The 288358-nt window shown below is 41.8% G+C and overlaps 7 protein-coding genes and 1 long non-coding RNA gene across 15 annotated transcripts; 5 read left to right on the top strand and 3 right to left on the bottom strand.

Moving 5' to 3' along the window:
• Positions 1 to 79382: 79382 nt before the first annotated feature.
• LOC108938526 (uncharacterized) lies at positions 79383 to 86629 on the bottom strand. The gene is made up of 3 exons (XR_001966422.1): positions 86561 to 86629; positions 85728 to 85823; positions 79383 to 79465 (listed from the first exon to the last, which is right to left on the bottom strand). It is a non-coding gene; the product is annotated as an uncharacterized LOC108938526 (long non-coding RNA).
• Positions 86630 to 86708: 79 nt separating this feature from the next.
• On the top strand, positions 86709 to 92776 carry LOC108938496 (arrestin domain-containing protein 3-like). Its single transcript, XM_018759072.2, has 7 exons — positions 86709 to 87100; positions 88263 to 88304; positions 88410 to 88470; positions 89484 to 89631; positions 89791 to 89887; positions 90241 to 90497; positions 92091 to 92776. The coding sequence occupies exons 1-7, from the start codon at positions 86833 to 86835 to the stop codon at positions 92208 to 92210; spliced, it is 993 nt and encodes a 330-aa protein (XP_018614588.1). The 5' UTR covers positions 86709 to 86832; the 3' UTR covers positions 92211 to 92776.
• A 6479-nt stretch (positions 92777 to 99255) lies between these two features.
• Positions 99256 to 105354, top strand: LOC108938360 (arrestin domain-containing protein 3-like). Of its 2 annotated transcripts, XM_018758892.2 has the most exons (8): positions 100037 to 101225; positions 101329 to 101461; positions 102074 to 102109; positions 102539 to 102599; positions 102701 to 102848; positions 103119 to 103215; positions 104057 to 104313; positions 104666 to 105354. In XM_018758892.2, the coding sequence occupies exons 1-8, from the start codon at positions 101118 to 101120 to the stop codon at positions 104900 to 104902; spliced, it is 1077 nt and encodes a 358-aa protein (XP_018614408.1). In that variant the 5' UTR covers positions 100037 to 101117; the 3' UTR covers positions 104903 to 105354. The 2 variants fall into 2 exon arrangements, with proteins under 2 accessions (XP_018614407.1, XP_018614408.1); XM_018758891.2 differs by lacking the exons at positions 100037 to 101225; positions 101329 to 101461 and adding an exon at positions 99256 to 99973.
• A 3110-nt stretch (positions 105355 to 108464) lies between these two features.
• arrdc3a (arrestin domain containing 3a) lies at positions 108465 to 116521 on the top strand. Of its 2 annotated transcripts, none has more exons than XM_018759472.2 (8): positions 108465 to 109003; positions 111922 to 112003; positions 112167 to 112314; positions 113083 to 113185; positions 113485 to 113741; positions 114487 to 114649; positions 115183 to 115325; positions 115625 to 116521. In XM_018759472.2, the coding sequence occupies exons 1-8, from the start codon at positions 108724 to 108726 to the stop codon at positions 115691 to 115693; spliced, it is 1245 nt and encodes a 414-aa protein (XP_018614988.1). In that variant the 5' UTR covers positions 108465 to 108723; the 3' UTR covers positions 115694 to 116521. The 2 variants fall into 2 exon arrangements, with proteins under 2 accessions (XP_018614988.1, XP_018614989.1); XM_018759473.2 differs by lacking the exon at positions 108465 to 109003 and adding an exon at positions 110335 to 111305.
• An 11764-nt stretch (positions 116522 to 128285) lies between these two features.
• adgrv1 (adhesion G protein-coupled receptor V1) lies at positions 128286 to 256516 on the bottom strand. Of its 2 annotated transcripts, XM_018759297.2 has the most exons (90): positions 256049 to 256516; positions 238055 to 238239; positions 237079 to 237228; positions 234518 to 234613; positions 234294 to 234398; positions 233123 to 233236; positions 231696 to 232261; positions 231260 to 231530; positions 229657 to 229986; positions 228499 to 228675; positions 228112 to 228335; positions 226957 to 227083; positions 226589 to 226774; positions 226155 to 226335; positions 225633 to 225796; positions 225381 to 225504; positions 225011 to 225271; positions 224679 to 224805; positions 223948 to 224165; positions 222240 to 222983; positions 220340 to 220713; positions 217093 to 217269; positions 215170 to 215350; positions 214704 to 214897; positions 214405 to 214534; positions 213871 to 213951; positions 211572 to 211711; positions 210850 to 211459; positions 208820 to 209035; positions 208446 to 208661; positions 207862 to 208106; positions 206564 to 206745; positions 205517 to 206328; positions 205217 to 205426; positions 202709 to 202839; positions 202342 to 202441; positions 200979 to 201158; positions 200563 to 200726; positions 200191 to 200278; positions 199471 to 199549; positions 199125 to 199263; positions 198845 to 198986; positions 198486 to 198748; positions 198128 to 198303; positions 197205 to 197329; positions 196762 to 196943; positions 196457 to 196603; positions 196225 to 196305; positions 195330 to 195588; positions 193973 to 194101; positions 193468 to 193690; positions 193172 to 193376; positions 192900 to 193046; positions 190614 to 190869; positions 188983 to 189176; positions 188382 to 188558; positions 188066 to 188248; positions 187777 to 187956; positions 187536 to 187700; positions 187304 to 187424; positions 187097 to 187220; positions 186818 to 186956; positions 186004 to 186189; positions 185624 to 185859; positions 185389 to 185537; positions 184593 to 184791; positions 184234 to 184453; positions 183597 to 183836; positions 183040 to 183189; positions 181966 to 182424; positions 180657 to 180800; positions 180259 to 180430; positions 179925 to 180060; positions 178709 to 179550; positions 178330 to 178447; positions 178040 to 178211; positions 177292 to 177534; positions 176575 to 176982; positions 175559 to 175743; positions 174650 to 174905; positions 174297 to 174436; positions 173356 to 173510; positions 172829 to 172929; positions 157566 to 157682; positions 150785 to 150963; positions 147393 to 147550; positions 134456 to 134577; positions 129801 to 129986; positions 129386 to 129563; positions 128286 to 128690 (listed from the first exon to the last, which is right to left on the bottom strand). In XM_018759297.2, exons 2-90 carry the CDS (start codon positions 238235 to 238237, stop codon positions 128572 to 128574), a joined length of 18585 nt encoding a protein of 6194 aa, XP_018614813.2. In that variant the 5' UTR covers positions 238238 to 238239; positions 256049 to 256516; the 3' UTR covers positions 128286 to 128571. The 2 variants fall into 2 exon arrangements, 1 of the variants encoding a protein (XP_018614813.2); XR_003798287.1 differs by lacking the exons at positions 134456 to 134577; positions 226957 to 227083; positions 228112 to 228335; ... (8 more) ...; positions 238055 to 238239; positions 256049 to 256516 and having other exon boundaries at positions 128612 to 128690; positions 226589 to 226659.
• Positions 256517 to 260009: 3493 nt separating this feature from the next.
• On the bottom strand, positions 260010 to 268298 carry polr3g (polymerase (RNA) III (DNA directed) polypeptide G). Of its 3 annotated transcripts, XM_018759486.2 has the most exons (8): positions 268201 to 268297; positions 267413 to 267569; positions 266111 to 266240; positions 265588 to 265656; positions 265410 to 265469; positions 263035 to 263099; positions 262682 to 262801; positions 260018 to 260656 (listed from the first exon to the last, which is right to left on the bottom strand). In XM_018759486.2, exons 2-8 carry the CDS (start codon positions 267527 to 267529, stop codon positions 260570 to 260572), a joined length of 648 nt encoding a protein of 215 aa, XP_018615002.1. In that variant the 5' UTR covers positions 267530 to 267569; positions 268201 to 268297; the 3' UTR covers positions 260018 to 260569. The 3 variants fall into 3 exon arrangements, with proteins under 3 accessions (XP_018615004.1, XP_018615003.1, XP_018615002.1); XM_018759487.2 differs by lacking the exon at positions 265410 to 265469 and having other exon boundaries at positions 260013 to 260656; positions 268201 to 268298; XM_018759488.2 differs by lacking the exons at positions 265410 to 265469; positions 265588 to 265656 and having other exon boundaries at positions 260010 to 260656; positions 268201 to 268298.
• A 90-nt stretch (positions 268299 to 268388) lies between these two features.
• mblac2 (metallo-beta-lactamase domain containing 2) lies at positions 268389 to 271556 on the top strand. Its single transcript, XM_029259622.1, has 2 exons — positions 268389 to 268957; positions 270161 to 271556. The coding sequence occupies exons 1-2, from the start codon at positions 268513 to 268515 to the stop codon at positions 270544 to 270546; spliced, it is 831 nt and encodes a 276-aa protein (XP_029115455.1). The 5' UTR covers positions 268389 to 268512; the 3' UTR covers positions 270547 to 271556.
• Positions 271557 to 272895: 1339 nt separating this feature from the next.
• Positions 272896 to 278400, top strand: LOC108938391 (uncharacterized). Of its 3 annotated transcripts, none has more exons than XM_018758937.2 (2): positions 272896 to 273022; positions 273383 to 278400. In XM_018758937.2, the coding sequence occupies exon 2, from the start codon at positions 273410 to 273412 to the stop codon at positions 275474 to 275476; it is 2067 nt and encodes a 688-aa protein (XP_018614453.2). In that variant the 5' UTR covers positions 272896 to 273022; positions 273383 to 273409; the 3' UTR covers positions 275477 to 278400. The 3 variants fall into 3 exon arrangements, with proteins under 3 accessions (XP_018614453.2, XP_018614452.2, XP_018614451.2); XM_018758936.2 differs by having other exon boundaries at positions 272896 to 273027; XM_018758935.2 differs by having other exon boundaries at positions 272896 to 273001; positions 273383 to 278399.
• The last annotated feature ends 9958 nt before the right edge of the window (positions 278401 to 288358 follow it).

Below are 288358 nucleotides of genomic sequence, written 5' to 3'. Positions count from 1 at the left end.
TTGGTTGGAGAAATCATCAGCAAAAGAGTGCTTCCATAATTGCATAATTTCTATAATGCACTCCTCAAAATTAAATATCAGAAAAATATGCCCTTCAGTGTACACTTGCCTAAGTGTTGTAATAAGGCTTTTGAAAGCATCGTTTAAAATATACAATCTCATCACAAAATATGGGACAGCAAAGTCAATAATGAGACAGTGCTATTATCAGAATATGTAGAATATGTTTACTTGAAAAGGAGGTTCCAAATTAATGAAATTGCCCTAAAGCAAAAACGACAAGTGTTCAAGCCTAACGAAGCCGCTATGCAAATGCAAAAGCATCACGGAACTCAGTCTCAATGGAGATAATTCATTGCAAAGCCTTCATGAGTCACAGCTTATTCACCTAAACTTCCCTTAATGAATGGTTCGGCAAGGTACGCACCACATGTGCGAATATGAAACATGATGCAAAACACTACAAAAGATCACATGTGGTAACAGGGATTTAAGTGCGTTAATTTTTTTTTTTTTTTTTTTAAACAAGTATGAAAGTAGTAGGGTGTGATGGTGTGACAGAAAAAAAGAATTGTACACCAAGGGAAGAAGAAAAGTCATTTTAGTAGAGATAAGAGTATTTGTGTTAAGGTGTCTGAAATTGCTAGCAACAATATATATTATTGTTTATATATTGTTAAACAATAATATATAACTATATATAGAGCTATACACAAAAACTGAGGCTTGCTTGAACACAAGGAGTGGTACATGTCTCCTATCCTCCTGCTTATGCTTATACCTTTTAGGGTAATGAAAACACAGCAGAACACATCTGACCCACCTAGACTGGACTCTCCTTGCAGGTGGCAAGACTGATGTCCTTTCACAACTGGTCCACTGACTTCCACCTATTAATAGCTCTTCAGTTCACTTATGCTTTATGAACAGCAAGGTCAAAGAGCTATTTTGTTGACAGAGGAATAAAAAAAATAGGTTCAATGTAAATTGAATAAGGAGAACAAATCCTGGCTTCCAGCTAAAGATGAGAGGGGAACGAGTTTCACATGAAAGCTAATTTTAGATAACATCAATTTCAGCAATTTGACTAATTGGAAAACACAGTCTCTATAAATAGAATTGCCATTAGCATTCACTTTGTTTTGAGAGAAATTTTGTTTTTTTCCCCCCATTCTGCATTTGAAAACAATCCCCGTTTTGATAATTCAACAAGATTAATCAAACCGTTTGTTGTGTCTGCTAAATCCATTTTACCTTTTAACAAATTAGACAAATAATCTAATTCACTTCGGGGGCAGAAGCAACAAAACACTGAAGTGTAACAGAGTTTATTTACACCAAACTTACTTTTGTTTACAGTTATTAAAAACAATTTTATCTTGGACTGACCTTCATTCCTCTTTTATGATACCCCAGGATGAGTGATGATGATAGGTGACTTCTTTAGATGTGCTGTGCCCCATAATAAGTGAGACCTCCTACTTCCTACCAATTTTTACAGACGGAAGAAATGAACCACAGACCGGACAACAATCATATTTTTGTATGCACAGAAACAATGCCGCTCTCTTTACTCAATACCTTCCCGAATATCTGCATTTGGGCTAGAAGTCTATCACACCTTGGGTAGCAGGTAGGACAGTGATGACAACTGTTGCCTTGCAAACAAAGGATCAAATCCTCCCAGTAGCCTACATGGCCTGAATTAATACAGTAAGAATTACCCAGCTCCTAAAGTTATTGTAAGTAGGAAAGCATTCATGCTTTCAACATTATAAAAGTGTATATTATACTTTATTGAATCAGCATAACCAGCAGGTACAAGTCACTAGCAGTGCTGAACTCTATGCAGTGTCTACAGAGACACCACTTGAATGCATCTTGAAATATTGACAGTTTCAATACATTTTCAAGGTTGCTGTGTTATAAAACCAATTTAATATTTCCTTTGAGATTTAGCACTTAAAAGTTTCTTGATGTACTACATCTGTAAATGTCTTACATGGTGAAACTGGCACAGAAAAGCATCAGTCTACAACACTGCCTAAAGTACACAAAAAACATGCATCATCTAATCAATCATTATAAAGGGAACAGGTCAGCCTCATATAAAATTAGTTTACAGTCTTATTATTATTGTCCTTCTGCAGCGTTTTGTATTTGTCGGTAAAGCCGCCTATTGTTTGCAAGCAAAGAATTAAATCGATGAGGGATACAAGGAAGATTTTTTTTTTTTTTTTTTTTTTTGTAAAAAGGAGTTTTGCAATGACATCCATTGTATGTGCGAGCTTCTCAAAATACATCACCGAGTAAAATACTGACCTGAAGGGTTTCATTACTCAACTGTCTGAAACAGATACCACTAAACAGTAATAAACTGTTTCCCCTTTTTCCCCTTTAGAGAATAGAGTGTAGAAAAATAGGAGTTGTCAGTTGAAGCTCAGCGCTGAGCCTCATGTGGCATGTATGACTGCGGAGCTGGGGCTGTTGGGGAACACACAAAGAAATGTGCTGGTCGATGCCTGTAATCGACCATCCTCCATGTCTGTTTAACAGGGAAAAGAGCAGGTATGAGCAATGCAGACCAGAGGAAGGATGCAGAGTAGAGGGCCAAGGAGTGATAGAGGGGCAAAGGATTGCATCTGGAATTTGTTTTAAACGTACAACATTTATTTTACATTTATTTACTTAGGTGACACTTTTCTACAGAGCAATGTATGATGTTACATTGCTTACAATGGTTTACCCATTTTTAAAGCTAGAAAATTATTACTGGTGCCGTTCGGAGTTTATAGGTTCCTCATGGGTACCACAGCAAGAGGTAGGATTCAAACCTTGGTCCTCTGAGTGCAAGCCAGCAGCTCTAATAACCGTGCTACCTATTGTCCTGCCTTGTGTGGAGAATAGAGAATGTAGTACTGGGACATCACCAACATCATGGACTTATTCAGAAATCAAGCAAAGCGCCAGCATATCTGAAGAGATCATGAGAATTACAGCAACACTCAGATTAGCTGACCAATAAACGACAACATCCCATTGCTGAAAACAGAGTACATCTTTCCATTGACATTTCCTGAAGCGGGATTTAAATAATTCCAGATTTTGTCAGATCATCCTAATTGCGTCACCATTATTTAGTCTCATAAATTCCATGAACATTTTATATGATTTTTTTAAAAATAAAAAAGAGTTTAAACATTTCCAAAAACATAAAACTTTAATTTACTGGTGAAAAGTTTGCCAATACGGCAGCTTGACTGAATTTTCTCTTTCTTAAAAAATGAGAGGAGGAGATTTCAGGGAAACAACTATGTGACGTAAGCTGACTTGTTGTAAAGTGAATGCGCTGAATGAAATTTAAAAATAAGTGCACAAATTCAATTATGTCATTACGAGAACAACTCAGTTATCAGCGACTCATTTGATTGCTTTTTTATGAAATCACATCTGGAAATAAATTGAAGGGAAACCGAGAATCAAAGCAGCCCAGCAGCAACAGACTAGGTGTGTACTGAGAAGTACAGAAACCCCTCTACTTACGTAAATTTGACGTACGTAAATCCAGATTTAAGTAAAAAAAATTATCGACATACACATTATTTACGTATAGCGCTTTTCTTTTACGCAAAACATCTGAAATATGTTAAGAGCAAGTCGGCGTAGCCAGACAAGGCAGGAAGCTGCATCTTCCCAGTTCCTGGGTGTTTTGCTGTGAACACATCTTGTCTCATTAGTGTAGTGCTTTTTTCGCATATTTTTACCCTTTTCATTATTCACAAAGCCTGGTAGTAAACGTGCACTTGAAGGAAACCGCGAACCGTCTCTCAAGCGTAGAGAAATCGATTTGGAGATGAAATTGAAAATAATAAGGAAGTATGAAGGTGGACACAGACTATCGTCTATAGCACGGAAACCAGGTTTAGCTGTATAGACTATAAATACGATACTGAAGAATGCTGCACGTATAAAGCAGCATGTGAAAAGAACAGCTAGCATGAAAACAAGAATAATGAAGAAACGTCAAGGTGCAATAACTGAGATGGAAAAATGTTAAATTACACAACAACCGCACCCTCTTGTGTGCCAGCATAATACTAGATATAAGGTAAGCACACAAAGTACAATACCGTATGCAGCAGTCTATTTTTTTTAATTTATGCTTTATAGAAATGTAAAAATTTTATTGACTAGGCCTGTCTTGTTACAGTATTTAATATGTCTGAAATTTACTGGAGATTTATATTGTGTAATTTTTCTAATACCTGTATTTGCAACAAATGCAAAGGAAATTAGAAGGCTTGGCTTTGTAAGGGAGGAGGAGGAATCTGACATATACACATATGGACTTGCGTAAGGGGTTGAAAAATGTTCTATTTGCGTAAATCGACGGGTGTCTGTACTCTGCTTTTCTTACTCTTCTCTTCCATAGCGAAGCAGAAAGAGCAGCGAGCTGCCGTTTCCCTGTCTGCTAGACTGAAATGACACGAGAAGTTGAGCCAGGTACAGTCCAATTAGTGTTCGGGTAACTTAATGCAAAGCGCTGGCACCATCCGCAGCGTATCGAAGCAGTTGTCATACCATTTCTGCACATCCACCAACAAATTTACTAGCCAAACGTGATTTGCTTTCTCTTTCCAACACGCCATGAAGCTGAAAGAAGAGATTTTAACGGACATTGAGCTATTTCACCGCTTTGTGTTAAACAGATTGGCAGAGTTACAAAACCAGGCACTGTAATGGTTGGCTGATGCTTATTGACAGCATCGGTAATGGCGCAAAATGGAAATAGTAGAAAATTTGGATTCAGTCCTTTGAGCCCCCAATCAATTTGTAAATTCCCTTGCCATGTGCTATGCCTCATACTGTAGCTTTTCTACAACGCATCATATTACACAGTTCATTAATTTTACTTCCAGTAAATCCCACCACATAGAAATTTAAACAGAAATTTCAAGAGAATGTACATTTTTATGTTGTGTTTAAATGGAAATTATGTATTGAATTAAAGGTTACGTCGACAGTGTTACTTGGAAAATGGTACTTTGGCATCGCTAAATGTCAGGAATCCCCATTCGTCCACTTTGGTCTTTTTACTTTAATTCACTTTTTCTTTTTCTTTTTTTTTTTTTTTTTTTAAGTTTGGAGCCGTGTCTCCATTTCCTGATTTCCCCTAAGAGTTTTCTCCTCTATGGCAGACATTTAAATAAATGCCAATGAACTTCAGATTGCACTAATGCTGGTCATGGACAAAAAGGATCTCAGCCCAGGCCTTTAGGAAACTGATTATTGCTCCTCCGAAAACAACAGGAAATACAAGCGGAAATTAATATCTGAATATGTCATATTACCACACTACTATTGTATAGTAATTTTTAACGGTTATAACATGGCATGAATGTGGGAAAAATCTACACCTTTCTCTCCATAACAGAGAGCAGCAGCTTATTGAACTGAAAGCCCTCACTCTGAATAGACAGGAGCAACATGACCTGTCTATTAGTGTCCACAAAGCGGGTCAAACCGCAATAGATTGAATCCCTGTTGTTTTGAATGCATGTAGTTGGCGCAGTGCAAAAATAAAGCTTGCCACAGGTGGCCTGGCATATTGACATCCTGCACTCAGCCACTAAATCTGGAAGCAATAAACATGATCAGCGCTGGCAGTTATCTTGCTGTACCGATCGCAGTGCCCTTTGTGGTGATCATTTACAGCTAAGACAGAAACCGTGACAAATGTTGTGCCGCGGTGTTTTTATTTGTTTTCCTTTTCCTTGTGGTACATATAGTTCCCTGTGCTGTGCTGCCCCACATTCTCCGGAAGGTTATGCTGGCATCAACCACAGAGGCCTCCCCCCTCGTCCATCTTCCGATGGTCTCATCTCCCAGTAAAAACCCTTGATATTTCTGTACATGATCGTCTTTCCTTTGACTTTCTGTACATACTGATAATAATTGGCAGTTATGAGTACAAGCAAATGCATCCAATATACAAAAAGGTTTTAAAAATAAAAAAAAAACGAAGTATCACCCTTTCATTTTAATGCCAAGCCAGGAGAGCCACTTTTTCTGTACTAAAAACAGACTTGCCCAAAGACAAAGTTAATACCCATCAATAACATCTAAGAGAATGTTGCAGGAATTCTGATCACCTGAATAATAAACTTCAGACGGTAAACAATTTGCACTTTGTTGCTATATTTTAAAAAAAAAACCAACTACAAAAAAAATAAATAAATAGTCAAACTAAAGACCTTAATATTAATTAGATTCTCTGTGGTTATTTGTGATTACAAATATTTATGTCCTAGAAAAGAACCTTATAATAAATCCTGTAATATCAACCACCGACTGGCAACAAATAATGAATGGAAAAACTTGTATTTCAGTTATACTATACCTTGATCATACAACTGACTTTTTCAAAACTATGGATATTTAACAAGAAACAAAAATGGCTGTTAAAGTTCAAATTCTATTACTAATGTTATACAAAAAAGATGTTACAATTACCACATTATTTATAACATAGTACTAGAAGAAGCATTATTGATAAGCAGAATACTACTGATATTAGTAGTAGTACAACTAAGTAGTATCAAAATTCCTGACTTCCGCTGTAATACTTTGTAAGACTGTTGCAAAAGGTGTTTGTCCAATACTTATTTTCCTTTAACAATGTAATATCAGGCTCTGCAGTTACACTAGATGTCACTGCTAGTTACCATCAGTCTGAACATTTGTGTCAGGCCACTTTCCAGCTTTAATTGTAGGAAAATCACATCCAGTCGGAGAGCAGAGGCCAGTCACTTCTGAGCAAGTTAACCATCACAGGTCTAAATCAACAGCTACAATTATTGCCAGTAACTGCAAATAATACATGAGCCCCCAAAAGGATGCATTTAAACCACAAACACAAGAGCATAAGCCTACATGTGGTATACAGCTCAACTGCACAGGTGAATTGCTGCAGAAAGTAACATGTTTAAAACTCATTGATGGAAAATAAATTGCGCTCAGATGACTTCTGAGGGCACCCTGTGGATTAACTGAAATGTCTGTTTACTTTATAAATGTCATACTGTGAAATGATTTTTAAAAGTGTATGATACAGGAGATGGAAAGGATTATAAGACATGCACTAAGCATATGATCTGACAGGGTCTACAAGGAAACACGAATATGTAAGAGTTGTGCAATACCAATACATTAAATGCAACTGTATCATAACAATACACGTCTATCCCCTCAGTTTTCATTTCATGGTCCCAAAAGTTGTGCCTATGTCTTTAGGCTTTATGAAACATCATCTTGAAAGGAAAATTTATGGTTAATACAATAGTCTGTAGGCCAACACATTCAGTTATGCTCTGTAAATTTCAGTCATCATAATCTCTGGGTTTCAATTAGTAATTGATATATTTTTTATGAAATACATTTTAAGATTTTCTTTATTGAGTTTGTCTCGGGTGAGCAGGACTGTTCTGTAAAACTATATTCATTGATTATTGTATTACTGTATTTTTAAGTGATGCAGCTGACTACCGAACCATTTAATAGAACACTGAAAATGTTTTGCACTTGAAGAATGTAAATTGAGCATTAATGTAGTGCTATATGGTTATGCAAAATCATTCTGAATACGCACACCTTTACACAAGTAACAGAAAACAAATCAAGAGACATCCTAGACATTCACAAGCTTTGTGACTCTTAGTTCATATTTTTCTCCAAAGACAAAACACTGCTTTTATTTTTCGGTTATTTCTCCTTATTAAACTACAGAAAACAATTGTGTCCATGCGCTGAGTACTATAGTAAATGCTGATCCACTCGACAGCGTAAGGCATCTCGCTGACACTACAGCGCATTTAGTAAATTTTCTCATACATTGAGAAAGTGGCGTACACATTAATACACATGCAGTGATTTCACATAAACAGTTGGCAGAGACCTGCTTTCATCACACTCATTGAGGCTGTGTCTACACACTTAAAAGGTGAGACGAAGGGGGGGAGGGGGATGTTCCCCTCCCAGTCATCCAGTTCACAAATTTACAGAAAAAGTTGACTGTACTTAAAGAAAAGGAAACGATGAACTCACCCACAATCTGCCACATTCCCACCTTCCCGCCAAAGAGGGTAAGCAGTTCTCCACAGGCCACTCACCACTTTCTCCCAGACAGAAGCTCCTGGAACAAATGTGATACCGGGTAGTACGACACAAAGTTAGCGGCGAAGAGAAGACGCAGCCACGGATGTTTGTTTGCTACTCCTTGAGTAGAAGAAAAATCCCAGAAACACATCCTCCTCCTTCTATGGCTTGACATGACAGTAGAGAAAAAAGGCCCGTTTTTGACAGAGAGCTGTTCGCGCCCTGTGTGGCGTCGAGATGTGCGCGCCAGTGCCACTATAAAATGAAAAAAGGAACGAGAGAAGAAAGCATGGTTCCTCATCATGCGCTTGTTAGCTTGTCCAATCTATGGCAATCAGTCCGGTCCCAAGGGTTGAAAGACACAAGACGCAGGGAAAAGGGGAAGCTGAAGCCGAGGAAAGATCAATACTGCACTGTGAAACAAGAAGTGTAGGCTATTTACTTTCCATTGATCTGATGATGCAGGAGAAACACCTCGCACTGTTATTAAACAGAGGGAATAAGTCTTGTTTGGCCTTTTTTTTTTTTTTTTTTAACTCTCCAAGTCAAGGTCAAAAATGCTAATAACAATACATTAAATACTGTAGCGATGCACTGGCAGGGAAAGGTAATTAATGTACATGAGAAAAACCACTAACTAGCTATTTTACCTTTCTCAGACCTAAGAGCCAAATGGTAAAAGCTGAAGGTTTGTGAGAAATATCAATTTGCATCAGGTCTTCTGCAGTTTCAAAAAAAAGAAAAAAAAAAAAAAAACAAAATGCTGATGCTCATTACACATCCTGGTCTTTGGAAAATGTACAAGTTTATCAGTATCAAGTCTTATAACAAATGCAGATATACTATTTGTTCAATTCCTTCTTACATAATAGACTTAAGTAGTTTAAACTGTGGATTTAACAACTTGGAGCACTTATTTTCTTTTTTATTACTCTCATATACAAATTCTAAAGCAGAAGGGTTCCTCATGAAATCCAGAAACTAACCTTCATAAGTCTTACAGTGGAACATAAAAATCAAATATAAAAAAAAAATCTGTTTAATATCTGCAATGGCCTGGCATCCTGTCCAGAGGGTACCCTAGTAAGTGTGCTAGTAAGCCCCGTGCTTCTGGGAGAGGCTCCAGCCTCTGTGATCCTTACTTGGTCAAGATGTTAAAGAAGGTAAGAGAGTGGCTTTAACGTTATACTTCACTCTGCAACGTTTGATGGGATATTGCATGTTTTAGTTATAATTTGTCATTATAAGTGAGTAAATTACTCAAAACATCATGAATGAGTACTTACTCCTGTCACATGTCCCCTTTTTCTCTTATCAGCAAAGCTTTCAAATAACCACAACTACACAAGTTTTAAATAGTATCTGAAAACAAAAGTGATTTGTGCAGCAAATACTAACAAAACGATTATGGTAAACAAAACAATTTTTCCTGTTTCTGCACGAAACCTAGATTATATTGTGTGCCAGAATTTACCTGAATTTCCCTTAGGTCCATCAGCATTATTTTACAGCCCTGATCAACTGCATCAAAAATAAAACTAAAGTAAAACAATTACTTCAACTCTTTTCCCATAGCATTTCTCCCCATATGTGTGCTTTCATAAATATATTATCTGAATTATTCTTTTACATCCCTAGGCATCATTAAGCAGCCCTCATCAATAACACTAAATGAAAAATTATTTTGTTTGTGCAGCAATTCAATACAATATTTTGAAAAATATATACTCTCTAATGCAGAAGCACATTATATTGTCTTAAAGTGCCAGCTAACCTTATAATTAGATTTCTTCACACAAATCAAACTTAACATGTTCAGATCCCGGTGAGAATACCACGGTGACTGGGACTCTGCGATAACTGACATTCTAGTAATGACGGTGTGCTGCTGCTGCAGCAGGTGTAACAGGCTGCAAATTGTGCGTTGACAGGTTGGATTTCTTTAAATGGTTTCCATACTTTCTTCTCGCCTGTCAAAAATTTCTGCCCCAAATACCGTCTGTTAGTTTTATTACATACATTGTCTTTAGATCAGTATGTAAGTTTGTCAGTATTTGTAAATAATTCGGCAGATAGGGAAATCATAACACATACTAGACAGCTTGTCAAATATTAATAACTACATTATTTTCACCTCAGTGTCACCATCACTTCTGGTGTGTGGGTGTGTATAGTTTAAAACAGTTACATTTTCTAAGTGTATCTACAGAATGTTTTCATAGTGTGATAAATTCTCTGCTTCTACTGTAATAACTTGTAAAATACTTCACTGATTGTGAAAAACATCAGAAATATAAACACGCTACCTTTCTTACTGTTAATTTATTAGTTTATCATTCAGGATGGAACACTGAACATTCTGGCAGAAGTTGCCAATGAAAACTTGCGCAAAGTTTAAATCCATGTTACTACTCGTCATACCAAATCGATTGGTGATAATACGGTGCACATAAAATGCAAGCAGCACATGCAAATGCATGTAAATTTAGGAAACCTAGAGAGGAATTCAACTCCGGGCACTTGTGTGGCGCAAAGCCCCCCGATGAACAGTCCCAACGTCTGCAGAATTGTCTTACGACAAGCTGCCCTTAGTGACTCTCGGAAGGCTTTTTCTCTCCCTGCTCTGTCCCCCATCCCCGGTCTCCCCGTCCGGCTCCTAATTAACCCTCTCGAACGGCGTAGATTAAATTAGTTTGAGATCCTTGCGTCCTCCGCTGGACATGGACCACGAAACAATGAACCTGCCTTGCTTTACAAATTCCTCTTCACAAGAGCACAATTATGAATTCAAGCAGGCCTTATCCACGCTCCTCACTCACCCTGGCCAGCAGCCCCATGACAAATGAGAGTAATGAGGTTTCCGGGGGACCACACAACAAGAGGCCGGCTGCGTGGCCACCGGGCCGCTCGGAACGGTACGAGTCACATTAGGTGTGCCGCTCGGCAAGCTGCGGGGGCGAGCGATAACCAACCTGCTTAACATTCCAATTAATTTCACAATGGAATCTTAATTACTTTCTCGCAAGTTCACGGGGAAAAAGTTTATATATATATATATATATACACACACGTACGCACACGCACCTCACACAGACACATACATACATATGTACTGAGACACACACACACACACACACACACCTTTAATTAGGTGAAGAATGCGTCTGTATGGACATCACCATAGATAAAATTGAACATTTTAAGACTGACAAGCAGAAAAAGGATTATAGGTGTGAAAAAGACAAATGGATTTATAATGTGCATCCTATTGTTCATGCAAAGGACTGAAACACACTGTGTTGAAAACATGACAGACACTTACATATAGATTAAAAAAGGTACTTAAACGTTTTAAAATTTATTTCAGAATGAGGGGGATTGTAATAAATTGCATATTCAGCAAACAATAATGATTGAAGGTAGAGTATGAAGAATAAAAGAAATAAAAACACAATTTAAAATCCCTGGACAGTCTGGTTCTGCTTTGTACGCACAAGTTATCTCCTCTCATGGCTCCCTTCTACGTCATGCCGCTGCAGCCCTTTACAAAAACTGGGAGCTCGCTTCTCCATTTCCATTGGACAGCCCATTTACTGGACCCAAACAAAGTGCTGACGGAGTCGTTCGAAGGCGCGTGTCGGAGAACCCGCCGTATCAGTAATGCGCCCATAGATCGTCCAAAGTGTCGGGGTTTGGCTCTGCAAGGTCAGGGCCGTTGTTTTATTCTGTTTTGGCATTATTTCATCAAAAAAAAAAAAAAAAAAAACAATTTTAAAAAATAATAAAACTAAAATACAACTCAGCAGCAACACACTTCTATTGGCTTTGTGGATTATTTTATTTCCTGTGCCCAAATTCTGGCATCAGTGCTACTTTGCGAAGCTCTTTCCCTGTTAAGGTGCTTCGGGCCTCACCTCGGTTCAATTTGTGCATGTGAACATACAGTACGTGTGGCACACGTCCTCTTCGTGTCACCCTCGCCAGTACACCAGTAATTGGTTTCACTTCCACCCTAAAAGCGCGGTAAAGATGAATTGCCCATTCAGCCTCTATCAGTCTCGGGTCTCTCCCACCACCACTTGTGCATAACAAAGTTTCCATTTTTCACAGAAACATTTGACAGACATAAGTCAAGCAACTATATTTATTTCATTCATGTGTTTTCAAAACTTTTTCATAGAAATCCCCCCCCACTACATTTTTTGGTAGACTGAAATTGACACCATTAGGGTATTAGAAATAAAAAAAAAAAGTAGCTGTGCGAATGATATTATACCCAATGAAACTTCACACAGAGAGCAGAGGGGAAAAAAGCTTCCTCACCAACTCATTAGGCTAATGTTTTTTATAAGGCACTTGAAATGTCAGCGTTGTGGTGGATTTAGTGTAAACTTACATTCCATTACCTGGCAGGCATTAATTGCTTATGGAGCGCAGGGATTCCTCCCAGGGGCCTGATATGTTTCCTCCTGTCATCTCACTAACTATTCTGTCTAGACGAACTTAAAGCCCATAATCCACCATAGGGATCAATAAATGGCACATAATTCAGTCCTTATAATGAGCTTTCACTTAAACACAAATGGTCACTTCTCTGAAGACCAGGAGTGTAAAATGGTAATGTAATTATTAAAAAGACAGATGAATGAAGAATAGCTTTCATTGGGTAGCTCAATTAACCATACTTTTGTATCATCATTATTATAGACAATATTAATCAGTAGAAAATAAATTTGTTCAGTCAGTAATAAAACTATAAAATTAGTGCTTAATGCAGTACGCCACTTTGAGTGTTTTTAAACTTAGGTACTAAAATAAAAACATCCAAAGACGAGAGTTTAAAAACAAAAATGGTAGTACAGCATTACGCAAATGGTTCTTCTCATCTTACGCGATAGCAACACATAAGCTGTCGTGCAACCTGTATTTGGATAAATAGCAGACATGGAAAAAAATGCACTATTTATAAATGTTTCACAAAGAAAAGGAAGTAAAGAAGTACACAAGTTTTCTGTAACTCTAGGTCTTTGACAGCAAACTGGTCTCATTTTCTCTATCACCTGCAGGTGTGTTAATCTCTATTGTGATACAAGAACCAGACTAATTTTCATTTTTAAAACGAATTTTAAAAAACAGTAGTAATCATGAGCCAGTATTTGGAGGTGAAGGTGACACAAACAATGTATAATGCTGATCATGTTAAATATTTTGTAATTTGAGAAGAACAATATATTTGTATATGTACAAATTTCTAATTCCTGTTGAGAAGTGCCAGTGACCCATAAACTGCGCTCAACCAGAGTAAACAGTTTTTTTTTTTTTTTTTAAAAAAAAAAAAGATATTCAGTGATGTCATTAGTGATATTTAAAATCTGTACGAGAGCTGTTTTCTGTAATATCAAATTGACTCATAGCGCTGCTAAATTAATTATGTGCATCCTTGAGCTCAAACAAAATAATAAACATATCGACATGCTCATTAATGATCTGCAGGCAACGAGTGTCCAGTGAAGCTGAGTATGATGTTTACCGAAGGCTTGCTCCCGCTCCTCTGGTGTGACATTTGCTGCATGGCCTTAACAGCAGGACAATTACCAGATTTATTCATCAAATAAAATCTTGCCTTGTGGGAATGCACCGCAAGTGAGGCCGGCGTACTCGGAGACATTTCCATTACAAATGGGCAGCCGCGGTGGCACTACCAAAGGCCGGTTACAATTAGAATTAGCCCGGCTCGGCTTCTGACCCCACCGTGCCCCGAGAAATTCTGTTTCCACCAGGCTGCATTTCCCTAATGCGGTAAATGTCTTTGCGTGTACAGAATGTCACATTCCCCGGACAAGAGTGGCATTTCAAGTCAGGTTTACAAACCCAGGAAGCAGAATGCCTGGAGCGCACGGCACTTGATATCTGAGACACATGGAAGAATTAGCCTGTCAGGCGGAGAAGAGTGCCGAGACGGAGGGCAAGGCAGAGCCTTAGAGTTCACTTAAAGCTTCTCCCCAGAAAAATGGCCATTTGTCATTTTCTTAAATGGTTTTGGCTCAAAATATAAAGCGCAGCACTTTGATGATGCTTTATTATCCGAAGCTTAAATTGAATCTGGCCTAAATTTCACCGTAGACTTTGTGTGAAAATTTAAATGATAACGGGCCAAGAGTGAAATACATTTACAGCTTATTTGCAGCCACTCAACTCAAATTAACACAAGTACCATTTTGGACAGAGAATTTTCTTAAAATAAAATGAGCATATAGACATCATTTCCAAATACATTCCAACAAAAAAGCTGCATTAAAAAACATATTAAAGCAAAAAAGGTATGATATAAATCGATAACACTGACAATTAAGACCATTGTGCATCAACAACACCAACACTGTGCATAATTAAAACCATCAGTATTTTTATATTATATATTACCTAATGAGCACAATATACTTCAGCGTCATGGCTTGGTCTTTCATAATGCACAAGGAGACGTTTTTAACACCTCAAGGAGACATGTGGAGCCAGTGCCCCAATGAATGTTGACAATACTTGAGCCACCTCATGTAACACTGTACGTAATTCACATTTAATTAGATTTTAACAGATTTTAATGATAGCACTTTCATGCACGGCTTGTCTGAAGGTCATTCTTGGGACCTCTGGAAATAAAAATGTTGCAAAAAATGTAGGATAATAGAGAGAATATTAACATCATTGGAAACAAACATTATGACTCTTTCGAAAAACAAAAAAAAAAAAAAACCTGAATCTACTGTATTACAATTGGAGGAGAGGGGTTTAAAAAAAAAAAAAAAGAAATCGTATCACTCCTCAAGAGCATCGTCTCTATACAGGTGGACACACATTTTCGTTCACAAATCTTCAAGGGAATGTAACTGGGGATAAGCACTGTACCAACGATGGCATCGTGACGAGTATCTGAACGGTCGAGTAAGAGCAAGAAATTAAAATACCGATGAGGAAAAAAATTAAATATGCCAGCAAACACGGCCGAAATTCTGCTGCCTGTGTCGACAATGCCGTTTACTACATCCCACCCTCGGCGTTGCTGTATGGCTGCGCTCACATGCTGCCCACACATTTCACTTGTTTAAGATAGCATTTCAGCGAGAGGAAAGGAGATCAGAACGGGGATCACAATCCACATCAGCCAATGTAAATGACACCTACAGTAGAGTGTGAAGTCCATGTCAGGGAGTCTTCATTAAACCTTTGTCAAATACAGCAAGGGATTGTTTCTCTGGCTGAGTACCAACTGCAGCTCAATGCTAATCTGATTATAGTGAAATGCATTCAAACATCAAGTTCATTTGTTGTAAATTTCCACTGTAATGCAGTGTCTTTCCGTGCCAGGCGCAAATTACCAAAACATTCGGTTCAAGGACCATTATTCACAGTATGCCAACCTTGGGGGTCAGGGTATTTTTAACACAATTCAAGGTTCTGCAAGAACAAACAGGAGCCCAGGTGATAAAACGAGTGGTAAATACTGATGGAAACTGGATGTAACGGGCTGAGAGGAGGAGAAGAGCAAAGTTGTGTGGACGCACCGCCGGCAACCTGGAAATACACGGATTCGATATTCACGACTCCTCGTTCAGATGCTGTAATGGTGGTGTGTGTGTGTGACTGTACTGTGCGTATGGCAATATGAGGGAAACGCACTCGCATTTGTGCCGTTGCCAATAATGCTGTGTGGCCCTTAACGCTGTACTTAATAGTCATTGGCATAGCTGTATGATTTGGATTTTGCGTTACACTGATTCAGTCGTTCAAACCGTCAATAGTATGAAACATACTAGCTTTATTAGGAACATTTCAGCTAATAGCATGATTAACATATTAGCCACATTTGCAACATTTTAGCTAACAACATAATTAGCATATTAGCAACAGCACCTGTATTAACATATCTTTGAATACCTTTATGATACCAACTTTTACGTTACTGTGTAACACTAGCAATGAAATTATTGATAAAGGCAAGCTTGCTTTCAGAGTAGTACTAGAAAATCTGGGCAACTTGTAAATAATGTGTATTGTTGTTCTTATGAGGACCCATTTTAGGAGGAATGAGAAAATGCAAGCATTGTATTTACATTTTACATATATTTATTTGACGCTTTGTCCAAAGTGACTTCCCCTGAACTCTATGTAGTGTTATCAGCCCACACACCTTATTCACCATGGTGACTTACACTGCTGGATACACTACTTACACTGGGTCACTCATCCATACATCAGTGGAACACTCTCTCTCTGTCACTCACACACTATGGGTGAACCTCAACAGCATGTCTTTGGACTGCGGAAGGAAACCAGAGCACCCAGAAGAAACCCACGCAAACATGGAGAGAACATGCAAACTCCACACAGAGTGAGTGGGGATCGAAATCACGCCCTCTCACACCACCCAGGCGCTGTGAGGCGCCAGCGCTACTCGCTGTGCCATCGTGCTGCCCAAAGGCATTACAAAGGCATGTTGAAATAGGTTTACTGTACACTGGTACAGTACAGCGCACATGCACAAGATGTAAAGTTTCAGCACAGCATTTAAAAACAAACCATCACCAAGTATCTTGTTCTTTTCTTTGTACATTGTTTTGTTTTTGAAAGTGTTTAATACAATTAGTACATTCCATGTGCTTTCAGAAGGGTTTAGATTTACGTTTAAACAAACGCTTTTCTCCAAAGTGACGTACATCTTATTGAAAATAGAATGTGTTCATTACATTAGGAGAAAGAGACGTCATGAGACAGACATGCAGACGCGCGATTCCTTAGTGCAGTTTCTTGCTACCATACGAACCAATGTTCACATGACTAGCTGCATAAAACTTCGTCCGAATATCCACGATTCCTTCCTATTTTTTTTTCTTGTTGAACAGGCACAATCTCAGAGTTATAGTGCATCAACATTTACACATTACATGAACTTAACAGATCATGGGTGAAGTGAGTTCAGTTACTATACATGCACATATTTTGCTGACCTTCAACTGTGGGGGGAGAACAGGTTATGATGGGTGATTAAAACACTTTAGCACACTTCATTAATTGGTGCAGTTGCGGAGGAAAGGAAAATGCCATTGAGCATGTCCTTGTAGTAGTGCTCAGACAGACAAACCGATATCTGTTCAGCTGCCGGTAATGCATTCAGCGAAAGAGAGGTCAGTCCTGCACATCTCAGCAATTCTACATATACAAAGACCTCAGCAAACAAAAACAGCAATGACCACATCAGGACATGCCAAACATCAACTACTGTAAACATGAACTCGCCACTTGAGCTCTTTTCGTTAGGCACACTGGATCTACCGAATCACTGAAAATCACAGTATTACAAAAAAAAATCAGTCGGGCCATAACTTTTCTCACATGCTTTTCCTTCACAGGAACTTAGTCCCTATTAGCACAATTGTTCCTATTTGCAGGGTGACACAAAATACTCTTTATGCTCCGTAAGTCATAATACTATAGTTAGTAGACAAGGATACTCCACATGTATCGTTTAAAGGTTTAGTCTAACATTAACAAGTTTCATAAAGGAACGTAACGATGAATCGAAAGAAACAACTGAAATAATACTGAAGTAACGGCACCACAATCTTCCTTTAGCAACATTCTGAAGCAGGGATCACCTGGTCTTTGCAAAAATGACAGTAATGTTTCGGGGACAGCTGTTTGTTCCGGGGAAACCCTCACTTAGCGTTACTGAAATAAAAATTATCATTGCCAATTAAATGCCAATTACTTGTGCGTGCAAGGAATGCTGCCAGATGTTTACAATGGAAGGAAAATATCCGCTTCTATTTTACGTGCTCACTAATAGCCACGACTGCAACGTTTCATATATGCGGAGACATGGGAGAGGGAAGGAGAAAAAAAAAAAAAAAAAAAAAAAACCTATTTGTGACAAAATCCGAAGCAGAAATAAGACAGCACAGTTTAACAATAATGTCAATATCAGGCTTCAGTTACTTGGAATAACATATGTTTTAGATGTGCTTGTAAAGGGTAGCAACATAAAGTTCAGCGATAATATACATTCTTCATTCCGATATAGTAAGCTGCTGCAAAGTAATAGGTGTTAGTTCCATGTATTAGTTCACCTTTCACATATCAAAATCATGTTTTACACATATATAAAATTTAAAATTAAATTTACATATCTAAAAACATTATTTTTTTTTTTTTTTACATTATTTCTCATGTATTTCAAGTAAAATTTATATATTTTTATATATTATATAGGGATGCAGTTTACCAAATGAATTCCTTTGTCCATATTCCATACTCACAACATGGCAAAGTCCAAACTTCCATAAATGGCTTCAACCCCAGATAGTGTGAATAAATAGTTGAAATGAGTTTCGTAGCAATGAACTGCATGTGATGAATGGCTGCCTGGTGCTTTAACAATCCAGCTCCTGCCTGCCTTGACCCCGACACAATAGCCAGGACACGGCACTGCCCCAAACCACCAGAAGGAGCTGGATTTAGTGTTGCTCTGGTCTTCGCAACGACCTACTAACTAGGCGCTGTTCCTTGGAGCAGTACATTTTAATTCCCACATGCCCAGGCCTCCGTTTCTTCTCCAGAATTTCTCAGGTATGAGCACCGAGGGTCATTATCACACCACCCGTTCGCCCCACAGCCACAAAGGCAGAGCTGCACTGACCCATCCAGGCTGCAGGACTTGGCCCCACTGCACATTCGCCGTCTCCCTGAGCAATACGTAACGCGCAATATATCACCGTTTCGTCGAGGCAAACACTAAAGCGTATCCGCACGCCAAAATTACCGTACAGGATGTGTACTTTGCATTCATCATGGAATTATGCTGAAAAGACCATCTCTCCGTTGTTCAATTTTGCCGCCGGCGGGAAACATTTTTTCTTCTTATCAGCATTACAGCTGCACATAGCGCACGTACGTTTACCGGCTCTATGCAGCCGTGTACCACAGCATGGCCGTCGACACCGGGTGAAGCATGCGGAGAAGCCTTGTTGCAGTGCAGCATGCTGATGTGGACAGTGAGAGGTAAAGGCAGATTTGTGAGGGTCATCTGCCGTAAGTGACCTCCTTAAGCAGCGAGCAGGCCGAAGGCAGCATGGTTGTTTTAGCTAATGCAATTAACCTTGCGTGATAGGGCTCCCATGGCCAGGAGGCAGCAGAGGAGGCACACCGAGGCGCGGGGCTGAGGAACTTAACATTTAATGATGGGGAGAGAGCAGGAGTTTGCCTCCATCAGTCCTCCTCTGGGGACACGGGTTTGAGTGCGGCCTTTGAGAGGGGGAAAGATGAAGAGCCGGTGTCAGGCTGGCTTTTAATGGTCAGGAATGTGGTTAGTTCCTCTGACTCTGGCCGATCCCCTGCGGCTCACAGTCCACTCTATATAACCGGCCATAATTCACCTCATTTGGCAGTTTGGGGTCTCCGAGGTCCGGGATAAAAAGTGCCGAGTGCCGCGATGGCAGCTGAATCAGCGGAGGGCTCACATCTTATGAGGTCTGCACGGGAAAACATTTCTGGATCCAGCTTGACAAACAAAACAATTTATTACACACTATGCAGAAAGAAACATGAACAGCGAAGTAAGGACACATAGTGCGTGTGTAGATGCACGGCTAAATTGTTTGTATTATAATTAATTCAATTCCTTCTGAATTCAGGGTACTCTTAATTATTCCTCATATGCGCAATGTTTCAGTGTCGGGTGGCTTGCAGTGTACAGTCACTAATCAGTCTAAGGATAATGTACATTATCATCGTACATTACGTATATCTCAGAATGTGATAAATATCTCACGGAAAGTACAACGTGTGCATTACATTAGCAGAAAGACACATAGATGGAGACACGTGATTCTTAAGTACAGTTAGTTTCATTCACTGACGGTAATCACAAGTAGCCGCATAAAACTTTACCAGAATATCTCCTATTCCTAATCATCTTCCTAGTCGTTCCCCCCCCCGGGACACATATACACATTTACATTTCATTGCAGGAGTGGCTCTGTAAAAGATTGATCCAAGCATGATCATGAACATTTACACCTAATGTAGCACCACGGTCCTGGAGGAGCGTTGTTTCGTTTCACCGTATTCTGTACCAGCTCAGTCGCTTGACTTGAAATTTGAACATACTTTAAAAAAAACAAACATTCAGTTATCATTTATTAAAAAGAAAAAAAAAAAAAAAAAATACTACCACTTTGTGACCGAGATCGCTGTGCACGAATACTTTACTGATGCCAACCAAGACAATTTAAATAATATGGCAGGCAATGCTACTTGGGAACACGGAGCAGAGTAAACACAATGTGTTCCTTTAATGTGTAACCTCGAGTAAGACTGAAAAGGCATGATTATGTGTGGACGCACGATCACACACACACACACACACCCTTATAATCCTCATCACACCAGAGTATTGGAAAATTAGTAATTTGTTTACATGTACGAAAGCCAATCTCTCGGTGTTGATTAGCAGTGAAGAAAGCCTTCCTTGATGTCAGAGGTAAGCGAGCGCACCGGCTCAGCACCAGCTCAGCACCGAGGAGCTCAAACAGACAAAGACCCTCAGTGTTCAGACCACCGCGTACTGTAATAAGGCGACACCTCCTGTGAATTTTAATTCAGACACCAGGAACAGAACCACAGGTCCAGTCTGGGCTTGTTGTGATGTCCTCCTCATTAGGCAAGGCTCGCTTCCTCATCTTGTAATGCATGTCCCGACAGCAAAATTAAATAGGGCGACAGCTTCATAATAACAGATCCATCATTTTACAGTGCAAGTCCTTTTTCACTGTGTGACAGCCAAAGAAGCCAAAAATGAGACAATGGCAGCATATATAACACTGCGATGTTGACTGCAGACATATATTCATCCTAATTAAAATAAATGGAAACAATATTTTAGATAAATGTCCATTCCAATAAAATAAATATGGCACATTTCGTGACGTAAACAGTGAAGTGTATTATTTTAGTGACAGTTTTATAAGGCATTTAAAGTTACAAAAATATTAATGAATACTGTAAAACAGTCAATATTTCACTAAGCCTAAGTTTCTTGTACTTCAGTTTCCTTCAAGATAATCATAATGAAAGGAACAGAAGACACATCACTCTGCAAGTTTCTGCAAAAATAATTACCCAAAAGAATTCCTTGTTTATAGGCTTGCAAGTTTGGATTTCTATTTTATTTTAGACGGATAACGTGTTAATGTTTTCTACATTCAAAATGTACGACACTTGAAGACAACACATGCTGCTCAGTTCCACCTGATTTGTATCGCGGAACCTAAGGCTTCTGTTTGTATTTTAAAATCTCATTATCAACTAGACTGATATAATTATCCATGCATATCTGCATATTATTTACAGCCTGCATGCTATTAATTCTAAATACGCGTGTTAAATTACAGCTATGGCATGCTTCCACAATGTATTGTTTTCCTGCCCCGACTTGCATTCCTATGCACAGAGAAAATAATTTTTTTTTTTTTTTTTTTTTTTTTTTAAAAAAAAAAGGGGGAAAAATTCACTGACCAACGAGTGGTCATTTTCAAAATTATATTTATGCAGCATACATATGAACGGAAGGTTAATTGCACAGTTGTTACGGGAAACTCAGTGCACCAACTGTGGGAGAATAAATGGGTCACAAAGGATAGGCTTGATTAAGACCCCCCAATTATAAGCCGGTGCCCGTTCTCCGGCTATTTCACTGGACTGTCAGAGACCGTTTCTCTCTTCCAGAAATGTTCAAGTGTTATTATTAGTTTTATTGCAATCCTGCCATACAATAGAGAACACTTAAAGGGGCTGCGTACTGTATGCCCCTACTAATGAGGTTCAGTGGTAGTGCTGGTGGTCGAGAAAATCCCAGACAGCGACTCTCAGCGACTTGCATTTTTTGGTAAGGTCAAAATAATGAATATTAGCATTATAAGTGCATAGTTACACATACAAAAAGTAATTGAAGCTTTCAACCAGAGTGAAAAACCTCTACAGTGAAAACAAATTTACATTGTCCTCTCCATTTTATTTTTTCTTCTAATGTTTTGCACAATGTGGAGACATCCGACAGCAAAGTGAAGCTGAGTCGAGGACCTGTGCAGTTCAGCTGACTGGCAGGCAATTTCTCCAGGCAAGACGGCATGCTGAGTGGGCAGGAGCTTAAGCAGCCGCGGCATGGCCCTGGGCGGCCCTGGGCTGTCAGTGGACCCACTGGGGGGTCAGCGGTGCCAGAGCCGTGCTTCTGCATGTTTAAAACATGCCACACCACAAGCCTCTGCTCAGCATCAGGTACAGACTCTCAGATCAACCCAGCATCTTGTCGTACCACACTCCACCCTGGTCCAAGCCAATGCAAGTCATCCCTCTTCATACACATAGAGATGTTCCTCGGTTTACAACAAGGTTCAGTTCCAACCATCTGATAAGTTAAAACTGCCTGTAGCGCAGTCATGCTGATGGGGGTAACGGAGACCCCAGCACTATTTCCATAATGCACCCTTTAACAACACAGAAGGAAGCAAGAGGCTACAGCTAGGAAGGAAGGACAAAGAGGAAAAAGGTTCTGGCTCTTTCAGGTGAAGCTCATACCCCGAAAGGAGCCTTCCACACAGCACAGGCAGGCCACACATCCCGCGCACACACACACACACACACACACACACACACACACACACAGTCCCCTCCTTGGTTCAACAGCTATGTACACTACCGAGGTGTCCACCTGTAGATGGACATCTATGTACAGCGTAGCCCCTTGCCCCTATCTCCAAGTGTGCCCTTGAGTAGCATGGGACATTACAGAATAAACCATAAGGACATATAGCGAAATAAAATTAAAATGCATAAACGCTATGCCGTACAAAAGGGATTTTTTTTTTTTTAGTATATTTTCACTCATTTCACACATTATTCATGCTAAAATAATACTAATATAGAATGATAAGATACAGTACAGCATCACATTTTCACGCTACACTGCTTTCACTTTCATTTCTAAATCTATTTTATTCTGCTTTATCTTTTTAGCATTACCCGAACACACAATTTTTTCACTTTTTTTTTTTTTTTTTTTTTTTAAAAAGTAACAAAGGGAGTGACAAAAATGTTTCGTACTGTATTAGATTGGTGGACAGGAGTACACACAACTATTCATAAATTGATTTCTTCCATTGTTGAACCACAACTCCTTTCTTGATGTTATGATACAGACTAACTACTGTTACATATTTTGCAAAGAAATGTATTTTAATGCTGATGATTTAAGTGTTTAAATTTTTCCCCACTTGAAAATTTGACTTGCATGAAAATTGTAATGAGTTTTGGAATATAAGGACTCCCTTCTAGAAGTTATTACAAAGTGCTGCATGATCACAACTGTGATATATTGTTACCGTTTGACCCTGAACCCTCACTGTTTGTATTTTCTCTGCACATTTTCTGTCTCTAGCTGTACACCGTTGTAACCCGGTGCTGCTCATGAAACCTTTTAAAACCGTTTTGTTTTTTGGAAACAAAACACAACAGCTGCTAAACATCCAAACAGCAACTAAGCCCTAAAACACTAAGAAATAGCACTGCCATGTGCCAATGTTACTGTACACAATACAAAGTGGTCATTGTTAGATATTACCAAGAAGTATCAGGACTCTGAAATAACACAAGTAGGTTAATGAGGTAAGTACGGTACAAGGTATGACATACTGTACATCGTAATTCAAGGGCGGCGAGAGAGTGTTTGTCACGTTCTTCCCATGTCTGCATGCGTTTCCTCTGGGTGCTTCCTCCCAGTCTGAAGAAATGCAGTGCAGGAGAACCAGCCAGAGCAGTAGCGTGCAACTTTGCAGCGGTGAACTGCTGTGCTTTCCACTGGTGTACCGCGTACCCACCGGTCGTGTCCCCGGTGATTCCGCAATAAGACTCCAGATCACCACAACCCAGACCAGGACAAGCACGCACGCACGCATTTTCTGAACCGCTTGTCCCATACGGGGTCACGGGGAACCAGAGCCTAACCCGGCAACACAGGGCGTAAGGCCGGAGGGGAAGGGGACACACCCAGGACGGGATGCCAGTCCGTCGCAAGGCACCCCAAGCGGGACTCGAACCCCAGACCCACTGGGGAGCAGGACCCGGTCCAACCCACTGTGCCACCGCGCCCCCCTCCAGGACAAGCAGTCAGCCAAAAATATATAGAGACATACACACTCATCCCTCTGACAAGAGGGTTAATTTGTCCATGAAATCACACGATTAGGGCAATGGTGACTATAATTATGGAAAATACTACATGTGTCTCTCTGAAAGCTGCACAGCAACTGTACTGCGTTGGGGCTGTCCATTTACAAATCAGTCAGAGGTGGAAATAAAGGTAGGTGCAAAGGTAACTGATGTTCTTATATGAACTCTTTTCCCAGTTGTGGTGGAAGTAAAACGATTGCATTACTGGCAAAAAAGTGACTCCACAGAATAAGTTCACTGTGTAAAAAATGGTCTATATTTTCAAGTTTTTTTGTACCTTGAGGGTTGAGTGTGTGCATGTGTGCGTGTATAGACAAGTTTAAAGCATTTGTGTGTGTGTGTGTGTGTGTGTGTATAAAGACACACACAGCTTTCCACTTGTCACTGCATGACTTAATATCTGAGAAACAAAGCTGAAAGAACAGCACCCGTGCCATTTAACAGCAATGCAAAATCAATATAGAGTTTGAAACGGTAGGAAAAACATCATTGTAAAGCCCTTATTGATGTGTTAAAGTAATTTACACTTGCCATTACGAGATGGATTGTGGCAATATTTATTTAGCAGGGGGAGCTGGCAACAGCAGGATGGTACAGCAGCTGCAGCACACACCAGATGCCAATGCTACAGTGTGCGTCCATCATACACTCCCTCCTCCCGCCCCCTTAGACTAGTTCCTCCTTGCAGTAAGTTGACAGTCTTAAAACAACTGTATAATTAGAATTACATCTGTCACATGGACCCACCTTCCAAGTTCTTCAGAGAACTTGAGGCTGCAGGAGATACAATAAGGCATTTAGTGTAATGCGCTTCCTTCGCTAAGAACACACATTCAGTTCAACTTTGGGGAGGATCACACCGGCAGCGCCACGGACCCTGACATCCAACGCAATCATTTCCCTAGCGCTCCTCGGGCACGTTATACCAGTTTTGGTTTCACCTGAGCTCTTCGGTAATTTATCGCTCCCAGAGCTCTTGTTTCTTAGCGAACGAATGAAATCGACCACTCACCCAAACGCATTAGAAAAGTTTCGTTTCTTCATGAGCGGTTTTGGCCAAACACTAGTGGCACAGTTCTCTTACACAAGTATTCTTGATGCTCAAATGAATCAATTGTTTAAGCTATAGCTGACTTATCTGTACTTCTACAACAATTAACTCCGCAACCAACAAATCACACTGAGAAACACATTACTGTTCATGTATTAGCTTCCTATAGCTGCCCGGATCAAATTTAAGACCTTGGTTATGGCCTACGACTGCATCAATAGAACTGCTCCCAGATATTTACAGGACTTGATCAAACGCTACACCCCAAGAAGACTGCTTCGCTCATCCACATCTGCCCGCTCACATCCCGTTGTGGTGGAACGACCCCCTCCTCACGCAAAACTGCTGAATCTCTTTCCACATTTAAAAAGGGTCTTAAAACTCAACTCTTCCAGACTCACTTCACCCATGATCTCTCAAGCTCATGTACAGTGTAAATGAGAATGCGCTATAAATTTAAGATCATGCCTGATAAACCTTTACACAGCTACAGTACTTCTATAATGTAAATGTTTATATATCTAAGAAATTACTAGGAAGGTGATCAGGAATGGTGGATATTCTGAACAAGTTTTACGCAGCTACTCGTGTGATGAACATTGGTCGATATGGTGGAAACTAACTGTACTTAATCACGCATCTGCATCCAAGTGTTTCTTTCCGCTAATGTAATGAACACATTGTATTTTCTATGAGATATATGCCACTTTAGAGAAAAGCATCTGCTAAATGAATAAATGTTAATGTAATGTAACGTATGCCACAGAGATGTTTATAAAATGTTTAAATATTTAGCATGTAAGCAGTTTCAACACAAATGAAATTTACAACATTTTCTTGGTTTAAAAAGATGTGGGTTTTGTAATTCATTCAAAAAAAAGGTCAGTCAAAGCAAAAGGGTTACAGGATCGGCTGTAAAAACACTACTGTAGACACTGTACAGTGAACACCCTGCGGCCAGGCAGGAGGACATAGGTCTGCGTAGAGAATTTGCACCATCTGATTGACATAATCACTTGACAAATCGTAAAAAACTGATGAGGTGAATTTCATGTATCATATCTCCTGCAAAATTTGTTGACCTTACTCCATATTACTACATTAACAGGCCACATTATTCTTTAAAAAAAGGCAAAAACATAATGCTTTCCAGTTTTTAAACACACAAATACTGTGTTAAAGTACTCTAATGCACAGCTGTAAAGATATGAAATCAGAGCTGAAACGCTCACTTCCAACAATGTTTACCATCATGTGCTCTAATTAAGAGCAAAATGTGAACTGTCACAGTAGATCAGCATCATGGTCACATGTACAACGTTGTTTGGAACGGGTTGGCGAAGTCTGGCTGGTTGTCGAAGCGTGGCATCCAACACACGGGCCGGAGCCAGGTACGGCGGTCCTGCCGGGACAGTCATGTCACCGCACTCATGTTCGCAGAGAGACAAGCCAGGAAGAAGCAGGACCATGCAAAGCGCAACCGGAAAGACCATTAAACTTACAGGCAACAATGAAACATTCCACCCAAAACTGAATGTTATCCTAAGTAAAAAGGTTTAAGACACTGTAAAATTCATTTGTTTAATGCTGAAGCAATAGGTCATGGTAAAGGACAGAAAAATAACCGTTTTGAAGAAGTGGGCTGGACGCATTTATCGCAGTAGCTGACATGATCATTTCTGTTCTTTTTCAGATTGGCTTATGTTTTTAGAATTTTTTTTTTTATATAATTTAACCTTGAGAGGCACTGTTTTTGTTCAACATACACATACATGTAAAAAATGTGGGACAATACAATGAAGTAGCATAGAATTAAACCTTAAGGTAAAACTGGTGGTTCAGTTTCCCATTTTAGTTTTAAAAAGCTGCGATAAATTAAGAACAAGTCCAAGCCTGTCGTGTCATTAAAATTCTAAGCTGCATAAACCCCTGCTGAAAACTATCACTTCCATTCTCTCTCACACTTCCAAGCTTCCTGCAGTCTGGAACCGGTGAAACGCAGCTGTTTTTAAGGAAATTATTTAACAGGAATTAAGGAAAAAGTGGAGAAGTACAAGACACAAATGTCAAAATATAAAAAACTTTCAACTCTGTGTTCAATTCTTTGGTAAAACAACAAAGGAAAAATAATTGTATTTTTCCTCATTGCAGTTATTTCATTGCTGACGTTAGTTTATACCCAAGTACAGAATGGGATTCTGGGAACCTCCAGTTTGCAGCACTAACTCTGAATTGCTGAGCAACTGTTTTTGAATTAAGTTTTTTGTTTTTGCCCTGTTCTATTACATTAAGGTCCATGTGTTCATGATTGTTTTTGTGAACATGAATATGAAAATAAATGATCACAACTAGACTCAGAAAAACCTCACTTGTCCAGGTACAGTAGTACTGTATATTACAAGCTCCCTCTAGTGGATATTTAAACTGAAAACATCACAATACAAATATGGTAAAGATTCTAATATTTCTTAAGCTATCTTTTCACATCATATAATATTCACTAAAAGCATTGAGACTTACATGTGGCAGAAGATTCATCCCTGTGAATTGATCACATCCTGTGTGACAGCCATCAAGACATCATGACTCCAGAGTCGTAAACCGATGAACTGATTAAATATGGGTCTATGTTTTTGTAAACATAAAATACTATTAAATGTTTACCCAGGGATAACAATTATACAACAATAATGGAACTATCTATGAGCAAAATAAATTGAGATGTTATTTCATGAATGTTAAGTAATACATGTGACCTGTTTGTATCTCCTAAACTCCCTTCTGGAAATATGAAAATCAAATTTTATTTCTGAAACATAAAAATATAGAATTTAAATCCATAACTTATATCTATATATGTACACACACACACACACACAAGTATACATGATTTAGTTGCTGCTAATACAAATGGACCACACTGAAGTTCATGATGAGCGCAACAATGTAATAACATTAAGGTCATGATTATTATAATCACGACTTCTTCACGATGGAGGTACAGCTTTAAATAGCAGCAGTGCTGCAAGTCCGCAGTGTTGAACTGCAGGTAGCACTCGAGCGAAGTGGAACAAAAGTTCAGCGGCGAGGTTTGGGCTCCGGGCGGGGGAGTGCAGAGCGGAGACGGTTCACACACAGTATCACGGAGGATCCTGGCGGCTGGGATCGCCGCAGAGGAGCGGAGACGCTGGGAGTGAGGGGGCGAATGCAAGATGAGGCTCAGGGAAAGGAGAGAGGAGGGGGAAAAAAAATGGGCATCAGCAGAATGGGGGGGAAAAAAAAAAAAAAAAAAGAGCCTCTTCAACTTTCATTCTCATTCCCAGATGTGTTACGGGCAAGAGCTACCCTTTGAAGAGCTGGTGGCAAAACACACACACACACACACACACCACCACGCTACCTCCAGCAAACTGCAACTGCTCCCGATACGGCCTCCTCCTGACACGCTCCCACTGGATCCTTTTTTTTCTATATAAATTAAGCCCCTGCCTTTTAATGCCAGTGCTTCCCATTATTACTGAATAAAAATGCAAGCAGCGTTTGATGCAAAGCTGTGTATATTAATGCATTTGGTTTACGCCCACATAGTGCCTTCTGTTCTGGGTTAGGTCAAGAAACATTAAGTACAAATAATTCACTAACAAAAAAAAAAAGTAAAATGCATTTGCTTACATCACTCAAGACTAAAGTCACTGATAATTTTTAAATACTTTAGTTGGAGGAGTTTTATTTCACAGTTTATTATCAATGCTATCTCTTTTCGGTTGGTTGTGTGCAACATCTTTTGAAAAACCTTTTCAATATTTAAGTCACACTACCTTGAGTGGGAATAAGAGGAAGGTTAGATTTCTGTGTGTGTAGAGATTTCTACAGATTTGTTTCTTCTTGAAATGGGTATTATTTTCAGAAACTGTTGCTGTGCAACTTCCTGGACCAGCAGGTTGTTATGATCTTCACTTCAGCGGTGTTCCCCACGCTGCAAACCACTTACACCAAACAGAGAAATAGGGGATTTTGCTGTTTGACCTACAATGACCATTGTGTGCACATACAAGCTGTGAGCAAAAAGAAGAAAAACACACCAAACTGTCCCAATGAAAACTGTGAGTTCACAACCTGAGCAACATGAGCTATATTGTGTGTGTGTGTGTATACACACAATATAGTATACACACACACACACACTACTACCACTATATACAAGTATACTGACAAAGCAGGAAAAAGGGTGTAAAACAGACTACAGGAGTCCTGCATGTGTGGGAACTGGTGCAGCAGAACTGGGAAGACACATCACCTCATTTCCAACTCAAACCTAACAAAAAAAAAAAAAAACTTGTGAAAAGACTGTCAAGAGTACTAAAACTTAACTGGTACTACAAATTTACACCTTTGTATTCTGTGCCAAAGATAAATGACATGTGCATGTCACTTTCAGTCTCGCTGTGCTCTCACGCAACCGTCGCCCGAGCCGGGTCTGAAACGATGAGCTTTTTGACCGGAGCTGCCAACGGCTCATCTTACCGATGAGGATCTCTGAACAATTACAGCTCGAAGTGAAGTGCCAGCAGAGCGCAGCCCTGTGGTTCCCCCACGACTCTGGACATCAGTGGGCCTCACCAACAAGCAATGGGGCCTTTTTGCATGTGAATGAGGTTGTGCAAGTATATTGTGTGTGTGTGTAAGTATGTATGTATACAGCTCCAGAGGTGTGTGTGTGGGGGGGGGGGGGGGGGGGGTCAAAGGTGAGAAAGAAAGCCTGGAGAAACCACATCCTGATGCTTATACACTGAATTATAGTAAATAATCGGAGAAAAAAGATTGAAAGACAAAAGGCACGGTGACACTACCGCACCTCCGAGAACACGCATCCCGCCCGCTCCACTACACTCTCGAACACACGGCTTCCTGAAATGTACTCGGAAGAGAGTTTAAAGAAAAAAAAAATTTATCCTGTCTTTTTAAAATTATTTCAAGGTGAAGTATGCCTATGCTGTGGCGATTTTGTCATGTAAACATTAAAATGTCACGCTTGTTATATGAATGAGGGTGTGTTCATTTTTTTTTTTTTCTTTCTGGTGGAATATGAGCCTAAACATTCAGTTAAAACACATAAGAAGTCTCTGCTGTGGAATAAGATGTGTGTTCTCTGCAATTAGAGGTGTGTGTGTGTTCGTGTTCTGATTCTGCCGTTAGTGCGCTGCTCTCCATCCATGGCGGCGGCAGCACGCGGGACCGCCGGGTTCGGGCGCCGGGAGGAGCTGCGGAGTCGCGGAACCGCGGAACCGGCGCTGGACTCCCTCGTGTCAAGAGGCAGCGACGTGTGAAAAACTTCCCAAGTTATTCCCCGACGAGCGGCGGGGGAAAGTTTGACAGATCAGAACGGCGCAACAGCAGCGTCTCCTCCCGCCATTTGGCACGCGACGCGCGTCTGGCACGCGGAGGCTGCCTGTCAAACGCCTATGACTCCATAGAGCAGCGAGGGACCCTACGGAGCAGCAGATGGGCCATTAAGGTAGTATTAATGTAGATGCCATCCGTTTTCTCTTCTGACTGGGACGTGATCTTTGCAACTCCGAGCAGCTGCTGCCATTTACTGCGACAGCTTCCTGCTCGCTTCGGCCAACTGGCAGCGGCGCGAGGGCGCGCGCGCGCGCGCGCTTTCTGTACCTGCGGCCCCTGTGGCCGCGTGGCGCCGCATCGCGTGGAGGCGCGCGCGCACGCCCGCACACACACACCTCATCACGGAAACACAAAAAAAATATATATATTTCCATTTCGGTCCTGGTGGGTATTAATATCATGCTTTAATTCAGAGGAAATTGGCTGTTGGTAAAATTAAAGAATAATAAAAACAATTATAGATAAGTATTGTCTATTGTAATCAGCTATTCTGTTTGGTTAAATGCACTGAAATAGGATATTTTGAGATCATTATTCAAATTGCATTTAACGAAATCCTTTTACGGTAATAATTATTCCACAACCACTCAATTTGCCCAGTTCTTGATATTGCAACTGCGTTTAAACCACGTATCTCCATGTGTTGGCATAAACTTTGCATTATTAATAGCGATGCAGTGACACCGAGTGAACACGGGCAGGAGGTACTGTACAGCACCATGTTTTGGAACCACTTTTTTTTTTTTTTTTTTTTTTTTTTTTTAACCGCGTCTTCCTCACCAACTTACAGATCGCAGTATATAAGCATAAGCAACATTCACATTGTTAAAAAAAAAAAACTTCTGTATAATACATTCGTACTAGGGGGAGGGGGGGAAAAAGGGCAGCAAGTAGAGTTTGGGCAAAAGGAGGCAGGAAAACCTGCCTTTGGGGTTTTTTGATTTAAAGAAAAAAATCCTTCTGTAAAAGTGCACTGCTCACAGCCAAGTGACTTGCACTTTATTGCTGAGGATGTGGTGGAACTAATCCAGTAAACCCACAAACATATAAAAGGCAGTTCGCCACACTGTTGCATTTCTTGTTTTTCCACTCATATCAATTCCTTTTTGTTCACTCTTTTTTTCCCCCCTCCCATTTATGTATTTATTACTTATTATTTTTGATATATTGTGGGGACAAAAAAGAATTAACGGTTCAAAGTGCCATACAAGGGCATCTTAGGCCCCTAGATACCTCCCATGCTCAGGATGTTGGCAGCATTAAGTTTAAACACAGACTCTACACTACAAGCTCCACTGAAGCATTGCAAAGTGAAACTATGCTGCTCTCAACAAGCCTATTCAGATGGGGCTTATCCATCACTGAAGAAAGCCTGTATTATATACACATCTATGTTCTTGTGTGAAGCCGAGTGGCACCTGATCTCTCGCTCCGTGGTCAGCCTCGGCTTGTCCCGAACACAGACCGCTCTGTGTTTGGCCCTTCTGAAGCCAGCAGGCTTTTCTGTGGGGTACAACAAGCGGTGCTTAGATTGGACCCCCCACCCACGAAACACAACCATGTGCGAGCAAGCTGCAATCGCCTCTCTCGCTTCTATCAAGCATCAGCTTTCAGGGCCTGGTGCTGGAAATCAAGAGCACACCGCAGACCTTTTCTTCGGGGAGGGAAACGATTTGGCTGAGCCACGTATCTCACTTTCAGTTGTGACAAACCATCAGACGCAGCCCCTTCCTGCCAGCCGTGCTCTCGGTTACCTTCTTGAGCAGGTCTACTGCTCAGATGTTGCCCAAGTGGGGGGGATGCATCAGCTTGCCAAAGGACATATTAGCTTCAAGACTTACTTTGTAACCCTCATAGAAATCTCGGGGGGGGGGGGGGGGAGGGGGAGTCAGGGATAAAAACTTGTGGACATGGTCTCATTTCAGTTTAAGGATTTTTCATTGTATATAACAAAAATGGGAAAGTGCTTCAAATCACTAAAGGTCATTCTTTGGGCATTTAATTGCCGTGTTGGTAATATAGTTTCTTGTTATTCAAAAGTGTCCAGCAGAACTACCTTTAACTGATAATCTGAAGTTCTTATATGTCAGTATTGCAATTTTTTTTTGTTATACTTGAATGGACTTTTCCTGCATGTCAGAATACCTGTGGAAAAGGTAAATCGTGTTGAAAACAATCAAGGTATATGAAATTTAATGGCTCTTGTAAATGTGTAAATACCTGAAACACTAGTCGTACACAATAGTGCATAACAGTTGATCCAGCTTTTTTTTTTTTTTTTAAAACCTCGACTCAAATGTTTAAAGGTGACATAAAACCTGCATTCACAGTATGACTAATAGTAGATGCGTCTGTGTGGTGTAACTAGTATCTGAAATCTCAAACAGTAAAAGCAGCCTCAGCTTGTGGGGCTATTCAATTTGCAGAATAGAAGTGGATTGTATTTTTATTTACAAGGTGCAAGTGGATGCTTTGACATGCAAATACACGGTCTCTAATGCTCACCAGTTATTAAAACGGGAGCGATCACTTCTGGTAGTCCCAGCAAGCTGGGCTTAGAGCTAGATGGGCCAGGAAGGGAACTGTGGTACTAAGCAATGTGCATGTGTGGGTGTGCTGCAAATAGGTTATTTTTCTGCTGGAAGAATGGAGGTATTAAGGCGCCCGTAGAGTCGTGCCGTTATTTCCCCACAAGACGATTATCATGAAAGAAAGTATTTAATCGTTATTTCCACTGCAGTAAGAAAAGCACTGTAATCATATTGTTGTTTGTGTTCCGATCGAGATCAATCAGAGTTACAGCATGTAGCAGTTGTGTTTCGACAATGCTTGTTTGTTAAGCAGTCAAAAATCCAAACACACAGCTGCATGGATTTTTGAGATGGGGAAGCCAATTCTGAAGGAGTTTATTCCCAATGTAATTTGTTCCACTGACCGTAAAAGCAAGATACTCCTGCAAACAAGTGTACCGGAGAGGAATAATGTTTGACAGTGTCTGACTGTGACTGGTGCTGTTTGCTAATAACATGCAAAAGCAGGAGCTCCAAAGCTGAACAGATGAGAGGAGCAAGGACTTCTCCCTCCGAGGACGTTACAGACATAGTGCCAGTGAGCACTTCAGGATATCACTAAAGTATCAGCTCTCTCTTTGTTGCCATGGAACAAGGGGGGGGGGGGGGGGTACATATATTTCAGCATCTTTTTTATAATAAAAAAAAAAAAATTCCTTGGCAAATGCACACAACAACCCCTCCAGCCCCCTCACTCCTGCAGGAAGGGGATGAAATTCCGTCATCTGAGCACGGCATCCCAGAATTCAAACTTAATGAGAGCTTTGGCAGCTTCTGTCCAAAGGCAGACAGTGATTAACAAAACACTTCAGAGTACAAGGCGCAGCAGTGCTCAAAGAAAACAGTGATGATCTCCACTTAATCGCAGAAAGGCCCAGAGCATCTGCCAGCGGAGGAGGGCAGGAGCTGCCGCGAGCTCTCGCTCCGATAGGCTGTCATCTCCAGAGAGCCACAGCCATATGCTCAGCTCCACTGCAAACTCGGAGGAAGTTCATTTCCTGACAAAACGCGGGGATAAATATGACATTCAAACAAGTGTGCTCAGTCAGCCTGAACAGCCGTTCGTGTCGAAGCCCGAGCTGCACGTGTCACATTTACCCGTTTGAAAGTGTGCGAAAGCAAACACACATGCAGCACACAAACACACTACACTAAACAGCTTGCTATGCTGGAGCGTGTAATTAACCTCAGACTGCCTAAAGCTTGTATTAACCACAGTTACCCAATTACTGGGCAAAAAAAAAAAAAAAAAAAAATGTGCAGGTGGGCAGAAGTGAACCAAACACCAGGGCGGGTACACACTTCTCCGTACAATCACACCTAGAGACATTCAGAAAAAGGGCCTTTGTGTCTGCGAGGCTGGCTTTCATTACCCTTCGCAGACATGTATGTCCGAATTGCATGGCATCGAAACAACGCTGATCGAACTTTAATAGGATCCTTTATAAAGGGCTTCTGTTGAGGGTGAAACGCCATAGCCGGCCAGCACAAAGGGCTCGCAGGTGTGACAGGAATCAGTAGCTCAGAACAACACCTTATCAGAAGCCAGATAAACCGGATTGTGTTTCTGAAATCTCACTGACCGGCAGTCCCCACCCCCCCCCCCCAAATGCGAGGCCGTGAAAGCCTCAGGGGCGAGGGCACGGGGCACGCACAGCTTTCGCAACAATACATGGTATCATGTACTGAGGCTGGCGCAGGCACTGGGGGACCCGTCAGGGCCTGCGGAACAAAGACGGCCTGAGAGCGAATTCAGCTCTGTCATTGCTCTGGGCCCTTGGAGGCCCGCAGTAAAGCAAGGTAAGGCCAGACCAGGAAGAAAGAGGAACCGGGCTTCCTGCGGTGACACCATGCAGTGTTGCGTGGCCAGCTTTTCCTAAGCTGTGGCAGGGGTGTGCGGAGTGAGTAAGAGTGAGAGAGAGTGTGTGTGTGTGTGTGTGTGTGTGTGTGTGTGTGTGTGTGTGTGTGTGTGTGTGTGTGTGTGTTGTGCTGGCACTGGAGCAGTCTGCCAGATGGCTCGGTCCCTGCCACAACATCAGCATTTCAAACCAGAGACCCGGACTCACTATAGCTGAATCACAGCACAGAACCGGGACTTCTCTGCGCCGAGCCGGCCTTCGAAAGAAGGAGGGGGTGCTCCGCTTCCAATCCATGAAAGGACACAGCCGTCCAAATTGCCTGAGCATTTTCGCTGGAAAAATGTCAGAGAAATGTCAACGCAATCATCCAGCAGGACTGAGGACTGTACATAGGTACTGTTGGGCAATTACCCCAATTCACGCAACTCCGATTAAAGAGCACGTCGCGCCGCTGTACTAACAGGAGGGACGCTAAAGGGGAGCGGTTTGTTACATGGCTACACTGTCACCGGGGATGATACGGCACGCCATGTGAATGTTGTGCACAGGGGAGAAACAGCAAGGAAGTTTGACTTCGTTTAAGGTCAAGCGCATGAAGGGCCAGCGCTGTACCACTTTTTTCCTCACCCTCAGAGGGCTGAGTCCAGGTGCAGCTGAACAGCGAATTATCAGATTCAACTTATTGTCTCAACTAAACCTGTTTAGGTTTTCATCTCAGCTCACAGCGATGAGCTGGAAAACCTGCTAAAGCTGCCCTTTCAAAACCAACATAAGTCACCGTGGACAAAGACATCAGCTGATGATCATTCTCTCTGTTATGAATATATCAGAACATTTTCTGGAACTTTCATCAGTAAATAATTTCGGGTTCAACAGAAAGAACTTCGGTGAGCTAGACTTAAAAGAACGAGGTGGCATTCTCACACCGCTTCATTCCTTTGCAACTGCAGATGGGGTTAAAGCTGAATTCACCAAGAAACACTGACTGAAATAAAGTGATTTGGCAAAATGTCGTTCAAAGCAAATGGAACACATTGTTATGAAAAACTGCAGCTTCAAACTGAGAGGATTAAATTTCCATAACATTTAATTTCAGAATTGTCTCATTCACTGTGGACTGGATGGGGCATTTAAGGTGACAGGGTGCATAAAAGCCATTTTTGTCCTCTCGAGATAGCAGACACACTGCTGTGATCAGACTGTCTTGCTAATTGTATTCCATATTTTTTACACTGATAAATTAGGAATTAATGACAGACTAAACTTTAATAACCCTATAACCATAATTGGTTTAAGAAGTACAAATTCAAGGATTTCTTTCAAAGTAGGCTGATTGGATGAAGTGAACTCATTCCTCACCTCCCGTCCTTATAAACCTTCAAAACCAGTTTTATCTGTTCTATGTAAGAACGTAATACTTTTCACGATACATTTGTCATGTATGTTGATACATTTTGCTGACTTGCATTTTTTTAAACCACGCTATATCTGTATATCTTTTATCTTGATTGTGGAAGGAGAGAATGATGTTCCTGATTTTATTTGTTGCTGAAGTCAGAGTCAAGCTGACTGCAGTTGTTCCGATTTCTGAGGTCCAGACAAACATGCCAACTACAACAGGCGACACACAAGGGCTCCGAGGGTTTGAGAGCTCAAGGTCCCCTGCTGGCAGAAAGATCTCCACCGGCCTGGCCTGCATGCAGTTCATTCCATTTCTTAGACTGAAACAGATGTGTGTGGAGGAAGGTCTTACAATGAGCTGTCTAACTCATTGAGGGGAAAAGAGAGAAGAAGGGGGGGGGGAAAGTGGTTACTCTTCTTTACAGCCATGACGACCAGCGAGTCATCCTTAGTTACAGCAGCAGAGACCAGGTATCGCAGCACTAAAAGGACTGTACTGAAGACGACAAGGATGCAGGTTTAGCAGAACCAGCACTTATCTAAAGTACCTATGAAAAATATGTTTTCAGCTGTACAGGTAAAATGTAAATGCTGCAGAGTACAAAAATTATCCACCATAACCTTTTAAATAGGTAAGAAATGTAGAGATTTGAATTTAGGAAGTATCTCTAATTTAAAAATAAGTTAAACTATCCCAGGGTTCATGTTCGATTCTAAGGTGTTGATGCTTAAAACAGGAAAGGAAAGGAAATAGTGCTCAAGTTTACCACTTGTCAAAGGATATTTTCAAGAGTGGGACAAGACAAATCAATTGTCATTTTTTTTATTCAAACATCTTGCAATCCTGAAATCCATGGCAAGACGACAGCTGAAACAATTTTTTTTTTTTGTTCAAAACTGATATTGATGCAGTTTTTCACCTGTAAAAAGGGTGTTTAGTTCCACCCAATGGGGCTCCATCTACCAGCGAAAAGGTGTACAATGTTTGATTGACAGCTCTGGAGTTAAAGCTTTGATTGAAATGTGCCCCAAGTAAAGTAAATACACTTTGCTCAGATTGGTTACTCAATCTCGGTGCTCCTTTCCCTCCAGATGCCATCAGTTTTGATGAGCTTCGAAAAGTTTTGACCAGCACTTTAGATCCAAAATAACTCCAATAACAGATACCCATCTGCTTGTGTGCTCTGAGGCCTGGAGAATAACAATCTTCCATTACTTCCAGCAAGCAGGAACAAAAGGTGGCTCCCGAGAGCATGTATTGATTACAGCAATACTAGCGCAGAGACGAGACCGCAAGAAGGGGTCACCGCCATTTCCAGCAGAAACTTTGCTTGTTTAAATTCACACCATTTGGGCTGTTTTTCCCCCAGGTGCGTTAAACACAAAGAGAATTTCGTTTGCAAGGGAAGTTGTGTAACTCTCCAAGTGGGTGTCTAGAACTCGGCAACCTCTGACTGGGATCCACGCTGCCCTACGGAGTGCTTTAATCTCTTCATCTGGGTCAAAGGCAGAAAGTAGCACTTTTCTTCCCCCCCCCCCAAAGTATTCTCTGCGTGCTCGAGCACCTCAAGGCTTGTGAGTCACTCCTCAACAGCCATCAGCTGCCCTGTGCATGTTATTACACTTTGTACTATAGTAAACTCGAGCTTCGTATTGAATTAGGCAAATGCTCAGAATCCAGCATTAACCATGACGAGTCTGTTATGTAGACACATACATTTTCAACAATTTTTTTTATAATTATTTTTTTCACACGATCGTTCAGAGAGTCTCCATTTTATTGCTTCATTGCTGTATAACACGCTTGAATAAAGGTGAATTTTACTGGTTTAACCTAAAAAGGTAAAATTCAGACATGTTGGGAAAGAGCTGAATTTTAAAAAGTATGCAACCGTACACAAATATTACAGAAAGCTCAGAGCTACTTTTGAATATTGCTCAAAAAAGCACAGACCAGGCCGTCCCAGAATATTTGGATGAGGCTGCCTGTCCTTTAAGTGCTGGGCGCGGATCAGAGTGACACGGCACCCCAGCTGTCAAGTGCTCCAATTCCATACCTGAGACGTGCATCACTTCCCATTACTCCAAGGATGCCAAAAGACTAAAATAAACACCGTCTGCTCCAAGAACTTAAGTAAGCAGATAACAGGACAACTGGCAATAAAATAAGAGCACACGCTCCACAATAACCATCACTGTCATAATTGCATTTGTGCTGTAATTTGATTCCATTGTAGGGGAAAAAAATTGCATATCATTTAATAAAAGATAAATTGAGCATGAATGGAGGACTCTTATTAGTTGATGGTTTTTAGAATAGGTTATAATGAATATCTTTGAACAACTAAAGATATTTTCATAAATGGAATAATGGTGGAATGCAGTCAGTGAGCACATTCCCCTTTGCTTTGTATATTTTGATTAATACTGCCTGGGATAATGTATAGTGCCCAGCACAGGGCTCCTAAACCAACTGTAAAATAATGAGCCTTCAAGAATAAAAAATATGCTCAGGAGAAACTTACATATTCGGAGGCAGAACTGAATGTATTCAAATGAAATGAGAAAATGAGGCCCAGGCTGATTAAATTTGCCAGAAAGTGAAAGTGCTGCTCTCAATCTGTATTTAACTGTCAAACCCCCAGCTTTAACAATTGGATGAGCCATCAGGCTTTTTGCATATGTTTTCTATAAATACCTGTTCTGGCGCAATTTCAGCTGCCGTGTAGCTACATGGCGCTCGCAGTCTTGCGGGAGCCGCAGAGCCACTGGGCTCGAGCCAATAGCAGAGGGCTTTGCTCACCAAATTGTGTCCTCAGCAAGCCGCCAGCCCTCATATATTATAAAGTATGTTACATGATTTACCTAAGGTTGTCAAGAAAGAAAAATTTCATCCAAATGCACAGTAATAAATTGTAATACACACTGCATATGTTTGACTTATAACCCTTGGCATTTGGAAGCAGATTTCTATTCCAGATTTCTTAGAGATGGGAAAGGAAAAAAAAAAAAAAAGGTGAAAATAACAAGCATCTTTTGTGAAATTAAGAACTGGCTAGAACACATCTTCAAAGTCTTTCAGTGTCAAAGTGGCCAAGTTCAAATATTGATCAACGCAAACTGTGGAAGAAACTTACCATGGTACACACCTTGAAGACTGAGTAAAGTGCAATTATTTTCCAAATGCGTTTTGAGCAGCATGAGGTTTCACATCTGAATTATCTCAATTACGTCTAACCACTGTTGCCTTTTTTCTACTTTTATATTCCTTAGGAAACTGGTTCCATGCAGTACTTATGTTGGCTCACTACTAAGTACCTAATCTTAGATGCTGGGAAGTTTTTTTTTTTTTTTTTTTTTTTGGTCTGTCAAAGTCACACTGAAAAATTAGCTTGGAGACAGCCACCATGAATATAATGTGATAATGTGTATAACAAAAACATGTATTAGAGAACCCATTACCATATTTTTCTTCATCCATGTCTGGGTTTGAGGAGCATATTTGAGAGCTCTGACAGGTTTCATTTTCTTCTTTTCCCCATTAAATCATTATAGTTTTTCAAAAGGCAGCTGTGAACTTAAACAGAATCCATTTTCCACATTCACATGGCTCATCAGTACCTCTGGAAAAGGAAGAACTCTGTGTGAGTGACACTTTGCGATGTTCTGACTAGTGCTTCTCTACAACGTTGAAATGAAAGGAAGGAAGTAAGAGGAACCCCTTCTTGGAGCCATGTGATGAGTTGGCATGCAAAACAAATCCAGAACACTCCGGTCTGCCCCGTTTCCATTCACACTTGCCAGAGAAAAACAAAGCATCACATCTAATGTGCCGTGAGTTTAGCTTAAATGAAAGGCACCACCTCTAATGTGGGTGATATGAGTTTTTAAGTGCTTCCGAGGAATTACATACGGTAATAATTCATATGAAATTATATCCCTGAGCCTAATGCAGTACAAGACTCAATGGACCACAATCGTTAGGAGCTGCCATTAATTACCATGTAGTTCTCCTGCAGTCTATAAAATATGAGTAACAAAAACACTCTGATTAAAAGTGTGCGGCGCAAGAGCAATGCTCTTAACCACATAATCCTTCTATGAGCCCTTTTCAAAGGATCTCTGAGGAGGATCATCATAGCAGCATAGGGAATTGCACTGAACCTGTGTCCAGATAACAGTCCAATACACACAGACACATACACACTGTCGTTATTGGGATTTTTACATTGCCTCCCTCTTAACAGCAAAAATGACTCCTGTCCACACCCCAGTAAAAGTTAACAACATATGAACATTGAGAGCAAATAAAACGTTTCTCAACTTCAAGGTCTTCATTTCTTATGCCAGCAGACCTTATTACAAAGACACTTTGCTGTGTGGGACATCCCTACAATGTCTTTTTTCGAGACCTCCGAGACACACAGGCACACCCTAGCAATAGTCAACAGCCGAGAGCCTCGTTTCTTCACTCTGCGACGTAGAAACTCCTTGGGGAGCAAAGGGGGGTCATCTCACAGGACAGCCACGCACGTGTGTGAAAGGATAGTTGTGGTCTTGCCCTGGTCATCCCCACCTGGCAGGGGGTAGCATCCAGGAGAACGCCACGTGCTACAGGACTCCCCTCTAGTACGGGCCAAGGTCCATGGCGGACAGAACAGGCGTCCAAGCTTGACGGTTCAGAATAATGTCAGCTGCTACCGGCAGTCCGTGTCAAGCCAATGGTCAGGGACACAAGGTGGATTCACCGCAGGAGCCAGAGCCCAAACAGGTCTCCCATAAAAATAGAGGATTCCATTATTCTTCAGACTCCCCAGAGAGAGCAAGGTCTCCAGCATCATTACCAGGACTAAGGATCTGACTCTTCCACTTCTCCACCTACCCCCTCCCTAATTCCTTCCCTCTAATTATAGGTCAAGCACTCTTTTTGTAAATTATAAAACCTTTGTTCTTATCGAGAAAGGAAAGAGAGGCAGATAGGAGAGGAAAAAATGGTACAAAAATTGGAACAGGAGAAAAAATTTCAATTATAAAACGGAGCTAATTTGGTATGACCAGCGACTGTCATGCACACTGACGGAGCTCTATTATGCAGTCATTTGGGTTCTTTCAAATTAGTTATGTTAATGTCCTGTGAGTGAATGTAACACTTGGATGGGACAAGATTTCAGCAATTAATTTCTACAGTCAGTAGAGAGACAAGCAAATTTATTTTCCCCCTCTCAGGGAATTGGTGGAGGAGGGTGTGAGGTGGGGAGAGTGCATTTAGGAGCAAGGAACAAGCAAAACACAAGCCCTAAATAAAGCCCAAACAATGGGAGCCAATGCCTCCTCATTCATTCAATTGACAATGTTTTGCAGCTTAAACCTGTTTTATTAATTATGTTTGACATTTCCTTAATTAGTTTCATTTACACCAAATCAATCCCCGCTGCTGTACGGCATCATTTATCATTTTAAAAAATTTGCATACCGAGTGCTGACTTTTTCTACTTAATTATACATTAAAAGTGTCAGGCGCGCTTGCAGCCTGGCATTATCTGCGGCGGAAAGGTTTGTGGCTGGAGCGTGGTGGCATTAATCACGACGGGCCTCCGAGTGCTCCCGGGCGATATCTGGGGAGTGGAGCAGAGCTCCTCGTCCCTGTGCCGCAACGCGCCGGGCAGGGCACCTCTGCCACAATGACCTGCAGCGACTTCAGGACAAACGGGCGACCTCCAGCCTGTGACGGCATCACTGGTTTACAGAGCAAAGCTGAACATTAATGTCACTCACACAAACACAAAAGTATAGTAAATTCAAGAACCCAGTTTTACACAACAATTTTATTTACTGAAGGAGAAAATAAAGTAATTTGTCAATAATCTATGAGAAGTTGGAAAAAATACCGTCTTAGTCTTTGGTTCTTTAGTCTTATTATTGCTTTCTTCAACAGAGGTGTTCACCGAAGTCAAAAAATTATATTTGATCCATTCAAAATTATCTACAGCACTGATAGAAAAATTAAAACTTGTCCAATATTAAAAAATTACATGTAGCAGCAAAAAATAAAATCTTGACGTATAAGGCAAGTCAGCAGTGGACACTGGGCCACCTCCACACAGAATGGATACAACTGCCATCCTTCCATGATGTGTCTCATGTGAGCAGAGAGCACAGTGGTTCACTTATTATGAAAACAGTGTTGAAAAGCCTGAAACTGGTCATCAGCATCACAGAGAGAGACATACATACATTTATGCAGTTGTGTAATGTATGAGCACCAGCTATGTTAGTTTACTATATTCGTATACTTTTCCCAACTGTAGCCGTATGTAACACGTACAGAGAACTTCTCCAGCTAATTCACCTAGTAGTCATGCGCCGCTCAGCGACATTTCACTTGATGACTGACCGCATGTGCAACGGTGGTCCCATAAGGTAATGGAGCTGAAAAAGTAGCGCAACGTGTTACTCACGTGTTCGTGGTGGTGCTGCTGTAAACAAACCTACTGCGCTACCAGTGGTATAAAAGTATAGCACATGCAATCATATACAGTACGTAAGACTGGATAATGATAAACCAGTAACAGGTGTTTATGTATTTACTATACTGCACTTATTGTTACAGCATACTCTACTTATGACAAGTTTACTGTGAAACAGTATGCAGTGTTATACCGGCAGCATAAATCTCGTGTTTACCACGTCGCGATTGCGCCGAAGCTATATCATCCTAGTTTGTATAAGTGCACTATGATGTTCACACAACGACAAAATCGCCTAACGATGCACGTCAGAACGTATGCCTGTCGTCAAGCGATGCACGCCTGTACATTAATGTAGGGGTCATGAATGGACTGCTTGACATTCTCTTCACCATGGCATTGGAGAACTGTTCAACACTTGTTAAAGTGTAAAGAGCACAACTAGGACCATCCCTGTCTGGAACATGGAACAAACACAGACCGTGTGAGATGTCTAAATCTGAACCCAAAGTGAAGGTAACACACACGATGAGTACAGTACAGTGGTGCCAAAAACCATACAACGGGTCTGCGACAATCAAAAAGGCCAGACATAAAGAATAGCAACGCAAGGCCCAGTAGGAATAAAACGGAGCTGCTTTAGGGCCCGACTCAAGCAGGTGACAAGTATTAAGTCCCGCTCAATGGTGGCAGTGCCATGCAAAAAAAAGGTGGTTCCAGAGCTGCCTCTCCTCTTCAAGGGCAACACAAAGGGAAGGCAGGCAACAAAGGGCCTGATGAAGTCACTAATGCGCTGGCGAGTCCCAACACAAGCAGCAGGGAGGCCGGCTGGCACAGCTCAATGCACCGCTGCACTAATGCACACCACAAGAGTGTCATTAGCTTAAGCACTCCTTTTAAAAGATATAGCTCTAAGAAGACCTGGTAATTGCAAAAGGCTAGATCAATACTTGTTAAAGGAGAAGAAAAAAAAAAAAAATCTTTTGCCCTTACTTGCAGACAGCAACTATCTTTGGAATTAATTCTCAATCTGTGGGAAAGAATAGGCATCAAACATCATTATTTCAGAGATTCCTAATCAGCATATTAATGGTGGGGAGCGATCCAGTGCCGACTTCTTTAAAGTGAGCTCACAAAGCCCTAATCATGTATTTCTGGTGAAAGACGGTTGAGAAAACATAAAAATATAAAACTACTCGCAAATAAATAAATAAATAAAGAAATAAATAAATAAATACCCCTCTACACGCACATCTCTAACCATATTATTAATTTCGGTATAAACATTTCCAATATCCAGGATTGTGTTTTTTTTTTTTTTTTTTTTTTTTTTAAATTTAAGAAAGAACAAAGTAATGCAAAAATATCCAGACCTCACTGAACCAGAAGTATAAAATTCTGGCAATTGCCCAAATTTCTACAATTGAAGAAAATAAAAATAATTTAGAAAGGCCACACTACCATTACTCTTCCATTGTGTTTCCACTTTTCATAATGACTAAGAAAAGTGTGCTGCCTGAAATGTGTATTCTGACAATAGAGGTAGATTTTGCTTGCCTAAAAGCTTCAGTCCTAGGGGTAAAAAGCCCAAAGAATAAAGAGTATCAGTCACTGCTAACGAGCTAAAAGAATAGCACATTGCCTTTATAAATCACTACATTTTGCTGTTTATTTAAATTTATTGGTGCCTCATTATAACTGAGCTATGCACCTTTAGGTCTGAGTTGATTAGGAGTGCCATAGCTCAAAACGGCTTTTAATTCAGTGAAACATGCTCTGACCTTGTGCCGTAACCCTGTGTGAAACACACTACGGCTTAGACATTAATAATGATGCTACCTTTACAGTGCTGGCAAGGTGCTACTTAAAATATGTATTATTAGTTACCAGTGAAGGCACATTTATCAAACCAAATTACCCTTCTGTGTAAAACTGCTTAATTCCAGGGCTTTTACCTTTCTTAACCATTACCTGCTCTTCAGTTGGGTTCAAAATTAAGCACTGAAAAAGTCAGAATAATGAGGTAAGGATGCAGGTAACGGATCATTTCTTGGTTGGCTTCAGTGTCTCACCAGAGCATCTCCTTCACAGAGCACTGGCCACTTGATCAAACGCGTGCAACATACATGATCTGAATGGCAATCAGTGAAGCTACTATGGCAACACATTGCTAAATAATTGTAAACGCTACAATCAACTCGGATACAAACACGGCAAGGCACAACTGTATAAACTCTACATGTTCAGCAGTGCTTATCAAAATTGATTACAAATCCAGAGTAATATTTTCAACTGTTCAAATTTTCAAAAGGGGGGGGGTCGGGAATCAAAACGAATATAATTTTAGAAACTGAAAAATGTTTACGATCACATCTCAAAGTCTATACTTTAAATAGCAAAGAGAAACAGAAGAAACCTCGACATCAGAATCTCCCAAACACTTTAATTGATAATTCCACTAGCATTATTACACTCATGGTGTGAACATATTAAGTGAAGGTCACAAACTGCAGAAGCAAGTTTCCAACACCTTTTCTATCAGTGTACAGGATCAACACAGCAAAGCTGTTAGGGACTGGATTAATTCTGACCAAACACCTAAGTCATTACATGACTTCCAATACGACTTTGGACATTTCTCTCCCACTCTTCAAGCTGCTCCATAAGCATATTTCACATCATTTGTCACATTCATGTTTGTATTTCTTATCAGTTGTATCATCCATACACCAAACATGGTGGTAGTGGACAAACTGACTGTGCCACAAGACCTGGGCGTCTGCGACTATAATTCTTCACTGTTGCCGAAAAACAGTTTTACCCGGAGTTGTACGTCGCTTTGGAGAATAGCATTTGCTAAATTAAGAGCTGGAAATGTAAAACGCGCACACACGCACAGAAAATCACTCAAAGTGGGTGAACGGTTGCGGTGCAAGTGCGCAGCAGCTCAAGCGACCTCTTCCGCGTTGAGGTGGAGTCACGATGAACAAATTACTCCCAAGTCTACGAAAATCCTTTGATCAGCTGGAAGAAGGGACTGCAGTGAGGTGGTTGAACTGGATTTCAAAGTAAAAGTCAACACATCTATGTCTTCGGAACCATAGTGTGTGTTTTCATGAAATTCAGGTCATTCCAGCATAAGTCATCTTCTGTATGTCAAATTACCTTAAAACAGCTCTCCTGCGTTATTATCCTACTTCCTCAGTGTCTGCATTCCCATTTTCAAAATTTCCCCGACATGATAGCAAATTCAGTAGTTCAGCAGTGCGAGGAACACTGATACAATCCCAGTATTCTTGGGCAACAAAGTCCTACGCCATCTCCTGAAACCCCATAATCATAGGTCTACATTGGCAAAGAAGGTGGGGAGGGGAAAGAAAAAAAAACACTATGAAAATATAATAGTTTTCCTAGGATAGAAAATCCACCATAAAATGGTATTAATGCCTGTGTTGCACTGAGTGGCACCGATTACAAGCCAAAGCTATTAAGCAAATCTATTACTCTTACCGTACATACAGCATAAATTTTAATCTTTGTGATATCTCTGGAAACCTGGAACAGAAAGAGGCTTGGAAAACATTAGACTCCAACTACAACATCTGTTGTGATGTTAGAACTAAAAGCTTAGAGGTTTGGGAAACCGCTGGGTCATATTTCTTTAAAGACCAGAAATACCTCTTTTAGTTTCATACAGTGTAAAATTATTCATGAAGGTACCCATGGGGGTCTGCGCTGAAAGTTATACCTGGCTCTTTTCAAGGATTTGCTTATTTTTCAGATCTTAAACTGACATATCATAAAATACACAGGATAACATTTAACTTAATACTAAACACTGTCTGTAATGGAATTAAAACACTTTTTTAAAGCAAGTTTCGCAATGTTTTCCTGTGAAGTTTCTTTTTGCTGTCCAATAAGTTTGAATGACTGTTGGTCTACCTGCACTTGAGAAGGGGTTGCCACACATGGCCCATGAGACATTATAGCAACAATGACCAACTTCATGCCATGTACTGCTTGGCTGCCCCTGGGTGGACTAGTGCTCTGCATGGAGCCTGATGGGAAAGTATCTCCATGGTGACAAGAGCCTACATGGGCTTTGCCAGACCCCAACTCCCACCACCACCACTAACATTACCACAACCACCACCAGCGCAATTTACCCTGTCATTTTGAAGTGCCCCACCACATACCACAAGTTGGGGAGCTGTTATTCTGTCCCCAGTGTGATTTTGCACATTAGATCATGTGTTTGTGCCCCGGGGACTGGTTTTCTCAGTGTTTGGGTACTTTGTCAGATGACTCCGTTGCCGTGATTTATGGTCTCTCTAAAGGTTGCATTTCCACCGTATATGGACGGCTGCATGGTAAATGGACAAAGTCTGAATTTATTAACATACAATGAATGATGATTAATGTTTCATAGAATGCATTCTCTTACATGTCTTAACATGCAAGATATAATATAAAATAACTGAAATTATACATATGCATGCTTTCAGTCTTGTACTTTAATTGTACTAAACAGCTTAAAAAATATTAAAAGTTAAAACATTGGAATGCATTTTAATGCATTATTCACTACATAAAGTGAAGAGTGTCCTTTGGTTTCATCACTTTTGCTGTGTATAAGTATATAAATAAAACAATAGGCTGCATTTTGAAAAAGTCATTTTAAGATAATATCATGAGACATTTGCAAAACCATTGGTCAAAATACTAAGTTACAAAGTTGTATACAAGCCTTTCGACAAAGATATCTTCTATGTTTAATCGAGTTTTCCCAGTATCACGCAAGTACTTTTCTGGCATGCTTTGGAGACAACTCCCACAAGACCTTCAGTACTATAGGGGTGAACATAATTGGTGGAAAGAACAGCTTTCTTTCAGACCCCATGTGGTGGTTAGTGGCAGAGTGGCCCAATTTATTTTTTCTTTTTTAAAATTTTTCTGTGGTCCAGCTGTACATTATGTAATAAAATGAACAAGTACAGTCATATGTACGATCACACCTACTGCTGACTGTCTCACTAAGAGTTCACCTATCAGTGTATGTTGTTGGAAGCCACGGATTAGCAAGGACAGGTTCGCGACTCACAGACAGAGCAAACCTTACTTGAAGTGGTTCCAGTTTGTGATCCAGAGCTGTAGGAGGAAACGCAACGAGGGAAGGCATGGCTGAGAACCCCACGGAGGAACAGAGGTCACCGTCGTCTTCTCAGATCATTACCTTTATCTTTCCGTTCAAGCACACCTGAGATCTGTTTCTTGTGAACAATGGAAATTTTAACTTTTTGAAATTCTGGTACTCATACACTTGGTGTTAACCAAAAAAGAAAAAAAAAAAAAAAAAAAACCCTCGTTCTCATGCCTGTCTATCATCCATCCATCGATTTTCTAAACTACCCGCAAAGCTGAGACTCACTGATGAAGTTAACTGCGTTTCACTTCCCTAACCCTATAAGCGCAAAAGAAAACTTGAGATCTAAGCACGTTTACTTCAGATTTTCTTTTATGCATTTAATTTTTTCTGTTATGCTTATATGCAATAAGGAAATTTTGGTTATTAAACATTTCAGACTGTCCGTTCTGAAATTAAAACTTACAGGCAACTGTCTCCAAGTTTATAAATGGGGCAAATAAATCCACAAGCTGAGTGGCACGGTGGCACTGCTGTCTCACAGCGTCTGGATGGTGCAAGAGGACATGGGTTCTATCCCTGCTCAGTCTGTGTGGAGTTTGCATGTTCTCCCCATGTCTGCAGTGGTTTCCTCCAGGTGCTCTGGTTTCCTTCCACACTCCAAAGACATGCTGTTCAGGTTCACCCATAGTGTGTGAGTGACAAAGAGAGTGTGTTCCACTGATGTATGGATGAGTGACCCATTGTAAGTAGTGTATCTAGCAGTGAAAGTCAACTTGGTGAATAAGGTGTGTGGGCTCATAACACTACAGAAAGTTTATTGGCAGTTGCTTTGGAAAAAAGGGTCTGCTAAATAAATGTAACCCTTTTGCCAGCACAGAATCAGGTTCACAATTCTCAAAGACGTGAAGGTCGCGTGTGGCAAATGTAAACAGCAGCGTCTCCTTCAAAATAGCGTCACGATACATTGGGTTTCAATTCATCTGCTGGAACTTCGAATCGGAACAAAAACCACACGCGCTCTTTGAAGGGCTGAGGAAATTCATCCTGCTTCCACTGAGCAGCCGAACGAGCTTCCTTTCCCTGAAGGCATCAGAGGGTTCGAGAGTGGTGGAAACTGAGATGGTAGAAGAGAAGAAAGCAGGAGAGATGATGCAGAAGAGTGAAACAGAGAGGTAACCCAAGCATAAAATAACTTCAATCTAACATTCTCTACGGGCATCAAGAAGCAAATAGCGAGAACGTGTAGCGATGGCACTCTGGGGGTTCCCTCTTTCTCCTCCTGACCTGAGGAAGAGAGGAATCAGGCAGAAAATATGAGAACAGAGCGGCCGGAGGACGGGGGAACCCTGACGTCAATTAAAGTCGAGGTACCCCTCGCCAGCAGTATAGAGAAGAGGTCAGGGGTCATGCGACGGTATCTCCGGATCCAACGTGCTAAACGGATTCCTGGTCATTCTCATTACAGGTACGGCATGATTCAGTGATACGCGCCGTCCGCCGGCTTTTCGCAAGTCCCCTTAGGTAGGCCAGCGCAGCAGCCACATATTACCACAGACGGGAGCCCTTGATGGGAAATAAACCTCTTTATCAAATTTCTACATTATACTGCGAGTCTGATATCGGGCCGAGACACAAGCCAGTTTCCGCAAAAGGTCACAGCATTGTGTGTCACAGAGGGACTGTCACTCATTATAGTACAGTACATGGCAGATCATGAAAGAACATGACTACTCATATTTATTTGGTTGTTTAGAAAACCCCCGAAAACCAGCAGCAAACCGGAGGAGCCCAAATGAGATGTGCGCCAAGTTAAAAGATGTCTGTTATCAAGCTGCTTTAATGTCCGGGGAAATCAATTCATTTTGCATTATTTAAAAGGTACTTTCACAATGGGTCTCACAATTTTTAGTCGCATGCTGCAATCATAAAAACGTACCATCTTCCACAACAAAAAGACATTTCTGGTTTTTTTTTTTTTTTTTTGGGTAAATCAGACACAGCAAAGAACCTGGCGGGGGGAGGAGGGGCTGCACATCAGGGACCCAGTGCTAGTGCAGCGTACCAATGCCAAAGCTTTCCAAGAGGCATCTCTGACTGCGATTATAGTGACATTACCATAATATCAGCTTTGTCACCTTATAGACCAATTGTTAAGAAAATGCCTTCTTTTCTTCCAAGGCACACAGAGAACCAGAGGCAGAAGCCGCTTTCTCTCACACACCCCCCCCCCCCCCCGGTTTTGAAGAAACAAGCTGGATTTGGCCCACGTTACTTCCTCTTCCATAACACTGCACTCAAATCTCCTGGCCAACTCTTCCCAGCTCCATCGCTGTGATTAGGCCCTGCACATTATTAGCCCAGCCTTGTCCTGGAGCCCATTCTCCTTATTTTTATTTCCCCCCCCCTTTTTAAATTTGTGCTTTTCTCTACCCAGTTGCTAATCAGCATGCAAAATGTACAGGAGTGAAGCATGAGAGCTAAGGAGAGCACTGTGGATAGATGGGGGAGATGGGTGGTGGGAGGGTGAGCGTTTGTGGACGATACAGTTGTCACTCCAAATCAGGCAATCCTGCTCACTGTCACATTAGAGCCGCCATCCTCTCCCTTCTTGTCCTCAGTCGCTCGTCCAACAGCTGCCAATACTACATCCAGAACCCCGGGAAGTCCGCAACCTGCACCAAACTTCTCAGCCGTCTTATCTGCTCCCCGCACGCTAAAGCGGAGCATCCGAGGCCTCCGTGCGCCAGAACCGTGCCTGCTTTCTTACACCTCTGTCTCGAGAGCTTTGCATTTGAAATTGAACAGACACAGAGCCAATTTATCATGGGCTGACATGTGTCATGTTCAAGGCCTAACCAGGAGACCTAGTGTATGCAGTGTATTTATCCTTTTGTTGTCAGTAAAGGCCCATACAATATGAGCAGCTATCAGAAGAGGGTGGGGGACGGACAGACGGGGGGGAGGAATAAAACAACTGGATTGAATTTCATACATTTTCCATTTCCTTGGAAATGTTGTCGACCCCCAAGTGGAAGAAGCTGCACGTTTCCCTGACAAACAAAATCACCTTAGTCAACCTGCCAGACTTTCGCTTTTTCAGAATGCAAACTCTCATGAAAAAGCAAACACTTTCTGCTGTGCGAACACAGACACATGCAAAGTCTGAGCACAGCAGGCATGTCATACAATTCGACCGCAAACATGTACTGTGCTGACATTCCTAATTCCTTTCGTTCCCTCCTACAAAAAAATGTATGTATATGTACGTAAGTCTGTTATGCAATGACAAGGAGAGCCTTCAGTAGAGTATCATTTCTTACATTTATTCATTTAGCTCATGGTTTTCTCCAAAGCAGCTTACAGTGTTAAGGTTACAATTATCACAAGCTTACAGTTTATTTACCCACTTACACAGCTGGGTAATTTTACTGGCACAATTGAGGGTAAGTACCTTGCTCAAGGGTACTACAGCCAGAGGTGGGGATCAAACCTGTGACCTTTAGATCCAAAGGCAGCAGCCCTAACAACTACGCTACCAGCTGTCCATCTCTTACTCACCCAACTACATTTTAAGCAAAAATATTCATATTAATAATGAACAGAACAACAGACTTGACACCGGAGCATCTATCAGGGCATCTACTTCAGGAATTAACCATCAAAATCATGCAGAAAGGATTCAAGGCCAATGTTAGAGATTTCAATTATGAGATGAAATTATATTCATGTTTCACACATTTTTCACATTCTAAAAATACAGAAAAGGAAGCAAGGAGGGCATCTGCTCTTCAGTCATTCCTGCAGGTTTAAATCACAGTCAACTCCAAAATTAACTGACACATGGAGAATTACTATCCGCAAAATACATCTCAGTCACGAAGAAAAGGACTGTGGTTACAAGGACAATGTTTGAAGGCTACTGCACAGAATCCTCAAAGTTAATCACACGATAACTGTTCTTCTTTCTTTAAATAGTTTCTTAAAATAAAGGAAATTCCTTAGTCCCGGATGAATAAGGTAAAAGACCGTTAGGGTTCATGATAAAAATGCTATTAAAAAATTGTATAGGTTTCTTATGTTAATAGGGATGGAGATAGCAGGGAGGCAGAATAAAAGGTGGCCAGAAGATATGACAGAATGACTCCGGTGAGTAACAAGGTTGGTGGACAGCCAGTGGGCTGTTCTGAAAGCGGCCAGCACATGAGGGAAGGACCCCTGACTCTCAGAGGTAATACAAGGCACTTTTGAATTTTTTCCCCCTCCCTTCTTCACCCCGGTCAGAGTGTCCTCTGGCCGCGATGCCGCATGCCCTGCATCAGTGGTGACAAATATCACACTCTCTGTATGCCTACCTATCTTTTTCCCCTCCCCTAAATGTATGCCACGGACCACCTGATAAGGCTTCAAGCGCACCTTGAGGTCCATATGTAGAATCCCTTAGAGGAAGTACTGCACAGTTGGCACCAGCATTATGTCATCTTCATGACATCCTAACAGCAAAGTTACCCTTCCAGTTTACAGCAGAACATCGGCAGGGCAATGAAAAGACATGTCAAAGAAAATCTTCAGTAAACTTGAGGTCTAAGCAGGTTCTTTTCGGTGCATAAAGCATGACTTTCATATTTATTGTTGGATTACAGATTTGCAGTCTGGTTTCAATATCTCATCAGTATTAAATTGTGCATGTATAAATATTTCAAAGAGCACTGAATTAGTAAAGGAATCTGAATATTAGAAACCCTACAAGTATAACCCTTTTCATGAATTTCTTGGTATATTGACTAGGTATTTTACTTGGATTTTGAGATACACATTTCATATAACACAACAAAGTTTATAAAAAGATGACTATTGACATTACTTCCTCCCCCATTTTTCTATATTCCATTTTTCACACTTTATCTTTTTATTCAGTCAGAGTATATAACAAATAAGTACATATAACTATTGAAGTTTTTCCCTTCATTTTCTATATTGTATATTTTTCTGTGTTTTTTCATTCTATCAATGTAGCGTACTATATCGTCTCAGTCTGGCCCACTCCTTTTTGAGCAGCATCTTAAACATCACCTCACATTTAAAAACACTGGGAGAAAGTCATGTGACCTATTTTTCTACCCCCGCCCCCATTATAGACCCGCATCCTGCCTCGCTTCCTGTGTCTACAGGATCAGTGTCAAGTGCTGTGCCAGTCTGCTGATCTCCGCATCCCCAACTCCCACGCTCCAGCCTGACATCCGGATCCGCAGCACCGATGATCTGCGGAGGCTGCGTGGTCCGTGGAGGCTTGGATCGTTACAGCGTTCTGCCCCCCACCGCCCCCTTTCACTCTCACCCCCACTGCATCCCTCCACACACCTGTAATTGTCTCTCCCTGACAAAGGAAATAAACAAGTAAGTAGAACAGCAGTCTCTGGCACGTCTGATGGGCCGCTTTACTTTTCGTTCGGAAGAGACAGCTTAGCGGTTGTTACGAGCTGTGTGACCTCTTTCGGGGAGAGTGTCATTCACCCAGCAAACGTAGCAGAAAAACCAAAAGTGTGTGGGGCAGTTCGGACAGAACTAGGACAGAAGGTTTCTATATATCGGTTAGCAACGCGTGTGACTGATTAACCAAGTTTTCTTGGTGAACCTCACATTTATTTCATTAGCAGACACTTTTCTTCAAAGCAACTTCTAATGAATTCTATGTAGTGTTATCAGCCCACCCAGCCTATTCAACAACATGACTTACACTGCTAGATACACTTCTTACACTGGGTCACTCACAGAACACACACACTCTCTCTGTCACTCACACACTATGGGTAAACCTCAACAGCATGTCTTTGGAGGAAACCCACGCAGACACGCGGAGAACATGCAAACTCCACACACGCCGACTGGGGAATCGAACCCATGTCTTCTTGCATCCCCTAGGCGCTATGAGACTGCAGCACTACTCACTGTGCTGCCACGTATTTTCAGAAATACTTACATAATGACAGAATACACTGGGCAAGTACTGGAAAATGATCAATATTGCAGTCGCACCACATTAAAGAGGTTTAAGTCCACTGTAATGTATTAATGATGCAGCATTTCCATGAATTATTTAATCTGGCCCAGGGAGCGCTGCGATAACGTCCATGATGTAAGTGGACAGGTAGAATTACTCCAGTTCACGCAGACTTGCAAAATAGCAGGTCGTCAATCTGAGAACAAAATGGTCACTAACCATCTGGGTGAGAAATGAGGCTATAAGCCAGGGACCAAAAGAGTCGCACGCTACCGTATTCACAAACACCTGCGTAGCGGGGGATCTGGAGGCCAAGGTATTCGACTCCTATGAATCACAGTTGAAACACTCAATGTTGAAATTCTATGCATCGAAAAAAATTTTTTTAATTACCGGGGTGCAAATTCAGCGGTCACACGAGAGCACGGCTATTCCGGAATCGAGGTCAAATGGGCACAAGTCAAGAGTTGCCTGGTACCCCACCAATTGCTGGTCCATTCCTTTGTCCCAGGTCGTGCAAAATGAATGCTACACTCATGTCCCTGATGTTGGATCCTAGCTATTTCTCAGCCACAGAGGCCTCTTTACAGCTCATTTTACAACTAGGTGAAGCATGAAAGCGAGAGGATAGAGCAACTAGCCAAAAGCGATGCCCACAGCCAGACTGAATGTTCCCACACGCCCACAGCTGCACATACTTTCTGTAAGCCTGAACGGTTTCCATCTAAAGCTCCGTAGCCTTCATCAGATCATCTGTAGAAAGCGAGTCCATATTCATTTGTCCTATACCGTTGAAGCTCTTGTTTCGCAGTGTTGCAAAGCAAGGTGTCATTGTGCCATTTTTACACTGGCTACACTACCTGTTAAAAGCTTGGCATGCAGATGAACTGACCCATCTAGTGGCAACTAGATTTTTTAAATATAGGCCAAGCGATTTATATTTATCCGTAATGAGATTTGTGCCAGCCGCAAAAGCCACGCGCATTTGAAAGCACCTTTCAAATCAAAGGCAAAAAGACAAAACCTGCAAGCAAACAATGTGCAAGAAGAGAAAGGGCGCTGACAGCAGCGAGTGCAGTCATGGGATATATCTTTAATCAGCGAAATGCATTTCCTTGGCCCGCGGGCCACAAGGCCGTCAAACCCGCCAGGGCGACACAAACGAATCTCGGCGGAGGCTCAGACAATGGTAAGCATAAGGTTACAGCACGTAGATAATTTTAGGCATGAATTTTCCAAGGGACCTACCACATCCAGTGGTATGAATGTCAAGGGTAGAGGGATAGGGACAAGCCACGATACTCGAAGCGGTGACTGCGGCGGAGATTCAGGTACATTCGCACTTCCTGCAAGCATTCTAAGCAAGGATACTCTGGTAATTGATTTGGATAGTCCCTGTGCATCTCCTCCCTCAGGTTTACTGCCTTTGGAGTCAAACCATGTCCATATCAGAGAGCAGCGGAAGCCAGCAGGACACACACCACAGGCACAGAAATCAAAAGTGCTTGTGTCGCAGTGTGTAAATGCCAAACAGAACGGACAGCTGGAGTAACTAATTGTCGTCGGCAACATCTGAAAACTGGGCACCGGAGACAACTGATGTCTGTGCCAAGGAACATTAATTAAAATATATTCAGAAAATTATTTCTAAGATACCATATTGATATCCAAAAAAAGTACAAAAAACATTTTCTGGAAGCTTCGAAAACTGCTCACCCAACAACGCTGGGAGAACCGACATCACAAAGACATTTCGTCAGACATTTCCACCAGATGTTTCTCCAGATCATATACAATAAATGTGTTTAAGTACTCTTATCTTAACGTACTTCATGGAGAACAAAACCCCTGAAAATGTGTGCCAGAGGAAAGGATAAAAGCCTTCAGTGTCTCATGGTAAATGAATCAAGAGGGCCAAGTGATTCCACAGCAACATGACCTGCACCGCTCAACGTCATTTCAGATACAGTGCCAACGCTGGGATGTATGCAGAACAGAGAGTAGAAATCACTTGCTGTGGAGGCCCAGGAGTGTGGCAGACTCCATTTGGCCACTCCCAGGCTCCCGGACTGACCGCTGTAGCTGGGGATGGTTCGTAAAATGATGAACGACGAGTACCAAGTGCGGCCAACCAGCTACTGAAAGGGTAAGTATGAAGAGGATGGACCGAGTCTGATGAGAAGGGACTTCCGAAGATGGTGTTGAGAGTTGCAGTTTGGAGAGATACTGATATTTGTGTCTCACTTTCCAGTTCGTTTATTCCCGGACACTTTTTGTTCTTTGTTACAGAGGAAAGATGAGTTATTATGACAAGCTGGTCTTGCGTTTCTTTTAATATGGAGAATATGAATGAAATCTGTTCAAAGTCTGGCTACTTCCTTCTGAAAACTGGTCATTCCTTGAATATGAAATGTCCCGGAATGTCACAATGAGTAACTGCAGATATGTGGACCAGAAGGTGTCATGTGTGGGCACCTTGTACCTCTGTGTGTGTGGAAAGATGAGGGCAGTGCCAGTCAGAGAACAGAAGATACTGTAGAGGTGTGAATAACCAGAAATTGTACTGTTAATATCTACTTCATTTGTTTACCACTGATCAATGGCTACATAAAAAAAAATGTCCAAAAACCATTAAAGTAACCTAAGTGGTGCCATTTTGCAGAGCTCAAGAGAGGAAGTTATGCTGAGCTAATGTCACGATAAATGAGTGACAGCAAACATTACAGAGCTACACTGATAAAAGTATAGCTTTATTTCATTGCCATCATCTTTTTATAAATTACACACACACACACACACACACACACACACACACACACACACACACACACACACACACACGCTATCTGAACCGCTTGTCCCATACAGGGTTGCGGGGAGCCAGAGACTAACCCGGCAACTCAGGGCGGAAGGCTGGAGGGGGACACACCCAGGACGGGATGCCAGTCTGGCGCAAGGCACCCCAAGCAGGACTTGAACCCCAGACCCACCAGAGAGCAGGACCCGGTCCAACCCACCACGCCACTGCACCCCCTTTTATAAATTAGAATAAAAAAATTTTGAGAAAAATAACGTACTACATATTACTACAAGCGTTCATGTAATAGTATGAAACACTGTGCGGCATAACAATTTTCTATTTTATTTTAAAAAAAAAAGTTTCTGTACGAGCGAGCAAAAACAGTATCGCAAAGACCTCGAAGAGAAAACACTACTGCCTTTGTGAAAATTAAGGAGAAGGCAGGCAGGCTTACTACCTGGAGGAGCCTCGCCATGCGATCTGCGGAATGTGTAGCCCTCGTCCCGTACTGATTGTGTTCCATGACCCCTACCTCGCCCGCTGCTTCAAGGGAGCCCTCTGCAAATCGTCCCCACAGCACTCCATAATAAAAGCATTTCATTTTCTTTCTTTCTTGCTGTTAAATGAAAAGATTGTAAGCAAAAAAGAAACAACGGCCAACGGGGTGGGGGGGGGAGTGCTGAGGCGAGAATATTACTAATGGGACCCAGGTGACAATGTGCTGACCAGCAGCTGAGTGCTGCGATTACACTGGAAGGAGGGGTACCGGGGGGGGGGGGGGGGGTTGGTGCCGACGACACCAGGGACGATTCTGTCAAAACTCCAACAAGAAAGGGTCTTTCACGATCCCCCAGCAAAGACCTGGCAGCGAGGCCAGGCAAAAGAAAAGGCGGCCAAGATGTCGCCGAGAGATGACGTTGATGCGACACCCTGGCAACACCAGACGGCAGAGAGGGGGCATCAAAAGTCTTCATGTCCCTCCGTGCAGGGAGCTGGAGTCTTACGTCCGCCCACTGGACACCTCCAATCCTCTTGTTCTCGTCTCTCCACTGTCAAACTGGTAACCAGTTATTTTTTGGTACAGAGCAAATAACCATCTGACTAAAGCTTAATGCTAGATGGCTAAACAAGCTGCTTTTTTGGGGTTTTTTTTTTCTGTATCAGCAAAATTTTGAAAATAAAGGGGGAGAAATTACAGGAGAGCAGCAACATCAAAACATCAGTATATTTGAAACTTCAATACATTTGTGTAAAACACACAACAGAAAACAATGATATCCATGCAAATGTCTAATAGTAAAATGATTAACAACAACCGATTATTAAACAAGTATCAGAGAATGTCAGAACAAGGAAAAGATGAATGAAAAAGATTTCAAAGAGCAGAAGAAAATAAATCTGACATCTTTAAAGCATAAATTTATGCTTTTTATACAATAGAGAATAAAAATATTTTTGTGATACAGATGAAATATATAGCGTGTGATTGTTAGAATGTGTGCGCACTTTTGAATTTTTTTTTTTTAAAAAAGTATTTAAAACCAAAATCCATATTGTTTTGAGAATTATTTAGAAACTATATTGGTGCTGAGCTGTATTTGTGCTTGTAACGCATTCAGAGCGTCACACAAAGTACGTACAAATAGTGCGTCGCTCGCAATTTATTCGTTTCCCCATTTCACACACATTTGGTCATTCATTTCACATGTAAAAAAATTTCAAACTGAGGAGCAGCTGAACATATGAACGAAGAAATAAAAACATGATGCGCTACAAAATGCCATTAACATGTAAATTTGTCATCACATCTCAAAGTGGCCTTGCAACTCCTTTCTCTTCACCTGTGGAGTTCCACTTTTTCATTAAGCGGCAAAATTAAGACGAAGTTGAAAGAACGAGATTTCATCATTAAAATGTGTATTGATTAAAATGGTGAAATATTTTTTCCCTTCTGGATTTAGAGATATGCAAATATTTTACCTCGGCCTTTTGTTTAGTGTCCACCAGTTGCCAGCGTAATGTCTTGAGTTTATAAATTATTTCATTTTTTCAGAACAGTGGGAATTGCAGGAAAACACCAGATTTAATATATATATTAATATATATATATTTTGCACTGTACTAACTTCGAAGCACTTAAAGGCAGGCAATGAGAAATGCAGACTGAGCTGCCTTTCTTTTTTAATAAAAAAAATATATAAGAAAGAAGTGCGCGCGCTCCGTGTCATGGATCGACGCTGCCCCCTGGCGGTAGAGAGCGCAACAGCAGGTACTGAAATTGCGCTGCTCAACTTCCCGAGAGAGAAGTGACATTGAAACACTGAAAAAGAACACACGAAAAATAGCTAATTACTGCAAGATATATTAAAACATTTATATTATACTTAAAATATTAGGCGCCATAAGAAATAAGCTCTCATTTTAGTCATTTTAGGCATTATTGTAATAGTCTATAAAAATCCACTGTTTCATAAGGTAAGATGTGCACAAATTACCTTGCTTTCCAGACCAATTAAAAACTCAGTATTTAACTCCCTTTTCAACTGTAGATGGTTACAGGTAAGTAAATACACATTACAGTGTGAAAACTTTTTTCCCCAAAAATGCATCGTGAAAAACATTCACTAGCAAAACTAAGAAATATTAAAATTATGACACCAAGTTAAAATAGAAACGTTTCAGCTAGGAATGTATTTTTTGCAATACATTTCTCATTTTATATTTTTTATCAAAAATTGAAAGTGCTAATGCTCTTCAGAGGTGTGTGCGTATGTGTATGTGGGGAGAGAGAGAGAGAGTGATCGCAGTGTACAGCTCTATAACCTCCAGGATAGAGAGATCACCATCAGTACTTATTACAACTTATTACATGAAGCATGTAACAGACACACACTGCAGCAAGTCGCCACATTAATATGGTCCACATTCATTTCATCATCAGTGTTTGCAATGTTTTCCTATTCCCCACACATTAATATCAGTAAAATTTCCCTGAGATGCTTGCAAATCCCCCCCCCCCCCTTTCTATTTATTACACAACAGCGCTGAATGAGAGCGATCCTGCAGGTGACAAGGTGAGAGCGGTGTCCTCCAACATGCCAGGGCCTTCTCTAAAACAATCTGCACAAGTACCGGCTCGTGGCGAACTCATGTTTTCAAAGAACGGTTGAGCTCAGCAGAGAATTTGAGCTCCGTAGCTCTACAGGCCACATTTGTCATTTTAACACAAATGCCTTAACACATTTCAACAGACTGCATGAACTCATATTTCCCCACTGAAATACAATAAATGTAAACATTCCACTGCAACTGCACAGTCATCTTTGTAAAGCCTGTAAGCACCCCCCCCCCCCCCCCCAATTTTATATATTTATATACACACGTAATATTCAGATTTTTTTCCTTGATAAAGCAAATGTGTCCTGACCCCTCCTTAAAGCATTCGTTTCCTCCTCAAGGCTTTAACTTTTTTTAAACGTAGAACAAAACACAATTGTAACGGCCGACAGGAGTTACAGCTGTTCATATATCACAACGTATTATTCACGGTCTCCCTTTGAAGTGTTTGTTTCAAAATTTCTACGGTGACGGTTGCGCCGCCGAACGGGGCAGGAAATTAAGTTATTCTCAGCCGGCAATAACTCTCACCACAAAGAAACCATCAAGGCATAGATATGAAGCCCCTTAAGAACCCGTGGCAGGTTTCTTATGCAAATGCCACAGAAGAATTTACAAGGTCACTTTAAGATATTGAGAAGCCCTCAATAAAGGCGAGTATAATAACTCTTGCTAATTTCTCTGGGTCAGTTGCAAAGGAATAGACCTGTCAATCACATTCGCATGTAGCAGAATTTGTCTGTCTACAAACAGGGATACTTTGCGGTTGCCATGGTTACTAATCCCCCCACTTTCCTTCTGTTGACACAAGCAGTCAGTCTAAACTACCTGATCACACGTTCAATGGGCGGCAGTGTGAAGCACCATGAAAAGCTCAAATCAAGTCTGCAGCACTTGAAGGCGGCGCTCTCCTCCTCCACCGCCACCGCTGCTCCTGCTCCTGTTCTCTGGCCCCAAAGCCTCCATGAGATCATGAGCTTGTAAGATTTTACCTTCTTTCCTTTCCCCCTATTGACTCGCACTTAGCCATTTACCAGCTTGCCATTTGCAAGAGTCCTAATGGCTCATGGAATATTCTGGAGAGAATACAAAATAACCCTTTTACTGTTGCCGTTTTTCCCATCACTTGGATCAGCCTGAAAAATAATCTTGTGTTGTGTTCCGTACAAAAAGCTAAAACAGTTGAAATTCTTGAAAGTTTCCCAAAATGTGCCAGAACAGAATTATGAACCTCTTAGCAGCTTGATATTTTACATTCAACACACTTGTGCAGCCAGTGCAACGTATTTAGCCATTTATAGTCGCACACAAAGTACAGAAGCAAAGACCCAATGCATTTCTTCTAATAAACGCAAATACTGTTGTTCAGTGCATTCAGTCTCCATGGCACAGCTGAAAGTGTGTGCGTGTTTGTGTATATACCGCACAGGCACTCACATATACCACATATTTACCGTCTCATACGTGTCGACGCAAAATAAAGCAAATGCTCCGCTGTTTCTTCCAATTTAACACAAATTGACAACAGATGATGAATGTCACAAAAGCAGCCTCCGGTGTCCCATCCTTCGCAGACCACCAGTGTTCAGAGAAAAAAGGGGAGACAAAAGCCATCGTCTAGGACGAGCATTCACCCTCTCCCAGACGCGGCCTTTCAGGATTCTGGGATAGCCTGCGCCTCTGTCACTTAAGCAGGAAAATTGATGTGTATCATTAATTATGTCACCAATATCATAAATCATCACTGAGTGTTGTAATTAATTATTTTCCAGTCATGTGGAGGAAATGACAAACCCAGGGTAAATACAGGAGTAAGGCTGAAGAGGCCTCAGCAGGAAGAGGAGGAGTACGCAAAACAAAACCAAAAAAAAATTTTAAAAAAATCACAGACAGATTTGTGCTTTATTAGCTGCGTTTCTCAAGAATAAATGATTGTTCATTTTTTTCTTCCAAGTCATTTTATTGTAGTCACCTGCAAAACAGTTACAATGCTCTAATGACTTGTAAAACAAATTATTCTAACCTGACAACCAGCACATTGAAAGAAACATCTATACACACACACACACACACACACACACATATATATATATATATATATACATACACACACACACACACACACACACACATATATACACACACACACTTTGTGTCCTCCATATAAAATTTAGATTCATAAATATTAAGACATTTTGTAAAAAATAGTATCTACCATTTGGTTGCACTTTATTGAAGCAGCTATAAGTCAAATTAAATTTAAACTGAAAGCTCTAGATTTGAAAATAGTTATTTTATGCACAATAAAATATCAAACTAGACAATACTTTCAAGATACATACAATAGCTTTTTTTAAAACTATCTTTCATGTACACACAGAATTTAAGTGATTGTTTCACGTAGAATTTTCCAGTTAAATTTCTAAATTAATAGTGCTGTGACCTTTTTCTTCATTTGACAAGAGACGAAAGTAAAAAAAAAAAAAAAAAAAAAAAAAAAAAAAAGCATTAAGTTACCAAGTGTTGACGCAGGAATGTGCAGGATGATGATGCTTCGCTGTGCGAGATAACCAATAACACTCCTCAACAATAATCACCTTCTTATTCCAGAAGCTCCTGTGAACACAGCGTCGTTCTACACTGAAATTCATCTTCTTTAATTCTGCAATTAAATCAATAAATGTAGAGGGTAGCCGGAGCAGCGCTGCGAGACGGCACGGGAAGCAGGCGGTACCATGCGACACGCAGCACCCGGGGACCTCAAGCGGCAAGACCGGCGCAGGCTGCCGACCGCCGGCGACCTCCCACGCCTCAGCAGATGAAGCACACAGGTCAACAGCGGTGTCACACACTCATGGCCAATCATGGCTGTTACCTATCGATCCGAAGCACAGCAGAACCTAGCAGAGCCCTGGGAGGCAAAAATAAACACAGCTCCAGATGACAAAACATCGGTCCCCTGGGGTGCCCAGACTGTCACCCCTGCGGACCCCTGTGACCCGTGCGCCCGCTACCGCAACCCCACCCCCCTGCCTCGAAGCCCCCACCCACAGTTAGCCTCGGTATAGGAAGGGGGTGGGGGAGAGGAATGCTAAAGCCCAGGCCTGGCCATGGCAGCATTTAAAATCCAGCGTGAGCTCCTTTTGGAACTGGCCTTCGCCTGCAGCTTGCTGCGGAACCGGGTCATCTTTTCGTCTCGAAAAGGTTAATGTTGGACAGGTAATGCCAAACCCTCAGCGGGACCCGGAGCTTCAGACAATGACAACTCAGATCCCCTCATTTACGACCTCCAAGTTTTTGGGTTTTAGTATCACCTTAATGTAGCGGCATCCCGACAACTTCCGCCACGCAGGAGGCCGACAGGCAGCTGGGCAATTTCTTTATATTTCACATGTAAAACCATGAAACAAATGTAGCAACAGGCTATTAGTTGCTTTAGTGTGTTTTTTAGCAAATGCACACTAATTATTATATCACAGTTATCACTTAAAATGTTTTGTGTCTCATCTATAAATTTTTTATAGCTATAATTTCTAGAAAAAAAAGATAGGCACTTTTTTTGAGAATATAAAAAAATGTGTTGCACAGACACTTTTTCTTTATTTTTTTTTAAAGAGAAAAAAGCATTCATTTCCCAACCAAGCATTTATTATTATATTAGAATAAGGGGATCATTTTAAGAATGATCATTTTCAGATTGGGAAAGTGATGTAAACTCATATGGCCCTAATAAAACCATAATATTGAAGCCTTAACACAAATTAATTTTGACTGCAAAACATCTATAATTACACCATAGCCCTTCTGATGTACAATTATAAAGACTGTAAAGACAATGACAACTGCTTTGCAAAAAAGAAGAAATTCATGACCTGTTTTTATGAACAATAGCGCGTTGCATAAAAGTAGTTTTGTGCACATCAACATGCTGTCACATGTGGTCATTGTTTAAAGGCCAATACCGCAAAGTTACTGCGGGCATTGTATGTACGAATGGTTCACTTCTTAACACCTTACGCACCTCCATTATTATTCAACTACATCCTTTCAAGATGCGATTTTTGTAATGAAAGGAGAGCAGCAGGAAAGTGTCAGCAGGAAAACAGTGAGAGGAATTAATAGGAGACTTATCACAGAGGAGTCATTATTTAAAATCTCACTATTCTAAACACACCACCCTGTTGATGGATAGAACAATAAATAAGAGGCCAAATAAAATAAATCCCACACATTCGACAGGATACATCCCATCATTATCAGTGGAAAGGGATGGCAAGCAATTAATAATATGGCAATCTGCTTCTGAGTGCATTCGTCTTGTTTTTCATTAGGACTTTTCCACGCATGTAATACCACTCCGTGGGCATTCGGGGTGGAGTCGTTTTATTTTATTTAAAAAACCTGGCTACAATATCTGTGGTGTTGGCTGGGAAGCAGTCTTTTACAATAATGTTCCATGAAAGAATTTTAACAACCTTTATTTCAATACTTTTCCTGGAATTTATTAAATCCAATAGTAAGGCTACGGACCAAAAACTGCAGTTCCAAAAATGGTTTCTGCACATAACGCATCTTGGCAATTCAGCTCAGCCTCTAGTTTCCAAGGTTAACAGCTACAGCAAAACATGTAGAACAACTGCAGGCCAGGTGTCGTGCTATATCCTGGCTACAGTGAAATGCTTCAAAAGATGATTCATTAAAAATGCTACAACTTTGTACCCTTTTCATAGAAAGCATTATAAGCAGTGTCCACTGTCAAGTGTATCAAGACTTTTGCAATCATTTAAACAGAGATGTGTGAAAATATTTACTCTGCATGATGTGACAAAAGTGTTTTGTTTCATGTGGTATTTGCCATATTACAACATATTAAATATAATAATCTCAGTGCTGTCCAAAGGTCTTCCTGTGAAAAGGAGGGAAACAAGTGTCCTTGGCTGTCCTCTGTATAATACGGAGGGGTTAGGAAGCACTTTACTCATCTGAGAGAGGCATCACCATTCTTTCAGTATATGCAAATACATTTTACATTTATTCATTTAGCGAATGATTTTCTCCAAAGTGACTTACAATGTTAAGCTACTTACAATTATTCACCCATTTATATGGCTGGGTAATGTTACTGAAGTAATTTTAAAGTAAGTACCTTGCTTAAGGGTATTACAGCTGGAGGTGGTGATCAAACCCGTGACCTTTGAGTCCAAAGGTAGCAGCTGTAACTACACTACTAGCTGTGCTGAAATACAGAATACAAGTGAGAAGTCTGAATTGTAAACCTCAGAAACCTGAAAATACTTTCATAGGGAAACTGGACAGGGAAGTGGAAGCAAAGCAGCTCACTAGCATCCCACATCTCAGAGAAGTCCAACAAAAGAGGTGGGAAGACATGTCATCTGAGTTTCTCCTTAAACTTAAATTAAAGACTTGTGAAAATTAAAAAACTAAAAATAATTCCATCAAGTGTTTTCAGACTTGTGATGCTTCCCATACAGTGTTAGTCACCATGAACAAGTCAGAAGATCAGGACTCTGTGGTACCAGTTACCTGTGGTTTTTTTTTTTTTTTTTGGCGGGGGGGGGTCATTCTTTGAGTTCTCCTAAAGAAAAAGGTTAGAAGTGGAGTCCTGCCAGCTCCAGGAAAAGGAAAAGTGCCAGGTGAGGATGCATTATGTAACCTTTCCCCGGAGCGTTGTTTTTCTCCCCAGTCCTTCATCACCCACTTCAACATGCATCAAAATAAGTGCCAATAAACAAATCACCAAATTGCTAAATTGAATCAAGGTCACATAAATCTGTGGACAACAATGCTGAGCTGTGTCAGTGGAGTCTATTAGGAGGGGAGGAAATGAACTCCATCCGGCATGGGAGAGAAAAAAAGAGTTTGTCAGCACAGATAGGCTGGCCTTCTCTTATTTATTACATACTACACCTAATGGCTAAGCTGCATTACTGTGTAAATAGGCTGGCGCCACAGGCTGGCTGGAGTGCACAACGCTTTTTGCAGCATCAATGAGGATGTGTCCCGGATAATGCGCTGAAGGTAAAATATGGGACGGGCCACATCATTTAAACTTGCGTCCATTTTGGTATTATCTCAAGAACATATAGAGAAGAGCAGCTTTTGGGATCACATCATGTGTGTTCGTTGTACGCACTGCCTTTCTCATGCCAACACTTCCCTGATGAGTGCAAAATGCATTACTTCACATGCCTTTCGAGCAACTCATTTATTCAATAGCTAAATAGCAGAGCATGTCAAAGACCCTTCTAGAAACAAATCTGCAACCTTCAGGTTTCCAGTCAGTTTCCTGGCCCACTATGTAGCTCAGAAGACACCGTGTAAGGAACAGTCCCACCTTCTCCATGTCTGTCTTCGACGTCTTGGAGCAAAACCATTTCCTAATAGATCTGTGTACTTTGCTGGTTAGGTGTAATTTTTGGCCTGCCAGACACCCCCATTGTATTATAAAGGATTGACATACTAGCAGCTACGGGGAGAAGGAAGGCAGCGTTACAGAGTTGAGAGAAAGCAGAGGCATCCGAAGCCGGGCAGCGCATTAGCTCTTGTTAATTATCGTTAGTGCTCCAATTACAATAAAACAGGGAAACCTGGGAGGAGAATCGGCACGGGGGGCTATCCGTTTCTCCCTCCGCCGATATCGCTGTCCGGACAGGCATGGCACTTTTCAGCGAATCAGCCCTCTGTGTGTTCCTTAATGAACCCCGTATTGATTGGGTGAGATCACGGGACGGGGTCTATCTCTGCAAACACTGCAAAATCCACCAGGAGCCCCTAAACGGCCCATGTATGTAACCAGAACTCTCAATTTAACATGCAGACATACATTAAACAGCATTAATAGCCAAGCACTTAATGGATCAATTCCCACTGTTTGTGTAAAGTGGAGAGGGAGGAGGGGAGAACAGAGAGAGAGAAAGAGAGCGAGAGATGTGGAAAAAGCACCTTATTAAATGGCAAGTTTTCCCTGGTTTGCTCTAATTAATTGCGCATTGCAATGGACTGCTAATTTGGTGGGAAAATATGGGCCGAAAAGCAGAGCTTGTGCTTGAACTTTGCCACAGAAGAACCTAATTCACTGCTGACTGCAGCGGTGCCCCCTTGGCTTGGCTGCCACGCTATTAAATTAGAGCGCCAGGACATCAATTTAATAAGTGCTGTATTAGATCATTTGAATAAGGACAGTATTAGTATTCCACTAGTGCACAGCTAAAAGCAGCTGACCTTTTCCACCAGCAAGAAGATCCTTGAGCACATCCAGCTGAATCAGAGAACACAGTAATAAGCCGTCAACATTAAAGGGTGTCAAAAGGGATTTCTTGCCCACCCCCCCAGATGGCTCTCCCAGCTATTGTAATCTATCAGCTAGTTGGTATCTCAACAGTGTAACGTCAAGGAGTCGAAGAATGGGTAAAAGTAGCAAAACGGCACCGCAGGTCTGGATTTATTGTCTGCTATAGAGTAGGATGGCTTTTCCCAATATGTCACTGATTTACGGTGAAACGAGTGTAAAACTGATCAGCTCGCGTCAAAAAGCAGCGCTAACATGAGAGTAACGAAGAAGAGCTTGACCTTTGCGTAAAAATATTTACATTTTAATTTTAAGCCATTGTTACATGTTTGCTACACTGTGTGATACAAAGTGCTCAACACGGGGGCTATTTAACTCCAGAATGACCACAAACTGTGCTGAAAAACCAATATTAAATCTATTACTCCATGGTGGTAAACTAAATGTAAGGACTGAAGGGGGCATCATTTTAAATTTTCAGGTTCTCAAATTTATTCCATCAGCTAACAAGTTGAAATAATTTCAGCTAAGCAAGAAAACCTAAACAGAGATACACAACTTAAGGTCACTGGCCGAAGGTCAATATGTCAGACGCAGCAAAATTAGGAGGAGTAGTAAGAGCGAGTCACCTTTTCTTTTAGGGAACACACGCAAGATGGCCTTTGACCATAAACAGTAAGAGCAATGCTGGTTCTTTAAGCCACACAGAACACTTAAAATGCTGAGTACAAGCAAAACACATAAATAAGCATCCACATGCTCCAAGATGCATGTGGACTGGGAAATCACCGCCTCTATGTTTTATGGGCTGTAGTTGATAAATATCTTCAGGTTCCAAATCATAGCTTAATGTAAGCCCACAATTTGTTGCAATTAGTCTGGTGATTTATTGGGATGCCAGCGTAGTGCATGGCGACAATTAACACTCCATTCTGCGGGCTTTTATTAATGGGCTCGGGGGGTGTAAATCCGAACAACAGCGTATGGGTTCAGTGCAGCGCTACGGCAGGTGGAGCGGCGAACACGTCAAAAAAGGCAATTTAACAAAACAACACATTTTCAGCCCGCAGTTCAGCGTTAGTGAGGAGGAAGCACTACATTTATAACGCTTTGCTGAGCTACATAGTTAGTCTGTGGTTCTTCAGACATGGCCACAAGAGGCTACAGGACATCAGACATTTGTGAAGAGAATCAGCAGCATTATACCTTATTATAGAATTCACACATTATTACTAGGAATTAAAACAGCATATATAAAATATGCATTTCATATATTACAGTATGAACAGTCTATACATAATGTAAAAACTGCATTACCCATATTATCCGCAAGTTTTTTTTTAATTCACATTCAGAGATTCAGCCAAAAGCCTTAAATATTTTTTCCACCTCCTTTTTTGTTCCGTTGTTAAATGTCATTATCTTCTTGAAACTGGTACCATTAACATTGTCGACAAATGCCAGTTTTGGGGAAGAAAGTAAAGGTTCAACACTTTCTGTAGACAGCGAGAGAAAGGCTGTATTCAAGTGGTGTTATTTTTAGAGCACTTAGGGGAAACTTACAATGTGCTACAAAACTTCAAATGGAAATTGTTTTCTGGAATCCAGACAACTGTACACACACCATATACTGCAGTGGTCAAATTTGTCCAAAACCTTATTATACAGCAAATCATTTCTTATATGCCGTGCTATGCATTATAATGAGGGACAAGTGCAATTTCAAACACACAATCAAAAATAAGCAACCGATTTATTTCAACTGAAACATTTTAAAATTGTAATGGAAAGAGTCCAGCTATTCAGCAATAATTTAAGTTATAACACAAAGAATGTTTGTCGGAAAATCTAGAACACTGCCTCACATTGTCCGTTTCAGAATTAATTCCAGTAAACTTTTTCATAAGTCATGAAACAATGTACTGTATATTGTAAAAACAGAACTTAGTTCTATGCCTAGGGTCATACTGACACATTTGACTCTTCTAATATGTTTACTTATTTAATGCCTGCAATTTCATAAGAATTGAAAGCGCCGCTATGTATGCATATCATAACTATTTATTCTGCAGTACTCATCTGTCAGGCAGAAGGTGATACTGGCACAGTCCACACTCACCTTACTCCTGCTGCTTGTTGGTTTTTAAAATAGACACCAATACATCTATGCAAACATGTAACTTTCTAATTTGTCACATATAATATTCCATAAGCACACTATATAAAGAGCCAATATATACACTAAGCAGTTTGTGATTGTGTCACAGTGTCCAGTAAAAACAGTCAGTCAATGGATCCCAATTTTTCCCCCATCTGCAAGAGGTAACCAGGATGCAAGTGAAAATTGGACATAAAACAGACTTCAGAGCTGCATGCCTAAATTTTTATATTTTTTTTTTTTTAAATCACTGTCATTTCAGAAATAATTATACATTCAAACAAAGCTTTGCAATACAATGTAATGTATATTATACTGCTTAAAATACAGTACTCACTTCAGTACTCACACTAAACCTAATTCTTCATCAATTAAGTCAGTATACCAACATTTTTTCACTGTAAAATTACAACTGTACATAAAACATTTTTTCCCAACAAGAAAACTTTTTGCCTGTCCTACAGTTTATTTTGAGAGTTTTGTGACCTTGTTAAACAATTATTCGGTGTGTTATCTGGTTCACTGACTGACTAATGGCATTTTAACTCAGCCAAATTAAAACTTCTGCAGTTTTAAGCAAAAGGAAAGCATTTTTCAGAAGCATCAACCATGCAGTTAATTCAATTTGTGCCAGTGTTTCAAATTAAACAATTAAAGCTGCACTGTAACCAAAAGCATATCAACAAAATTCAAAAGCATATTTTTGGTGATGTATACGTTACCTAAAACAGTTGAGTTTTTTTCTGCTTTTAATCAAAGCTTTATGATGGATGACTAACAATCATCATTACAGCTCAGACAGTTAACGGTGAGTGCTGTAATAAATCTTGTTAAAATAACTCAAACCGTCTCTTTTTTCCCCCAAGAAGCAACCTGTCTCCGAGTGCAGACCATCTGTACGTAGTTAGCGCCCGGTGAACACAGATGGCAGGCCAATATTTCCAAAGTTGCTCTGTCCGCACTTCTAACCTTACAAAGCAAACTAATTACTGGTAACTGCAAAGCAGAGGATGAACGTTTTGAAAGAGTTCCGATGACTCTAATGAGGGGAGCAATGGTCTGCAGCAGCTTGGCCTACTCCCCCAGGCTGCTGCTTTATGGTGCTTAAGGCCCAAATTAAAAAAATAAAAAAAGAAAAATTAAATTAATAAAAGGATCCTGGTACTGAACCTTTGACACAGACCCCAGGGTCTCTGTTCAAGGACTGGTGAGGAGCAGGATCAGGAAAACTCTGTAGGAGACCTGGATCCAACCAGGATGCATTATGAGCTGCGATAAAGCCCTGGTGCAACTGTGAATGCTGATTTTGGGTCAGATGCTGGGACTTTTTCAGACATTGAAAGTAAATCCTATGTGTCCGTACTCTTTTAATTTGGCCCAGCTCAAGGAAAGCGTGTCTATGTTTCTGCAATTAAGCCTAAAAACATGATGATTCATTAAGGATTGAACATGCTCGGCTTCATTATTTAGGGTTAAACAATGAAATGCCTAAAATAATTTCAATATGGAATAAGCTGAGGAGCTGCGCTCAGATACTCGCATATGAGTTTTTGAGCCGAAATATTAACACGTTGCACATTCCACTCCATGGTGAGACCGAGGTTATCGTATAACAAGATGGATAGTCGGGTTCATCTCAAAAAGATCATAATGCTTGGAAAATTTGGATGGGGGGGGGGGGTGGGGGGACCAGCAACCAGATGACAGAACCACTTACAATAAAACTTCCAACCTTAAGGACACAAGCATAGAGCAGGAAATTCTGGAGATACCAGCTTGTTGGTACAACTTGTTGGACATACTGCCTTGAGAGAATAAGGGAGAAAAGGGGGGGGGGGGGGGGGGGGAGAAGAAGAAAAAAAAAAAAACATCTTTCAGTGATGGCCAATTGGCTTTTCTCAGACATATTAGGCTATAGAGCATAGAACCCTGCACGGAAAGAAATACCGCTGTAATTCTGTCACCTCTACACTGAGCCCAAGTTTGAATTGTGATGCTCTCTGGGAAGAACCAGAGTACTCTTTCAAAACACGCGACCAAATTATTCTTGACCACATCGTTCTCCCGCTCTAAGCCCGGATCAGCGCTTTGACAAAGGTTTCAGTGTTGCTCAAAGATTCAGCCAGTACACAGACAGACAGCAGAGACGCACCAGACCCAGCGGCCATAGTGGATGCAATGTGTGTTTCATCATCTTATCCCATCATCACTCTTGGTGGCAGCCCCAAGCTAACAAAAACTATTTTATCCTGTCAGAGTCAAGTTCTGCCTTAGAGCACTGGTGCTAAAGGGTAGAAGTTAAGGTAAGGAACCATGGCAGATGTTTCAGTTGCAGTACGTTTGAATTTTCCCTTTAAACCAAATGTTGACTGTAGTACATACAAAGGAAGTGATGACCAGCCTCAGATTCAGACGCAAACACAGTCGGATTCCTTTAATATATTTAAAATGTTTGTCAGGATCAACAGTGGGAATATTACAATGGACCGTGTGCTGGAGTCTTAAAAACCAAAATGATCATCCACCCATCGTCAGCAACCGCTTGTCTCGAGCGGGGTCGTGGCGAGCCAGAGCCTCACCCGGCAACGCAGGGCACAAGGCCGAAGGGGGATGGGACACCAGTCCGTTGCAAGGCACCCCGAACAGGGCTCGAACCAAAATAATCACCCATCTATCAATAACCATTTGGTCCAGAACAGGGCTGCAGCGGTCCTAGGTGGGACATCAGTCCATCATAGGGCAAGTATGCACACTCCTTAACACAAATGGTAGGTTACAGCCATCACTTCACCTGAAAAGCAGGTCTTTGGACCACTGGGGGGCAGAGCAACTGCATGAAGGTGATCCATATGAACATGCATACTCCAAGGGAGTGGGGGGGCGCGGTGGCGCAGTGGGTTGGACTGGGTCCTGCTCTCTGGTGGGTCTGGGGTTCGAGTCCCGCTTGGGGTGCCTTGCGGCAGACCGGCGTCCCGTCCTGGGTGTGTCCCCTCCCCCTCCGGCCTTACACCCTGAGTTGCCGGGTAGGCTCCGGTTCCCCGCGACCCTGTCTGGGACAAGCGGTTCAGAAAATGTGTGTGTGTACTCCAAGGGACAGAGCCAAGCTCAAGTCCAAACCCATAGTCCAGAAGGCATGCTGCTCCAGCGCAACACTGTACCACCATAGTAAACACCAACAGAGAACTCTTTACCAAGGTTTTCCTCTGCTATATTCTGACTTTTTTTCTGATGAACAGAAGAGTGCTCTTTGCCGAAACGCACGCCAGCAGGACAGTATGATTTGGGGAAAGCCACAGCACTCAAGAGGCTTTCGCATTGTTCAGGTGTATTTTCTAAAATGAGGGCAACTCCTTAGAAAGCTAATTAAACAGATGAATATGTGCAGACAGGAAATATGAAATGATCTGGCTGCCAAAAGTAATATGGTTTTCATTATTTATGGATGTGTTCAGACAGAATTAATAATGGAAACCCTAAGAGAAAATATTTATCCTGCAATGCTACTACAAACAGGATGCGACCAGTGGCACAGCTACAGTATTTAACATGTGCAATTGTGCAGCCTCTTGACAAAAAACACAATTAGTGCATATTTGTCGCCTTTATTTTTTTTCCCCCTGAAGATGACATTTTGGGAAATTAATTTTTTTTTAAATGTTCTTTGTCAATTAAGTTCATTTTTTGAGACGGGAAATGTTTTTTGATTTTTAGTACTGAACCTCACATATATTATGCAATATAAGTCATCAGTGAAGCTCTTAAAACAGTCTTCTGGATTCCATACCTGAGCATTTTTTTTTTTTTTTTTTTAAATTTTACTTTACTTTTTAAACAGTTCTAGCCTTGATGATAATTCACTGGAAGTAGAGAAAAAAAAAGAGCAAAGTAAATTCCAGTTGAGGCTGTGTATTCTGCTGTGAGTTCTAACAGACATCACCGATAAAATGCCTCAAAGGAAGTTCTACTGATTTTACTCAATGCATTATTTTCAGTTCTATGTATTTTCCCCTTTCCATTTGAGCAAATTAAGAACATATGGTATGCGAGTTCAATTCCACCACAGTCTTTATTCAAAGCCACTTTGGCACAATTGTTGGAGGCAGAATGTGAGCGCTGGAGACCATGTGCAAATCCACCAAGTCAGGCTCAGGTTTTTCCACCAAAGAGTGTGTCCGCTATGTGTAAAGAAGTGTTGCCCATTCTGAAAGTCCCCAAAGCGTTTGGAAGAGGATGTGCTGCTATTACTACTGCCGCCGCCGCCCCACCAAGGAGCGTTGTAAACGTTTCCACATTGAGGATTTGGAAATCCTTGCAAGGTCATCTCATTAGCTGATAATTGGCAGACTTTCTTTCTGTCAGTTATTTCGCATGGAGTTTGTCTTCCTCTTTGAGGAAGGGAAGTGTGAGTGCACATTTCAAATGCCGTTGCCACCAAGAGACCGACATCCATATCGAGGAAATATAAACACTCCTGTCTGACAATTAAGCCCCAGAAGCAGAGACAAACTGACCGTTCAGCTTGCAGCTGCTAAAGTAGCCTACAGACATATTTTTCTAAATGCTGGCAAACTACCAAATTAAGTAAAGGGAACATAAACAATGCGAAATATATAAAATTAAAAAAAAAATAAAAATAAAAGACACACGTGAGAGTTAAGCCAGGCAAATGTTAAACGGAGTGTGGTACCGTACCAGCGTCAGTGAAAAGAACATATTGTGACACACTATACAACTAAGCCATGTGTGTCCTGCTTTAGGACAGAGTCACAAAAATTTCAAAACACACCAAGATGTAATTTGTAAATCCAGAGACGACCTGTTATTTTAATTAAAAAAAAATTAAAAAAACCCTTGTAACAACTCTGATCTGTGCATGATGTATAATGCGATAAAGAACACTTCAACACACAAGATGCTTTTATACTCCTCCAAAACTGAGTGCTGCATTTCAGAGCTCATCATGAAATTCAACTGCCAGCTCATTAACTGAACTCTATACTACCTTGCTGAAAGAGTAGGAAGCTGGCAAAGCCAAAATGGCCTTTGACAAAACAGTGCAGATGAAAACTATCAGTAAAGTAGTACAGAAGAAAAGTAAAAAGTCTGAGCCATGATAAAATTCAAGCTACATGCAAAATCATGGGTTATTGGGGAAATCAGTGTACATTTTACCTCATTAATTATGAAAATTACAGTACAATTTTTACTAGTAAGCAGCATCATGCGATTGGGTGGTGAGAGAGAACATGGGTTCAACTCCCTGCTAAGTCTGCATGGAGTTTGTTCTCCCTCTGTGTGCTCTGGTTTCCTCTCAGTCCAAAAACATACAGTATAGGAGAATTGGAGACTAAATCTTGCTGACTGCGTGGCCATCCTGCAATGGATGGGTGTTCCATGCAAGGCAGATCCCTTCCTTCGGTTCACAGTGACCCTGCTGAGGGTAGCCATTCACATTGTATGGATGGATGAACACACATCACGTAACTGCTGTAAATCACTGCTGCCCCACTGATTTGTGGGAACTTAACTATTAAAATTTAGACATCTTCCCATTCTCTGCAGTTGTGCAAGTGGAGCTGCGAGCAGCGGCCCTGGTCCATCATGCCGAGGAGCTGTGTTGACGGCAGTCGGCTTTGAGCAGAGCCTCATCTGTTCCCGCGAGCAGGCCTGTACCTCGAAGCACCGGCGGACGACAGGGCATCACGGCACCTGACAGTGATGGATGCGCCAAATTCCGTAGGCAAGTTGGGCAATTGGACACATTAACAACAGGCACCTGCTTTCCCGTACAAATCTATTAAAAGATAACACCAATGGCTGCTCTCGCTGTGTTAGTAAATTATAGCTCTGCCATACCTGTTAGAGTGCATTTCTTTTCCTGCAACTGGGGGAAATTGCTAGACTAACAGTGCCACCTAGTGCAATAGCTGGGACACCGTTCCGTTCTGCCATCGCATCCAGCAGCTCAGAATTTTAACTTGGAAACAATTGTCATTTGTCCCTTTGATGGAACCCACTCTGGTAAAACATCTCTTTCAATGTACAATCACTATAATAATGGGATAAACTGACATAAAACAAACTTTCATGCAAAATAAAATAACTCACCAATATAAACAATTTGTTTTGGCTGAAAGCTGCATTAGGTCAATAGCAGCTTCTCCTACAAATGGGCTTTTTTTTTTTTTTTTTAAATGGAAGTTAGAAATATTATTTATTAAAATGTGAAAACTATAGTTAACCTTTTTACGCAATACTACATCAAGCACAGGCCATGAAATTAGACAAGCAAGTCAAAAAAATGGACAAGAACTTAGGTCAGCTGTCTTAAGACTCACTTCACCAAAAACTTAGAAAACCTAAAAGTGTACAGCACATTATCCATCATGAAAGCTTAATTTCTCAAACTCTGAGATCTGCAGTGATGCATTTGTCGTCGCAGATGCAACAGATATTGTGTGGCCAGAAATCATTCAAACCTGATTTAAGAAACATACAAAATGCTTAGAGCTGAGAATAGATGGGCAGGTTCACAAGTTTCCACTGAACCTTTCACTTGAAGCCCCAAAAAGTGATCCACATTGTGACTGGTTTTCAGTTTAAGTCATACACTATTACGCAAATTTTACACCTATCAGTTAAGTAACTCACTAAGTAGATATGCCAGCTGAATCATCTTTGTTAGTGTTTGGACACATTTGTACTTTTTAAATCCGATTACTAATAAAATGCAGATTCATAATTATGTGAGAAAAAAAAAAAAAAGACAGACCTTTGTCTTGGAGTAACATTTTTAGCTGACAAAGAAAAAAGGCACACCACTTTTTTTTTTTTTTTTTAAATTTAGCTCACACATAATTGATATGTTAAATGATCTCCTTAGTGGTCTGATCATTTTCATTTAGTTTTAATATCTTGAGCAAAGTGGTCCAACAGGCAAAAATGAAACATCTTCCCAGCATGCATATTTATACATGACATTTATTGCTCAAAAAAGGTCAAAAGAATCATTGCTGTGTACCATGCCTTCATTAGAATACTGCAATGACAAGTACAAAACACAAAATGCAAATTCAAATAAGCAAGGTGCAGATTGTTACAAGTTCTAAAGTGCTCAATGGGTTATTTACATGAAGAATTCAGAAAATGATCAGGGCTTCTGGCTTAATAGTGCTATAGACCAGCAGCATGATGCCACTACTAAAAGGCACTCCCCCAAGTTCTAAGAACCGTTCCGTACAGACACCGAGTCGTGCTTAATATTTAGTGATTCCAGAAAACTTAATGTATACGTCCTGTTAGAAGTGAAATGCAACATGTCAAATAGCATTGTCCCACGTGTGCATTTACACAATGTAGATCCAAACAGTCAGGCTGATGTGCCCATGCATTTCAAAAAAAAAAAAAAAAAAAAAAAAAAAAAAAAAAAAAAAAAAAAAAGGTGCTGAAGGAACTACTTAGGGCCTGTGTACATATGAAAGATGACATCAGAACTGCAAACTCCTCTTTGTGCAGCAAAACGTACCCACGTTTAGACATAGCAGGCCATCAGTAAGGCTCATGGCCCTTGTCTGGCCGTACCCTTTAGAATGAAAAGTGTTGAGCCATCACATCATATTGCAGTAAGAGAGCAGAATGCCTGAGCCCTTCCCTCGGTGACGAATGCTCAGTTGCGTCCACAGTGCCCTGTACAGGCATGCCTGTCATAAAGCCTTAATGCACCTCACCATAATGTACCCATTACTGTCACAGACCAAGCCACTTCTGTCCCATTACTGCTATAATATTGTGTTTTTGGGTACATGCATTCGTGCGGACGCATATATATTTTATGTGTGCGTCTGGCTGTAAAAGATAGAGCAACATGAAGAAATCCTGGCTTACATGCACATTGATAGAACCATTAACACTGAACAATTAGATGAAAAATTCTGAAATGGAAGCGGGCTCTTAAATCCTAAAATATTTTTAGGTTAAGGTTTGCTAATACCATTTGTTCCTTCTGCCATTCACACTTAAAGTATTCAGTTTTCAAGCACAATTTTTAATTTAATTATCCAAAGGATGGTGGAAGATAGCAGGCTGAGAAAAAAATCAGAAATCCCATCTAAAGCCTTGAATGGAATGTGTAGTTTCTCACCATAACAGCATCATAAGACTGCAAATCTAACCCCCCTCTCCCAAGTAATATTGCATAAAAACAGCCAAGCAAGACACCCATATGTCCAAGTGGGAGTGTGTATATGAGAGAGCATGTGGGGGTTTACTTTTTAGGGCCAGGTACACACTGGGTAAAATGTGCAGTGTGTAAACATTTGAGTAGGTAGGGAAAATGAATAGAGAACAGTAAATACTTTACAGCCAGCACTTTGTCAGAGACATAAGTGGCTTTGCCTTCCAACATTACCCTGTCATAGAATTTACAGTCTTTCCAAAAGTGACAATACACAGAAATTACTACTTTTCCAGAGCACTAAAACCCCTAATAAATCTTTCTTCGGAATGTCGTGTATTGTCAGTTATCATCTACTGACAATGCCTTTTACCACTATTGTCTTGACAGAAATATGATATGTGAAATTGCAATGTCACATCACTTAGTATGATTTAGCCCAAGTCACTGCATACCACTTTAATCAATCAGAATTGCCACATTTTACTGTAATGATCTTCCGGTGGGTTCCTGTGTTAAGGTGACGTGTAAGACTTATCTCTGGCATGATTTACAACAGGCTGGAGTTAATGTACTGTGGAAGCAGTCATTCTCTTCAGTACATGGATTCTTATCCATACTGGCCACAAGTACTCTCCTGTAATAAACATTTCAGGCACCTATGTCTTATTTCAGGTGGTCAGAAAAGCTCAGTAGTACCACTATCGCTGTATGTCAAAAAGAGAAATCAGACAAAATTTCTTCCTTCTTGCTGCAATCACCTATGCACATAAGGTCTACACAAGCAGATGTCTGCACACGTCTAGCTGGCCATTGCATGTCTACGCGTATCACTGGCCACTTCAAACATTTAGCAAAGATGGAATGAATCTCTACCTTGTGATTTTCAATTTGCATGAGCACAAAGTCTTCACATTGCCATATAGTAATAAGATGAAGTCTGTCAAACTTTTTTTTTTTTTTTTTTAAAAAAAAAAAAAATTGGAATTTAGTCCTTTGTCTCTGCTCCATCATTTGTGGCATAACTACTGCCTTGAAGTAATAACCTCAACCTGCTAACATAAAGGCAAAAGCTGTGGCCTAAAGTTATCTCTTGAATTTTAATGGTGAGAAAAAATGCCTGCAGGTGACATTAGGAAACTAATTTACAAGTTTAAAAGCAGCTATTCATTTGACTGCAATCCCAAAAATGGTAAAAGACATGTAAACACAGATCTTGCAAGTAGCTCTACAGCTACTAAATGTGTGTCCCCCCCCTTCAAACAATTCTTAAAACCACTTAACATTTCAAAATTCAACGTTGTGCAAGAACACACCATATGAGAACCACACGACAAATGCCAAGTAGTCCATGGTTAATCTGAGACGGCATCAAATGCATTCTCCATCTGAGGAAAATAAAATTGTCTATACTATAATTTATATATATACACACACACACAGACAATATTGTACATATTGTGCACACATGGTGCATAACTGGCACAATTACCTGGGGCATCACATCTCCAGCCATCCCACAAAACCAAGGTCTCCAGAGCTCAGGCACGGGACACCCATGCTCTGATCCCCAGCCACATCCTAAGAGAGGCAACAAAAAAAAAAAAAAAAAAAAAAAAAAGATATAGTGAATAGATATATTTGTAAAGTTTGCATCGGGGGGTGGGGAGCCATTTCAGGAACATCACATAAACGCCTTGCTATTTTCCTGGTCCTGATGGTGGCTGAGTTCCTCTGTCCTCACTGCCCTTGTTAAAGTGTCAATATTCTTTGCTCAAACTTTACATTTCAATGATGCACCTTGTAAGGGCTCTGCCAGGCTATAATGCACAGATTCCGAAGAAGACTAGAAGCACGTTTCCTTCCGGGCCATGCACACTAATCTGGGGCAATTCAACAGGAAAAACTCATGCCCTAAGGACATTTAATTTGAAATTCCTTATACAAATCAGGACTTGCCTCTGAAAATTCAGGTGCCTTCAATTTCACATTCTATCCTTCATTGCTATTATGGTTTAACTCCCTTGGAGAAAATACCAGAGTTATCTGAAAGAGCAAACTGATTGGTGACCTACTAAAAACTATACAAGATCAATAGCTAATTTCTCCGCATTGATTATAGCTCAGACATTTAAAATTTGCCCCATGGTCATAATATGTGTTTAAAAGACCCCACTCCCCATTGGTCTGTGCAAGTATTAAAATTATTGATCAAGGAAAGGACTAAAAATGTCAAACTGTTCATTAATCTTAAATTTTTTTTTTTTAAAAAAAAGCTACTGACCATAGGTGTCCCTTTCATTAAATTCATTCATATGAACAGCTGAACTTAACATTGAACAATAAAAATGCTTGTCTTATACAGGAACATTATATCAACCTCCCTAAAAGGATCTTATTCAAGGCAATATCTAAAACTCTTGAAGAAATCATTTTAAATATTGTTCAAATGCTCACGACTTTGTATTTTAATTGATAAATATAAACCAAAATTAGTTATGAAATAAAAATCAGAATACATTGAATATTGCACAAGATCTTAAGGGCCCACTGACCACCAAATGTCAGTCAAGAAACTCAGGAATCAGACAAGATTCTTGTTGATTTATACCTTATAAAGCAGCATGCTGGCACAGCAGGTAGTACTGGTGCCTCACAGTGCCTGGACTGTGAGTTCTGGTATGGGTTTGAATCCTGCCATCTGCACAGAGTCTGCATGTTATCCCTATGTTTGTGTGGGTTGCATCCCAAAGACATGTGCAGAAGGCAATACCAGAACCCCCCCTCCCAGCAGAATGCAAACTTGGACCTTCATAAAACAGAAAATATCTAAGCCTTTCTCAAATGCATGAGAATCATCCTTTGTTCCAAGACATAATGGCAGCTATTTCGGAGATTAGGTACCAAATCAACAGGTTTAAGCCTATATGCCAAGAAACAAGTTACCAAAATAACCAACCTGTGGAGACATGGCATAGATTACCCTCTGTGGCAGGATCAGGTGCTCAGTACTGAATGTATTGTCACATGGAGGTCTTCACTGCACCTTGTTTGTGCAGCACTGACAAACGCGACAGCAATATCTTTCTACCCATTTATCAGACACTGGTGACGGCACCGCCCTATCTCTATCACTTAGGTCCAAATCGAGCACCGCTGACATTACATTCTCAGCCCAGGTAACAGCCATGTAGTCTGTGCAAAGCAAGGTCAGTATCACAGCCCCATCAAAGGAGACTCGTACTTAAAGTTAATGGCCCATCTGTCAGCAGCAGTCCAACACTGTATAATCAGAACAACTGTCAAGCAGTAAAGTTTCTCTTTGTTAATAAAACCTTTTTAAAACCAATCAAGATTTTATTTTCGCTAACTATTCTCCGATTTTATTTTCATCTGGAAAGATATAAAATCAGATTTTATAAGGCAATTTAGTCTTTTATGTAATGTGTGGCTTGGAATTTGAATATTCAGTACTGTGAGAAACGACCACATATTTTAAGATGTTCTGCAATTACTGCAAACATTACAGCACAGTTCATGTTTTTCTTCAACCGCTACAATATACTTTTACTGTCATTTTACTTTGTAATGTTTATTAGTCTTATTTGCATTATCTTCTAGGTTGTAAATGTATTCTGTAATATGAACACAACTTAAAGAATTTTGAACAGTTCTGTAAAGCGTTCCTCTATTTCCAAGAGGATTCTGATGAGCCGAGAAACAACGGTAAAAGAAAATACCTCGATAAAAAGCAGAAAACCCCACTGATATGAAAAACCAAACCAGTGAGGCTACCCCAAAGTCAGTCAAGGGAATTTCTTGAAACAACTATAGTGAAAGCTTTGCTGAGATATTTGTATTTTACACCCTCTACTTTCACATGTTTCCAGTTTCTTTATCATAAACCCCGTATGGGTGTTTTAGTTACAAGTCCATAAAAACTGGAAGCTCAAAATTAAATACATTATTCAGGACCTACATAAGAGCATGATGTTCTTTGAAAGAAAATAGCCAGTTAAATTCAGGAAATCATGCACTGCATGATGACATTCATGAGCTTTAAGGCTAGGTTGCAACATTCATTTGACTGAATAAAATCATCAATTTGGCTTTTTTAAGCTGTATTGACACTATGAAAACTGTACAAACAGGAACAAAGACATCTGGAATTAAGGCTTAAGGTTCTGGATGAAAAATTAACATGACAAGGGCCTTTCAACAGCACACCTTGTTATGTTCAGAGGTACCTGTCAGCAAACAGAATTTATTTTACTTATTTTGGAATCAAGAATTCATAAGTTATAAGGGACAATAAAGTGTGAATAACCATACAAAGCAACAAAGAGAAAATATTAATAGAAATCTAAGTAGCATCATATCAATCAAGTATGTTTAGTAAAAAGTTAAACACCATTATTGTTAGCAAGTCAAAGCCAATTAAACACTGGCAGATGGGTCAAGATTGCTAATGAATTCAAGCAAAGAATTGATAGAACCTCTGGGGTTTTGTTAGCAAATGATTGACACTTTGATACTTCCTACCATCAGGGCCTTCTGCTTAAGGTACACCATCTGCCCTTATTCCAAAGCCACATCTTCATTCTGCCATTTCCTTAGATGCATCATCAAATTTGACTGTTTTCCCCAAAAAACACTCCACCTTTTTCCCCTCTACAGAAAGCACTTTATGCCTTAAACATTAATAACTATACTTTGTAGAAATATCACCCTAATATGAGTCATTGTAGTGGTTTTGAGTTATTGCAAACGGGTGAAATGTTTCCATCAGTTTGTCCTGGGACCTTTCCAGTGGTACAGTTTGCAAAGTGTTTCCCTTCCTGACACTGATTACCACCCCCACAGAAACACATTCCTGACTATACAACTGTCAATCTACTAAGGATGCCTTTTTTTAAGGGAGGAAGGTTGACTTTTGGTGAAATCAAACTTTTTGAGCAAAGACCCATTTATATAGACATCACACAGTTTTGACACCACATTTCATAGGCTCGTTAATCTGTAACACTTCATATTAACAGTTTAAAAATGTATAAAGGCTACATAACCCTTTATTTTGTCAGTTCTTCCTAAAATGTCTACAAATATCAAAAAAAAACATTCAATGGAGAAACATTTCCACGGGCTGAGGCAAGTATTTACAGGACCAACAGTTCATTTGATTCATTCAGCTGACGATTTTCTCCAAAGCAACTTACAATGGTAAAGTACTTAGCTGTATAAATGGGTAAATAATTGTAAGTAATTTTTACTGGAGCAATTTAGTGCAAGTACCTTGCTCAGTAGTCTTACAGCCAGAGCTGGAAATCAAACCTGTGACCTTTGCATCCAGAGGCAGTAATTTTAACCACTAATCAGCTGTCCCTACCAGCTGATTTCAAACACATTGTCTGTGATGCAAGATTATGATTCCCTGCATTTGCATAGAGTATTTGCCTTTCATGGGAGGTTATGGCATAGATGTTTCAAGTCCGCATAAAAGCTTAAGCCGCTGGAGGGACAGGTGGGTTCCTTGGCTTTTCCTTCTGAAAGATTGTACTTCTCAGTGCCAGCTCTTCATGCTGAATGTAAGAATTCATCCGTCTACATTAACCAATTGTCCAGTGCATGGTCACAGTACCCCATAGCCCATCCTGGAGAATTAACTCAGAATAACCCCTCCAAAGCATGCCAATCTGTATGGTTAAAGTTACACAATTTCTAAAATGTAACCAAATAAGTAACAGCCATTTTAAAAGACCAACAGCAGAACTTGGAAAGCCTTCCTTTTCTTACTTGCCATGTACTGGATGTGTTTTGCTCATTAAGCAATTTGCTGTACACCGCTTCCTGAACTTAGGAACATAGTGAAACTAAGCACTTTGGAAGTGTGTTGAATCAAGTCTCTCCCCCCCTCATGTTTGGGTGCATTTTGCTGCCAACTACTGACTGGGTATGGAAATGCATGTTGCTTTCACTGCACAATAAATTTTAATATCAAAAAGATTCTTTAGTAAAGGAAAGAGAAAGCTACACGTAAAGAAAATCCTAAAAGAAGGAACAATCCATCCATCCCGCTATTCATCAGACAGTAACACTGCAGCTGACCATCCCTGAGGACCTGCCACCTTCAGTCTTGAACTGTCTAATCCTGAGAGTGAAGTACAGGATCAAGGTAGGATGAAGCAAAATGAACCATAATGAACCATTGTTTCAGACTTTGTTGACTTGTAACTCCTCTTTGATAAAGTGTGCAATCTCCTGAGACTGGTCTCAAGCTAGCAAATTCACAGATATGATGGGGCAGATGCTTTTCTCCAAAGTAACTTCCAACAAACTACATAGTGTTAGCAGCCCATCCCTTATTCACCACAGTGACTTACACTGCTAGTACTGTACAATACTTATAATGGGTCACTCATACACTACTGGTGAACCTGAACAGCATGTCTTTGGACTGTGGGAGGAAACCCATGCAGACACAGGGAGAAACATGTGAACTCCACACAGACTGAGCTGGGATCAGTCCTCTTGTACCACCCAGGCACTGAGAGACAGCAGTGCTACTCGCTGTGCACGATGACTTTTAAAATGTAAAAGGCAATTGCTTTAAAAGACAGTGATAAAATGAAAGTGGAGAATAACTGCACTGCTGCTTGACATGTTGAAACATACCAAACAGAAGAACAGTGTTACCATGGAGGACAACTAAGCTACAGCTGAATTCAGTGCACAGTACAGCTAGTTTGTTGCCTGCTGTTGTCACTCCAAGTTGCCAGCCAGCCAGTCAGTCAATGGGTATCTCACTATAACCGCATTACCTCTTGATTCTATAGAATATATAGTTAGATATTGTATACATTATTTACAAATGTTTTGACAGGCCACAATGCATGAAATAGTAGGCTGCAGGGTGGACACACGTCCTAAATTGTACCATCATTTGGTGATGTATGTATAAACAAAAAAGTCATCCCCAAAATACAAAATGTTCCACTTATGAAAATTTGGGCTTAAAGAACATTAACAAAACCACTTTTCTATTTACAGAATTTTTGCAAAGCACTGTGAGCAATAACAGCTGTTTAGCTCTATTTAATCTTTCAAAGGCTCCTTTACATCCATCGGTGAGACACACACCACAGAACACCATGTGTTCATCTGGGCAGTTTCAATGTTGGCACATGTTTGGTCACTTTTTCAACAATTCCTCTCCCTTTTGTACCACAATAAGGAAGTGTGCACACCTCTTTGTGTGTGTTTACAAGTACACACATGTCCATTCCCACACTACCGACAATGTAGAGTCCCCAGTTCTCCTGAAACTGATCTTTGGAAGGAAACCTCCAGCGAAGGTGACAAGAACACAAACTCCCCACAGACCGAGTAGGGATCAAACTCATGGTAAACGGTGCAGCCCGGTGGCTGTGACACACACTGTGGCTACGTTCACCTGTGTCGTTGCCTACATTTTTTTCCTGTCGTCACTGTTTGGTCCTTGCTTTAAAGGCTGAATACACACAAACTAAACACTGTATATACATAATAATCTTTGTGTGAACATTTTTCCCCAAAATTATGTGCACATGCAGTAGAAGTCAGACTTGCCGTTACATCTTTCTTCACCAGAAGATGACAGTTATAGAAACTCCAACCACTCAGGATTGCCAAGAAAACCATCAGTTTCAACATTTTTGCACAATTGGATTATCTCTATAAAGGATAGAGAACAGGAACAGCAAAATTTACAGAACAACCACTTATTCTCTACTTGTGTGGAGTTGCACACTTCCATGTATGCTGCAACATCAGAAGTAAGGAAGGGACTGAAAGATTTTACACATACCAGGAAAAAGGCTTCAAATGGAGCTGCAACAAGGGAAAACAAAGGCGAAAGGAGCTCCCAAAGATCCTCTTGGAGTATCAGCAAACATCTCACGGCCTGTCGAGAAACTTGCCTCATGAAAAAGAATGACTCAAATCAAACAGCAACTAAACTTACTATTTCAATTTAAATTACTCATTGCAGGTGCAACCTATTAAACCGGCCACTGTTGGTTTGCCTCAGTCTGGATATTGTCTTGTGGTCTTTTACCTGGGCTTTACTTTACCAGTCAAGACGGGCTAATTTGTTGTGCACAAATTCATTAGTTCAGATATTCTTACTGTTTGAAATTTAAAATGTATATATTGTGCAGTTAGGTTATTCTCACACGGTTGAACCGAAGGTAATATTACAGAATGAAATGCATTTAAAATTTAGAGTGTCTGCCTCTAAGTTTTAAACTAAAGCCAGAGAAAGGATTACATGGTTGTTACTGGGTTTTCTTTTGTCTCTAACATCTTCGTGTTTGCGTTCTGAGAAACTGAACATATTACCTGCCCGGTGGCTTGTAGAATAGGCGACCCATAATGTTTTTGCTTTTACGCTATCGGACACGACAGCATGAGGGTTTTTTTTCCCCCTTCATTCTATTTCTTATCTTTTGCCCTTGCCAAAAAAAATGCACATTCGATTCGGTACTACTCTTTTGCTGCTATTCTCTATTAATTAGACTACTACTCCCGTTTTTGCTAAAATAATTATATGTACAATCAATGCCTGTCGTTTTCAAATAAAATTGCTTTTAACTTAATAAACCCGGTTCTTAAAAATATTTCTGAATGTTGAGGTAATACCTGAAGTAATTCTCCTCAAAATCACATTCATTAGGACCGAGCGTAACACCGCATTGACGTTACAGCCCCGAGAAGAAGTAGGTGTGAAGGCACGTGAGTCCGTGCGTCAGCCTTGGCACGTGATTGATAACCTCTCTGGGCGTGTCGCGAGTGCTGAGGCTTTGTGGAGCGGCGCGCGCGGGACGAGCTTTCCTCAGGATAGCATTAATGTTTGTTTTGTTTTATTGTTTGTTTTTAGTGATCTCAGCACTGTTTAATTCCAGCTAGTAATAATGGTTTCTTCTATAAAGAGTTTTTACATAAGTTACGATGCCGTGAACGAGAGCAACACCTTCGGTGCTGGTGATTTTATTTCAGGGCGAATATTTCTGGAAGTTTCGAAGGAGGTCAAACTGAGCAGTCTGTCAGTGAAAGCGAAAGGGAAAGCCAAAGTGCTGTGGTCTGAGAGATACGGACAAGTGACGGTGGTTTACCATGCCAAAGAGAAGTACTTCTCCCAGGAGCGGGTGCTCGTACAGGAACGCGCCGCTGGAGGCGCAGGTGAGTCTCAGCAAATTCTCATGAAAGTAATTGAAGTCGTGAATTACTAACAACTCCTTCCAATAGGTCCCAGTCCCTCTCCTGCTGTGGTTGACTTCGGCAAGGTGCTCCTCATGAATTGTTCCAGTAAATAAATGATCCTGATGTATAAATCGGTGAACGTATATCGGTGTTAATTTTGTAACGCTTGGAGAAAAAGTGTTGGCTAAATTAGTTCAGTATTAGTGCTGGGTCTGCTTTTTTCACTTGCGTTTTTTTTTTTTTTTTTTGTTAACTTATGCTGTAATTTTCAGTCTTCAGTGGTGGGTAGTTGTATTTACTGCCATCAGTGGTTGTGATTGGTTGATTGTATGTGTGATGAAAAGTAAAGCGCAGAGGTTCTCAGTTCTGGCTCCGTTGTGGTGGAATGACCTCCTGCTCTCCCTCAGAACTGCTGAATCCCTGCCTACATTTAAAAAGGGTCTGAAAACTTGCCTTTTCAGACTGACTTCACACATGATCTCTTAAGTTCATGTAAGGTGTAAATGTAAGTTCACTATAACTTTAATATTATGCCCAGATAAGCCTTTACACAGCTACTCCTGTAATGTAAATTTTTATATGTATCTCCAAAAAAACTACTAGGTGATCAGGAATTGTGGATATTCTGATAAAGTTTGATGTAGGTACTTGTGTGATGAACATTGGTTCGTATGGTGGAAAGAAACAAACTGCTTAAGAATTGCGCATCTGCATCTATGTTTGTCTTTCTGCTAATGAACGCGCTGTATTTTCTATGAGATATACATCGCTTTGGAGAAAAGCATCTGCTAAATGAATAGATGTAAATGTAATGGAGAGGAATATCAGAAGTACAGTACGTACCATAGTAAGTTCTGAAACGGAGCAAACATTTGTGTTATGTCTCCATTCAGTACCTATATTAAAAGAGAAGGTTCCAGCAACTTGGACTGTCTCTATGCACTTGCAGTCACAGTCTCTCTTCCCCCATAATTATGGCACTTAATACACTTGATTTAGCCAGACCGATACTCCTAAGGAAGAAAAAAACCCTCTTGTGTTGTATTTGTCTGTCCCAAAACATCTGATCCAAGTGGCAATTCTGTTGTACAGAACAAAATGCCAGATGTGGGAAATAAAATGACTGCTTTTGTTGTTTTAGGAGAAGATTATATGACACTAATAAATCAAGGTGAAGAAAAATGTAAGTGGGTTTTTTCCTTAAAAATACACTTCCAGCATTTTCATGTTCTTGCTTTGAACAAGGAAGTTGACAGTTCCATAAACATTAAACCTTTTCTTTTCAAAGATGACAGTGTTTTGTCACCTGGAATCCATGTGTACTCATTCACGTTTCAGATTCCTCAGGGGTAAGTAATCTGTTACGGTGTGTTTTTAGCAATACATACAGTCTTCAGAGTCATCATTTACACTGAACCACCATTGTGCTGAAATTCAGAGGAATAATTTCTGAATGATAATGGAACAGTGTACTCTAAATGATTAATCGCCAGTGATTTAGTATAACCAGAAATTGTCATTTCTTTGTATGTGGAATACTTAAATATGCAAAACTAAACCCTGTAAATCTGTCTACAATTACAAACACAAAAATGCAAGTGTTTTGTCAAAAAACTAAGATAACAATCTCACGTAAAGCTAAGATGTGAAAAGACAATATCCCTAATGACCTGCTTTAAAATCATTCCCCCCAAGACTGCTTATTTTCTAATTTCAGCACTGTATGTTTCTGAAATGGATACACAGTAATCTCAGTTGTTAATGTTCTACAGACAGATCCATTTCAACATTCAACCTTCTTTACAGAGCGTGCACATACGAATATGAAAAGATATATAGTACCTGTCAAAAGATTTAAATGTGTGCGCACTCATAGACCTTGTTTCACATGAACTGCACAGAAGAGTAAAAGTCCTACATATTTGGGAATTGATACAGAAGAGCTGGAAACACATAATAATTTAGAAGAATAATTAACAGCAATTGTACTCAAATGTTTGACTGGCACTTTATTGAGCCAGTTGTTTAAGGTTAGATATCACATTTATTCGCATACACTTGTTTCTTGATGTATGCCCATCTGTTTTTACACATCCGCTTAAGAAGAATGTGTCTACATATATCCTCGTGGGGAAAAAAGAGGTAACTATCAAGAAGGCAGTCCTATTCATAGCTCTTTTTAGAATCTGACAACCCACATAAAACTTCAGTCTTGATTGTAAAGTTGAGCACATGTAGTTCATTACTACATGTGTCTGATCTCGTACTGTAACGAAAATTTAATCAGTACATTTTTTTCATAAAAGCACTTAACTGAAATAGGGTTTTACATTAAACTGTATTCTCATATTTTACTTCACAGAAATATGCCATCATCCTTTAAAGGTTGTTATGGGAAAATTATTTACACGCTGGAGGCAAAATTGAGCAGACCAATGCGGGTGTCAAGCAAAGCAATGGCTGAGTTCACCTTCGTTTCAAAGCCTGACGTGAGCATTGCCCATCTGATGGTACGCACTTGATTACACCTGCGTGACCTGATTATACTCACCTAATGAGAAAATATTCCTGCATGTCACCAAACAGTGTATTTATTGGATATACTTTTTCCATTTTTAAATGCCTGTCTTAACCGTCTTTTGAAAGTGAATATCATTTCCATCCTGCAGGAACCCCAGTTTGGGACCAGGAGTAAGAACCTTAAATTTCTAACTTCTGGAAATGTCTCCATGGATATCCAAACAGAAAAGATGGGGTACATGCAAGGTTAGAGCTTGGAAGAATGTGTTTTTGTTGTGTAAATAATTGAAGAGAGAAATAAATTTTGATTTCTTTTACATGTTTGTTATCCGATAGAGTTGCATTATCGGTTATGTTATTACTTGACAATATGGTGATAGCTGGTAGCATAATGGACCCAAACGTCATAGGTTTGAATCCCAGCTGTAGTATCCTTGAGAAAGGTACTTGCCCTGACTTGATCCAGTAAAATTAGCCAGCTGTATAAGTGGGTTAATAACTGTAGGTACCTTGACATTGTAAGTCTCTTTGGGGAAAATTGTCAGCTAAATGCACAGATGTAAATATTTAAGGTGAAAGACTTTTGGGTTTTTTGTCAGGTGAAGTTTTGCAGGTTGTGGCACAAATCAACAACATCTCTTCGCGAATAGTTACACCAAAGATTTCTCTGTATCAAAAACAGAGCTTCTTTGCTAAAGGAAAGAGAAAGCTATACATAAAGAAAATCCTAAAAGAGAAGGGAGAATCCATTCCCCCTGGTACTCATCGGTCAGTAACACAGCAGCTGACCATCCCTGTGGACCTGCCACCTTCAGTCCTCAACTGTCCAATCCTCCAAGTGGAGTACAGGCTCAAGGTAGGATGAAGGACTAAAATGAACTATTGTCAGGTTTTCCTAACTTGTATCTCCAAGTGTCCCATCCCCTGAGACTGGTCTCACCCAAACTAGCAAATAATTTGTTATGCTCAAGGATATTATGAAAAGAAATCTGTTGAAAATGAAAACTAGTTTCTGGATACAATCAAATCATTATAAAATGTTTGCTAAGGCTATCTTAATTGAGAATAAAAGGGAATTTTACTGAATTTTACTTGGAACATGAATTACAAAATTTCAGAATTGGCCAGAACAATATGTTTCTGCAATCAGTATTCCCTGATTTATTTAGTATAAATCTGTTAAGGAAACAACTAAATCAGAAATGTAATTGGGCCTGTTATCATTCTCATATGATTTTCTACAGGAATTTTTCTCTGGTAACTGTCAGGCAAATGGAGGTAGAAAAAATATTGAGTGTGTGTTCAGCATTTGGAACAAAAATAGTAAATGCCAAGAGAGCTGTCTTATTCATTCCTCTATAAGGGATTTTGTTAGGATCTAGTACGCACACAGAAGTTGAGTCTCGATTGTCAGAGCTGGGAAAAATGAGAATGATTTCCACCAGTATCAGTTCATACCACATGAGACGAGTTAATACATTTTTGGACCAAGTCTTTGGCTGCTGTAATTTGTTTCTTGGTTAGGACAGGCCAAATATTATGTTTGGCACCAATATAACAAATGTAAATGCTAAATATGAGTGTGAGAGGTACTGAAAAGCACATGCTGATATTATCTCCAGTGTAAATGAACTAATGATGTGATTTATTTTTATTGAGGATTAAGTGTATGTGTTGTCCTCCATCTCTAGCCACTTAGTGAATCTACTCACAAGGGCTCCAAAATTGAAAGTCCATATGTCCTCAGTTTTGTCCCTGATATAACAGAATGGGTGCATTGTCCCTCAAAACTGCTGAATCCCTTCCAGCATTCCAAAAGGGTCTCAGAACACATCTCTTTGTATCCACTTCTCTCTTGGTCTCCTAACAGCTAAATAATTTGTATTGCAGTGTCTGTTATAATCATTTTCATTTTTCATATCTGATTCTCAGTTCTGTAGGCAGCTACTCAGGTAATGTGTACTAGCTAAAATTGTGCTATTAGAGAAACAAGCTGTGCTCTCAGAGTTGTACGTTTGCATATGAAGTTCTTCATCTATTCTGGAAAACGGTTTTGTATTTTTAAGAGTTGTAAAATATGAATTTATTGCTCATAGCATGGTTCACCTACTTACACACCTCACTCAAACTGAATTTATGAAACAATAAATGCAAAACGGGGGGGCGCGGGGGCGCGGTGGGTTGGACCGGGTCCTGCTCTCCTGTGGGTCTGGGGTTCGAGTTCCGCTTGGGGTGCCTTGCGACGGACTGGCGTCCTGTCCTGGGTGTGTCCCCTCCGGCCTTGCGCCCTGTGTTACCGGGTAGGCTCCGGTTCCCTGCGACCCCGTATGGGACAAGCGGTTCTGAAAATGTGTGTGTAAATGCAAAACACTTCTCAAAAAGTTTGTTAAAGTTTAACAATCTTCGTAAGTAGGTGAGCAATTTTTCCAGTGTTTTTCTCTTGTTGCAGGTGTATTTGAATGTTCCATTTGCAAAAGACCCAGAGATCAAATTACCACTTATTGTGCTTCATGCACTTTCTGCATCTGGTCCCATGACCCAGCTAAACACACCAGAGTGTTTTACATGAACAGGATGGAATAACAGTTTATCAATCTACCAATGCATAGCTGAATGTGGTGGAAGCTCATCAACTATGACTGCTTTAATGAAATTAAGGTGCATTAAGGTATAATGTCAATACCAGTTTTATTTTTTTTACTCTTTTAAACTTACTGTATTGTATCTTGTGAAAATGATCATCTAAGTTGCTTTTGAATGTGAGTATCTGTCCAATGAACACATTGAAGAGTATAAGTAATCTTGTAGATTAAAAGCACTACCAAATCATGTATTTTAGAAGTTGCATGAAACGTTTTCAAAGATTTAGAATTTTAACAAGAAATTTGGAGAGTTGGGCAGTATTGTCAACAAAACAAACTATTTATGATTCATTTTGGAAAATAATTTTCAAACAGGTAGCACTTTGGTGCAGAAGGTGACAAACCTTTATTATAACCTTTTTAGATTGTATGTTTGTGGTGAATATGTTTTTAAGGAAGGAATAACACTTGATCCCTTCATATGTATCAGGATTCAATAAAGGTGCAAAGTTTGAGATATTGCTATATGTCTGTAATCTTAGAAATATGTGCTTAAAGGACTAATTTTGATTTTATTGTAAAAATTTGATTAATTGTAGCTTTGCATACATTTGTAAGAATATGACTATTGCAGTACTTGTCAATTTTTTGCAATTCTGAATTCAGATGCCCTCTAAAGGGTGATTTTTAAATAAAGTGTGAAAGCATAATTTTTTACAAAAGAGTTTTTGAATTACCTTTAACATGTTTTTATGGTTTTATTTTGTTAGGTTTTTTTAATGTACTAAAACGCATTATAGGAGAAACAAACTCTTTTAAGTTGTTGTCTGAAAGAAGACTTACAAGGATAGAAATACAGGATTGTAGGCTGTAAGGGGTTAGTTACCCAGGTGGCTATTTCAGAGACACATGCTGCAGTGTGTGGATACGTTGGTTTTAACTGGGAGAAAGGTGGGAAGTGCTGTGTATAGTCTGCACAGCACTTTGAGAATCTTTGGTAGGTAAAGAGCGAGTCATGGAGGCAATATAGATAGACATGAGGACAGGACCAGTTACTGAGCCCTGTGGAACACCTTGAGGGGTAGAGGAAGATCCTTGCAAAACCACGTGGTAAAAACTGCATGACATCTAGGATTCAAGCCATTTCAGTGACAGCCCTTCAATACCAAACCATTGGTAGCAAGGTTAGGAGGATGCCGTGTTTGTCAAATGTACTTGTGGCTCAAGTTGAATCAAAACTGATATTCTTCAGAGAGATTATTCTCTGCAGAGGAAGCTCATGATTGATTGTAAACAAAAGATTGAGGGTTTTGGAAGAGGAACTGAAGATGGATGGGGAAGAAAAGTTGCAGATAGATGGTCTGTAAAAGGGAGAGGGAATGAGGTCAAGAGGGCTCCTAGCGGTTTGTTTTTTAAGCAGATTTCAGAAGTCTGTTTTAATGAGGGGAGCAAGGCCTTGCTTGGCCATCTTAGCATGAGATGAGGACAAGAGCATCATAGGAGATTCAAAGCTGTTTTTCTGTAACATTAAAAGGGTCATTTTGTTACTGTTACATATCGGCCATATTGTAACATCTCTGAGGGGAGTAAATGTAAATAGTTGGTATTAGTGTTTATGTGTGTGTACATAGTTGTGTGTGGTCTCTGATTGGTTGTTGTTCTATTTATGTTCAGTGTTCGAGAGTGGGATTCTGGGGAGTCCCGGGGGGAACCCCTTAACCATAGGGTGCAGCAGGGGGGCTGGGAGTGACCCAGGGGGATTTTGAGGTGTTCTGTGTCTTGTACTGTCTGAAGCGTCTTTGTTAAGACTGCTGTTGGGGACATGTACAGTTTCAATAAAGAGCACGTTCCTTTTACCCCGTCTGTCGAGCCTGTTTCTAGTAGCTCCATGGAAGGACGCTACATTGGTGTCAGAAGCGGGATGGCGCACGCTCTGAGCGAGCAAACCCCAAGAACCGACCGGGGAAGAGAACGTTCTCGGGAGATCGAAGATATTCAGCAGAAGACTTCGGAACTGCTAGCCGCTTTGGAGCAACTGTGGGGACCGTCACCACCACGCTGGCGAGAGGCTTCCCTCACGACGGTGTGCGGAGAAAGAGGTATTCCCCAACCACCGCCCAGGACGCCAGCCTCGGGGGAAACACCGCAGCGAACAGCGCTCCGCCTGCCGCGGTATTCGGGGACGGAGCCGTGGGAAACATACGAGGCACAGCTTCGCCTAGCAGCGCGGCACAACGGCTGGGATGCGGCAACTACAGCAGCACAGCTGGGGCTAGCCTTGGAGGGGAAAGCGCTGACCGTGCTGCTAGACGTGAGAGCGGACCAACACCACGAGCTGCCCGCGCTCACGGCTGCCCTGAGACGCCGTTTCGGCCAACACGAAACAGCGGACTATTATCGCGGACAGCTCACAGCGAGACGACGCGGCAAAGGCGAAGCCCTGGGAGCGCTGGCCGCGGATATCCAGCTCCTGGCGCAGCGGGCGTACCCGCAATACCCCGCAGATATCCAAGAAGACTTGGCGCTGCAGGCATTCCTCCGAGCGCTCGCCCCAGAACGCCTGCAGCAGCATGTTAGGCTTGCTGCCCCGGCTAACCTGGAGGCGGCGCAGCGAGAGGCGGAACGCACGGAAGCCGTCCTGCGGGAGGCGAAGGAGCCCGCGCATTCTTGCCGCTCCCTGGAAGACGTCACTGATGACGAGGTGGAGAGAGAAGCTGCGCGCCAAGTCGAGGCACCGCCTGCGCGCCAACGGCCTCCTATTATCTGCTGGCGTTGTCGGAAGCGAGGTCACCAGGCGCGCCACTGCAGAGAGCCCGCCCCCGCGGCACCTCAGGGAAACGGCAGAGGGGCGACGCCGTGAGGGGGGTTTCGCCCTGTGACTCCGCCCCTTCTTGGGGCGTACCCTCGTTCCCGGTGGGACGCCTGGGGAAACTCCGCTGCCTGCAGCTGCCCTGCCTAATAGAGGGCGTGCCCTGCGAAGCCCTCGTGGACACGGGGTCTACAATCTCGATCGTCCGCAACGGAGTGCTGCCTGGAACGGCGCGCCATCCCCCAAAGGGATGGACCGAGGCGTCAGCGAGCCTGCGCACGGTCACAGGAGAGACCGTGGCGATGTGGGGGAAAAGACGTTTGCGCCTGGCTGTGGGCAACCAGCTGCTGGAGCACGAGTTCTGGCTTGCGGAGATCCAGGATCCATGCATCATAGGAATGGATCTCCTGGCCGAGGCAGGGGCGGTGCTGGACCTGGGCAGACGGTCGCTACAGCTGGCAGGTGAGAACATTGCCCTCACTCACATGCGGCGGCGGCGAAAGAATCTCAAAACGCGCGCCCTCTCCGCCAGTTCACGAGTGCAGGGGACCGGGGCTGCGCACCAAATGGCAGTTGAGGGAGAGCCCGAGGCACACAGCGGGGGCTCCTCTGGTGCAGGGTGCGTCACGCAGCCCTCAGCAACGACTCGTGAAGCGGTGCAGATGCTGTGGCAGCGCAGCGGGGCAGAGTTAGAAGAGGGTCAGCGAGAGCAGTTGAGGGAGCTCCTGAACGCCTTCATGGACATCTTCGCAGCCCGGGATGAAGACTGCACCAAAACGGACCTGGTGCGGCACCACATTGAGACAGGTGGCGCGGCCCCCATCCGCCTGCGACCGCATCGCCTAGCGCTGGCGAAGAGGCAGATTGCGGAGGAAAAGGTGAGAGAGATGGCGGCAGCGGGCATCATTGAGCCCTCCAGTAGCCCCTGGTCAGCGCCGGCGGTCCTGGTGCAAAAGAAGGACGGCAGCTGGCGGTTCTGTGTGGATTATCGTCGCCTGAATGCGGTAACCAAACAGGACTCCTATCCCCTGCCACGCATTGACGATGCGTTGGACTGCATCGCGGGGTCACAGTGGTTCAGCTCTCTGGACCTGAGGAGTGGCTACTGGCAAGTCGCTTTGGCGCCGGAGGCCCGGGAGAAGACAGCATTCACCCTGGGGCGGGGCCTCTGGCACTTCACGGTCATGCCTTTTGGCCTGTGTAACGCGGCCGCCACCTTTGAACGGCTGATGGAGCGGGTCCTGTCAGATGTGCCCAGGAGCCGGTGCATCGTCTACCTGGATGACCTGCTGGTACACGCCTCCTCCTTTGAGTCTGCGCTGGCAAATCTGAAGGAGGTGTTTGCTGCCATCCGTGCGGCCGGGCTGAAACTGCACCCCGCGAAGTGCAACCTCCTCCAGCGGCAGGTGAAATTCCTGGGCCACGTCGTGGACGCGAATGGAGTGTCCACGGACCCCGACAAAGTGCGGCAGGTGCGAGACTGGCCAGCCCCAGAGAACGTGTCGGAGTTGCAGAGTTTCCTGGGGCTGGCATCGTATTATCGCCGCTTTGTGCGTGGTTTTGCAGACATCGCAGCACCACTGCACCGCCTCACTGCTAAGGGCACCCCGTTCGAGTGGACCCCTGAGTGCGCAGCCGCCTTTCACCGCCTGAGGGGGGCTCTGGCATCTGCCCCCGTCCTGGCTCTCCCGATCCCTGGGAGGACTTTCATCGTGGACACGGACGCCAGCGATCAAGGCATCGGAGCTGTGTTGTCGCAGGCGGGAGATGGAGGTGAGAGGGTGGTCGCATTCTACAGCCGCCGGCTGAGTCGCCCGGAGAAGAACTACTGTGTCACGCGGCGAGAGCTCCTGGCCGTGGTGGCAGGGATTAAACATTTTCGCCCCTACCTCTACGGGACCAGGTTCCTGTTGCGGACCGACCACGCCTCACTCACATGGCTCCTAAACTTCAAGGAGCCAGAGGGGCAGATAGCACGGTGGCTGGAGCTGCTGCAGGGGTATGACTTTGAGGTCCAACACCGGCCGGGACGCCTGCACACCAACGCCGACGCACTCTCTCGGCGCCCTTGCAGCGCAGGCTCGTGCAGGCACTGCGTTCGGCTGGAGGAGCGGCGGGCGACTGCAGAAGAGACCTGCGCTGTGCTGGCGGCAGATGCGGCGAGTGATGGGGGATCCACCAACGACACAGAGCTGTTCCGCCGGGCCCAGGAAGCCGATCCAGAGCTGGCGGTGGTGCGGGGCTTCCTGCAGTCGGGGCAGCGCCCACCCTGGACTGCTGTGGCCCCACACGGACCCACCGTCAAGTCATACTGCTCACAGTGGGACAGCCTTGAGGTGAGGGGGGGGCTGCTGTATCGGCGTTGGGAGGGGCCAGTGCCCGGCCAAGTCCTGTGGCAGCTCCTCGTCCCTCGTAGCCTCAAGGAAGACGTGTTGCAGCGAGTACATGGTCCCGCTGGCATTGGGCACTTCGGCGTGGCGAAGACGCTGCACCGGCTGCGCCAGCGGTTTCACTGGGCGGGGTGTCGCCAAGACATGGAGCTGTTCGTGCACTGCTGCGATGCCTGCACGGCGCGTAAGGGCCCCAGTGACCGGTCGCATACCCCCCTGCAACGACTTCAGTCGGGCGCCCCAATGGAGCGCGTGGGCGTGGATGTGCTGGGACCCTTTCCCCGCACTGATCGGGGAAACCGCTACGTGCTCGTGGCCATGGACTACTTCACCAAGTGGCCCGAGGCGTACGCGGTACCGGACCAGAGTGCCGCGACCACAGCGGAGCGGTTGGTGGAGGAGATGTTTTGCCGTTTTGGGGCGCCAGAGAACCTGCACAGTGACCAGGGCAGGAACTTTGAGTCGCAAGTTATGAAAGAGGTATGCGACCGGCTGGGGGTGTGGAAGACGCGCACCACGCCCCTTCATCCACAGAGCGACGGGCTGGTGGAGCGTTTCAACCGGACCCTCACCACGCAGCTCTCTGTGCTTACCTCCCGACATCAGCGCGACTGGGACAGACACCTGCCCCTGGTCCTATGGGCGTGCCGCTCTGCTGTCCAGGAGTCCACCGGCTGCACCCCTGCCCTGCTCATGTTCGGACGTGAGCTGAGGACTCCGGTGGACTTGGCTTTCGGCAGCCCGCCGGAGCCCGAGGTGGGGGGTGAAGTGGGTCCGGAGTACCTTCGGCAACTGCGGCGACGTTTGGAGTCCGCGCACGCTTTTGCCAGGCGCCATCTGACGGAGGCCGGCGGGCGGCAGAAGCGCGCGTACGACACGCAGTGTCGCGGGTGCCCTCTGGCCCCAGGAGACCGAGTGTGGGTATACAATCCCCGGAGGAAACGCGGGCTCTGCCCTAAGCTCACAGACAGCTGGGTGGGTCCCTGCGTGATTTTGGGTCGGCTGTCGGATGTCGTCTACAGGGTGCGGATGGGGCCAGGGCGTCGGCCGGTGGTTCTACACCGTGACAGACTCGCCCCCTACCATCCCAAGGAACCTGCACCGGGGCCTCCCGGAGAGAGTCCACCAGGTCCAGCGGGTTCACCGTCCCCGCACAGACCCAGGAGGGCGCGCCGGTTGCCTCTGCACCTCAGGGACTTTGTGCTTTCGGGGTCGACAGTCGCCGGGACGGCCGACTGCTAAAGGGGGGGCAATGTAACATCTCTGAGGGGAGTAAATGTAAATAGTTGGTATTAGTGTTTATGTGTGTGTACATAGTTGTGTGTGGTCTCTGATTGGTTGTTGTTCTATTTATGTTCAGTGTTCGAGAGTGGGATTCTGGGGAGTCCCGGGGGGAACCCCTTAACCATAGGGTGCAGCAGGGGGGCTGGGAGTGACCCAGGGGGATTTTGAGGTGTTCTGTGTCTTGTACTGTCTGAAGCGTCTTTGTTAAGACTGCTGTTGGGGACATGTACAGTTTCAATAAAGAGCACGTTCCTTTTACCCCGTCTGTCGAGCCTGTTTCTAGTAGCTCCATGGAAGGACGCTACAATATAATCATTTCTGCTTCCATTTCACCAAGCTGTATCTTTAGCCTCAGCTCACGAACTGTACAATTTTCCTGATGGTCGGTGCGCCGTCTACCGCAGCCTCCGCACAGCGCCTGAATGGTCAAACACAACCTTGAATGGCATAGCATCACGACCACAGACGATTCTGAAACGGAGAATCCCTTTTGCGCCCTATAGTGACCCCTGCTGGGGAGGAGTGGCCTAAAGGTATCAATGTGTGAGCGCGAATGCATGATGTTTTTCTGACAAAACTATTATTCCTGTCAGGCTTTTCTGCAGATAACGTTGTAAAATTAATGAATAGGCAGAGATAATGGTCTAAACGTAGAAATAATAACTCGAGTTTTCCCCAACATGATAGTGGGCACGCCAAGACACGCGCTTAAATGAGATTGTTGGTGTATAACGTTAACATTCACTTCCTTTAATATGAATTATTTAAAAACTGCGCGTTTTCATCAATTCGTTGTCTGGCTCAACTTTTTGATGCACGGAACTCCAAGAAGAGACGCAAGAGCTCGGGAACAGGCAAAGTAATAGTGACGTCATGCCGAGTGAGGCCGAAGGGTCAGCCGGGAGCGCGCGCGGAGGGCGTAGTCCCGCCGCCCGCGGAAGTTTTCTCGCGTGCGTTATTTGGAGTGCGCAGCTCGAGCAGCAGCGAAGTGAGAGGGGAGCGATCATGTTGGGCAGCATAAAAAGTGTTTCGATAAGTTACGACGCAATAAATGAGAGCAATTCGTTTTCGAGCGGCGACCGCATCGCGGGCCGAGTGGTGGTGGAGGTGGCGAAGGAGGTGGAGGTGACACGTCTGGCGGTGAAGGCGAAGGGAGAAGCTTATGTGTCGTGGAGCGAGAAACACGGGGACGACGAGGACTCGTACTGGGCTCGCGAGCGCTACTTCAAAGTGAAGCAGCTGCTCGTGGCCGACAGGAAGGATGACGGTGAGCGCGGTTCGTTCGTTCTGCTGGACCGAACCGGACGGGACCGGGTCGTTAACCGTTAACAGGCCGGCTCACAAAAGTTGTAACAACAATGGAATGAAATTAAATGAATGGAGTCAAGAGTGGCGAAGGGATACGAACACTACTTTTATTGACATAAACAGGACAGACTGTAATTACTGCAGTTCTCTTCTCTCTTTAATTACTGAACCCAAAAAATGTTCTGAAGTTCCACAAGAGGACGCTAGTAATCCATCCCCATCGCAGGGCTCACACACACACACATTCGCTCTGGCAATTGTGTCATCAGAACTGATTGCCTTTTCGTTGTGGGAGGAAACCAGAGCACCCAGAAGAAACCCGCACAGACACGGGCAGAAGAACAGCTATGTACAGCCCGAGCCGGATTCATATCCACTCCAAAGAGCTCAGGTGCTCCGAGGTCATCGCTACCCGCTGCGCCGCCGTGCCGTCTTGATCAGAAACCAGGGAATTTATCGTTAATGTTAATTTGGTGATCTGATGCCACCTTATGATGTTAGGTCGTTCACTTTACAGCGATTTATCCGCTCCTACATCGGGCCTACCGTATGAGTTAATTTCAGCTGATGTTTGGGTGTTAACTCTCCCCCCGTTTTTGTCCCCCAACAAAAGACAGGTTGTGAAGCTGCTGAATGTAGAGTAAGTACCCTGTTGAGGGTCACTAGAGCTCGAGTGCAGTTCAGGCTAGGATCCTGCAGTCTGCTAGACAGCATCTCGAAATACCACGAAACATGGTGCTCGAGGACCCAGCGCGGTCTCAGTTTTTAAACTGCGAGATGATGCCCACAGAGGGCCTTACGTGTCGGCCGCTGTTTCTTCTGCCACGGGCGCCGCAAAGAAATGGGTGCGGCTCATCGCTGTGCTGAATCCGAGAAACGTGAGACCTCGTGCTCGGCAAGATCCTGTGGTCTTTCAATGCGAAAGGATTGTGTGTCCAAACAAACACGCTTCAACCAGTCGGTGGTATGGAAAGCAACCTGCATCATACCTTCTTGTGTGTGTCTGTACAGTCATAGCATAGTTTTTCTTCAGTCATAGAAGATATCATAGTCATTGCATCATTTTTTGTCTTTGAGTTTGACAGTGTTCTGCCATCTCTACTATGATTGCACCTGCTGAGCAATCCATCCTGGAGAAGACATGTGCAGGAATGTTCTGGTGGCCCTGTCCAGTGTACAAGTGGCGTCTCATCTGTTCTGCTCGAGTGAAGGTTTCGTTACTTGATCCTCAGCTCATTGCTGGAGTAAGCCTCGCCCTACAGTTTGCCATGTCTGTTATGATGCGTGTTAATTGTACGGGATGGTAACGTGCAGGGGCAGCGTGTTGGCGCCATGCCTCGGATGTTCAGGTGTAGGTTTGGATCCAGCTCGGCCTGTGTGCGGTTTGTCGTCTTCTCCCTTTGTCTCTCTGGGTTTCCTCCCACAGCCCAAAGGCGTCCTTCTCCGAGTGAGTGAAACATTTCCTCTATACACGACCTTATTTATGCAAAAGCTCATAAAGCGCTCTTTGAAATTTCCTTCTGATGGAATTCTTTCTATTAATTTTTGTTACATATATATTTCTTTTCAATATTAACTGTGGCCCCTTCAGACTTTAGCTCAGGTAAACTGACTTGTTAATTTTTCTTAAAAATTCTTATTTTCTTCTCATGACAGTGTTTTTTTCGGGTGAAATGATTAAATCAATCATTAAATTGTGGAACTGCAAGAATAATCTAACAGAGGGTGAACATTGAGTATATACTGTATACTATAGTATGTTACTAAAAAGTAAACCTTGATAGTAATGTCGTAGCTCACGATGTTTAAATGAAACGATTGCTGGGACAGCTGCTAGCATAGTAGTTATAGCTGCTGCCTTTGGATCCAAAGGTTGCAGGTTCGAGTCTCCCCTCCAGCTGTAGTAGCCTTGAGCAAGGTACTTACCCTGAGATGCTCCAGTAAAATTACTGAGCTGTATAAATGGGTAAATGATTGTAAGTACCTTAACGTTGTAAATAGCTTTGGAGAAAAGCATCAGCTAAATGAATAAATGTAACTTAAATTTGTCTTTTTAAAGGAAAAGGCAGTGAAGCACTCTTGAGTGGAGACACTTGTAAGTACTGTGCGTGTCTACGGTACCCCTTTTCAGAGGCTGTCAGCCGACATAATGTTGTTAAGCATCACAGAAGGGCATTGAAAGGCATTGACCACAAACACACCTGTCCAGGCAGAGCCTTTAACACTGAACCAGCACTGGTGCACCAGCACACTTGTGTTTGTCTCAGAATCCTTACTTGATTCAGTAAACCTTTGGTTGCATGAATCGGCACATTGAAGTCTCTGAATGCCGCTTTAAATGACATCCCTTAAAAGGAACTTACTGGTATTGCATTAAGGCTTTTGCAACAAATGTGTATTCTTAAAGTTGTAATGGCTTTGTTTATTTTGGTTATCACGTTATATATGTGTGTGTGTGTGTGTGTGTGTGTGTGTGTGTGTGTGTGTGTGTGTGTGTGTGTGTGTACACACATTCCCTTTTCAGTCAACAATGTGATGAGTCCCGGAACCCGTGTTTACCCATTCAGTTTGCAGATTCCAGAGGGGTAAGCTATATTTGTGTGGTTTGTTAAAATCAAAGCATGAGTAAAGATTAATGTGCTTCTTTCAAAGCTAATGTTTTCTAATCCATGTCATTTTATCACAGGAATTTTCCCTCTTCCTTTAAAGGTGTACATGGGTATATCACCTACACACTGGAGGCAAAATTGAGCAGATCGATGAGGATACCAAGTGGTGCAAAGGCTGAATTCACCATCTATTCGAAGCCCTCCATGAATACTAACCAGTTGATGGTACTGTATGGCAACGGGAGTAAATATGACTTTGCTGTGGTTCGGCAACTGAATTATTCTTGTATGTTTTATGTAGAGGGGGCACGGTGGCGCAGTGGGTTTGACCGGGTCCTGCTCTCTGGTGGGTCTGGGGTTCGAGTCCCACTTGGGGTGCCTTGTGACAGATTGGTGTCCTGTCCTTGGTGTGTCCCCTCCATCCTTACGCCCTGTGTTGCCGGGTTAGGCTCCGGTTCGCAGCGACTTCAGACACTGTGTGTGTGTTTTATGTAGGAACCGCTGTTTGGTGCCGTGCAGAAAAAGATGAAATTTTTCACTTCTGGAACTGTCTCCATGAATGTTACTGTGGACAAGGCAGGCTACGTCCAAGGTTTGTCTGTTTCCAAATATAAGTTTAGCATCTTTTTGTAAGTTATGAACTGAAATAATGATTTAACTGTGTAACTGCTTGTACCGTTCTGTGTTTATACATCCATCCATCATCAATAGTCACTTGTCCAAGGTGTGGTTACAGTAATCTGGAGGAAGTTAAGCTTCTTGGTCTTAAGTCATGGAGATGTATGATGGCAAGGCTGGATGATGTTCTCTGTGGTTTCATGGTGAAGTTGGTTGGACTGAGTCCTTGTGTACAGCCATTGTAGTGTACGCTTGGGGTGTAACATCTTGTCCTGTGTATCTTGAGTGTTGCCAGTCAGATACCTTTATCTATCTAAAGGAGCATATTCTTAGAAACTTCAGCATTTTCAAGTGCAGGGAAATGCTCTGAAGCAAATCTTGAGTAAAGTTACAACACCAGTTCCCCTTCTGACTGTGTAACTAGTTACTTATTTCAGGAAATTAAGAAAGACCACGTCACGTACTACGTACATTATCATTTTGCACAGATTTTAATTACGTTTTCTGAACTCCGTTTCCTCCATTCAGATATTCAGAATGAAATTTTGTCGTTAAATTAAAAATTAAAACATATGTTTTAATTTGCATTATGAAGTGTAAACACTGAATTTCCTGCTTGTCAAAATTATATTAATGATCTGTAATACATTTACATGTATTAATTTAACAGACACTTTTCTCCAAAGCAATGTACACCTCAGAAAACAATACACAAATGCATTACACCAACGGACAGAGAGACAGAGATGCAGTTTTCTGGATCCTTTATTCTTTAAGTAATTTTCCATGACTCTGTTCTTTTGTCTGACTGGCAGGCGAAAAGTTAAACATCTCAGCAGAAGTTGAGAACAATTCTTCTCGTACACTCAAGCCCAAGTTCTCTCTAGACCAAAAGCAGAGTTTTTTCGCTCAACGATCATCGGAAATTGTAAGAAAGAGTATTTTCAAAGAGATTGGGGAACCCATTCCCCCTTCAGCCCAAAAAATTGTACAGAAGGAACTGATAATTCCACCGGACCTCCCTGCTTCCATCCTGAACTGTTCTCTCCTTAAAGTGGAGTACATTTTGAAGGTACTGTACATAGATACTCGGTAACAAATCGGATATGTCTGTCATTTGTCAAAATGTACGTAATACTGTTAATTTAACCACCAGCTGGTCTATCATATCAGGAGACTTTGCTGTGTGTGTGAGACTCCTCTGTCTCTATTTATACACTACAAACAAAGTAGCAGTATGGTGACAATACAACTCTCGGTAGAGTCAAGAGATGGAGCGCTCAGTAATGTTTAATACACAAACAAATCTTTTAACACGAGAAGCCCAGGAAACATTCCAGTAACACGATTTATAGATCCTTTTGTCCATAGCCTTACACTGACTGGTCAGCAGATAGATGACTGTACCGCTGTTTCTTTTACAGGTCTACCTGGATGTTCCCTATGCTAGAGACCCAGAAGTAGAGTTTCCACTGGTCATTCTTCCTAACACTTATGCATTTGGTCCAGTGACTGCGTCCAATGTGGCCATAGGATTTGAACCATTTCAGGGGTGGCATAGCCAACTATCCCATGTTGCACCTGGATTAGGTCAACCCCAGAATACTCCTGCAGCACAGCCTCCAGGGGCTGCTTTTGGATTCTACCCCCCACCTCAATAACTGATTTAGGAGTAGGGTACTTTTTTCTGTTCCCTTATTTCAATGTATTATAGTTTATTTGGATTTCATTTAATTTCTTTACCTAATATGGTTTTCATTTCATCACTGGAATTGCATTTCATTGGACTTCATTGGCTGATTTGGCATTTAATTTCTATAAGCATTAGGAACCAAAAGGCCAAAAATGAAGGAATGTTTTACGATAATCCATATTGTTGGTTTAATGCTTTCTGGATAGCCTCCAGACCACAGTAACTCTACATTGGACTATTAATAACTATACTGGTGCATGATAATCAATGTATAGATGAATGGTAATATAACATTAAAAGCTAGAGAAAATAATTAAATATTTTCATGTATGAAAATAACTTAACAGTTTACTATTTTAATTATGAATTTTAATTTGCTGTTATTTTATTCACACACACAATGTCTACAACCTTTTGTCCTGAGCTGGGTCACGGCGAGTCGGAGCTTAACCTGGCAACACAGGGCGCAAGGCTGAAGGGGGAGGGGACACACCCAGCAGGGGACGCTAGTCCATCTCAAGGCACCGCAAGCAGGACTAGAACCGCAGACCCACCACAGAGCAGGCCCCGGACAAACCCGCTGCGCCGCTGCACCCCGTTATTTTATTTAAAGAGTGCATAAGAAAGGGTGGTAATTTGATCCCCTCACTACAGAAATTTCCCTAATGAGGTGATTTCACCGAAATAATTAGCCCTGTTACGTGAGGAATGTGTCTCGTTTGATGGTAGTTTCCTTCACTGAAATGGGCCGCAGGCCGAGAGTTACTCCTGCGACTCAAGGACTCGTGCGCGCGCACTACTAATGACCTCCAGTCGCGTTTTCTCTTCTGTGTTTATAAGGAATTTGTCCTTAAAGCTATACATGAGTCTTTATCAAAACAATGCCTTCGAGCACCAGCTCACATTTTCCAGTTGTTCTGCTACCTGTATTCCTCCTGCTAGTTACATCCAAAATGTAATTTGGTTAGCAGCCACATGGTGGCGTGTCAGGCGGAGATTTTTTCTGGGGCGAACATCACACATTTAATTAAAAGGGCTTTTTTCTCTGGAATCATGGGTATTTGGTATTGCAGCAGTACCTGTTTTTTGAAAATAAAATGTATTCTTTGCAATTGAAAAAACTGAGTATGTGCCTGGGGACTTTTGGAAGAACACATTTTTGTAAATTTGTATTTACACCTTGTGTTTTTTGTTCCTTTTTTTTTCTCTTATGTCCTTACAATTTGTGTCATAGGCTGCTGAGAAGATTCACAGAGTAAAAATTTCATTGTATGGTGTACCAAACTGTTTACTGTATACATGACAATAAACTCTTGAATCTTGAACTGTGACTCATAAAAATACACTTTGCACCTCCTGGCAAAACTGATAACTGTACCTTGGTCCAAGATCCAGCTGGATGTGTGTTCACCACCTACTTAGATGGACAGGCCTCAACAGAGGGGCAGAGAGTATGTCCTTCCACAACTTTGTAGCCTGATGCTCCCTCACAAAATTTGTCCAAAGCTCCACTACATAAATTAATTTACAGTGCTAATCTACTTATTATTTACTCATTTGTACAGATGAGAACTTTAGGGCAAGTGCCTTGCTCAGGGGTATTATAGGTGGAGGTGGGATTTGACCCTGCAGCCTTTGAGTCCAAAGGCAGTAGCTCTAACTACTATGCTACCAGCTAGTGTTGTATATATTTGAAAAAAAAATTGAAAATAATGGAAGCAATACTGCTACTATATTTTTGGTTGAATGACAGAAATGCACATTATTACGTGACCTTTTTTCACGCCATCAGTAAGAAATGTTTTCACCTTCAGTGAGTTACATATGACATAAAGCAGAAAACACTTGAAAAATGTCAAGCATAAACTGAAATACTAATAGTAATGTGATTAGTTTTGATGTAGTTTCTATTGAGGGATTCCAACCATGAGATGCATTTTAAAAAACATTGATTTTTTTTATTATTATTTGTTAAACAACACTGGATTACAGCAACATACAGATAGAATCAGGAAGAAACTAATTTCTTGAAACTCATGCAGATAAAATGTTAAAATGAATGACATGCAAAGAATAAACAAAATGTGAACACGGTCATCCATAATTTACGCTATTAAATAACCATTTTAGTCTATGATAGCGTTAGAAGAGGTGGACAGCTTCTCCTACCTAGGCAGCATAATCGACAAGTAGGGTGGGACAGACATCGACGTCAGAGTCAGAATAGGCAAGGCAAGGGCAGCTTTCCTGCAACTGAAGAACGTGTGGGGGGTCCAGAGTTCTGACAGTCAAGACCCAGACCCGAATCTTCAACTCCAACGTAAAATCAGTCCTACTTTACGGAGCAGAGACCTGGAGGACCACCGTCACCGCCACAAAAAAGACACATTCATTCATCAACAACCGTTTGCGACAGATTCTCAGGATCCACTGGCCCGTGATCATCAGCAACCAAGAGCTATGTCAGAGATCAGGACAACAACCAGTAGAAGATGATAGCCCGCAAAGACGCTGGCGATGGATCGGCCATACCCTGCGGAAGCCAGCTTCAAACACTACAAGAAGACCCCTCACGTGGAACCCCCAAGGGCAAGAGGAAGCGAGGCCAGCCAAAAAACACATGGCGACACCACCTGGATGCAGAAGCCAAGAGGATGGGCCACACCTGGGGAAAACTGGAAAAATTGGCCCAGGACAGAGATGCCTGGAGAGCCCTTGTTGACGGCCTATGCCCCAAGAGTAGGCATAAGTAGTAAGTTAGTCTATGATTCACATTTCAGTTATATTACTGAACTCGGTTTTTGAATGGCAGTTTTTTTCCCGAAACTTCATACAATCATTTACTAAAACCATATTCTTGTAACACCAGTACTGTAGTAGTGCTGTAGTAGTATTGTGTAGTACTGTACCAGTACTGGAGGAGCACTGTAGTAGTACTGTGCGCTACTGCTGGAGATCCGAACCTTCGCGCTGCTTTTACCTCCTTGCAGTTCCCTTGTAAACCACGGGGTGGCGGCAGAAGCAGCGATTAGTATTGCAGGCACTTGAAAACAGAGCGTATTCAGCGAAAACTGCGCTTTTGTGCAGAACACAGCGATCGCTGCAATACCTTTCTTTAAAACGTCGTGAATTATTTGCGACTGAAAACGGGAACGCTTCCCTAGGAATTTGCCCTTTATATTATAAATAAGACATTTCCATTGCGTTGATTCGTTCGCATAAGTGAAATGTTTTGGGGTGACCTCCTCAGACAAACTGTGTTTCGGGAACATACACAGCGTTACAACTGGATCGAGTGCGGCGAATAAACACAAATGCAGACGCACTTTTGCACTGCGGCAGTTCTTTCAGCAAATTTACCCGTTGTTCTTACTAAACAAGACGAAGGGTCAACAAGTGTCTTCGACGACAAGCGTCCGCGCAGCCCACTTCCCGAGGACTTCCCTCGCTCCTCGGACAGCTCGCGGCTGGAACGCGCGACGTTTCGCGCATGCGCAGTGCGGTTGTTTTTCAGAGGACCGTGCCTTAAAGTGAGTCGCAGGAGCGGAGCGGCTCGTCTTCTGGCAGAGACCGGACGGCGCAACGCAGCCCAGCCTCCGAGGTCCGCAATAACAGCACGCACTGCTGTTATTCAGCCTTGAGAGCTCAATGAACTCTTCGCTTGAGAACTACTGATCCTGCCTGCAGCTTTTGCAGGACTAGAGAGGCATCGATCAGTGCTCTGCTCTTACTTTGATTTTCGCAGAGTTTTATTACCAGCAGCAGCTGCGCGCACGGCCGTTCATCATCATGGTGCTAGGAAAGGTGAAGAGCTTCGCTGTCAGCTACGACTGTCTGAATGACAGCCACGTCCCCGTGTTCTCGAGCGGGGACACGGTCTCAGGAAGGGTCATCATTGAAGTCACGGGAGAAATCCGAGTGAAGTCCCTGAAAATCCACGCGAAAGGATTTGCAAAAGTCCGCTGGACCGAGTCGCGAAATGCTGGATCCAACACTGCCTACACGCAGAATTACTCGGACGAAGTGGAGTACTTGAACCATAAGGACACCTTAATTGGGCGCGACGGAGGTAAGTAAGAGAAAGCCGAAAGAGGCTCGCGCGCTGAGTCTTTCCGCGGCGCGAGGCGGTGTGAGGGACGCGCGGGTCCGGCGGACAAGACAAGTGGAGCATCTCTGTGTACTGTAGTGCTACCGCGCGGAGACTGACTCGCTCGCGTATCTCTACGACAGTGACAGCCGTGTTGAATTTCTGCCCTGCTTCTCATGCTCGGCTGCACGCTCGTCAACTGTGAAAATGCACTCGAGGTAATTTGCATTAATACAAGGAGGCGCCGAAACTGTTGGGACTGCAGGAGAGTCTGTACCTCACTGTCTCTGGTCCCCTTACGTTTCAGGTGGGCTTCCACACAAAAAGTCACTTCTTAAAACTTAGAATGCACGCGACACTGCGGACATAAATTTGCACCGTAGGTAGGTGAACTTGCCACTTCAGACTACATTTCGGTAGTTGCACGAAGTTCCTAAGTCCTGACAGAACGATGAGCTGCCAGTCTGCTCTGCCTCTGCTCTGGCATCATTCAGAGAAGTAAAAACGGATTAATGTGATAATGTCATGTTAGAGGGTTAACTGTTGTACATGAAGTTATCGGTCGTGTTTTATACTGACATGCTTTAGTTTTCTGATATTAAATTATTTCCCCGTAACCTCTTTACTGAAATTTCCAGTCTTTGTTAAAAGCGGTTTAATCCTGTTCAGAAACTGGTTGCTGGGGGGGGGGTACTGTCCCCTGATTGGTCTGAATCCTCCATGTCGTCAATGACGTCACGCGGGTACAGGAACTTAAGGTTAGCCCACTGAATGGAGATTTATGATGTGAAATACATTATAAAGTGACTATTCTCCCACTCCTCAGGCATTTCACAAGATAAAAACCAGTTTCGCAATTTCTTGAGTCTTTTTATATTGTTAGGCAATGCTTTTTTGCTTCAGAAGTATGCATCATTTTTGGCATTCAATCTTTGTTGGTCAAACCCACGAGTTTATTTTTAATAGAAACGATGGGTAACGATGGGTGACTTAAACTTAAAGTCCAAAGACCAACAAAGATTGAATGCCAAAAATGATGCATACTTCTGAAGCAAAAAAAAAAAAGCATCGCCAAACAATATAAAAAGACTCAAGAAATTGCGAAACTGGTTTTTATTTTGTGAAATGCCTGAGGAGTGGGAGAATAGTCACTTTATAATGTATTTCACATTATAAATCTCCATTCAGTGGGCTAACCTTAAGTTCCTGTACCCGCGTGACGTCATTGACGACATGGAGGATTCAGACCAATCAGGGGACAGTACCCCCCCCCCCAGCAACCAGTTTCTGAACAGGATTAAACCGCTTTTAACAAAGACTGGAAATTTCAGTAAAGAGGTTACGGGGAAATAATTGCTAAGAAGAATTAATCATATCTTGCACCGCTCTTGGTGTTATGACTTCCAACTGGGGGGGGAACTTAGTTTAGTCGAGTTGTACCTGTTGCCAAGGCAATCATGCTTTCGATTTACTTACATGGAAGCCATGGATAGGTGGATTAATCTATTATTATGCGGACTAAAGAAAAACGTGGTTCGCAGACAGTCAATTTAAGTTTGTTGCTGCTGGGGGAAAAAAAACATGTAATTGACAATCATGTTGCTACTGATGAAAACGTAGACTTAATTTTTTGCAGATTAACTGTTTCCCTCTGACAGTTGAGTTGGAAGCTTTCACATATGATTTTGTCATCGGTTTGGTTTGTACTAGTACGTGCTGTGAATCAATTAAATCCGTCCGTGCATCATTGTAACACCAATTTGTTCGACTAGCAAAGTGTTTAGTCTTTTTTTTTTTTTTTTTATAAAAATGCATCAATAAAGTTGGCATCACTTAACCGCTTTAATGTCTCCTTATTTTGAAACGGTCGATGTTTTCTGTTGCATGTCACGACCGGCGCAGTGTGCGCGAGCCTTTCTGTGTGTCATGTCCACGCTGCAGTACACGCGTCAAGTTGGGGGGCTTCGAGTTTGCTTGCGGCACTACGTCACGTTGACGCGTGCCGTTTCTGACCGGGAACAAGTGTGGTTGCGGCGCGCGCCTCCGTCTGATAGGCCCGCGCGTAGTCCGACGCGATAAGGGTTTGGTTGCGCTGCGCTCTATGAGAGTGAGGGGGCCGGCAGTGGGAAGCTGCCTGCGCCGGTTTGGGCCGGTCGTCTCCTGCTCCGGTCTGCTTGTGATTGACAGCCCGGCAGTTGTTTACCAGAGTCGGCGGTGCTGCTGCTGCTGTTCTAGTGAATGGTGGCGGGGGGATGGGGGGTGCTGAGGAGGCAGAATAGGCAGAGTAGGAACTCTGGCGTCGTGTCGCTCCTCCGCTTCTGTAATAACAAAAAAGTCTGTCAAACCGCAATAGAACGTATTGTTTCACGTATATTATTATAAACTATAGACACGTAGGCTCACTGCAGTACGGCAACCAGAGACGTGGTTTAATTTCCCTTAAAAACTCTCAAGGCACTGTTTTTCTATGCTGCTGCGTTAATAAAACCATTCACCGTAAAGACATTTCTGTATTTTCTCTAACGTACGCGTTATATGCACAGCTAGCTGTATTTTGACGTGTCTCAATGTGGGATGGGTTGAAGTTTAAGCGACTCTGTATTTATGAGGGTGATATATATAATATAGACTTGAAATATGTTATTTATGCGATAAAACGAATCTAAAAAAAAAGTTAGTTTTTGTTATGCCCCCGTGCTCTTGCTTTGTGTAATGTTCCCTTCTCTTCTTGCTGGCGCTCTGTCATTCCTCCACATTTCACTTGTGTTTAAATACACAGTTACAGGAGCGGCGCTCGTGCAGCAAACGGAACAATTCTGTCTCTTATTGTCCGAAAGTAGTGTGTCCAGTACTGTGTGCAGTGCGCGCATTTGTAAAATTGTGCTTCTCTTGTTTTCCAGACGATGACAACTCTGAGGAAAGTCTCGCCACCATCCTTTCAGGAAGACACGAGTTTGCGTTCAGTCTTGAGCTTCCACAAACGTGAGTCGTCGTCGTCGTCGTCGTCATCCCCCCCCCCAGGTCCAGCTTGGTCTGTTTTTGTAAAACACAAAGTGCCAGGGAGCGTACATGTGTGAGCTGAGCGCTATAAAGGTCTCTTTCCCTCCTTCCCCCCGACCCCCGCTCCGTTGCTGTCCTTGGGCAGACCGCTGGCTACCTCCTTTGAAGGGAAACACGGCAGCGTGCGCTACTGGGTCAAAGCCGAGCTTCACAGGCCGTGGCTGCTGCCTATGAAGGTGAAGAAGGAATTCACGGTCTTTGAACACATCGACATCAACACTCCCTTATTGCTGGTAGGGATTCCTGTTTTTGCTGTTGTATCAAATTGAAAGACACGTTATAATTGTTACAACGCATTTTCCCATAATGTTGTTTGACGCATTTAACATCACTCCTGGTGTTCACCTTTTGAAATGCATAGTGTAAACCTCATCTGCCTGAAATTATGCTCTGTGAGTGAGTGAGTGAGTGAATTTCCAAATCTGGCAGTTGAGACTCTTTGCTCTTCACCAGTGTCACTCGTTCATCTCCTGTGGCCAGAAAGATCTATGTAATACAACATTTGACTCAAACCTGTGAAATTGAATGAAATCGGTGATGATTAGTTTTGTGGATGATGCCATGGAAACTTATGGCACTCAGAAGATAGAAACCATATTTATGAAATGTGCTGTGAATGGGTCAGATTTGATAAGAATACAACCAAAGGGTTAAGGTTGGTTACAACAAGTCAGAGCTGTTGACCATAGAAAGGTTTTGCATGACATGTAAATCTAACCTATGATTAACATCAGTGGCCTATATTGTTATTAATTAATGTAAATACAAATGAATTTATTTATAGATAATTTTCCAATAAAAATGTCTATGAAAAGGAAATGTAAACAAATAAATGTTTTCTGCAATACATGACACTTGGAAATGGAATAAAAATGCACCGCATTTGTTTTTTCTTCCCCTGTTGAAACAACAAAATTGAGGGAAGGGGGGAACCCTTCTGTTTTTCCTTCACATGAATTTTCTTTTCCCAACCTTATGTGGTGTGGTGTGTTGTGTTGCAGTCCCCACAGGCAGGCACAAAAGACAAGACTCTTTGTTGCTGGTTTTGCACCTCAGGCCCCATTTCCTTAAGTGCCAAAATTGAAAGGAAGGGCTACACCCCAGGTACGGACAATGAGCACGAACCATGAGTGCCTTTTAAGCACAATTTTTATGTTTTACAGCCAGATGGTATTTGGTGCATTGGTAGAGGAATAATGCTTGATTTAGTTGACCACCTTCTTAAGCATTGCCATTTGAACCGTGGCTTTTTAATGAAGTCCCTCGCACTGGATTTCTTGCCGTTAGTAATTTATTTAGTTTTTCATAATTAGAATGCTATTTTATATGAAATTTTCATACATGATTGCACTTAGGCTGTTGATGGTGCAGTTGACTCATGGTGCTGTTTTTTTGTCTTCCAGGAGAGTCGATTCAGATCTTTGCTGAAATTGAAAACTGCTCCTCTCGTATGGTTATGCCAAAGGCAGCCATTTACCAAACACAGACCTTCTACGCCAAAGGGAAGATGAAGGAGGTGAAGCAGTTGGTCGCTAACATTCGGGGGGAGTCACTTTCTTCAGGCAAGACTGAAACGTGGAATGGAAAGATGCTGAAAATCCCTCCGGTCTCACCTTCCATCCTCGACTGCAGCCTTATCAGAGTAGAGTACTCATTGATGGTAAGTAAACTTTTTTTCCATTCCTTAGTTCCTGTAAGACAGCTGAAATATCCCATATCATTTTGATTTTCAGTCTGAATTGCAGCGCTTTGAGTTTGTAAAAGCAGTATCTGCATTAGTAGCAGGTTTGTATGATAAAGAAGAATGTATGTAAGCTAAAGTTTCTTGGTTGTCATTTTGTCCATCAAGACTGTTTAGATGAGCTGAGCCAGGGAGCCTATTCTTTTCAGATTGGGATACATTTGTGTACCTGATGCAAAGTGTTTTGAAAGCATGAGTGGATTCTTCATTGCCCTGTCAGTAAGCTAGTAGACAAGTTGCATTTAACACAATGTAGTGTTTTTACAGTTGTTTAACTATTAATTTTATCAGAAGAAAGAAGAATTTGTTTTGGGTGGGTAGGACTTGTTTCAGCAAGGATGCTCCACATATTTCAGACAGCTTATTAAGAGAGCATCAGGTTGCGTAGTGGTTAGAGTTGTCATTGTCCACATGACGGAACCACATTCAAATCCCCAGTTCTGCTGCAGTGCCCCGACCGTACTTAGCCAGAACTGGTCCAGTAAAAAGTGCAGAAATGAAAATAATTGCAAGCAGTAGCTTAATATTCTGTGTCAGTTTGGAGAAATGTGAACAAAATAAGTAAATAATTGTAACTGTTCAACAGTGGTCAACAGTTACTCCGATCTCAATATGAATGTGTCAGTGGACAGAGCTAAACAGTTGTTCACTTTTGTCTCTGCAGGTGTATGTTGACATCCCAGGATCCATGAATCTGTCTCTCGTCTTGCCGCTAGTCATCGGGACTATTCCCCTGCACCCGTTCGGCAGCCGTACTTCAAGCGTGAGCAGCCAGTGCAGCATGTCCATGAACTGGCTTGGCATTGCCCTTCCTGAGAGGCCTGAAGGTAGGACACATCACAGCATCACATACAGTTTTCCATCTCTTACACAAATAGTTTTTACCTTCAATAAGTGGAGTATACTGGTTTTATGTGGTACGAAGCATGTGTAATAGGAAGCTATTTAAAATGTTTAACTTTTTTTTTTTTTTTAATATATGTACTGGTCTTGCAAAAAGAGATGTTCATCTTTTCCTCATATATACACACACACAGACTGTCCTTGATCTCGAACCTGCTACCTCTGCTCAGCCACTATATATCGCCGAGACTAGTTGTGTAGTAGACAGTTGTTGTTGAACTTGAACCAACAACTTCTACACAAGAGGCTCTTTCGTAGGTATTGAGCAAAGCATTTCATCCGAATGCCCCCGTCAAATATCCAGCTGTGTAAATGCTTCCAAGTATAACTTGTGTTTGATAAGCGGGCCAGCTAGACAGTACGCTTATAAAATGTCGTCGTTTGTCTGCACTGCTGCTGAAGTGGGATGTCTTTCACTATCCTGCAACAGCAACAACGGGTTTCTTTTTCTATCCAGCACCTCCAAATTATGCAGAGATTGTCACGGAGGAGCAGCGACGGACAGGCTTGGAGGGGCCCACGGCTCGAGACGAGTATGAAGGACCACTGTTTGCCTATATTCAGGAGTTCCGCTTTCAGCCTCCCCCGCTCTACTCTGAGGTATTGAGCTCTGGAAATATTCAAAATATTTCCTCTTGGGTGTAATTGTGTAGGTTAATGTTTGTCCTCGGTTTGGCAGTGTGCTGCTTGTGAAATGTTTCTCTAAGTCCTTGCTTTGGTAGATAAAGTATTTGAAACTGCTGTTCTACAGCTACACAAACTCACTGATAATATAGTCCCTCAGTGGTTTTATTATTTTTAAACAGGAAAAATGTCCTCTAGTCAGGTTTCAGTTTTAAAGTAGTTATGCTGTTAGTGTCATAACATTTAGTTTTTTTTTTTTCCTTGTGTCTTGACAGATTGACCCAAATCCAGATCAAGTGAGTAGAGCTGGGGAGAGGAGGCTTGACACATGTCCATCGCGGTGAAGTGTCCGCCTGCAATTCCCAGGCTTCGACTTTTTCTTTTTTTTTTCTCCCCCCCCCCCCAAAATTGGCATCCTCTGCCTGCTGACAACATTGAGAAGTTCATAAGTGAGTTGCAAAGGTGGATGAGCCTCCCCCAGAGAGACAGAGAAGGAGTCTCCAAAGAAGACTTTCCTGTTTGCTGGGACGAATGAATGGAAGCGCGCACCCTTTCAACTTCACACGTGTGACTGCAACAGATGTCAGACTAGTGTACTTGGGTTTTTCCTCCCTGCTTGTCCTGTAGACGTGGTGCATGACTCTTGCGGAGCGGAACTCTCGCGCAGAAGAGTAAGATGGTAGAACTGACTATCAGAAGAGCTCAGTTCATGAAGCCAGCAATGGAGTAAAGACTACTTTCTTCCTGCCTCATTTAGAATTTTTGCACATTTTATTCTTTGCTTGTATTGTGGTGTTTTATGTTAAAAAAACTAAGTATTGTTGGCTTTTTTTTTCTCCTCCTGTCGCTCAGAAGTCCACAAAAGACCACAGTGCTATATGGAAGATTAATCTTGTTAGCACAACAATTAATAATGAAGAGAACAGAGGGGAATTTAAAAAAAAGAAAAAAATGCACTGAGCCAGTGGAATCTGTTAGATTTTATTAGCTTTCATAATGAAGAAAGGCTGCATGGAGTCTGCATAGCACAAGCACATGTTCCTCAGGCTCCAACAGCATCAGTTGCTCAGCTTCAGTCTTTTTATTCTTTTTCTGTTGCAAACATAGAATGCCTTCAGGCAAGACTTCATTTGCTTAATTTTTTTTTTTTTTTTTTTTTTTTTTTGCATAGCCTTTGTTATAGAAGAGCACCAGGTGTGTGTGTGTGTGTGTGTGTGTGTGTGTGTGTGAGAGAGAGAGAGTACGTGAGAGATTATAAATCCAAGTTAAGAGACGTGGGCAGAACAAGCATGGCTGTACATGGCAGAGAACGTCTGTAAAGCGTAGAGCATTTGTTGCCTTTAGACTAGTGTCACAAAGCGATGCTGTGTTCCATACTGCCTAAAAGCACTCAATCTCAGGTTATTTTCTCACTTGCCAAATTGTTGGAAAACACTCTTGTTTTAGTTGCACTGTGTGATGTGGTTAAAAGAAGGAAACATGGCTTGTGTGCACATTGGAAGTGGCTGATAAAGACTCATGACATTCCCTTTTTGTTCTGCTGCACTTGCAGAATCTGTAAACCAAGTGTTTTTTTTTTTTTTTTTTTTTTTTTTTTTTCCAGGCCAATGAGGCCAAAAATAATAGAAGTATAAACGTTCAATGCGGTAACGTGATGGCAGCCTGGAGAGCTACGCAAGTTGTATTTGCCTGGAGAAATGCTAAAGAGAAAAGAGACAGACATATCTGAAGCACAACTCAGACTGGCCGTAACAAGTCATTGCAGGTTTAAATGAGTGCTACATTTGTTTTCAAACTCATAGCCTAATGATGACCAGTTGGAGTGTGGCTTCGAGAGCCTTAACGCGTGAGAGCAGCTCAAAGTTTATGCGAGTGCACGACATGCTAATGTATATTAATGGCGAAGGCCTGGAAAATATTTGGTAATCAAAACTTTTCATAGTGAAAAGTTCTCCGTCATTGCAGCAGCGTTGAAAAGAAATGCATCGCGAATGGGGTGTAAATGCAAACGACGTGACTTTTTACCTTAAACGGCTTGCATTGTTTGTCAAGCTCATGTGTGCGTGTTTTTCGAGTCCAGCAAACTGTGAGCGTTCTAATAAACCGTTTTTGAGTGCATTGATCATCGTGGCCTTGACAGGTGCTTGGTTTTCTTGTAGTTGCGTGATCATGAGCTGTTATGATGATCAGTTGTTCTTTTTGTTCTGCAGAAGCAAACCTGCATTTCTGTTCAACTGGACAAAAAGGGAAAAGTCGAGTGTCTTTTAAAGCAACATTTCATACGATGCTCCCTGGATGGGACTTTCCTCTAATCTCTTTGTAAAGGTTCATCTCTGTGATCAGGGTATTAGGCAACCTTGGGCATTTTTTGGTGTTTCTTCCTTGTCACGTAACTCCGTTTTACTTTGGTTTTCCTTTCCTTGCGAATCCAGGGAACAGTAGCTGTAGTTACTCAACATTCATCTCCACAATGAGAAATTAATGGAATTGACTGCTGTTCTCGGGCAGTTTTCCTTTTCCTGCGTTCTTTTCGGTGGATCTTTGGCATTAAGGATCACAACATTATTTTGAAAGTGGAGGAAAGAAAAGCTAACTTTCTTTCACCTGTCTATCAGTTCCATAGTCTCCAATTGGGCTGTCCTCGCGGTGCAGTGTTGAAGGTAGTAGGCGTCTGACCTGCTCTACTTTCGGAGCGATAATGTTTGCAAGTAGGGAAGAGTCGGGGCTGCGGGAATTTTCAATGTTTTCGGAAAAAAAGTGCAATATTGGTTCTTTCCTAGAATCTTTTTTTTTTTTTTTTTTTTTCTTTTAAGTTTTTGTTGTGTTTAATTGACCGGCAGAATTCTGCTTTTGGACAAATGTATGTGTTTTTGAATAATTTTAATCTTCCCCCTCCAGCAAAATAAAGTGTTTTTTGTTGAAATCAAAAGTGTTCACTGAATTCTTTAACAAAATACTAACTGGTTATCTGCCAATTTAGGTGGATTTTGCAGACATAAAGAATACTGTCATCAGACAAGATCAAAAGTGTTGATATACATTTAAATGTGCATTAGAAATGGCCCAGACCCACCTCTGTCACTGTTTCCAGTAAGATTCATTAAAGTGAAATTGGCTCTGCTTTAAAATACAATTTTTTTTTTTTTTTAAAAACTTAAATTTTATTTTCAGAGTAACTTTCTCCCCTCACTGCTACAAGTCACAACCAGTTTTGCCAACACATCTTGTTCATGCAAAAATTGGGAGGTTTTTCCTCTGGTCAAGCTGCTTTTGACTCGGCTTCTTCTGGCCCCGCGGTGACCTCAGAGCGCCTGCTGTCGAAGGGCACGGACCACCGTGGCACTCGGCTCAGTTTCCAAGGCCAAAAGCGCTCAGCAGTGTATCAAGCGGCGCTGCATAAATCTCAGCAGTGCCGCAGCACTGCTTTCTTGGCCCTGTTTATGGTGTTGTTGGTGTCCAAAGCTGGGAATGTGAAGTTTCTAAGTCTATCAACTTGAAAGAAACTGTAGGGTAAAGAAACAGTAAGAGCTCATACAATAGTGTGAAGGTGGTTTCATCTCCCTCACATCTGCTCTTCCATGATCCAGAACTTTATGCTTTGCATTTTCCACCAACCTAAAGCATCTTTTTTTTTTTTTTTTTTTTACACTATAGACAGCCCATGTAAACAGCACTCTGATTGTCCATGGTGTTGGCATAAAAGTCAATACTCGATCGTGTCAGTTCAGAATACCAAAATGAAAGAAATGAAAGTGTCCGTGATTGTGCTGTACTTTGAAAATAAATTTTCACCATTGGTCATGTTTTGGAGTAACAAATGCTGTCTCACAGCACCTGGGTGGTGCGAGAGGACGTGGGTTTGATCCCCGCTCAGTCTGTGTGGAGTTTGTATGTTCTCCCCGTGTCTGCGTGGGTTTCTTCCGGGTGCTCTGGTTTCCTGCCACACTCCAAAGACATGCTGTTCAGGTTCACCCATAGTGTGTGAGTGACACAGAGAGTGTGTGTGTGTTCCACTGATGTATGGATGAGTGACCCAGTGTAAGCAGTGTATCTAGCAGTGTAAGTCACCTTGGTGAATAAGATGTGTGGGCTGTTAACACTACATAGAGTTCGTTGGAAGTCGCTTTGGACAGAAGTGTCTCCTAAATAAATTCAATGTAAGTTTAGAGCAAAGCGCTGCACTGGGATTGAGAAAACTTTTTGGTAAAATAATGTAAAAAATAAATAAATAATGGTGTGATGATGACAGACATTATTAGTGGCGCAGCAACAGTATGTTAACTGCCATCATGTTTCACTGCAGGAATCCAAACACCGTTGGTTCAACTGTTCAGCTGTGAGCAATAGAACATATAGCCTCCCGCAATGCTGCATTAACTGAGATATTTTTTGCACACAGGCTTCCAGCTCCACACATACAAATTTGACTCAGCAGTTTTTTCTTCTTCTTTATCCTTTTTCCTTTTGACACTGAGAGGCCCGGGTATTGTGGGTCATCAAACTGTCGGACTGGAATAAAGGAGCGTGGCGTTAACCGCGCTGCGGAAGTGATGCTGACATGACACAGCATTCAGCTTTTTCTATCAGTGCCCAATCCTGTGGATGCAGTCACTACACAATCACTGCCTTATTATTACTACGTTTTACCTGATGCATCTGTTCAAGCCATCCGTCTACAATGCCGCTGATAGTATGTGAACCTTATAGGGATGATCATTATTCTTGTAAAAAATATTAAAATAAATGCATAAAATGTAAATGTTAAAATAAATTTACAAAGTGGGAGAGAATGTTGTTAAACGGGGATGTTAAACTGATGTTAAATGGTTGTGGGTCTGAAGTGTTACTGACACATAATCGTTACCCTTCAAAATAATTGGTAATGTGACCACTTTCTATTTAAAAGTAGTTTACTTTCTCATCAGTTAAGAGGCTTTTTAACTATTTAAAAAGTTGAGCTATTAGAAGTGCACAAGCATACAGTGCTGCTTGGAAGTATGTGAACCCTAATGGGACGGTCATTGTTCCTATATAGAAATATTTAAGTAAATACATAAAATTTAAATGTTAAATCTTCAAGTAAAGTTTAAGCAGTCACCCACTAAGGGCAATTTACTGTATATCAAGCGATATAGCTGTCTTTGGACTGTGGGTGGAAACAGGAGCAGCAGGAGGAAAGCCGCTCAAACGCAGGAATGACATGGATTCAAAGCCATGTCCGAACCCAGCGCCCAGGACCTGCGAGGCAGGGAATGGGCGCTACCCACTGCCCTGCTATGGTAAAAGGAGCTGAAGTATGTGGTACTGTTAGCGAAAAACACAAGAGTACCGCATTCAGTAGGTGGAGTACAAGCGCTCGCTGCTATCGGAATGAGACCATTAAAAACTCATACATGGGTTTAAATTGTACTCGGCTCAAGGCGTTTGGATTGATTTCGTGTTTCGGCGGCGAGCGGCACTGATGTGAGATGCGGAGGCGGGCTGTTCAGTCGTTCTGAGCTCTCATGTGGCCTCAAAGTGAAGGAAACACTTCCGCTTGGCTGCCAGCGGCTCCTCGCTGCCATTCATGCCGCGCATCTGCAGTCGACGCTTCAGGACTCCGAGCGCTTCCCGTGCCTCCGAAACCTGCATTAGACACTGACGCAGAGCTAATTCCTTTCGTCACGGTTTTTACCTCGTTGTGCGGTAAACAGCTCAGGGTTTTCATCTTTGCTTTGGAGGGGAGACCTTTTCCCAGGAAGCGAGACCATGGACCCCACCATGGACTCTTGGAAAGTCCCTCTCGTGCCACTTCTGTCCTCTGCCGCCAACGCTATTCGCAGATGAGCTGCTGCTCCGAACAACGTGAAGGTCGCTGGGACCGAGCAGGTCTCCACCGAGTCGCCCCGACACTGTCGCCTAAGTGCAGCTACTCGTCCTAAAGGCGACTCGATGGAGTGGAGAGTGACAAAAGGAAGGAAAACAAGGGCGTGTAGAACCTGCAGCCCGTTTAAACCCCCGTAACCCCACACGGAGCAGCTGCATCTCTGTAGCCATGGCAACGCAAACAGTCACAATGACAGCTGTTCCAGGCTATTAATGATCGGCCACTTGTCCAGTTTACACTTACTGACGCTCCCTGTGAAATGTCAGCCCTCGCTGCAGCGCTCTGGCTATTTTCTCCATCGTTCTACATTCTTCGTTGTTTATCCCCCCAAAGATATACTGTCATGTCCTGAGGCAACAGGTTCGAATCCACGTCATGGTCCTAGCTTGAGAAGGAGACATTTATAGAGTTATGTGGAGGAGGTTCAGGGCATATGTGGGGGTAGGGGGGGGGACTCAGGGAAATGTTTTACTGTTTACAAACACACCGTGTGCAGGGGCAGTTCTTCACACGACGATATCACAGTAAGCGGTCCCCTTTCAGCATTACTTTCAACAAGAAAACGTGTCCTTTGTGTGACGCTTTTCTCGGTCGTTCTCGAAAAGTCTGTCCGTGTCGTCAGCGATGACTAAGCAAGACACTTTTGTGGTACAGCTGTGCGGCACACATCTGTGTATCACTGTGCTGTTTGTAGTACGTCCGGCACGGCAGGTTTTCCGAGACTCACTTGAGTTTTTCCCTCTTCGCTTCTGGAAAACATTCAGATACGATCACACAAAGTTTAGCTCATATAGTGTCATTCGCTTTTCTTCTCTCAAGGAAGTGCGGCCACCCGGGACAGGTTCCCTTTCAGATGTGCCGATTCGCGGCTCGGCCACACCTGCCCGATCCGTTTCTCCTGAGTTGCGGCACACCTGAGCCGGTCACCGGGGGAAGAGGAGCAGCAGGTGTGAAGAGGAGGTTCGAGAGCCCTGGGGGGGCCCAGACAGCCCCCACTCCCTGGAATCCGCCCCCGGCGCACAGCTCTGGAAGGCCAACACGAATCCGCATACCTCAAAGCCCAGCGCTCCAAAACACTCATGCCACGTCTAGCTGGTGCTGGGCTCTGCTCATAGAGAGGCGTTGGCGCTCCTTTCCATCCATTCACGGTGGCGTCTCCGTCCTGTCCGTGGTGACTCACCTATTTTGTCCCTGGAAAGCAGAAGGGCTCCAGGATGCACAAAGAGCCCAACAAGTACAAGGAGCAGAAGAGAGCAGGTAGTCTGGAGTCAGTCTGATAAAGTGCACATGGCCACAGGTGTCTGTCTCCCTGACGTTCCTTCTCATTGTTTCTGTGCTCCTACGTGAAACAAATACGCCTTCGGAGAGCTTTCAAAGGCCCCGTGTTGCGCTGGCAATTGCAGCACACGTTCACGTCGTGCTCGTGTTTGTCACACTGCACCTCAAGACTTGGTTCGGCGAGACAAATGGTTCGGTGTGAAGGCCGAGCGCTGCGCCACAGCTGCCTCCTGCTCCCAACGCGGCGCAAAACTTGTCTTGGCCATAACATGGCAATGAAGCTCAGCCGTTTCTCTCTTTAAATCGGCTGCTGTGATATCTAGGGATGTGAGATACATAGAATGTGTTTATGTCCAAACGCGCATGTGTGGGTCACAAATGAACATGTTTCTGGGGTCTTTATTCTACTGTGAGAAAAAAGGCCCAGATAGGAAATGTTTCCTGGTGATGATATTTAGCTTTTACAGACAGAAATACAAATGGACTCTGCCAGGCATACAGTGCTGCTGGAAGATATGTGAACCCCTTGTGTTGCTTACTTTTACCACGAAACAGTTATTAGGTGAGAAGCAGGCCTTCCCATCTGACATACAGTAGGAGGTGTGTAATGACCAATTCCACATGTTTCTCTAAAGGAAATCATGTGTGTAACCTTCGAACTATGGTGCTGGAGAAGAATACTGCATTCACCACGGACGGCCCGGAAAACAAATGCGTGGGTATTGCAGCAGATCAAACCAAAGATGTCACCGGAAGCTAAGACGACACGGCTTCGACTCTCTTACTTTGGACACATCATGCGGAGAGTACAGTCAATGGAAAAGGACATCATGCTGGGTAAAGTGGAAGTTCAACGTAGAAGAAGAAGGCCGGTGGATCAATGCAGTGGATTGACAAAATCAGCAGAGCCACGGATGCCCCACCTTCAAGTCTTAGCCGGTTGGTGGAAGAGCGGATGCTTTTCAGGACAACTATCCATAGAGTCGCCATGACTTGACACCGACTCGACGGCACCTAACAATAGTAGAATGCAGGTGGAAAAATAAGTGAAGCCTAAGTTGCTTTAGTTAAACTAAGTAGGTTAGTAGAGTCAGATGTATAAATCGCAGTCATTAATTCATTTTATAACTTTAAGATTTAACATTTAGATTTTATATATTTATTTTAATATTTCTATACAGGAATAATGACCGTCCCATTAGGGTTTACATTCATTCGTTGACGCTTTTCTCCAAAACAACGTAGATCTCAGAAAAATTCAACTTGTGTATTACATCAGGATAAAGAGACATAGTTGCAGACGTGATTCTTAAGTAAACCTAGTTTGTTTCTTTCCACTTTATGCACCAATGTTCATCACACGAGTAGGTGCATAAAACTCAGGATAGATGAATCCTGATCACCTTCCTACATTTGTGGGACACAAATGTTTACGTACAATACAGGAGTAACGGCTGTGTAAAGGCTTATCTGGGCATGATCATAAAGTTACAGTGCATGAATATTTATACCAGCTTGAGAGATCATGGGCAAAGTGAGTCTGGAAGAGGTGATTTACATTTATTTATTTAGCAGTTGCTTTTCTCCAAAGTGACTTCCAATAAGCTCTATGTAGTGTTATGAGCCCACACACCTTATTAACCAAAGTGACTCACACTACCAGATACACTACTTACACTGGGTCACTCATCCGTACATCAGTGAAACACACTCCCTCTGTGTTACTCACACACTATATGGGGGAACCTAAACAGCATCTCTTTGGAGTGTAGGAGGAAACCCAAGCACCCGGAGGAAACCCACGCAGACACGGGGAGAACATGCAAACTCCACACAGACTGAGCGGGGATCAAACCCCTGTCCTCTCGGACCACCCAGGCACTGTGAGACACTTTCAGCAGCACTGTGTAATGTTTCTTTCTTTTTCTTTTACCAGAAATCAACTCTAGTATATAAAGAATAAGCAACACTCAAACAATATTTGGCTGTGCTGCTCAACAGCGAGAAAAAGTATCCATCGGTAGATATTCATGAACTCATCAAGGAGTTTACCTTGATTCACCTTGCACTGACAAGGGCATTTATGTTCTGTACTCCTGTAGAGGCATTAGAGCTAGTAACCGGTTACAACTAAATCACGGTAAACCTTATTTCTTCCGCTGCTCCTGCTGTCTCCTTATTTGTCACATGCTGATAGTATCTGGCACCACTTAAAGAAACAGCTGTCAGGAGCATATCTGACACCTCTTATATTTCATTGGCGTTCTCCACAACGCGGGCGTTCTCAAGTGCTGTTACATTATCGATTTGTGCTTTATCTTGTCACGGGCCATTTTGCAGAGCTAATTCACGATCACACGAGGAAGGCGGCGTCTCACTTAGCGTGTGTGAGCTCCACTGGACAGCCGGCCTGTCATCCGGCTCAGCGTAACGTAAAGCAGCGCAGCGAAATCGCAAAACCGCAAGGTCAGAGTTCCTGTGCAGCTCTGGGTTGGGCCAGAATGGACCTTCCTCAGGCGCGTGACATAACTATGGAAGTGCGAGTAGAGTGGCGTGAACACGGAACCCTACAGGTCCAAGAACGACAGCTAGTGACCCTCGAAATCTGTTTGCTTTACAAGAAGTGCGAGGTGCGAATGCCCTGAAAGCCCCCGGCCGGATGCAGAGAACACAAGGTGATAGCTCACGCAAAGAGGACCACAGCACTGCTCCTGCTTTCGGAGGAACGTTTTTCATTGCTGCACTTTGAGGAAACACAGAGCAGTTTGGGATTAGGAATGATTTTGTTCTGCATGAATCTTATTTAGGGGGCTTGCCCAGGTCCCACTGCGTGGTGGGGCTGGGGTTTAAGTCCCGCTAGGGGTGCCTTGCGGCAGACTGGCGTCCTGGCGTCCCCTCCCCCTCCAGCCTCGTGCCCTGTGTCGCTGGGTTAGGCTCCGGTTTGCAGTAACTCCGCGTTTTAAATTTTTTCTTTAAGTTATCGAAATGAAGAGCTGCAATCCAATTCCTCATCCTCGATTTACACTGTATTGCTCTTTTTAATTCAGAAACTCACTTCCTCTGGGAATCCAAGAAAACAGCAAAGACCAGAGTGAAATTCCAGATAATATTAACTAAACATGTGGGCAGAAATTTTAAATTAGCACCAAGAAACCTTGCCCTAAAACTATTATTTTATTGTATTGTTTTTATTAAAAAAATAAAGTGCATTGTTTAGATAGCTGACCTTGTGCTCTGAATGTATATTAAAAAAAATCTTTCATAAATTCTCAGAGAAGGGGGGAAAAAAATCAGCCGTTTATATTTACGTCACTCCATCTTCCTTTGACTGCCAGTTTTGTGTTCCAAATATTAACTCTTTTATAAACCAGTGCCATTCAAATACTTCATAAATAATTCATATTATCTGTTGACAGATCGTACTTATATTTGCCCAGACAAAACATTCACCGTCTATTTTTGGATGCTTTTCCACATAACCGTTAATTTAAGGAACTAGTGACACCCCTTTTCCTGTCTCTAGGAACAATAGCCAGGAGCTGTAAACCACACATAAATCAACAAAAACAATTCTTAGTGCCTTCACCAACTGGATCTCCTTGATACTCTTTTATAAGCATGGAAAATATTCCACCCGCTATGTTCCTTAAGTAAACGCTAACACATTGCACAATAATTACTACTTACAAGGCTAAAAATGCGGCAAACAAAGAATGACCTTAACATGCTACACCAGTTCCCTGTGTTTACTTCCTTCTATCTATTTTCGCTTCCATATATCTGCACTTATCTGTGCACTGAAACCTAAAATATTGAAATGAAAGCATTGAGTGCTGTCATCAAGTAATTAAATGTATGATGAGTGGCTATGGTGAAAAAAGTGCAATTATAATTTCATTGACTCCAGCATATTTGGGTCTGTTTTTGATCATATAAAAAGTATGCACAAAGGGTCCGTTTCAAATAAAAGTTGAGTAAGGGGAATCTTTTGCACTGTTTTCGCACTCTGTAACTGCGCGTGGACATCGCCATGTTCCTCACAGGGCGCAGACTTACGGCACTTGACACAGCATACGGTAGCGGCATCAAACATGAAGAGGCCAGTGACACACTACTGCTAGATTTTCCACAGAACTCTTACAAAGAGCTTAAAGAGAGTGACCAAGCGCTACGAAAACAGCGATACACAACATAGGGGCCGAAGGCCGGTAGAATGTAAGTCTCAACATGTGCACTTTCAGCTTTGTGTTGAAGACACAAATATATTATATGGAGCTATATAAGGCTCACTACAGTTCTAAGCTTTTATCGCAAATGAATCCATCAGCATTGCTGTAGTTTTCTTGCCAGGGGTCACAAATGTGTAAGTGGAGTTCACAAGTATAGAAAGTCAAAGTGCCCAGTTTGTTTTAACTCTTAGGATGACAACAGTTTCAATGCTGTTTCAGATTTACAAAAAAATGTGCACGTTTATTTGACTGTTGGATTACGGCTAGTGGGGGGTACGGTGGCGCAGTGGGTTGGACCGTAGTCCTGCTCTCCGGTGGGTCTGGGGTTCAAGTCCCACTTGGGGTGCCTTGGGATGGACTAGTGTCCCGTCCTGGGTGTGTCCCCTCCCCCTCCGGCCTTACGCCCTGCGTTACCGGGTAGGCTCCGGCAACCCCGTATGGGACAGGCGGTTCTGAAAATGTGTGTGTGTGTGTGTGATTACGGCTACAAGCACCTACAAAAAATTAAAATTGCCTTTAGACTCTATGACAGCTACATTAATTAACCCTACAGTATTGTGTTTGGTAATATATACAGAAGATTAATAGAAGCAACAAAAGGAAACAATAGGGAAGTTTGCTGTTAATGGAACAAGGCTAATTTTATACTTTATACTTCCATAGCTGTTCTTCAAGTGCTGGAACAAATTTGTACCCCATACTGAGATGCAAACATAGACCAATTTCAGGGCACAAGTGTGTCATTGTATCTAGTATCATATGGATATGCTAAACATAGAACACATGTGTGTTAAAGCTGTTTAGGGTGGCATGGTGGCACAGCACCTGGACTTTGCAGATGTAGGTTCGAATCTGGCTCTGTGGAGTTTGCATCTTCTCCCCAGGTCTGCGTGGGTTTCCTCCAGGTGCATCCATTTCCTCCCATAGTCTGAAGACAATGCAGCTGAGGTGGATGGGCTACTCTAAATTACCCATAGTGCGTGGCTACCCTGCAATGGACTGGCATGCTGTCCAGGGTGTACCTTGTTTCCTTGCCTTGTCCCGAGTGATGCTGGGATAGGTTCTGCACCGCCATGACCCTGGCAAGGATAAGTGATTACAGTGAGTGAGGTGATTATTCATTACTTCTGCTAATGGTAAAAGTAAATTTCAGTTGCCCTTGATGTCCAAGTGCGTATATTTTCAGTGTTCAACAGCTACAGTCGTACGTGTATTTGTCTTTCTTTCAAAACAGGCAAAATATATCAGAACACCGTCTCACTGTTTTTTGTTGCAGATACACTTACCTTTGCCTCAGTATTTTCAAAACATTTTCTGTTGTTGTTTTAAAGGGGATCCCAGAAGCTGTTTTCATTTGATATTCACCTTATGTGATGTCAGCATGTTACAAATTCCAGGGAGCTACTTAAATTTTCAGTTTCAAGTAAACTTACTTTTAAACAAACTATAAAATGTGCTTTTTTAATTATACTTTTACAATGTGTCTGAATTTATGTTGATACATCTCCTACACTGTAGCCACCCAGCAGTAAAGTCAATGGAACATCCTTTGCAAAACAGCTGTTGAATTATTTATTAATGATGTTACAGCAACCAAGCAGCACTAAATAAAGAGTGCTGCCTGTATTCTATAAATTCTACAAAATATTTACATCCAGTAAAGATAAGTATAATTAAAAATGTGCATGTATATACATACACTTACATCAGCAGAAATCGAACAAGAAGTTCCATGGTATCAAATAACTAATGAGAAAAACTCTGCTATCCAATAGTGTATTTTAGTGCAAAAGCAGTAAAAGTACAAAAATACAGATTTTTTTTTTTCTCAGTACAAAAACACCAGAGGTTAGAGATGCGTGTCTGCAATAGGGATTCTTCTAAGCTCTACGATCTGGGAGTTGGCGACGCTCCCACCGTCTTGACTCCCATGTATCGACTCTGTGTCACTGACGTTAAGGGCGGATCCTACAGGGGGGAACACACAAGGATTTTTAAATGCAAAAATGGGGTATTCTGTGACACACTTGTAGCATTCAGTTTTTGGAACACTATTAATCTTGCTAATAAGCTCATTCATGTAGAAGAGGATAGAGGAAAATGACTACTGACTGCACACACATGAAATAAAGTGTGCTGGGAGCTTACAAACGAGTGTGGCGCAGTGTCATGAACAGTTGGACAGGGATACCATGAATGAGAACAACGTACAGCATTTGGCAAGCATAAGAGCTGGACATTTGGATTTAAAATCACACTGCTGTTGAAACAGTGGACTATTATCAATGACTCTGGCCTTTGTTGCTGACTGGACCTAGAGAGATGGGGGCATTAATCCAATCTCCCCCAGTGATCCAGACAAGAGAACAACGCCGATTAATGCAGTCATGAAAATGTATCTGCTGAAACTATCCTCATTAGTGCCACTGATCCAATTTGAAAGGGGCACATGCTACTATTTCTCTGCATAATGCTGACTCAATTTGGTTAGCCAAGTGGGCCAACAAAGAATGATGAGATGAGCAAACATATCTTTTAAAAATGAGTTGCTCACAGCGGATACTCGTCAACTTCATTTATATACATCTGAAAGAACTAAGGAAAAAAACAGACTCACTGAAAATGATGATGATGAATGGGAGGTGAAAAGAATTGTGTCTTACCAGTCTTCAAGGCAAATATGAGATCATCGAATTCTTGGGACTCCTCATCATTCACTAGGTTTGTATTGACAAACCCCCCCTGGGTGGTATAAGCTGTGCCATTTTGGGGTCCCTGCTTGAACAAGCTGCTGGGTTGGCTGCTCGGCCTAAGGGATGCCCTCTCCCAGTCTGCAGAGACCTACAGATTTAAAGAATGGAAGAATGAGTGAGTGAACGAACAAACTAAAATATTATGTATCCAGAAGGAAACGGCTCAAGAATAATGCAAAAAAGCACACAAAAGCAAGAAAAACCAAAGGGAATGGAACGGGAGGAAAAGAAACACTAAAAACACTGCTAACACTAAAGAAAACAGTATATCTACACTAAATTACACACAAACACACTGCTGCGGAACCAGGTGCTCTGTCTTTACCTCCTCCATGGCGCTGATAAGGTTCTGTGTGGATTTGCTGATTTCTCCACCCACTGTGTGCGTGCCGCTGCCCTGGAAGGTGGAGTCTGGACTGCCATGGCCGTTCATATCCACAGTGTAACTGGCCTTTAGTGGCCAGCACAGCTGGTTGTGCATGACAAAGTAAACTACAAACACATAGAAGCCCTAAAAGTGGAAAAAGTAAGAGTTAACACTCAACAACTAATGTGAACACTTGCTCCACAGATCACCTATTAGAACAAATGTTAGGGTTTACTGGAAAAGAAGATTCCAGCAAAAACTGCAGGGCTACGGTGACAATGCTCAGTTCTTCTTCTCTTTTCCTCCAGCTGCCACAGAGGTATCGCTCTTACTGCAGCTCGGCACTCAAACATCTCTGCTTAGATGACTGACCACTGTCTGCAACTCAGTCTCTCCAAGACTGAAATCCTCCATTTCCCAGCAGACCCATCTACTGTATCTGTTGAGAACTTTTATTTCATGTACTTCAAGAGCCGAGGAGTAACAAGTCTCTGCCTCTCCTGGCGCACTGAAGCCATATCCTTCACGTGTCTCCTGTGTAACGTTTGACGGATCCTCCCTTGTCTCATAACACCACCTGGCACTGTACAGCTGATGGTCCAGGCCATGGTGATCTCTCACCTGGACTACTGCAAATTGCTCCTGTCTCGTCTTCTGCCCTCTGCCATTAAACCTCTCAGCACAAGTTGTGTCTGACCTGCTCAAGTGTTCCTATGTGCCTCTCCTATTAACTTTCTTCATTGGCTTACTGTGGTTGCCCGAATCAATGCCGATAGTCTGATTATGGACAGCAAAAGGGACAAATGCGGCAATACGTACAAAACCTGTTCATTTCCTGTTACCAAGCAAGAGTGCTATGCACTTCCACCTTGTTCCGTTTGATAGCCTCACTCACAAGAGGTCCAAAACTGGAAGTGCCTACGCTGCTGATTTATGGCTACATTGTGGTAGAATGAGCTTCCTCTCTCCCTCAGAACTGCTGCATCCCTTTCAACATTCAAGAAGAGTTTCGCAACCCATTCCTGTTGGACGCAGTTCTCTCCTTACCTCCTAACAGCTCTATAAACTTGCATCGCACCATTTGTCACATTAGCTTTTGAATTTCCTATCAGGCTCAATTTAAAAGGCAGTTACTGCAACAATCTGTGCTGGCGAAAACAGTAAATTCAGACAAACTGCACTTTGACAATTGCACGTTTGCATCTGAACCTCTTCACCTGTTGTGATAGTTAATTTGTTTCTCACAATATTCTTCTGAATGAACAAATTCAAATGTAAATTATCAGAAAATACAGATTGCGGTGTAGGTCCATTTCTTTACAAAACTGTTTTTCTTAAACAAATGCGTTTATTACATTTTTGTAGCTAACTAAAGTTACTCCTTGCACAGTGATCTCTCATAAGCCTGGTAGTGGCCATTTCTGAACAAAATATAGCAGAGAAAATGTGAAATGGTATCACCACTTTGGCCAGAAATGTAACAAGAACAGTTAACAACCTATAACAAGAAAAGTTATTGACAGAGAAGGAGGAGCTTCCCTCACATTTACAAACTGTTGTTTAGCTTTGGAAATATGTTTTGAACTCTGTAAGCATGTTCAATAAAAAGAGCTGATTAAAGAAATATGTTCAGATGCATTCTAGATCATATTGATGATACAATTCACTGCTATCTTGAGTCAGTAATTTAATTTTAGTTGAACAGACCTCTTGATGCATTATGACCTCTTTGTGCATGTTTTGCATGCTAGTATTGTCTCATCACAAAGGTATGGTAAAACAATTTGCGAACGCAGAGACACATCTGCTGTAGATGTCCTCTGGTGTATCAACAGAACACCGTTAGCGCTTTTTTAACATACTGTGTATTTAATCTATGACCATTTCTTTCAGAAAAAATAAAAAAACGCTCACTTAAATGGTTCCATGTCAGTCACATGCTTCAAAATACTGGATTGAATAATGACTTGTATATGTGACTGTATCAACGAAGAGTCATAGAAGAAGACCTCCACCTCACAACGGGCTAACAGCTGCAACAGGCAAAACTTTCCTCAATATATTTAAATCATTTTAAATAAATGCATTTATTGATTTAAATAAACACATTTATTAATAAATGCATTTAGTTAAATAAATTTAAGTAATGCTGACAATATAAAATGTTGTATTAAATAAAAAAGAATGTTTTTGTCTCCCTGAGAAATCTAGGCCAAACATCTGAAACTGTAACCAGCAAATGTAAATATGCCGCTTATGGCATGTGGCGTGTCTTCACTGTGTTTCTACCAGCAACCCTGATAAGCAGAGCCTCAACGTGGTGACCTGTGGCAAGGTCTGAATCTATATTAAAGATTCACAAAGCCAATAAAGTTTATGATTTCTTTGTTATGTAAGTGTTCTCAGTGCATCAGAACATATTTTATGGCAGGATACAGTATCAGTAAGTGAAATAAAAATAAGAGCCACCAAGAACATCACTACAGCATTAAGTGACAAAATGTATTGGGCACTTCACCCCGCCAACAGCCTGGAAAGAAAATACACAATGAAACTGAAATAATCCTTAAGACAGTTTCTAGCACATAATGATGAACGGACAGTAAGAATTGATTTTCAGTTTACTATTACAGACACTGAAAAGTCTTGAAAACGATGGGATTTTAAGAACCTATAAACCAGTACCAAGTACCAGATGTGAGAACATCTGCATTTGTTTACTCATTATTCGCAGTTAGATGTGTTGTAGCTACTCAAAAAACTGCAGTAAATGTAATAAAGATTGCAATCAGCAATGGAAAATCTGTATCATGGAAAAATATAGAGCAGTACAAAGACATGGTCACAGAAAAAAACATCTAGTGCAATTCAACCTTGGGAGATTATGGGTTTTCTTTCTACTCTTTTTTGGTCATCTTAAGACCTGTTAGGCCTCCATAATAGTGTGTGTCTTGTGGGAAGGGTCAAGATTCAGTAATGTTTTTTAATCACTGCTATAATTGTTTTGAAAAATTGGTATGTTTGTTGCTGTGGAATCTATCTGTTGTAATGAGGAGAGAACACAAACTGCCTTATTAATTGTAACCCCCAGAGTGATCCAGGTGCCTACAGGCCAAAGGGTGGATCTGTGTCAATAACACTTTGCTCCAGGCATGGCATGCTGCCCAAGGAAACCTGTAGCCTGAAGACTAAAAAGACGCAGGTGGCTCACAGCATGCGCAACATGCAGGAGGTGTGTTTTATGTTCCTCCAGCTGCTCTGGGTGTTGCACTTTAAGAGCGAGACAAGAACAAGACAGTTGAACTGGCAGAAAAAAAAGTAAAACGAATCGTAATTAAAAGTGTACCGCTTCGTTAATTTGCCAAATTTATCTTTAATGGGGACAACTAAAGATTATTACATGTAGTGTATGAAATATTAATTTTTCTCTTATTTAGTGTTCATTGTAGAGATAGCTTGTTTTGCCATTAGATGCAAATGCATTTTCAACATTTTAAGTAAACAGTTTTAAGAAAAAAAAAACTATAGAGCAGTAAATCAGAATATTGGAAAAGCTGTGTTAAAATGTTTCTCCTGACGGATTTAAAAAACTAAGTAAAGGTATCAAGATGGTTTGCAATGATAGATTTTGTTTTGTCTGACGCACTTGTTGTACATGAAGCTATTATGTCGACGAAAGACAGACGATTCTATAATTCCAAAATGTGTTTTATTCAATATCAGAAACACAGCTTGTCCTTTCGGACGAATTTTAATGTGAACAAATTATGCATAAGGCAGAATTGTAAAATAAGGTTATGCAAGTTCTGTCTATTCAGAAGATGTGCAGATCACACACAGACAGTGAGATTTGGGATTTTGGGTTATTTTTCTGATACAGTGATATATAAATAACTGCATTCTGTCTTTCAGACATAAGCGTGTTTAAAAACATAACTTATAAGACTGAAAAACTTAAATGAAATATTAATTCTGCTGAGATTTTAACTGACATGTATTTCTATAACCGTTACACTTATCTTCTACTACTAGTAACGTCTAATCAAAATTGTAAATTTGAAAAGGATACAAATTAGGTTGGCTGCTGATATGTAACACTGGAGAAACTGAAAGGTATGTTTATTAAAGATTTAAAAGGAAAATTCATGCAAATATTTTTATTTTTTTTACTAACTGGCAAAGTTTCACCTTACAGCTACACTGATTTTATTTAGTTTATTGCTTTCCACCCATTTTCCCATTCCAAAAATTTCACCAGAAACTCTTAGCCTGGGGAAACTAACTGACCAATGTGCAAGCTGGCAGTGTTGTCACATTAATATAAACACTAGACTAAACAAACAGAATGAAAACCATTAGTACACTAGTCCAGATGTTAGGCATTCTTTTACCATTCAAACTGTGTCTTATAAATATCTCTGGCATGAAGTTAAAAGAACTGAGAAGATCAGAGAACAGAGACAGAAACCTGGGACAGAAAGCAGAGAATTCAAACTGTACCTTATAGCAACCAAGAACAATCAGTCAAGTCATACAAGAAAACAAGCAAAAGTGATAGGACAGATGTGTGACAAGCATACTGTGTTTAACTGTACCATCCCTGGCATTCTTACCAGAAGGCAGCTGAAGATGACATATAGCATGAGCATCCACAGGTGTCCGTAGGCCATGTGGAGTCCACCCCAGAGCCAAACCAAGGATACTAGGGCAAAGAGCATCAGCACCTTTGGGACCTCTATAATGCAGAGCAATACACAAAACATTAGCCAGCAGGCTCACTGCAAAACAGTAAACCAGCTGCAGTCTACCTGCCAGTCTTAACAACATTGACAAGCTCTGCCATGTCTGGTTCCACATATTTCTGAAGCATCTCTGAGGAGGAAGAAAAGAAACAAGTTACCCCTCTATAGACATTATCATTCACAAACACATGCAGAAACATAAAATGTATATACTTATATATAAGCACAAAATTAAATATATATCAACAGGTATCAGAATCAGTGTTTCTATGCAGCAGAAAGACAGACAGACACAAAGCCTGAAACTGCTCGTCCCAAGCAGGGTCGCAGCGAGCTGGAGCCTAACCCAGCAATACAGGGCGCAGAGCTGGAGGGGAAGGGGACACGCCTCGGAAGGGACACCAGACCATCGCAAGGCACCCCGAGCAGGACTTGAACTCTAGACCCACCACAGACCAGGGCCCGGTCAAACCCACTGCGCCACCGTACCCCCTAACACAGACATGATATTTTAAAATTTATATTCTCGTGAAACCAGGCATGTTTATGGGCTTCATATTTCTCCAGTGCTTTCAGAGCAAGTCAGTGTTATGGACTTTGGTGAAAATTCATGTAATGGAGCACTTTTATTGCTCCTGCTTAGGCTAAAGGGGACTTGTTCACCAAATGGTGCTGGAATCAGTGGAGTGTCACAAAGGGCCAACTTGTTCAGGAGATGTAATCGGGGCAGGATGGCTGTATTGTGGCCCCTGAGGGCACCTAGTGACTCACGCTGCAGCCGGTGCCAGACGATACACAGAAACAGCACAGCAAGCGAACGTGTCCGACGTGCAGAGTGAAAGATGCTGATAAGGCGCCTCTCCAGCTGAGCAACAAAGGCACTGGCATTAACACAGGACAACTGCTGTGAGATAACCCACGGCACTGAGATAGCCCAAGAGCCTGCAGCACAGTGAAAGCTTAGCTGCACCCTTTTGTAGCTGCAGAGCTCATTTAGAAGATATTAAAGATCCTTCACTATTGGCACTCATGATTCTGACTGAAGAACAGCATTTGCTTGGACATGACAGTCCTTTGAAAGCGGCGTCCTGCGGAGCAGGCTGTCCTCTCTTGTTTGCCTGTCGATTACCATGGGCTTGTTCCCCTGACACCGAGAACACAGATTAATAGATGAACATGCAAAGCATAGTTTTTATTAAAATCCAGACAAGCTAACTCATGATTGGCTCAAGCAAATTAGTCAGTGAACAAAATTTCTGGTCTTACTAACAAAAAACAGATTTGTTGCAAAAAAGGTTAAACAACAAAAGTAAACTAAGTGCATGTCACAAAAACCTCTTGCATTTGCATTTAGGCTCATCCCTGGACAAAATTTACCCACAGCGAGAACATTTAACTGACAAATGTATCTCAAAGTTTCCAAACGTTGAATTCAAACATGAAATTTTCTCATACGGTGTCATTTGAAGCACGTGCGTCGAGATGCATTTGTATGAGCACGGGCCAAAATACCTAATCGAACATCTATTGTCATCAAATGTAAAAATATCACAGCTATGTCAAAATTATGGTCAACTTGTTTTTTTTTTTTTTTGTGATCAGAATATTATTCAAATGTATTCACACACACATTGGCTGAAGCTGCTTATCCCAAGCAGGGTCGCTGCGAACCAGAGCCTAGTCCAGCAACAGAGGGCGTAAGGCTGGAGGGCAGAAGGGGACACGCTCAGGACAGGACACCAGTCCATCACAAGGCACCCCACGCGGGACTTGAACCCCAGGCCTGGCAGAGAGCAGGACCCAGTCAAACCCGCTGTGCCACCACACCCCTCTCAAATGTATTCAGTCCATTAGATTTTAAGTAATAAAACATCAAACACTAAGTAGAACTGGTGCCAAACTAAGACAAACTGATAAAATCTAGTAGCATAGCAGTAATACAATCAAGGTACTTAAGTCAATGTTTATAGCAATCAAAGTGATGAAATGAGACCCTTGAATAGAGGAAACAAAGGTCACCCAGAACGTTGCACATGAAAGGCTGTGCCCCAGTGAAAGCTTCTCAGAAAGACAAAAAAAGGTGTGGGGGGGTTCAACTCCACGGCTGAACGACTGTGCACGCAACACACGCACCGACTGGACCAAGAGTGGGTCAAGAGCACACAAAAACAACGTGTCCTTACTGAGCACGGCCGGCCTGTGAAAGCAAGCATACAGATTTGGCTTTTGTGGCAAAGGCCACTGCTGTAGACTGGAACGGTGCCACTCAGAGATGAGTGTTGAGCAACTTCCCGAAGCCACAAAGTGCATGACCGAAGCTGGGTGAAACACAGAGTCCAGTTTTGTCCAGGCTCAGTGGAAGTTCCCGACACAATTTATCAAATATTTTGATCAGGTTGAGCCCTTTGTCCTCAACTAAATCAATGGCTGGATAAAGTAAAAACGAGCCAGTTACTCCGATTGTGACAACACTCCTGGTCTCCCTAGACTGGGCATCCTAAGACAAAACTGAACATTGCCTATGACTGATGGGATCTTAGTGGCTGCTAATAACAAACAACAGGCAGCCTAGCTGTTGGATGGAAACCTCAAATGAAAAACACACCACACATTCCACACACAGAAAAACACCAGACGCTGGGCCCGCAGTTGCTTTTGCGCTTAGGCTTTGCGCATAGATGGCGCTTCTTTTATTTCCCCCACCTCCACGAGCAAATTCCTTGGCCATTGTTTGAGACTGCAAATTCATAGCGAGCTAATTTCCACACTTCTGCAATGCTGGTCCACTAGGACAGCAAGAATATTGCGGTCACTAAGCAGCGCAGAGGATTTCCACAAAGGCCTTACCAAACAGAAAGTACATATGCAACCCTGTACATCTCTTTCAGGATGTCTGGAAGCTTCCATCATCTGAAGCTTAATCTGTCTAAATCCGACACGGTTTACCCTACCCTCGGCAAATCCTTCATATTTAATTCGATGACATGACCCTTTCACCCTCACTGTCTGCAAAGAAGTGTGATATGACACTGAATGACTCACTCAAACATATTCATTACATCCCAGACCTGTTGCTTATTCCTCTATGACATCTACAAAATCTACCATTCCCTCAAAGACTACACCTCTCAGCTCCTTGTGCTTGTTATGTTCAAGTTGGATTGCTACAGTTCCCTTCTCTACACACACACACACCTTCTGAACCGCTTGTCCCATACGGGGTCGCAGGGAACCGGAGCCTACCCGGCAACTCAGGGCATAAGGCCGGAGGGGGCACACCCAGGACGAGATGCCAGTCCGCCGCAAGGCACCCCCAGAAGGACTCGAACCCCAGACCCACCAGAGAGGAGGACCCAGTCCAACCCACTGCACCACCGCACCCCCTTCCCTTCTCTATAGCTCATTCAAAATGTTACTGCTTGCTCTGTGTACAATGTTCCTCATAACACACACACACACCTCTCCTGTACTATAGTCTCTTCAGTGCCATGCCATTACATGCTTTTGAAGACTCCTCTTCACTCGCTATCTTAGAACTGTATGAGCATCTTCCGTCATACTCATTATCCTTCTTAAAGCATCTTACTGGGATCTTAAGCCGTGCTTGGTTTTAATAACTTTTCTTTGCCTATATGCTGTCCTTGCTTAGTGTATATATTGCATTGTTTGTTACATAACTGTGATTTCCTAGTGCAGCCCAGAGATGACTATGTTTGCTATAACGCAGTATTGTATGATGGACTGTCAATCTGATTAATGCCATCCTGCAACTTTGTAAGCACTCTTTTGCTCCATGCAGTATGAAAACTGAAAAGCTTTGACATTCTGCATCTGAAGGTTTCTCAGATTTGGGGACCTCTTTCTTTCCTTTCACACTGTTACAGCATTCCAAAAAACTTCTCAAAGATGAGCAGCAACAACTTGTTGACATCCTCAAGGCAGAGGATGTAGCTTTTCTCACCGCTTTCATCAGATCATTAACAGCAGTGTTTGGTCTCCCAAATCAAAGGCAATTGCTTACTTTTGTGTTACTGTCTTTGCACTGAGTCTCAATTTTCATATTATCTGAACACTGTCACCTTGTTCATTGTCACAGAATTGTCACACAGTTGAAGAAACATCATTCCCAGCTGCTACTGCAAAATAGGGAATCAAGAGCCAGGTGTGTCAACTGAAGGACTAAACAGTCCTGGTACCAGCATACAGAAATGAGGCCTTGAGTGTAACCTCCCAACCCCTGCATAGGCACAGCACACAAGACACGCAAATTCAGTCTGTTTCAAAACTTTTCTATCAACCTTCATACTGGTGCTGAAAAAAGCTACTTAATAGGCTGTAAGTTGATCTGAGAAAAGCATCAGCTAAATTACGAACAACAATACACAGCGTGAAAAATAGGAAGAGCAGAATTAGCCAGGTACCCATTTCAGAACTACTGCAAATTTGTTTGTCACTGTATATGTTTAAGAGCAGAATGCCAGTAAACGTAATGTGAAGCATAAAACCATACATTTTTTTGAAAACAGATAAAATACTGTATGCTGTACAGTCTACTACCTAGTTTATAAATAGTAATTTTTGATAAAATTCAGTCAAAATTCTGTTAAAAGCACAGAGGCAGCATCTACAATGGGGGGAAAAAACTGACTGCTTACTGCAAAGTTGAAATAAAAACATCACAACTATCTGAATATTTAGAGAGACTGTTCAACTGATGTATGGATGAGTGACCCATTGTAAGTAGTGTATCTAGCAGTGTAAGTCACCTTGGTGAATAAGGTGTGCGGGCTGAAAACACTACAGAGAGTTCATTGGAAGTCACTTTGGAGCAAAGTATCAGCTAAAGAAGTACATGGAAGTAATGTAAATGCAAATCTTCTATGGTTAAAGCAGTATCCCCCAAAAAAAGAACTAGAAATCAGAGCAGATTTCAATTTCAATTGTGAAATCACTGCCCAAAAAGTTAAAAGCTGTTTGCTTAAATAAATGACTGCAGAGACTTTTCTTGGTTCACTAAGTTGACGTTTTCCTACATTACAACGATTTTACTGTGCAAAATGCATCTCTCATGGAACTTCTCACTAACTCAGATCACATATTACTTCTTCATATCTGGGTGTGGGCAAATGTGCTTAAATCCTGTTATTGCACATTGTACAGACCTGTTCTTTCAGATCACCTTCTGTATGTCTATACAGACAACAGTTTGTATTCTCATGAATTAAAAAGTGCCCAAAATGTGCATTAATGTTCCCCCATTTTTTAAAATAGTCTCCTATCCTTAAAACCAACCTCATAAATTTAAACGTCAAATTAAATGAAGAAACTTCATTCTTTACAAAACATATTTAACAGTGAATTTGTTCATTTTTTATTTAACCTACAGTGCATAATTTCAAAAATATTCATAACAAAAAATGTACTCTATCTAATATAAATTATAGCAGTGGGAGCCCAAAGTTTTTGATGAGTAAATGCTCTTTAGGAATAACATTACAAGCTTGTCAGACTGTGGCAGAGACAAGTCCATCAGAAATTCTTCTATCCAACAGGGCTCTAGAGGGCTTTGCACATACATTGAGACATGACAAATTATTTAAATAAAGGCCAGCAACAGAAACCTGCTTAACAGAAGTATATAACCTAAACCAGCCTGAAGCCATTACAACTAATAATCATATTAATAAAATCAATACAAATAGTTGATTTAAGTGTACAAATTAATTATGCTGTGTTATATAATCTGTTGAACTTTAAGTATGATGTAACAAAAGGTAATTAAAATTACTTAATTGAGTAATTATAAAAAGTAATAAAAACTACTTCACAGTTCTCAAGAGAAGTGATTGCATTTTAACTAGAAAAGTACATCTTGTTTTATAAGCCACTGTGCATCACATCCTGGAGACATTCAATTGTGTGGCTGTTAAGAATAATTCGGACTTGTGTTTTACTAAAAATGTACAGTTTACCCCGGGTCAAAACAATGATAATGGTGCTGTGTGCTACAACTACAAAGCATACATTCAAATCTTCACCATGTCTTATTGTGCAAACAATGAAGGAAGTCAGTCGAAAGTACCGTGAACTATGTGCAGGTCAGTTATTTTACACACATCATCAGTGGCCATGAGACAATTTTCTGTCTGGCGCCGAAAATGCATATTTCAAATATGATCTGAGCGAAGGGCCTCCTTATTGTAAATGAAATGATGGAGGCTTAGCACCAGGGGCTGTGACTGCCTACAGCAAGAGAGCACTGAGGACTTCGCAGAATGGAGGTGCACACTGTTCTGCTCACGGAGGGATATTCTGCGCTGATTACTCAGCACATTCTATTTTGGGTATCCAACTGTTAGCTGGGAGCTGACTAGTGGTTCACAGTACATGAATGTGCAGCATGTCTTTTTTCTCTTTTAAATATCCTCTTTGTTGTTGAGCAGACCATTTATTTTAATTTGAATGTTTATCTAATTAAAAAAAAAAGTAGGTCTATAAACATATTTCAGTGACAGATGTTTTACTCTGTTAACAAGTATGAACATTTCACTTGCACAGCACCTACTCCATGGCTCCGGGTGTTCAGAAAAACATGCCTAAATGCTTCTGCTCCAAATTACTGTCATTCCCACTCTATTTATCAACCTTCTAGCAGCACTAAATATCCCAGATCTTTTCTGAAAAAGCCATCTCTAACAATCTCATGTGCATTTCAAAACAATATTTAGAGAGAGAGATACCACTACCAGTATATTCATCCTATGCAAATTACCAATTGGGCATTTTGACCCCAAAGTGAAATCGCTGAAACAAAGTCACACTGCACTCTTTTTACATAAGATTTCAGAAATCCTGACATGTATGTATTATATAAAAAAACATAAGCTGTACAATAAAAAAAAAGATGGAAAAAAGTGATATTTAAGATTAATCATAAAGATCTATGAATGAAAATGTATCATTTATAAGTACAAATATATCATTATGATGGTAAATGTATTGTTTAATTCCTGTACTAATGTCATTGCGTGTCATTTAAACGTTGGTTCCATGTCTATTTATATTTTCAAAAAACAAGCACATATTAACAATGGGGCTCTTAGTATTATGTATGACCAAGTTAAACATTGCTCAATTGGTAAAAGATCAGTGTCAAAATAAGTCCAGCGAGCATTGTGAGGTTAATGTCAAGCATAGGTTGTTTTCCTGGGAATCAGGGAATTGGACACATGATTCATTTGGGAACTGACTAATACTCTCAGACGGTGCCAGTCAGAGAAACTCTTTGCAATGACTCACAGAATCAGTGACCTGGTTGCACTAAAGCTGGAACGCTGAGAGACAGCTCGGTCTGTCCATGTCACCACATTCAAAAATCAACACGGGCATCACGGAAGACAGAAGGCTAGATAATTATAAAAATGTAAATGACTAGGCTAATATGAGTTTTATCTTCACTCATCTTGACTCGTGAAAACAATTACAGGAGCAACACATGCTTCTGTCCCTGAGTCTGTTCAGCTGAGGACACGTGCTGTGTGTCACGGCCGAGGGACAATACCCCTGCGTGTCAGAGAAGGTGCCACTCAGTGCCACTAGCCCAGACCCATGCACCTGCTCACAATCTGGTAGTTGCTGAGGTATAAAAGGAGAGAGCTGCGGAGGATAGATTGCGGATTCTTAATCAGCGTTTCTATTGTGCTCCCTTAGCTATGATTAGTTACCCGTTTCCTCAGTTTTGTTCCATAGGTGTTTATTTTCCAGTCCCGAGTGCCCGTCCTGTCTACTCCTGCGTCTTGTTCTCTGCTCCTGGTCCAGTGTTCCAGTCCGGTATTTCGTCACGTCTCCGTGTTCAAGTCCAACTAAGAGATTCACGCTTCACCTTTCACCTTTGTGCGAATACACTGTGTGTCTCCTTGTCCTGCGTTCATCGTTTCACCTATACCTGGTACTTCACAGTTTGCACTGTGCACTTATAAATACACTCTGCACGTGGGGTCATTTTACTTTTCGTCCATGTCGGACTCCCGTCCGGACACTACATATCCATGGCAGTGGACATTATTTGTAATTGCCATATAACAGTGGTAACAAAAGTCACAATATCAAAAAAGTATAGTGGCCAGGAAAAACTGTCCTTGATATTTTCTTTTTTTTTCCAAAAGGAAGTCTGATCTGGTGTTTTACACAAAGTTACACTTACATTTACATTTTTTCATTTAGCAGACACTTTTTGTCAAAACAACGTACATCTCAGAAAATACAATTTGTGCATTACCTTAGGAGAACGAGACATAGATGCAGATATGTGACTCTTAAATACAGTTAGTTTGTGAAATTCACCATATGCACCGACGGTCACCACACAAGTAGCTGCATTAAACTTTACCAGAGTATCGCCAATTCCTAATGACCTTCCTCGTAGTTTTTTTTTTTTTTTTCTGAGATACATATAAACATTTACGTTACATTACAGGAGTAGCTGTGTAAAGGATTGATCCGAGCATGGTCATGAACAAGTATACCTTACATGAACTTGACAGATCATGGGAGAAGTGAGTCCTGAAGAGATGAGTTTTAGGACTCTTTTTAAATGTGGACAGAGATTCAGCAGTTCTGAGCGAGAGGGCGAGGTCGTTCTACCACAACAGAGCCAGAACCAAGAACCTCCATGCTTTAACTTTCATGCATGGGACCACCAAGAGGGCAGATGTGGAAGAGCGTAGCAGTGTGGCTGGCTTGTAGCGAATAATCAAGTCTTGTAGATAGGTGGGAGTAGCTCTACTGATGCCTCTGTAGGCCATAACCAGGGTCTTAAATTTGAACCGGGAATCTGTGGGAAGCCAGTGCAACAAGTAGGGGAGATACATACGAACGCTTCGGCAAGTCAAACACGACTCAGGCAGCAACATTCTGTATCAGCTGTAGAGGTTTGATGGCAGTAGCAGGAAGGCCAGACAAGAGAGCATTGCAGTAGTCCAGATGGGATGTCACCATGGCCTGGACAAGTATATGGGCAGAGTCTGTTGAGAGGTAAGGATGGATCCTGGGGATGTTATGCAGGGTGTACGTGTAGGTTCAGGTTGTGGCTTCAATGTGCTGAGCGAAAGATAGATTTGGATCACTTATTACTCACAGACTCCTAGCCAAGAAGGTAGGCAAAATGAGTGAGTTTTCCCGTTTGATCAAGAGATCATGAAAGGAAGAAAGGCCAGCTGGAAAGTGTTGGATCTCTGTTTTGGAGAGGTTAAGTTGTAGGTGGTGATCAGACATCCATGCAGGGATGTCTGACAGGCAGGCAGCAATGTGTGTGGAAGTGTCTGATGTTCCAGGTGGAAAGGAGCGGAAGAGCTGGGTATCATCAGCGTAGCAGAGGTACTTGAATGCATGGGAGGCAATGACAGGGCTGAGGGAGAAGGTCTAGATCGAGAAGAGAAGAGGACACAGTACCTAGCCCTGCGGGATACTGGTTGAGAGAGGCAGAGGAGCAGAACGGGAGACCCAACAGACCATTTGATAAGATCTGTCAGATAGATAGGACTCAAACCGTCTTAGTGCTGTTCCATTGATCCCAAACTGACTAAGAGGAGGGTAGAATCTCATGCTTGACAGTGTCGAATGCTGCAGACAGGTCAAAGAGGATGAGGACCAAGGAGAGGGAGGCCACTCTGGCTAACTGGAGAGATCAGACACTGCCAGAAACGCCATTTCTGTGGAGTGACGAACTTTGAATCCAGACTGGATATCCATCGAGGAAATGGTTCCGGGTGAGAAATTCAGAAAGTTGACCACAGGCCGCTTGTTCTAGAGTTTGAGACAAAAAGGAGAGGAGACTGGCCTATAGTTTTGGACTGAGTTAGGATCCAGGGAGGGTTTCTTTACCGGAGGTGAAATGAGAGTAGTTTTGAAGGCAGATGGGAAGCAGTCAGAGGAGAGCAAGGAACTGATGATCTTAGCAATGAAAATGGAGAGTTGCGGGGATATGGTCTGTAGGCGTGAGGATGGAATTGGATCTAGCAAGCAGGTGGTGGGTCAGTGTGATATTAGGAGGTCGGAGATTTCAGATTCTGAGAGTGGCTTGAATTCAGAGAACACGTCTTTGCAGGGAAGTCCAGGGTGAACAGGGTAGGGTGATACCAAGAACTTGTCCGTGATCACGTTGACTTTTTCTCTGAAAAACAAAGCAAAGTCATAAGCAGTGAGAGAAGAAGGAGGAGGGGGCAGCGGAGGACACAGTAGAGATGAGAGGTGATGAAGAGTGTGTGTGGTTTTGTAGTTGCAGATTGTATTTTGTTGTGGAAGAATGTTGTTTTAGCTGAGGAGACAGCAGAGTGAAAAGTAGCTCAGAGTTGTTTGTAGACATCCAGGGCCATGCGAGTCTTGGATTTACACCATCATTGCTCTGCAGCCCAGAGTTTGGTCCTGTTAGTATGTAATATATCAGTTAGCCATGGGGTGGTACTGGGGCATGCTGGTCTAGAAGACAGTGGTCAGAAAGAGTCAAGAGAGGAAGATAGGGGGCAAAGAGGAAAATATTAGTAGCATTGTCTGTTGACAGAGTTGTGCAGCAGAAGGGAGAGCACACAGCGTGGCAGAGACGAGGCACGAAGGCGAGAGAGATTTTAAGCTACGGTGGAAGGTAACAATGGGTGCAGAAGAAGGACAGGGATTAATGGTGAGGCATGGTTGGAAGGAGACAAAGAAATGATCAGAGAGATGGAGCAAGGCAACAGAGAGGACAGGACAGCCACAGTTACAGGAGAAAACAAAGTTAAGGCAATTGCCAGCTTTGTGAGTAGCAGGGGACTGGGACAGGGAGAGTCAAAGGACTATAGGAACAGCAAAAGGCCAGTTGCATGAATGTCCTCGACATGCAGACTGAAGTCACCCAGGAGAATCAGTGGAGTGCTGTTCCCTGGGAGAGAGCTCAAAAGGATGCCGAGGTCATCCAGGAAGCAGCCGGGAGGGCCTGGGGAACATTACAGAACAACCGCAACAAGAGTGATTGGGGCAGTGATAAAGACAAGATGCAATTCAAAGGAGGACAGATCATGCAGGTGGAAAGGGAGAACAGAATATTCCCACCGGGGAGAGGGAGCAGGCCTGTGCCTCCACCTCTGCCAGAGGGACAGGGAGTGTGGGGAAAAGAGTAGTTAGTGGAAAGGGCTGCAGGTGTGGCTGTGTTGTCTGGGGTAATCCAGGTTTCAGTTAGGGCCAGGTGGTCCAGTGAGAGATGGGAGGCATAGGCAGGTATGAAGTCAGCCTTTCTCATCGTGGACTGGTATTTCCAGAGTCCCATGGAGAAACTGAAGCAGGATAGATGGTTTGACAGACGAGGATAAATCAGGATGATGTAGCAGCGGGAGCGTCTGAGTCTCTCGTGGTGGTGTCGTCGCCGTCACAGTTCGGTTGCCGTTGACAACTTTGATGTTCGACATATTTGATGCATGAGCCCACGCGGAACAGGATGGTGACGGTGGACTTCATGTAGTGGTGGCGGCCTCCCTTGGATGGACTCCCGCAGGTAGACTCCCTTGTCTTTGCACCCGAGTCTTTACACCAAGAGGCTGCCACAACAGCTGCCGCTATGGGTTACCAGCTGCTATTTCAACCAGGCTAATTCACATCAGCTGAGTCCTAATCGAAATTGAAACTACTCCCACAGTGGAAACCAAAACAGATGCCATTTTGATCAAGTCGACAAAGACGCCCACTCCACTAAACGGGACACCTTTTTACCTTTACACACACCCAAACAAACTGCAAATTCACTTAAATAAGTAAATAACGAAATAAAACTGACAACTTCAACACACAACCGACTGCTTCTACCTAACCGTACAACTACACATTGAGAATGCGCGTCGGGATACAGTGCGAGCAGCAAATTAACTTACCATAATCACAACGAACTGCAGCAACGATCCTCTAACACAAAATGTAACGTACAACACTTACTCACATTCATTGTCCACTTATTCTTATGAGGGTCATCAATGGGTACTAGGCTACGAGGGGTACACACTGGATGGAACACCAGTCCATCACAGAGAGCAGGTGCTGTGAGATGACAGCACTACCATCTCAAAGTCAAACTCAACTTTGTCATTCCACTATCGGTGAGTTACACGTACAGGGGAACGAAATTTCGTTTATCTTGGACCTCTGTGCCACATAGGATAAATAGTGCAAGGCAGAGCAAATACAGGACAATACAGCATACAGGCCAGAGTCTAGTGACAAGATACATCATATACAAGATACAGACAATATGAATAATACAAAAAAAAAAAATTACATATACAGTACAAGGAAAACTATAGAGGAAGTAGAATTTACACTGTAGCAAAAGAGACAATGAAACACAAGAAACAGTACTAGAGACAGTGGCGTGAGGTGTAGGAGCACAATAAATAAATAAGGGCACAGGGTGTGTTAAGCATTTAACATTTAAAATAGATTTTGAAGGGTAATGCCCAACTTTGGCATGGAGAATTTAGTTATTGCGCAACGTGTTGTTTTGCTTCACAGTGACATGTGCTTTCTGTACAAAGTGGCATGTGCTAAGTTCAAGTGACTTGTGCAGTCTTTTCTTTGTATACTGGATGTAATGTGTGGATGCCTTTTTTTTTTTTAACCTATGCAACTGTGCCGTCCCAAAAACTAACAGTGCATTTCAGGTGAAGAAAACAGAAAAGAGAAAAAACTCTTCTTAATTATTTTGACTGTATCCCACCGGGGTAGCCAGAAGCTCCCTATACAGGTTTGCAGTAACAAAGCCCTGGGACTAAGAAGAGTGGCCACCTACCCGTACTGTTGGTTCGCCCTCTGAAGACATCATCATAGGCTTTCCACTGCTGGGTGACCTGATAGGCGTGAATGAACACCACGGACACGCCCACCAGACAGATCAACGGCACGAGGGCTGCGGTGCAGAAGGCCACATAGACGTTTGGGATGAAACACCTAAAGGAGGAACAAATGGAAAAAGTCACTGCATGACATGCCTGCACCCATTTCCATAAATAAGAGTGGGTAATCTCATTGCTTTGTACAAATTCACTTGTGTGACTAGGTGAGACAAAGCAGGTGTAAAAATGTGCACGTACAACACTTGGAGGAAGGCAAAGAAGTTACACTAATAATATTTTAGCTGAGGGAAGCATGCTCTAATTTTGTTTTTAAAGTCAGGGAACAAATGGAGCACAGCAACCGAAGCCATAGAGAGTATTTACCAACTAGAGCTGGTGGGGAAAGTAAACACTGAACACATTGTCCTAAGAGGAGTTCAGCTTAATTAATTCGTTCACTGCTTCAGTGTTCTGGGTGTTTCAACTTTCCTCCATATACTTTGTAATCTCACCCGTACTCCATGAAAACAGTCCCGGGGAACTGGTGAAGTTACATTTGTTTTGGCACCAACATTTTGTAAAGCATTCTGTTTGCTCACCACTCATCTTTTTACTTTGCTCACACCTACAGTACAACCTTAGGCCACTTAGAGGGCACTGGGTAATAAGCAGGGTAGCAAAAGAGTTTGTGATTAAAAAGCAGAGCACGGAGCTCACGTTGAAGGACTTGCTGTTGTGTACCTCAGTACAGTGCTTAACTTGATGTTCACATAAATTCATTTATTAAAAGATTATAAAGCTGTTTGGACTAAAACATCTATCAGGTGCACAGTAACAACAACCCACTGGTTACATTGAATATCCAAGTTTCTCTGTTGCAAAAACATACAATGCCTTATAGCTGTTTTACCATTTTATTACAATTATAATATAAATTTGTAAAGTAGTCCGTTGATCAAAATAATTACCATTGAAATGAAAATGTAATCTGCTTTTATTATTATCATAAAACACTTTAACCAATTTCATGCAATATAAATAGATTATATACATATTATATTTTACAGTTAAAGAGATTGTTATTAACTTTTATTTGATATCTTGGTCCAAAAGTTTATAAAATCAACTTTACAGCGATATACCAGTTCATGCAGCAAGGTATTTGTGGTACAGCAGTTCAAGATACCTTTAGTCAAACTGGATTGGCCCTAAACTCTGCATTACCTGGTGCCACCACAAAAGGAAAAGGATAATGGAATTATCCTCCTGTGTGTGTATGTGTGTGTGTGTGTTGTCTGAAACATGCAGTACAAACAGGTTCAACTGACAGATCCTTGAACAGGATGTAGTAACAAAACACACATAGGATGTATCATGTCATCACTGCCAAAGCCCGCAGAACTGATCCCGTTTTACATCCACAAAATACAAAGCAAAACAGATGACAAAAAGCTGACAAATGACCAAGGCCACCCTAAAATACAGGTACATAAGCTGGACCTCACAGTCTGGAACACTTGCAAGAAGCCCTCGCCTACCACACAAGCTCAAATATCAGTGCCATTATGAACCTGATAAATAAACCTGGAGTACTTGGACTCAGCTGAGGTATGCAAACAAACACACACTATCATATTGTGTTTTGGGAGTTCATGCTAACCTCCGTTTTAATGCAACATTTAATTCTTAACTACACTCCAGTTAAACTCCAACATGTGTTTAAGTAGTAGAATCAACAGAGGGGACCACAGGCTGTGAGAAACCTTCTTGCTGATCCTGAAGACCGGATGTCCTTGATTTCCAGCGGGTAGATTGTACTTTTCACAGCTTTATAACCATACGCCTGCAGTACTGATGCACCGGACTATCTGTAGAACATCACTGCAAATCCACCAGTGGAGAGTTCAGGTCTGGGTGTAGAAAAATTGAAATGAACAAATCTAGGTTTGGCTCAGGTGGTGGATGGAATTTGGATTCTGATTAATAGTGATTCTTCCAGATGTTAAGATAAGGTAACGCTTAAAGAAAGGCTGCTGCACATCCATGCTTATACCAGAAATACAAAAATGTGACTGAGGGATTCCTTTGCATTGGTCCAAAAAACCAGTGGCTACAACCACTTGTCCCAAGTAGGGTCACAGCCTTACCTGGCAACACAGAGAACAAGGCAGGAGGGACACACCCAGAACTGGACACCAGTCTGCCACAAGGCACCCCAAGCAGGTCTTCAACCCCAGAGCTGACCCACAGCAGGCACTGCCTAAACCTACCACACCATCACACTCCATACAGTCTAGAACGTATTCTAGATATTGTTCATCTCAGTTGTACTTTATGAATGGTATTTTGCAACGGTAACGTATAGAAGCCTGCAATAAACAGACTGGCTTCAAATCCAGGGCAAACTCTTCCTCAACCTTGTACCCAATGCCTTTGGAATAGGCCCTGGATCACCGTGATGCTGCTCTGGACAAGCGGTTATTGAAAATTAAATGAGAAAAAAAAAATGTAAAGGCACAAATCAAAACAGTTAGGAAGCAACGGGATTAGGGAGGTTGACATAACCATAAATTTTCTGGTTCAAATTCACCTCCCACCACAAAATTTGCCCAAAAATTTGCCCCACCACTTCTCTTGCCCAAAAATGGTCCAGTCAGAGACCTGTCTGTATAAATGGAAAACCTTTAGAAGCTGGTTTCAATCAACGCTGAAATTAATGTATAGGCTTATACTGTATGTATCCATCATTTTAAGACCATAACTTAAAATTAACAGAATAAAAGTTTAAATATTTATAGCTTTTTGTCCTCATAAAAAGAGATTTGCAGGCAGCGATAAGGTAACTGCTATTTGACCTGTTACAAACTAAATAAATGTTCCCACAGTTCAAGTTCACAAGCCTTTGTGTTTTTGTATGGAATTGTAGCCAGCAGTTGTTTTGTCGGTTTAAGGAATTCAGTCCCATCAACAGGATGTTCCTGTTATTCTCTGACCATGCAATTAAGAAAGTAAACTCTTCTGCTTGTCTATGGGAAAACCAGACAAAAAACCACCATGCAATTTTTGTTATGATGTGATGGTATGACAGCAATAATCGGATAATTGTATTATTCACAGTGTGGCTTTGTATATAACAGTCCAGATTGGAAAGTGAATGTGTCCAAAAAGGACAGTAACTGTAAAAAGTAAAAAAAAAAAAAGTGTCAGGCTGAACTACTGTACTGCGGTTGGTTCATTACCACTGAGAATATATGAAGGTATCACGTGAAAATGAGCTATGTGTGTTTCAATTTACAAAGTAACAGGCCAGGCTAAGTCTGGCATGGTTTGATGGAATTTAGGGACTTACACATCTTGATGCACCAGCCCGTAGATTCGATGGATGTTCCAGTCATAACCCCCGAGCAGGACGATGACCAGGACCACAATCACTAAGGCAGGCATACCCCAACTGAGCAAGAAGTAGAGGAGGTAGCGTCGCTCTGTGTGCTCGTCGTTCATTACCAGCACCTGCCAGAAGTTGACTGCCTACAAGTGGGATACAGCACACTTATTATGTGAGAAGAAGAAAAGGGACAATAAATGAGACTCACATCTTTTGGTTACAGACAGATTACTTGTGTTTATAACCAATAGAGTTTTATGTAGTGGTTTAAACCTAATCAAGAAAACCCTTTTTGTTATTACTGACATTTTACGTCGCTGGACACTTCTCCACAATTATTCGGTGACCTGAGAAGTACTAGGTGAATACCTTTAGATTCTCCTCTGGAAAAATGTGTTGTGTAACATGAGGAAAAGCTGCTTTACAATTGTTGGCAAAGTTGTGTTTTTAATGAAGTCTCTTAGCTATGATCACAAAGTCACGAAAATAAGTGATACTGGATTTAGGCCAGACTGGACTTTGTGCTGTGACTAGCTCTGTTTGGAAACAAGATGAGGCTTATTCAGAAAGCACAGATAAAGTAACAGTCCTGGCAATGGTTCAGCCTGGCACTTAAGAGATACACTGTGGCCACAATACAGATCAATTGAAACAATAAATGAAAACTAAATATAACTGTGGAGGTGAGTAATTTCTTTTCATTATGGGAAATAGCAAACGTGATCCCTGAAAAATTCTGCTAATGAGGGCAGGAGTGTGGCCACAAGATAGCAAAGTTGCCACAGAGATGTAAATTATGCAGGGACTGGGGGACTCATCTAGTATGCAAGGAGAAAAATTTTAAGTTCTTCACCATGTAAACTTTATGGTATGTCACCATAAGCACCATAAGAAACAGTATAATAACGATAAACATATTTCTAAAAAATATATTGCTCAGCAGGTAGTGTTTTCTTTACATGCAGAAATGCTATTTTTGCATACAGGCATCCCTGGCACAACAAAAGCTCCTTTTTCTTGCTGAATTCCAAGACATGATCAAATGTAATTTGTACCTCCAACTTTACAACAATGAGCCATTAACTCATTACTAGAAACGCCTGATAAGAAGAGAAATTTCATCCATCCATCCATTCTCTTTCCCGCTTGTCCTAGTAGGGTTGTGGTGACAACAGGGAGAGCACAGCCGCCCCTGTCCCCCACAACTTCCTCCAGCTCAGCCTGGGGGATCCCCAGCCATTCCTAGGCTAACTGTGAGATATAATCCCTCCAGCAGGTCCTGGGCCAACCTCGGGGCCTCGTCCCAGTTGGCCATGCCTGGTATACCTCCAAAGGGAGGCGCCCAGGAGGCATCCTTATCAGATGCCCGAACCACCTCAACTGGCTCCTCTCAATGTGGAGGAGTAGCAGCTCTACTCTGAGTACCTCCCGGATGTCCGAACTCCTCACCCTATCATGGAGAGTGAGTCCCAGCACCCTGCAGAGAAAACTCATTTCAGCCACTTGTATCCGCGATCTTATTCTTTCGGTTATTACCCAAAGTTCATGACCATAGGTGAGGGAAGGGACATAGATCGACCGGTAAATGGAGAGCTTTGCCTTATGGGTCAGCTCCACCTTCACCACTATAGTCCAGTACAGCGACCGCATTACTGCTGCCGCTGCTCTCAGTCTGCGGCCGATTTCACGCTCCCTTCTCCCCTCACTCATGAGCAAGACCCCAAGATACTTAAACTCCTCCACCTCCACCTGGGGCAGAAACTGGCTCTGGGCACGTGGAATGTAACGTGGAAGAGAAATTTAAATTCTAAATACACATCTTGGTGACGTCAAGAATCACACAAGGTGTGCAGACTTCACCACATGGGGTATGAATTCTCTAACATGTGCCAGGAGTTAAATAGTCTCAGACAACCCAGAAACTTAACAGTTTATCATTCAACATAAACAGGACAAGATGTTACACCCGATGCGTATATTACAACACATGTACAAAAGGACCCAGTCCAACCGACTTCATGAGGCCAAAGAGAAAAACATCCAGCATTACCATCATACATCTCCATGACTTAAGACAAAGCAGCTTAACTTCCTCCCCTGACCAACACATCAACAACAGAGTGCCAACATGGATATTTCATTGAAGCTGTCAAGCAGGCACCTCCCTTCATCAATGTTTCTCTGAATTAGGCCCATGACACCACTGGAAGGCTCAAAAGCGCAGTCTTGCATTGTAAACCCAACCCCCCTCCACACACGTTAGATGCCTTTGACCTTCAACAAAAACAGCAACTCCACAAACTCAACCACTCCAATTAAACAATAGCACACCTCCATAAATACCATCAAATGCTGCAAATGCAACAACTGCAAAACCTCAGACCATCCCAGATTAGACTATACCTCCATACATACCAACACAAGCTGCAAATGCACCACTGCACAAGCTTAAACCAACCTAATTAACAAAGCCACACCTCCTTACATACCAACAGCTGCCTCCCATTATTAGCCACCTGCCACTATCTTAACAACTACTACTGCTATCTGTAGTAATAACAAAGCATAAAGTAAAAGTTTGAGAAAGTGCAAAAAGTCGAAAAGGCAACAGAAAGCTATACGTAAAAGTTGAATTAATTGAAGACAGAATTCTCTTGAAAGACTATATCATTATTAATGGATTTTGTGATTTCATTTTCCATTCTTTTACTTGCATTTTATAAAAAGCACAGCAGAAAAGGATTATGAGCACTATGAATGATTACAGTAATTAAAAGAACTGTGTCATTAGGTAGTTAATCTATTTTATGTAACACATTTATAAACAGCTTCTGTAATTGATTTACATTAATAATGAACAAAGATACAGTATATGAACATCAACTCTAAAACAAGTAACAATAAAAATCTGGAATTTAAAAACAATAAAAGAACAGTGGAACCCATCTATTATTTACAAATGCTTGTTCAATGTGGCAGTCCGGAGTGTATTCCAGAAGTACAGGGTGTGAGGAAGGATACAGCCTGGTACGTGCGACAACGGCCCATCACTGGGCAATCGCGACTCAGTCACTTACATGTATAGACACTATGAGCAATTTGCACTTATTAAGTCATCTGAAACATGTCTTTGGACTGTGGAAGGTCCAGCTGGGGCAGCTGGTAGTATAGTAGGCACAACTGCTGTGTTTGGACCCAAAAGTTGCAGGTTTGAATCTTGCCTTTAGCTGTAGTACCTGTGAGCAATGTACTTACTGTGCCTTGTTCCAGTAAGAAGTACCCAGTTGTATAAATGGGTAAATAACTGTAAGCTGCTTTGGAGAAGAGCATCAGCTTAAATGAATAAATGGAAGGAAATGCAATCAGCATGCTGATGACATGCAAAATATATGGATATATTTGTTTGAATCCTCAGATGACAAGTTATGAGATGCATGCTGAGCCACCATTTTGCCCAAAAAGACAATAAAACAACAGTATAAACAAAGAAAAAAATAACAGAAATGAGAGGGGAAAGGAAAAAGGAGCATAAGAATTTGTTATAAGTGATTTCTCACATTTGCTGTTAAACCTGGATTTAAAGGTATATACAGTGGTCTGAATATTCTGGAATTAAGTTTTAAAGTAGATTTTTCTGGCATTTAAAAGATAAGAGAGGAAATTTGCATATGTGATGAAAAAATGGGTGAATGTTTGTTGCTCAGGAACGCTTGACCTATGTTTTCCCTTTTCGGTTAACGTAACGAAGACTTTCTGAGAATTCTCTTTACAAGAACTTCAGGAATTTATTATACTCTATGAGTATATCCTAGAGGGATGCAGTGGTGCAGTGGGTTGGACCGGGTCCTGCTCTCCAGTGGGACTGGGGTTCAAGTCCCGCTTGGGGTGCCTTGCGACGGACTGGCGTCCCGTCCTGGGTGTGTCCCCTCCCTCTCTGGCCTTGCACCCTGTGTTGCTGGGTAGGCTCCAGTTCCCCGCGACCCAGTATAGGACAAGCGGTTCAGAAAATGTGTGTGGGTGTGTGAGTATATCCTATTAAAAAATAAATTTAAAAACAAATCATGAAGCTGACTGGATAAAGTCAGTATGTGTAAACTGGGACTCCACTGTGTTTAATATAATCCACTTTTAAATAACCAGCATTGTGTTTATGTTACTTATGTTGTAGGGGAGATATCAGTAGAAAGTATAAAACTTTCTGCCATTCATTGAACTAACTGCCATTCTGAAAACTACAAGCATATGGCTGCAATATTTTTAGGAGACAAATACTTTCCAACATGAATCACGGATTACCTTTCAGTAGAAAAATAGGACAATTAAGTCCGCGTGTTTTCCAACTTTTACGAGATACAGTCGTTAAAAGTGCAACAAATTGCAAGCATTTCTCTGAAATATAAAAATTCTCTAGAGTTTAATGTTTTTTGGATCTCTTTAAATTCTTCATTTTCAATGGACATTTACATATTTTAGCAAGTACACTTACTGTATGTTCTTATCTAGTGCTATAATTGGGAGGGATTTGTTTTCTTTACATGGTAGAACTTGTCTTTTAAGCACAACTAATATTAACAGACACGACTACTTCATTTTTTTTTTAAATGACTGTCTTAAGGTCCACATTAAATATTTTAGTTCTAGAAGTGACAAATGATGTTAAGCTACACTACGTAATGTAAGAGGTTTTCTGAGGTAAGGGCTCAGACTCTTCCAATAACTGTCACTTCTATTACTTGAGCTGCTTACCATGTCAGTGTAGATCTAGAACCTGAGATCTAAAAACTACTTTTTTGGTGTCCAATGTTAGTGAAAGGCCCCATGCGCTGGACTAACATCACATTTTTTGGACAAAGTTATTTTACAGGACAATTAAGAAAAGTTCCAGAGTGCAGGCACTTGCTGTACAGTTGCATGCTAAATACAAATCAAATCATCTAGCAGCATAAATGCTGTGGTAAAGGAGGGGGCCAAGAGAACAGCCAAGGACTTGTGGGAAGTGTTGGGAACTTAATAGCTCTGGCATCTGCACAACAACAAGAGTATGATGGAAATCTACAAAGCAAACATGTAATTCATCCAGTTCCTCACCACATCTTGTATAAAGAATGTACATAATATAAATACTGAAAAATATTTTAAAGTTCCAATTGAGAGAGACCAGCAGGCAAAAGGCAGTCTTTTCTTCAGAATGAATAAATAAATAAATAATAAAAAATCTGACCACAGAGGGTAAGATTTAATTTAATTACATTTAATTATAATTTCAAATTATTATATTTAAACATTAATTTAAAAAAATAAGTTCTTTATATATAGAGATAACTTTCATGATCTAATTTATATATAGACTTTAAATATAATATATATATATATATATATATATGTATGCATATTTAAGCATATTTTATATATGTATATAAAATTTGCTTATGTATACTCTACAGTCTCCATTTATACACAATAATGTTCACTTACATTTAAAATTAGCCACATGATCTGTTTCCTCACTACACTTTTATCTCTTAAGTACCCATACTGTAAAAAAGTGGCCTGAAATTGATTGCTGTAGAACACAGGAAGCCCAAAGGTACATGCTGTAATGGATAGGGTTAACTGAGAGGCTTCTACAAGACTGCTCTACACTGTTCCAGTGTTTCTGTAAAGATATTTATCAATGCCCTGAAAACTCTCCTACATCTTAAGGGTTCCCTAGGTGAATAATATCCAGCATTAACTCAGTGCAAATGTAGGATATGATGTTATGAATGCCTTTGCATGTTTGAGTATCAAAGCCTTTTTCTTGAAAAAGAATGTGTGGTATTATTTTACTTTGATTACAATTTTACAATAACTTGCTGAGATAGAATGAAATGAGATCTTTAATTTGAGGTAGGTTTGGTGCAGTTACTATAATTAGTTCTACTCAGAACATGGGCTCTTCAGCTATGAACACATTCAGAACGACAAGTCTGTTCATAATTTGATTTGTTCTTAAATCCAAAGTCACTTTAACTGCTAAGACACAATCAAAAAAGACAATATAGATATCCCTTGATTTACTTACAGATTAGGATTTGTAAAAACCTTGGAAACACAATGGCTACAATAAACACAAAATACACTCACTGGAAATAACAATGCTCAATTTCCAGAAAAGTCTGTCTCCGAAAATCGTTACTTGAGAGTTTGTCCCACAAGGAGCCAACTCATTTAATTCCTATACATCAAAAATTAAAGGGACCAAGAAATAATAGACAAAGAATTAATGTATTAGATTTCAATTTCTTAATACATGGTAGTATAGCAGGAACTCCACCATGGATGGTCCCAAGTCCGGCTGAGAAAGGAGGAGAGCTGGACGTGGGGCTACCTCTTAGGGACACCTGGAGTACCCTTGTTGGTGGCCTATGCCCAGGAGGGGTGGAAGGCAAAAGAAGAAGTAGTACAACAGGGCTGAGTGATACAAAGATTGTTAGAGGAATCTAATTTAAATTAGACATAACATTCTGGATTAAGAAAGCGGATCCATGGTCAGTTGCTGCTAGGATGCAAGTCGGGGCTTGATCAACCCTGGCTGAGTCTCCTGGGCAAGGGTGTCTGATGTTGTAAGACCCGAAACACCCGATGATCCCAGGTCACATCACTGACGGTGTGTCCCAGCACATCTGCAGGATGCATCTTATTCCTGTTACATCGTCTTACAGGGCCTCAGCACTGAGCCAAAGCCATATCTGGATAAGCTTACCTGAATTAGCATCCAACTGAACTGACTCAGGTGAAAGTAGTGGGAGAAGAGTGCGAGTGCAGAGCAGCTCTCGTCGGAGAGGAGGCGACCTTGGAAGGCCGAAACCAGGTAGCAAATCTGAAAAACAAGTGAGCAACTTCAGCAGAGGCCTTGTACTTCTACGGTTCTTCACCCACACTGCCTGTCAGCTCAGTTGTGAGATACATGCATTGCAAGGGAGAAATGTGCATCTGGAACAAGTCACCTGCATGGTTTATCATAGGTGATGGATGGTGATTGGTCTTTGTATCACTTTGTATTAACTGGACTTACTGTATGAGTGTGTTAAAGAGAGGCTGTATGAAAAATGTTTCACTTTTATGTTGCTTGCAATATCTTATCCTTGACCCTCGTCAACTGATTATTTTGCAACCTTGCAAGCACCTTTTTACTTCGTGTAACTATCCAAAGTGTCTTTGAGAAATGTGTCAGCTAAACAAACATTTGCTTACCTCATGCAAATGTTACACCATTGCCAAAAGTAACAATATATGTATGTTTTTTATGACAATTTAAATAAAGCAGAAGAAAAACAATGGGATCCCACCATCCCATCACACTAGCCTGCAAGTTTTGATCTTACACAGTCCTATAACCATCCACCTTTACTGAAACAGAATCAAAAGTTGAATTGTGCAATAAAAACAAAAAATCTAACTACTGGTACGTATAAGCACTAATAATTATTATTAATTAGAAAAAATACTAAATACATCCACCTTGAAAAGAAATAAGAAATCTTTTGAAATCCTTTTTGGCAAATGCAGCTGATGCCAAAGAAAAAATCTCTCAAATTTTCTCAGCTGCTAATTTAAAAATAAAACGAGTCAGTCAATAAACTAATGTACTGAACCATTCAAAGCAAATAGATTTGTTTTTTTTAAAGTATGTAAACTATGCTGCTGTCACGTATGATTGTGTGTGGGCTCTTTATCGGAAACTGAGTCTGGCTTGAATTTTAACAACTATGGACTTATTATCTTGTAGTTATTTCAGAGAATTACAGCACATACTAACAAATACTCAGCTTAACTTTAACAGTTATGTACAAATGGAAAAAAAAATCTATGGCATATCACGCTACATTACAGTAAAGGTACAAAGCACGTCCTTTTGAATGTTCGGAAAGCAGGCTGAAACACTGTGGACATGAAAGGAGTGATATGTTTAGGAAGTTACTGCATATTTGCACAACCATTCAGGAAAACACGTACAGCACTGCCAGGTAGCAAAGTTCTGTCTAAATGTTACTTGGCTAAAGGGCAAGTGCTGTGACCAGCGGCATTGCCTCTGCTACCGTACACGCGAACTGTGAGAACATCCAATCCACAAGTCACGTTTCCCATAACAACTCCGGGTTAACAACCTGTCTACAGCACTGAACTATCGGACTGTTATTGTTGCAATTTTGCGGATTGCAGCATAAAGGCCTTTCCGGGAGCCCAACAAAATGCAGCTGGGATTTAAAGAGAAAATAAATACATAAAAACTATGGATATGTTTTCATGTGAGACATTTAGTGTTAATGTCAAGTTGGAAGGAAAACTGTATGAATTTTGCTGTATTATGCACTTGATTTGACACTTTTTAAACGGCTTCCTGTTGTCAAGTGAAGTGCGTTCCATTTGCGCTCACTGACTAGAGAGCTGAAAACAATCAACAAGCAAAGAAGCCTTGATTTTATTACTACCACTGCTGACTGTGACAGATCATGTGACTGACTTTGCTGAGCATGACGAAAAATCAGGATGACTCCAAAGAAGGACTCGGAATCAAGTAGATCTGAGCACAACACGAGGGACACTTTGAGAATCCACAATGCCACATAGTACCAGTATTAATGGCGCTGGTATTTAACGGTGTTGAAAGAAGAGCGTTAGCTACGAATTTCACCACAACCACACAGTGGAAAAATGTAGTACATCTCTGAGAAGTGGAGACCGGTACCACAGACTTGAGAGCAGACTGCAGCGAAACGCGTGAGTTCCAAACGCTGATAACTATATAGCCATAAAGTGCAAATAAAAGCTAGAGCTGCACACTGAGCCTGACGCCTAGACTCCTGCAGGTGTTCTGAATGTCCAACATGAAAGAAGGAGGTGGTCTGGAAACCCAGCCAAGGGTCAAAGGTGCAGGTTCTGCCTCTGTTGGAGACTGTCAGCATCACACAGCCTGTAAACCCAGAGGGAAAAGTGGTAGTGTCTATCACATGCATGTGCCATCTGCAAGCTGAAAAGCAGACAGGAATTCCATGCTGCAATATCTACAGGTTTCAATACACATATTGTTATCTTGTTGTGCTGTACACACACACTGACTGAAAGCACTTCTCGCAAAAAGGGTTACAGTGAGCCGGAGCTTAACCAGGCAACAAAGGGCACAAGGCTGGAGGGGACACACCCTGGACAGAATGTCAGTCTGCCACAAGGTGCCCCAAACAGGACTCAAACCCCAGACCCACCAGAGAGCAGGCACAAGGCAAACCCACTGTGCCACCATGCCCTCCTCATTATGCTGTATAATCCTCCATTATTATAAATATGTGCTGCACAAAATGGCCCTAAAACACATGACAAAACAACTTTAACAGAGCCTTCTTACAACCTTTGCTTTAGAAGTGATAAAAACAATTTGCATATATCCCTAAGGTTACTGACAATATGTTTTCTGTAAAAAACCTCGACCCTAAGCATTTCAGCAGAGGAATTTCCAATCGACAACCACCAATTGACTAATCACAGTCTTCATTTTGACTTTGTCATTCATTTACAGCTAACAGAGTACAGGTAAGGTTTTCCATCTGAAGGTCTGAAGATTCTCTGTCCCAGTTCTGCTTCTACTGCATTAGCCTTGAACAAGGTATTTTCACAGAAATGGTTCCCAGAAGCTGCATAAAAGGCTAAGTAACTGTAAATAGCTTAGTGTTCAAATCTAACATTTTATATTGCCTTGGGAAAGGGCATCAGAAAAATAAACAATGATAAATGTGAGATTTATTCTTTTTCAGGGTATATAACAATGCAATTCAGTTGCTCACAAGCATCTCAAGGCTGACAAAAGTATGCAAAAGTAGAGCATCAATCACACAAAGTATTTAACAGATACACAAACTGCAACTGCAATAATATAAATAATAGCAGAAAAAACAAAAACATTTTTTCTTTCATTATACTGATAATACAGGCATTATAATGAAAAAGATTTCCTTCAATAGATTTACTTTGCTGTGCACAAAAACAAAATACAAGTCCCAAATGAAAGTAGCTCAGCTTAAACAGATGTGATGTTGTAATACATATGGTCTTCAAGGAACAGGTTTTCTCCTGCTACTGTGCAGAAGTACACAGCAAACATAAGCAAAAGTATTCCACTAGCTATGGTTTAAAATAAATGTTTTTATCCGAGTATCCCTAATGTGAGGCTATTTTGAGGAAAATACTGAGATTTTTGCAAAGCTGCTTTGTCACACTGCCAGCAATATCGCACACATAAAGCATCATGTCAGCAGGAGTACAAGTATCTGCTAGGGATTCTGCGGTCCTGCTCTGCTGAAGAGAGGAGCCAGACTGATATCCAAACCAACCCTCTCCCCCTCCTCCCTCTCCTTCTGCTAACAGCTACCGGTCTGAACTAGATAGTTCCAGCCTCGGCAGCATCGCGGATGTTCCCTTGGCTGCTTTTGTTCAGGGCGTGAGGGGGTGGGTATGGGGGAGCCAGCCTGAGTCATGGATGCGCCCCACCACAAAGCTGGTCCCCCCGCTCCACCTGCCATAGGCTGAAACAGAGGTCACATAGATCTCATAGCAAAGTCATAGATAACAGCGTGATCTCGAAGACCATTACCAGGGCATCACTTCATTGTTGTTCCGGGAAATTCTGTCCACATCCCAGGACATTTGCCACAATGGTGTTTCTTTTGCTGGGCTTTCCTTGTGTGCCAAGTAGGCCTGGGGAAGGGGGTCAACTGATGGTCACAGGCCGGGTCAGTGTGGGAAAAACAGCGTCTGCACTTGATAAGAGCCGACTGCTACAGAAGTAATCTCCATCTGGCACACTAGTGAGAAAAACTGGTCTATATTCTCCCACATGCTAGGTATTAGTACACACACCCGTCCTTGGAGAAGACCTGTGTTTTAATCACTGATTGGATTTGCAGAGACATTTTTGAAATGTTTAGATAGTTCTAATGACCTAAATCGTTAAAATATTAGACTAAACAAATACAGTGACTATAATTACAATACTACAGCAGACCTAACAAAAAAATATTCTCACAATCAATCGTATTTTTTAAACAGTACTTCTATAATGCAATATGTAGAAAAATGAGAACGATGACATGCTCTTCGGGAGATCTGACACGGGAAAAAAAACGTCAATCAAAAGGAGCGATGATATTTGACTAGATCATGAAACTTGGTCAAAAGGGTTCTGGTTCAACCGGGAGACTGTTGTTCATAACCTCAATTATACTGATAAATAAAAGGCGTTATAAAATTGCTCTTTTTTTACATTTATTAATTTAACCGATGCTCTTCTCCAAAAGGCGCTCATAATGGTAAACTATATACAAATAATTACCCATTTCCACAGCTAGGTAATTTTTACTGGAAAAATTCAGGACAAGTACTTAACTCAAGGGTTCTACAGCTGGAGTGATTTGAACCTGTGAGCTTTGGGTCCAAAAGTAGAACCTCTAACCAGTTTGTACCAGCTGCTCTACACCATCAAATATAACTGTGGGAATTGCAGTGTATGTACTGTTGCTGTATAAAACCATGTAAACAAGATGAAATTTCCTTAATCCATACCGAGCGCTATGGAAGCTGTTCCATTCCTGACGGAAAAAGCTCAGCATCATAATGCTTCATGCTGACACCGTTTCGGCTACCTTCCCTTCAAAACACTTTCAAAGGTTGCCAAACGTCTCACACTTGTGGACAAGCACAGCAGCAACCAAACCGATGTCTGTTTTTAGTTCTCCATCATGAGGCTGGAGGTTTAGTTGCTGCTCTGTGTGAGAGAGACTCTATTTGCCCAAGTTTGTTGCAATTTGTGTTTTACACAGCAGGAGCATCACAGCTGGTTTTGAAAGGTCAGCACTGCAGGAGGCCACATGCACAAAAACATAGCGAAACATCTAGACATTTCTTAAGCAAACACTACGTAAGGTATTGCACTTTAAGGTTGAGCCTTCCTTTCTCCCATGCCCACAACGCTGAGAATAAATAGATCGAGCTGATCTATCCACCAGTCCACATATAGACTACAAATGATTCTCTGCCTTGTTGTGCCCTGGCTGTTAAGCCGGCAAACATTGAAGAAAAAGCCACTGTTTCAAATCATCAAATAAAACCTTTTTTACTCATAGACTGTGTCACCAAAGCCAAAAATTTTGCAGCAAAATTCAATGAAAAAGCAGCTAAATAGCAGACAACCCCCCCTCCCCCGGGGCTAGAAGGCCAAGCCTCCCTTTTCTATCAGTGAGCTCTGGCTAAGGTTGCCACAGCACAGTGTCATTGTGTCGGTACAGGGTTCCACTGTCGGCATCTCCCGCCTTAGTTTCTCAGAGCAAAAATGGTTTTGCAAAGGTTTAGTTAAACACTCAACACCAAGAGCTCTTATGTTACAGATAGAGCCATAATACTGGCAACTCACTGAGAAAGACAGAAAGAAGAAAGCATTAGAATTACATTTATTTAACAGACACTTTTCCCACACACCTTATTCACCAAGGTAACTTACACTGCTAGATACACTATTTACAATGGGTCACTCATCTATACATCAGTGGAACACACTCTTTCTGTCACTCACACACCATGGGGGAACCTAAACAGCATGTCTTTAGACTGTGGGAGGAAACCCACACAGACACAGTGAGAACATCCACACTCCACACAGACTGAGCAGGGGATTGCATACATGTCCTCTCGCACCACGCTGCGCCACCTCAAACCAAATGAGCCTTTCATTGCCACTCACTCCTTTGTCACATTGCTTTAATTTTTCTTTGAAATAGCAAGATACATAGCTTTTAAAGAGGGTTTATTTGATCAACGCTCCGCGTTTCAAACTACTTTCCTGCCACGAAACCGCCGTAATAACGCATAAGATGTCTCAAATACCAATAAATTGTGCTATCAAGAATTTCACTTCTGAATAGTTTTATCAGAACACAGAGCCACGTCACAGGGAATCTGCCACCACAGATGGACATAACAAAATAAGAAAGCTTCACAATCTGCACTCGGCTGAAATGATGTTCAAATTATGCTTTGGGAAGCAATCAGATGGAAGGGATTAACAGGAGATGTTCATATGGCTTTGAGTCTTCTAAAACTTTCACCACATCACTGCAAAGTGATACTGGCCACTCAGACCAAGTTGTCAACGCTTCTGAGAGCCGGGCTCTGTGCTGCCTCCCAAGGGCTGTACTCTGCAGGCTTTCCCAGGGAGATTGTGCTCAGGCGCAACCAGCAGAGCAACCTTTTATGTCACTTGGTTAAGCATTCTGTCATTGTGCCTTTTCTAAGTTATTGAGCTGCTATTCATCTGTATTCAAAATGCACTGACACAGAAATTACACAAGATCCATTTTACGTCTCCAAAAGAGTGACCACATTAATTTTTTTGAGAAACAATGGTTGACTTTTTTATGTTTACCTTTACATTTCTTCTGCACACGAATTTATAATGTGCTTTTTAACAAGTCAATTTTATACAGCTGCTATAACGGCTCTAAAGAACAGCGTGCATACTGTTGCATAAGCCCTCCAAGTAACACGTTTCCAGAAAAATCGTTTGAAAGGAGGCACAGAACACAGGCAGACCTGTTGAAGCAGCCTCATGTGTGAGCAATAGGCAAAGAGCGTCTCCCACTGGTGAGACTGTGCCAGAACATGTACCAGTGAGCTGAGTGGAACTGCTCCTTAGAAACTTTCAAAGCAGTGGACTTGCACATTGCCCAGCTAACAAGAAAAGCAGTACAGAAAACCAACGCCGTGGAAACATCAAATGACCAACATCAAATCCCCTTGGAGAACAAATATATTAGTATGTTAAAGTTTCTGAAAAATTACTCATGAAAACAAAGTTAATGTGTAAAGTGTCATCCAGAAAATTGCATTTACTTGAATTCATTAAAGCAGATACTTTTCTCAAAAGTGACATACATCTCAGAGAAAAAAACAAGAAATAACACGGTTTACAAAATTGATAGATGTATTTATCATGCACTGTCTCACTTGGGTAGGCATTGTTTAAGGTAAATGTCTACAAAACAATACAATCGCATTTTAGATGTTCATCCACTGATATCCATCTTTATCAATTCATGTTCCGATCAGCAACATACTCATTTGTTAAAAAGAGCTGACGTGTCCATTTTGCCTCGGGAGTAGTGGTCTGGACAGATAATTTTTGTGTGTTAGTTTACATTATTTAAATAATAAAATGGACAATGAAACTGCGTATTCAGTCATTTCTTTTCATTAAACTTCCTAAAAATCATGAAACGTCTGACAAGCAGCGCTATTACCAGTGCAATTTAATATTTTTGTCCAGTGCTATTCAGCTATTTTCTTAAATATCATTGCTTGGTATATACAAATACTGGATGTAAGTATGCAGAAAGGGCACATTTGTTTTTCATAAAAAACTTTGTACAATTACATCTTACCGATCTCAGTTGCAAAAGAATCCCATTAGATTTGGTAGGTCAGTGCAAATTCAGAGGAGGAAGGATGCAATAAAATGTAAAATAAGAGTAAACTGTGGCATAGTAAAGGGCCAAAAGGCAAAAACTTATTTCATTTTGCAGTGTGTTCACTAAAACAGTGCATTTAGTAATAGAAATTAATTTTGTTCATCGCCACTGTGCACCACACAAGGAAATGTCCAATGAGAACAACAGTCATGTCATCATTGATTTTGATGTCACGGTAAATATACAAAACACCTCAAGCTGAGAGGTTAGGTTAATGACCCCTTGGCTATAGCTGTGTGGCTGAGGACGGTTACAGATGGAGTCCCACTTCACTCCCAAAAATAGTGCCACTATGCTTGGAAGTATGAAAGTCCACAAAGGTTATCTAGTAACCTGAACACCGTTGGGCACTGGTACTGGAATAGCATTGCAGCGGTGAATATTTAAGCTACTAAAGTGAAAAGAAAGGTAAGTGTTTAAATGAAGACAATGTTAACTAAGATTGCAAGAATTGGGAAACACTTCAAGTAAAACAAAATTTTGTGACTATCACATTAGTGGAGAGTTAAATGTATCCAATACAATAGTATTTGTCTGCCGGGGTGTTATAAACAAATACATTACCACTCAAGAGCCACAGTACGCATGAGCAACCTGATCAAGTGATTTCCAGCTCAAAGTGAATGCCTTTCAAGTGTAAAAAAAATAAATGGTCTTCAGCATATGTGCTACAACTTTTGAATGGCACTGTATATTTCAGCTTACCTGTTAGTGCTCGTATTGATCCTACACTTTTGAATGGATGACAATTCCAGTGCGAGTTTGGAGCATGTGCATACAAATTTATTTATTCAATGACAGACGAAGCAACGTCTTGCACTGCCCAACTGTAAGTGGTTCCTATATATCGCATTATATTATGGTCAACTTACAGCTGCTCTGGACAATGACCATCCCAGACACACAATCGTTACGGTTCTCAGTTGTGGTACAAATGGGGTAAAAAAAAGAAAAAATAATTAAGGTCATGCTAACCTGTAGGAGTATACGTGGAACATCTATAAATGAAAAACTCAAAGTTTAATCTGACCAAAGATTATCCCAAATTTCAGCTTATTTGTTGAGCTTTTTCTGGAAGCAGAGGAAAGTTCACGGCCAAAGTCTGTCTCTCCTGAGTGCAATTCACTTTACTGCTGGGTTCGTTTGTGGTCGCTGTCAACTGGCATAGACTCCAGATTCTAAAAATTAAGCGAAGTTGACACAAGGTCATCTAGGGTCCATGTGAGCAAAGGTTAATCTTGAGTATGGTAAATAAAAACACACACACACAAAAAAAAAAAAAAAAAAAAAAAAAAAAACTCTTGACTATTGACAGATAAAAGAATAACCTCAATGCCTGTACTCAGAAAAGGGGCAATACTAGGAACAGCTGGTACCCTAGTGGTTAGAGCTGCTGCCTGTGGACCCAAAGGTTGCAGGTTTGACTTTCACTTCTGGCTGTAGTACCTGTGAGCATAGTACTTGCCCTAACATCACTCCAGTAAAAATCACCCAGCTGTATGAATGGGAAAACAAGTGTAAGTAGCTTAACTATAAGTTGCTTCAGAGAAAAACATCAGTAAAATGAAAAAATATGAATGTATAAGAGGCTACTGTGCTCCAAAGAAATTAAGTTTCAACTTTATGTTCCTGGATTCATTCATTCATTAGTTACTGGCACGGTCACATACTCTGAAACCACATGGCAGGACACACAGTACAAATCCCTTGGATGGGATGAGTCCATCACAGGTCACTCACAGCCATATTCATTCACACACACTATGATCAATTTGGAGTTATCGATCTGCCTGAAATGTGCTTTTGGACTGATGGAGGAAACCAACGTGAACAAGGCGAGAGAGCAAGTAACCCCACACAGACCAAACGAGAAAGGAACCAATGCTCAACAGCACAGCCCATGCACTGTGAGGTGCTGCATTTACAATGCGATATAAGATGGTCACTTCGGTTGCATTTTAAATTTTAAACCATCTCTGCAAAACTCAGAGAACAGAAATGCCTTGCTTAATGAAATGTACTTCCAGTGCATTATTTCAGTACTGTTCTATGTTAGAAGACTAAAGTAAAAATAATTAGAAACAAAGAAGGTGAAGAAAAGAAAAATACACATAGGTTATATTTGCTTTATGTATGTGAAATTGTGCTTTCAGCTCCGTGATGAGTTAACGGATGTAGCCTGTTGGTCACCCCACAATAAACCTGAGCTTACAGTCCGGCTGCAGACAACTGTACGTTTGGAGCTCCTTTCAACACACAGAAAGACAAAGAGGAACAGCGAGAGTCAGGGGCATTCAACACAGGCACTGTTCATGTGTGGAAACTGCCAAAAACATGTACCATTTGCTTGCTCATGACAACAATGCAAGTGTTTTTTGGACATTCCTCAGTTGTCAAGTCCATGAGCTATAATATCAGATGGTGTCACTTCTCCCTTTAATCCCCGAGTTTCCTGACTAGATTGTAAATGCAGTAGAGCCCTTAGTACTAATGGGAGAACTGCACACCACTGCAAAATGAGCTGGGTGAAAAACAGGATGACAAGTACTTCATTACTTACATACAAAAGAATTGCGGCATACACTGAAAATATACATTTCCAGCATCTAAGTAAGTAAAACAAATACGAGTCTCAGGCTTTATTGCTCAAATGTACCACTCTGTCTACAGTTTCTCCAGCATTTACACACACACGGAGAGAGACACCTTTCTTATACCATGGACCACATATCCAACCTTTTTAAACCTCCACCCCCCATAGTACGGAATCTTCTTTCAAGGAAAAGAGAAGGTAGCGGAGTTGGATTACTTCCGTCACCCGGAAGAGGATGAATGACAGGATTGTGTGTTTACAGATACTAGATGTACCTCTGTGCTGTCACTCAAGAAAATTACTCACAGTAATACTATCACTGTATCTAAGTAACTACATTCTACACTTTGCAAAATAAAAGGCTTGAGAGATTTTGACAGAAGTCCCAATGCTCAGTTGTACTAAAACAAGGTGGGGGGTTTGCACTTGACACTGGAGGAGCCTGATTGCCAACTCCCCTTCCATTACTGTCACTATTTGACAGCAACACATGGTAAAGGACAGTAATGGACTCTGAGCTTGTTGGAGTCTTTCACAGGTCTCTTTGACTACTGTGGATTCCAGGACTTTCATCTCAAGAACCGCAACCTTAAGTGACCCTGTATTAATGTTCTCTTCTTTTCAGTCACATAGAAAACTCTTCTGACATGTATCCTGTGCAATTCTATGTTCTGTAATTGTTAAAGCATTTTGTATTCTGTTGACAATCTAATGGCCAGGAACATTACAGCAAGCATATAAATACATACCAGCATGATAACAAGTAAAATCATAATTACAAGAAATAGGAAAAAAAGGTGATAGACAAGAGGTTACTTTATTGATGGGCTCAAAAGTGGTTCATGTACAAGGCATATACTGGTGGTCCCCAATTTACGATGGGGTCACATTCTGCTAAACCCATCATAAGTTGACAATATCGAAAGTCGAAAACGCATTTAATAAACCTAATACACACCTCTGCATGACAGACTGGGAGATAGGGATCGCTGCCGCTGCCCAGCATCGTGAAAGATCGCGTATCGCTTGCCCGGGAAAAAAATCTAAATTTAAAATTCTAAATACGGTTTCTACTGAATGTCTATCGGCAGCTCACCATTGTAAAGTAAAAAAAAATGCAAGTCAAACCATCGTACATCGGTGACCACCTGAATTCATCTACAGCTTTTTCACCTTTGGTTTACTTCTTTTCAACCTCTTCCACTTCTTCCAGAAAACTTAAGACAGCACTAACTATTCACGATCAGGATCTGCTGGTGAAGCTTTGGTGTGCAATTTGAATCGATATGCCAGCTTTTCGTAGATCTTTTTCCAAAGAAATAAATACCAAATACTCTCAAAAAATGCACATCAACAAAAAATTTCAGGGTGGCACAGTGACGCAATGCATAGTGCTACTGCCTCACAACTTCTGCGCTGTTTAGATATAGGTTAGAATCCAACTCTGTGTGGACTTTTCATGTTCTCCCCATGTCTGCAAGGGTTTCCTCTGGATTCTACCCACAGTGCAAAGAATTGTGTTTCAAGTGAACTGGGGGCAATAAATTGCCTTCAGTGTGTGAATGAGTGTGTGTGGACACCCTGCAATGGATTGGTGTCCTGTCCATGGTGTACCACTTTGGGCCTAGCATCCAGTGACTCTGGACTACTGTGGCCCTGATCATGGTAAGCAGGTGACAAAAGTGGAAGAAGTGAGAAGTTATAAACTCGAAAGTTTATAGTTTAAGTTGAGGAGCAACTGTGCTGAAAAGAAACGTGTAGCAGAATGAAGGAGAGTTCAGAGTCCACTTTCCTCAGATGCATCTATCAAAAAAATTTCATCACAACTTGATTAAAACAAGGATTCATCAGAAAACACAGCACTGATTTTCATAGCTGTAACAGATTTAGTGTACATTTAAAAAAAAGTGCCTGTTTCACAAGTCTGTAAGAGAACAAGTCAACCTTTTCTTCCATACCCATCTTTTAAGCCTTTAAGAACTGCACAAAAATTGAAAATAAAAGCATTCACATAAAATAGAAACTGACATATAAAACACAGTGCATTTTTACCAGTGTGCAAGATTCTCTGTATTTTTCTGTGGGTGCAAATGTATAGACAGTAATTGCTCAAACCCACAGTGCCACGGCCACCACTTCTAAAAATCATTTACTGCTCTCAGTTGCTGATGGGCTCTTTGTAAAAATTATTTATTGCCACTTATGTGAAGAGCATTAATGCTCAAAGCCAGTTGAGCCTGGTACCCTAGTAAATTTCCACTGCCATGCAATCTTTAGTTGCCCTGCTTGGAGAACCTGGGAAACAACTGACTGCCCAAAAGAGAATTGAACTCTGCCAGCACGGTTGCGAGAAAGCTGAAAAAGTGCCATAAATACGGTACATAGGACTCTGCTTTCTAGCTGTAAAGCATATTACCGTGCTGATGTACCTTGTTGCAAGACTGGTCTCATTAATGGGCCACATCAATGGTTATCACAAAGAATATAAAGGTTACCGCAGTGGACCATTCCTCGATAAGGCTCTTCTGGACTAGTCTGATGAAAAGGACATATACAAAATGATTTCCTTGACAGAATGTAGCCTGAGTTACAATTGCCACTTATTTCTCACTATTTTCATACATCAATAACGCATAACACATTTCAGGGACACGGTGCCCCAGCTCCTGAGTTGCTCAGTGGGCATATGTTTGAATGTAGACCAGTGTGTGTCAAGTCTGCACCCTGCATACATGCAGAGAAGAAATCAAAGGCGAACATTCCATCCCCAACCCTCAAAAACCATGTGAGTAGTCGCTATCAGTGAAATTAAACCAAAAGGCACTTCCATGTTTTCGTAATTTAGCTCAATAACATAAGCCCACACAGCTGAAGTACAGACATTTGTCTATAAATAAAGTTTCACACTACATTTTACTGCAATTGTAGATAAATATGGTAACAGCAGAAGAGATAAAAACATTTTCTGTGGCATCAGTGCTGAAATGTAAACTTCTCAGTAATGCTCCTTCCACCTTCAAGTAGCATTTAACAGCAGAAAAGACCATATTCTAACAAACAGTACATGACAAAACTCATTTTCCACACCTACACCTTTCTGGCACGATAGAGGAGATACCCTGGTGAAAAGCAAAGACGTGTAACTAAAATGTCAAAGCAGGAAGGGTATGCCTAATCTCCAAATTTCGCACAATATATTTTTCTTATTTTGTTGCTGGAAGAAGCACTTCAGCCTCTCAGCACAATGAATGAAGCTACAGATAACTACAGAAAATCATCGGACACCTCACTACCAGCCTGACACAATGTGTATTATATATGTTCAAAGGATACGGCAGGAATTTTCCATTCAAGTTAGTGTTTAACTGTATCTCATGCCTACAAATAAAGGCTTTGCAACAAAGAGCCCCCCCCCCCCAGGCAGGGCTGACATTTGCCTTGTTTTTTCTCAGTCAGTAACAGAAGTGGAAAATTTCAAGGCTTAACCCATTAAAATCCACAAAGCCAAGCTGGAGGAGCTGTCCGTCACACCATATAATCGGACACATTTCTCCTTCACCACATTAGTGGATGTGTCCCCTGCTTTTTATGAGAAAGGTGCTCCAAAGATTGCTCTGTTGTTAGGGCTCTGTGCAGTTCCTTTTAGGTTGCACTGCCCACAATCACTGGCGACAGCTTTGTTTTCTTTACCCAATTTTCAAAAAAATTTCTTAGAAAACTGTTACTAAGCCAAGCTATGCAAAGAGTCTGAAGGAGATACAGAGGATGGTGTGGACAGTTTTATGACCTAATAAAGAAAACTTTTCAGTGACTTTTCAATAATATTTTAGCTTACTCTTTAAACAAATATATATTTACTCATTAAACTAGTGTGAAAAATTTTTAACTAGTGAATGAAAATGTGATTTTAGCTTACTTATTAATCTGACAAGAAGGTTAAATTAAAACCAAAACATCTGACATACTATATTTGGACTGCTGCTTCTGTATCATATTTAAGTAAATAATTTTAAAACAAGTTTTCAAAGGACTGCAGCCAGTTGCTCCAACACTCAGGTCAACTTTATCACATGTGTGAACCAGCTTTCATCGTCACTGCCATTAAAAAGTTAAGAGTTGCAATTTGAACTTTCAGCTATTTGAACTTTCAGCATCCAAATCATATACAATGAAACATTCATGTAAAAAAAAAAAAAAAAAAACACACACACACACACACACACACACACACACACACACACACACTGTCTGAAGCTGCTCGGCCCAAGCGGGGTCACGGCGAGCCGGTGCCTAACTCGGCAACACAGGGCACAAGGTTAGAGAGGGAGGGGACACACCCAGGGAGGGATGCCAGTCCGCCGCAGAGTACCCCAAGTAAGACTCAAACCCCAGACCCACCAGAAAGCATGCCCTGACCAATCCCGTTTCGCCACCATGCCCGCCTTCATGTAAAACCTTTAATTAAATTCTGTGCAATTAATGAATTAATGAATTAATTAACCTACAGACAGACAGATAGATGGATGCCTATGCCATTGCCCATCACTGTTTTCATTTTCATTTATATACTATATTGCAGCATCATCTCAACCATTCTTGTGTAACTACTTGTTTGTTCAAATATGTGTTTGTTCATGTCTACTATATGCTTGTACTGTCAATAGCTGAATCTGAGCCTCGTCACAAGTATTTCAATACCCAGTGTGCCCAGTATAATTGTGCAAATGACAAATAAATGACTCTGACACATAGGGTGATGGACAGATCAAGCTACAGTTGAGACCCAACAATTACTCCAACTGAATCATCTGTAATGCTGTACATGGCAAATTTTTGTGAAGTGACAGACAGAAGACCACCAACCTGTGTCCCAAGACAGGCCACCATCATGTGTGTTAAGAGCTTGGCTGCAAACATAGAGAATCTGGAGCACAGCACATTGGAGAGGATGGCCAGCATGAACCCTGAGGACCACAAAATATGACATAACAATGCTACCTATGAGCAGCAGCTGACAGTGACAAAACACTGTCTGGATTGAATAAATTGAGGGAATTGGGTTAAGTGCTGCAGAGTTAAAAGTTGGTACATGGCAAACACTTGCATGGTTTTCAGGGCAAATTAAGGCATTTACTACTGGCCTTCTTCCATGTATGTCTGCAGACTGTAAGAGACAACTCACACAAATACAGGAGAACATGCAACAAGGCCACATAGACTGAGCTAGTCTTGAATCAAGACCTTAACCCATATCCAAGGAACTTTGAAGCAGCAGCATTAACCATTGGACTACTCCCACATAAGGTAAGCTATGTTAAAATACTGATGCACACATTATATAGAGCAGAAGGATAAGGAGGGTTAGGTTTTTCTTGAAAGCAAGAGCTTACCTGAGATGCAAATAAACCCAGCTGTGTAGAAGGCCTCACTGTAGGAGGAGAGAGCACTGGTCTCTGCAAAGGCCGTGTAAATGGAAAGGTGCGAGCAAGCACATTCAACAAAGTTCCGGCCGTCATCCTCTACCCAGCAGTCATTTTTCAGCCAGCTGGTGAGCACAGAACAGAGCTACATGGTTTGCCTTCACTCTGAATTCATTATTTAACTCTCAACATTAGGCATTCTTATTGGGGTATGATTATGGACTCCTAAGGGATGTCTTTATGAACAAATGTGTTTGACATCATAGAATCTCTAAAAAAAAAAAAAAAGAAGAAGACTGCCTGAAATACAGTTCTGTGTGAAAGTATGTGAACCCCTTATGGAGTTGTAAGGGCCTTAATTTTACCACATAATGGTAATTTAATGATAAGCAGTCTTTCTCATCTAACGTATCAGGTGTGTGATGACCAATTCTATATGTTGCTCTAGAGTAAATCATGTGAGAAGAAGAAACACAGAAGTAGTGCAGGTGCAAAAAAAGTAAAGCCCAAGTTGCTTCAGTTAAACTAAGTCGGTAAGTAGAATCCTGTGTATAAATCACAGTGATTTATTCATTTTATAAGTTTAAGATGTAACATTTAAATTTTATATACTTATTTAAATAGTTCTATATAGGAACAATGACCGTCCCATTAGGGTTCACATACTTCCAAGTAGCACTGTATGTTTGTGCACATCTAATGGCCCAACATTTTAAATAGTTAAAAAGCCTCTTAACTGATGAGAAAGTAAACTACTTTTAAACAGAAAGTGGTCGCATTATCAATTATTTTGAAGGGTAATGATTTGAACATTGTTACAGATGAGGGTTCATTAGAATGTCTGTAAAAATGTTTGCAAAGCACGCCATACACTATAACATGTCTAATTAGTGCAGTATAACACCAGGTACCTTTCAGTGGCCTGGTTCCACAGAAGGCATAGAGACCGGCCGGGTTTCACACGACGATTGGGGGAGTGGATGCGATAAACCACTGTGCCGTTGTGTGGGATAGTGTGCGATCCACGGCCTTGGAGGCTAACAGAAAACACCTGCACCAAAACACATGAGATGTCATGTTAGGCTCCTTAACTCTTACCAAAAGTCCCTGCAGGATTCTTCATAAATGGATCTTTAACTTTTTTGTTTTAAAAATATCTAGCTACTCAGAATAGCATTTCATTTAACAGGGATTAATATATATGTATTTAATCAAATAAAATTTATGCAATGATATACCAAGAAGGGATTTCTAAGATACTTGCCCTGTTGCTGAGTGCCATACTCTTGCTGCGATTGGTGAGGAACCAGTGCTCAGTGCTGTACTGGGTGAACTGCACTCTTTGGCATGCAGATTGAGCGATGCGGTCAGGGGGCAAGGCTGGCACCTTCAGCAGAGACCCCGGGAGCCGAAAGAAGTCCAAGTTACTTCCTTGAAAGGTGTGCCCATTTATCTGAGTAGGGTACCAGTGAAAGGCTGAGATGGTGATGTATGGGCAGCTGTCCCAAATGGTCCTACCCCTAACATGACACACAAACGACATGAAAAATTACTGGGCAATGTGTCTAAGACCGTACAGCATATAATTTTGATAATGCTCAAAGCTTCTTTAAATCTGAAAAAGAAATCTCTGAGAAACTTCTCATTACTCTCACTGGATAAATCTACTGTGAATGAACCATGGATGTAGAGCACAAACCCCCTCAAAAGCAGCTCCATGGGCAATTACCCCGACATTTAGGACCTCCTGTTTTGCAACTCCCTGTCTACATCAACTCATACTTCCAGTTCGTGATCTTAGCCAGACAATATAATCTGAGACAGTCTGCCACTCAACCCAAAGTTTTGCTGCTCTTTGCTCCACAAGCTCAAGGAAACTCAATGCCAAGTGAGACCACATTGCGGCTCATACCACAAAGGACTTTTGTTGACTTTTTATTAGTATAAAGTTATAAAATTAAGTAGAGTTCAGTCAATGGTGTGGGTAAGGCTTTCAACAGTGCACTCTCTACACATCAGCACTGAGTCTGAAAAAGACTGGTCTTAATTCAAAAGAACATGGTCTGCAAGCAACAGTCTGCCCTCTTGATGGCATGCATGGATGCATTTTTATTTGAAAAACACGGCAGCTCACTCAGCTGTAACTGCACATAACCACACAAGCAGAACCGACCTCTGACCCTGTGACCCGCATTCAATGTCTGTGAGGAGGGAGAAAGCAAAGCGTTCTGCTACTTCAGCCAGGTGACTCAGGCCACGTGTGTCCAGTCGGCTGGGGTTGGCCATGGAACACAGGAGGTTGTAGGTCAGCCCCCTGCTGCTGTTTGTCAATGGAGTTTGCTCTGCCTCCTTCAGCACCTGAGAAATAACAGGGCGGGCAGGAAACGGTAATGTACTAATGTACATTTTAAACCAGACTGGGATGAGTGCTTCCAAGCAGGTTTACTGAGGACTTCATTTCCAGAAGAGATGATTAAGATTACGCGCACTTTAGCCCCTCATACCCTGTGAAAAATACAGTGAAAACTGAAGAGTTCAAAACATTTCACTTGACTAGATCGATCATATGACCTACACATATTTTGGGTGAAGATCCCTTTTAGCAAACTGGTCTGATTTTGGCTATAAACCAGGACACAAACAGCTACAAAATGATGTAAAAGATATCACAGCCATGACAACCGGGCTGAGAAAGAAGTGTAACTAGGTGTACAGGGCAGAGATGACTTGGTGTGCTGTATCTTATCAGACATCATTAAGCATTTGTCTGTGACAGAACTGCTGTCTCTCATGGGAACCGCAGCAGGTCTGCTCTATCTAATCTTGACCTGGTGAAGGTCTGCTGAACGTAATTAGACTTGGTGGAGGCCTCGTGGTGTCGTTTGCTCTCATTAAACTGACATTTCAGTTTAAACATTAGTCAGCCAGCCATAAGATGTTTGAAAATTAAATTAACTTTCAAATACTCCAAAACCCTAACATTATACATAGAGTGATGCTTAACAAATAGTGTGAAAATACGGATAATTATTTAAAACATCGAAAATGGTTATGTAAAACACCAAAAGAATTACAGGAAAAAATACCTAACATGTACCATACCTCAGTAAAATAATTCTTAAGAAAAACAAACGGGACGTTATCAAGATTAAATGAAAAGGAAGATACTGAGAGTTATAATAAAGTCACCTTGCTCATCCCGTCCAGCACAGCAGTCAGCTGCTCCTGGGTGACCTCAAAAGTGACCTTTTGGGTCAAATCCTGCAACACACGGTCAATGATGCTCCCATCCAGTGGTTGCTGAAGTTGATCCAGTAGCCCCCATACGGCCTGTGTGGCAGAGTCTGACACCACTGTCACGTTGGCAACTCCAAACTGGGGGTGCACCCTGGCACCCCCTGTTGCCTCTACCAGCAGCACCTGGAAGCGCTTTGGCAGGCGGTTGGATGAGGCCAAGTCAGGAGTGAGCACAATGTCTAGGCCAGCACTTCTTTGCCCAACCTCAAAAGTCAACACCCCCTCTGCCATCTCAAAATCCATGCCAGCCACAGCAGGCCATATCAGAGTAGGTCCCACAGCCTCTGCCCCCCGAAGCTCCTGTCGATTAAAAACAAACTGGAATGTCTACAGTGTCTGGGCAACAGTCTTGGGAAAGAGATGAGGATGAGAGTATAGACCACATCAGGCACTTTCTATCTGAATCTATATCTCTGAACAGAAGTTTGGTCCAGGCTCACCCTCCCAGAGTGTCCTGACCTCACAGATACCAATGTTGTCCGATGCATAGCATATCTGAGATTGCTGTGAGCATGTGTGGTATGAGAGTGGGTGTGTTGTGTAGTGTTTGTAAGCAGTTATGCGAGTGTGATCAAAGTTTTGTGTTTGTGTCCATGGGCAGGCATTCACCTGTAAACGATAGCGCACAGAGATGGCAGAGGAAGTACTGGCATCTCTGTAAACCTGCAGGCTGAGTCGTGTGGTTTTCTTATCAGCGACTGGCAGTCGGGACCCCACAGCGAAAAACACCAGCCCCCGGGGGTCGTCACTCTCCAGCACGGTTATGTTAGCGAAGCGGGCACTCTCATTGATGGCTGCCCCTAAGCTCACCTCATATATCTCCACCAAAAACCATGACTGGTACTCTGGCTCCTGAAAAAAAAGTTGAAAAAGCAATTGTAGTAATTCTCCAGTCATGACACTTATGCTTAACATTATACAGGAATTTAAAAATCAGACCAGTAACAGGATTCTTTGGAAAAGTTCATTGTTAGGAGCAGTTTATTCATGACCTTGGTCTGTGACATCACTACAATCGTACCACAGGACAGACAGTGCTGTCCAATGTTAGATGAGGAGGGACTAAAGATAGCAAACCACAAAACAATCACAGTCAAGAAACATTTTAGTCAGGATGCTCTATGAGTGCAGGGAGTCAATCTCATTTCTCCCCTCTATGGTGCTTCATGTTAGCCTAGTCAATACCAACTGTCAGAACTCAAATGTCAGTCCGACCTCCAACTTGAGGCTTTAGTTATAGCAGAACCCTCTTAGGACACAATAAAATATGCATTTTAAAAAGCACCTCCAACTGTATTCCCATATGGACCACCCATTGAGCTCTGTGTGTATAACTGGGGAATGTCAGCAGGAGCACCTGGTCATGGCGGATTTCCAAACTGAAGACACACAACACCTCTCCCTTTCTGCAAATCACCATTCCTGATGTGTTGAGTAGCTCTCTGGTGAGGTTAATGCCATTGCTTATTAAGGATGGAGTGGCTTTGTTGAAAGTAACACGCCAAAGTATCACCACATCCTCAAAGGCCCTAGAAAGCAGAAACAAAACACACACAAACTGGAGATCACACATCTCCTCCAGAGACAAAATGACATCAGTGATCCTCAGTGAATTTGCTCTTGCTGATTTTTCCATGCACACTTTACCTATTCTCTTGTCTCTGAAGGACAAGCAGGGCAGTTCTATTCTCTGAGTCCTCATCCAGAGCCACCCCACTCTGTGAATCCACAGCAAAACCCACGATGCCATTCTGAAAATCACTTCCTGAAACAGATGTCCATTGTAAGATTGAACCATTCCTTGCACATGGAATGGCCACAGATGAACAGCTGCAATTGGTAGCTGACAAACAACCTAATGGCTCGCTGCCCTGGTATCATTAAATTGTGTGCTGGGGCAGTTGCCTGGACAACAGCACGATAAGTACATTCTGAATTTGGACACACTGTCATTTAAAGAGTATTGGGTGTAATTGGTATTAAGCTAGAAGGGGTATGTAACAGGAACAATCATCCATTATCTTACCTTGAATAATAATTTTGGCATAGTATGTGAACCCTTGCTCATCAATTGCCCCAACAATCTGTGCACCTCCCTCAGGTTCAGAAAGATAGATGAAAAAGACCTCCTGCCCCTCTGGTTCAAGGTCATCAAGAATGATTAGGATGACCTCTGCCATGTCCTGGCCCTCCTGTAGTGACACCATAGTAGACTCTAATTTGAAGTCCTCCTCTTCCAGGGCCCACATGGTGTATGGTTCTAGGACGAAAGGGGTGCCATCCAAGCCATCTGCGGCGCTCCTGGCTCCATAGGCTCTCACTCTGACCTTCACTGTCCCTGTGGTTCCAACAGACCTCTGGACCCTCAGGGACACACTGTGATGTTGTGTGCCATTGGATGGGTCTTCTGGAACATGCACAAATGCTGGCCTGAGACTCAGGAGACCGTTCTTGATGTCGTTGGCCAGGATTGTAACAGAGGCGATGGTGAATCCAGGGACAAGCCTGGGCTGGGCCTGAGCTGAAAGCGGGCTGCCACTCAGTACCTGAGCACTAGTCAGGTTCACATAAAAGGTTTCATTGGGCTCAGTTAATTCATCGTTCAGTACAGACAATCGGATAGCAGCACGTGTCTCATGGTTCAGGAACAACAGCTCCCCATCCTGCACTGGCACAAAATCTTCCCCAGCTTTGGCACTGCCAGCCCATGTCTCATAAGTCACCCGGGTTCGGTTGCTGCGGAAGCCAAACAGGCGCTGCACGTACAGGGTGATAGTCTGCATATCCTCCTCAATCACCAGCTGCCGGGACTCTGCAGCGAACTGGTACGCTCCCAGTGGCTCGATCTCAGCCACAGTGAAGCCAGTCCTGTGGTGAGTTGTGACAGGTGGGAGAGAGAAAAGTCTAAGACTACACCAGCTCTTCATTGCTTTTATGTCTGTTTCAGGAGGTAAGTGCATAAAATATATAAATATTTACATTTACATAAATGATGCATATAATAAGGTGAAATGAAATAACACAATAAGAAACAACTAACTTTAGAAAGCAATGATGATGTCTACATATATTTAAGATGACCCAAAAAATTTAAATTCTGAACATGGAAAAGAAGGCAAAATGCTTGAAATTCAGATTAAATTTATTGGAATTCTGAAAGCTGACTTTCCAATAAAAAAATTAAGAAAAACTATTACTGTATGAAAAGGTCTTGGGAGTTGTGCAAAAGCAGGAGAGATTACCTGAGTCGAGCCCCTCCAGAAACCGCAGCGTGTGCCTTAGTGAGGTGCACAGCATAGGCTGCAAGGTCAGACATGTTTGACACAGCCCTGAGAGACAGCATCCCGCTTTTCTCACCTTTAGCCAGTCTAACTGTCCCTGGAGAGGAAGAGAATCATCGAAACTTTTCTCTCGGTGTGGGCTCCACATTTGTCTCATGCGTTCATTTTTTTTCCCCCCAGTTGCTTTTTCCCAGTCTTTTTTGAAACGTTGATTGTGATTTAGATTCACATTTGATTTAGAATGATTTTGAAAACATCACACAGTGCTCTCATGGGGTAAAACTAAGACACCTACCTGAGGCAGGTATGATGGCACCTAGTTTTAAGTCCAGCGGGAGCTGACCAGGAGGGTACCCAGCGCTCCACTCCACATCCACGTCACCGTACAGCCCTGTCCTGGACAGTAGCACCTCACAGCGGCCGGTTGCAAAATTAGAGATCTGTACAGCTACTGACTCAAATCCAACCTAGAGCCATGTGAAGAAAAGAAGATTGTCACAAACAGCATCAGTGGGTAGTATTTAGTCACAGTCTGTCATTATTCCTTTTCTTTCATTAATAGTGTGAAACACTGCAAAAGTCCGTCAAGGTGCCCCTGCATTGGAAGTCCTGAAACAGACATTTAGTGACCGACCAGTGATTTTGCACCACCTTGTGACAATGAGAAGAATGAACAGGGAATATTTTACTGACCTCAGAATTGGCCACTTCCTCAGGTACAGTTACAGTAGCTCTCTGAGACTCCACAAGTATTCGCGGAGCTGAGCCAAACACAGGTCCACTGAGATATACATCTCTGAGCTCAACAGTGAAGTTGATGCCTGGAGCAAAGAAAACCTTTGGAAAGAATGTATTTGGGTGAAACACTTTTTACTGTTACAGAAAAGATGACAACAGTAAAAGTTTTAACAGAATCAGCTTTTAAAAATTGGGATTACAGGTAAGTCTTTTGACTTAAAACATAAATGACCTATGCTGACATGGATTTAAGACAACTGTCCCATTAACCTTATATTATTTTATATTATTTTTGAATGGTGACCACCCCATCTGCTGTCCATCTGATAATATTGGTTGGCTACACTGCTACAAGGCACTCTTATTTGTTATTGTTTGGGTCAGTGTTCGAGTGTCAAGCAGCGATTACATACTGCTTACAAAACTTTGCGTTTGTGATTCTATCCCACATTACTTTTTTTCAAAAACATGAAAGTAATAATAGTAACAGTGCAGCAGAAAAATATAATACTGTACTCATTTCATATTAATCTATATTAGTGTTATTTTAACATGAACAATGTGTCTAACTACTGAAAAATATAAGCATGCATGCATGTTACTTGTTTATATATCACTATGGTTTATATTGAGGCATGGCACGGTGACACAGCGAGTTGCGCTACTGTCTCACAGCACCTGGGTGGTGTGAGAGAACGTGGGTTTGATCCCCACTCAGTCTGTGTGGAGTTTGCACATTCTCTCCGTGTGTGGGTTTCCTCCCACAGTCTAAAGAGATGCTGTTCAGGTTCCCCCCTAGTGTATTAGTGACTGAGAGAGTGTGTTCCACTAATGTATGGATAAGTGGCCCATTGTAAGTAGTGTATCCAGTAGTGTAAGTCACCCTAGTGAATAAGGTGTGTGGGCTGGTAACACTACATAGAGTTCAATGGAAGTTGCTTTGGAGAAAGGTGTCTGCTAAATAAGTAAAAGAATATTATACAGAATGAGAAGATTTGAGAGAGGTCACCTTAGGCAAGGCTGCTGGAATGGGACCCTTTCATAAGTCAAGGACCACTGTTATTTCAGTTTAGGCAACTACCCCAATATGTATGACAGAAAAAAAAAAACATCCTGAAAGTACTTTTGTCAAATATACGGAGTATATATCAGTAAGTTCTGTAATTATTATGTATTGTATGTCGGTTTCCTCACAAAGTAGCATTTTTTGCTTCAATCTGTTACTCCACCTCAGACAGTGTGATACACTCCCACTGTCACTTACCTGACTACTTATTGGCACTGTGATGCTGGCAAAGTTGGCTCCATCCCTCACTAGCACACTTCCCACCACTGGGTCCAAGAGGCTGCCAGCAATCTTGTACTCCACTGTGACATTACCGAAAGTCCCAGCATGCCGTGTTACGCTGAGGGCAAACTGACGACTGTAGTTGCTGTCACTGACCTCTATGGCCTGGAACTCTGAGTAGAGGGCGAAGACTCCATAGGGCTCATCATTAGCTCGAACCCTAATCCGAGTACTACTTCTGTTTGTATCGAGCTCAGCTCCCCCAACCACTGAGCTCAAACGGACTGCGTACACTTCCTCTAGCTCCGGCACACTGTCTGGAAGGAGGCTGACCAGCACTTCTGCTAACCTCTCACCATCTAGGATCACCACAGAGCCCCGGAGAGAGTAAAAGTCCCCAGTGGTGTCAGATTCACTTAGGATTTCCCAAAACACCTAGAAGACAAAAGGTACAGTGCCTTGTGACAGGAGGTATACACTGGATTCTGTAATCATGTAAATATAAAGACTTTGCACTCTCTTAATAAAAATCTAACACAACTTATTTTTTCAAAAAGATAAAAAAAAGCTGTACCAATTCTAGTCAATACATGCACAAACAGAATAAGATTGTTTAAGATTGTAACCTTAGTGGTTACAGACCAGATTAAGATACATACTCCAACTGGTGATTACCCTAGGATTCATAGTCATATTGGTTCCTCCCAATACACTATATTCATAAGAAGACTGATAAGTCTGTGGGTTATTACAGAAAGCCACAGTACTGCTCTGAACCCTGTTAGGACATATACTGCTATGTATGATACATCCCTCAGGTATTTTCACTCAAACATAAGCATTTTAAGTGGAATACACTTAAAATATATGTGTGTAAAATATATGTAATTGCCAATGAGTTCAGTGTATTTCTCATTTAACAAAATTGCTTGAGCAGTCTGCTCTACTCAAGAAGTGCCTCTTAGTGAACACTATGATCTCTAAGTATACTTGTTACTGTGACATTCTCATGTTGTGACAAGAAACATGCAGGACAGGCTGTGGACATACTGTGATATTGCCCATGACCCCTTCACTGCGTGTGATTAAAAGGGAAATGTTTAGGGGGCCTTCAGCATCACTGGGTTCACTGTATGTTCGCTCTATCAGGCCCTCTGGGGTAAAGTGTACTATGCCATTTGGATCTCCATACTTATTGATCTGCAACAGAAATAAAAAGAAATAATATGGCAAACAAACTATTTTGGTACAAATACTGATCTTACTTTTAACAGAACCTGACATGCATTAACACAGTTAAGAAACTATGAATGGTACAGAGTGTTAAAACAAAAATTTTGCAATCACAGCTTTGGGTATCTTAGCAGTAAATTTTGAGATCGAGATCTATAAGACATTTCAGTGCTTGCTTAAAATTGTTAGGTTGCTACATGGAGAATACAGTAGTTTCATAAGTTACATACTTTGAGAAAATTACTCTGTGGCTAAATAATGCTGCATTATGTGGCTACACTTCAGCTTCAGAGTTAAAGGTCAGTTATTTCTCTTTTAATCTGTGGTTCACTTTGACTCTTAAGAAAAAAAAACAAATTCACACAGTGACATACCGTAAGAATGACACTGCCTGCCTGAGGATCAATGTCTGTTTCTCCAGACAATAGGCTGAGCATGATAATAAAAGTTTCTTTAACTTCTACCTCTCCATGGGGTAAAATCCGCAGGTCAATACTGCGAACGCCCCCTTCACCATCTCTGAAATGGAACGATCCATTCACAGGTTCACCAATGTCTGTGTTTACTGGTGACAAAACCTCATTGGAATTGGGACCTAGAATGTTCCATTTTATCTGTGAAGAGGTAACCACAGTCTACAATAATCACAAATTCTTGTAGATTGAAGACACAAACAAATAATAGCAAAGGGAATAGACAAAAGCCAAACATCTACAGAAAACCTATTTGCATGATTTGTAGTAAGAAAAGTTTTCTTTTGTCAGGCACACCTAATTATACACTAATATCTTTTAACCATCTGATACACTTCCAAGAAATTTCAGAATTGTCACAAGGATGGAACTGGCAGTCATGTTGAATGTTATCTCTTGTGTTCATTAGAAGCTTTCTTTTTCTCTCATTAGTTCCTGATTATAAAATTTGTAGTTTGACTGTAATATTTACCTTTTTCACAAAAAAGAAAGCTAAATAAAGCTGTGACTAACTGAAATAAATTTGACAATAACTTACTGTGGCTTCGCCCACCAGTCCTCCTGTCCTCTCAAGAACCAGCATCAACCTTAGAGTGCTGTTGGGGTTTTCAATGGTCAGCATGCTCTCGTTGAGAAAGCGAATGACTCCGTTTGGAGAGTCACTCTTTGCAATTGTTATCCTAGCTACCAAATGAGTCCCAAGTATGGCGCCCCCTGTGGCTCCAGAAAGCTGGATCTCAAACATCTCACTATATTCCCTGTAAAGAGAAATAGCAGGAACTGTAAATTAGTACATTATTACAAATATTTGGTTGTTTGGCTCATTTGTCTTTCACACTATGCAATCATGAACTGACTTTTCTGTAATCAAAATGTTAACTTTAGACCCAGTCTTACCTGTCTAGGTCATCCACAATAGATACATTAATATAGGAGAGGTTTTGCCCATGATTGAAGGTAAGAGAGTCATTGGGGAAGATGTAGTCAATGTTGGCCAGTGCAGTAAGGTCCTGGGAGATGAACTCCACTATGATTTGACCATAAGAGCCTCCTCTTCTCAATACAGGGATAAAGATAGTACCTACATTCTCTTCCACTGTGAAGGGAAAAATGTGAGAGGATATCACATTTTCCAGGAATTATGACACTGTACAATACAATTTAGGCTCCTAAACTTAGGAACACAATTGGGACTGGAGAGTCAGTTCAAACTTTACTATGTTCATGATGCCAAATTCACTTTTACCATTAAAGGACTATGAGAAAAGAATGCTGACTTAATTCCATGTTAGGTTCTGTTAAAAATTAAAAATGGGTTAAACTAAATTCTCCACAAATAAAGATTCAATACAGTCTGATACCCTATAAAAATGTGTAAAGCTTATTTTCTTGTTATTGGGCACCAACATTCTCAAATACCAGATACATGTTTAAAACACTGAAGATAGGACTGTTAATCCAGTTGTTCTCTGTAGGTGCTTTTACTGATGGCTGGCTATGTGAGAAACAGGTCATGGTCGCTTCGTTGTGACAAAAATTTTACAGAATACATATATGAAGAAGATGTAATTGAAAATAAATATATTGAAAAGAAAATGTTTATTTTGAGAATTCGTAACTTCTCAAGTCATGAAAGAAGGGGGCAGTGTACTTCAGCTGTTCATGCATCTTCACATAAAATTGAAAGACTCACCAGTAATGTTGACGTAGCTTGGGTCAAACTCCACAATGCCCTCTGCATTATCATTTTTCTGTATGACAACCGTAATAGAGGAGGTATTCCCAACAGCTGGGGGCTGGTCAGGCTGGAGCCCCTGCTCCCTTACTGCAAAGTCCCAGTTACTAAAAAACCAGCGTCACCTTCCATTACTCATTTGTATAAGTCATCATAGCCAAAAGCTCCCTAGATCAAGCCCACACAAACCTACCTGTCATTGAGAAGCTCTACCCATGTGATGTTAACAAAGAACACCTCTGGACCTTCTGGGTGGTTGTCATCAAGAATTTCTAGAGCAATACTGTGCAGTGCTACCCCTGGTATAAAGAGCACGTTTCCTGTGGCTGGAACGAAGTCTGAGCCACTGAGGGCAGTGCTGCTGACAGTCTGGTAAGACAGCAACACATTCCCAAACAAGCCCCTGGAACGCATCACTGTGACATTAACCTGGAAAAACAAGGCATTATTTCAAATAATATTTGACCTCCTCTTATATCATCTCAGGTCACTGTAACAGATCTGAACTGCTAGCTCACATGTTTCATTACACAAACAGGATAAGTTTCAATGAGGCATCTTGCAACTTCTCACCATCCTCTCCTCCTCAGAGGTTTGCAGCAGCTCTTGAGTGAAGGAGAAAACACCATAGGGGAAGTCACTGGCTGCCACTGTGAGATTTGCCTGCTGACCAGTTGGGTTGATCTCTGCTCCAGGGCTGACTGCACTCAGAAACAGTTGATAAACACGCCGTTCTTCAGGGACATCATCATCCAGAACCTGTCAAGTTTCAACACAGGAGAGACTAAACCTCAACTGCTTGTTTACCTGTGCTTTCACATTGCTGTCTCTTCTAATTTTCTTCTTTATAATCGTCAGGAAATAATTCTCCAGGTTAAAACTTTGTATGACAAGGACAGAATAGCTTGTATTTGAGAATACATTTCAATTTAACAACCAAAACTTTTCACATTGGTGTTGTCAGATATCTATCAATCAGTAAGCACCGCATTAAGATTTTCAAGAGTCGACAAGGTGGAAAAAAGCTAACAGAAGACAAGCAAGCTGTAGATAATAGTCTTCCTGCTACATTTACAAGTTTTGAAGCTGTCAGTAAATTGCTGCATCTCCATCATCCCCCACCTCCACACAATACCTGTCTTCAAATTGATGCAGAGATGTTGACTATGCTTCAAAACCAGTAATATACAACTTAGATGGTTTTTTTTAATTTCTCATAGTTATGGTTTGATTTTAATCATATCATTACTCATGAGCAAGAGAGAAAGAGAGAGAGAGAGAGAGAGAGAGAGAGAGAGAAGCACAGTTAAGTCTGTAAGTCGTGAACCAACTGTAGTGAGCAGTGACCATTTCAACACAGACAGTGGCTTTCAAGTTCGAAATATACCTTCAGCCTGATGGTGGCAGCAGACTGTTTGTCTCTCATGATCACCACCCCAGCAGTTTCCTCGAATTCTGAGTACACAACAGGACTGATGTTCCAATAGACCATGATCTCGCCAAAGATGCCAGGACCTCGCACAAGACTACGAGGAAAGTATGTCATTAATGGAAACTGTACACTTATACACAAATTCTCATACACATATACAGTGTATATTTAAAATAATATCTACTAATATCCATATGAGAAACTGTGGTTTTACATGTTCATGTAAGACTCTACCTGATCAATGCAGTTCCATTGTAACTTCCCTGTGGTTCTCCAATAAGGACATGACGAGAGGTTTCTGCAATGCTGACCGTTCCAAAAGCTCCACGGTCTCCCAGGATCACAACAGTGGCCACAGCTGAAACAAAGGCACAGAAGCACCAGGTGAAATTGCTTCTTATATTTAAATGCACACTCTGAATTGTTCCCCTCTGCACACACCTTTAGTAGGATCAACAACACCATCGTTCTGAGTGGACAGGAGCTGGACTGTGAATCTCTCATCCCCCTCAAGTACAGCATCTGCCAGAGCATATATCACCACCACCTTCTTTGACTCAGTCTGGAGAGGGTTAAGGGTACATTGTACATTGCATTAACTTCTTGAGAACTAGTCTTAAACATTTGAATTAATGCACTTAAAACAATGAGGATCTGTGCTGAAAATGCATGCCTCATTGAAGAGCAGAGTGCCATTCAAAGGCCTCAAGTCATCCTTAGCACTGTCCTCCAACAGCCACACTAGGTGCACCACTCCCAGGCCTCCTGGGCTCCGAACAACAGTCAAGGTCACCATGGCAGCAGGGTCACTCATGAATTGGGGCTCCATAACAGTTACCTGTGAGATAGTAAACACTGCACAATGAGAGACAGTTGAAGAATTGGTACCAACCCTCTTACAATCATTGTCTTACTGTATGTTCCTGGAATCCAAAGAGTCCAAGTGGAGAGTCATTGGCAGCAATGCTGACAGTCACAGAGGATTCCTTTCCCAGTCTGGCGCCACCCGTCACTTGAGTTAGCGTAACACTGAATGTCTCCAGAAACTCCACCACATTATCATCAGTAATGATGAGCTCAATAATACTTGCTCCCTATAAAGAGCAATACAATGAATGCTATGAGCAAGAATTAAATCCTGTAATGAATATATGAAAACATCGAAGTCATGCACTAGCAGAAGAAGCACATTCAGTCCTGCACCTGTCCATCTTGAAAGGTGATGTTTCCAAAAAGAGGTGTAAAGTCGTCAAAGCTAGAAACGACAGGATGAGCCTCCCAAAATACAACCAATCTTCCAATCTTTCCAGCCAACCGCACAACAGAAAGCTGGAGGAGATTTCCTGGTGGAGGAACCTCATATGCTTGCACAGCACCTGATACATCCTAAGGACAGAACAGAGAGTAACAGCATTTTCTTGCCACATATTTATTATGAACTCAACTTGTTACTTTGCAAAATAAAATTATAACAATCTGCACAGAAAAATATTTATTTGCTTCACACAGACATCCATACCTTGGTGACATTGAACTGGATGACACCTCTAGGATCATCATTCTCCTGAATAGTGACCTCTGCAACCTCCATGTCCACCCTTTTCACACTTGGTTGACCTCCCCCTTGAGCAATCCCAGTGAACATCACATCAGTGATGTTGACCAGGAATTTCTCAGCCAGCTCAGGGACATCATCCTGGAAGACAGAGACACAGATATGGATATACCTGTCTTCTCTGGACCTCTTAAAAGTCTCCAGCTTTTCATGAAATATTTGCATAATCTTCTCTTAAGTGTCCACATTGCTAGAAAAATATCTTATACTTTCCGACAGGCTATGATCATGAAAATTCAAAAAAGGACCACAAAACAAAAAGTCTCTGAACACTGCAATTTACAGAGGTATAAAGTCTTTATAAAAAGTAGAGTATTTTCTTTTTCACTCCATGGCTGGAGCTAGCAATAGCTTCCAACATGGGCGAAGAACAGATAAAGTGTCTGTTGTTTGGTAAATGAGTGTAACAGACAGTTTGGACTACAGCAAGGAAAGCGGTCTGGCTATCCCCAGACAGCCCCGAATGACTCATGGTGTGTCAACTGAAAGGCTGGAGGACACTCACAGGCAGAATGGTAATAGTGATGGAGGTGTCCGTAATATTTTCCTTCATTATCACCATTTCATCTTTTGCCACGTAGTCTTCATTTGCTGTGGCAGATGACTCCGTCATGGAAGGTCCGGTCCTGAAGTGAACAGCCACGTCCCCAACAAAGCCCTGCTCCCTGATAATTTTAAGCATGATGCTGTTTGGCCTTCCTGGGACAAAATAAAAATTAAGATTATTAGTCCAGGGAGCACGCATGTTAAGGTGTTACAAAAATACTTTTGTTAATGATGACAGATGTTAAGGAATGGGCTCATCTAAAAGACTAGATCTAAAGTGACTGAATACTGTAATAATTGGACACTCTACACAGACACACACTTTCTGAACCGCTTGTCCCATACGGGGTCACGAGGAGCCGGAGCTTAACCCGGCAACACAGGGCGTAAGGCCGGAGGGGGAGGGGACACACTCAGGACAGGACGCCAGTCCGTCGCAAGGCACCCCAAGCAGGACTTGAACCCCAGACCCATGGGAGAGCAGGACCTGGTCCAACCCACTACGCCATCGCGCCCCCCTTGGACACTCTAGAGCATCACAATCTTATTTTTAAAATACATTTTCCATGATCAAAAAAATTAAAATGAAAAAAACCTGGAAAAAAATTGTTGCAAGTTGGTAAAAAGCTGCATCATTTAAATATTGATTTAAGTAACCAACTCTCAATACATATTTTTCTGAAGATGGAGAATTTCAAGGAATTATTTTCTTCGAATAATATATTTAGTTACCCAGTCTTCCAATATCTGGTTTTTCACGTATCCTGCCTGCAATTATTAATGCCACTTATTACTAATTGGTTGTAATTGTTATGTATTCAGTCTGCCATATCCAGTCAAAGCCCACAACACGTAGTCCAGCAAAATAAATTTGAGACTGCTTTTGAAAACTCTGTCAAGCTGCTGTATGACAAAGACTTCGAAATGCACTGCATTGTGGGAACTCCGTGCCCACGCTCTCACTTGTATTCTGGGACTCTGTGGTCTGGTTTGTGTACTCATGTGTTTGTATTCTCTGTTTTGTTCGATTTTGCTTTTTTATTTATTAAAAATGTACTTTATAGACACTAGACCCTTCATAAAAGACATTTCTGCAAAAGCTCACCGTTGCAGTACAGACCCAGCAAATGTTAAAAAATAGCTACAAAATAACACTTTTAACAAATTTCTCCATTTATTTACAAGTTTGAGTAGAAGAAAAAAGTTGAGTAAATATTGTGAAATAATAAAATTTCTTCTTCTTACTACTTAATATATTCAGTATAGTAGAATAGTGAGGATGTTTCTTACATACATGCCTGTTTGCAACAACACCAGACGTGTTTCAAAAAAGCTTTGCAGATGTAATCAGATTTTAAAAAAAAATAATTAAAAAAAAAATTTATTTCTGAGATGGATGGATGGATGAATGTGCCATTTATTCATGTCCAACTCAGCGACCGCCAGCATAGTTTCAAAGGCAAGGGAGTAACAGAAGTGTTTTTTTTTTTTTTTTTCTGTGGCCAAACTGTAAAAAGTAAAGTCTGGTACCTGAGTTTGGTTCTGCAAAAAATAGTATGAAATGGTACAAGGAAATTCCTGATGTGTTACCTTCTGGCTCCTCTGTGAAAATGTGCAGGGATTCTGAGTGCCACCCAAACACGCCGTATGGGGAGCCGTTAGGTTGGATGACAATCAGTGCATGGACGTGCTGTGGGTTGATGGCAGCTCCTTTTGAGATGTTCTCTGCTCCCACTGTGGTGACATTTGTGAGGGTGATGGTCACCTTCTCTGCCAGCTCTGGAATTGTGTCAGCCAGCACTGTCAGCATTAGTGTAGCCATAGCTTGGCTCTCCCTGAAAGTCACCTGTGTCACACATACAAGGACACCAAGAAAACTTTACCCTAGTCATTAATGAGAAAATTAATCTTTCAGCATCTAATAAAATATAGAGAAGAATAGCTGTACACAAGTAATTTACAGTGTTTAAATGTAGTTTTATACCAGTACTGCAGTTGGGAAACTATAGTGGGTTCCCGACTTAAAACGTCAGACTAAAGAACTTTTAGCCATTACAAACTCATTTGAGAAGTACAGGTGGTCCCCGATTTACGATGGGGTTACATTCCACGAAACCCCATCATAAGTCGAAAATGCATTTAATAGACCTAACCTACCGAACATCATAGTCTAGCATACATGCGATGGCCATTACGGGCTTGCCGCCTTCATACTGGGCAATTATTTTGAGTTTCTCCTCAAGAGTAATTGCTCTTCTCTTCTTCTTCCCACCAGTAGTAGGAGACACAGATGGGCATTTCTGTGACATTATGGATGCACAAAACACAACCGCTTGACAGACTGGGAGAAGCGGATCGCTGCCACTGCCCAGTATCACACCACATATCTCTTGCCCGGGAAAAAAAAAAAAATCAAAATTCAAAGAAAAGTTGCTACTGAATGTCTATCGCCGGCTCACCATCGTAAAGCCGAAAAATCATAAGTCGAACCATCGTAAATCAGGGACACCCTGTATTTAGTATTTATTTTTTCCATACAGAAACCTATCATACCAGTTCGAACTGCATGCCAAAGCTTCACCTGATATGCTAACAGATATTGATCATGAACAGTAGGCCCTGCTCGTTTTTTAAAAGAACGGAGTAGGACATGGAGCTGGTGAAAAACCTATAGATGATCCTATGGCTTCTACAGTTACTGAATTTGAGACCATCAGTAAAGCTCACTTCTCAGTCATCCTGCACCTTCATATAATACCTCCGGCTCCAATTTGCTGTGGTTTTCTGCACTTCAATTCAAGACTTTATTGTCATTGTAATGCTGTGCAAAACACACACACACACACACACACACACACACACACACACACACTTTCAGAGCCACTTGTCCCATACGGGGTCACAGGGGAACCAGAGCCTACCCGGCAACACAGGGCGTAAGGGGAGGGGACACACCCAGGACAGGACGCCAGTCCGTCGCAAGGCACCCCAAGCGGGACTCGAACCCCAGACCCACCAGACAGCAGGACTGTGGTCCAACCCACTGCGCCACCACACCCCCTCTGCTGTGCAAAACAATAAAATTATATAATTCAAGGCTAGTAACATATAACATACATGTTTTATTTCTTATAATTGTGCTTTTATTTCTTCTTATTCTTATTTTATTGGGCAATAGTGAAAGGTAAACATTGGAGTAAAAAATGGGCTACCTAGAGCCACGGATAAGTACAAACACCTTGTTCTAGCTCTGCTTGTGATGTTTCATTGTGCTTTCTTATTTACAATGTCTCACAAACACCTCTGCCAGGGAATTCATAGTGCAAAGGCATGTGCATAAGCCACCCTAGAACACCAGAGGGAGGGGTTGGGAGGGAAGAGTCAGTCTGTCAGACTCTGTTCTCGCCCAAAAAGCCTCACTGTTGTCTCCTTTCCCACTAACTGTCAAAGGTGGAGACATTTATGTTAATTTATTCATTTAGCAGACGGTTTTCTCCAAAGCAACATTTAAGTTAGAGTAAGCACGACTGCATTTCACCAACATATAGAGAGATTCAGATGCACAGACTCAATTGTTGAAGCAATCACTTATAATAAAATAACATCTTTTTTCTTTCACCCTCATACATTATGTATATAGAGCTGCTGACGAGCCACTTACCTGCTTCATGTTACATTTGACTTAACTTTTTGAATAATAAACCAGCTTTGAAGCCCAATTAAGTTCATACATTTAGGAACCAGCTGTACTGAAACAATCTGAAGATTAAAGGAATGCCTTGCACAAGAAATACATTTAGAGTCTGTTCCACATTTTTGGCTGCAGATTGATTTCTTATCTTTACAACAACTGATGCTAAAAAATATAAAGCTCACCTCTCCATATGTGGGGAAAATATCATCTATACTTCCATTGGCAACCCAGTGCACTATCAGTCTCCCAAAAGTGCCTTTCATCCTCTCTATCCTAAGGGAGATGAGGTTATCCTCTTCTAGTTCATCAACTTCCATATAAAATGAGTTCTGAGGGAAAAAATACATCACAGTGACCTGATTTGTAAATGATAATAAAGGCAATTCTTCTTGTAATAATAACAACAACTACATTCTACTATGATGCGTGTTCTGATATATAATATAAAGCATGCCTGTGCAAAGCCTATTATTCCATGAGCATCATCATTGGACAGAATGACGATGGTCACTTGACCATTGAAGCCAATTTCTGCCCCTCCTTTAGGATTTTTAAGGATCACTTGGAAAGATTCCTTGTCCTCTGGGATATTGTCATCTATGATATTCACTGCAATTGTCAATTCACTGTCACCTGGCTGGAAATGCAGTTCGCCTGAACTGATAGAAGAAAAACAAAGTGAAAAACATGTAAGAACCAGAAGGAGAGTTCTTTGTTCAGGGAAGTGACTTTAGCAAGTGCATACTGTACCTTGGTATGAAGTCAGATTGGTTTGAGATGGATATCAGCTCATATATAGTGGACTCTGAGTCACCAGTGGCTATAAGCAGGCTCCTTGTTACATTGAGTTGTAGAACAGGAAAAAAGACGAATGTCTGGGCAGGAGGGGATTGCAGCACTATGGAGAACTGGTTGATCTCAGACTTCCATAAGAGCAAACTGGAGGTGTTGCTGCCAGCCAGCAGGAGATGAGCTTCAGACACAGATACCCAAATTAGAAACTTAATTATTATTACTTAATTACGTATTACTTAAAGCTGTCGTCTCATTGGCAGCTGTTGGCACTGAGCACATCAAATTTTTTATATGATGCCCTGAACCTAATCTGAAAAAGGAGTATCAGTTAATGCAACTGAACCTCAAATCCTGAGAAGGAAACTGGCATGTGTAATACAAGTGTAAATATGCAACAAATTTAGTTAGCATGTCCACTTCACTGTGGGCCACAATGATGGGAATAAAATTAGGCACTCACTGATCCCTGAGGGTGGAGTGAAACTGAGGGCAGACAACAACAGGCCTGGAAAGGGGATGGACTGGAAATGCTGGAAGAAGGGTTGCTGGGAGCCCCATACAAACACTTCGCATGTGGAACTGGGTCCAGCTGAAAAATACATCAGCGTACTGTATTCAACCAGCTACGTTACATACAAACAAGGGTGGGGTTGTGCAGGGAAATCTGTTCCATCTGACATCTGCAAATTACAAACCTTGTGGGTAACTATGGTTTTGACCTGGGCCTTCAAGAAACCACCAAATGCTCATTTTTGTAACTGGTTGGTATGTGAAGTTTTGGTCTCAATGAATTAGGCCCTGGTTCTAAATTTGCACATGTACAAAATTTTGTTCAATAAAAAGAAGTTACTGACATGGTCAGAGCACATCTCAACCAAATTGTGAATGTATTAACACTGCATATACAGTACACTGGCTCCTTATTACAAAAATTCAACAATGAATTTTTGAAGATACAGTGTGAGTGAAGGGGGCGTGGTAGTGCAGCGGCTTTGACCAGGGCCTGCTCTCTGGTGGATCCGGGGTTCGAGCCCTGCTTGGGGTGTCTTGCAGCGGACTGGCGTCCTGTCCTGGGTGTGTCCCCTCCCCCTCCAGCCTTGTGCCCTGTGTTGCTGGGTTAGGCTCCAACTTGCCGCGACCCCGCTCGGGACAAGCGGCTTCAGACAATTTGTGTGTGTGAGAGTGAGTAAGAACTGATTATAATTGCAATCATAAAGAAAATAAGGAGTATTGCACATATTATTGTAGGACTCAATCCAAAATCTAGAATGAGTAGGAGTTTCTAGAAACAACACATTTTCAAACATTGAAAATTGGTTTTCATTTTAAAATAGTTTGACAAAGTATTATTATAGCTACATCTGACAACCCTATGAATACATCAGGAAATATGTATTTATTACCTTTTGATTGTATTTTATTGATTGTATAGATAATTTAAAAAGTTGAAAGTTGCCAACAGAACAATGCACATGTTTAGGGGATGGATCGTTCAACAGATAGAAATACAGAGGTCGTACAGATTTCTTATTTATTTTACGAAAAATTAATTGTATTATCTTTTAATGACGTAAACAAAAAATAATGAAATAGATCATACACAGTATTTTTAAATTTACTAAAGCTTAATTTGAAATTTTTATGCAGATGTGCAGTAAAACTTGCAGTAGATTTAGAAACAAATCGAGTTACGCATTTCTTATTGAATCGTGTTCATAAGGTATGAAGCCCGTGTGTAGGTTGTACAATAACAACTTCAGAACATATCCATCCAAAAAACAATGAGCAAGTCATTATGGATTTAATTAAAAGGCTACCTTCTGTAACAATGAGTAGGAAGATATCAGCCCCAGTTTGAAAGCTCTCCACTTGTTTAGCTCTGCTGTTGATGGTAAGAGGTTGTGGATTCTGAAACTCTCCACTGCTCCACTGGTACAGAACACAGCTGTCATTCATTCTCCTTATGGCGAATGCCAGATACAAGGCATTCCCACGAGAGAACAAGGAAAAGCTCAGCACCTCCTGCAGATTCAGGGACTGATGAAGAACAAATCTGCTGCCATCCCAAACCAAAACCTGTGGAGGTATTTTAAATCTGTGAATACAAAGCCTAGATAGAACAGCATTGAATTCTGGATTTTCTTTAACCAAGAGTAGCCAGTTTTCTGCTTTATGTTGAACCATTTCAACATGAATTCCTTTCAAAGCTGCAAAAAGTTACAGGTCTTTCAAAGGCTTATCAGACATGGAAAAAAATAAATAGAATTACTATCCGGAAATGTTAATGTAGAGTTGTGGTACAGAAGCTGGTGCCTAATCTCAAATGTACTTGTGTGACAGATCCAATGCCAATGAGAAATTGGCAACTGACAACAAATCTCTAAAACTGTTGAGATTTTAACAAAGAACATTTAAATAAACATTATTTTAAAAAACTAATTTGCAATATTTAGGCCAGATGTAAATGATGGCCTTTTATTAGGTAGGCCTAAATTTGAATTCATTATGTAAAAGTGTAAATATGACACATTCTGCAGTAATCACTTGGGAAAAACTCAATGGTCATTCCACTTTGATGGCTTTTTTGTTACAGCAGCAGAACAGAATAGCATATTACTGATTCGGAACACAGGAAATACTGTGTCACTGATTAGACAGAAAAATAAATTGAACACAAAAATGGCATTTCATAAAGAGGATGCACAAACTCACCTGACTTGAGGCTATTAAATAATTTTTATTTTCCACTGAGAAGAATTTGACTTCATGACCTTGAACAACCAGTGTCTGCTCCTGCAAAAATCAAACAAAATAAATTGATTTCTATACTCCGCTGTTATCCTAGAAGACGATAACCTCAGTTGTTCGTTTTCTATTACTGGAGTGTGAAACTAACAGCATATTTCATTCAAGTGGACAGATTTTTAAAGAAAGTAAAAATCACCAGAGTAAGGTTCAAGTCTGGTTGCACGCTAAACAAGCTGGCATTCGCAGTGTTGGAGCCAGGGTAGCCCCCATAAGTGACAACCGCATAGGTCAGATTCTTCATGAAAAATCCCATACAGCGTCTTGGGTCTTGAATTCTGACAGACTGCAACAGGAACAAAACACAGAAGCCCAGGTGACTACATTTCATCTTTCACCATAAAAGCAAAATCTCATAGGAAAACCATGACATCCTCAAAATTAACATTAAATACTGGTAAAATAAGACCAAATTTCAGAACAGTCTACAATGATATATTTTACCTGCAGTGGTACAAAGACTCCTTGCCACCTATAGAGTGTGGCCAGGGTATGGGAGGGAGTGCCAGCAGAGGCCTTCCCCAGCCTCAGGACAAGAGGAACATTTTCATAGGGCAGGGCACACCAGCTGGAGGTGGGTTTCTCAGTGAAGCTCTGATACACAGCAAGAACTGGGATATCTCCCGCTGGAATTTAAAAGGCCATTACTGCTGTATGAAAAAATTCTACACATATATTTCCTATGAGGCCTTGAAAGAACCAAAGCAACCAACTCACTGGCAGTTGTTTGTAATGAGTAAAATACAAGGAAAGTGTCCAAAATGTACAAAGACCAAGTAGAGGGATTATTCTATCCAATAAATGTAGATAAATCCATCCTTTTAAGTTGAAATATATGACATTTTAAAGTCTGTGAAGTATTAACAAATACTTCATAAGGCTCTTACTGAGGCCAAAAGCAGTGTCTGACTGAGACTCCCACTCCACGCTGACTGCAGTCTCCAAGCCATTACTCCGAGACACAGTCAGAAACACAGCTTTGCTCTCTTCCTCAACAGCAATGGAGTCGGTCCTGAAAAATAAAGTAAACAGTGTGATGCCCTGGACAGACTGAGAAACAATGAAGACTGTTCCTTAGACATCAGTTATGGAGGAGAAGCTAAGGAGCTGTGACCAGAATTTGTTTGTAATTGTCTGAACCCATCTGAACACCCATCACTTATTACCTTCCTGAAAACCACTGTAGGCAGCAACTACACGTCTCCAGCTGCATTTAGTTCTGAAACATTTCAGTGGACGCTGAGGACATATCTATACATGTAACACTGACTGGCTTTGGTTGCTGCATATATATATATATATATATATTATATATATATATATATATATATATGACGGGTTAAGTAAAGTAAGGGTCCATAGTGCCATTGCTCAGATAAACTAAGATCAGATACAACTGCAAAGGCATTTGCCAAAAGGGAAGCAAGAGGGAGAAAACTGGCACTTTGAGTTTAATTCTTTAATTTTTTTGTCTATATTATGTGTGGGGGGTGTGGTGGCGTAGCGGGTATGGCCCGTGCCTGCTCTCTGGTGTGTCTGGGGTTCAAGTCCTGCTTGGGGTGCCTTGCAACGGACTGGCATCCCATCCTGGGTGTGTGCCCTCCCCCTTCAGCCCTATGTTGCCGGGTTAGGCTCTGGTTCACCATGACTCTGCTTGGGACAAGTGGTTTCAGACTGTGTGTGTGTGTGTGTGTGTGTGTGTATTATGTGTTAAGTGTGTATTGTACATGTTCACCTATAGAATTTCCACTATGGTAAATTTCTATATGCTCTGGTGACATGACAATAAAGTACTGAGCCTGAAACCAACCTGTTGTGGGTGGGGAAGATCCGAAAAAGGCCAAGGGGGGCCTGATTTTGCAATATAGTGATGGTTGTCTGTAAGGAATCCCCAAGCCTTGCCCCTCCCGTGGGATTGAACAGGGTCACTGTAAATGTCTCATTCATTTCTGGCTCTTCATCCAGCACAGCCCAGATCCTAAGTGTCTAAGCATAGTAAAATTCCATGATGAAATAATAAGCAATGCTAGCCTTTTCACTCTCATAGTCTCTGTGTATTTATTAAACTCATGAAAATGGAATAGAATATACCATAAAAGTTAAAGCAACTGAACTCATGTTTTTAAGTATGATGTACTTGTCTCCTTAGATAATTTCAGTTTACCTACCTTGAATCGTACTCCATCCTCAAGGACTACAAAACCCTGACCGGGCATCAGGTCACCAGCAGAGAGGGATCCATTAACATCGGTGATAAGAAACTGGACACTGACTGTGCCAAATATGCCCTGTGGGGGCTCACGGACGACATACAACATGGCCATGCTTTGGCCCAAGCCTAAGGAAGTGGGCTCCTCCAGAAGAAAATGCTGGCTATTATTGAAGGAGATTACACCATGGCCGTCATCATTGGTCAGGATAAGCACTGTGGCTGTGGGCACAGAGGTCAGCCATAGGTAACTGAAATTTGTTACAGTGAGATGAGATGAGAAACAAAAGCAGCCTCAAACACCCAAACAAGACGTACCTGTAGTGTTACGTCCAAGCTGCAGTCCAAATGAGGGATTGGCAAGAATAAGCTGGAACTTCTCATCACCCTCAGGTATGTTATCATCAAAGATCTGCACATCGATGAACTTGTGCCTCTCTCCACTAGCAAAATGGAGAATCTAAAAAAAATGTTCATCATTGTTAGTAGACTGTTTAAAGAAGTCTAATCCCAATGTGGATATCACATATGTGAATAAGGTGATGAAGTACAATCTATAAAATACACAAGCACAGGATGGCGGGCACAGATGGCTCACCGATGATGTGGCATTATAATCTAATCCAAGCTGTGCTTCCAAATTCTGGGCGTAGAAGAAGAGGGAGACATTCCCATATGTTCCACCATTTCTGTAAGCCACCAGTGTGAGCACTCCCTGTGTCTCATTGACTTCAAAACTTCACATTAATAGAAAATAGGAAGATTGGAGACAAAACAACAGGTCTAAATAACACAGAACCTTTTTGTAGTCATATGTTTATATGCTTTAGGGAAAAAACAGACTATCATAACATGTTTTGAAACATAACAAAATCAGGTTTTATTTCAGATGAGATTCTATCCATTTATCAGTTACCAGCATTATTTCTAAAAAGCAGACTTACTCTGTTATTTGCCACTCAATGATTCCTCTAACTCCATCGCTGGCACCAATGCATACTTCAGCAACCAATCCCCGTGTGTCTGTGACCCAACAGAGAATCTTAGTTCTGGTGTATTTGCAATGAGATGTTATCAGTTCATACGGAAAAATGTCATAAAACGTACATAAATGAAAGTGGATGACCGAGATGGATAAACTTAATCCTTACCAGTGATTTATAATTTAACAATTATATTGTTATAATATAACAAGTTTGTTACTAATTTGTAGAGATTTAAAAATCATACAATGTTGCTCTTCTCTCTACTGTTCAGATAAATACATAATCATGCTTTGATAAATGTACTTCATCTAAAGGTAATACTGGAAATGGAACACCGGACTGCAGTGTAGTATAACTATACCGGAAATACATCAGACCAAAACCTCTGTTATTACCTTTCAGGGTATACTGAATCACTTCTAGTGGTTACAGAAGCAGAGTTGCAGAAAAACAAAGGGATGTTCAAAGAAAGGATGGATTTGCTCAGGTTAGCAGATGTGAACAGCAGAGCACAGAAATCAGTTAAAGCAAAGAGTGCAGAAACATTTTAGCATGGCATTTGCAGAGCTGAGGAAAAGTACAGAATTAATCAATGACAGAAATAGCACAAATATTAGCTGAAAAGACATTATAAACACTATGAATATTTGATCAAATTACATTTGAAACAATTCATACCTAACGCACGAGCAGAGGCAAGGGCAGAGATTAGAACTGCTGATGTAATGTTTACAAGGAAACATTCTTGCAACTCTGGGATATCATCCTGGGAGGAAAAGAAAGTAATTATATCTTTTCTGTATATTTATAAAACATCAAAATATTTCATTAGTTTTTTTTTTCCTTTATAAAAACCATTGCCAAAGAACTCAAGTAAACTTCCAACACCTTTGTTTTGTAAATATTCTACGTACCACTCACGTACATACAGTGTATGCTGCAGAGAACAACTGCTATTTATGCTATTTAACATATACTGTGAAAGTACAATGGCCAGCTGTAATGACTGTACGACATCTGATTTTACACTCATCACTGTGGCCGTCTTACATCTAAGATGGTAATGGGGATGGCCACAGAGGTCTGTCCATCACGCATGAGCACAAATCCTGAGGCCGGGAGGAAGTCCTGGCCCGGCTCGGCCAACGCACTCTCTGTCAGGGTCAGGTCCCGTAGAGAGCCCTTCACTGATTCGTAAGTGATGTTCACCGACCCTGAAATAAAAGTGTACAGACATATTGACATGTGAAACAAGCTGCTGCTAATGCTAGGAGTCTTACCATTTTGAAACAGGTTATTTTCATTAACCACAAACTTTTTAGGGAAAGAAGTTTTCTTAAGCCACTTCAATTACATCACAGGCACTGAACCCACGTCCATGCAGGTTAATCAGACATGGTCATATTTTAGTACTGCACTTTCTTACACCTTCTCTTCCACACAGTCCATGCTGAACAGAAACGGACCTGATGCTCCTTGCTCCCGGTTGATGGAAATTCTCAGGGTGACGTTGCCCTCTTCAGTGAATATCCTTAGGGAGGATGGGGAGATGCTCAGAACTCCATAGGGTTCATCGCTTGCTTCCACTATCACCAGTGCTTCACTGCCCTGGGTGTCAAGAGCAGCATGGCCTGTTACTGTCACACCTGAGGGACAGAGAGAACATAGAGGCCCAGAGATTCATATGGAGAGACATCTACATTACATGGCCAATCGACCAGACTGAGAGGCACATGTGGGGATGGTTCATTAAAGAGGCTACATGCATCAAGGTTGGAGAATCCACTAGAAAATACTGTCTATAAAAGGGTGGACTCTGAAAGCTTGAAAGACAAGGTATTGTGTTTTGGACTTAAAGGCCTGTTCAACAAAGTGCTTGAATGACTGGATTAATGGAAAAGAGTTTGTGTTTTCCCGTCCTGGGTGTGTCCCCTCCCCCTCTGGCCTTACGCCCTGTGTTGCTGGGTAGGCTCCAGTTCCCCGCGACCCCGTATGGGACAAGCAGTTCAGAAAGTGTGTGTGTGTGTGAGTTTGTGTTTCTTGCCAAAAGACATTTCCTTTTATGATTCACTTTGATAGCAAATGCTGTGTTTGAGTTTTGTAAACATGAATTTTGAGAATGAAAGTAACTAGAAGTTGAGTCACTACTGCCCTATGCATCATTGCTCCTTAAATGTGACAGTCCAGGGTGTTCCACATTAATATAATGAATTTCCTGTACAATTGTTTGTTCTCAGAGCAGACAAAATTGCATTATATAATAAAATTGAAAAAAATGATAATTTTGTGTTGATAAGAAATTAATAAAACTTTACTAATACCTCTTGCAGCAGAGTACAATGTACAACAACATATGTACAAATACACATACAGACAAAGTGAAGACAAAGAAATAAGTACATATATACTTCAGGTAAATGAATACGTTAGGCAAATAAGTACATTTACATCTATTTAGCAGATACTTTTCTCCAAAGCGATTTCCAATGAACTCTATGTAATGTTATCAGCCCACACACCTTATTCACCAAGGTGACTTACACTGCTAGATACACTACTTACAATGGGTTACTCATTCATACATCAGTGGAACACACTCTCTCGGTCACTCACACAAAAGCACGTAAGCAAGCAAATGTGTTTACAGAAGGGCTGGCAGAGTGAAGTAAGGTTCTGCGAGGTGTAGTGAGGCAGCAGAGAGCAGCACAGCACTGCTCAGACAATAAAAGGTCGCTGACCTGGCAGCATGAGGACACACTATAAGGCAAACATTAAGATAAAGAGTACAAATTAAATCTGTATATCTCAGATTTCAGCTAATAACAATACCTTGAGTGCGAATGTTTGATAAGATAATTCTGTACTCTTCTCTGTCCTCTGGAGTTTGGTCATCCAGTAATTGCAGCACTAAGGTGTCATTCAAAGTTCCCTGAAGATTGGCAAAAAAGACAAAAACACAGTTCCAGGCATTAAGGTGAGCCTTAAAAACCTGAGAGATTATTCATATTAACATACTCTTTTAGCAGACAATCCAGTCTGACTTAGATAATTTCAGAACAAAAACAAGCACAAGCAGCCAAACAATTGTTTAATTACCCTAGTATAACAATAGTAATAGTATCCAAATAGCATAAAAATAGAACAAGCATAGGTAGCAAGGCAAAAAGCCTTTTTGCCTTGGTACAGCACAACTTACCTCTGAGAAGAAGAGCACCCCCGATGTGTTGGCAAAGGTCTGTGACACACGAGGGCCCTGGATCCTCCAGTCCACAGTGACATTTCCTTGCCCGGGGGGGGATCTCAGCACCAGCAGACGGAGGATTTCCCCTTCAAACACACATGGTGAAACCACAATGGGCCTCAATGATGTCCAAACGGAATGGCTGAGCTACTTCACTGTAGCAGGTGGGTTTTCTACCATAATGCAGGGTGCTACTGAGTGGTTTTACTTAGTCTTTATATTTTTAAAAATACATCAGATTTGTTTGTTAAAATTCATTGTCAGCTTTTCTATTGAAATATTTTCAGAAGTTTCAGGTTCATCAAAAGAAGCAACTTTAATTCATCTGTTATCAAAATATAACACGGCACAAAACACTACACAAAGCAGACATGAACACTTAGGCAAGTAGACTGGGATGTGTCAATACACAAGCAAAATAACAAGAGGTCCTTGTTTTGATATGGCGGGAATCACTGTAGGTTGTTTCCTCAAACAAACATACTGTATCTCATGTTTTAATGTTTTTTAAAAAGATTTTTTTTCATCAGTAACATTCAATAACAACAATAATTCAACAACACACGGGTCATAAAAAAATCATTAAAGTTGGCCTGGTTGGCAATCCATCGCCATTTCATGTGGAGAAAACACAGAGCCATGCAGAATCAACCACCTGAAGTGACCTGCTTCAAAAAACAAAACAAAAACTACCATCTTGAACAGAAAACTCCCCCTAAATGATAAACTCATAGCAAAAGTACACCACACCATGAGTGAATGTGCAACTGCAAACTAAGAGGTGGTAAGTTGTCATTTCCAGACAAGTGAGAGCATAACTGCAGTGTGAGCTGCTCTTTGGATCAGTGTTTCTATATCTGCGATGTCTTTTTGTACAATTAGTCACATAACCACCATGCAGTAACATGCTGCCTTCCGTATGTACCAACTGACAATAGCAAATTCTCTCTCAATTTGCAAGTTAATTTTTACTTCTTTGTATCTGCACTGTACAATCAGTAAATACTAATTTGAGCACTTTTTAAGCACTCAAGGATGTTTTAAGCAAGACGTCGTTTAACACCAGTTTTGACAGCAACTGTTAAGTATTTTACAGTTCTAATAATGTCATAGACTTTAAAAACTTCATTTAAAAAATATTTTCTTTTAAATAAAAAATATAGTTTATTTTGGGGTCAATGAACTCAGAGACATGACTCATTTTTTTATAGCAATATAACAAAAATGTATAGAAGTTAATATGAAAATAAAACCAACAAAATGAGCCTAAAGTTAATCATTTTTAGCATTTTGACAAGTCTTTTCAGGCCAGCACATACAGTTAGAAAGTGGCTTGATATCAGAGCAAAGTGACAAAGATTAAAAAGGTCACCTGTTAGTCTTAATAAGAACATTAAATTTTTTGTTAGTACGCTGAAAACTTGATGAGTTTTATAAAACATCAAAAACTTCCGTGTTCCTTGTTTAGGCACGAGAAACAATGTTTGTCAAGTGTGACCCTAATCTGTAGATTTGGACCATTCCCCTTATCCAAGTGTTGTGATGTTCCACCTTTTACTCCCCGTGCGCAACACCTACAGTACTATTCCAGTTGTGTTTTATGTGAATTCAGCAGCTCATTTATGGCTCCTGTTTAAGACCAGATTGTGGATTATCCCGGTAAACTTGGATCCACAATGGATGAACAGAAAATCAGCCACGCACTATCACTGAATCTTCATGTGCCACAACAAGAGCAAGATATATACAATACCGAGGCCAAGCATAACATTCAATGAAAAATATGCTTCTGAATGGCTTAAAAATATACAGATAAAAACAATTTTGGAAAACAGTAAAAGTGATCTACAAAAAAATAAAAACAAATATGCTTTATTATATTAAATATAAGGGGGGGGGGGAGCGTGGTGAAGCAGCAGGTTTGACCGGGTCCTGCTTGCTGCCGGGTCTGGGGTTCGAGTCCCGCTTGAGGTGCCTTGTGACGGACTGGCATTCCATCCTGGATGTGTCCCCTCCCCCTCCAGCCTTGCACCCTGTGTTGCCGGCTTAGGCTCTGGCTCACCACAACCCTGCTCAGGACAAGCGGCTTCAGCCAGTGTGTGTGTGTGTGTGTGTGTGTGTGTGTGTGTGTGTGAGAGATATTAAATATAATGTTATGGAAAATTTGAAATATTATAAGTAGGTATAATAAACTGTATTACACTTACATGTAAACAGTATATGTATGTATAGAATATGACTAAAGTGTTACAATTATACAAATCAAATATTAAAAATGTAACAAAAATATTAAACAAAAAACTTCACACAACATAATAAGTGTTTATACAGTCACAGCCAATAAGAGTCAGATGGATCAGTGAGACCATGAGTCAGAGGCTAGACAGAGTGGGTTAGAAGTAGAGATGGCGATGACGAGTAGGATATAAGTGAGCCACACGATCAGCAGACAAGGGCACCCACCTTCTTGAGCCATGACTGAACGTGAGGTAGTGTGGAAACCCACCAGGCCAGCTACATGGTCGTTGGCAAGGATCACAACAGAGACAGTATCGGAGCTAGGAAGAATGCGGCTGCCACCCTCAGTTTTCACCAGGCCTATCATGAAGGTCTCATTGTCTTCTGGTTCTGTGTCATCTCTAATAAAGATCTCTATGTTCTTTCTGAGGTCACCTTAGGACACAAATACACAGCAAAAAACAATGGAGACACAGGTTCACGATATCATGACCAGGCCTACGATGCTGATTTTAACAGACATACCTTCTGCAAAAATGAGAGTTTCCCCAGTTCCAATGAAATCTGCGTTGGGTGTGGCGGTGCCGCTGACAAACTTCCACTCCACTGTCACTTGGCCCAGGCTGCCCCCTCTTCTCTCAACAACCAAGAGCACAGACATGTGAGGTTCCTCCCTCACCTCCAGATACAGGCCATTATTCGTAGCATTTGGGCTGAGGCTGTAGAGCAGGAACACTCCAAATGCATCCCCATTCATTCCAATAGTAACTCTCGCTGTGGCTGGCTGTCCTATGGAGGGCTGGTTTCTCGGTACTGTGGTCAAGTTGACCAGGCTGACCCTAAAAATGTGGATCATGAAGCTCTCATCCATCTCTGGGAGAGAGTCTGTCAGGATTGTCACTGTGAGGTTGGCTACTGTTGACCCATCCATCATGGTGGCTGTCTGTGCAGTCACTGGCAGGTAATCACTCCCAGCAGTGGCACGGGAGCTGAGAAGAGAGGACGCAGCCGTGATGTTTCTGAGGTATGTGAAGACCTGGGAGGAGCTGGTCAGCTGGTTGGCACCAGTGGTCACCCAGTTGCAGGATATCATTCCTGAGACATTGGAAAAGGAAAAAGCTTGGCAGCTGGGCTCTCGTAGACAGAATGCTGCGCAGAAGTTTAAGGGATTGCTCTGTGCAGTGAGGTTAACTGGCTTGATGGTGGCAACAGAATGGACTGCCCTCACTGGGGGGTCATAGTAAATAAGGAGATTCCATCCTGCTTCCAAGGCAATGCCAACGACATCGATTTCCGATGTACTATACTGGATGTCTAAACGTCCAAAGTGTCCTCCACTGGAAATATAACAGGAACAAACAAATGTAAAATTACAAAAATGACAAAACACTTACAGAACTTCAGAACTCACAATATTCTTAAGAAAAACTGGAAAATTTAAATAAGTTTTTTGTATTCATTACAGAAGGCATGCTAGAATACGTATGTTTAATATCTATTTGTTGTTAATGTCTACATAGAAATATTTAAAAATACAATGGTCAGCAACACCGTGGTTCTTGAAAAACAAACCTTCTTCTCACTGTGATGTTTGCCATGTAGACTCCCTCAAGAGGTTCTTGAACTCGGTATGTAGATTGTTCGAAGAAAACAGTTCCATAAGGATTATCATTGGGGGGAACAATGATATTCACAACTCTTTGTGACCCAATGTTCCCTCCGTTTGTAGCAGCGGTCAGTTCCACAAGGATAACCTGAAAAACAAAAATACCACATGACTGTGCATTTAACACCAGACTATTTCACTAACATTTCTGACTTCGTAATAATAATAATAAAACTACTGGTTGTTATTTTTATTATGCAATAAGTTTTTTTTTAAATTTTAAGAGCATTCTCTTTATGAGCAGATCTTCTAGAATCGATTACATTTGTTTTGTGAGGGAGCTTATACACTTCAGACATGATATAACATGGACACTAGATTTCAACATATTTGTGTTATGTTAGTCTGTGTTATATTACACTTACCCATTCATATACCCATACACTTGTAACTTTGTAACAAATATCAAAGTTATGAATTTCAAAGATAAGAACACTTTCCACTTTATCTACTTTCAACAGCATTTTTTTCATCATGTTCTCTGTTATAGAGCCCAAATGACCTCCATTTCTGCAGCCAAATGCACTCATAGAACTGAGTAACCCCACATTTACATTTTTCAATTATTCTTTTTTCCAAAAGTGACATACATTTCGGAGAACAATACAAAACATGAATTACATCAACAGAAGGAGATATTTGGATGCAGACACATCACATTACATCACATCAGCTGGCGCAAAATAGCACTGTGGAGGTTGAGCTGGCGTGGGAAGCTTTGCAGAATAATTTCACCTAGCGTATTATTATGCTTTTTTGTCTCCAAACTTTGCGAGCATCTGGTCAAGTTATGCAAGTTACATGGCATTGAAGTTTACAAGGAGACATGAAGTATATTTACGGCAAAAGACTAATTCATTCTCAGAACACAATCCTTGACTGAATTGCAATTCACCCTCCTTCCCCAACCCCCACTGTTTCATTCTTGTACATCACCTCATGTGCTGTGCCAACATAGCACATGTTCACATGCGTAAAGCAGAAGACAGTATGTCTAACAGGAGTTGGAGGTTAGTAATTTTTCATTTTTAGTCATTTTAAGTAGGCCTAATTTTAATGTTGCTTAATTTTAAGGTAACAAAATAAACTGGCATCCTGTCTATGTTGTGTCCTGGGTCCCTCCAGATATTTCCTTATATTTTTTTCCTCACTCCTGAGGAACACTTTGACCTAATATCAATGGACTTTATGTGTGAGTCCCCACCTCTGCAATTTCTGGAACATCATCCGGTAAGACCTCCACCCTCAAGGTCTTTGTGGTTTCTCCAGGAGCAAATCTGACCTCCCCTGCCACAGGCTGGATATCACCCACAGCAGCCCTCCCATTGACAGTGGCCTGCCACTGGACAGACACATGACCTAGTGTCCCACCATTTCGTATTATGGGCAATTTGATCTCAGTGGAGTTAAAATCTGGCTCTTCTGTTGTGATGGATGTAACCTGGAAAACTGAGAAACGATAAAATAAACAATGATTAATGAAGAGAAGCACACGTTTGGTATTATGGCAACTTAAAAGTAAGACGAATGAAACCGTTTACTACAAATACTTCTGGAAGTTCTTTATAAAAATTACTTTGTATTCATCTGAAAAAAATCTATTAGCTGCTACTGAATATTTCAGTCTAAAAAATAATTATTTGCATAAATATAATTAATTAGGATATTGGGTTTGGATTTAATATAGAATAGCATTATTCTTGCCGCAGAATGCATCAATAGTGCACATATAAATCTGTGTACATACACATATAGATACAGGTATAACAGATGGATTTTCTTGCATACCAAAAGCCCCAAAAGGGTCATCAGAAGGCAAGATGGTGATGACAGCCTGTGTGAGCTGCCCAAGCTGAGCACCTCCAGTGGTCTGGTTGAGAAGCTCAATGCGGAAGGTCTCCTCCAGCTCAGGAACATGATCATCGATGATGTAGATTGGAACTGGTTTGCTGGTTTCTCCCTCGAGGAGAACAACATCGGAAGAAGCCACACTGTAATCCTCCCCTACACAGACAGAGTCACAATGAAAATGGATACAGAGCTTGCTAAAATGGACTAAAAAAGGCAGCCAAGAGGCTCAAAAAACAGACCAAAAACAATGGAGACTGACCAAGCAGTTAGAGGCATTCACCTGAAGAGGAGCATATGAGTTTGCTGCTTACCAACTGTTGCTGTCATTGGCACTGCCCGAAACTTGACGGACACATCAGCAAAGATTCCTCCAATCCGTGTGACGTTGATAATGGGACCAATGTAGTGCTCAGCCACGCTTACAGCTGGAGACGACAGTTGCAGGACTCCAAAAGCTGCATCACTGGCTTCAACTATGACCTCAGCTACTGTAATGTTCCTCCATCCAAGACGTGGTGAGCTAAAGACTGACAGAAAAACAGAAATAAAACTAACAAAAATAAGATATTCATCTGACATGGAAACTGAGTCAGATAAATCCAATTAACTTCCAGCATAGGTAGAATTTATAGGAAAATCAAAAATTAATTTTATTTCAGTGGGGATAATGTAAATGCAAATAATATGTGACTACTGTTTCTACAGGGGGTGCGGTGGCGCAGTGGGTTGGACCACAGTCCTACTTTCCGGTGGGTCTGGGGTTCGAGTCCCGCTTGGGGTGCCTTGTGACGGACTGGCGTCCCGTCCTGGGTGTGTTCCCTCCCCCTCCGGCCTTACGCCCTGTGTTACCGGGTAGGCTCTGGTTCCCCGTGACCCCGTATGGGACAAGCGGTTCTGTGTGTGTGTGTGTGTGTGTGTGTGTGTGTGTGTGTGTGTGTTTCTACACTTTTGCCATCTACCAAAACAAAGAGACACACACACACCAGAGAACAGGACCCAGCAAAGCTCACTGTGCCACCACACCCCTGTAGGCTATACAAACCATCAGGTAAAAATCATAGTACTAGTAAATAATAGAAATAGCCTTTCTTTTGCTTTTTCTTGTCTAAACCATCTGAATAGTACCTTTTTGCCCGCTGGTCATTTTAAAAAAGTAACTTGAATGGAATCAAAAACAAAACCTTCAGTAAATAGGTAGGACACTAAACAGCAGGACAGCTTGTAGCATAGTGGTTAGAGCTGCTGCCTTTGCCTCTAAAAGTTGGAAGTTTGTTCCCTGCCTCTGGCTGTGGTACTCTTAAGCAAGGTAGTTATCCTGACCTGCTCTAGTTAAATTACCCAGCTGTATAACTAGGCTAATAATTGTAAGCTTGTGATAAATTTAACCTTAACACTGTAAGTGGCTTTGCAGGAAAAAGCATAATGTAAAGTACTCAGACCCCTTCACTTTTATTAGGGACAGCTGGTAGCGTAGGGGTCTGAGCACTGATGCCTTTGGGTCCAAAGGTCACTGGTTTGATCCCTACCTCTGGCTATAGTACCCTTGAGCAAGGTACTTTCCCTAAAATTACCCAGCTGCATCATTTTAACCTTAACATTGTAAGTTGCTTTGAAGAAAAGCATCAGCTAAATGAATAAATATAAATAAAACCTTGGTCCTAAAAATAATATACGGTCTTTGATACACACATAGAGTCAATAAGAAATATGTGTGCCCTGCTATAGCATGGGTAGCTAAAGACAGAGTACAGTAGCTGTATATGCACACAAAAGTAGATGGAGCAGTTGCTGTTAGACATTAAGACCAACCATTGAGACTCAAACATAATATAATAAGGATGATGGGATGGTCATTATTAAGTTCAAGTTGTCATAAATAACAAAGAATGTAAGTCGAGGACAAGCTGTGCCCGCCACAAGTTGTAAGTACCCAAAATCCCACACTCTGATTCTTTTTGGGTTCTGTCCTGTATCCATTGGCGTACCAGGTAAACACAGGTCATGTTTTCTCCACTACTGTCAGATATTTTAGAGATAAGTAGATAAGTGAAGAAAAGAGAACTAAAACAAATGAATAAAGTAGAAACTGTATCTTCAGGGGCTAATGTAAATACTTTCATACACATTTTTGTGATTTCACAATATTTCAAAAAGGGCACCTTCAAAACTTTTATTACTCATTGCATCTCACCTAGTATTTCCATTTTTGTTTATTTAAACCAGAACATGTCAATAATACTATTTATTTCATTCAGTGTAATAACAACAAATATTATAATATCAAATCTTCATTATAAGATGGTCTATACTGTACACTACAATAATCACAAATAAAACTCACCTGGTCGGTTTTGGGCTCCTTGAACAAGATAAACACTAGTGAGTTCCACAAAGATAGATTCCGCTCTCTCTGGCTCATCATCATCTAGCACTTGAAGGGTTATATTGGCTTCACTCTGACTGGCCCCAAAAAGCACTGAATCCGTCAAAGGTACGAAATCAGTCTGTTCATTTCCCCTCCCAGTACCCGGTGTGCTAAATGGAGATGCATCAGTGTCCTTCAAGGTTGCATAAGTCACTCTCGCTTGTCCCATCAATCCCATCTCTCTTTGAATGGTCAGTGTCACATGCACATTACCCTCTGCCACACGTACTGTCCTGCTTCGCTCTGAAAACACAAACACTCCATAGGGATCATCACTGGCAAGTACAGTCAGTTGGGCATTAGTCAGGTTCCCCAGACGGCCATGAGACACATTAGAAAGAGTCACAGTCAGTCTCTTGTCTAGCTCAGGGGTGTCATCTTCAGAGACCTTGAGTATGATATTAGCGCTGGTTTGGCCCACAGAAAATGTTACATTTCCAGTTATGTGCACAAGGTCTTCTTCAGCACGTGGACCTACTTCCCAAAATACGGTAATGCTGGACAAAGCACCAAAAGTGCGTACCACCTAAGAGGAAAAAAATTCAGAGCACACAGTACAGTAACAGTTTTCATATAGGAACAATACTTTCTATGCTCAAGTGTTCACAAGTGAAATCTCTATTGCTCAGAGGCCTTACCTGCAACGTGATCAAATTATGGCCTTCCTCTGGTTCTGTTCCGTTGACAATGAGGGAATCTGGACTGAACTGGAACACCCCGTGGGCATCATCAGAGGCAGCTATGGTCACTGTAATTCGGGAGGCAACTCCCAGGCTGGCTATGGAAAGAAATGCTCATTACAATTCCCTCATGTAAAAAGATAACAAAGAAGTCAAAGTTAAGAGAGTAAAACAATTGAAGGATGAAAACAGCAGTCAGTTATTAATGATGTCATGAACACTTACATGTTGCCAAAAAGGACACACACAAAATGGGAAGTGAATTTGAGTCACTGAGCTTGAGATGACTCAATGGAAGGTAAGTCACTCAAGCAAAATGAGAGCACCACTAAACATGCAGAGCTCAGCTAAAACCAACTCCAGAAAAGTTGCCATCCAGTTTATATTTTCCATTATCTCCTCAGCAGTTCCGTACACCCACTATCGCCCTCATTATATAGGTGACTGTCTTTCCATTAAATTATCATGTAAGTTATTCATCAGTACTTTTAATCAGCCTCCAACTCAACAAAGACCTCCGAAAGCCGGTTGGCAATACTGCCCTGGTAGAGGCTGGGTTGAGCTGATGGACAGCTCCCCCCACTGCCTACCCCTACCTTGCCTTAAAGGTATAAAGAAGACCAGGTGCTGCCATTTAAGGAGGAATCAACAAGGACTTTAGAAGCAGCTGGTGCAAGAGTTTGGGGGAGACTCTTTGGACCTGACACAGTGATATGAGTCATGGCTCAGTTCTTTGGGTTTTATTGTGTAGTTTTTCCTCTCACAGAAGAGGCTATGTTCCCTATTTAGTGGTTTCATGTTTTAGCAATAAAGCCTGTCTTGGTAGTGAAACCTGCTGTCCAGTGCCTTTGTCTTGCCCATGTAGCCACCTCTACCCCACAACTGGCCACACCTCCTGTGTGAAAGGCCTAAAAAAAAAACTGTATATTTTAAAACTCTGTACTTTTAAATCCTTTTCCAGGTCCTGATAAGAAACAGGTTACTTTTTTCCTTGAGCCTAAATATGTTTGCATGTTAAGCGCAAGATTATCTCAGGAAGTATAAAGAATTTACAGCTATGCCAAAACAGCTTTGGAACATATATAGCTGTGAATGCCACGGAAGTCTGAGGAGTACCACTATATAACTATGTCTTGTTAGCTTATTTTCCACGGACAGAAAAAGAAAAAATTGGTGAACAAAAAGTTAAAATTATAAGAAACCCAACAACAGTTGGTTTACAAACTTTTACTGACATACACACTTTTGTGTGACAAACTCTTTACTTTTTTAAAAAAGCAATGAGTAACCTTATAAAGTAAAGCATTAACTTCATTTTTTCATAGAGAGACCAAGCATACCAATTCAAATCATGTTGCAAAGCTTCTCCCAATGCACTGAAAAAATAGTGAATGAATTGTAAGAGCTGCTTTGAATATTTCAACACTCTGCTGTAGCTCTGGCCAGGATTCTTTATTGTGCTTTCCAGTTTACATTGTGTACTCCTGCCAGGGGACTCAGAACATGCAGGCATGAGAATGAGACATCCTGGATCATCAGCGAGAGGGGCTGTCTCCCAGCAGAGTCTCCACAAGCTGCTCAGAAGGAGAGAGATTCCACTATTCTGCTCCCATCCAAACCCCCCAGTGTTGCCTCCCACTGCCAGAGCAGTGACATTGCTCATATTTACATTAAATTTATTAATTTTCTCCAAAGCAATGTACAATTCAGAGCAAACAACCATGCATTTTACCAACTGACAGAAAGACACAGATATAGACATGATCCTCAATATGGTTACTTAGTCCAATACCACCATTATTGCTGTACATTACATGAGTAAGCTGCATATTACAGGTACAATTAAATGCGAACTGAGAACTCGCTCATTATTCGAAATCAGGGGACCAGCTGTATAACACAATGTATTTTATGAAACGGGCAGCCCCAGAGTGTGCTGGTTAGAGCTGCTGCCTTTGGACACAAAGGTTGCAAGGTTCAATCCCACCTCCAGCTATAGTACCCTTGAGCAAGGAACTTACCCTTGCTCCAGTAAAAAAATTACGCAGCTGTATAAATGGGTGAATAATTGTTGGTAGCTTAACATTGCTCTGGAGAAAAGGATCATGTCCAATGAAAGACAGTTAAACAGGAAAGGGTAAAACACAGTCAATTTAAACGGTCACAGCACAAATTTAATTGGTTGAACCTGATGGGAAAACAGTTAAAAAAAAAAAAGTTCTTTGCCATCTGGTGGACAGACTAGGGATTTTCTTACCACGCTGGTGAAAGGAAGGAAGGAAGAAGCCATCGTCAAGTTCACCACTGCCACTGCCCTCACTTCTAATTAGCTGATGAACTTCAAGAGCACACAAGAATACACACATTGAAGGGACACATACAGGCAGGATTGGTTAACACTGAAGGAAAAGTTCAGCTGTTCCTTGGTGAACAGAAAGACTCCCAGACTGAACAGCAGAGGTACAGCACTGACAGTGTCACACACTCAGAAAAAAGGGACACACATGTCAGAAGTGTCATGTGATCAATGAGAAATGTGACAGCCCATTCTTCTTTCAAGCAATGGAAGCATGCCCATTTTGGTTAGACTATCAAAGTTCTGAAACCATGTGTTGGGTGTGAATGTATTGACTGGAGCCACATATCACCACTTGACAATACACATGACTGCTCAAGTGAGGCATTAGGTAATCTTGGTCAATCTTTAGCACATCTGCTGAAGTGGACAATCATTCTTAAGTTTATACTATGAAGTTAAGAGTAATTGCAGGAATATTCTCTATTCTCTTACCCCCTCCTTCAGGATTGTACAATTCCACTCTGAACACCTTCTCCAGCTCTGGAACAGAGTTGTCTACAATGCTCACGCTGATGGACTTGCACCGTTCTCCAGGCAGGAAATCCAGCACACCTTCTGTGTCCTGGTGATTCAATTTCAGAATGAAAATTATTCATGTTTTCAAACCTCAGAGAATTACAGATGTTATCCAATGAATATACAGACAAAAGAGCAGGCGGTTTATGAGAGGAAAAGAGTATTTTAGAGATTTTCTTGAGTTTGAACCTTTGCCTTATATGAATGGAAATTACCTCATAGTCCTTCTGGCTGAATGCAGACAATGGCACGGTCCTGTATCCAACCATGACCCTTCCCAGAAGGCCTTGGGCTCGAACCACAAGCAGATGAATTTTCCCGTCTTCCTCCTTTACAGTCACATGGGCTTCCTCTGTGGCTGGGCGAATGATTCCATCTGGAAGAGACTGTGTCCAGAACTGCAGCAAACCTGGAAGAGTTGGTTCCACAATGGAATGTCACCCATTTACAGAATACATAGATTTTATACGACCCACTTAAACTGTGTACAGCAGAAATATGTAAAATGCAGTTGGCTTGTTAAAAAAGCTTTAATTAGGCTAGACTAGTTAAAAAAAAAAAAAGACAACCATGGTGTTTGGGAAGAAAATGATCCATTATCAAAACCTTCCTGGCCAAACTTCCTGCTGTTGTACTTGGAACATAAATGACACATTCTAAATTAATATACTTATTTGTTACCGTGAGGGTGGTCACTGGCTTTGATGGTGACAATGGTAGCAGAATAGTCAGGGTCAACACTGGCTCCACTAGTCGGGGTGGAGCCTGGCTTTCCATCGCCTGATTCAGCTGACACCAGTTTGACCTGAAACATCTCAGCCAACTCTGGTATGTCATCGTCCAGTACCAGCAAGTTCAAAGCCTGGTTAAAGGACATGAGAACACCGACATGTAGAAAAATTCTGCATCACAGGTGAATACAAAACATTTTTTCGGAAAGCAATCTTACTTTTACACATTCGAATACAAATACGAAAGAGTAACGCTCTGTACAGGTAATGCTGTAAATGTGTACATACACACACACACACACACATTTTCAGAACCGCTTGTCCCTTACGGGGTCACGGGGAACCGGAGCCTACCCGACAACACAGGGCGTAAGGCCGGAGGGGGAAGGGGACACACCCAGGACGGGACGCCAGTCCGCCGCAAGGCACCCCAAGCGGGACTTGAACCCCAGACCCACTGGAGAGCAGGACTGCGGTCCAACCCACTGCGCCACCGCACCCCCCAATGTGTACATATTTATGTTTAATTTTTTTTTGGTTAGAAATTGTTGAATAATGGGATAAACAGTTATGCAGTTACTATTACTAGCAGCTGAGAAGCTCATCGGGTCTCGCCCCTCCATCACAGACATTTACACCGCAAGCTGCATCCACAAAGCCACCAGCACTGTGGATGAACCCACGCACCCCTCACACAAACTCTCCACCCTCCTGCCGTCTGGTAAAAGGTTCCAAAGCATTCGGGCCCTCACGGCCAGACTGCGTAACAGTTTCTTCCCCCACGCCATCAGACTCCTCAATATTCAGGAACTGGACTGACACTGGAACTTGCACACTGGTCGGTGCTGAACTGTCTGTCATTGTGCCTATTGCCCTTTTTTAGTAACTGTTGAAATGCATTAGTGTTGTTAAAATGTTCAGTAATTGTTGAAATGTCTAGCGCTGTTTGCACAAGTCTTGTACATGTGCACTTTATGAAGTTCTATGTAAGTAGCTTTGTGTTGTTTTATGTAGCACCATGGTCCTGGAGGAACGTTGTTCTGTTTTACTGTGTACTGTACCAGCTGTATATGGTTCAAATGACAACAAAGCCTCTCTTGTCTTGTGTGATGTATACCGGTTCATACAGTGAACTGTGAGAAATTGTACACTAGGATCACACATCTGTATCCAAACCTTTCCTTCTGTTGATGTAATGCATTTATTGTATTTTTCTCAGAGATGTATGTCGCTTTGGACAAAAGCGTCCGCCAAGTGAGTAAATGTAAATGTACTGCACAGAGTCAGTACAACACTGATGCCAATACAACTACCCACTAGATGGGGCTATATTTAAACAAATATTTATCATTTGTGCCTGTTTTTATAGAACTTAATGGAAAAGCAAAAAAGATATTATGGCTTAAAATGGAGTTACTAAAACCAGTGAAATATTGAGAAAATTAATTGCAAAATTAACAGCAAAGTTTATACCATGAAAAGTTAATAGTAAAACAAAATGACAAGCCATTACCCTAATCCCATTATAATGCCATACTTCAAAAATGCATATTACCATTACAGTATATTCTTGAAGTAATACAGAAATAAAAGTAAGATATTCGATAGGTGACAAGTGACACTTCGGTAATTCAGAAGGATATGTGCGTACAACTAATGACTTTCATTTCCAACAATAAACATTTTATTGTTCATGCTCAATTGAAGTTACACATTTAAGCAGTTTGGTGTTATGGGGAAATGCTTGCTGCCTGCAAAAGACAACCAATGTGACAGGGAGCATTGTCAGGGGGGATTCCCACTCAGACATCTTTGAGAGGGCAGTGTTTCATGCCTCATCCATGATGGATGAGGCAGTGGAGTTCCCTCTTACCTCAGAGCGCCAGCCGGGTGGAAAAAACACAGTGCCGCTGGCGTTGGCAAAGTCGAAGCTTGCGAGGGACATGCTGTCAGAACTGACCTGTGTCACTGTGTAATTTACATACACATAGTCCCGATCTCCATGAGTACGCTCCACTACACAGGAGATGATGGAGCCCTCCTCAGATGTCTAATGGTAAAGAGAAAGGGGAGGGGGAGGTCTTGTCACATGTTGCATAAGAAAATCTGAGGTCATTAAAGCACACAAAAAGCAATACTTGTCAGGTCCACACACAAACAGCTTAACTGCTCTAAGGCACTTGGGTTCCAACTTCCTGCATCAGTATCAAGGTTCCCTCGGTCCAGTTCCCTTCTATACAATAATAAACAGTGAGGAAGTTTCAGTCTCTCCACCCTGGGTTAAACCTAAAGTATCTCTTCCATAGTCATGATCTGATTTTGAGGAGGGCATTAAGGTGACATGCCATTGCACCCTTCTGTCATCTTCTAAGAACTGGCCTTCTACAGGAATGCTCACTGCTCGTCTTCCACCTGTTGCGTTAATTGATTTGGCTATAAGAGATACCATGGGTTCTACATTCCTTTACAGGACACTACACCTCTGTCTGTCCAGGCGTGAAGACAAATTAAATATGAATGGGGACATGGGCTGTGGAAGATTATATTACAACGACACAAACTGAACAAAGGCTCTGAGGCAGTACACTAAAAAATAAGACAAAAATGTGGAAAAATCCCAATTACACTGAAGTACATAGAACGTCAAAACATTATCATCAACTGTAAGCAGGTCCCTGGCAAAAATTTTCACCAAAATTAACTTTCATGGAGTGCCTTGTACACAAGCCCTTGACATATTCCACGTATTCTAATGAATCACAAGTAGTAAATTGAAGTATTCTTCTGTCATATTTTATTTCAACATAGTGAACCTCAATACTATCTTAAGATGATATTGGTCACTAATAGCTTGTCTTGGTCAGGGTCGTGTCAGTCTAGAGCCAGGCGGGGGGAGGCACCCTGGACAGGACTCCAGTCCAATGCTGTTACATACTCATTCACACAATACAGGCACCTTAACATCACCAGTCTCCCTGAACTACACACCTGTTGACTGTAGGAGGAAACTAAATCACCTGGAGGAAACCCAGGCAGACATATGGAGAACATGCAAACTTTACACAGATCAAATAGGATTCAACCTATACCCAAACAAATACATTAGCTGAACCGCTTGTCCCACACGGGGTCGCGGGGAGCCGGAGCCTAACCCAGCAACACAGGGTGCAGGGCTGGAGGGGACACCCAGGACGGGACACCAGTCCGTCGCAAGGCACCCCAAGTGGGACTCAAACCCCAGACCCACCAGAGAGCAGGACCCAGTCCAACGCACTGCGCCACCGCATCCCCCTACCCCAAACAAGTATTTTAAGAAAAAATTAAAAAAAGAAATGTGCTGTTTGTGTACGTATTTAATGCCTGTATTGTGGAAGTTCAAGGTTTACACAGATGAACAACTGTCTTAATGATAACATAACTTCCTTACAACTAGCCTCCACCTGCGAACCCTGAAAGTAAATGTCACATTTCTCTGGATAACAATAAAACTGCTGAAGCAGATACTAGTCAGACTGGGCATCTCAAATTTTACAGAAATTAGAGGTAAAGCAATGCAAATGCATAAATGAGGAAAGGCTCCAAAAATAATTGTTTGGATATCCCACTGGGAATTAGTGGTTCAATAATCAGGAAGTGGAAGCTGCATCATACCACCTAAAATGGGCTGTCCCTCAAAACTCTACAGAAACAACAGAGAGACTTATGAAAGAAGCCTTGGAGGGGCCAACAATTCCTTTGAAGGTCCTACAGAGTTCAGTAGCTGACAATGGAGTAAAGGTGCTCCAATCAACCATATTGAGCTTTGCATAACACTGGCCTCTATCCGAGGGTGGCGCAAAATGAGCAATTACTGCAAAAGAACCATATTACAACACATCTGGGGTTTGCCAGGAAGCACGAGTGACCTGGCAAGGTTTTAGGAAAATGCTTTGGGGTCGGAAGGGGAGTGCGGTGGCGCAGTGGGTCCCGCTCTCTGATGGGCCTGGGGTTCGAGTCCTGCTTGGGGTGCCTCGCGATGGATTGGCGTCCCATCCTGGGTGTGTCCCCTTGCACCCTGTGTTGCTGGGTTAGGCTCTGGTTTGCTGCGACCCCACTTGGGACAAGCAACTTCAGCCAGTGTGTTTGTGCGCTCTGGGGTCAAATGAGAGACAAGTTTTTAATCCAAAATGCTATGTGTGGTATAAGCCGCACACCATCCCTCCAGTGAAGTATGGTGCTGGCAGCATCATGCTTTGGAGATTCTTTTTCGATCAGCAGGCACTGAACATCCTACTTAAAATATTAAAACAGAAAGAAGACTGGATTGGGCAAAGAAGAGATATACTATACACTCCTTCATTCAACAGTGTACAAAGTTGATACATACCTACATTAAAAGACATAAAAGCTATTATTTAGCAAAATGTTTCTCTAAAACACATTAACGTGTGGGGATTGAATACTTATGCAACCACCATATTTCTGGGTTTTTTTGGCTTTTCCTAAAAATATTTTCCAAAACATCACCTTAAAATAATTCTTTTTTGAGTAGTTTTGAAAAAAAAAATTATACAAAGAAATTTCAATGTACCATTTGTAATTCAGTACAATGAGAGCACTAGTCAAGTGTGTGAAAACTTTGCAAGGCAATGCAGCTAATATTTACACATTTGTACTAAGTCCACATGTTATAGTATAGTGGTATTTCTGTTCCAGGGTTATGAAACTAGAAGCCTTATTGCCAGTTCCAAATTTCTGTCTGTTAATAAGTATTAAATGTCCAATAGTACACAGATCTGAACAGTACTTTAAGAGTATACTTTCACAGATCTTCTGAATTTTTTATGACATAATTCCCCTAGGTGCAGTGGTGCAGCAGGTTTGGCTTGTGCCTGCTCTCTCTCGGGTCTCGGGTTTGAGTCCCGCTTGGGGTGCCTTGCAACGGACTGGCGTCCCGTCCTGGGTGTCCCCTCCAGCCCTGCACCCTGTGTTGCTGGGTTAGGTTCCAGCTCGCTGCAACCCCCCCTGCTCAGGACAAGTGGTTTCAGTCAATGTGTGTGTGTGTGTGTTAATGCCCCTACAGTGCGTTTTAGAATGAAGGCGCAGTGAATTTTGTATGGTTCGATTCTGAACTTCCTTACATCTGGGATGCAGGCCTCCCTGAAGCCAAACAGTCCATTGGCATTATCACTCTTTTGCACCCGCAGCATAGTGGTGGGCCGCGGGTCAGGCAGCCGAGCCCCACCATAGGCTGACACGAGCTGCAGGTAGAAAATTTCTTCGCCTTCATCGTATTTGTCATCCTTCACCTCCACCACAAAGCTCTTGTTCCTCTCGCCCTGCCGATACTCCAGGTACCCTGACACACGGCGCAGATCCGTTTTAGCAGGCTGGCTGTGAAGTTCCCGAATCTGCACCCGGTTCAGCCCACTGGAGTAGAGCCGCACATCCTGCATCAGACCCCTGTAGCGCTCTGTTCCCCCGGGGCCTGAGCCAATCCATACCGGCGCTTCACCTAAAACAGCACAGTACACCTATCAGTTTTACCGTGTTTGGTGTATGAGGAAAATAAGAAATTGCTGGAACATGTAGTTCTTATACGCTATAACACCAAAAGTGAGCAATTTTGATACAAAATGCATTTATCATTTAAATCTGTCTCATTTAAAGTTATGTCAGTGTCTGAATGGGAATATTTTTTGTATCTGGTAGATACATGCAAAGGCAGAATACTGTAAAAACAAGAAAATCACACAAATCTCAGATCAAACATTAATATTTGAGCTGAGTCAACCATCTGAGAAAAGTGTGCAAAAATTCTACTTATATCCATCCAATTCATCAATCATTGTGAAAGAGCCAATAAACAATATCCTTAGAGGAGGTATTTCACCCTAGATATAACATTGCCTCTAACTGCTTAAAAAGCCGAGGCTTCCTTTCATTTGCTTCTAACATGACTGCAACCAGAAATGCAGATTTAACTTTGGCAAACTGCATGCAGAAGATTTCCAATGGGTAAAATCTCATGGCGATAGGTGTAGCAGTGAGTATAACAACGTGGTGGGCGAAATAAATGTAAAGAAAATTAATGTTTTTGTCATTATGTAAATTGGGAAAAATAAAGCAAAAACGTCAAATTTAATAATAAAAAACAACTTTCTAACATGTTACGAACACTTAAACTTCATTCAGAAATAAGAGTAACAAAAATATAATTTTAACATGATAAAAACTTGTATATTATCCAACACTTCTTATCAACTGACATTATAAATCTAATTTCATGAGCAAAATGACAGCTCATTCAAGTTTCATAATTCATACAAAGGCAGTTTATAGTACACGCACTTTACCAAATTCTGCCAGCTTATTAAAAAGGATTTCCCCTTGTCTCAAGGGATCCATATTTATGAAAGTACAGTCCTGACAATGCACTTTTCACATAAATTGCGCACTGCTGTATGGAGCTGGCCCATACCACATTGCCTGTATTTGGCTAGTTTCACTGTTTTCAGCATAGCTCATATGAAAGTGAAGCAGCAGTCTTGTTTAATTCAATACCCAGATGCAAGTGTCATCCAGGAATATTTTGAAAAATGCAGCATTGTTTGACTGATGCAAAAAGTTTTTTTGTGCTATTTATATACAGCCACCTGTTGTGCCTTTACCACCGTTTGTAGTATACTGTATGTCGTGAGAGTATATCTTTGGTATTTCTGTCATATCTGGTCTGTTTCCCTGGATCTGTGACTTTCATACTCATACTTTACTTTCAGTAAAAATTTGAGAAGAAAAACTATGCTCTGAGATCATCTACCATTGTTTCTGCTGCAGACAGATTTGGCAGATGTTTTTCACCAACTACACTTGCCCCTCTTACATTGAACTGACCAACTCATTCTCCAAGTCTGATATATTATCCATTACATCATGTGAACATTGGCCTTACTAAATGACTTGATCAAACACACCCTATCTGCATCTCCCTATCTTATATTCTGTTTACATGTCCGCCCTTAATAATGATTATATGCTCACCGTCAGTGATAGCCTCTCCTTTCAAACTTTTAATGCCACCGGGAATGGGGTTTCCATCCAGGTAAAACTCAATAATACCATCATCCACAGTTATGATGACGTGCAACCAAATTTCACCGTTCACAAACTTAGCAGCTGTTGACTTGGCCATTTGAGTTATATTGGAACCCAGAACGTTGTAGTACAGCATTAGTGTCACATGGGACCCATTATTCTGAATCTTAATGCCATAAAAAAGGGTTCCATTAATCGTCCCCTTTGAAATAATAAATCCATCGGTGTTGAGGCTTGGGACCAGCCATGCTGAGAAAGTGAAGTTGGTCAGATTCTGAGGCTGCTGCAGCTGAGCCTCAAGGTCAATGGTTCCGTAGGCTTCTTGGTGCCCAGAGAAATACAATGCGTCTGTTCCAGAGTGATTTCTCATCAAATCTGGCCTGAGCTGCACAGCGCTGGGGAAGGTCGCCATCAGGATGAGATCATTCATGGGTGGCAGGCCAAGGGGAAATGCCTCTGACAAGATTTCCCAGCCAACCCGCACAACACCAAAGGTGCCTTGCTGTCGGAGGATGGTGACTGTGGCGATGTTCGACATGTCATTCTTTGACAGCAGATCCTCTGCCACTTCCAGATCCAGACTCTGATAATCCATAACAAAAACCCCAAAGGGGTCATCATTATAGGGTATGGTAACAGACACATTAAGGTTGGTTTTAGCCAGTTGGCCGCCTCCTCCAGGTTGACCACCTGAAAAGTAATGCAGGAGAAGCATTTATACACAGACACACACATTTTCAGAACCACTTGTCCCATACAGGGTCGCAGGGAACCGGAGCCTACCCGGTAACACAGGGCATAAGGCCAGAGGGGGAGGGGACACACCCAGGACGGGACACCAGTCCATCACAAGGCACCCCAAGCAGGACTCGAACCCCAGACCCACTGGAGAGCAGGACTGTGGTCCAACCCACTGCCCCACTGCGCCACCGCACCCCCTAAGAAGCATTTATAATTGTATCAATTTAATTTTATAAACCAGAAAAGGAAATGCAAAGTGCTATGGTACACTATTAGTTTTTATATACTTAATCGCAACTCAAGTCATTTTCACCAATAATCTGAAGGGAAGTATATTTACATTTACATTTATTCATTTTGCAGATGCTTTTGTCCAAAGCGACATACATCTCAGCAAAAACACAAGTGAGGACATTATTCCTTTCCCAAAAATAAAAAATCCCTTTACAAGAAAGAGGTACAGTAGCTCAATCTTACAACTCACTGTGATCCATTTAAAGCACCAAAACTTTCATAACAGAAACAAATTTTGTCTATGCAATAAATTGTCTATTTTCAAGATCCACTTGTAAAAATATTGGAAGCAGTGCATGACAGTACTTTGATGAGGCTGCAGAGGCTGACTAGTCTATATGCTGTGCTTCAGGGATAGACTCCCAAACTGCTGACTTGGACAACCAGTTAATGATAGTGAGTGAGGAATTTTTTTCCCTTACCTCTGCAACATTAAGTTAATAGATCTAACTGATCCTGCACAATAACATCCAGAAAATATAACTTTTTCTGTGAATGCAATTTATTAACAGAACTCACTTGAAACAAAAGATCACAGAATTAACTAAAATTAAAGCCAACAACTGTATTTTTTAAGAGAACTGCAGTTAACATCAAATATATTTAATCAAGAGTTTACCTGATATGTTAATAAGCCAGAGAATGTAGACCTCATTAAATTCAGGTAATTTGTCAGAAATGGCTTGCAAGATGATGGGCTTTGCAGCTTCTGCAGTGGTGAAAATGATGGATCCTGATGTGTTGATGAATTCTTGGCCTGGTTCCAAAGCTGTCTTGTTGACAAACAGTTGCCAGAAAACTGTGACGTTGCCAAAGAGACCTCGGTCTCTCAAAATGCTTAAAACAAAAACCAGAGAACCGAAAGGTTGCCTTTATTTCAACATGCAATTTAATCTAAGAACATAAAATATCAAAACTTAGTTAAGGTAATTTTGTTCATCTTTATGTATTTGATGAATAAGGGTATTTGATTTCAATAAAAAAGATATAAAATGCTTAAGAACAAAAGGCCAGGTAAAGTTTCACTTCAGAATATTATAAACGCACCTACATACTTGAGTAAATAATTATCTATCATTCATGTTTTCAAACAACCAACTGGTTAAATGTAACTTATAAAGCAAAGTTGATCTCAACAAAATTCAAAGCTCAAATATTCTGAAGCTGGAGAGTTACCGGATAGCAAGGAAACTTTCAATGAAACAGAGAAACATGCAAGAGAATATTGCTTACAGAAGAAAAAAAAGAAATATAAGGCTTCGGAAGCCTGTTTATCTGCTCTGACCAAAGAGAAAAAGAACATATTACTTGAAGACACACAGAAAAGAATACAGTTTTAAATGCTCTCACTAGAAACTATTTGATTTTCCTTCCTCCACTTTTTTATCAGTTGGTTCCAGTGAGAAGATTCCATTGGCATCATCATTGGCCTCAATCACCACAGTGGCTGTGTCGTTGCCATATACAACTGTATCGCCTGCCACCACAAAAAGGATGAGATGACACTAGGAACTAAGTTGTCACCTGGGACATGATATTAGAATTTTTTTTACAACGAACAAGGACAAGAACACCATTCCATTACATCACTGGTTTCTTGGCATCAAATAAAGATCTTGATTATTTAATATTAACAACAGACATGTATTACCTGCACACACAAAATGAATGTTTGAACACACCTGTAGCATTGTACAAAATTATATAAAACGCTTCTTCTGTTTCAGGTATGTCATCATCTATAACAGCCACTGAGATTTCCTTCTTCCTTTCCTCCATGCTGAAAACCAGCATTGTATTATTAGCCTGGGGAAAGAAGTCACCCGAAGATGTCCCTCCATGAGTGAACTGATACATTACTGTGGCCACAAAGTCAGCTGATCCATCTCTTATGACAGTGAAGTTGACCACACCACCCTCGTCTACCCTGATAGAAAAAGGTTCTGAAAAAAAACAATACAAGAATGTCATGGAGTTAAAAAATAAATAAAAATAGTAAATCAAAATAGTCAATGTATGCAACAAAAAAATGCAAGAACCAGAAAAATTTACCTTCAAAACTTATTTGATCATCATTTTTATAGATCTGTAGGCTTGCATTCAAATAATTCCCAAGTCTTGCACCTCCAGTGACATTCACAAGTAAAACGGTGAAAAATTCAGTGTCTTCTGGGATCTTTAAGAAAAATTTAGAATTAGATGTCTGCTGTTTTTCAAAACTTTGTATTTGATGCTGTTTCCCATGATAATAAAGGGCACAAATAAGGTTGTGAAACTACAATTTTATACATCCAACTGCATTACCTCATCGGAGACAGAGAAGACTGTGAGGTTTTTTGAGAATTCTCTTTCTCTGAAGACAACATAGCCCTGTACTGGAGTTACATCTTCATTCTGGTGTGGCTCTAGGACCCAGAAAACCGATACCTCTCCAAACCCACCCCTGTTCCTCACAATAGGGTAGGAGGCTAGCAGTGGAAACCAAAGCAAAGAATTACAAAAACTGGAAAAAAAAAAAAAAAAAATCACACATACACAATTATACACATTATAGGACCACTGAAAAGTGAGTACACCTGGGCAACCTAAGAAATCTTTATGTAGCATTAACAGGGCAGAAATGTGAAAGCAAAGCAATCCACAAGTGTCCTACATCTCTTGGACCTGCTCATTTACTGCTCAAACAAAATGATCTGTGGAAAAAACTAGGTCCAGCAAGAGTGGCAAACTGTTTTTATTTTGGAAAATAAAAACCAGAAGACAACTTGCATAATGTTCCGTTGACACTCTTGTAAATGTGAATGGAAAAAGTTTTTTCAGTCCTACCTGCAAAATTGTCAAGGCCTTTACTTTCCCTGATAGCTTCTGTCAACCCAGGGCGCACGAACTCAATGACGCCAAAAGGGTCATCATTACTACGCACAGTGATGTTGACCTCCCTGGCAGGTCCCAGACGGCTGGGAGGGGTACTGTGGCTGCTGAGGACCACAGAGAACATCTCATCCAGCTGGGAAAACATATTTAATCTGTTAATCAGATACCTTCACTGACCTGGACATGTAATCAGCTTCATAAGCACTTAAATCTTTCCACCCAAATAAGGCAAAATTTTACACTAGCTATATCACAGCTCCGTGGCATTTTTGTAAATTTCTCAAGCAAACAGAAGCAACTATGTCTCAACTTTCATAAGACAAATGTGAAAAATATTTAAGAAGCACCTATCAATAGCTGAAACAGAAATGAGCAAAGTAGTCTACCTCAGGGATCCCATCAGGAATGGCAACAAGGGCAACTACCACTTCTCTCTCTCCTGGATTAAATTCCAGGATTCCTGTGGCCCCATAAAATTCCACATTCCCACTGGGAATCACCTCATAACGGATAAACTGTTTTAACAACAAGCCCTGGGACCGAAGCACCCTGAGCTCTATGGCCTGGCCCTCCTTTAAAGAAAAAAGAACACACAAAAGCAATTGTGAGTGAGCATAACTGCTGACAGAAAAAAGGACCATATATGCTATTCAGATGCCACCTACCCACATTCAACATTTCCATATGACCAACCACTTTGTCATTCACCATTAGAATCCTTTGTTTATTCACCATCAAACACATTTGTGCTTACATTGATAAACCAAGGTCCTTGAGCCCGTGACGAAAACTCGAATACTCCACCAGGGTCATCATTTTCAATAATGACAATTTCTCTGCTGGTAAACCCTGTCTTTAGAATTTGGTTCTCCACATTGGTCCTGTATGAGAACAGTGGTGATGAATGAATGTAAAAACATTAAAAGTCACCCAAAGAATCAGAGATTCAAGGTTTTTAAGAACACAGACTGCTCAGTGTCCTGAGCAGACATTTTTACTTATTTTATGCCCCTGATAAACTGGCCAACATCACAAAGTAGTTTATCCTTACAGAATTAGCTCAAGATTTCAAATTGGCCCAACTCAGAAGTGTGTGCTGCTGGCCCACAGCTGACTAATGTAGCTTGTGGATGTGAATGACTGTACTACTCCATCTCTGCAGGGATCCTATGTTTAAACTCAATGTGGCTTCAGCTGGGAAAAAAAGAGAATGCCGGGTAGGGGAGGAAGGGCCTCAGCAAATCTGGTTAATTAAAGACAAAAATAAAACTGAGAAAAGCATTCCAAACAAATGCATTCAGCAGACTCAGGGCAGACATGAAGAGTTATGTTTTCAAAAAGAGGAAAAAGTTTATGGTTAAAAAAGATGTATCAACCTCATCGTCCCCCTGCTCGAAGATGCACCCACAGAAACGCCCCTAGAACCCCTAAAATGAAAAATTTGCCTCTATTCACACACCAACACATAAACTGATTCAAGCCACACAAAAGGGACATGCTGCACTCACCCACTTACCCAAAGTACACTACAGACCTATTTGTTTTTACGCTGGTAGCAAGGCATTGGGGAACAATAAAGAACATTCCAGTCAAAGTGAAAGAATGACAAAATGGCCCCAGAGCAAAGGTGAAGTTAAAAGAGACGCCCTCAATCTATCAACCAGCTCGCCACCTTATTTTTGCTACTTCTCTTTTCTCAAAAACCATATTTAGTGGTAGGATAGATTCAGCATCCATCAAGCTGTCAACCTGTAATCACAGTAATCTTAATCAAACCTGACCTAATGAAGATAGAAGAAAGGCATCCTATTTATTGCTTTCAAGAAGACTGTTCCTCTATAGTGTTTAAATCTTTGAGCAAATGGAAACAGCTCAAGCAACAGAAGAAAATCAAACAATGTCTCTGTACCTGTCTAGAGTGATGACAACTGTTTCGTTAACTTCGGGGATACTGTCAGCTTTGATGATGAGGTTAATGAAAGAATCACTTTGTCCCGACAAAAATGTGACGGAGCCACCGAAGGGCTCCAGGTCACCAAGGGTGATGTCCTCTCTGTTGAAGCCTACTGGTCGCAGACTCCAGAACACCTCAGCATCCCCATCTGTCCCATCGCGACGCAGAGGAAGAGAAACCTACAGAAAAATAAATGCTTTTCCTTCTATGTATCTAACAGACTGACCCCATGCTGTTTGATATACTGTAATTTACTGTTTGCTCTCATAAGATACAGTTGTACACATCATTGAACAAATCCAGATGTCATTTGTTAGGGAACAACCTGAAACATTACCATACCAGGGTGATGTTGTCAACTTCTGGCTCATACACAACAATAGTCTGGTTACTGATGAAGCCAATTTCCCCATTAGCAATGTCAGAAGTGACCAAGAGGGTAATGTTCATGACACCCTGAAACCTTGGGGTGATGGGAGGAATTGGTGGGTTTATATTCACCAGATCCACACTGTCCAACTAGAGAAAGAAAGATTGGGAAAAGGTAAGGCATAAGAAAATATACTAATGGGAATCTAATATTCAGTGTAAATGTGAACACGACTGTAAAATGCAGTACTAAACAATAGTGAACTGGGTTAACATAAGTTAATGTAGCGTGTTAACTGGTAGGTCCATTAATAAACACTCTGCGTAACTACTCATTTTCAGTCCGTTTGTTCTTTTTGTCTGTTGTTTCCGTTTCTGTCCTCATGATACAAACTAATTGCCCTATTTCATATACTTATCAAGTCTAGCTTCAGAAGCCTCTTCATCCTGTTGGTCAGCTCCTTTTCTCTGTGAAACTAAAAGGCTTCCAAACCAATTAAATTTGAAGGAGCACTTTCATTTTGTCCTTGTTTATTAGCAGGCCCGATCGAGCTTGTTTGTTTAGACAACTTTACAAAGCCAGTGGCTACAGGCCAGAAGCTTCATGTTCACAACACTTACACATGCTAATTAAGTGCTGTGTTTATCACGATGAAAACAACGTTTAGCAACGAGTTGAATTCTCTGCAGTGTTATTGTTTCAGTGGCTGAAAAAACAATGCCCGCCAACTCAATTAAATGCTGTTCATTTATTCTCCCGTTACTAAAAAATACACCTTTCACAAACAACGTAAGCCTTGATTCCAATTTAAAACACACACACACACACACACACACACACACAAACATTTTCAGAACCGCTTGTCCCATACGGGGTCGTGGGGAACCGGAGCCTACCCGGGAACACAGGGCGTAAGGCCAGAGGGGGAGGGGACACAGCCAGGACGGGACGCCAGTCCGTCGCAAGGCACCCCAAGCGGGACTCGAACCCCAGACCCAGTGGAGAGGAGGACCTGGTCCAACCCACTGCGCCACCACACCCCCCATCAATTTAAAACAAATAATTTTAATTTTCGTTTGAATTTGTAATGATATGCATGTGAAGACAAAAAGTTTTAGCAAAATGTTCACCTGTATAAAGAAATGTGCCCCATTTTGGAGGAATGCATCATTTCGGATTGGCAACATGAGCTGCACCATGGATTGACCATCCAAGAATTGCACCCTGTTGCTGCGGGTACCATTCAATACTCCATCACGGGCACGAGCAGGATCCACAGGTCCAGCGGGGATATAGAGGGCAGTGAAGCTCAGCTGAACATCACCTCGGGCGCCCCCTGCTCGCAGGAAACTTAGGAATAGATAGCGCCTCGTGAGCTCACTCCGGATGCTCTGCTCCCTGACAGGGTGGAAGCTAAAAAGGCCATACACATTGTCGCTGTCCTGGATGTAGAACAGCATCTGGAAAATTCAAAAATATGTTTCAAAACGCATACCCCTTAAGAAGGGTGTTCTCTTTTTAAAGCTGATCCCTGTAATTATACCTCTGTACATCACAAAAATAACATTTATGGGCCTTTTGTGGATGCATAAAGTATTTCAGTAGGTAGTGCAAATATGTGATTCAAAATAGATACAGCAAATTGCCACTGAACACTGGATTATTTATCATGTTGTACAGTATGTCTTAGCAGTACTCTTACCATAGTAAGTGCAGATAGACAAATGCAGTATATGGGGTGCCAGCTCTAACAGATGGACTCCAGAGCTGTTTACAGATGAGCCATGTTGAGACATTTGGCCTTTACAGTTGTGCTTGATGTGCAATTTAACGGCTTACGTTTCTTGAGTAAAAAATTTTGGTTAGATCTTCCCACTCAAAACTAACACTAAGACAAAGGGGCTATAAAGAGTTCAAATGCTCATATGCACAAATGAGTAACACGCACATACAGACACACACCCATTTTCACATAGTATCAAAACTTCAGTTATTCAACAGTTATGGTTTCCTGCTTTGTTTAGATTAACCCACAAGAAAGAGAAATCAAAGTGGCAGAGTAGTGTCTCTCAGCTTGTATAAGCCCATGACCACTGTTGCACATGTGGGTCATTGTGAACCACATCCTTCTCCTGTTTCTGCTCTCCAGATGTGTCCACTACAAGTGCAGTGCCCCAAGACCTCCTCTAAAGGTGTGGGAGGCTCTGGTTTATTTCATTAACAACTTCCCTGTGTCAGACATAGTTTGGTACTTTGGTCACGGATACAACATATCTTGTGCATCACTGCTGTGATATTTGCCAGGATAATGGCAGTATATCATATTTTTCCTGTCCATTAACACATTGATCCACCAAAGAGGGAAAAAAGAGTGAATAAACTTGGACAGTATAACATAATAACACACGTACACAGACACACATTGTCTGAAGCCGCTTCTCCTAAGAAGGGTTGCGGCAAGCTGGAGCCTAACTCGGCAACAGGCTGGAGGGGGAGGGGGCACAGCCAGGAGGGGGCACAGCCAGGATGAGACACCAGTCCATCACAAGGGAACCCAAGCAGGACCCGAACCCTAGACCCACCACAGAGCAGACACAGGCCAAACCCACTGCACCACCACACCCCCCAACATAATAACTGATTATATATACTACATATGTGCATAAAAAGCAATTTTAATGATTTTGTTATCTATCTGTTGCAGCTTCCTTGGCAACAAAAGGACACACAGACCTCCATGGGCTCATCAACCTCTGCTCCTCCCTGCGCAGACATGGGCAGTAGTCTGAAGATGAATGCCTCAGCCTCCTCAGGGAGCTCGTCTGCAGTGATGTTCAGAGTTAATGTGACAGACATTTGCCCAGGAGAGAAGCGAAGGATTCCTGAAGCTGGTGCCAGGTCAGCAGAGACCGGAGATGGGTCAGAGCTATTCCTTGTGATCATCCAGTTCACAGAGACGTTGCTGTGTGTACCACCATTCCTCACAACGGAGATCCCTTCAAACCTTGAAATTAACATTCATGTCATCTGCTCAGTTCAAGTGGTAAACCCTGGAAAAAGCCTTTACTTAAGCAGCAGTTACACCACTATAGTACCAATGTTTCTTAATACCACGATTCTAATAATTTTTAATTTGTTAACATTTAAAACCAGATTTTAGGAAGCTCACCTGGAGGTTACATCCTCGTTAATAATGACAGTGTAAGAAAGAAGTCCACTGTTGATTGACAGCACCCCGTAGGGCTTGTCATTGGGCTCAATGGTGACCTGGGCTACACTGGGGGTCAGCAATACTCCATCTCCCCTGAGCGTGTGCTGAAGAAGAACCACCTGGAAGGACTCGGCAATCTCAGGCAAACTGTCATCAATGATTCTGAAGCGGAGGTGGGCCTCGTATACACGCGGCGGAAACACAAGGGTACGGTTGTCTTGTAGGTCCTCAAAATCTGAGGAGAGTACTGCGCAAGCTGTTCCATTGCCACTGATGACAGCATAGTCAATGGAGATCTCAGTGGAGTCAGATCCAATCTGCCGATTGTCCTCATTCCGACCTCGAGTCACTGTGATGTTCACAATGAAATCTGCCTCTGGCACCAGCAGCGTGCTCTGAGCGAAACGGAGGGGGCTGTCGTTTCTGTTGATCTTGATCTGTATGCTGCTGCGGTTGGGATTGAGAAGAGCCCCACCATGCACACTTGTCAGCTGAATAGTAAAGACCTCATCATCCTCTGGGACCTGATGATTGGCAGAAATTTCACATTCTACTGTACTTCAAGACTGGAACATTTCACAACATTAATGACAAAATTTTACCAACAATAAGGCTGAAATTTTGCCATTATGGCAAATTATGGTAATTTTCAAGAGCCCATAAAATACCATAATCATAACTTATAAAAACTTATAAAAACAAAACATATGAAAAACAGTTTACTGCAAAATAAATGATAAAGTATGTAGAAATACATAAATAGAACAATATACAATTCACCACTGTTCTTCTACTCTTTCAAAGCATTTTCCAACATCCAACTTCTGTTCAAGCTTTAGTTTGTCTTTTACAATCTTCAGCAGTCCATTTACATTTATTTATTTAGCAGATGCTTTTCTCCAAAGCAACTTCCAATTAACTCTATGTGGTGTTACCAGCCCACACACCTTATTCACCAAGGTGACTTACACTGCTAGATACACAACTTACAATGGGTCACTCATCCATTCACTCTTCAAGAATATGAAGATGTGTTCTGGTAGTCCATGGGCTACCAGAACACATCTTCAAATTCTTCTCGTTGGTAAACTATTTTTAAAATGGTAGGATGAAAACATACACAAAATGCAGAAAACATACAGTCCAAGCTTGAATTTTGGGAATGCACTTGTCTTTTTCCTCAAATTGCATTCACAACAGTTTGCTTTAAGTAATCTCTGTTCTATTAATTGCATTATATCAAAATTTTCTAATTAAAATGTTAGAATTGACTGTGATACAACTTTTTGGACAGATAAGAAATTTATATCCCACCGCAACCAGCTTGGCATGAATAATAAATGTAAAAGATATAAATAAATAAAATAAGCACAACACTACAGTACCTGGTCATCCTGTATCAGGATACTGTAGACCACAACAGCATAACCAGGTAAAAAGGTAATGTTCCCTCTGTCTGGAGTGAGGTCTTCAATGGCAGGATTTGGACCAGATACAATCTGTAAGAACAGAAAGTATACAAAGGGTGGACATTCTTTCTATACTTTGCACTTCTGAGTTTGTCTATTAAAGTCACCACTTCAAAAGTTATGTTCCTTGAAGATCAGTAAAGACTTCACTTGACAGATTATGGTTCATTATGCAGGAACTGTCCTCTTTTATTATGGCTTTTACATTTACATTTTATTCATTTACCTGACGCTTGTCTACAAAGCGACTTACAATGTTAAGGTTACAATTATTACAAGCTGACAATTATTTATCCATTTATATAGCTTTACTGGAGCAATTTATGTTAAGTACCTTGCTCAAGGGTACTTTTTTTACACTAGGCAAAGCAAGGCAAAACTTTTTTTATGCTACAGTTTTTCAAGGTATCATTTTGTAGTTTAAGCCTGTTTGATTAGTTACGTACATATCTGCTCTCTTGTTACTCCTTTTTTTGCTGAAGATACTGAGCTGCCTTATCTTGTATCCATTTTTCTAGCAATCAAGCTATAGTACACCGCTGTGTGTATACAGCATCAGCTACAGTACACCACTGCTTGCATACAGCATCCAGACTGGCTAAGTCAGATTGTCAGGTGTCAGATAATCAAGACTTTATTTTAACAAGAAATGCTTGACAGTGTCATGACTAGTACTTTCATGTATCATCTCACATTAAAATCTATGTTGCGGTTTCAGCATTGTCAGACATACATTTATTGGAAATTCCAGCATGCTCACTATATTTGCTATAAACCTTGCTGCAATCAATAACTTTTGAAACAGGAAAATTAGCATGAATATAGGATCTACCAATGTAGGATCCTGGATCCATTAATGTTTCTTGTTGGAAAATAATAAGCAGAAATAAACAAGACCCCCAAGGTCCCCATTAAAAATTAAGCAGTTTTTCATAATAGTCAACTGTAATTAGTAATGTCAGGAAGAAAAGGAAGTATGTTTTTACACATTGTATAGGTCAATAGGGCTCTTAATAATGAGAATAATTTCTTTAAAATAGCTTGAGTCTGTAAAACAACTGCCAGGCAGAGGTCAGCTCCCACTCACCTCAAAGTTTATAGTTACAGTCCCATAAGTCCCCTTTTCTCTGATCAAAATGAGGGGCACATACTGGTTTTGGCCTCTGAGTTCATCCACTGTGACCAAAGCGGACTGTGAGGCAAATGAGAAAGAAGTGGAAAAAAGGGAACATCACCAGTCAAGCATCAGTGAAGTTCCTGAAAAATAATATTTGTACATTTCAACTGATCATTTAGCCAGATTCTTCTTACAGAATTGAAAGAAATGACTCCAAAGGCATTGTCGTTGGATAGGATGGTAATGGTGGCACTGTTGGGGGTCCCAAGTGTCACACCGTTGGATGAACTCTGAAAGAAGAACAGCAATAAAAGACTTTTTGCAGGTCTCTTAACTCCTCCTAAAAGCCACGGGTCTACAATAAATACCCCAATACCTCCCACTTGGCCCTGAGAACCAATGGGTGTACCACCTGCTAATGTCCTACAAATCAGCCCACATTGTTACAGCTTCTGACAGGCATTCTGGGAGCAGGCCAGAGAGGCCAGAAGCTGGACCAGGGTGACTTCACACACACAAACACACATTTTCTGAACCGCTTGTCCGATATGGGGTCGCGGGGAGCCGGAGCCTAACCCGGCACACACAGGGCATAAGACTGGAGGGGGAGGGGACACACCCAGGACAGGACGCCAGTCTGTCGCAAGGCACCCCAAGCAGGACTCGAACCTCAGACCCACCAGAGAACAGGACCTGGTCCAACCCACTGCACCATCACGCCCCCAGGGTGACTTCATGTCAGAGGAAAATATCCTCCGCGAGAGAATGAACATCTCACACTTTATAGCCTCCACAGACAACAAATATAAAATCGGAGAAGGTACTCGCTGAAGAGAAGTTAATGACATTTTGCTTTTTACAGCTCCTTCTAGGACTATTTGAAGACAAGATGGATTGTCTTCTACAATACAGGAACACAGCTTGATGAGGGACTTGGGTCAACGCATGGCTAAAAGCCTAGACGAGACGCATAATCAGAAACCGTCCCCCAAGAAGAATCCACACTGATCCTAGTCACCCTTGATTCTTAAAACGATGAAAAGAGGATGAAATAAACAGTGAAAACTTTAATGAGTAAAAATCACACACAGGGAATACTTTTAATACAGCAGAACCGAGGGTCTGCTACACAGACAGAAGTCGGAAGTACTGAGGCTCAAAGGTGTTGTGGGTGGCACTCAGATGGTTTTCAGCTGGGGATATTCAGAGCAAAGGCTTACGGAGAGGCATGGACCCCCAATTTGCCCTTCCCATTCAGCCCAGAATTTCCAAGCAGTAACAGAGCTTTCTTTCAGGCACAAGCTCTTGTATTTCAGACACACAGACACAAAGTACACACGCTCACACAATCCCCATGAGGCGCCACTGGCCTGCTCAGTCTGGACAGAGACACCCTGCTGCTTAGTGCCAGGGTCCTCCTGCCAATGGCCACCAACCTTGCCAAGGCCAGCAAAGTGGCATTGTGCAGAAGGACACGACAGAGCAAATTAACTTAAGCCAAGAGACATTGATCAGGAGGATGTGAATACAGTATGTATCACGATCCCTTTGCACTGACACTTGCCAAAGATTTTATGTTATAGAGAGCAATTTGGCTGCTCTGTGCACACAAAATTTCTGCTTTCTGTTTTGTCCTTTTAATTTTGCATCTCTAGTACCACAAGACCACGATAGCTTGAACAAAACTGCACCAAGGAATCCAATGAAGTCATACATAGGCCAGAGCGAAAAGTGTACTTCTGTATCAGTTATAGGTCACCAAAAGTGAACAAAATGAGTACATGCATACGTATATTCTGTCAATCTCACTGCAAATAATTTTGTTCCCAGATCTTTGCTGCTTTTTGAAGTAGTATTTTTTCACTTTAACTGGCACATTTATCACAAGCTAGACAGGCGGGCACTGAGAGATCATTAATCACATTCAGAGAGTCTGCTGCTGACACCATAGCAATCAAGTATTTGGCTTAAAGGATGTTGCTCATGTGCTAATAGTGAATTTTTTCTTGCAAACAGCAATACTGTTATTTACCTTTTGGGTTAAAAGTTGTGATCAAACTACAGAGTTTCTACAATTGTGGATTTTTTCCCCAACACTACAACCAAACACTTATCCCTACCCCCTTTCAAGTGAAATAGCTTTGTTCGTCACACTTTAGAATTTATTATTTCCGTTTAATCTACTATCAGGGCTTCTTTTGCTGCTGGAATTGCTTTCTTCTCACAAAGCTGTCATTTAGCACTGTCTGTTCGAGCAGAAGCATGACCTTGCTTAGAAAAGGCTAGCAAATACATCAAAGTGCAGTAAAGCTTACAAGGCTTTTTGCAAGAGTTAAAAAGCCAAGCAGAATTCAATGCAGTTGCACTTGTTATAGTGTTTAAAGTTCTGTAGGCTTCATTTTCTGTGTAAAAGGAATGATCAGAAGTGATCCTTGTGAAAAGCTGCCCAAAGAATCAGAAATGAGGTCTATGACACAAGAATTCAGCTGCAACAGAATATCTACTATATCTTCAGTATTACATTAAGAAATGCTCTGACTTAAATATATATACAGTATGTATGTATGTATGTATATATATGTAAGTTAGAGTTTGAAAATTACATATACACTGTGTGTAATAAATATATATTATATATATATATATATATATATATATATATATATATATATGTAATTTTTTTCCCCAACTTTAATATCAAGGAAAAATGTGAAACATACTAATTAAGCAGATACTACATCATTAGCCCCAATACCTGCAGCCGAAGGTTGAATACAAATGTTTCGTCCGCCTCAGGTAGGTCATCGTCAAGCACAGCAATGAAAATTGTCCTGTTGGTCTCCGAGGACTGTAGGAATGCCGCTGCTGTTGTAGCTTCAAAGTCTCTGGTGTTTTCTCCCTGCAACTGGATCATCCAGAAAAAAAAAGGCTGTCATGACTTTGTAATTTTTGATGGGCTTACAACCATGTTTGTTCTTCAACATTTAACTGCATTATGCTCTCACATGGACAACAGTAATTATCACTTTTTTTTTTCTGTCCACTGGTGCACAGCAACTAATGCAATTCATTATGAATTACAATATAACATTTAAAAAAACACAGCCATGCAAGGATCTCCCCTCTATACATATATATTTCCATATGGGTAACAACTAGAAGCCCAGTTTTCTTGCCACCCACTATAGCCCACATTAAAGAGGTCACTTCTTTCCATAAAACATGTGCACAGGAGACTCATCATGGCAGAGGATAGAAGGCTCACTGGTACTGCTGCCAGGAAATGTGAGCAATACTAATTGTGCACAGATGCTTATCCCAGAATTTGCCTTAACAGCCAAGAAGGAGCAGATGTTTGCTTTTACAGACACATCAAATAGCTGGAGGTGGCCACTTCTGCAGTGTTAAACACATCTGAGGCACCAAAACTCTGTTTGATCACAAAGATAAATTATTTTTGTATGGTGCTAAACTATCAAAAAATCCACCTACACAGCTTCAGATAAGAAGCATTACTGTTTACTCCATAGTATAATGGAGAAAAAAATCTTAGAATGAAAAAACACAGTAAAAGTCACAACGGATTTCTCAAATAGGAATTCAGTCATACCCAGCTGAAGTAGTAGTAGTAATAGTAATAATAATAATAATAATAATAATAATAATAATAATAAGAATAATAATAACAACTCTTTACAGCAGAAAAGTTGTGGTTCTCTTTTGTCACCTACCAGCACCAGCGCTGTGATATTGACTGGATCACCAGTTCTCTCCACCACCAAACGCACCACTGATTGGCTGCTCTCATTGACCACAAAGTTTGTTTGCCCCTGGAACCTCAGTTGTGAGTCACCTTGGAAACACGGGAGGGAGATCACCAGAAACAGCCCTGCTAAGGTGTAGACAGTGGGCATTCCTGTAACAAAGGGTGAGACAGGGAAACTGTGAAAAGGAATGGTACAACATGGCAATATTTAGATATTATTCAACAAGATATAGCCTTCTTTTTTTTAGTTCTTCTGCAGTGGTTTTTTCCCTCTGTTAAAAAGTCTATTACCTATTTTGTGGTCATAACTGAAACAATGGTGGCTAAAATGCAGCTAACAAAACAAAACAAGTAAACCCATAAATTACCAGGGTTATGTAAACTTTTAATGAGCTCTGGATTGCACATGCCATTACATCAGCGGTCACCAAGCACCATCATGGTTGCCAAGAAGGAAGAATTTTCAAGAAATTGATGTAAAAAGTTACCACATATTAAAACCAATAATTTTGCTTCACTTCTCCGTGAACCGCCACCTTATCGTGGTGGAGGGGTTTGAGTGCCTGAATGAGTCCAGGAGCTATGTTGTCTGGGGCTACATGCCCCTGGTAGGGTCTCCCATGGCAGACAGGTCCTGGATGACAGACGAGACAAAGCGCGGTTCAAAAACCCCTTATGACAAAAAAATCAAGGCGTCCGTTTACCCCGCCCGGTATGGGGTCACCGGGGCCCCACCCTGGAGCCAGGCCTGGGGGGGGGGCTCGCATGCGAGCGCCTGGTGGCCAGGTCTATGCCCACGGGGCCTGGCCGGGCTCAGCCCGAAGCCACAACGTGGAGCCGCTCTTCGGTGGGCTCACCACCTGCCGGAGAAACCGTAAGGGGCCGGTGCATTGTGATTTGGGCGGTGGTCGGGGCCGAGTGCCCGGCCGACCCAAACCTCGGGCGCCAACTCTGGTTTTTGGGACTTGGAATGTCACCTCACTGGCGGGGAAGGAGCCTGAGCTGGTGCGGGAAGTTGAGAGATACCGTCTAGATATAGTCGGGCTCACTTCCACTCACAGCTTGGGTTCTGGAACCACTCTACTCGATCGAGGGTGGACTCTCCACTATTCTGGCGTTGCCCAAGGTGAGAGGCGGCGGGCTGGTGTGGGCTTATTAATAGCCCCCCAGTTTCAGCCGCCATGTGTTGGAGTCTACCCCGGTGAATGAGAGGGTCATCTCCCTACGCCTTCGGGTCAGGGAACGGTCTCTCACTGTCGTTTGTGCTTATGCGCCTAGCGGCAGTGTAGAGTACCCGGCCTTTTTAGAGTCCCTGGGGGGCGTGCTGGAAAGCGCTCCCACTGGGGACTCTGTCGTTCTACTGGGGGACTTTAACGCCCACGTGGGCAGCGACGGTGATACCTGGAGGGGCGTGATTGGGAGGAACGGCCTCCCTGATCTGAACCCGAGCGGTGAGTTGTTATTGGATTTCTGTGCTAGTCGCGGTTTATCCATAACGAACACCATGTTCATGCATAAGGGTGTCCACCAGTGCACTTGGCACCAGGACACCCTAGGTCGGAGGTCGATGATCGACTTTGTAGTCGTTTCTTCTGACCTTCGGCCATATGTTTTGGACACTCGGGTGAAGAGAGGGGCTGAGCTGTCAACTGATCACCACCTGGTGGTGAGTTGGATTCGATGGCGGGGGAAAAAGCTGGACAGACCTGGCAGGCCCAAACGCATAGTGAGGGTCTGTTGGGAACGTTTGGCGGAGGCCCCTGTCAGAGAGGTCTTCAACTCCCACCTCCGACAGAGTTTCAACCAGGTCCCGAGGGAGGTGGGGGACATTGAGTCCGAATGGACTATGTTCCGCTCCTCCATTGTCGGTGCGGCGGTTCGGAGCTGCGGCCATAAGGTCTCCGGTGCCTGTCGCGGCGGCAATCCCCGAACACGGTGGTGGACACCGGAAGTAAGGGATGCCGTCAAGCTGAAGAAGGAGTTCTATCGGGCCTGGCTGGCTCATGGGACTCCTGAAGCAGCTGACAGGTACCGACGGGCCAAACGGAGCGCGGCTCTGGCAGTCGCCGCGGCAAAAACTCGGGCTTGGGAGGAGTTCGGTGAGGCCATGGAGGAAGACTTTCGGTCGGCCTCAAAGAGATTCTGGCAAACCGTCCGGCGACTCAGAGGGGGGAAGCGGTGTTCCACGAACACTGTTTACAGTGGAAGTGGTGCGCTGCTGACCTCAGCTGAGGATGTTCTCGGGCGGTGGAAGGAGTACTTTGAGGATCTCCTCAATCCCTCCGACACGCCTTCCGTAGAGGAAGCTGAGGCTGGGGACTTGGAGGGGGACTCGTCCATTACCCTGGCTGAAGTTGCTGAGGTAGTCAAAAAACTCCTCGGTGGCAAGGCTCCGGGGGTGGATGAGATCCGCCCCGAGTTTCTCAAGTCTCTGGATGTTGTGGGGCTGTCTTGGCTGACACGCCTCTGCAGCATCGCGTGGAGTTCGGGAACGGTGCCTCTGGACTGGCAGACCGGGGTGGTGGTCCCTCTTTTTAAGAAGGGGGACCGGAGATTGTGTTCCAACTACAGGGGGATCACACTCCTTAGCCTCCCTGGGAAAGTCTATGCCAGGGTACTGGAAAGGAGAATCCGACCGATAGTCGAACCTCGGATTCAGGAGGAGCAATGCGGTTTTTGCCCTGGCCGTGGAACACTGGACCAGCTCTATACCCTCACTAGGGTGTTGGAGGGTTCGTGGGAGTTTGCCCAACCAGTCCATATGTGTTTTGTGGACCTGGAGAAGGCATTCGACCATGTCCCTTGTGGCATCCTGTGGGGGGTGCTTCGGGATTATGGGGTTCGGGGCTCGTTGCTACGGGCTGTTCGTTCCCTGTATGACCGGAGCAGGAGCTTGGTTCGCATTGCCGGCAGTAAGTCAGACCTGTTCCCGGTGCATGTTGGACTCCGCCAGGGCTGCCCTTTGTCACCGATTCTGTTCATTATTTTTATGGACAGAATTTCTAGGCGCAGTCAGGGAACGGAGGGTGTCTGTTTTGGTGGCCGCGAGATCTCGTCTCTGCTTTTTGCGGACGATGTGGTCCTGTTGGCTTCATCAAGTCAAGACTTGCAGCGTGCACTGGGGAGGTTTGCAGCCGTGTGCGAAGCGGCGGGGATGAGAATCAGCACCTCCAAATCCGAGGCCATGGTTCTCAGTCGGAAAAAGGTGGATTGCTCCCTCCGGGTTAGGGGGGAGTTGCTCCCTCAAGTGGAGGAGTTTAAGTATCTTGGGGTCTTGTTCACGAGTGAGGGAAAAATGGAGCGGCAGGTCGACAGACGGATCGGTGCGGCGTCTGCAGTAATGCGGTCATTGTACCGGTCTGTTGTGGTGAAGAGGGAGCTGAGTCGTAAGGCGAAGCTCTCAATTTACCGGTCGATCTACGTTCCTACCCTCACCTATGGTCATGAACTCTGGATCATGACCGAAAGAATGAGATCGCGGATACAAGCGGCAGAAATGAGTTTCCTCCGCAGAGTGGCTGGGCGCACCCTTAGGGATAGGGTGAGGAGCTCAGTCACCCGGGAGGAGCTCGGAGTAGAGCCGCTGCTCCTCCGCATCGAGAGGAGCCAGTTGAGGTGGCTCGGGCATCTGTTCCGGATGCCTCCTGGACGCCTCCCTGGGGAGGTGCTCCGGGCTTGTCCCACTGGGAGGAGGCCTCGGGGCAGACCCAGGACACGTTGGAGAGACTATGTCTCCCGGCTGGCCTGGGAACGCCTTGGGGTTCCCCCAGAGGAACTGGAGGAGGTGTGCGGGGAGAGGGAGGTCTGGAGTACTCTGCTCGGACTGCTGCCCCCGCGACCCGGCCCCGGATAAAAGCGGAGGAAGATGGATGGATGGATGAATTTTGCTTCATTCACAATCAATTTTTTTTTTCCACATTTTCAGTAAATTTTAATGTTGAACAAGCCAAAATGTCTTATGTGCAACTCTGCAATAATATGTGTTTTAACAGAAGTGGCTAGTATGTGGGGTTACGATGAAAAGAAATAATGTATGTGAAGTGAGAAGGTATGTCGTAGTAAGGTAACTTGAATGGTAGCAGTGCCCAGTCCCAGGAGGAGGTGCTGTGAAAGCCATCAAAACTGGATTAGGAGTCACTGACCGTGCACAGACAGCAGGGGACAAAAGGTAAGAGCAAAGCCTGTTATTTTGACTTCTCCCTCCCATGGTGTTGTTGCGTACCTCCACCGATGGGAACTTCCTGCTTTCCTGACGCAGATCAGAGGTCCTCCAACCGGCAAGACGGCTGGCTGAGAACTGGCTTTGTGTTTAGTCAAGGCTCTCCCCCCTTTTTGCCATTATGCACTGGCCCTCAAAATTAATCTTGCCTTAACAAGACAGACCTCCTAGAACTTTAAGCATGAAACTATTAAAACGTGCTATAACATAATACTCTCACAATATTTGTGTTAAAAACGGTCCCAAGCAGTTTGTGAACAGTGAAAGCACTAGATGGTGTATTTACATTTATTCATTCTGTAGACACTTTTCCTCAAAGCAACGAACAACTGCGAGTAAACAAAACTACTCCACCAAGAGACAATGAGATAGTCACAGACAAACAGACAAATGATTCTCAAAGCCTTCAATTAGTTCAATAGCGCTATGTCTGCCAGCATACATTGAAGAAGTAGCTGCATATAGGATTGCTGGGAGTAATTTCTTAATTTTTTTTTATGGATAATGGATGTAGTGAAAGTTTATAGAGTAGGTAGAAGATCAGAATGAGATTAATCTTGGATGCTGAGATTGATTCAACAGTTTTGATTGAGAGGGAGCTCATTCCATCACATTGGAGCCAGAACTGTAAACCATCAGGGTTTTTGATTTTGGACCATCAAGTAGTCAGAGGTAGAGCTGTGTTTTTTAATCATTTGGCTCTAACCTGGAAACCATTCATATGTATCAAAACAAAAACATTTTCTGAAGTTTCAGATATTTTAGAGAAAATTCATGCCACTGTTTTCCTGGTGAAACTGGTGTTCTTTAAAGAGAAATGAAATTCAGAGCTCCTTTCACATTCTATTCTTGTACAAAGAACTCAAGTTCTCACTGAGGTCTATAGGTCTTTTAGCCGCACTCTCTTCACATAGAAGCCTGATCTACTGGGGTTATGCTCAGCTAATTTGGCCAGTGTGTGACCATTTCCCCGACTTCGTTCTTCAGCCCTTGCAGGGCATTTGTTCAGGGAAGTGCTGCACAGTTGGTCATGTGCAGGAATGCTTTCCAGGGGACTACAAGGGTGGTATCACTGAGACCCTACAAGAACTGGACAGGGGAGGATAAAAGTGTCACACTGCAAAAAGACCAGTGGGGGAAAAAAGCTTTTCAGGTACACAACATGTGGCCAGAAGCATGGCACCTGTCTGAGCTTTCCAACCTATATTTGTGATCTTACTCAAGTCCTTTATTTATTATAACAGTTGGGTGTCAAGTGTACTTTAAAATTACTTTTCTGAGCTATGCTCATGGGCATACTAAAATGTTTCCCTAGACTTGTCAGGAAAAAGTGAGGAAAAACACATCCTATTACATATGGTGAACTGTAAAGTGGCTGGTGCTTGAATGACAATGAAACTCTAATTTACATCCTTCCCTTACATAACAGGTTAAATTTGTTCCAAGAAATAACCCCATTAGGCAAATTGCCTTAGTGAAAGAGTCAAATTAGCATTGATTCTTATAGAAAAAAGGCTCTAAGATGAAAATGTGTCACCTAAAATAAACACACCTGCACTTGAGCAACTGCATGGTTCTAATTTTCTGCGACAAAACACAAGTCATTCTAAGTACACTTATATTATCAGTATTCTTAAAAGCAGAATGCAAGATAAAATTTTTTAATGGGTTCACGTCACATTTTGTTATGTAACAAAAGACTGCACCACAACTTGTTTATTCTTAATACGTTTTCTCCAGTTGTGAAAATGTTTCTTCTATAAATTAAGAACACACACACACACACACACATCTTCAGAACCGCTCGTCCCATACGGGGTCACGGGGAACCGGAGCCTACCCGGGAACACAGGGGCGTAAGGCCAGAGGGGGAGGGAACACACCCAGGACGGGACGCCAGTCCGTCGCAAGGCACCCCAAGCGGGACTCGAACCCCAGACCCACCGGAGAGCAGGACTGTGGTCCAACCCACTGCGCCACCGCACCCCCTCTTAAATTAAGAACACTCCAAAAAAAAAAACATAAATATGTTTGTTGTTCAGAATCTAACTTTTTCCCTCCACAGTCACAAGCAAAAAGGAATGGTTGAAAGTGCTATCAGGCAATTCAGAATTTACTCAAGCTGCTTACAAAGGGAAGGGAGGCATGGTGGTGCACCGGGGTCAGCTGGTCCCTGCTGCATGGCAGGTCTGGGGTTTGAGCGCTGCTTGGGATGCCTTGCAGCAGACTAGTACCCTGTCTGAGGTGTGTCCCCTCACCCTTTAGCCTTGTGCCCTGTGTTGCTGGGTAAGGCTCTGGCTCACCGTGACCCTGCTCGGGATAAGCGGTTGCTAATGATGGATGGATGCTCGCGATGGAAGAAAAGTTTTCTCAAAAAACATTGGGTGTGGGGGGTGGAACCTACCAAAAATCTTGTCATTCGCTTCAGAGATTCAACAGTAAAGGGACGGTGCATTGCATCAGCTTATTTATGAGGAGCCTTTGTTTGGAAGTGCTTTCTACTACCAAGGCTCAGATCTGGACCCAGAAGACGCATAAGCTGTCTGTCAGAAAACAAAACAGCATGAAGGCTTTGGCTACAGTTTCTGACTTTGATAAGCACAAGAGCAGTTGGACACCAGGCTTTGCCGAATAATACACCACGGGATATTTGTTCCATCAATACATTACTGTTTCTGTGCCAGCGACAGCTTGTAATCGCCTGAGGCAATGGAAGGTCCACAACCTGACCAGCAGGGATGATTTTTTTTTAAAAAATATACAACTAATTACTTGGATCCACTGGAGCACTTTTGAGCAATGTGTCAAATATACAGTGCCTAGAAAACATATTCAAACTCCTTGAAACCTAGCACCATTTTCTAGATTTCAAAAGATAATACGCTTATTCTTCCAATAAGTATTTTATTGCAAACCTGTCTTGCAACAGTTTATTTTCTAATCCAAAGTAAATAATTTGTAAAAGGATTAAGAATAAAGAATAGAAACTGGAAAATTATGCCTGGAAAGACATTCAGCTCCTACACATTAATATTTAGTAGTCTCTCCTTTTGCTTCAATAACAGCTTTAAGTCTTTCGGGGTAAGCCTGAACCAGCTTTGCCCACTGCTCAGGAGTGATTTTGTTCCATTCTTCCCGGCAGATTCAGGTTGGTTGGATGGCGCTTCTGGACTGCAATTTTCAAAAAGTGTCACAGATTCTCAATGGGGTTGAGATTAGGACTTTGACAATGCCATTGTAGGACATTCACTTTGTTTTTGAGTGACACCAGTGTTGCCATGGCCTTGTGCTTGGGATCGTTGTCTTGCTGGAAGGTGAACCTTCTCCCAAGCGTCAGTTTTTGAGCTGACTAGAAGAGTATCTATTCCAGTATTTCCCTGTATTTAGTTCCATCCACTTTTCCATCAATTTTAACAAGATTCCCAGTTCCTGCAGGTGAAAAATAACCCCAAAGCATTATGCTGCCACCACCATACCTCATTGTAGGGATGGTGTTTTTTGACGCATGAGCACTGTTAAGTTTATGCCACGTGTGCTTTGAATTTTAGAACTTAGATATTTTATGTACCCTTTTCCTGACTTGCGTATTTGGATCAGTTAATCTCATAGTTCTGTGGTATGCTCAGACGGTTCACAGCCTAGCTAATGACCCTTACACAGAGTGATTTTTATATCCAGAAAATGTGACCTTTACTGGTAGAAACTAATCCTTCAATAATGTCCAAATAAGAGGCAAATGTGTCTTGTTGAGGAACAATTTGAGACTTTAAGGGTTTGGAGTGCAGATTACAAACTTCCAAGACTTTATCCTTTTTTAAGGGGAAGGGAACAGGAAAGATGTCTCCATTAGGATATATTTATGTGTTTCAGCAGCAAGCAGTATCCCTTGATTCAGTCTATAAGAAGAGCAAAAGTACAGCAGGCACCTGTTTAAAACCCTGCACCTGGTAATGAGCCAAAGGACTTGTGATACGCTGGCACTTCCCCAAATCAGACATTTCAGGTGACAACACTTCGGAACCACGTGTGTCTTACAAAGGTGACTTAGATGCTTGCCAGGAAAACTGAGGTCAGGTTGGGCACTGTTCAATTTTTATTAGGGCATACCAAGCTCACTCTAACAAGAGGGCAAAAAAATAGTGTAAGACCAAAACATATCACTTCATACTGAGGGGCCAGACAATTTTTTCAATGTGCACCTTTACAGTGCCAATCAATTGTACTGTTACTACAGAAAGAAAAAAAAAATTCAATGACATTTTAAGGGAATTATAAAAGAATTATAAAATTAATCTTTCCACCCCATTCTGAACTAATATCAATAACCTTTAAAATGATGAAAAAGATCACAGCTTTCAACGTGCATCTTAACAACTTTTGCATTATTCGTCTTTGATTTTGCAGACAATTTTTTTCTACTCAAATGCATGTTTATGAAGGCCGTCACTGGCCACCACATAGTGACGAAGACCACCGCTGTCTTGACCTTGTCACCCTATCCATGACTTGGCAACACGCTCACACAACAGCGCTGCTCCAAGTAACTGAGACTTAGACAATTACACTGGATCCTTTGCAAGTCAGTGTGACAAAGTGTACGGTTTCCTGCCTGAACTATGGGTCACCAGAAGCTCTAAAGTTACTCTTGCTAGGAATGAAGTAGCTTCATAATCTTGGCATGAATTATTCACAGTGCAGGAATTCATAGTGAGTGGGAAAGGCCTGTGTGTCTGCAGAGGCAAAGTAATGTGCACCAATGCAGATCACAGATGAGGACACTGAATAAAACTGAGTAATGGGTCTCTGGGTCATCTTCAGTGTCTGTCTTCTAAAATAACTTCTCACAAGCTCTCTTACTGAAATCCTGCTAAAATCTTACTGAATTCTTTCATTGATAAATGAAATGGATTAAAATAAAGCTATTGTTCTGAACATTTAAGGGAAAGCAGAGAAGTAGCCAAGAAAAAATTCTGTTGTCCATTTTTGAATAAAAATAAATTTGTGTGTTAAAATGGTCAAAAGGGCATCTCCAGTAACATAAAAAGAAGATGATGGTAATGGATAATATAATCATATATTTAATGTTTTAGATTACTAAACTGAAAAAGCATTAATGTAATCAATGTTGATTTATGTTTCCTGTTCCTCTATGATTTTCTGTGTTTTAAATAAGAGCTTGCAAAGTGTTGAATTAGAGTAATCAGTCCAAAAATGAGATGAAATTGTCATCTGCGTTGACACAGATTTCTCAATTACAAGCTATACAATAAAGCGGCTGTGAACTTTAATTATTCATACATATTGGGCCAGTCTTATGGAGTCAGATTTGACACACTAAGAGTCAGTACATTACATATCACAGCCTGTTGAAGAACCAAGCATCTCCCTGTATGTGTTTATCTGTGAGTAATGTATGATTATGTGGGCACTGAGGCTCATATTTGTTGACCACATAAAGATAGCAAACACTGAGAAATGCTGTAAGTCGTATACTGAGAAATTTGAATGGAAACAAAATCCAGGCCTAAACCTTGCTGAAGTGTTTGAAACAGGAGCATTTCCCCCCCCTTAAGTAAATTCATTTGAATGTATGCCCAGAATTTTAATGTTTTTATTTTTTTACTCTACAGCTGATATAGATTTAGAACATGGCATGTATTCAAACGTTGAGTTAAACTTGTTATTCTCCAGAACCACATGGAACATGACATTTTCTGTCTGGCTTTCACAACCACAGTACATCACCCACAGAGAAGGCAGCACAAACACTTCAGTGCAACAGTCTTTTGCAGACAACATGCCCTTCTTCTGACACTGTTATTGCTGACCAGATGGAGTCATTCATTTCAGTTTGCTATAAAGCACAACAGAGACACAACAGTACATATCCATCCTTGTCAGTTCCAATCTGGTGGTGATTCACTACAAAGTGCAGAATATCCACAGTGCCTGAACTGACCGTACGGCCTCAGTGCTTTCAAATGATAGAACTATTTCAAGATTTTGTGGAACCACTAATAACACAGTCACAGGGCCACCTAAACAGAAGCAATACACACTTCCTGTAAATGGAATTCTGCTACTTTTTCACAAAACTGAACATATTTGGTTTGCCTGTTTTTCTCAAGCAAATTAGAAAATGAAAGCTGAGCTTAAATAGACCTCTGAGGCCACATCTATCTTTATGTTGTAGAACACCAGCAATTGCTTTGCTGTTATACTGCTTGACTTGGGGAAAGCCACCATTAAAACTGCAGGAAGATGCCATTTATAGTGAAGCAAAGCCCCATAATTACCACATGCCCATGACTGTTTCTAGCACATTTTTAGATCAACAGGTATATTAATAAGATAATATATGTTGAATGTATCAAATTACTGAAATGTAGCAAAAAAAAATTATAGTGTAAGCCTATGCCTAATGGTCAGTAAAGTAATTGCCATTTCAGGCTCACATTTTAAGAGCTACTGAAATAAAAGCTCGTAATTGAAAATGATGAAAGGCAACAGAAATTTTGAACAAAAAACACTGGGAATGAGAAATCCTCCTCCAATGGAATATTTTGGGTTTAACCAGCCCGTGAAAACTTTATACGTGGACTCATTACACGTAACGGTGACACTGGTTACGGCTACCCTGAGCCTGTCACCTGTTGCTTTTAAACTTGCAGCAATGGCACCTTGTATCAATATAACATAAATGCAGCTTTCTTTATTTAGAGTTGGTTAAAAACATCAACAAAAAGTGGCCCATTGAGTTTCAGACAGCGCAGGCACTCGAGGCCAGAACGCTCTGCTGACTGATTAGCCAGTTTTGCAACAATGGTTGAGCTAGAGAGAAATGTACTTTCAAGGGATTATACAAGGACAAGCTCTCCACAGTGCAGGGTCCAGAAAAGCAAATTATAAACCTTATTACTTCATTGCATGTAACCAATTCGACTTGGTTGAAATGCTAATTGCCTTTCAAAAAAAGGCAGAGACAAGGGGTTCTTGTGATTCTCAGACCAACAAGAAGTTTTGTGGGCTTCTATTCTTTTCTCTTTCCCTCAACATTGTTTTTCTCTCCCTTTTCTTTTCCTCCATCCTCACTCCCTTTTCATGCAGAACTCACCCTCCCACCCAACTGAATCAAAACCCCATTCAGACAGATAGTTCTTTTCTCCCCTTTAACATTTGCTAAAAGAAATGTGGGAATTTCTTTTCTGAACCTCTCCAATCGGTTTCGTTTTTGGCAGACTGGGAACAGATGGCCGGATTGAGGATAACGTTAAGTCCCTGATCAAGTACAGCAGCAGCAATTCAATGACAGAAATGACCAAGTCCCTTAATGTCGCTGGACAGCATTTGTATTGTCTTACATATTCTAATACATATATCAACGGACACTTCTTGTTAATCTTTCAAAAGCACTGTGAAACAGCACTAAACCCTTGAGTAGCACAGACCACTTGCAGTGATTTCGTAATATTTTCACTTCTTAATGAAAAGCATACTATCATAAAATCTCAGACCAATTTTCAGTCTAAGACATTATTACCATGGCAATGTCTCAGTTTAGTCACTCACTTTTCCAGGACTGGCATAGGGAATCATGCAAAGCTTTGAAAACAATGATGAGCTTTGCTGCTCGATCTTCATTGTTGAATACAGGATGTGGCAGTTAATGAGGAGATATTTAATCTGACAGCTTCTTAATGGTCAGGTACAAGATGTAACCGCTGTGTGCCGATCAACAACATCCCCCAAGTCTCACCCCCTCCACAAACACATAAGACTGAAGAAATATTATATTCAGAAAACATATTAGTCAAATCGTCACATTCAAGTAACTAAAAGCAGCTGCTGAAGAATCATAAAAATGTACAAAATTGTTATTCTTATCCTGATATTTGTGCAAATGCAACTACTTCAATCACTTTTATTTACAAAGTATCTCTATACATATATTTTAAAGAGCATCCACAACTCCAGTTTTAATCAGCTTTGACCTAGTTCTAAAATGTGCTCTAGAAACTGTAACATTTGTCTAAAAACATTGGCAGTAATGGTAAGTTTGAAAATACCTTATTTAGCAACCTTATTTGACAGCAACATGCAGTCATAGAGGATGTGGCAAACTAGCCTTTGAAAAAAATCCATCAAATGCTTAACAAATATACATTCTAGTACTGTATTGTTTTATCAAGACATCCACCTGAAGATGTGCAGTTCTAAACACACAAAAGTGGTGTTCAAAAATGCAAGACAGAAGAGGACTGAGTGACTTTTCTAGCAGAAGCAGAAAAAGTGACAAGAAGAGGCAAAAGAAAAACAAAGTAAGTGGGTGTGCTGTGCATCCATACTGCATAGCGAGCAGCCTTTTCACACATCCTGTATCCACAGCAGCTGACAAAGACACTGATCAGAGGTGACTAATGGGGGAAGGGGACCCTGCAATCTGGGAAGTAAGCTGTTCTCTCAAATTCAATTTCTGCATGGACTTATTAAAAAAAAAAAAAAAATCAGACACCATACACTACAGAATGGATGGGGGACAGAACCGGTGGCATTTGTACAAGTTCAAACCATCTATAACACACTATATGATCACCAATTTATAACCCTACAGGGTTGCTAACTGCACAACATGTAACTCAAACTTCACCAAAGCAAGTATGATGATTAGCAGCTGAAAGCAGGATTGGTATATTTGTAATTTTGTTTCAATGAGCCCCTCCAGAACTACGCATGTCCAATACTTTTACATTTTTCTCAAAATTGTAATATTGTATTATATTCCACATGTTCAAAATCTTCACGCAAGATGAGCTTTGGTTGTGGAACTGAAGTTGCAGTAAGTGAAGTGGATGCAGAGAACCTAATTGAGGTCAAGGGTCAAGTTCAGTGCCCATGGGAAAAGTATGAAGAAAAGCTTTTCCACGTTCTTCATGTTGTGTGTGTGGGTGCCTGCAGGAAGTTTGTATCAGTGAAATACAGACCACCAACACTCAGGCTTGGCATCTTCTCAGCAAATGTCACATAACATTTAAAGCAAAGCATAAGGCAAAAAGAAAGACCTCAGGACTGCTGGAAATGTCAAGAGTGCAGGGACCGTCCCACCATTTCCCAAATTTTGTTTTCCAAAGTAAATGTCTACTATAATACAATAAAAAGAATGTATACATCAGCATCTATGAAAATGGAAAATGCTGAGAAATTGAAATGCGACACAAAACAAAAAGAGACCAACAAAGAAAAGACTAATGAAGCAGAAAATGTTTACAAAAAGCAAAAGCCAGCTGAGGCTGGATGTGGTTGCAATAATAAATGTATTTCTTTTGCTAAAAAAATGGCAAGAGATGAGGTTATGCAATGCCAGAACTGATTTTGAATTTCAAGTCAGTTATATTAACATGGATTAATTTACAGTGTGTCTTCCCCTTTTCTCCTTATCTTCCTTTACAATTGCATTTGCAAATTGAGAAATTAGACACCATGCAGTTAACTAACCACAAACTATGACTAAGCAGCCACTGACTGACAAGTAACTGCTTATTTATTTATACTTCATTGTGCACTTACCACTTAATATGGCAATATGTGAATATTTTACAGAAAAACAGACTTTTTCATTAAAATAAGTAATGCCATTGGATGATTTATTTCACAGTTAGGGGTTACCCTAACTAAGAATCCTGCACAGGTCTTAAAAATTGTAACAACTGTATTTTGGTTCATATGGTAGAAAGAAACAAACTAGCTGTACTTAGGAATCCCACATCTGCATCTAAGTGTCTCTTTCTTCTAATGGAATACACACATTGTATATTCTATGAGATGTACGTTGCTCTGGTGAAAAATGTCTGCTAAATGAATAATTGCAAATGTAAGACATTACTAAGTATTACTCTACTCCTCACACAACGGTGGCATGTTTCTAACTGATATTTGAAAATGTCCATCTAACATCTGTAACTTTTAAGAGAGATTATTCCATTCTCCTACAGGATTGCAGTTCCCCTCTAAGACTCCACATACTGTATGACCACAGCTTCCAACAGCTTCCACAGCTTTCTAACGTTTGTACTAATGCTACTGTTGAGTCTTGTTTTTCTGCACCCAGCTGTACGTGACAAAAACCCAAATTCAGTCAGTACATACTGCTTTCTGGTTTAGATAGCTCATTGTTTCTTTTTCTAATGTGGTTGAACAAATTCTATTTTTTTTAACTGATATGTGTCCCTTTAAGGGGGTGCGGTGGCGCAGTGGGTTGGACCACAGTCCTGCGCTCCGGTGGGTCTGGGGTTCGAGTCCTGCTTGGGGTGCCTTACGACGGACTGGCATCCCATCCTGGGTGTGTCCCCTCCCCCTCCGGTCTTATGCCCTGTGTTGCCGGGTAGGCTCCGGTTCCCTGCAACCCCGTATGGGACAGGCGGTTCAGAAAGTGTGTGTGTGTGTGTGTGTCCCATTAAACATACATGTTACAATAATACACAGTGTCGTTTCGCTAACCCTTAAAAGCAAGCAAAGATGAAAAAACATTCCACTTAAAAGGAAACAAAAGTTAAAGTATTCTTGCCCATAAACTTTCAATGTTAAAAACAAGAGAAAGTGTTTGCAGTGTTTTTATGCTTGCACACGACCACTTGCTGAATCACATCATATTCTGCATTCTGTTACATACATGAGTTCTTTGTTTTTGATGCAGCCCCTTAGCGGTGGGAAAGGAGTTAGGCACTGGAACCCTGCTATTTACAGTCTAAAGGTGTGGAAACATAATCTAGACTGGAACTAATCTGAATAAGGACTTTGCACTAGATGTCACTTTCCCACCAGTTCACACAAGTTCCCTCTATACTGAAATATAGTAAGATCTGGAGGTGTACTTGTTGTTGATTTCCAGTATTTTATTGTTTATGTTCACTTTTTCATGTAAAATTTAATGAAAAAGTTGATCTTAACAATACCAACAAATCTAAATTCTAAAGGAAAGAGAGAGAATAGCATACCACCAAAAATTAATTTTCCTGTTTATTTTTAAATATTCATGTAGAATAAACAGATCTAAATAGTGTATCTATAAAGCACAGTTTGGAAAGTGAACAATAGTGTTACTTTCGATTACATATATTTAAATGTGAAGATTAGACAGACGGTTTTGACCAGGTTATAAAAGACATTAAAACAAAAGCAGTTTCTACTGCAATAAAAAACTCTGGAGCCCACACACGTATCTGTCATAAAAAGGCACTTCAGCACCTTCAGTGTCTGCCTTTCACAAACTCAAAGAATGCAGGATTCTAGTTCCAAGACACTGAGAAGCATCTCCCAGTGAGAACTGAAGACTAGACCTGGGAATTGCGGGAGCAGAGCATCAGCGCAATACGGAACTTTATTTAAACACTCTTAACGCAGCCCTGCCAACAATGTGAATAAGAGGAATTCTCCAGTGTTTAAGTCCAGCTTTATTTTACTGTGACCATGTACAAAAAGTAAGTTGCTTAGCAGTCAGAGTGTGGCTCACTTTTGAGGTACGCATCTTCAAAAAAGCGAGGAAAATGAACAAAGCCTCAATTCTAACAAGGCCCTTTAAAATATAATTAAATCAGTGAATTTAACATGTGCGTGCAGCAGCTGCTACTGCAGAATTCTTGGATGCACACTCTGCAGACGCTATTTAATAAAGCACAAAAGAGGGATGCAGCCTTGGGATTTGGCAAATCCAAAGGACAGGAGTGGGAGGAAAAATTAGGGACTACTGAGAAACTCCTTATGCCACACTGGAGTATTTACTTAATTACAAGCTACACCTCAGAAATTAAAGTCAGATGTGTATACTTCCCACATTATGTTTACAACCCTATAGTATCAAGAGTATGGTAACTTCTTGTTGTATATGTTAAGCACCAATTGTCACCACTATATTCCTGTACCCCTCTTTGTGGGCACCAGCACCTGTCAGTCTTTCATCATACTTTCATTGTGTGGTCTGTTTATGACTCTGACATCATTCTGAGTTCTGCCCCATAGAGGAAATCCTAAACACTTTAACACTTCACTAATAGGCTCGGCGTTTATTGCAGAGATGTAAACAGTATGAGAGGTAACGCAAACACAAAATGAAGCTGCAGACAAGCATGTAGAAGGAAAATCTGTACACTTATGTTAGAGTGCACAAGACAAAAAAAAACTTGCTAAGCAAATTAATAAAGGGATGAAAGTATGACCACGTATAAAAGACTGTGCTGAAGTATATAACAAAGTGTGGCATCCTTGTAAGAGGATGTGTCATTGTGCTTGTTTAGGTGTGATTTTTTTTTTATTATTATTATTATTATTATGTGTGGGGGGGGGGAATTCTAATTCTGGTCAATTTATTTTGCTGATGCCTTCGTCCAAGATGGTTTAAAATGTATGTTCTTTAGTAGAGATTATGAGTAAGCATTTTATTGTATACTGTATTTTATTCAGATATTTATAATTAAGAAATGTGCCTGTACAAGAACCACAGCTGAGATTTGGGCTTGCTTAAACTTAGAAACAGGTATGTTAACTCCAGCAAATAAGTATCCCAAGTGTCCAAGCAGGCTTAGCGTGTCTCCCCATTAATTTTTAAGGAATCTTTTGAGTTCCAATACGTTTCATCCCGCTAAAAGTGACAAGTCACACAACTGGTTATTGCCTACATGAGTTCAGCACCAAACATGTGGACTTCCTGGAACTGAAAGTATCATCATGTCCTTCTTCGCACGCAAAATGTACTCTTTAATGCGTTTTGTGCTCTCTCCCTAAAAAGAATGTCTCCCAAGTAAAGGGAAGAGTTAAGAGTACAATAGGAGGCCACTGTCTTAAACACCAAGTTGTTGTACTTGGTGCTTCACGTGTAGGTCCCTCTGAAGATGTGCGTGTCAACTCACAACTGGTGTGAACCCAGATGAGGAATGTCTTCCCAGCGCACCGTTGGTCAACACACAGCCCTTTTCTCTAAAGCTGGGCCCTAGTATCTCTCACACACCATGTGTGGCGGTTCCCCACCGACTCGCGTTTTATTTCCGTGACAGGAGGGAGCAAACGCACAAAGACACAAAGTGTCCACGGCGAATATCCAAAAGTAACCATGGAAGCGTTTGTCCTCCTCGTCAATGGGGAGCCCGGTCATTCATTTCACTCATTGCGCTGAATCAATATTTGGGCCTTCTTCGTCTTTTTTTTAAAAATTTACCAGCGACTGCGAGGAAAAGTTGGCATTAAGAAGAAGAAGAAGAAGAATAAGTGGGAAAAAAAAGAAAAAAAAAGGAAAAAAAAAAGAAAATTTGTAGTCAGTGAAAAGGCGGGTAATCGCGCGCTCCGTGGCGCGCGTCCGCAGCCGCAGCGCGAGCCGCCCGCCGCCGCGCGACCAAACAGCCACCTTTCTTCCTAAAACACGCATTCGCGTGCGTGTTAAACTGTAATTTAAGCGAAATGTTCGCGTCAATAACACACTAATAACACACTAACGTGCATTCTGCATCCTTCGGAACTCGCTACTCAGACAAATTATTCTTTACACTTGTCACAGTTCGACACACACACACACAGTTCACAGCATGATAAGTGAAAGATTTAGCCCAACAACAAGTTAACATCATTTCTACTACAGTTTGGGAGTTACTCATTGAAACAATTTTTTAAAATTATTTGTTTAGAATCCGTCACACCTGCCGCGGGACACACACTCCCGTAGCCGTTCCACACCGACGACGTCGACGGTAAACTCACCTGACGCCTTAATCCGGTCACAAACGCGGTCTGAATTAACGCGGTATCGCGGCTGCAGAAGAAACCATCGATGCTTCAGTCTCTTCAATAAACCGCGGAGAGCGCGCGCTTCTCTGTCATACACATCCCTGTCAGGCGCGTCGCGGGTCCCACGCCTAGTAGTGGTGCGCTCTGCTTTCAGAGACTTTTTTCTCTGTTTATACCTATATATATTTATATAAAATAAAAGCTGGGAAAGAAAAAAAAAAAAAAAACACGTCAGAGCGGACGCGCTGGGATACAATGCCCGCAAGCGGGGCTCCCTGTAGTCTCTATTATAGTGCGGAGACTGAGGGGAACACGGCCTGGCGCTGCTCACCCAGCTTCTTCTGCCCACCTCACGCGAATGAGTGCGCTCGCGCTCGAGAACGGGACCTGCGACGCGTCTCGTGCCGCCGCGTCACTGTCCGGCTACTGTACAGCGGGTCCCCCTCCCTACCCGCTCTCTTAGCGCTAATCGCTTTCAGCAGCGCGCTCCCGCGCGCTCCGGTCCGAGAGCAGCAGCAGCTCCACCCAGCGGCAACAGGACGAAGCGCAGGCTTCTTAGCAAAGTAAGATGCGGTAAACCCGCAGTAAAGTAACACTCATCAAGTGCGAGAACACTCGCGACATTAGAAGTCCGCTTTGCTCATACGGCCAGATAAAAGTAAAATTCGAATAAAAAGTAAAAACGGTCTAAAGACTTTGATGGAAAAAAGGACACATAAATATATACACACACACACACACATTTTCAGAACCGCTTGTCCCATACGGGGTCACGGGGAACCGGAGCCTACCCGGGAACACAGGAGCGTAAGGCCAGAGGGGGGAGGGAACACACCCAGGACGGGACGCCAGGCCGTCGCAAGGCACCCCAAGCGGGACTTGAACCCCAGACCCACCGGACAGCAGGACTGTGGTCCAACCCACTGCGCCACCGCACCCCCCCATAAATATATATACTAGATATATTTAGTGAAAAAAGGTCAGTATATAATAGGCAAGTACTGTGTATAAATATTTATAATATATATACAATATACTGTGTGCAAAAGTTTTAGGCACTTGGGGGGGAAAAAAAGCTGTAAAGTGAGAATGCTTCCAAAAATAATGCTCTTAATTAATAAACTTCCTACAAAGCTTAGTAACCTTCCCTTGTCAACAACCTCCTTGGTGCTGCGGGTCTGGGGTTCGAGTCCTGCTTGGGGTGCCTTGCGATGGACTGGCGTCCCGTCCTGGGTGTGTCCCCCTCCCCCTCCCCCTCCGGCCTTGTGCCCTGTGTCGGTTGAGTTAGGCTCCGGTTCGCCGCGACTCGACTTGGGATAAGTGTTTTGAGACGCTGTGCGCGTGTCTGTGTGTGTACTTTCTTAATGACATACAACGTACAAAACACTGTATTACTCTTTTTGCAAAAGGAATGCCTGGAAATCTAAACTATGCTCTTTCCTATTGACACTAATGCAGAAGACATTAAATAACTGTCTAAAAAATATTTCTGTGAAAAATCTAAGTGTCTAAGACTTTGCACAGTACTGTATAATATATATACTGTATATGCATACATACATACATACACTACAATACATTTACACAGATTTAGCTGGCATGGTAAGGTATAATATTGTGGACCATTGGTGTTGATGCTGTGAGCAGTTTGTATGTTCTCCCTGGGTTAGCCCAGGTTTCCTCCCACAGTCCAAGGACAGGTTTCAGGTGAATCTGTTACCCTAAACTGGCCTTCACTGTGGTGGTTGTCTTGGGATGTCGTTGTCTTGGGATGAACTGGCAATGCGTGTCTGTTGTGTCCAGATAAGGGGACAAACTCAGCATCACTGTGACCCTGCCCTGGACAAGCAGTTATCAAGAATGGATTGCTGGATAGATGGATTAATGAACAAATAGATCAATCTATAGTTGTAGAGCAATTCTTCCCTTTGTTCTAAGCCACCATGGCTTTGTTGCTTCTGATATTTAATTGCAATATTTTTACATTACATTACATAACTTTGGGGGGGTGCGGACTGGACTTTGGACTGGGTCCTGCTCTCCGGTGGGTCTGGGGTTCGAGTCCAGCTTGGGGTGCCTTGCGACATACTGGTGTCCCACCCTGGGTGTGTCCCCTCCCCCCCAGCCCTTCACCCTGTGTTGCTGGGTTAGGCTCCGGCTCCCCACGACCCTGTATGGGACAAGCGGTTTCAGATGATGTGTGTGTGTGTGCATAACTTTGTATGCCGCTCTTTATGTTAAAATGGCATTTGAGTTTTTTAAAACAATCCCTGTGTCTAGATTTCTTTTTACTGGTTATGGCTCTTTATTGTGGAATTAACTTAATCATTTTAAGTTTTTTAAAAAATTTTTATAAGCATATTCCATTTTGGTAGGGGGGGCGTGGTGGTGCAGCAGGTTTGACCGGGTCCTGCTCCCTGGTGGGTCTGGGGTTCAAATCCCGCTTGGGGTGCCTTGTAACAGACTGGCATCCTGTCCTGGGTGTGTGCCCTCCTCCTCCAGCCTTGTGCCCTGTGTTGCCAGGTTAGGCTGCGGTTTGCCGCGACCCCACTTGGGACAAGCAGTTTCAGTCAATGTGTGTGTGTGTGTATCATTTTGCCACGAATTTAAGAAATGCATTTTAAAACTGTCCTAATCCACAATACAGACATTACTGTGTTAGTTTCCCCTTTAAATCAGAATGTGAGAATGGCCTCATTGCACATCCTTACTGATCTTTTCAATGGTTGTTCATTCATTTTCATTGACAGCCTGTGTTAATACACCTTAAATACACCTGGCTATTTACACATACTATGCATCCATACAGTGAGTCTCATTGTTGTGACTCAGTATATTACGTCTGTGTATTAAGTACAAGCAGTCCCCGAGTTACGAACGTCCAACTTACGTACAACCCGTAGTTACGAACCAACCCCTGTAAAGCCTAGTATATTAAAAATTCTAGTTACATACACACACACATTTTCAGAACCGCTTGTCCCATACGGGGTCACGGGGTAGTTACATACAATGGTTTGTAATAACAAACGGGCGCTACTTTGCGACGCGCATGAAAACATTGTGTGCCTACAGCGGTTCGTCGGCTCATGAGCTCGCGGTAGGACAAACACTTCCTTCCTCTCAGTCGGACCACGTTGCTGTTAAGTGTCTCGTGTGTTACTGTATTTGGATTCAATTCTTTTGTTTTTACCCTCATAATCATGGCACCAAAGTGTAAATGTGATGCAAGTGATGGTGATGCATCAAAGAAAACAATCACGACTGAAACTAAAGTGGAAATAATAAAGCGAGCGGAAAAAGGTGAAACACCAACAACCATTGCAAAAAAGGAAACAAAGTTTCTTCAATGTTTTTCATACCTACACACACACACTCACTCTCTCCTCCTCTCTCGCCATTATAAATACCGTATTAACATTTATTATCATGACATCAATTCATTGTATTATTATTACTGTATTGTTATAGTAAAGATGTTTTAGTGCATCCCGAAGTGTTTCTGTAATGTTTCTCATGCATAGAAAGGGACACTATATACTAAGACAAACATTTGACAAAATGACGTTAGACACGAACCGTACCTAACTGTTCCGACTTATGTAAACATCTGACAAAGACAGACTTAGGAACAGAACTCGTTCGTAATCCGGGAACTGCCTGTACATTAAGTATACGGACAGCGGTCCAGTTACCGTTCAAATGAATGTTAGACTGGACACGACGTGCAATCTAAGTGACTTTGAATGCAGCATGAGTGTTGTTGCCAGAATTTCAGAAAAAGCCATCCACCTGCGTTTTTCGCACATTACAGTGCCAAGAGTTTACAGAAAGTGGTGTGACTGACACATACAAATCCTGTCAATGGCAGCCTTGTGTATGGATGTTTTTGTTTTGTATTTTCAGATGGCAGAGGTCTGCAGAGGACGGCAACGCATGCCGCAAGTAAACAAAGAATGGTTGCACGAAAGTGGCTTGGAGGGGGGCATCTCAGAAAGAACATCTCCCCAAACTTAAGTGTGCCTAATAAAGTGGCTGGGGGGGGTGCATACAATATTTCAGAAGAGTCCAAGATCTTTAGAATGCATCTGCTTCAAAGCCACACTTGCGGATCATTTTTATTTGCCATTATTTAAGGCAAGACAGCATTATAGTTTTTTGCAGTCTTTTTCATGAGGCACAGTGTAATAATGCATAGTAAATTGTTTTACATTAAGGAAAATATATCCCAGGGGCATTCTTCAGATTTATAAAGAAAGTGTACATCTTACTGAAAGTCATTCACCCTACAAGGCCAGACCTGCAACGTCAAACCTTTCTGATTCTGATACTCAACTTTTACAGAATAAACAAATGATTAACAAAAATGTATAATAGCAAAAAGTGCAAATCAAAAGTGTCATATACCATGACAAAGTAACAATGCTGTACATTTTAATGCATTTGACCTGAGTTACTCCAGTTTGGCACTTCAGCAGTTACCATCAGTATAGGTTAGTATGTGGCCTCATCCATGTTGTCATCACTGCCTGCTCCATAATCATCGCCATCTTCAAAGTAGCTGGCAATATAGTCATTCTCCTGGAGTTTTTAAAAAAAAAAAAAAAAAAAAAAAAAAGGTTTGATCAACATTTTTTATTCATTTTTTATTATGTTTATTAATTCATTCATTATCGAAACGTAAATGTAAACACTAAATCTAATAATTTTCCAAGAGTCCTTCCAGATATCCTTCACACAACTCTACAATGGATTGTGCAAAAGATATAGGAAAATGTAAAAGGAAAATGTTAAAAAAATCTGAAAGGCCAAATGCCATTAGCCATTTGTGTTAAAAATGTATTATAACAAAAGGTATGAAATCATAGCATTTACCCAGTTTTAAAAGTTTTAAAACAGTAAATTATAAACAAAACCAAATCAAAGAACTGTATTAGATGTTGTGAAACATAATACACCAAAGTTTGTGCTGATGATACAACATCACGATTATACTGAGGGTACAGTATTTAGCAGACCTGCAAGTCGGCGGCCTTGCAGCCACAGAACGGTGGCAGCAGTAAACCTGTGGGAACCTTTACTTCCTCTGCATAACAAATGCTCACATTATGAGAATCTGGACTGAGGAGCACTTGAAATGTGTGCCGTAAAATTCACGTAATGAGTTATCAGCTCACACGAGAAACATCTTACGGGGATAGAAATTTCTATTTAACAAATGAGCCTTGGTGATGCTGAGCACCATACATGATAAGAAGCCCCCCATGATGTCTTGCAGCTGTGAGAATGCTTACGAGCATCTCTCACATCTCATGGCATTATAATATAATATTATAACAGATTATAATAGGCATCATAACAAGCCGTATAGCAAAAAAGTTTTAAGGTACCAAAAGGGAAAAAGTCTTACTACTCAGTTCAAAGGCTTGAAATGATGAAACACACAGAATTCTAAAAATGAGTTTGTGTGATCTGTTTTACTATTCATTTAGCATACTGTATATGGTACTTTACAAAAATCTCAGCAGAAAGAGGCAATGAGTCTTAAGAATAACTACAGTAATTGCATTATGAGAATTGCCTTGTTAGGTGGTGTTCTAGTCTTCATTTTACAAGGCACTTTTAAAAGAAGCTTTTCGAAGTGCGTTAAATAAAGCGGTGTTGATTACAACTCTAAACAAAAATTTCAGCATTTAAAGATATTGAAATAATTAAAGAAAAAACAAACAGTCCATACAATACAGGGTCACAGAGATCCAGAGCCTACCTTGGAAGCATAGGGTGTGAGGCAGGGTACACAATGGTCAGGATGTGGATCCATTTCAGAGCAATCTCTCTCTCTCACACACACACACACACACACACACACACACACACACACACACACACACACACACACAGTATTTAAAATCACCTTAAACACATGCTTTAGGACTACAGGAGGAAACCAGAGCACCCAGAGGAAACCTATACAAACATGCAAATTCCACACAGAATCAAGGACTGTGAGGCAACTGCTGTACCCCACGCTGTCCAACAACAGAACAAAACAACAAAATAAAAAGATAAAACAATAGTAAGATAAATTATGAGACGGAAAGGGGATTAAAAAAAAAATTGATCATGCAAATACGTAAAACCGATTTTCAACAAATATGTCTTAAGCCTGGATTTAAAAACTTCCAGAGCAGTTCAGATACTCCAAATAAAATGCAGAATTCAGATATTGATCTTCAGTGAGACTTTATCCATGTTCAATTCAGGAATGTTGTAGGTTTGGTTAAAAAAAAAGGTTAAAAACTGTTTGTTGCTCTAAATGAACGACAAGAGTTTAAGAGTTCCTTAAGGTCTCACTTCACGAGCAGATTTTCAGAAAACGAATTGTACTTGTTCTGCAAAGGAAGCCGGTAAAATTTGTCATCTGCTGTTTGGTAACAAAATATCATGGAGGAAGATGTGTATGCAGAGCTGTATTTCAAGACTAAAATGACAGTCTTGTGGATTTAAGCAGCTCACTGTAAAAATAAAGAATTAATTACATCTTATGGAACATCTTTGGAAGCATTCATTCACATCACAAAGGAAACCTTCTTTTTTAGGAATTACCTCTTCTACCTCTTCTTCATCATACTCCTCCGCTTCTGCTTCCTCTTTATCTTCATCTTCATTCTCTTCTGCCTTCTCTCCTTTTTCTTCATCTGATTTTTCATCTTTCTTCTCCAGGTCCTGAAATACAGAGAGAACATTTTGCACTGCAAACAAAAAAGTACAACTGAATTGCATTTAAAAACAGATCATTTTCAGCCTAATTCATTTAGCAATTTTGCCCAGTAAATAAAGCTAGTATTACATTGGCTTTAAACACATGAATATAATAAATATGTAATAATGTATTCTTTAAAAGGGAAAGGGTAACAATAAAGAAGCAAATATAGAAATACTATTTCATCACTTCATACATTTAATTTGTCGAGCAGCTCTTCTTTCTCTTTGCTTGATGATATCTTGGGTTCCTTTTTCACCTCTGATTGGATAAAAAAAATATATTGTGGTAATTTCACACAGTTCAAACCTTATATCATGTATGAATACCACTGTTTTTAAATAAGATCTTTTTTAACACAACTCCTGTGAGATTGTTTTTTTCTCCGGGTTTCATTCCTTTGCTGTTAATTACACTTCATTTCAATTGCTGACATTTAAAAACCAGTCACATTTTGTAATATATTTAGGAAATGTGTTTTCATCTTTCTCATGGGATATGCAGCGGTGCAACTATTAAAATAATCTGCGATTCATTAGAGCAGTTAAGCCACATGAATAGTTGGGTATGGGAACCAAAATATAGATTGACGTTAAGATACCCATCACACCGAACTGTTCCAATTCACGTACAAATCCGACTTAAAGACAGACTTAGGAACGGAACTCGCTCGCTTACTACCACATATTGCGCAAAGGAGGCAAATAATTATTTATGTTAATGAATGACAAGATGTTGTGAAGGAAGGATGACTCACCAGTACTATAAAACATTCATGTCAAACTCGAGGCTATCTATATTTTGGTTCCCATACTGGTGAGTCATCCTTCATTCATGGTAATAATAATATGGAGGCAGTCCTCGGTTTACGAGCGAGTTCCGTTCCCAAGTCTGTCTTTAAGTCGGATTTGTACGTGAATTGGAACAGTTCGGTGTGATGGGTATCTAACGTCAGTTTGTCAAATGTTTGTCTTAGAATATAGTATATATCGTATACCTTCCTACGCATAAAAAACATTAAAGAAACATTTCAAGATACACTAAAACATCTTTAATATAACAATACAGTAATAATAATACAATAAAATTATGTAATAATAATGACCATAACTACAGTATTTATAATAGAGACATAGAAAGAGATAATAAATGTTGCTACAGTATTTATAATAGAGAGAGAGTGCGTCATGCCCCCAGGAACAAGCGGATCGCCAACACCTGCAACTAAATCGATGAGACCTGGGATAAAAGGAGCTCCGTGTCCGCAAGACGACGCGGATTCTTGCAATCGCCCTTGCGGTCTTGCAGTATCAGCGTCCCTGTTCTGCACTTTGCATCCTGCTTAGTTCTAGTGTTCCTGGTTTTCGATCCTCGCCTGTCTTCTACGACCACCGAGTTTTGCCTTGCCTGTGTATCGAATTCTGTGCCTTGTACGACCTTCGCCTGTCCCTGACCTTGACCGTGTCCTGCCCTTCGAACTTCGAGAAAGGAATAAAACCAACCCGCAACTGGGTCCACTCTCACCTGTCTCCAGCCAGTTTGTGTGACAGAATGCATGTGTAGGTATATAAAAAAAATTTTTAAAAAAACATTTAAAAAAAACTTTAACGTTTGCTTTTCCAATGTTCATTGACGTTTCACCTTTTTCCGGTCGCTTTATTATTTCCACTTTAGTTTCAATTGTGATTGTTTTCCTTTTCTTTGATGCATCATCATCAGTGATGGCGCAGTGGGTTGGACCGGGGTCCTGCTCTCCGGTGGGTCTGGGGTTCGAGTCCCGCCTGGAGTGCCTTGCAATGGACTGGCATCCCGTCCTGGGTGTGTCCCCTCCCTCTCCGGCCTTACGCCCTGTGTTGCCGGGTAGGCTCTGGCTCCCCACGACCCCGTATGGGACAAGCGGTTCAGAAAGCGTGCGTGCATCACATTGACACTTTGGTGGCAGGGTTAAAACAAAAAAAATAATAATTAAGGTGAAATACCAACGAGCAATGGAAAAGCGAACATTAAAGTTTGCACATGCGCGCACTGCCCCCCCACCACTCGGCTACAAAACACACTTTTTCCCAGTTGCGGAATCTCACTCCAGACAACGAGAACAAGTCTGATCCATTAATACTGAATAAACGATCCTGCACTTGGATCCAACCTCCTCCGGGTCCTGTTCATCATGACAATAGTAACATTTATTCTCTCTTTCTATATCTCTCTCTATTATAAATACTGTAGTTACATATATTATCATTACATTGTATTATTATTACTGTATTGTCATATTAGATATTTTAGTGTATCCGAAGATTTTCTTTAATGTTTTTATGCATAGAAAGGTACGCGATATAGTATATTCTAAGACAAACATTTGACAAACTGATGTTAAAAACCCACCAAACCTAACTGTTCTGACTTACATAAAAATCCAACTTAAAGACAGACTGAGGACACAGAACTCAGCCGCAATTTGGGGACTGCCTGTAATAGGCTTCATGGGGGTGGGGAGGTGGTTCGTAACTACGGGTTGTACGTAAGTCAAACGTTCGTAACCCAGGGACTGCCTGTACGCTATTATTTTACTTGGTTTCTTTTTTATTTTTCTCTTCTGGGGCATCAACTCCTTTGGGAGGCGATTCCAGTCTGTAGAGAGAACACACGTGCCACTTATTTAAACCACACGAGTTACAGAGACCAGAGAAAAGCTATGTTTGCAGCGATCGCTTTAGGTCGGACCAAACTGTATACGTAATAACCACACCTGGTGTCCATTCGTTTCGTTTGCCTTTGCCGTTCGCCTGTGCATACATCTCCCGGTATCTTTCCACACCTAACGGAACATGAAATTGAGGAAGCGAGTAGGACCACACAGCACGTGACACTCACATCACTACCTTTTTCAAGCACATATGGCACAAGGAGGAGCATACAGTAAGTATTACAGCACTGGTAATACTTGAAACCATGCTATCGACCCCTGCTCAGTCTGCGTGAGGTTTGTGTATTTGCCTTGTGTCTGTGTGGGTTTCCTCAGGGTGCTCTGGTTTCCTCCCACATTCCAAGGACATGCTGTTGAGGTTCACCTGTAGTGTGTGAGTGACACAGAGTGTGTGTGTTCCACTGATGTATGGATGAGTGACCCAGTGTAAGTAGTGTATCTAGCAGTGTAAGTCACCGCGGTGAATAAGGTGTGTGGGCTCATTGGAAGTCGCTTTGGACAGAAGCATCTGCTAAATAAATAAATGTAAATGTATTAACAGAAGACGGAAATGCAGTGCGATCACCTGCCTTCTCTTCAGGCTTTGTAACGTTGAACGGCAGACGTTTCATCGTACATCTCATTTCCTGTTTCAGGCCGAGCATATATTCCTCATCTTCGCCACTACTCAGTGGCACTGGTTTGTATTCTACATCCTGTAACGTAGGAACTATAAGGAGAATGTTGCTACTGTATTTGGTTTTGCAAACTCATCAGTCACAAGGCTGAGCGCCCAGACTCTGCATTTACACCTCTGGTGCACGCGGTGCTCTTCGCCAGAAGTGGTAACATATCAAGGAGATGCTGCTCAGTGGCATCACTAGGGGGTGTGGACCGCACCAGGTGACATCATCAGAGAGGTTGACATCAAAATGACTGTCTATGAAATTTGTGTGTAGTGTTTCAGCAGAAATGTCTTATTTTTATAAAAATATCCCTGTAGTTAGTTATAAGAACATTTTTCGTAATAAAGCCCAGATGACATGTATCAATATACCTACAAGGATAAAACTCCGTGCTCATTTACTTCTTGAACCTTCCGATGCGCTTTGCTCAGAGCTCCCATTATTATCCAATTACAGTGACGCTTCGAATTCTACTGTTTCCTAACCAAATGAAACAACATTGTCTGAGCCGCTTGTCCCATACGGGGTCGCGGGGAGCTGGAGCCTAACCCGGCAACACAGGGCGTAAGGGACACACCCAGGACGGGATGCCAGTCCGTCGCAAGGCACCCCAAGCGGGACTCGAACCCCAGACCCACCGGAAAGCAGGACCTGGTCCAACCCACTGCGCCACCACGCCCCCCTCCAAATGAAACTAGGTAAATGTAAATACATTTACGCTGTATGTATGATATTGTAGGGGGTGTGGTGGTGCAGTGGGTTGGACCACGGTCCTGCTTTCCGGTGGGTCTGGGGTTCGAGTCCCGCTTGGGGTGCCTTGCGGCGGACTGGCGTCCCGTCCTGGGTGTGTCCCCTCCCCCTCCGGTCTTGCGCCCTGTGTTACCGGGTAGGCTCCGGTTCCCCGCGACCCCGTATGGAACTAGCGGTTCTGAAAATGTGTGTGTGTATGATATTGTAATTTAAAGGTGTAGTTTTAATTTTGCTAGTTGTTGATGTCACTGCTGTTGCCACTACATTCAGTGATAGAGGGGAATTATGATTTATGAGGAACATTAGTGGAAAAAAACGTTACTAAGGACTGTGTGTGGTCTGGTACGGGAGGAGGTCCATGGGGGATGGTGGGAGGGGTGACACCATGAGTGACACCATGAGCGACCACACTGGGTGACAGCAGCCCTAGTGACGCCACTGACGCCGCTCACCGGGAACAGCGGCTTGGGGCCGAGAGTAGCCTCGGGAAGCGACGCCCTGGAAATGCCCAAAGCCTCGATGTTGAAGGTGAAGGCCGCGATGCCCCGTCCTCGCCCTTTCGCAGCCATCCCGCCGCACGCAACCCCACAGCGCCGTCCCCTATCGCCGCTGCAGAGAGGAGGCGTTGACATGTCATTCACATGTCAAATGCAGCACGGGGGGGAAACACGGCATGACGTCACTGACACTTCAGAGCCTCGTGCTGGTGCTGGAACCCAGACGCTGCGCTTCCCACCACTGTTCCTGGGGCTTCTCACTGTTCTGCCAGTAGAACTGCATCATCATCGTAATCATCATCACTATTATGTATGACGATGATAATAATATAATATGGACCGCTCGGACCGGGTTCTGCGACACTCCCACCACTCCCCCCCAGTGCAAATGCCCACGTGTTCCGTTCTCAGCAGTGCAACACGTCGGTCCAGCAAAACCACGCATGCATGAGCACCGTCTGTGGAGTGAAGTTGTTTTTTTCTTTTCGCTCAGCGCTCAATGTAGAGCTTAAGTCGTCATGGGTACTTGGCGAGCGCTGATCAGCGTGAATTCATGACAATCATGAAAATTAAATCACACACTATTTTTTTCAGACAGAGCATAAATTAGACACCGGCGGTACTAAGTTTATCGACACAGGGAAATATAACAGGGGCTGTTATGTACTTGAGATTCTAGCACGAGTGTCTTTCCACTTAAAAAGGGCAAAGGCAAATGTAACAAATATTGTGATGAACGTTACCCTTCTCGTTGATCCCGTGAACGACGCGCTACCGTTCCATCTACTATGCGGTATTTTCTTGGCGTTTTCACGATTTTTCACACGTCACAAGGGGGTGGTGCTATTTTTTATCCTCAGCCAATAGGATACAGCTGCGGAGCAACATTGGACACCAGGCTTGTTTTCATCTCGTTAGTCCCGCCCAACCGCTTCCGGTCTGGCACGTCAGGTTAACTGTTTTGCACATGAAATGAGCGCGGTGCCTCTGCGACTCTTATAAGCGCGGCTTCTTCCCGCACCGTGAAGCGGCTCCGAACGCGTGCAGCGGCCGCGATGTCTGCGTCAGAGTGGTACGCGCACAAGGCTGTGGCGGACGGACTGTTCTGGATCCAGGAGCGCTTCTACGAGTCCGGAAACAGGGCGAACATCTGGCTGCTCCGCGGTTCCCACCAGGACGTGGTGATCGATGCCGGGCTCGGCCTCAGAAGTCTGCCCGAGTACCTGAGCGCGGCGGGCCTGCTGGGGGACACTTCTGGGCGGGGGCGCAACCCGCTGCTGGCCGTCGCCACCCACGTCCATTTCGACCACTCGGGGGGGCTGCACCAGTTCGCGCAGGTGGGCGTCCACAAGGCTGAAGTGGACGCGCTCTCCAGCGGCGACAACTACGAGACGGTGACGTGGCTGAGCGACGCGGAGGTGGTGCGCGCGCCCGCGCCCGGCTGGCGAGCCAGCGGCTACAGGGTGAAGGCGGTGCAGCCCACCCACATCTTACAGGAAGGTTCTGTACACGAGTGCGCATGCGGGCCAGTAGGGGGCGTGGTGGTTAGAGAGCGGCCATCTTGTCACATGAACGTTTCCTCATCGCAGTGCTCATGAGTTCTTGTCAAGGTGTTTGCTCTGTGTGAACAAATCATGTCCATTTAGCTCTAAGCTTTGTCTTTACCCATGTGTACAGTTGGGGAGTCTTTACTGGAGCAGTTTTGAGTAAATGCCATGCTCAAGGCTACTATAAGCCTTATAAAGTAGCAGGAATTGACCCTCTGACCTTTGGGCCCAAACTCAAAGGTAGTATTTTTACCATGGTCCTTACCCTCCCTGGGCTGTCTTTGTTATCATCATTATTTATTAATAATTGCTGAGCTGATGGTGCTGTAAATTGCCTTTGACAGTATTTTATCATCATAAATTATGGTGATATACAGTGACATTAGTTTAGAACAGACTGTCTGCTAAGATTTATGTTTATTAACAGGCACTTAACATGGTGGGGAAAATATTGTTTTTTTTTTTTTTTTTTTTAAATTTTATTTTTGTACTCCTACAAATACAGCTAATGAAGCCTGTGGTATGTGTCTCTTCCCTAATTGAAGTAACTTGCATGGACTGATTACGGTGATGTAGCATTAAATGAAAATGTGACTCCAGCTGGAGGGTTTGTACCGGAATGCAGTGACTTTGATTTAGTTCCTATGTCTGAGTTTTTTTCAATATAGCTTTATTTCACCACTGGACTTGTGTGTTCCAGTAAACTTGTTTTGCTGCTCTGATTTTCTGCCAGTTACAGTGATGCATGCAGGTTTTTTACTTTCTGATTATTTAAAGGGGAGGGAGGGCACCCTATAGGTGGGTAATAGTTGTTAATGATGATAATAATTTAAATTGTGACCAAGATTTAGCAAGCATTTTCTGAAAAACTTATTTTTTTTTTTTTTTAGGAAAAAATCCCACCCCCCAGAAATCAAAATTATCACATAAAGCATTGATTCCAATGCAAAGACAAGCTGATATCTAACACTACATAGTTTGTTAGGAAGTTGCTTTGGAGAAAGGCATCTGCTACATGAATGAATGTAAATCACTAATTTTAGTAAACCTGTAAAAGCTTCAACCCACTTCTTCTATTGAACTTGACAGTTGGTCTGTATGACTTTGCATCAGTGGTGCATTGCAGGTGAAATAGCTTCTTCCTGTGTATTTGAAGGTGATGTCATCAACCTTGGGGACAAGCAGCTGACAGTGCTGCACATGCCTGGCCACTCCAGGGGCAGCATCTGCCTCCACGACAAAGAGAATAAGATGCTGTTCAGCGGAGACACTGTCTACGACGGCTCCATGATCGACTGGCTGCCCTACAGCAAGATCAGTGACTACGTGAGCAGCTGCGAGCGGCTGGTGCAGCTGGTGGACGATGGGCAGGTGGAGCAGGTTCTCCCAGGCCACTTCAACACGTTCGGTCCCAAGCGGCTGCATCAGCTTGCCTCCGGTTATATATCCAAAGCTGGGGCCTGTCACAGATTCTCCACATGTGCAGTGAAGTCAATTGCTAGCCTCGCCCTGCGGGTATCAAACTCAAGAGGTGCTTGTTAACGGCAACATACTGAACAGGTCTTATGAATGTCTTCATGCAACCATGCCAGACTATCTTGCTGAAAGTGGTCCCTGGTGATTCTGGGGCACTGGAATCCAATGTGACTTATATCTGTAATGTTTACCGTGGTCTTAACCAGCACTGTCACAACTAATGTATGTGTTTTGTGTCTCTGTGTATTGACTTTTAATTTAGATAATAGTTCAATTAAATATCTGCTGTAAAGATACCCAAAAGGATGGGTGTCATTTCAATATGTGATGATTAAAAATATACAGTATATGTAAGAATGACTTGTATCCTGATGTATTGAATTTCTTTCAGGTTCTTGATTTTAACTTTAAGCCCAGAGTTAAAATCTATAATCACTGTCTGAACTTATTTGTGCATTTGAGACATGGTGTTAGTTGAATAACAAATCATTGTAGCCATATAACTGGTCAACTGTATAAGTCAGTTACACCCTGTTTATACCATCTTTAAATCTTAGTTCTGTGTACCCTGTGTTTGGAAGCAGTTGAAGAGTATAAAGGTGGGGTCTGTACACTCATTCTGGAAACATCATGGATAGTTCAGCCTGATTGTTAATTTATTCTGCTTTAATGCTGCCTTTTTTTTTTTGCAAGTGAGCTGCACCCCAGTGAGGGGCATCTATATTTAGAGCTCATGATCCATGAGTATGTACGATAACAGACATTTTGGTGAAATCAGTATAATTCATATCTTGAAGTCTTAATGGCTGTGCTGCACTTTATTTTTAGGTATATGCAGTGTCTTGGCAAATATTTAATATCAACCCAGTTTTTTTTTTCTGTTGCTTGTTATAAGAGCTCTGAGTACTGCGTTTCACTATATTTCAACTATTCTCTTCCAAGGACCGCTCATGGAAAAATATGGTTGCCTACTGAAAAGCCATAATGAAGCTTGAAGTTGCATAGATTGTTAATCTTATGCCTTTTAAGCTATTTGTCTTCCAATGGTTAAGGATGATCAATAAAAGAAATCCTGAGGGCAGAATGTAGATGACTTGTGAGTGATTTGTTAATGCAGACTTACCCAATGGTGACATTTCAATGTCTTTAGTAATCAGATTATCCTCAGAATATTAAGAACCCATCTTTCTGGGGCAGCTGATGCTGTATTAGTTAGAGCTGCTGCCTGTGGTTACAAAGGTTGCAGGTTCAAATCTCACCTACACCTGTGATACCCTTTAATAAGGCACTTAAGGTTGCTCTAGTAAAACTACCTGGCTGTATAAAGAAACTGTAAGTTTCTTTGTAGAAAAGTGGCAGTTAAGTGAGTAAATGTGCCGACGCCCTTTAGCCAGAATGTCCTAGTTAAGCACTGAATTTATTTAGCATCTCTCTTTCCATAAGACTCCATACTGTATTCAGCGAACTTTGAAGTATATATGTGTGCTCTGGTTAGAACTGTTTCAGCTGCAGAAATGTTGAGCGGAAGGAAGCAGCACATCCACATTCGGCACAATGGCACATTCTTACAACTCACCGCTTTATACAGCCGGATAATTTCTGCTGGAGTGAAATAGGGTAAATACTTTGCTCAAGGCTAGAACGACAGTGAGGGAAGGGGCATCCAGAGCACACTTGAACCCAGGTAATTCACTAACTGGACAACAAGACCGATATCTGAGCCCAGAGTGCTGGACAGTGGCGGTTTCCCAGTGGAAACCCTGCCGACACCTGCATTATCCAAGATCATGCCAATTTCTCCACTGGGGTGTAGGCTGCCTCAGGCCCTGTGCATTCTGAATACGTTCTGCATCAGCGTAACCCTGCCCTGGACAAGCAGTTATTCGTGACGAAATATATTAATTTAGCTGACACTTTTCTCCAAAGCTACTTACAATATTAAAGTTACAATTGTTATAAGCTTACAATTATTTACCCATTATGGGTGAATGTAAAATTGGGAAATGTCATATTGTACCAATAATGTAATCATACAAAATGTAATATCAAATTGTTGTACAAAATTTTAACTAATTAATTGTACAAAATGTAATGTAAATATAAAATTGGGAAATGTAATATTGGGAACATGTAACATTAATAATTAATCAACCCCCTTGCAACAGGAATTCACTTTATGGCATGACTTCAAGGAAATAATTACCCCTGATATATGGCTTATTATTATTATTATTATTATTATTATTATTATCTCATATTGCGCCGTTTGGACCTCCGAGCCGTTATGTCACCTGACCGATACACCAGGCTGTCGTTTTGGCGCTGGCGCTGTTCCCTCGCCGGGACTGTAGGGGGCGACAAATCGACGTTGTCTCGCAGCGCAGCGCAGCGCAGCGCAGCGCCCGAACAGGAAGTAGAAGGAGGAGGAAGAGGAGGAAGTAAAAGGACGGGAAGGTTGTTCTGTCGGATGATAAACATTTGTCAGGATTCCCCATAAGGCTAATAGTAATCCGGCCTTAAGGTACGCAAAATTCGTAAAAAGGTTCGGTACGTTTTAATAATTTTTTATTCGCTTGCTTGTGACACTCGCAACAGCTTAAAAACAGATAAGACACAACGCTGGTAAATTAAAAACGTCTAGTAGTTGCACTGCTCGTTTTGAATATTGTTTTTTTTCTTTTTTTTTTTTTGCTAAATGGTCACAATGATTCAGTGTGGCAAAAAGAATCTATAACCTTGTCCATTTTTTTAAAACTGTGGTTATATAGTGGAGTGCAGCATTGCAGTGATCTAATTGCGTGCCTTTTTTGTAAGATATGAATGGATTGTGAGGTAACTGGCTAGTTGTTACAAGATGCAAAGATAAAGAAATAATGTTACTGTAACTTTCTCTGTCAATCAGGCAGTAAATGTAAAGCAGGATTCGGTCATGAAGACGAAGGAACTGTCGGAACAACTGAGGGATAAAATTGTAGAAGGACACAAGTCGGGAGACGGGTGCAGAATAATTTCGGAGACGCTGAGTATCCCTTTAAGCACAGTGAGGTCAGTAATTAATAAGTGGAAGGTCCACCATACGACCCAGACACTCCCCAGACCAGGACGGCCATCCAAACTAAACAACCAGGCACGGAGGAAACTGGTTCTGGACGTCACTGTAAAGCCAACGGTGACTTTAAAAGAGCTGCAGAAGTCCATTGCTGAGACTGGCAAAAATGTCAGTAAATCAACAATATCTCGAGCGCTTCATAATGCTGGCCTGATGTGGCGGAGTTATAAGGAATCTGTTACTGAAAAGAAGCCATCCGAAAAACAGCTTGGAGTTTCCAACAAATCCTTCAAAGTACAGCATTCAGTGAAGAAGAAGGAACTATCAGAACAGCTGAGGGGTGTAGTTGTAGAAAGGCACAGATGTGGAGAAGGGTATAAAAAAATTTCCAACACACTCAATATCCCTTTAGGCACGGTCAAGTCAATTGTTAAGAAGTGGCAGGTGTATCATACAACCCAGACACTCCCCAGATCTGGACGACCAACAAAGCTGAATACCCACGTAAGGCAAAAACTGCTTCAGGATGTCACAGTGAAACCAGGAGTAACTGCGAGAGAGTTACAGAAGTCAGTGGCTAAGATGGACAAAAACATGTGTAAATCAGCAATATGTCGGGCTCTTTGGAACGTTGACCTTACAAGTCAGAGTGACAAGGAATCTGTTACTGAAAAGAATCCATTGGAAGGTCAGAATGATGTTTCCAACAAAGCATGTAAAGTACAACATTCAGTAAAGAAGAAGGAACTATCAGAACAACTGAGGGGTGTAGTTGTAGAAAGGCACAAATGTGGAGAAGGGTATAAAAAAATTTCCAACACCCTCGATATCCCTTTAGGCACGGTAAGGTCAATTATTAAGAAGTGGCAGGTGTATCCGACGACCCAGACACTCCCCAGATCTGGACGGCCATCCAAGCTGATTAACCAGTCAAGAAGGAGACTGGTTCAGGACATCACAGTGATCCCAGCAGTAACTGTAAAAGAGCTACAGAAGTCAATTCCTGAGATAGATGAAAATGTGTGTAAATCAACAATATCTCACCCACTTTGGAACGTTGACCTAACAAGCCAGAGTGACAAGGAATCTGTCACTGAAAAGAATCCATCGGAAAGTCAGCATGGAGTTTCCAACAAAGCATGTAAAGTACAACATTCAGTAAAGAAGAAGGAACTGTCAGAACAACTGAGGGGTGTAGTTGTAGAAAAGCACAAATGTGGAGAAGGGTATAAAAAGATTTCCAACACACTAAATATCCCTTTAAGCACGGTAAGGTCAATTATTAAGAAGTGGCAGGTGTATCATACGACCCAGACCCTCCCCAGATCTGGACGGCCAACCAAGCTGAATACCCAGGCAAGGAGGAAACTGGTTCAGGACATCACAGTGAACCCAGCGTTGACTCTAAAAGAGCTACAGAAGTCAATGGCTGACACAGACAAAAATGTGTGTAAATCAAAAATACCTCAAGCACTTGGGAACGTTGACCTAACAAGCCAGAGTGACAAGGAATCTGTTACTGAAAAGAAACCATCGGAAAGTCAACATGGTGTTTCCAGCAAAGCAATTAAAGTACGACATTCGGTGAAGAAGAAGGAACTGTCAGAACAACTGAGGGGTGTAGTTGTAGAAAAGCACAAATGTGGAGAAGGGTATAAAAAAATTTCCAACACCCTCAATATCCCTTTAGGCACGGTAAGGTCAATTATTAAGAAATGGCAGGTGTATCATACGACCCAGACCCTCCCCAGATCTGGACGGCCATCCAAGCTGAGTAACCAGGCAAAGAAAAGATTGGTTCAGGACGTCACAGTGAAACCAACAATCACTCTAAAAGAGCTGCAAAAGTCCATTGCTGAGACAGGCAAAAATGTCAGTAAGTCAACTATATCTCGAGCACTTCACAATGCTGGCCTGACATGGCGGAGTGACAGAGAAAGAAACTAACATTAAAACAAACTCTCAAAATGTTTATACAGTTTCTAAATGAGCATAAAAAAAGAACTTTGGGGAAAAAAAGGTTTTTAGATTAAAAAATCTTTTGGTAAAATTAGAACTTTTTGACTCAATTGCATCCTGGATTTAAACTGAACATCCACATTTTGGCAATGCCTTTCACCACTTAGCAATGGGCAGTTCAAATCAAAATTGTGGGGAGTGGATTAATATACAAAGAAATTTTACTGGGAAACATTAGTTTGTTAAACTCCCATAAGTGCAATAAAAACTATCCCGCCAACCTGACTTCACAGTGATCCAATCTACACTAAAGTGTCTGACCGAGGTGGTAGTGAAAGTTCTTGAATAAGCCAAGACACGGTCATACCTGTAATCTGAAAATCTCTATCCTTCAGCAATCAAAACTTCTTCCTCACACGGAAAGTCCACAAATTGCTGTTCAGTGTCAGTATCGTCCACAGTGGCTGTGTGATCTTCTCACAGCTGTGCCATCTCAATCGATACAGCAGAACACCTCTATGTAGCCTTTATAGTTTCCCACCCATGTCGAAATTAAGGATAACAAATAATATTAAGTCACACTTATGGATGTGAGAATAATTTCTAACATTGACTTGCATGTGCTCTTGAGAATTTGACAATTATTGGACAATATTATTGACTTGGAGAGCAGTATCGCCTGTATTTGTGTCACCAGATGATAGGTGGCAGTAAAATGCATCCAAACCACATGAGCAGGTGACTTGTTCATCTGACATCCATGGCATTTTCAGCTGTTGTTTTTTTGCTCTTTGCAATTATCAACAACTTTTATTTGTAACGTGATGGGTACTTGACTGAAATCCAGATTAAGCAGAGACATTCTAATTTTTGTATGTCAATTGAGCAGATGGACCTCAGAAACTTGCATGTGGACGTGCAGCCTAGTGAGAATGATGAAGAACCACAAAAAAAAAATGAGTTTGGCTCAGCAGGGAATGGCAGAAGTCAACAGACAGCAAACTGCACCAAATGTTTACAGTTCTCTCGGTTTTTTCTTTGAAGTGCTAAATTATTTGCCCTTAAAAAACTGCAACCCCACTCTTCTTAACCAGACTAAATGTTTAGTTTTCAGTAATAGCCAGAAGAGGGAGACATTGTCCTTTTGTCTCCTCAAGGTCCACAAGAACTATAGGAAAAGTTCTTGCATAGAACTTAAGTGTTGTCCTCTGCTACTTAATATAATTTATTTCACAGTAATATATGGTACTGATTCAGAAAACCTTGTAAGGTGTGTTTTTTGCTGGAAGCAATTCAAACAACTGCATTTTCAGTTGTACTTGCACTTGTGTGTTCTCAACCAAGGATCAAAACATGTTTTAGAGTTGCATAAATGTTTAAATTCACAGTTATAAAATGGGGAAAGCCTTATGAAATGCTTGTTTTTGAAGTAAAATATTCATTAGTAAGCTTGAAATGTTGATGCTGTCTACCAGATATTCATCAGCCACATGGAGTAAGCAGGATTGTTGCTGGGCTTCATGCAGCTCATGGCCATTTTAGAGTTATTTAGCCAAAGTGTCACTTTGCATTAAGGAAAGCATGAGGTACGGTTCTGAACTACATGTCACCATGTCTGTTTTCTGGTCTTGGGCTGCTTTTCCGTTGTCTTGTTCCATAATGGCACATCAATGCTGTGTGTTGAGAGAGGGGCATTTGTTGTATCTCTGCTTGAGTAATAGTGGAGCTTGACATCCAGGTCCAACTTGTGCAGTTTCCTAATTGACAGGTTCTATCAGTGTGGAAGAAGGGAAAACTGACAAGTGTGGGAAGGCTGTGGTATAGTTAAGGGGGAAATGCCATTCATGGCTGGATTATCAGCATGGAGGCCAACGGCACACCAACAATCAGGCCTGGTTGCCGCCAGCTTGTGGTTCTCTCCATTTTCGTTTTAGCACCATCTCCAGTGACCCTTTTTCGTGCAATAAGTACATTGTTAACTTTTGGTATATTTTCCATAAGGTGTCACATTTGATTATTAATAAACTTTTGCCACAGTCTTCCTGTACTACACACCTCTGGTGTGTTGGACCACATGCTTATTTAAATTTTTTTTTCATATTACTGTGTATCGCCTTCTTAATATTGACCATAATTTTCTTATTTCAGTTTTCTGTGTTTTGCAAGACATTCATAGACTCATCTGCCAGTACTATATATTTAACATTGTTTGAAAGAAATACTTTAAAAGTGGCCTTTAAAATCTTTTAATTTACGCATTCTTTTCCCAATTTCACAATTTCTTTTTTAAATTTTGCTTTGTGATTTCATCTTAAATATTTAAAATATTGATAAGGATAGGACTAGTGTGATTAACAGAAAAAGCCTCCTTGATAGGAGGAAACAGACTTATGGGGCCTGTTCTGGTAAATGGGGAAAAGAAAAACCACCATCAAAGATTTCTTCATACAAATTCAACATTACTGAAGAAAAAAGAAAATCGAGTCCTATCATATGTCATAAAACATAGCTACATATTCTTTAGGTTTTCCGATGCGATTTTCTTAACGGATACATTTTTATAATATCCATTTTTTTCCGTTTCAGACTATGCCATGCTGGTGTGTGATCACACGATTTTCTCATAAATTCTTGACAGTTAAAGGAAATGACAAAGTGATGGTTTAGCTGTTAATGATTGCATACATATGACTACAGCCATCATTTTACTCCACAGAAAGTATAATATTTTCTTAATGTGTCCAGAAGCGGCCCCCAAATCCCACTTCATCTTAAATATATAGCAGCCAAATAGTTCTCCCAAATATGCTTTATATTTTTATGAATGCTAAAGCCATAAAGTTCATTGCTGTTCGTGAACTCTCTGTGGTTTTAGTAGAATGGGTACGTCCTTATTTAGTTTTATTGGATTTTTAAATTTATTTTTTAAACAATTTCTAGACCTTTCCACTGAATAAATTACTGTAATTTCTTTTGCTTGAAATTAACTTTTGTTTCCATGGGAACTGTATTCTGCTGAACACTGCCAAGTATAATTCCAAATTTGCTAGGTTCAAATTGCTGTATGAGTCTAGGGGTTGTGTCAGTACAATGTAGATTCATTCATTAGAAGAAAAAAATATATCGCATTATGTATTGTAGTTACCCTAAACAGAGAGATACAGAAGTACACCCTTTACGTTGTGTTATTAGTTTTATGGATTATTCCACTTTTTTATGTTGCAATTACTTAAATGGCCTTAAATCTCCTTTTTTCCCCCCTTGGCAGATGTGTTCAAAAGAAATGATTGTCAAAATTAATTTACAGCAAGGGACAATTCCTCCTGAAAAATGTCAGCTTTAAGGGAACTTCATAATCCTATTTAATATGCAAAGCGCAGGTGTTGCAGGGCTTTTCTTTGCAATACAGTGCAATCAAGTGATTGGTGGTGTGATGCTTCCAATCCAGCTGTTATAGAAATCGTGCTGTAATTACTCTAATTACTGAAATTTCTGTTCCAGGTATTGACTTTCTGTCAGGGAGCCCAACGTGCAAAGCTCTGAGAAGGTGTTTACTTTGTCATGTGAACCACCGCAGCTCCAGGAGGTGTGCAAGTGCCCTAGGTTTTACTTACTACTTAAATACCCTACTGGACTTCAGATAAACTTAGCGGTTGCCTTCAGTGCCATTTACCTTTTAAACTTCACAACTGGCAAAGCTCAGGAGTGAATATTTCAGTTTTAATACCATCCGAGTTTGAAAAAAAACTGCAGAAGAAGTAAATAGTGTATTAAAGTAACAACAAGGGATCCTTTTTCATACATTGTGATGACATTGATGACCTAAAGGTTAAAACTGTATCCAGGTGAGAAGTTTAAGCTGTGATATAGTATGTGTCTTGTACATTGTGTAAAAGTTTGCCATTAAGCGGAAAAGGTTCTTTTCGGAGAGACAGCGATGCTGGTTGAGGTGCGACTTTTCGCCTCTGCACTGTTTCGCGGGACACCTTGTGGCTCGATTCCAGACATCTGTATTAGCACTGCTTCCTCATGCTGTTTGCAGTTCAGATTTATTGAAGAACAGACACACATGCCCTGGGCTCCAACAGAAATTGGCCCAGCGCACACTTCTAGTGAAGATAATGAAGAGCAAACAGATGATAATTAATACCCTGATTACACGGCTAAAGAAAGAAAGGAGCCAACTGCGTGGTGGGGGCAGCGTCTGACTGAGGCTGATAATGGCCGCGTTGAAGGCCGATAACATAAAGTAGCCCACTTCCAAATTCGTTGTGACAAAAGTTACATGTCACAGCAGAGCACTGGGCTAACAAATAAGTGTAATTTATAGCCGTGCAATGGCGCAGCAGGCCTCTGTGGCGGAACCTTGAAGCCTATCTCCTGCGCCAGGGCGTTCGTGTTTTTTGGTTTGTTTGCAAAGAACAGAGCTCTCCTATGGGGAGACGGAGTGTCGAACTGGCAAGAGCAATAACGTACATCACCCAGTGCCGTTTATCAGCGGTGACAAGCCTTAAGGGCATATACATTTGTCTGCAAAAAAAAAAAAAAAACCTGCGAATGTGAATTGAAATAAACCATCCCTTTAGGAGGTAACCGGAGTCTATATTTCTAATCTAAATGTTTTCCGTGTGTTTAATTAAAACGAACACATTTCGGGAATTCCCGTTTTAATTTTGCACCAGATGACTTTTTCTTGTCCAAATCTGCCTCTCCAGTCTGCGTTTGACATTTGCACGACGTAAACAACGCTTAAATAATAAAGGAGACGGAGCAGTTTTCAGTTATGAGAAGGTACAGCGCGGGGATTCGAATGTTTCAAATGACCAAATAGAGTAGAAGTGACTGCGAGTGAGGTGTGCGATGCTGCGCTGACGGCTTACTCAAGCACTGCAGCAGTAGCCGTAGTATCAGTCAGTGGCTTCTTAGATATTATAACCTACTGGATTTAAATGAAGATCATTCAGATAATGACAAATTCCCTGCTCAAAATGAAGGATGTGACATGATTCGTTGGCACAGTACGGTTGTGTTACAATGGCATTTCTTTATGATTTTTTTAAAAAAAACAGTGAGGTAATTAATACTACTGTGGGCACTAACTAAACACATTCCATGGGAATCATCTTAACGTCTTGTTTTCCCCTCACTGCTATATTTCTCATGCTCAGATTTATTGCACAGGACGTCGTATCCAACGACAGAACTGCATAGGATCAAACGTGAAAGGTTGTCTCAGAATCATATTTGTAGCGTCATGGAGAATTTATAGTTCTCACTGTACAGACACGCATTTACAATATGTCAGTACTGCAGTAAAAAAGTACCAATGCACTTTAAAGGGTCTGACGATAAGCTACAATACAGTGTATCAGGCAGCGCAGCAGCATCTTTCACTTTTCTTTGTGTCTCTGCCCATACGGGAATTGAATTTTTATGCCGGGCTCATAGTGTCTTCTTGTGGACAGTGTGGGACAAATCAGGTTTTATATACAAGATACACCCATGTGGTAAGAGGGCAACTCCGTGAAAACATGCCACACAAACACAGAGCTGGCGTGTGTCGTCCTTGAGCCCGTTCCCGAGACCTTTGGCAAGAAAGGCGGAGGAAAGAGATGACGGCCAGAGACGTTTGCCGGGACACGTTGCTGCCAGGTTGTCCGAACGAAACGCCCGGCACGTGCGTGTGCAGTGGGAACCTGTCCCAGGGGGTCGTTGTCTAGGTGGGGAGTCGAGCCAAAGAGTGAGGGGCAAAGTGCCCTCTCGTGCAAAAGTGTTGCAGTTTATGTTGCAAATGCACCGGTGTGACTCAACAGTGTCTCAGAGGAGCATGCAGGCTCTGGGGATGCAGCCTTTTAGAAGGGCGTGGAAGGGCCCTTTAACCATCAGAATTCAGCAACGCACGGAGTTGCGTGAACGGGGAAACCGCGGAACACACTCTGTAAGCAGTCCTTCTGGGTGGGAGGGTTCACGTGCAACCAAAACAATAAAAAATACATTTGAAAGAGCTTTTCGTTAAGAAAGTAAGTTTCTTTTGCAGTATTTGTTTATTATTCCGTCTGATGGCCCTTCGGTATACGTTTCACAACTGTTACTTTGCTCTCCTCGCGCATGAGGACAGATCATTTCCATATGGCTTATTCATCTGTAATAAATAGAATCATGTTACCCAGGGGCAGGGTGATCCCAATTTTGAAAAAACCTCAAGTATTTTCTTAATGCATTCAACATATCCAGGATTTCCTCTAATTTGGGGAGATGCGGAGCAGCGCGCTTTCACTGTTTTCCTTTGCAGCTGCCTGGCCAACCTCCTTCACGAAGGTGGACGTCAGCCACAGGAGCGGAGCCGAGTTCCACTTCCACCTCCAGCATCTCGCCGTTTCCATTACCCAGTGGAAGGAACAATAAAAGCTGATGTGCCCATGTGTGGTCTGCTGCCTCTCAAGAGCTCCGAGTTGTTTAACCCAAAAAGGCACTTTGAACAACACAAATGAAAAGAATTATTATCGCGCGATTTCAAATGGTGTGTTTCTGCAACACATTTGCCGTATTATTTGTTTTTACAGAATACGATTTATATTAAACAAATGAATAAAGAAACTTTTTACGCGGCTGTCAGGTTTGGGGGATGGGATCATGCTGGGGTTTGAACCGGGGGCAGGTGGGGTGGGTTGGGGTTGTTTAACCTGCACAGATTTAGGCCCCAGTCTGGTGATGAGAGGAAGGACAGGAAACGCAATACAAACGTTGAAAATCTCTTGCTTTTCCCCCCTTTCGTTTGCTTCTGCGTCTCATAAAGGTTTTGTGACATGAGTCCACATGTTGCTTTGGGATCAAACCAGTCAAGTGTTTTCTCTTATCGGTGGTAAAATTAAGAAGCCCAACTGTCTCAGAGATGACATTTCCGTGTCATTAGGATCTCGACGTTGATCGAAACGTCAACGAAAAGGGATCGAGTATAAACCTCTGAGAAGTTTGTGTGCGGTTAGGGTTGGTGTGTCTTCTGTTTTCTTTACTCCTAATTGCCTATTTCGAGAAAGTAGCAGAAATCCAAGGTGTTTTTTGAAGATGCCTTGGTGGCGCCGCACAAATGTTGCTGCCGAGTGTTGAAACTGGGCGTAGAGTGGGTTCCAGGAAGCGGAAAGGTTACGCTGATTCACACAGCAAGTTACTGTAAATATGCAAGAGAGCAGCACGCCACTAAGTAGGGGCCTGACGGCAAACGGCGGCCGACGCGGAACTGGCCGTCTCGCGGACACTGAACAGCTTTCCGTTACGCTGAAGGTTTGTTTGCGCTGGTCTCGCTCATGTTGTTCTATCCTTCCACAGCCTCCAAATTCATTTTTGGGTTAGTTTGTTACGTAAAACTCTTTGTACAATGAAACCATTCTGGCTTCTCATTAAAAATGGGGATTTGTTTAAGCTGGCAAAGAGGCCTCACATTTAGAAAGTCCCTGAAAGTGAGGTCACATCTGTAGGGAGCCCATTCCTAAAGTCGTGAGCAGATCCTACACAGAGAACAATTACAGCCTCTCCCCTACTTATGACCTCCGTAACTTACGACCATCCGTACATATGACTGAAAATAAAAACACTGCATAAATTTAAAAAAAATAAAGAAGAAATATATGTAAGCATAAAAATTACGCTTGCTCGTACGTCCACCAGTGCTAACGGCTACGTGTGTATGATAGTGATCATCAGATAATATCCTGGCATTGTGTAAATCACAGCATTTCTCTCTGTTCTCACTCTGTTGCCATTCGGTAAGCGGACGTTATTCGAGTAAATCTAACGATTTTTCATGCTGGGTTAAATCATTATTGTATTAAACCCCAAAGAAGATGACGAGCAAGAGGAAAAACCTATTCCCTGCTGACGGATCTAGTAAGAAGCCGAAGAAGACCCTCTATTTGGAATTGAAAATAAAGGTAATCAACCAGTATGAAGGAGGAAAAAAGTTTACGTGATTGCACGTGATCTACAGTTGTCCCATTCGATGGTCTCTGCAATCTTAAAGGATAAAGAAAAATATGGGAAGCAGTGAATGGTTCAGCATGTATGAAGTCTTCAATAATTACAAAGCAGCGACATTTATCAATTAAGCTGGTTAATTAAAAAACAAGATAATCATGTTAGAAACTGAGTAGGATAAAAGAACGTTGTACGTACAGGTATACGACTTCTACATTTACATTTATTTATTTAGCAGACACTTTCTCCAACGCAACTTCCAATAAACTCTATGTAGCGTTATCAGCCCACACACTTTATTCACCATTCTACATGCCATGCTAACATACATCCGACTTACGTCCATTTGGAGATGCGACCAGTCGGTCGCAAAGGAACTCGGACGAATGTCGGGGAATTGCTGTACTCTTCTTTGCGTTAAACTCTATTAAACAGGCAATACTTAGCCCTCTGATTGTGTAGCCTCTAAGAGCGAAGGAAGACGTAAGAATGCGTGCGGCGTTCACCAGCTCACTATGTTGCTGCGTGTCCCTGGTATGAGACACGCCGTGCCGCCACACTTGTACTGCAACTGCCGACTAAACCCTGGAAGACAAATATGTGACGTTAAATCTGAGAAATTTTCACGTTGTCGCGGAATGGATGTATGTGGGGCTGCTTTGACTTTCGAAAAGAATGGTTTACCTCGAGAGCTCTTAACTGCTGTGTAAGACACAACACGCACCGCTCCGGGAAATATTCAGAGGAAATTGTGCCAAGGACATAAAAGTGAGAAGCGGTTGGACATTCCCAGTCGCTGGAGTCCATTTGTGTCCCGCACTGCAGCGTCACGTCACAGGGATGCTCGGCACACCGACGGCGAGCGCCGCACCTGGTCACACACAGTAGTTTTATTGTAAGGGAGGGTCTGAAATACATTAAAAACACATGTCTTGGTGAGCTAAGCAGGTTGTAAAGGCTGAAATGAGAGCTGAAGCACAAGAAAAGAGAAAAATTCAGGCTCCTTATGCCAAAGGTCCACTACTGGATGTGCCAAAGTATTTGCACAAGTATGCTTTAATTCCAGTGAATTGTGTGAGATATATTTAAAGAATCTGTTCTATTAAAGAACCAATGGAATCATTGAAAGAATAAATAATTTGAAATGTTTACGGCGCCATACTGTGATGACAGGAGAGCTGTAATCGAACTTGGCTGTTTTTAATGTTTTAAAAGATGAAGGCTTAATCAAATTTTCATTTAATCCTTCTTTTTTCAGTGTGATCACAGGCATCTTGTCAGCGATGCTTGCAGGAATAAATGACTTTATGTGTTTCATAACATTTTGTCTGAAAAATACCTGCTCAGTAAAATTACGGGATAATGATCCATTTACCTCCCAAGAAGACTTCAAAGTGTCTCTGCGAAACCTCTGAACAGCGCGACCAAAATAAGCAGGCTCTATTTTCAGCCGCTCTCTTCCACCCAGATGGGCTGTAGTCGGGGAGAAATACCAGGATTGTACGGATTCTCCCTTCTTTGCCGCGCAAGTTTCCATTTGAAGCCGCTCCCTTTCCAGAGGTGCCGTTTCTTTTTTGCCTCTCTGCTTTCTCCGCACCAGTGGAGCTACAGCATCTATTTATATGAAGACACTCCTTTTTGCAAAATAAACGCGGCTCGCCTGCCGACGACCACGTCTCATGCGTGAGGGAAAGGCGGCTTAGAGAAAACCATGGCCCAGGGAGCATCGGCTCGGCCTACCGCCGCCGTATCGATCATCGCGAGTTGAGTCGAGAGGTTACCGACATTTGTTTGCGATGAACCGCGACCGGTTCTCTTGTTTTTCCGGACCCGCAAGTGTTCCGCTTGCCTCGGCCACAGGGAGGCACCCATATCCTTCCTCGCCGGAGATGACAAACGCAGCCAGAAAGCGCCGCATGACCTGGATCCGGCTCCGGCTCCTCCGCTTTTGGTGTAAAAGCGAAGGATCTCGTGCGCTTGGATAAATGCTATTGTTTGGCCGGCTTGCGTTGCGTGTCGGAAAACGATTATTAAAAAGCAAAAAAAAAAAAATAATGAAATAAATTTAGAAAAAAAGAAAGTGTTACTGCGTGACACCGATGTACCGAAATGTCACCACATTCGGCGGCATGCGGAACGAAGTAGCGAACAAAGAAGGCACGAAATGTCACGGCCGTTTCGCATTCCTCACCTAACCTGCCAGCGAAGGGTTGCGAGCCCAGCCTGAGCCGCTCACCGCTTGGTAATTATCGAGTCTCTGTCACGCCGACCACATTTGTCATTTGAATTTATGCTAATGAGGAGCGAGGTCTCCTGGTGATGTTTGTGGGCCAGAGCAGCTGCTCCCACCTCACGGGCTCTGCCACCCACCCGCCCGCCCGCACGCACATCCAGACCCACTTTCTCATCCCCTCCTTCCTTCCGTGTCTGCCGTCTTATCACCCGTCGGCCCCGCCCCCTCTGGCTGGACCCCCTGACCTGTCACTTGAGAGAGGGCCACCAGTGTCTCACGCCGATAAGACAGCTAATTATCCGACTTCACAGAGGAAGGAGCCGGATTCGGGAACACATATGCTGCCGCGAGGCCCACTCCGCAAGTATGTGCGAGCGCAGAAGGCCGTTGGAGACCCCCGTCCGAGTTCACCGCTAGTTAATCCCGAAGTAAATGAAACGATACTTGCAATGATTCAGAGTCGCACTCAACAGATAAGAGGCGAACTGCGATAAGAACCATAAAAGAATTTTTGGAATTAGCCCAGTGTTGAAGCGGAGACTTGGAAATGGTGACGTCTGTGTTATTTTACACTTTTTCTCGGGGAACTCAGTTATGCACGAGTTCTGTGATAATGTCTTCTGTGCACTTGCTCCTTTTCGGTAACGGGCTGTTAAGGCAAACCCTCAAGTGGCACTAATAACTCCGAAAGGCACTTCCAGCAACATGAAGGGTCTTAATTTGCTTGAAAATAATATTGTATTAATAATGTGTTGGAAAGTTTTTGTTTTCATCTGGATGGATTCGTTTGTGAGTTCACGTAGGAGAGCGGATATTGATAGGTCCCTTGTTTTATATTTATCGAAATTTAGAGCTTACCAAATGTTACTCTGGTCAGAAAAGGCAAGTTCTTTCAAGAAGACTTTTCCGGGTTCAGTGTTCAGACAACGTACAGATTTCTTTTTTCGCTCTACAAGCCTGTTTGTTTACCGGGTCCTCGCTGCACATACTGTTGTTCGTGTAGACAATCTGGCAGAGCGGGGATGTGAGGCCCAGAGTTTCAACGGTAACTTTCAGAGGATGGTCTCAACGCTGAAACGGCCATATGCCTCTAAATAAACAATTAAATAAATGAGGGCATTTATTCCTGAAAATAATGTGTACGCAACCATGCCTGTAGAAACGATATTGTTTTAAAATAGAGCAGAAATGGCTCAAAATATAGTACAGTTACTTGGTACAGCTGTGCATCAAAGCATCAACATTTTCTTCTCTGCATCGACATCATGCTTGTGGAAGTAAAAGCGGCACTAACAGTCAGCGGTATGACTTGGCAGGGATGTGAGAGGCTGAGCGGCGCACTGAAATCAGGCCTCCAGCCTCCCTATTTAGCAGACCAGACATAAGCACTTTGCCGCTCTCTCTGTAATTTTCAAACGCGTCGCTCCCAGAAGCTAGCCCACGTAATGCGCTCTGTTGCCTACTGCAGAAGTGAACTTTTCTTCAAGTGGGAATAAAATGGCATGTATTATTAGACAATCCAGCTGGCCACGGCATGTGCTCAGTCACTTTCCCTCCTTACCAAGCAGCACAACGAGACGAAAAATTGAACCAAATGAAAATTCGATCGACTGCGCAAGTACGATGCTGTCCGATTAGTCATTTGACATGATTTCGCAATAGCAAAAATAATACCATTTTAGGTTACTTGACGCAAGTAATGTGTGTGCGTCACTGTCACTCTTTAATGATAAAACGCATTCATCAGTAAAATCGCTTGTGTCTCTTCTATAGAGCTGCTTTTTATTTATTTATTTATTTATTTATTTATTTATCTGCAGTGTTCTTTCTGAGGCTGTTCTTCTGAGGGTTGCCACACAAAATTTCATTGTATTGCATACAGCGACAATAAGGGATCTTATCTTATCTTATCTTATCTTATCTCATCTTTTTAAAGGTGCTGTAGCTACTAGATAAGATTTTGATTCACTGTTGCTTGTGCTCTTTTGATGAATAATAAATAGATTCGCCCCAAATGTTTATGACCCTTGATACTTATGGCCCATGTCAGGAGAAATGAGTGATGTACATTGGGGGACAGAGAGGGTTTGTGCGTTCAGTACCTTTAGCCCAACCCGAGCTCTGCGTGCAGCACAAACGTGAGAGGCAAGGGGAACAAAGGAAAACACGGCCCTGTATGAACACAGCCCGCTGAAACGTGTGCAGTAAGTATTCTTTTAATAAAGTCAGGGGCCCGCATTCATTATTTATTAAAAATGATTAATACAGGGTGAGCCTATGGAGACATCACATCTTGTTAACACTCAGAACCTGCGAGTGATTCTCCTTGCACTCTCTCTCCCTGCAGCTCGTGTGTGACGGCACAGCGTGGCGTCCCAGTCGACCCAGTCGGAGCCAGCGTGCTTTCACCATGGGAGCCTCGCCGCCTCGTCTTATCGTAATGGTCGCGAAAGTACAAGGAAAACGCATTTTTAAATTCCGCTTCCAAGTTGGCTTGGTTTAGAAATGCTGCCGATGTCAAACACGCAGTAGAAAGCAAGCAAGCAAGCAAGCAAGCAAGGAAGCAAGAAAGAAAGAAAGAAAGAAAGAAAGAAAGAAAGAAAGAAAGAAAGAAAGAAAGAAAGGGTGGTATGGAGGGGAACTTCCAAAATCAGAACCTCCACTCT

This window comes from Scleropages formosus, chromosome 17, assembly GCF_900964775.1.
Source record: "Scleropages formosus chromosome 17, fSclFor1.1, whole genome shotgun sequence".
NCBI classification, from domain to species: Eukaryota; Metazoa; Chordata; class Actinopteri; order Osteoglossiformes; family Osteoglossidae; genus Scleropages; species Scleropages formosus.
The sequence above is the reverse complement of the archived record's forward strand: the minus strand, read 5'-3'. Positions and strand labels throughout refer to the sequence as shown.

Bases quoted from the DNA above. Each gene is read 5' to 3' on its own strand.
- mblac2 (XM_029259622.1), top strand. From the start codon at position 268,513: ATGTCTGCGTCAGAGTGGTACGCGCACAAGGCTGTGGCGGACGGACTG. The intron at 268,958-270,160 runs GTTCTGTACACG...GTGTATTTGAAG, and splicing joins CACCCACATCTTACAGGAAG to GTGATGTCATCAACCTTGGG.
- adgrv1 (XM_018759297.2), bottom strand. From the start codon at position 238,237: ATGCCCACTGTCTACACCTTAGCAGGGCTGTTTCTGGTGATCTCCCTC. The intron at 215,351-217,092 runs GTAAGAGGGAAC...TCCTTTAACCAG, and splicing joins CACCCGGCTGGCGCTCTGAG to GCTTTGAACTTGCTGGTACT. The intron at 157,683-172,828 runs GTTGGTGGTCTT...CTTGTTTTTCAG, and splicing joins TGGCCTGTCTTGGGACACAG to ATTTGCTACCTGGTTTCGGC.
- polr3g (XM_018759486.2), bottom strand. From the start codon at position 267,529: ATGGCTGCGAAAGGGCGAGGACGGGGCATCGCGGCCTTCACCTTCAAC. The intron at 263,100-265,409 runs GTAAAATAATAG...TTATCCAATCAG, and splicing joins AAAAATAAAAAAGAAACCAA to AGGTGAAAAAGGAACCCAAG. The intron at 260,657-262,681 runs GTAATTCCTAAA...TAAAAACTCCAG, and splicing joins ATGAAGAAGAGGTAGAAGAG to GAGAATGACTATATTGCCAG.
- LOC108938360 (XM_018758891.2), top strand. From the start codon at position 99,580: ATGCCGAGTGAGGCCGAAGGGTCAGCCGGGAGCGCGCGCGGAGGGCGT. The intron at 99,974-102,073 runs GTGAGCGCGGTT...GTCTTTTTAAAG, and splicing joins GGCCGACAGGAAGGATGACG to GAAAAGGCAGTGAAGCACTC. The intron at 104,314-104,665 runs GTACTGTACATA...TTTCTTTTACAG, and splicing joins AAGTGGAGTACATTTTGAAG to GTCTACCTGGATGTTCCCTA.
- LOC108938496 (XM_018759072.2), top strand. From the start codon at position 86,833: ATGGTTTCTTCTATAAAGAGTTTTTACATAAGTTACGATGCCGTGAAC. The intron at 88,471-89,483 runs GTAAGTAATCTG...TTTACTTCACAG, and splicing joins ACGTTTCAGATTCCTCAGGG to AAATATGCCATCATCCTTTA. The intron at 89,632-89,790 runs GTACGCACTTGA...TCCATCCTGCAG, and splicing joins TGAGCATTGCCCATCTGATG to GAACCCCAGTTTGGGACCAG.
- LOC108938391 (XM_018758937.2), top strand. From the start codon at position 273,410: ATGAAGACGAAGGAACTGTCGGAACAACTGAGGGATAAAATTGTAGAA.
- arrdc3a (XM_018759472.2), top strand. From the start codon at position 108,724: ATGGTGCTAGGAAAGGTGAAGAGCTTCGCTGTCAGCTACGACTGTCTG. The intron at 112,315-113,082 runs GTAGGGATTCCT...GTTGTGTTGCAG, and splicing joins TCAACACTCCCTTATTGCTG to TCCCCACAGGCAGGCACAAA. The intron at 115,326-115,624 runs GTATTGAGCTCT...GTGTCTTGACAG, and splicing joins CTCCCCCGCTCTACTCTGAG to ATTGACCCAAATCCAGATCA.